General features: G+C 38.0%; 3 protein-coding genes and 1 long non-coding RNA gene across 7 annotated transcripts; 2 read left to right on the top strand and 2 right to left on the bottom strand.

The window, feature by feature from the left end:
• Positions 1–6,007: 6,007 nt before the first annotated feature.
• Positions 6,008–34,693, bottom strand: ASB5 (ankyrin repeat and SOCS box containing 5). 4 transcript variants are annotated; one of them, XM_064449677.1, is made up of 8 exons: positions 34,498–34,693; positions 26,627–26,674; positions 13,678–13,757; positions 12,462–12,569; positions 10,645–10,795; positions 10,392–10,526; positions 8,094–8,285; positions 6,008–6,607 (listed from the first exon to the last, which is right to left on the bottom strand). In XM_064449677.1, exons 1-8 carry the CDS (start codon positions 34,691–34,693, stop codon positions 6,480–6,482), a joined length of 1,038 nt encoding a protein of 345 aa, XP_064305747.1. In that variant the 3' UTR covers positions 6,008–6,479. The 4 variants fall into 4 exon arrangements, with proteins under 4 accessions (XP_064305747.1, XP_064305749.1, XP_009504781.1 ...); XM_064449679.1 differs by lacking the exons at positions 26,627–26,674; positions 34,498–34,693 and adding exons at positions 16,734–16,801; positions 22,163–22,253; XM_009506486.2 differs by lacking the exon at positions 26,627–26,674.
• An 11,983-nt stretch (positions 34,694–46,676) lies between these two features.
• Positions 46,677–54,777, top strand: SPCS3 (signal peptidase complex subunit 3). Its single transcript, XM_064449680.1, has 5 exons — positions 46,677–47,007; positions 49,485–49,560; positions 52,169–52,243; positions 53,670–53,785; positions 54,281–54,777. The coding sequence occupies exons 1-5, from the start codon at positions 46,865–46,867 to the stop codon at positions 54,411–54,413; spliced, it is 543 nt and encodes a 180-aa protein (XP_064305750.1). The 5' UTR covers positions 46,677–46,864; the 3' UTR covers positions 54,414–54,777.
• A 105,637-nt stretch (positions 54,778–160,414) lies between these two features.
• VEGFC (vascular endothelial growth factor C) lies at positions 160,415–242,265 on the bottom strand. The gene is given in 10 exon segments (XM_064449676.1): positions 160,415–160,950; positions 165,509–165,839; positions 166,098–166,207; positions 170,211–170,362; positions 182,153–182,343; positions 183,746–183,959; positions 241,841–242,072; positions 242,074–242,158; positions 242,161–242,235; positions 242,238–242,265. Coding segments are annotated over 10 exon segments (1,518 nt in total). The 5' UTR covers positions 242,251–242,265; the 3' UTR covers positions 160,415–160,835.
• LOC135313067 (uncharacterized) lies at positions 242,034–275,254 on the top strand. The gene is made up of 6 exons (XR_010372655.1): positions 242,034–242,223; positions 253,447–253,570; positions 255,583–255,714; positions 258,874–258,971; positions 269,821–269,886; positions 271,568–275,254. It is a non-coding gene; the product is annotated as an uncharacterized LOC135313067 (long non-coding RNA).
• The last annotated feature ends 4,258 nt before the right edge of the window (positions 275,255–279,512 follow it).

Here is a 279,512-nt window from a genome sequence, read left to right as displayed (position 1 = left end):
CTATCAGTGGTGGGAAAACAGACAAATATATACAAAGAACCTGAAAATTGATCCGACTAATCAGTTTAGGACTATTGCTGCCGTTGTCCAAACCAGCCAAACTACTGGTATCCGTGTGGCCATCGTACGGTTCAGCCTGCCTGCAAACGGGACTCTGACTTGCTACAGAGCTGACTGCTCGTGTCCTGCTTTCCTGCACCACGTCCTGCAGCTCCCCACCATCAAGGTGTCTGCCAGGGCTGCAGGAACTACTGCTGAGGTGAGGGCTGGAACGCCTGCCCTGTCCCATGTTCATCGGCAAAATGAAGATCTCCGTCACATAACTGGAGGGACGAAAGCTGATTTCAGCATGGTAGAAGTACCTAGAATAAATCAAAGCTCTGAGGAAGGTAACAGGAGCACTTATGAAATATTAGAATGATTTCTATGGATGCCACGCCAGGGAAAAGCACACAGCAATTTTATATTAAAAATAAAAAACATTGGCAACCCCCTCCAAACTTCCTGTTTTCTAAGAAACTGTATCTGATGTCTTCAGATATTAAACACAAAGTTTTCAGATTTTAAACAAAAATATCTTTTTGTTGCCTTTATAGCAAAAGTAAACCAAAATCACACATTACAATCTGACATGTTTATTTTTATTCTATATTTTACATATATATATTTTTATATATATTAACATAGATATATTATCTAATTATATTTATATATTAATATATATAAAAATACTTTTATAAATAAATTTTTAAAACATGAAGACTTAAATGATGCGAGAAACAAACTCACGTGATGTGGCAAACAGTTATCTCTTTGGGATATGAGCTATGTTTTCAGCAGATGTGCTGCACCAAAGACAGTGAACTGCACATTGTCCCAAACTTGGCTTAATGTTAAACCACACTTGAAAGCAAAAATCACAAGCCATTCATTTCAGCAGCATGTTAAGCATCTGATCAGTTAGTTGTTCAGTTTGCTAGTTTATTTGCAGTTACTACCCTTCCCCCCACATGACTGAATTTGAACAACTTTAACTATCTGAAGAGTAAAATCATTAAGTTATTCTAGTTAAAAATCTTACTTGGCAAAGTAGATCCAATACTGAAGAAAAGAAAAAAAAAACCAACCTCTGACAAACTGTGATCATATACATCCCTATGATCATAGAATAATAGAATCATTAAGGTTGGAAAAGTCCCTTAAGATCATTGAGTCCAACCACTAACCCATCACTGCCAAGTCCACCACTAAACCATATCCTCAAGCACCACATCCACCCGTCTTTTAAATACCTCCAGAACAAATTTTTCATTGGATGCCTGTAAATCATTATGCTTTATTCTCTTCAGAAAGGTTAAAGATGCAGCTAGAAGGCCGACTGACCTGAAGTTTCATGTCTAAATGGTGTTTGCATATGCTTTGTTTGCTCCTACAACTACCACTGATATCAAGCAGCTGGAAGAACTTGTACGGTCCCAGTACGTATCACACATGGTACATTAAAGAAAATAGGAGAGGAGATTTTTCACCTTGAGCTGTGGCATAGAAGAGACTGACATGGGAATGTTACGTTCCATGTAGGTGCCAGCATTTTGAGAAGGACACCATGAACTCACAGGAGTGCAGAAAAGGGCTCCAGAATGAAACAAACAAGAGAACTGCCTCATTTGGGAAACAGCATTGATGTGGCTGTGATGTCTTTTAATTGAGACAGAGCATCTTAAAAAAAGAAAAAAAAAAAAGCCATGCTTTAGTTAATACACTGGTTAGGAAGTTGAATGTAAGAAAATTCAAGTGAAATGCAGTGGCCTGCAAGACAGAGGAGGTCAAACTAGGCAGGCTTATGATCTCTTTAGGACTCAAAACAGCTGAACTGGCTGCAGTAAGACCAATGCATGTAGAAACATTTGCAAGATTAGATAGGTATAGGAATATTTTTTTAAAGGTCTTATAGTTCATCTTACAGAAGAGAGGAGTAATAACATTAAAATGAACAGAATTATAAACTCAAACTGATTGATTTAAAAATATCCTTTCTCTTGAAGACCATTTGATAATATCACGGATCCAATTCCTAACACTCATTATCAACATAAGTTAAATTAAGCTAATTAGCAGAAGAAGGAAATAATTAGCTCCTGCATTATCACTTCATCTGCTATTCTTAGGGCTGAATAAACCCAGTCCTCTGAGCCGCTCCTTGTACATCAGTCACTAACCACCTCGGTGGCCCTTCCTGGACTCACTACAGTATGTTAATGTATGTTTCATGCTGGGTGGTCCAATGCTCCACCCCATTGTCCTAGGTCGTTAATAAATACGTTAAGCAATACTGGCCCAAGAAGTGAGCCCTAAGGGAGATCACTTACAACTGGCCATCAGCTGGACATCATCTACAACCTTTTGATCACAGCCTTTTGAACATGACAGTCCAGCCAATTTTTCTATCCACCTCATCAACCACTTACCCACTATGTGTCTTGGTAATTTGACTACAAGGGCACTATACAACATCCACTGCTATCCCTTTGAACCCCTGTCTTTCCTCAAAGACTATCAGTGAAAAATTATATGATGTAGGTATAATGATTCAGCCAAGGAGAGCTAAGGAATTCAGCAGTTTCTTTTGGTAATAAGGAGTAGCCGAGGGGACTATTTATCAATAATGTGCTAATGGCAGAAGTGTTATTTATTAAATTTAAATTTTACTCCCATAGCATAATACTGATACACTACCCAAGGACTGTTGAATATAGTAATATAGCAGTCATCAAACATCATGAAACACTGGGAAAATTTTCAGAAGACTGTATGCGTGTTATCACCCATATGGTTCTATGCTGGGTCAGGCTGGGACAGAGTTAATTTTCTTCACAGTATGGGGCTGTGTTTTGGATTTGTGCTGGAAACAGTGTGGATAACACAGGGATGTTTTTGTTACTGCTGAGCAGCGCTTACACAGAGTCAAGGCCTTTTCTGCTCCTCACCCCACCCCACCAGCGGGTGGGCTGGGGGTGGGATGGGGGAGGGGACACAGCTGGGACAGCTGACCCCAGCTGACCAGAGGGATATTCCACACCGTATGACGTCATGCTCAGCATATAGAGCTGGGGGAAAAAAAGGAGAAGCAGGGGGACACATTTGGAGTGATGGCATTTTGTCTTCCCAAGTCACCATTGCCTCTGCTGCTTTGCGTTTCATACATCTCACTCCCGTGGAGCTGGAACGCAAAATGGCCGCCCCTGCGCCGGCAGCCCCCTCACGGCCGCCCCAACGGCCGCCCCGCGCTCGGCGGGCAGCGAGCTCCCGCTCCCGCCGCCCCAGGCGTCCGCGGGGCGAGCCGCCGCCGCCAGGGACCTGCCGCAGCAGCCCAGCCGAGGCCGCAGCGGGGCCCCCTGCCTGCGGGGCCGGGCGGGCGGGCAGCGCGCGGCGCCGGGGCCGGGGCCGGCGCCGGGGCCGCGGCCGGGGCCGGGGGTGCCGGGGCCGGGGGTGCCGGGGCCGGGGCCGGGGCCGGGGCCGGGGGTGCCCGCCCTTGCGGCAGGGGAGCCCCGGCGGGAAACGCAGGGAAAGTCTTGTTCTCCGCGTGTCGCGTGAGGCGGCAGCGCGGCACCGTCTGTGCGTCTCTTGAGGACCGTGTGGGCGCGCCTGCCGGACTGCACAGCTGCATTTCTTCACAGAATTGAGATATTACGCTACTGTGTTTGTTTGGTTTTTTTTTCCTTAAAAGGCCTTATGATACTTTTTTGCTGCTATAATAATTCATATAATAAGAAATAGTTCAGCCCGTAAAGAAGACTCCTTCTAAACTTGGGTGTGCTATAGTAGTCTTGAACAGTGCTCTGACATGGTTCAGTGTTTGTTTCAGGTCCCAGTTCTTAATATTTTTAATACGCTACTTAACATTTATTTCATACTAATAATGCAAGCCATAAGAGCCACATTGTCATGGGGCCCCCACATAATAAAGACAACAACAAGCCTGTTTCCTTTCATTTCTGGCTAAACAAGGGCTCATTTTTTGGAAAGAATTTTACCAAACACTAATGTCAGGTATTTCATTACTCTGTATTTTTGGTATGCGGCATTAGCGTGGTCTGATCCACCAGAGACCTGTTCCAGCATACAGTCCTGCCAGGGCCACAACATCCATTCCCTATTTTGTTTGCTCCTGTTACATAGTAACAGAAGTGATGCCCATCCAACTTGGGTCAGCTTGCCAAAGTGACTCTATTTTCATACAATTATCTGGTAGCGAAAGATTAAAGATTACGTTGAGAGCTGCATATTGCCCGAGATTGAAGTTGTATTATTACTATAAACTAGTTCGGGATTACTCTTCTGGCTAGTCTACCATTTTACAGAATTAAAGAGAAAGCAGTACCGAATACCTGTAAACTCCTAAGATGGTCTTGTTTGCTCTTTGGATGCCAGCAAGGATCAGTGGGAATGGTAGGAATAGACATTGCAAATGCCATGAGAGCATGAACACACCTATTTGCAATGAGATGGCATGGACTCCGCTGTGCCTCTCTGCAAATCTTCTGTCATCTGGTTTTTTTTCGAACAGGTGTTTTCCAGAACGGCCATGCTTGCTGAGAACTAATCCTACCGTACAGAACATGGAAGCTTTTTTTGACAACACTTTTCCTGAGACAAACTTGAAAGGCGCTGTGTACACCTGAAAGTGAGTGCCTAAATGTTCCCTTTCTATGTAGAAAAGTTCAACAGTGCCATGCTTGGCTTGGCACTTCCTTGCTTCTTGAAGTAATACACAGAATAGGTATTGTACATAAAAACACAGGCTACAGGTTTCTGGATGAAAACCAAAGCCACCCAACTTGCTCCATTACAGAGCATGTGCATTATGGCCTCCTAAGCAGTTCCTCTTACTCGCATTTGACTTGCCTTTACAGGGACTCCAGAAGAGGCCCTCACTATAGCTTTTGCAGGGAGCAGAAGCAAATTAAGATTACTTTTAACGAGGGCAAGTGTCAGAGAGGTGCATTTTTATGAGGTGGGTAAAATTTAGCAACTGAGTAAACATTCTTCTTTATGAAAACTTCCTCTATAGTTAGTTCCTCACTTAGCATCTTTCCAGTAGGAACATAAATGCTGAAAAGAGTCACTGAAAAGGAATGGAAGAGGGTGAATCACCAAGGGCAACTGGTAAATTTTCAGTGTCTCATGCTTTGGTTTGCAGCAATTGAGTATCAGTCACTGAGGACGTGACCTGTTCTCAAAGGAAGACCAAAAGAAAAGACTGGGAGAAGCATTTTGATGAAGTAGTCAGATGACCTTCTTTGACATGACTGGCAATCATCACCACACAAGGGCATGAGTGAGGCAGAAATCCTTTGGGTTTTCTAATGTCTCTTGGGGGTGTCAGCATTCCATCTCTGGCTAGAGAGCTGAATGATAAAATTTCAACCTGATCACAGAAATGCCTGCTAGAGCGTTCTGTGATTCTGCAACATCATTTTTGGAGCTGGGTAATTGCTTATAAACTAGACAGCAAGAGAATTAGTGCCCTTTTCAGAGTGATACCTCTCCTGATACAGGGAACTGATGTATTTCTGGAGCCTTGCATCCACCTCCTGAACAGATGTTGAAGATTCTGTATCCACATATCCACGATATGCCTTCAGAAACCCCAGATACTATGAAATAACATATGCCTTTCGCTGAGGCAAATAATTATTTAATACACCCATGAGATGTGATAGAGCATTGTCATGAAAAGATAATGAAAGAGCCCAGATAATTCTGTTTTACAAGAGGAGATCAAAAATATCTCAGCATTAAGGCTTTTGAGGAATATTCCCCTGGAATTTTTAAAGTTGCTAATTGTACTAATAAACAGACCATCTATAAACTGTGCATGACTGAAGAAATTGTAATTATGTTCACAGCAGCATAATTCTAATTCACAGCACATGCAGTGAGGAAGGATAAAGGAAGTTTCTCACTGTCGTTAATGAATTGTCTGTATAAAATAAAAGAAGAAAAATTAACATCTATTTGTTTTATTTTTATTAATGTATACAGTGCACCTATCACCAAGTATTTTTAGGTACACAAACAATAGAAATTTAAAAACACATAAAATAATGACTCCAAATGGACCAACTTAACAAATAATGAAGAAACTCTTTGTGGTTCAGGTGTGTCAAACAGATTTTAAAAGTATAAATACAATTAAAATTAACAGCACTAAAGCTATTTAGTAAGTGTTAAGCTAAAGCTATACAATCATTTCACAGAGTATCAGCACTTATTCAATTCAGCCTTATTAGCACCTTGGTACCAGTTGCTGAATGGCTTATTATTATTTACCAACACCACGTGTCAAAGATATATATTTTTTTAAGTGATATGCAAACGGCTTTTTTTCCGCCCAGCAGTTCTTTAGATAAAACATACAATAAACAGAAAGAAGAAAAAGTACTTGTTATTCAAGTTTCTAACGGTCAATTACTGTGTTATCTATACTGTAAGAAATTCTTCAGTATTGTTGGCAACTGGAGTTGTGGGACAAGATGCAGCCTAGCTCTTCCTATGTAACTTCGGATACATAGTCGGCAGAGCTGACAAAGAGAAGATGGTGTGGCTGCAAACAAAAAAGAAAGGAGTTTAGTTATACAACTACAAAAGCCTGTACTTCGTTTTACAACAGTCTTGCACAATAATGGGATTTCTTACAAAAAAAAATCTTCACGTTTTGCAAATTTGTCTTTTTCCTTCCTTCCTTCCTTTTCCTTCATCGCCTTTTTGCCTCAAAGATAAAGGCGGGGGCTGCTGAAACTGTATTAATAATCAGGTAAGTACTGAGAAAAGCAAGGCCAGGTAAGCAAATAATTTCTGTTTTTAAATGAAAACCTGCTCACAGAAAATATCTGATGTCAATGGTTTTAAAAACTGCAGGTTTGTTTGGGGTTTGTTTTTTTGGGGGGTCAGGGGTTTTTTTTGTTTGTTTTGTGGGTGTTGGTTTGGGGGGTTTTTTTATTCATAGGAGAGGTGAAATACATGCTACAATACTGCAAGCTGCACTACCAATGCATCACTGCAACAAGAATAAGCAGGCAAAATACCCCAGGATCCTGGACCATGTTTAGTGGTCTCATGAGCTCATGATAATGCCTTGTCCCTCTACGCCTCCTCATGCCCTCAAAATGAACAGGTTGCTGTGCTTCTCTGGGCAATAAAACCGTATGTGTTTCATGCCAATTAATGTTGGGGTTTTTTTCCATCTTAAAAGCTGTTTTAAAGGCTTTTAAAAATCCTACTAGCCTTGGAAATTTTGTGATAACCAAGTGTTTTTAGAGGTTTTTTTAAATAGCGTTCAGACTACAGAGAGGTTTTTCTGGAGGAAAACATTAATCAATGCTACTTGTCAGTTCACCTTTAAAGAGATGCCCATGGTTATTGCAATAGTTTCTCTGCTTATTTCCCACCTTTGACTTGTAGCTTATTTTTACGCTGTATCTAGGTGAGTCTGAACAAATCCAGTTCCCTTTAGGATATTCTCTCTCTCTGAGGCAACAGACCTTTAAGAGTGTTAAGGGACTCCTAAGTGTCGACTCCTATTTCTCAGGTACTTATAATTCAGTAAAGAGAATTTAGAAAATAAAACTTCTTATACGTTTTGCCTCCAATCAAAACAAAGTGCTTCATATGCTCTTAAAAATGTATTTTTAAAAATATTGGGACAGCTGGCCATAAATAAATACATTTTTAATCTGAAATTTAAATATTCTTTTTCTTTTTAACAAGGTCTGTAACAGCCAATAAAAGTGTAGATTTAATGTCTAATTGTGTAAACACCCAATAAATATAAGATGATACTTTTCAGCTTGTATAAATTCTGATGCTGCTTTGTCAACAGGCTCTGGCCTAAGACTAAACAAACATACCCAGTAATATAGTTAGAAAGGAATTTACCTGAATGTCAATATATTAATTTCATAAAGCACAATGTTAGCTTCTATAATATGGGTTGTTTGGGCTGTTGGGGTTATGTTTTTTGGTGGGGATGGGGGTGAGGTTTTTCTTGAAAATACACGTTATATTTGCAAAAACACACATGTAAAACTTACCTTCCTGGAGAAGCAGCAGCCTCTCCACTAAACTGCTTGGAGCAGCTAAATCAACAGGCCTCTCAAAATCTGTATTTTTGGCATTTATATCTGCCCCAAATTCCAGGAGTAAGTTTACGATCTCTGTACTAGAATGCTGGGCAGCAGCATGGAGCGGAGTTTCCAAATGCTTTCCTTTCTGCACATTGGCACCTGGTGAGTAGATGCACATAAAGAGATGTAAGAAGAGATTTAATTAAAATTGTTATTGAGTGAGTAAAGATGATGTTACAAAACAAGATAACCCCCCCACTATCCTAGAATGCCACAGTGAATTTAACCACTTTATTAATTCTATTGCATAGCACTGTAGCTAATCATCAGTGTTTTTTTCTGAACCCATACACTTAATCCTAGCTTTTATTACCTAAGCACAACCAGGTTTTAAAGGAATATACTTTAGAAAAGAAGGAAAAGAAAAATCTAATTAGGTCATGTGAGCATCACTGTTGCCCTAATTATAAAAAAGTCCATTTTGTACAAGTTTAAGAAAATTTGCACTACATGAAAATATACTTTCCTTATTTAAGTCTTCAAAAAGAATCAGTAAACTGAAGTTTAGTACTTACAAAAATGTAAGTACACCAACTCAAGAAGGAACCTAGCTTGGACACTTTATAGTTTTTCATGAGCTGAAGTTGGCAAAGGGTTTGAAATAGATTTCCATCCCATCCAACCTTTATCAAGGACTTTTCTATAAAGGACTTAATTTTAATTAAGGTGGGGTACACAGTCAAGAAAGCTAATAGGGGAAAGAACCCAAACCATTAATTCTCTCAATCCACAGAATTCTAATTTAATTATTACACTGTTGTATTAATAAGGAATTGCTAATTTATCTTAAATTAAAATGAACTAAATTAGTTAGCAATAATGCATTAATATTAAATAAAAAAATATCCATACAAGAGTTAAACAAAACTAGCTAGTATGGAAGAATTTCCCTAATAGGCAGGCTGATAGTCCCCCTAAAACTGGGTGTGCCCCAACAGTTAAACAGTTTTCTAGACTATTCTAACAGAAGAAAAGCCCAGACTTCTTAAGAGAGCTTTACTGATATTGTGAGACCAAAAATTGGCTTCCGTACCAACTTTTCTCCCTGAATCAACAATGTTTGCCTTTTTAATTCCCATTTGAGTAAAATAATTTAATAATATCACAGGCCTAGAAATTAGATTTGAAGTCTGAATAACTCACTGCTCTCAGTATTAACAATCTGAGAATACTTCCACAGTATCCTTCTCTTGCCTATTTCATCATCTATTTGCTTTTCAACTTCTAATACATTCTCACAAACTGATAAAATATGAACAAATTCGGATTGACAGAAATAGTTACTTATATTCTCAATTTACATATCCTTTTCTACTTCAGGGCACCAACAAAGGTAGAATAAGCCCTTCTCTTACTGTTTTTAATGCATGTTAGTATTTGAATTCCAAAAATACGCTAATTATACTTCTGTGGTTCTTAAACATAAAAATCCTGACATAGGATAGTTAATGATACAAGGAGACTGACTTAATGAGAAACAACTTAACTGCTTGCTTAAGTTCTAAATAACCTGCAATCAACTAGAAAAACAATTCCGGTGCAATGATGGCAAGTCTGTAATTATTCATGTATACATTTTCATTCATTGTGCTGGAGGACACAGAAGCTCTGTATGCCATTACCTGAAACACAGCAAATGATCCGTTAGCTGTGCTTGGTGTGCCCCTGGACTTGTGCTGAAACAGTGAGCCTCCCACCTCTCTTTCCAGCTGGTTAAGCAAATAATATGAAATTTAGGATCAAATGCCTTTTACCTTACCTCTTCTTTCTGCACCTCAGTCTCTATGCCTTGTAAAAAGACTAATCAGAACATGCTGAAGAATGAAAAAGGTAGGACTACATTGCTAAAAAGTTCTGTTGAAAGCTCAATGATTACTATCTAAAATTTCTTTCTCAAAGCTGATCTTTTACCTTTGTTTTTTCCTACAGAAAATGAACATCTACAAAGCTGTAGTAGTTGCTAAAAATTTTAAACATCCATTCTTATTGATCTTGCTTCCTTTTTCCCCTCATAGGCTTGTCATGCCACCAAAAAAAATGAAAGACAAGTTATTATAAGAAAACACACATCACAGAATAAACTTAGAAGTGGAGCCCTGCAAGGAAGTGTTCTAGTTTCACTGACTGAGCACAGCTCACTTCAAAGGTGAGTACAACATGCTTACTTTACAAACTAGTAATATTTTCATTTAAATCATGACATACCTGCATAAAGAAGCTTTCGAATGCAATGGATCTGCTGTGAAACACATGCTACATACAGAGGTGTTCCTAAATGAGGAAGGTCTTGGTCAACATCTATACCCCAGGATATCAGCACCTCCAGACATTCGCTGTGACCTGTCAGTACAAAGCGTGACAGAGTTTGCCTGACTTCAGTAAGCCGTCTCATAGAGAAAACCGAATTATTGAGACATTCATCAGCTGCTCCATGTTTGTTCAGCAGGGAGTTTCTTACCTCTGCTGGCTGCTTCATGAGTTGGCGATGGAAGACAGGACTCCCACTGAGCTTTGGCACCATACTCTAAGAGGAGCTCAGCACACGCCGCACTGCCTCTCGAACATGCATTAAACAAAGGTGTCACTCCATCAATTGTTGTAGCGTTTACCTAGAATACATAAAATCTCTTTAAGAACAGAATTGAAAGAAAGGTAATTTTTTAAACACTATATAGTTAGATATTGCATTAAAATATAAAAAAATTTACTGGTTAGAATAACGTAGCTTAACTAATCAGTGCTACTGTCTTCCTCTCACCACAGCCCTCAGCTGAAATTAGTTTACTATTATTCTTGTTAAACCATGTTGAATAAACCAAAATATACCTGAAATACTAAAGAGCACACATTAATATCTGGGCAGTAAATAATTCTCAGAAGTCACTGCATTTAGCTTGTTTCACTGATATGGAAAACCTACACTTTGTGTAGTAATGGGGTAACAGGGACCTTCTCTCTGCAGCTCTGTCAAGAATTCAGACTCCATGCTAAATGTGAGAATTATTTGCCATTTTCTTCTGTGGTTTTAATCTCCAGGCTGGAGTGATATCTCACAGGATGGAGACAAAGCTAATAGTACACGCTTGCTGTTTTAATACCAACCTTGCCACCTCACTGGTTAGCTGAATATTCCCAGTGTGAGAGAATGAGGAGAGAAACCAGGCAAATTTGTGAGGGCTAATAACACTAAAGGAGGGAGCCCAGATGTTAGAAGACACCTCCTTCCAGGACTCGGGCCTATCCTCTTCCATGCACCCCCCAAACCCACCAGAACAATCAGAAGTACTAAAACTATTCAGATAGGAAAGTGAAATTCGTCCTTATAGTTTTGTTTGTCTGTAGTATCTATAGCTGTGTATCTTTAGAACCCTTGTGATAGCTGAAATGGAGAGGAATTGTTTTTTGAAATATCTATGTATTTTTTCTCTTTTTCTTTTTCTGTAATAACAGACATTCTACATGGTTCTCAAAACTGAATTGTAAGGACAACCAATGTTTCTATCACAAAGATGCGAGATTTGGAAAACTACACATTTGAACTCTGATGTCGGCAGCGATGGTGGTGAAAGCGGTCTGTAAAGTCCCATTTTTGTTTTGGGATAACAGATGGCCAGCCTGTGTCAGGTGTACAGAAAAGAGCCAGTGCTTTTTTGTACTCAGACTGAAGAACCTTAAGAGCACACAGGTGCGGTGTGACAAAAGGCATTCTGGAGATTAAACGAACAGTCTCCTGCAAGCCTCTCAAAGCAAGAGGAAAACAGTGAAGGTGAGGGACGCGTTCCATATTTTAAGAGAGAAATAATATAATGGAATTCAGAGAAGAAATAAGGCTGGTGACATACTGCTAGCAGATTCTCTCCAATTCTTTACTGTGTCAGTGTCTGCCCAACTCCCATCTATGTTCCCTGTTACTGTTCTTCTGTTTGGTATCTACTCTTACACATATAACTATGTGGTTGGTTTGTATCTCTCTAATGATGTTTCTTTGACCCACCACTTTCCTTTGCTAGCTTTCAGATGGCAACTTGTGGTAATTAAATGAGAACAACACAACAGATAGGGTGAGTAGAGAGAAATACCAATTAAAAAAAAAAAATCAAGGAATATATCCTTCTCAGTTAAACCAAGGCTAGCACTGAACTTCATATACACGGGGGGAAAAAAAAAAACACCAAAAAACCAAACCAAACCCAAACAAACAAAAGACAATTAAAAACCCACACCCCAAATCAAAACCCAAACCAAACAAAAATCCAAAACCGAAACAATCCTTACATTTGCTCCTGCTTCAAGAAGGATTCTTGCACATCCCACGTGATCTCCCAGGCAGGCTTCATGAAGTGGAGTTACTTGGTCAATTGTTAGTGTGTCTACATTGTACCCCTAAAGAAGACATGAACAACATATAAAGATCATGCAAAAGCTGTTAAGAGTCATCTCCTAGCACTACTGTTCAAGTGAATAGTTTACAATACTCTAAATAGGCTTAAAACACTACTTGCAATGAAAGAAAAGAATCTTTCATCAATATATATAACAGAATAAAAGTAAGTTGTCAGCTCTTCCTTTTTTAAAAATCAGAAACAGGAATAGGATATAGGGTGTCTAAAGAAGATGGAAACAGACTGTTGTGATGCACAGTGGCAGGACAAAAGGCAACAGACACAAGCTGGTACATGGTGAATTCCAAGTAGTCATATGGAAAAAGACGTCACTGTGGGGACAGTGAGACCCTGGAACAGGAGTGCCGAGAGGTTGGTGCATCTCCACTCTTGGTGATCTTTAAAACTCAGTAAGTCCCTGAGTCTAAACTGTCCTGTGATTCTACGATTCTCTGATTTAAGGTCTGACATTTGTAAAGCCATGAATTTTAACAAGGAAAACACTTCTTGGACTGAAAAAATTATCAAGCCCTTGACATTTCCTGCAGTAGAAGTCGTCTGATTCTTAAGAACTAATAATTGCATCTATTGGCTTTCATCAGATGTATTCTATAGTATAATATTTCAGTATTATAGTAGCTAATATGACAATACTGTAATATTAAAATTTAGCAGTTTGCAGTCTCTCCCTTTGCTATTAACAAAATATACTTTTTTTTTTTAATCATGTCTGTGCAAAACTCAGAATCTTTCAGTGATTCTTCCCCTCAACAAGCACCTTCCTGACTAGCTCGATTTACCTGAGGGCTTAAAGCAGTGGAACTATATTGACTTATACCATGCAAGAAGGGAAGAATGATATACATTCAGATACAGCTTTGGTAAAAATTTGCAGGGGGGGAGGGGGGCAAGTTTCAAAGCATACAGAGGAAATATTTTAAATATTAACCTATATGCTTAATTAATTAACTTAATTCCTAAATGTGTATTGCTCTGAAAAAATCAAGTGAAAAAAGCAAAGCAAAGCATGCTAAATCTGCATTAATAATCTATGCTGAGAAATTAAGTAACATTAAAAAGTAAAGCAATTTTTAAAACACAGCCTTCACCTGTGACAATAAAGTCTTTAGAGAAAGGAGACGTCCTTGACTGGCTGCCTCATGCAGAGGTGAGCGATCTGCCCAAGAACCTACACAATAACAACATTTATTGAGTAAACCATTTGAATTAGAAGGATTTTGGAATGCATAGAGCAAAGCAGAAAATATAACACACAGACTGAAGTCAACTGTCCTCTGAAATAAATTTTTCCTCTTTAGAGATTGTATTTTAAATGATCAATTTCCAGACAATAAAAAATGGCTCTATTATTAACTGTAAACATCTCTAATAAATGATTATGTGGTACTGAGAACAAAGTATTGATACACTGATTTCAGTAAATTCATCAATTGCCATATTTACCACTACTATTTCCCCATTGATTATTTTAAAAAAAAATAACTTCAACAAATTGATATTTGAACTTAAACCAAATATAAACACCTGCCTGAAAGTCCTGAAAAAGCTCATGCATATCAAAATCAATATGGAAATCCTTTTGTATGATGAGATTAATCTGCAGCTACTACACAAGTACAAGGCGAGAAATACGCTGAGAATCACACTAAAAAACCTGCTAGAGTAGAAATATGATATAAAAGTCTAAGTTCTCATTCTAATAGGCTATTAGGGCTAAAAATAGTTAGATATCCTTAATGTAAAGGTTTGGCATTTATTTTCATTTATTTATCACCCCTGAAAAAGAAAGGGACACCACCACCACCACCAGAAACCCAACAACTACCCTGCCTTCACATGCATTCCTGTAGGAAGAAAAATCACTGGAACTGTAAAATGCTACTACAATCACACATGTGAGGTATACCAAGCCCCCCAGAATCCCTGAAGGAGCATAGAGAGAAATAGCTCAGTACGATGACTTGGTAACAACAGCAGAGGAATCTCTAATGCGTAAATGTGTTTGGCTTTGTCTGTTGCAGTGGTCTAGGATGGCCTGCAAAGCCAGCTACTCCCTTGTAGTGACAAGGCAATGAATTTTAGATGAGAAGACTGTTGCTCAATCACCGGCAATCATCAGCCTAAACTCTAAGGTAACTCACTAGAAATAGACCCTGTTTCTGTTTCCTATTGGACCTCTTCTGTCCACTAGCCTGTTTCAGAAAGTACACGCTTTTGGTTACCCTAACGACGCCCTCAAATCACATGAAGAATGACCGAAAAGATTAAGACTGCTCAACCTGAAAAGAAATCTGGGCATAGTGAAAAACATATGAAATAGAGCACAATATGGAAATTGAGATAAAACCTCAATTTTCATAGACCTGTTAGTGAATGAAACTAAAACTTACTCAGATGTAAGACTGTCTTCTCACAGAACATATAAGTACACTGTGGAACTCAGCACTACTGGATGCTATTGAAATCGAAAGCAGAAAAAGCACAGCTGAGTAGTTAAGTGATCATAAGACTACATAAAGCTGATCACAGATGTTAAAAAATATAGGAGATTAAAGCTTTGTAAAGCTGATCTTAAAAATGCATGGAGATTTCTATTACGTCAGAGTATCCAGTACCTGTGAACCTCTTCGTACTTTTTCATCTGTGGAACAGATGGACCACAGGCAAGATCTAGCTTCCAGTACTATTTCACAATTATTTGCACTAAGCTCTGATCATCTGTGCGTGCATGTGTATATACGTGCATACATGTCATTCCCTATACTTTTTACTTTAGGTTCACTAAATGTAATATTTTGCAATTCTTCTTGCTAGTCAGAATAACAGCTTCAAAAAAAAAAAACCCCAAACACCCATATACAAAGTGATTGGGATTTTAAGGGGTATTATACTACAAAAACTGAGCTCAGAAATCTTAAGGTGACCAGATTTTGGCAAAACATCAGTATTTTCTGTCACCCCAATAATCTCAGATATATTTATCCGATTGTGGTTGGATGTGTGCAGTCACTATGAGAATTCTGACCAATGTTTTCCTTCTTCAAATGAATTAGATCCATTAAGTTCTCCCGCTGGTGGCTGCAAAGAATCCATCAAAAATAATTAAACACTGTATTTATAGGCTGCTTTTGAAATTTTGTCCCCATCTCTACAGATGAGAACTTCTCTCTTGACAGTTTATCCTACTCCTAAATTATCAGAGGAAAAGAAAGACACAACAATTATATAGAAAAACATCTAAGATTGTAACTGTCATGAAGTTTTTACGTCCATTAAATACACTCACACTTCGGACATTTTTGTAGCCATGTATAACTCCAAACAGAACAAAGATTCAGGTAGCATCTGAAAGCAATGTTTTTTCTTCCTTTCTTTCTTTCACCTCCTTCTCCTTTGGATTGCTTAGAAGAATGTCTCTTAATGTCATTATTCCAGTGACATTAGAGAATCAAATGAGGCCAAATCTCACTGTGAGCTCTGTTTTGCACCTAGACCCACCTTATATCGCTGTCTTCATGTTCAGACATCCAGCATCTAGCTGTTTCTGCTAAATCTATTAAATGCAAAATGCTTGCATCACCCCTACTAGAAATAAAATCTATAAGCAAAAGGCTGCAGAAATATTTTGTGCAACCCAAGTCTGGAAAAAAACCTTTTGCATTTCAACTGATTTATCGATAAACATAGTAATTCATCATTAAATACCACAGGGACAAGAATATGTCCAGAATAAATATCTATCATAAATAAACATCAAAGATGTCTTAAAATAAATTCTTTGTCTAGATTACTGTCCTCTGCTAATCTACAAACTTGCTATATCTCTTACTTTGAAAGCATTAACAAGAATATAAACAAGGGCATTTTTTCATTCATTGTTGCCTGTAACAGCAGTATTAGCAAGCACAGCCTATTCCAAAACTGTTAATGCATTAATTCCCTACCAATGTGGTCTCTGACAGATGCTGAATACAAAGTATCTCTAACTATATTTAGAAGCCACATTAGTTCCAAGTTCTCTGGTGTATAGTTTACCAGGAAGGGCAGCCTACATTGCTTTGTAAACACTAACATGAAAGAATAAATATATCCACTGTATTAACAGGCGAAGTTAAAAAAAAAATTACAAAGTATCATACAATACCTAAATCTCCATCTCCCCATGGCACTTCCAGCCAATTGCAATTATAAATCCTACTCATTTCTTTCAATCTGGAAAATAAAAAAAATAAAATAAAAAAAAAAGGAAAAAATCTGTTCTTGCTAGTTGGGCCTGCTCTTAATATGCTCCAGCTATGTTTGGAAGGAGATCAGTAGCTCACTGTAATATGAACTTTCACCCTTCAGTAAACACAGCTTTGAAGATATGAGCATATACAAGTTGCCAGTTTCTTTTCTTGTGCTAAAGGACTGTGGCCTTTTTGGTTCATTTTTCACATTTCTTTTTTTAACATAACTTTTCAAAGTGCCGGTACTTGTGCACTTGCCTTCCCAGACAGATTAACGGCATTTCAACACAAGAGAAACTCACAGTAAAATCAGGAGAACCTTGAGCTGAATAAGAACAGCAGGAGAAACTCCTCCTTTTTTAACCTCATGCAACGAGACATATACTTCTGTATCCTCAAAAATCAGGATTAGTACATAGATTTGTAGGGGAAGCACTGCCAAATGTTCATATTTTACTACTTACTCATAATATACATAGAAAAGGAATAACCAAAGATATTCTGCGTATGTTTCAAATGTTATTTGATCCATATGCTGAGCTGTGTTTTTCTTTTAGCAGTTCACTATTGCCTCAATTATCTTCTAAACAATTCTTTGGTTGTTAAATTTGCATTTTGATAACTATTCTCATCAGCGAAAATTCCAAAAAATGGGGTTGTGCAATTCTCTCTTTGATCCACTTCTAAGTCATTAATGTTATTTCTTCATGTTTTCCTACAGACTTCAATCCTTTACATCTACCTGCAGTTACCCACAAGTCATTCTGCAGTTATGATTATAGTAGTAAAATACTAAGTAAAAACATTTTCATAGAAATCATTAATTCTGGTCATCCCATCCTTTTGTTTTTATATCAAAAAATTTGTGTAGTCTTAAAAAAACAAACAAACAAACAAAGCCTAACAGTGTAAGAAGTATATTAAAATTTAGATTTTCAAAACAATGAAAAATCTCACTGACATTTATGCCACAGCTCAGCACTTTAGAAAAATACTGCTTGGTCCCAGTCCTCAAGAAGAAGCAGCAGTATCATCAGAGAAGAGCTGAAAATAGAAGCCTGCCACAGTTCATTACTGGGAGATAAGAAACACAGACTGTATGGAAAGTGTTGTAGCTAATATTTATTTCCACAAAACTAACAAAAGCTACATATTAAGCTCATCACTGTTACCTTTTATTCCTTAAGATGTATTCTGTTTCAGTTTGTGGCAACTGAAGCAACAGGCAGGATCAATAAGTGTAACAGGAAAACTCTGTAACATTATAGTCCAAAGATCAACGGACTCACTTCACTCTGGTTGTTAAAACTGCCTGATATTTTGTATATGTGATTAAGCTCTAACAGATTTTTACTGTGGCACTATAAAATTACTCATTTGTCTAAAGCCCTTGCAGGGTAAAGAAGTGTGTCAACTACTTAGTTGATATTTGATGTTAAAAAACATTGAAAAGAATCTTAAGTCAAGGATTTAAAAGTTAAGAAATGCATCTGTGGAGCTTAACTACTATGATTAGATATGATAAGCAAAACAGAAGCCACTTATTTTTAACCAATGCAATTCCAACAATCAACACTGAAGAACTCCAGAACAATCAGAATTTAGGCTAGAGATTATTAAAATATGTCTGAGAGAGAAGATGTCGTTCAAGTGGCATTTGAATATTTCATTCCAATAATCTTTGTTTTCATTTGTCTAAAAATTATATAACAATATGTAAATATATACACATACATATATAAACATACACATACAAAAAAATGAAACCTTGATTGGTTCAAACCAATATTCTTTCCAGTGTTTATCATCACGTAGACTTTCAAAATTTGGGGATTTCATTCCAAATGGAAATGCCAGTGATTGCCTACTCTTGAAAACCGTAGAAAAGAAACTTGTTTTCCCAGAGCTCTGTTTATGATGCACCCACATTACATGCCCACACATTAGTTTTGCCACTTGAGTGTTGTATTCAATGAATGAGTTAGTGTTCCATATTTTGTATCTCCATATCTAGTAGGATCTCTCACATGCTATCCAAACTATAAACTGTCTATAACCCTGTTAATTTTATACAGCCTTTGTATTCTCCCGATAACAAAAGAATACTTCAAAACCCCTGCTGAATCTATTTTCATATCATCATCCATTCACGCTATTTTATAACTAAGGAAATAAAAGACAGAGTTTTAATGCTTAAATTGTAAAACCAATCTAATAGCTTATTTTTTCCAGACTAGTTAAGCATTAGAGTGTCCACTGAAAGCATAGCTTAATTATGGTTATTAGAGCTTTGAGCTTCTGAAATTTCAGCCTTAGATAATAATAACTATGATCAGTCAAGAAACTTTTAGGTTAGATGGTTGGTCTTAAAACACACAGGTGCCACAGCAAAGACAAGAATAGAATTTGCTTTTAGGGACATTAAGACATTAACCCTTTTTCCTACCATCCACTACATGCCTTCTAACCTTTGCAACATACAGGAAAACATTGGGTGTACTTTTTCTGAGTATAAACCTAAAGCATTCTCAGAACATCATCCATCTTGCACACCAAAGGAAGGAGGGGCTTTGTGGAAAAGTACAGCGTGTGACTGTGTTGCCAAATACTGGGTTATAAAGCATTAGAGGGTCAAATCAGCATGGCACAGGCAACATTACCTTGAACAATTCCTAAATTCTGAGTGCTTTGGCATTGCAATTTAACATACTTTTCACCCAGTAACATGAGCCACTGAACAGTGTTAAAAAATCCTAAAAAACAACAGCAATACCCAAACATAGCTCGCTTGGTTCCCAACTGAAGCAACCCTATGCTACGTGAAGGCAATGGTAACGACGATGGCAGCGGCAGCAGCAGTTGTTGCTGCTGGCTCTGCGCCAGGACTTGCACACGCAGGAAGAAGTGTGTCAGGCCCCTTCTCCTGTCACATGAAAGCACAGCAACAACTCCCCCATCCATTGCTCATGCACAGTTTGTTTTTTCCATCATCTTGAAGGATCAACAACTGGCTGGCTATTTTTCTAGCTGAAAGTAGCTGGCAAACTCCGTGGCCCATACCTAGAGCACCAAGGCATAAAATCACATCAACCTCTAAATTCGGTAATCTGTTAGACCCACTTCAGATTTGATCTGAGTATGTGGAGCAGCTGGTAGTACTATTAGGCTGTTGTTATTTCCTTGGACAAGTCAATAAAACAAAGTAAGGGTTTTTCAGTGGCCTTCCAAACTAGAAGGTGACAGAAAAGGCATAGGGCCTTTCTGAGCTGAGTTCAGACTCTGGAGGACTTCTGCCTGACATAATTTTATTCCTCAAATGCAGTCTCAGCCCTAATCCAGACTGCAAGCAATTTTCCCCAAGCTGTGCTCAGAATTCTCAGTGTTTTCCCAACCTGCCAGAGGGTAAATGCAGCACATGGCCGAATCCCTAGCCCTAAAAGCAGTACCCAGCTGGGCAGTGAAGGTGGGCCTAGTGTGCTGATTTTTGCCACATTGAGGAGATTTTAGTAAAATAGTCTGGTTGTGGACCCTCAAGCCAGTAGTCTGAAGACCTCTTCCTGGCCTGACTCAATCCTTTCGCCCTTCTACCAAACCTTATCATGACATATTCCGCCCACCGCATCACTTTTAGTCCATTTTCTGCATATTTAAATAAATACTGCATTGCAATATGACTTCCTCTTCCTTTGCTCTCCAAGGGTGCCTGAAGAACAAAGTCAGGTTTGGGTACCTCCATGGATGGGAACAGAGAGGCAAGAAAAGAGCGTCCTTCAGATTTGATATTAGATACACCTGTTATTCAAGGGAACTGCTCCAACCAGAAGCCTCAACTGCAACAGAAGTCTCATCTTCAAGATGTCCATCAAAAAATATATACGCCAGTTAGGCAATCACAGAGGCTGTAAGTAGCTGGCCTGTGTTAAGATGGATTCTTCAGAAAATTTTACTTTCCATATTTCACTGTGATTTTGAAAATTTCAAAACTTGACTAACTGTGGCTATTTCTTTATAAGAATGGCTAAAGAGCCTAACCCTGAACCATATCAAGGAGTGGCTAGTGCTAACAGTGATAAACTTCTGTGAAATTTCTTTTCAGTCTGAGGGAGGATGTCCTAGTCCTTTGGGAACTACTGACCCAAGTAGCTGAAGTGTTCATAAATAAAAGTTACCCTAAAGCAGGAAATCTTAGCCCAAACAGTGAACAATATGAGGGTAAAAGATACACTGTGCATTAAAATTGATGAAAAAATATAACCTTACAGTACCATTGCATTCAAACAGTTACTTGGGAAGCTACGGTAACTGTTGCTTACAATCTTGAATATTGCTTAATTCTAAAGCTGGCAATACTGGAAATTAGCAAAGGTATTTTAAGAGTAACTCTGATTCCTGTAACATATAGCTACGTTTTACATGGTAAATTCATAATTAGTTTTATGTGCAGTATACCAAATCTCTCTTTTCCTGTCTCCTCCTTTCCTTGACTGTTTTAACACCTCCAGTTTCTAATTTGATATCATATTATCAAGAATTTCAAGTTTGATTTCCTTAATTTCCTTTTTGTTTCACTCTAAGCCTTATTATATCAATACATGAATACCATAATATAATTGGAATTATGATCACTCTTTTAAAAAATTCCTATTAGACTCTTGCAATTACTTAAAGCTCCCTTTTACACAGTTGTGTTATGACAAAAACAGGAAATCATGGCATAGAAAATAACTGTCCTAAACACTTATTTTATAACAGAGTTTGTTCCTCATTGCTGAGAACGTCAGCGTCCAGCAACTTAAATACCTCCTAAGTACTTCTCTACGCAAACCCTTAAATTTTTCTCTTTGTCTTTAGTACCTTAGTACACGACAATAATTCTGTCACTGTAGTTCCTCCATTTCCTCCTATTTCAGGTACCTAAAACCTTTTTACATATAAAGTTATAGGTAAAGTTTACTCCTCCCCCTCCTTTCATTCCCCGGTTCCCTGTTGTAAACAATTAGCCTTCAGTATCCAGTTACCTTGTGACAGGACAGCAAAAGTCAGGGTAAGTCAAGCCTTAAACACTTGCATAAAACAAATAGGGCAGATAAACAAGAAAAGGTATTTTAGATCAGCTGATAAGAGTGCAGAAAGAACGAAAATAGCTTCAACACCCTTGTTTTAACCCATGCAGGACAATAAAGTGCCACTAACATAAGCATGCATTTATATTACAGCTAGGAAAAAAAAAAAAAACAACAACCAAACCCCAAACAAAAAAACCCAGTTTAAAGCTAGAACATCATAAACTGGGTCAGCTCAGCATATTTCAGTACACAGTTTCTGAAATGGCTGCTATACTAACCTTGGCTGGTCAGAATACCCCAGCTAGCTTTTCGTTTCGCAGGACACTCCCCTATACTTTCTAGACGTCTTTTGGGGAGATTCTGGCTCCTCTGAACAGCCGCTTTTGTTGTCATTATTTGTTTCTCGAGGAAAGCCTGTCTGTCATTGGTGCAGGTACTCTGGTCTGACGAACCCCCACAGATGGATTCCTACTACCTTTTTTCCTCCTTTCACTTTTCCACAAAGGATCTCGCTGTACTTAATGTAGAATGGCTACAACACTGAAATCCATTCAGGAACATTTACTAGCTTGGACTAGTGAGTACATAAGTGGGGGAAGGGAAGGGCTGCTCTAGCATTTTCTATTTTTAAAACAGAGAAAGAATCAGCTTAGCTACAGCATGAGTCTTAACTATTTACATGATTTAAAAGGAAAGAAGGTGTTAATTTTTTAATCATTTAACCACAAAAAAGAAAGCAATTCTTAAAGCGTATGTATTCAATGCTTTGTTTCTTGAATAACAAGCAACCTAAAACAGAAGAACTAACACTGTTTTATCAGAATGGCAATTCTTTTAATAATAGAAACAATAATTACTACTCCAACAGGGTTTACTCACACGTAACTTGCAATTAAGAGTGATTTTGGAATTCAGAATAATCCACAAAACTATGATGCACTTCTGTTTTCTTGTGGTTTGTTTGTTTTTAAATAGGGGACAAGGTACCCTGCAGATGTCAACTAGAAACTACATCCTGAATAAATAAAGGCATGGTTTGACTATCAAAAAAAAAAAAAAAATTCACTACTTGTTTTGACAGTCTGAGTCTGATCCCATTGTGAAAGTAAGGCTGTAGTCGTGTCAGAAGAACAGCAAGTCAGTATTTTTTTTTTTAACATAGTAACAAAACCAAGGGCAACCAACCAGTAGTAGAATTTTTTTGTTTGTTACTCTGTATCATGCTGATACTGCACAACAGAAATCTGCAGGGAGACGCAATCCGTGATAAAATTCCAGCACGGATAAAGAGGACAGTGATTTCTCTGTACTAATAACATGTTAAGAAGCTGCCTTTACCTTCCTGACACTTCCTTCTAGTACTCCCTCACGATCCTCTTCTACTGATATAAAAACTAGCCATCTGTAGACTTTTTAAAAGGAAATTAACATTACTGGGTTTCATTAATACTACTCCTTTCAGGTACCTGACAAAAATTAACCCCTAAGATGCTGAAATAACACACAGGTATTTAATGACATTTTCTATATCCCTCTTGTTTTTCTTTATGTGAAAATCAGAGGCAAAATTAGGCAGTGTAAGGGGAAGAAGCAGCAGCAGCTGAAAATTTCACCTTGAAATTACAACACATGAGAAGTGCCCAACTGGAACGGCGCTGCACTCTTTAGAGAAGCAGGTGGGCCTCTGCTGTTCCTGCAAGAGAGAAGAAAACTGCACTCTCCCAGAATGCTATGCTGCTTTCAGAAAGTTGTTTTCCTCAGGTTTTATCTAGGTGAATAAACCAAAATATCTCACAGACTGAAATAAACACTTCTACACACCCAACAGTCAGACTCTGAAAGTCTTGAACAGAGCTTTTGCAAAAAGGCTTATTATAAAAGGGCACATTATAAATATATCACTTTAATACTGAAATTACTTGTTAAATTGTAGTGTTTTCTTCAAGTAGATAAATACTGGAAGAGGAATTAACAGGAAAGCTTACTAAGGACATATATCCATGCATCCGTGTCAGGAAGATACCAGCATTATTTTCCCGGTGAGAAATAACTCATGACAATTTTTGTTCTTGCCATGGCTCTGAGGGTCATCTCAGTTTTACACTTCCTTTCCATTTGGAATGGAATCCCAGGACTTTCAGGAGAGGTGGTGAGGATCAGGATCAAGCAAAGCATCTGGCACTGCACGGCAGGGATTGACAGAGGGCTGGGAAGATGAGATCTACATGTTTTTGTAGGAGTTTTGTGGGTGAGGTTGTCAGCTGAGAATGAAGCTGGACCCTTCTAGAGGAGTGGTCCAAACCTGGAAGTGGTTCATAAAACTTGCTTTCCACAAATATTCCAGCCCCCCTGGTTATTATTCCCTTTTACTAGCATCTCAGAGGTGTGACTTGCAGGATCAAGGAAACCAGCAGATATACAGACAGCTGCCTTGGGTTCAAAGAGGAGGACGCCCAAGAGAGTCAGCAGCACCTGCTCACTCTTGTCCAGAGAACCGCACAGGAAGCAATGAGCTACCAATGGAGTTAAGACTACCCCCAAAATCTGCCACCTTCAAGGCAAGGATACTAGGAAAAGTATCTCTATTCCACAGACACTTGCCACACATTATTATTAAGTTACTTTGAATACTTTGGAGGACATCAGAATGCAGTGCATAAAAATACACACTTTTTCCATGCTCTTTTACGCTTTAAAGAAGGCAAAGCTTATCCCCTTCAGGACTCTAGAAGCAATTTTGCACTACATTCTGCTAGGCACAACTATTCATCCTCCGGGCAAAAGCCATTAAAAAGTCCTATTCAAGCAGTACATGAAAAAGTGAAAGCTAGACCAGCATCAGAAATCGACTGGAAATGCATTAAAAATATAATTGAGATGCTGATATCAAGAGGCGGTGAACATACAGGTAAAACTGTTGAGTAAGACTGAAGAACTTGCTATTTCACTTCCAGCTCTGACAGGGAATTGCTATGGGATCTTCCTCATGTCAGCCATCCGTGCGCTGGGTTACATTAGCCACGAAATAAAAATCAGTATATTTCGACTTCATTAGGTAATAAACTAGGTACTCAAATTAACATTTGAAACTACCTAGGCTTGGTCCTCAGATTCTGCTCCTCAGATTTTTCTTTATAGAAGACACTCAAACGCTTTAAAAATCCACCATAAAACCTGTAATAGAAATCTAAGTAGATATCCAAGTATGTAGAAAACATAGCAGGCCAATACTTTCCCTGCCTTGGTAGACAAGCAGTTAGGACAGGATTCACGTTCTAATTATTCACGGAAACAATGCAGCTACCTGCAAAAAAGCAGTCGAGGAAGGGGCAGAAACTAAGGTCTCAGAGTAAGGAAACTGGAGGATTTTACTGATGAGTGTGGAATTCTGACTTTATTTACCAGGCAAGCTTTAAATAAACCACTATGTTGCATTTCACTAATATTTAGTTCTATTCAACTTTTACAACCCAGGGGAAGAACTGTTAAAGGAAACTTTAAAGTGGTTTTCTTCACAATCTTTTTTTATGCAATTTTTTTAAAAAAAGAAATGTCAGTACAGTTCCAACATTTCTGTGTTAGTAAATAGCCCTTAGTTTCAAGGGTCAGAAGTTCTTAACAGGTGGGAATAAAAATGGGAATAAATTTTTGTTCCTTCCTTTCAATGGGGAATTCATTCAATTTTGAAGTCTGTTCTTAAGGCAATGAAGACGCAATTGTGGTAACACACAAAGAAAATGTTAATAAAAATGACAAAAAATCCCCACACACTTTTCAACACATGATGCAGCCCTATACAAAACTGTCCAAACTCCAATAACACCACTTTATCTTAGGAAAAACTGGACAAAATTGCACTATTTTCAGACGTCAGAGATCAGCATTTTGTACGCAACCCTCCCCAAGTTAGCCAACTGATGAGTCATCTCGCTTCCCAAACTGTTCTGTACTCTCAGATACACTCTATTTTTATGAGCAATATTATTATGGGGTCACAGTGACTGCACGGAACTTGCCACACTAAATTCTGGAACAGGACTAGAAACTGCCTTTTGCTGCTGCTGTGATGCACAGGCTACAACCATGAAGCTGAAATAACAGATAGGCTCCTCATCTCCGTGCCAGTACCCCAAGAGCTGCCTGTCATTTGACATTGCCAGAAACAAACCAGCAGAGATCTTGAACGTTCCTCCCTGCAGGAGAAGCCGAGGCAAAGCAAGTTTTAGAAATAATTACAAAAACGTGGTTACTAACAAAAATGTACTATCCTAAAAGGCCACAGTGGCCACAGTTATATCCTGCAGTGCCAACTCAATGCCAAGGAAGTTAAATGCTCCATGACAGTACAGAGATAAAGCTCTAAAAACAGGACAGGGAAAGGAATGGAACAACCTTTTTTCTTAAAAGCAGACGCTTGCATCGAGCCATACTTCGTGGCTGATACAGTGATATTTTAAGTCATTAGCAGTCAACCAGAGGTTTAGGCATTACCCAGGTGCCATCAACCAGTCCTCTGCCCTCCACGTCTTGACAAATGCCAGTAGATATGCAGATGATACTTAAAATGTCATTAATTACTTAAGCACAAAATGACATTTCTATCTGCCACTACTAGCACCGAAAAAGCCTATTACACACTCCTGCTCTTTATACAGCACCATCTCTGTCTCTTAGCTGGAAATCCAAATTATTATTGTTATTATTAAGGTAGTGACAGCATGGACGGCTAGTAGTTTTCCTACCTTTTCCCTTGAGATTTTCACAGGTGTTAAGCCTTGTATCCTTGGATGCTGGGAATCAGAATAGAAGGTTTAGAAAAGATTTGAGAATTTGATACCCTAACGGTTCTGTCTCAGCCACCACACTAGTCAAATATGGAGCAATGATACATTTACTACAATTTTTGGCTTGTGGATTTGCAATGTGTACCTGCCAGACCTCTACATGCAGACAGGCAGTGGCAACAGAATATTTTCTAATATGTGGGCTAAAGAAAAACAAATCACAGCATTCATGCTGATGAATCTAGCCAAATCAGCTACCAAGCAGGCCTGGGCTTCAAATACTGACAAAGACAGACACAAGGCACGAGACCAGTAGTCGGCATCGGAGTGGTACAGAGCACCACAGAGTGAATCTTCAGCCAATTAGTGTGAGAACAGCCATAAAGGGAAATCATACCTATTGTGAGAAAGACTCTAGACATAGCAGAGTAACATCCACTGGTGCAACAGATGCAGCATGCCATAACGGATTTATGACCAACCAGCCAGCATTGCTGCAGCCACGAATAGAGCTCAGTACTTAGGCACGTAATGCATTCCCCCAGAGCCATCATCATCTAACCCTGGCAGAAGTTCACTTGCTGCTTGCCTGCATTGCGAAAGTTTGAGAACATCCCCTACGAGGGGGGTGTGAATAGCAGAACACTGGCCATAACGAGTCCATGGCTGCGGGAAGGAACATCACCTTCAGGGAGCTATGCTATTTTGGTCTTTCCCTGTTGCCTTATGCCCCACCACTGCAAAGACCACCAGTGCAGATGGTACGTTTGAGCTTGCCCCAGTGCAGTACTGGAGTTCCTAAGAGCTTTTCTTTAACAACACTTGTCTTTAAGGTCTTGCAGGCAGATTGCTCCAGGATTCTCTTTCAGCCTTATTGCTATGCACCTTTAAAAATCCAGGTTTTAAGCTACATCAGAGTTCACAATGTTTCATTTTGTACTTGTTTGTAGTTCAAAAGTTTATTATTAATTTAATCCAGAAAATAAAGAAATCAGTTGAAGGGGATTTCCATGTGAGTTAACTTAAGATTGTGCATGTCAAGCAAGCCAATAGGAGCTAGGTTGGTGACAAGTTAAGGTCCATCTTCAGAAAAGACACATTTCAAGGAGGCACACATAAATGATACTGACCATAAAATACAGCTTGTGATGATGCTCTCCTCAAGGAGGTCCTGACATTCAAATACAGATATGAGTAAAAAAAAAAAAACCACAAGGGAATCCACATGATAGGGTATCTCACTTCCTTTCAGGGAAGCAAGTATGCAAGCACGCTCCAACAGATATATTCACTAGAACTTTCTGTAGCCTCAGAGATTTTCTTTAAGGCGAGGGAAGAGTCAATGCTTGCCAACAGACATGCTCGGGTTTTGTTGCTGCAAATAGGTCAGGGCTCTGGCCATGCCAGTCTAGTTGCATCATATAACTCTCACCAAAATCCCTTTAAGGTAGATTATGTTGTTCAGAGGAGAATGGTTCTGGTATCTTGCTGATATGTGGTGTCATTTGCTTCATTCTAAGCAAGTGTATTCTTGAGGTTTATTTTGAAGTATGACTCTTCTTTGGCAGCTATTTGTCATGCTAGGCAAAGTTATTTAGCATATAAGAGAAAGCAATGAGCTCCATCAAAAAAAACCCTCCCTCCTGAACTTTCAGAAAAGAACATTCACGCTATCCTAAGCATTTTTACACCATTAGCTTACGTGCTGCATATGAAAACAAATGCTAAATGTGGTGCCTTACACCAAGTGGTATGGTGAATAGGTATGCCATACAATATTCCTGTCATTACTAAATGAATCTCTATTGTATCCAGGAAGCTAGCAGAGGTCTTATATGGCTTTTATTAATAGAACTGTGATCTCTGTGGAATGCAAGTTGAGAAAATGCTTCGTGCCTATCTACCCTACCTAACAACTGTTGTTGAGTGACATTATCAATTGCAACTTGTTAGAATAAAATAATAGGAAAACTTTGCTCTAATAATTCACTACAATTCAAAACAGAATCAAGCCCTCCAAACAGTGGATCTCTAACAGTGAAACATAGTATTTTTTCCTATTTACGAGTTCTGTTTAATGGACCCATTCCTTGGGTCCCCCCAAGAGGCTTTCAGTGTACAAGAAAAAGGAAACGGAAGGCTTCATACTATTTACAAAGTCTTATAATCCTGAAAGGAGATGGGGACCCCCATCTTCAACTGCTGCAACTCCATGGATGGCTTAATTCAGGGTAACTAGGAATAACTAGTGTTCTGAGCATTCCTACCATGCCTGGCCAAGGCAGATACAGCAAAGATGGGTGGCTTAGAACTTGCTATGTTCGTTCAAGTGTAGGCTTTTCTTTTTAAACTTAGAAGAAATCAGGGCATATACACCTCTCCAATTCTGCAAAAACAGTAAAATACATTTTGAGAAGCTATACTCCAATACTACAAATACAAACTCTGCTTTCAAATAACTCTCAAGTATTACTTTAAAATAATAGTTATGCATACAGTGGTAGGCTATGAAAATTTTTGCAAAGAGTGTTGACATAATTAAAAAATAGGATATTAAAGAGGAAGCACGTTATGTTGTCAGAACTACTTAGCTTGTGCAATCAGACCCCCAGTATCTGTATAAGTACACGACTCGTTGTATGTAATTTATGCTATATTAACTTCTGCAAAATGTTTCTTTCATACGGAAGTTCTCTATACCACCTCCTGTTTGCAGCTAAAAGCGTTTTGACACTTACCGAGTATCAGGTTTGATTTTGATAAAATAGACTCTTTTTGCCTTATAAAAAGTTTATGGATGGGAAATAGACCTCTTTCTATAGAGTTATCTGTATTATCAAAGTATGGAATCTTCCATACAAACCAAGCTCTTATCAGCATTTGTCAGTAGAGTTTATATGTTACAGACCCAAAACACCTGACAATGAATTAACTCTTAAGATTTGATACACACACTTCAAAAACACTGCATACCACAGCGCTAATACCTCATCCTAAAGCAACTGAACTATAAAACTCAGCTGAAGCTCCAACTCAGTGCTCGTACATACAGAGCACTTTCCTGGTATGACCAGCTAGTCAGTATAGTAGCAAGAACCTAAAGGTTGCTTTTTGATCCTCCGGTTTGTATCCAGCAACAGCTGTACAAAAGGCTGAGTTATTAACTCTTTATAGGTCTGGATATACAGTAAGAGAAGAAATCTTACTGTGCAGATCACCATCACTGCAGATAGCCTGCTAAGGAGCTAATTATATCCAAAGTTAATTTGCAATTAAGTTCATTTTTGTAGGTCAGTTTGTAGGGCACAGAATTTTAAACTTAATAAACATATGTACCATGACTTTTTCCATAAAGAAAGAAATGCATGAAAAGTTGACTTCTGCAAATTTTCTAGAGAAATTAATAAATCCATGTTCACTTCAATACAATAAAAATAGCGAAGCTGGGCACCATAACCAATTTACAACACAGATATAGTCTCTGATTGCAAAGCATTTCGCTCTAAACAGCTAATCAGTCCCGTTCAGTTCAATGGGGCATGTGTATATGAGTGTTTACATAATCGGTGCCAAAGTTAAAAATAATCCAGTTATGGGACCTTTATAATAGAATGGATCCCTTTTTCATTTAATTCTTTTATGGTAGCAATACCACTGACTTCCCTGAAAAAAGAATTCAATTCTGATAGTTTATTAAGACATGCGTCTTTAATTAACTTTAAACAAATGTAAAAGACTGCAGAGTTCTGTCCAACATTTGATGCTATTAAGTTTTTTAATATCGTGGATGATAGAATACTATATCTTTATAAGATCAATAGATGACACTAAACTACAGGTGCTGCATCTGCTCAAAGGGAAACAATTCAAAACAGACTTGAACAAAATGGAGAAACTGTCTAATATCAAGAACATGATGTTAGCTGAAGGCCAACACTAAGTATTACACTTAGAGAGGAAAAAGCAAATGCATAGTACAATGAGCCTGTTTTAACATGGGGTTTATAGTAGGCTACAGTAGAATACAGTTACTCTTAACACTTTACTGGTGGAGGGGGTGGGGTGGTGGATAAAAAAGGAAATAAAAGCAGCATAATTCCGGGAGGTATTACATAGGGTATCACATATATGGTGCATGACATAACTGTTCCACTTTTATACAACTAATAGTTCCACTGGTTGCACTAATAAAGCCTCAGCTGGAGCACTATGTTTAACATGGGCAATTAGACATCGATAAAGATGTCTATGAACGGGCACAAGTCCAAAGGAGAGCAGCTACAGTAATTCCAAGTCTAGAAAATGAGGCTTAAGGAGGACAAATGAAGTTAATTACTTTTTTCTTTATTCCAGAAAAGACAAAAACAGTAGAGGTAGGAAGATGCATGATAACGGTCTTTAAATTAATTACATTTCATACATGGAAAAAAAACCTGATAAATATCTTAATCATATTTTATGTATTTACTTTGCAGAAATACAGATTTAGGTATGTCTTGGGGGAGTGGGACATATTCCAGTCATTAGAATAGCAATAATTGTAATTGGTTGCACAAGGACACTGCAGAAATCACTATTACTAAGCATTTTAAAAACAGGTTAGACAAACATTTACCAGACAATCTGTGTATATTTAATCCTAGAGCATCCAAATCACCTCTCAAGGTGCCTTTCAGCTGTACACAAAAAAAAATTTTACTCAGACTTCATCTCCATAAACAAAGTAATGTGACTTACAATTAGTAGGGATTTGATATGCACTTTTCTGGTCTTAGCTGATGGTGAACATGGATCTAGTTCTTAATTTCAATGCCACATGCACAGTATAAGAATTACTAATGAATTATTGGGATGCTATCCCTATCCAGCTGTTCACATATATATGAGATCAAAAGGACAGATTTAACAGAGTAGATTGGTAACTATCCATACCAAAGAGAAAATATTCCTGAAATATTAAGGAACAGAATATGATCTGTTTCACTACTATACCTAGCAACAAGACCACAGTAGGCAGATGACACAGGTAAAACTGTCTCCTTGTATTCGACAAAGAACAAGCCACAAAACAAAGTCAGCCATGAAATGGGTGATCCCTGGGCCTCAAATCCCATACTGACCTATATACCTTCAGTCTGATAAAAGGAACTCCACCAAGTACTACTGCTTAGTACCTCAAACGTCCTCAATTATACAGGCTTTGTAAAAGAAAGGCTTATTTTAACTCAAGAGTTCAATTCAGTAAATACGAAATAATGCCTGTGCCTAGCAGCACGTTACTTCCAAAGGCTCTTTTCTTCAAAATTATAGCACTCTATCCTAGCCGAGCCATTATAATAGCAAAAAGTAATTTTGTAGTATTACAAGCAGACTGAAAATACCAGCACTAATAGAATTTTAAGAGTACATAATCAGGTTAAAACTGGAAAATGAAAACTAACATTTCCTCTAATTAGAATTACCTCTTGAAACATTATAAACTTCAATTAGACAATAATAGGCCATTTTTCTGTTTTGGTTTTTTTTCTGCTGAGGCTTCTTTATTGCTTAATAAAAAACACAGAACAGGATCGCTAATTAGGAGGATACTCAGTATTTAATTTTATCATTTAATGTTACAAGCTGTAGTTTCATATTACTTATTGTACATCTTCCAGATGTTACTTCGAACAGGATATTTTGTTACATGGTATTTTATAAACTTTGCTGAGGTATCTCTGTACTGTATTTCACAAACATAAACAAACTAAATCCCACAACATGGTGTTAGCAGAGACAGTATCATGCCCCTTTCTACAAACACAGAGCAAAGGTATAGAACAGATGAGATAAAACAGTAATTTTGAGGAGCCATATTTGCATCCCAAAGAGCAAGGACTGGTCCTGTTAATCTCGAGAAATTACTGAATTCACAGAGTAGGTAACATTAGCAGAACACATACTTAGGACTGTTGCAAGTCCAGACCCAAACACTGCAGGTTGGGCAGTGAAAAATTAAGACACACTGGTGTCGAGTTGTAAAAAGTACAGTTTAAGCACAAAATAGTTGCATCAGCTATTTTTTTTTTAATAAACCAAGCAGACAAGCAGGAACTCTACCATATATTTGAGCCTTTAAATCAATATAAGCCTCTGCTACCCGAGCAAAACAGTAGCCTATAAGAGTGATAGATTTTAATCTTTTGCATGTGCCAGCTACTAGAATGCTGAATATACATTTATTTAGATGTAATAGTCCAGACATTTGATGAATGACCAAACTAAAGTCTCCTGGATTCAGCAACTTTACTTTCCAACCTGATGCATGTTATTCCCCTCCCTCTAGTTTTTCCCAGTCTTTTTCCTTCCTTACTCAGATTCTATGTCAGTCTTCCCAGAATGAGCTGCCTTAGTGCTAGCCAGCAGTTTTTCACCAAAAAAATTTTCTTGATTTCAAGTGAGGGCTACCACATTCACTGCGAGTATTTCTGCCAGTGGGATAGACAGTCAGTCCTTACCATCCTACTGTACTGAATACACATACACACTCCCCACGTATACATATCTGTACACATACTCGCACACACACGCACGCGCGTAATAGTTCAAATTATGTGATTAACATATTCAGATGTAAAAACCCTGAGTTTCAGAACTTTCTCTCTACATTGTGCTGCGAACACATAATATAAATCCATCTCAAGTAAATCTTCTGCAAAGCAAGCTAATTCCTGCTTTGCCTCCCTCTGGTTTGCAAATTTAAACACATACACACAAAGTGTTTAACTTCTGTCCCAGCACTGACTACTGAGAAGACCTTTACGTTTGAAACTGTTTCTGGATCTTTTCTACAGCTTCCCCCTTTGTATTTAACTTGGGTTATTTCTTCTTGTTCACGGTACCTAAGGATGAGTGGTGAAGGCAATAAGAGGCAAGACAAGTCTTTTTTGTTCCATCGCCTGACTCAAACTTGATGTCATCCCAGAATATGAGGAACAACAATCAAAGACAAGTGAGGCAGCAGGGATCCCAAGCTGAGCAAAACCATGGTTCAGTTGTGCCCTAGGATACCACAATCAAGAACAGAGAGTTTTCTGCATCTGTGACCCAGAAAAAGAATTGAATGAAAATGGTACTGGTTCACCACAGATGAGCTTGGGGGAAACACTAGTGCCCAGCTCTGCCAAAGTTCTGCTTCAGCAAACAGAAAAAGGAATTTTCACGAGAGCTTTCAGCCCAATACAATTTGATGGGTTTCCACACAGATGCCCAAAAGCTCACCCAGACAAACTGTAAGCTTCCTGATATGTGCCAAGACACTAACTAATTCAAAGTACAGAAGGACTATATCTTCTCAAATTATTATAAGAAAATTTTAACTTAAACAAGAAATAATTCTCAGAAATATTTGGACTAGTTTCACTGAGGTGTTGCAAAATAATCACATGCCGAGCATGGAAAATTTCAACCACAAATGGGTAAGCCGGGGAGCCTTAGAAGCAATTTGGAAAATTGTCTTAGATTGAGAAGTATTTGGTAATCTTAAATATAGCCATCTTAAGTATAGGCCTCTCCCCTAACAGAACATCAGCTGTAATACTTCAGTTTTATTCTGAATTTAATAATCTAAAACAAAAACAAAAAACCCCAAGCTTAAGTAATCTAACAACACTCCTTCAGATAATTTTTATTACAAAAACACATCAAGAACTACAGGAAAAAACACTCACACATATCATTTGACAAACTGAATATAAATGAGGCTAGCAGATAAATAATTAACCAGAAAAAAACCCTAGCAACAACAAAACCCACAAACAGTAGTGATAAGATAGTAAGTGCAAATATACCTTGTCCTTGAGGAACTCCATAAAATTCAGCAGCTATCCGTGCTGCTTCTTTACGGTTTCCTTTCACAATGTAGAAATGACTAAGTATAGCGAGGCTGATCTTCACAAAAAGTTTAAAACAAAAAAGGGAAAGTATAGTAAAGTAGACATTGGATAGCTGCTGGGCAAAAGGGCGACTCTCTTCTATGACAGTCATTGCTGCAGCAAAATCTCTCTCAGTGTTTGGGTAGGGCTCTCAAATGTGTTGATAAGATCATATGGCTCCAGCCGCGCACTCTTGGGAACAACTGGTCCCGAGGAAAGAAAATATCAGCTGGTCATGATGCTTGCTGCTCAAAATATGACGATTATTTATACTGTACATAGTATTGAGTTCACTACCGCTCCTGGTAGCCTGGTGATATTCAAGTGGGACGGAATAAAACAAACACAGGTTCCAGGATCCTGGATTGGACTTGTTCCACTTAAAAGGTCTGTTTCATTCCAAATTCTGCATTTCCAATTCATTTATTTACCCTATTAATAAATGCTTAAAAATGCACTGTCAAAAGTATTATTAAGATGCACAATTTCATGTACTAAAACAGGTAATTCAGATAATCAGTTTTTGCTAAAATTCTCCTTAAGTACAATTGCTCTTCTGTGCTACTTCATTTTACATTAGACTACTATTTTTTTCTTAAAAAACTAGAATCTCATCAGTGAATACTTGAAACACACATTAATAAACAAACAAATATTTAATATATAACATTTTTGACAGTCTTACTATTTTTTTAGGCTGAATGAAAATATTTAGTATACATGGCTTATAGCATTATACAAAAAACAGTATTCAGAGGAGACTATAAAAATCAAATCCCTAGATATTTTTACAAATAAGATCTCAGAGCATGTAAAATTAAGTAAATTAAAATGTAATTAAAGCAAGAGAAATGCAGTGACAAATATACAACATGGAAAATTTCTAATGCTTATGACACACATTTCATTGTGCTGCATCATATTACTTTAAACCTATGACATAACAGGCCAGTTTTAGAGAGGGGAATCTAAATTCCTCAGATTTTTTAAGAATTAATTTGCTCATATACCATTAAGTTATTACTCATAGTCATCAGCAGTTACGCACAAATTGTTCCATTAGTGGAGCAATTGCTGAGTAAATAATGGTGTCACAGCATGATACAAACTGAGGAGCTGCAGGACAGAACTAGATTCCTAAGCAAGCTATAACCCTAAAACAAAGAATCGTGGCAGCATAGGCAAGGGTCCTGTTCTAAACTTTTATATTTCCTTTTCAATAAATGAAATAGTGTGTCTTTAATTATAGCTTGAAATAGTCTACCCATAGTAAGCTTAAACTGAAACACTCTTTCTGTTCTACCCTGGGTTCGTGTTTGATGATCAGAAAGAAACATTTCAGAATGTTGGCAACTGTCCATCAGGAACAGAGTGTATGAGCCAAATGTCACTGCATCCACAGATCCCCCTGACTTCAATGAACAGCAAAACAGACATTAAGGATATGATACAAAATCATATTTCTGAAAGGAAAATGGCAAAATAAAGGACCTCTTATCTGGCTCCAGGAGTAATTTATTAGAGTAAGAAACTATAATGTTTTCTGGAAACTACATCCAAATAAACCTATCTAAATGAAGAAAAGTCAATGATAAAAGGAAATGTGCTTAGAAATAAATAAAGACTTTTTTTTTAACAGACATGAACTGAATTGTGCTTATCTTGAGAGAAACAGACATTCAGTCTTTTTCTTTGAAAAAAATTTAATCCACATAAGTCAAAAGAGTAACTAGAAAAGGCAACTGAAAAGCAGTTTACACTGTAAACTATATTAATCTGTGAAAAAATATACGCATTTTCTCCTAAATTTCATTTATAGACATTTTCTCATCCAGCCAGAATAGGAACTGCTCTCCTCATACCATAGTTAGAAGCAGGAGTGAGTACTTAAAATGCCAAATGAAAATCCCTTTTTATATTTGGCACATTGTTATCTGACACTGAATTGAGGTGTCATGTTTTCCATAAGGATAAATAGGCATTATGTTCTGAGCCGCCACTGCCAATTTCCGTTCCAATCATTAATAGAAATGATATTTTCCTTAGTAACACATCCAGTATTGGAATTTCTTGCTTCTTCCATATTTCTGCTAGTATTACTAAGCTTAACTCAGCCAGTCCACAGAATTCCCCAGCCATCTTAAGCACCTGTTTTGCAAGTTTACCATGCAGAATAAGGAAGAATCATAATTATCTCATGGAAAACATTTTCCTTCTTTATAGTGTTTACCTGACCCCTTTTCTCCTGACTCCACATCATGTCATCCAGTAACTGTGCTTTCTCATCTGGACTTTTCCCACGTTTTGTTAATTAACAAAATAGTCTTTCTTTGCAGAGGCGAAAATCGAAATAGCAATTACTATAAATAACAGCTGGAGTTAACAGGAGCGCTCAGAGTTAATCTTCGCCTTACAATACTGTTTTCTGCTTCTTATAACTGCAGTAGATATATCACTGAAAAGAAATTTCTCAACTGTTAGGTTGCCTTCTTCAGGTTGAATTTTTCTGTAATGGGTCAACAAAAGTAACAAAAACCTTTTCAAAAATAAGGCTGTGGGTGTATGTAGTATTTTGTAAGTGCTCTTTCAAAAATCCTCATCGATCTGTAAAACTTTTCCTGTTAGAAACAACAGGAAAATTGAGCAGGAGAGTTATGCCTGTATCAAAGCTTGTCTTCTGTCCTCTCTAAACTTTCCCTCCTTAGCTACAAACTACACAAAATGAAAGAAATTATGAGTTTTGAGAATTTCAGTTCACACATGCTCATAAGAAGATGGCAAAATTACTCTTCTAATAATATTTCTTCTTTTTTAAAGGTCTATAACTCACGTGCCAGCTTAACAGGAAACTCTCCCAACTGCACAGAAAAACCAAGTTCATCCTAATCCAAGGCTACTAAAGCTCTGCAGAAATTGCCATTACAGTTTGCTGGCAAAGCCATGCTAACCAGGCAGTCAGTCATGAAAACAGAACTACTGTTCAGATGTTAACACTCACACGGCATTTTGGAAGGACCAACACTGTGAATACTCAGATTTGAACACAAAATAGCTGAGAGCAAGCCCATGCAGACTGGGAGAACCAGGAACAGAAAACTACAGATGTTGTAATGGAAATCAGAAAGTAGAAGCATAAGTAAATAAATAAAGGATCTGACAGTCAATGTGATGCCATGAAAGAGTGTAAAAAACTGGCAGGTAAACATTCCAAATTTTCTATTGCATGGCAACATGAAGCAATTGGAGTCTAGTCTTGCAGCAGAGCAGAACAGTGAGAGCTTCCAAAAAGAAACACATCAGCCATATTTAACAAATATACGACATTATGAAAATATCAAGCACTTGAAAAGAGCAGTGGCTTAATCTGGGCATTCACTTTTCCTGTAGAGTTCTGACTTTTAGAAATGAAATTTCTCTGCCTCATTTCCTCACTTGTAAAATGGGTTTAAAAGGACCACTCAAGAGGAGTATTCTGAAGATTACTTCATCACTATTAACAAAACAGATATTCTGGTGAAAACAATACTGACACCAATTAGGTACCTAATAATTTTTCTTTTAATACAAAATTTGGATAACAAACCTAAACAAAGGGAAATACTGAATGTTCATTCATTTAATGGCTACAAAAGGGATAGCATGTAAAATTACTGTAATATTTAAGATTTTATCATATCACACAGGACAATGGCACCAAGCAACACAGTAGATAAAACAAAAAAATCTTAATATTTTTTAAGAACACAGTGATACTGTGACAGACAAGGATCCCCTAGCCTGACACGCTAGCATATACCCAGCAAATAAAACAAGAACAATGTAATAATTCTCTGGTACGCTTTCCCCATTTCTGGCAATTAACTATTTAAATTTTAAAGCCATTTTAAAAACTGCTGGAATTTATGGTCTTAAATTCCCTTTTAATGTAGCTTGGTCATTTATCATTTCTAAAGAACATAACCAGTATATTCAAGGTAGAAATATTGCCATTTATTATTACTATAAAAGTGGTTAATTGCAAAATCCAGTGCTCAGACAACTTAGCCTGCCCTTTAATGCCTTACTGTGTAGTGGCCAAGTGCGGAAAGAAGTATTCAGCAGCGGCACCTGTTTATGCTAATGCAAACTGTTTGTGAAATCTATTGCAATTTTCCCACAACCTGAGTAACTTTTAGAAAAAAGTATGCTCTATCTTCTATGATCAATTACATAAACCTGTTAATAAACTTATTCTGGCAAGTTTTCCTCAATGCTTTAGAAGACCGGTGTGTGTAATTTTCAGTAAGGCAAGTTACACAAGAGAAATAACACAATTGATATAATATTTAGTTTTGAAGGCATTTTTTAATACTAAAGACTGTAAAATATGATTTCTTATAGCATATACTGTGTCTTTAGTTCTGGAAAATATACTTATTTCTAATTAAACCTTTTAAAGTAATATCCTTAAATTAGATTAATATAGGCTGTAGAAGAGTAATTATACTCATGGCACAAATTCTGTTACAGTTTGCCTCAACAGTTTTCTCCAGTATTTTAGGGATGCATCTAAATGTCTGAAAGTGAAAATATTTTTTTTAAAGACAAGATATACAATACCATCTAAGGAATTATTTGTATGACACTTCACTTTCTCCACATAAGAGATTTGGCTAAAAATACACAAGAAGCTAAGGTGATCATCCTGGTTTTGAAACTTCTGGCTAATAACAAATATAACGGGAGATAGCTTGACGAAATAGGATGCCAGGCAGAGGAACAGGAGCTCGTAGGTGCTTTGAAGAATGCATTATTTTATACATTACAGACAACCCACCAGGAGAAACTTCTGAAATGACCTTGAAACAGAAAGAGTTTAAAATAAAATCAGCCAGAAGCCACAAGTTCTAGTACTGAGCTCCTGACGTAAGCATGCAGTGCTTGATGAAGGACTCAAAAATGCTGAGGAGCCTGAGCTACCAAAAAAGCAATGTCTAATTCAGCATGAAAAATGACCTGCTTAGCGAGCTGCCAACTTGTATTTTAATAGGTGCATAGGATGCTAATCCTCAATACCGAAATTTTATCTGATTCATCTAAAGTTATTGAATGTTATGTTGTGTCCTCCATGATGTATGTTCTTTACGCAATTTTTTCTATTATTTTATATTCAAAACACTTGAACTGAATAAATCTAGACATAGAGCAACTATTTTAAAATGCCTTTGCTCACATATGTTGTTATGCAAAATGTTACCTTAAGCTAATGTTGAAGCTAAGGCAAAAAGAGAGACACACCATAAAACAACTTTTAAAAAATATTAAATGTTCTTTTCAGTAATATCCTTCATAAGTTAAGGATATCATGCATCTATGCTTAGGCACAGAAAAACAAACAAATCATATTTATCTGATAGGTATGAGAAATTCAGAAATTGGAGTGACTGGAAGACGTCAAACAGCTACTGAGTCCTTTTCCAAACAGGAACTCAAGCCCATTAGCACAACCCAGATACTACTCTTCCTTTGTAAAATATGAAGAGGAGAGGTGGCTGACGTACAAACTTTGAGCTACTGATCTGGGGGAATGAAAAGAAGAAAAGTAAGAGAACAAACAAGCTCAGTTCAGATCTGAACTGCTTTTTCACTGCACCCTGTTGCTATCCTTAAAAATTCTACAGACTTAGTTGACCACATGACAAAGCCATATTCTCAGCACAAACTTTTGTTACAGAAATAGGTTCTCTCTGTATTTTGGTGTAGCACATTATTTTCATCAGTTCTCAAACTGTTCCAGGAAGTCCAAATTCATGCCTTTGGGTGGACATGGTAATACTTTTTTTCTTTTTTTCTTCTTCCCTGTATTAAATCAGTGCTCTGATACAGTTTAGGTTCCATACAAATCAATTTCTTCTGGTACACGAATGATGCAACCTTTCATTTGCAACACCATGAAAAGTTTTCTTAATTCTACTGGTAACTTCTAGTTAATTTAAATTGGTTTTATTCAGGTGTTTTATCTTTCCTTCTGTTGAAAATTCTACTGCTATCTTAGAAAATAGTTCTAACATAGACTTGCATATCTGGATTTCCAGAGGACAGAATTACTGGTTAAGGATTTAATATCAATCAGTACCTCTAGACATAACAGACATTCTCTGTATCGCATGTATTTAAAAACATAAACAGTAACTCAGATAGTTAAGCAATTATAAAGTTCCAGTTTTCTGACTTTCTCAGTTCTCTGAAAGAATATGCAGAAATTTTAGAGCTACATCACTTTGTCATACACCCACTGGACAGCTGCTTCTCACAACGGTGATAGACTCCACTTCAACTACGAGTCTAACATCAAAAAATCCCTGCTATCAGCAACATTATCATATGAGCATGCTTGATCTGCTTAACCAGTCCATCTGATCACTGACAGTAAAGTTCTATAGGGAAGGGAAGCAGGTATAACTGACCTGCTTACAAGTAAATTCAACCTGAGTTCAGCTAAGAAACATAGTTTGTCCTACAGTATTTGTTTCAGTCCTCCCTGGATACTTAACACAACCCAATTATTAAGAGTATTACAGAAGAAGATTCCAAAATAAGTCACGTGTGTACTTGTAAACATCACTAAAACCAGAAACGTGTCAGACAGCAGGCACACACAGGCTGTTGACAGACAAACTCTAGCAAATCTTACCCCCCAGGAGTTTAGAAAGTTACCACCTCCAGCTGCCCATTCCATTCCTCAGCTAAAGGTTCCTGCTCCTCTTTCTCCCTTCCTGGAAATCAACAGGAAGGAATGTGCATTGGTATTCAGCCACTTCAGTTCAAAACCTGGCAATTTAAACTGTTGATGAGTTTAAACTAACCTTTTGGAACCTCACATTGAAAAAGACCACTCACATTCCCTACTACCCATTCTGCCACAGAGATAGTAACCTCCCATTAAAAAGTAGTAGCAAACTATGAGGAGAGAGGAATGTCAAAATGCACATACAAGCTGCATCTTAATAAGGGTATTTAGCTGTAATTTGTGATGGCTCAATGTACTGATAGGGTTGTTATGAGCGCAACACTGAAGAGTCTCCTCATTTTGCATCTCTTTCCCTTTGTATAGCTCCTTTCTTGGGTCCAAACAAATGTTCTCATCACCAACCATGTCTATAGAATTTCACAGATTCCTTCTTCAGCAACTAACTCACCTTCTTCTTTAGGTATGTAGTACTACAGCTACTGTGCTTTTGGCATTTGACCTAGCCTGACAGAACTAACTTATTTCTCTAGCAGGCAGTGTAACCACCCTATTAACCTAAATTCATGTAACAGAACCTGGTATTTTTGCAGTTTTTACAGTTAAACTTGCCTTTAATGAACTGCACAAAATGTCACATATTCTTATTAAATAGCTGTCTCTAAATAAATAAGTAAATAAATAAACGAACAGGTAACATTCAAATCCCAGAAGAGCGATGATGTGAAGTTTTAGTTTTCATCACATACACAGTTAGTACATGAGAAATCAACTTGATGGAAATTTTCTTTCAACTGAGTTTTCAGAAGACCAGATTTGCACCTATAACTAATGCCTCTCTGTCACTTTGAAACCTAGACAGACCTCTTCTGACTATGCTGACTCTCATGGCTAGTGTTCATATCAGAAAGGTTTTTTCCATCCACTAAAATTGGTATCAGTTAAGTGACAGAGCTAGCAAAACATTCTTTTCCTCAAGCTGAGGCATGACAGTCTCTGCTTGGTGCTTTTATAACAGACATAAAAATACTTTATGATGAAGAACGTGTAACTGACTTAGGGAATGAGGTAAAATAGAGTGAGGTGGATCAGCACACAGGCTTCTTGCCACAGAATGCAAAGCACAATGAAGTGTGAAAGCTTCAGCTGAATCAGTGAGGTATGAGAGGACTTTACCTAACATGGCTTCACGCGCCATGGAACGGGCAATAGCAAATCTGCCAGGAGCCAAAAATGAACTCTGCTGAGCTCCAAAACATACTTAGAGTTGGTTTTGGAGCCAAGAATGTTTGGTTCCATCTGCGATAAAGCATTCTTATGCCGCTAAATGAGACAATGTTATAAAATATCAAGTTCATTCTGAAATCAGAAATCTAGATTTTCTCATTAATTTAAGATTTTATTGCTGGAGGAGTAGCAATAAGAATACAGAGGCAAGTGAAAATTTCTGTTTGCTTATCTTCTTATTCTCCATACTTGGTGGATCCAAAGCAAAAAAATGGAGGTGAGAAGGAGGTTAGAAACAAAAACCCTCAATGCAGTCCAGAAAGACTACTTCTCTTGGCCACAACTTTTCCATGCTAGTTGTAAAAATGGCCCACAAGAAGAGGTGCTAACTGAAAGGGGGTGTTGCAACACAGAAAAATTCTGCAAGTTGCTCATGGCCACATTTATTTTACTCTTCATTTGCATACCCAGAGCTGCATGTTGGTACTGTCTCTTAAAGAGTTAACATTTCAAAAATTAAAAGACAAATTCCATAGAGGACTTAGACATTTATGGTAAAGTTTAGGAAGTATATACAAGGCCCTAGACCAAAAAGAGTTATCTATACAGTTGTCATCTAACTAGCTAGGTGTGAAAGATGCCAGAGACACCTAAACATTCACCTGTAAAATTAATTAGAAACTTAAGCCCCAAGAAGGCCAAAAGTGCTACCACCTGGGCTGCAGTTAACACCTCCCCTTCACCCGGAATTCACAAACCATACATGCCAAACATTCAGCCACCTCAAAGCTCCTATCTGTGTGTACCACATTGGAACCAATCTGACTTCAGCAGAAAACCAAAGAACTCACAGTAATCTCTGTTTATGGCCAATGTCAACAACTGCCATTTTGTTTATAGGTGATTAAAGGAATCACTAACTTAAACATCCGAAGAGAAACACCTCAACCAAAGAAAGCAAGCCACACTCTCTCAGAAGACTACGCTGATCATCAGCTGCTCACTGGGATCAATCCTGTTGAAGTGCCAACACTAGGGAAAAAAAACCCCACATGATTAATAGATCAAAGAGTACATTAGAACACAATTCCAAAGTTGGATAATTCTGGGGAAGAACAGGAGAAGAATGGAGAATTCTATGTTTCAGGCCTGCTCCCAATTCCATCTCTGCATTTTGTTCAATTAGTTTGTAATGAAAAATTATGAAATTTCTTGAAGTAAAAATCAGCCTAAGCACTGCCAGGCCTCAGCTGCTCTACTGGTCTGGGCCTGAGTAAACTGTTCAGGCATACTGAATACCTTACACCACTGAATCTTGGAAATGATCTCCCAAACTGTTCTGCCTCCCCAAGATTCAATAAATTTGTTTTCATAATTATAGTATTTGATCCATTCAGACTAACCCAACTTATTTAGCCAACAGTGACTTCTGACATTACTATTATGCCACTATTCTTTGCAAAATGATTTTATACTTTTCACAGAACAACTTGGAACTTACCAGCAAACAGTTTATGTGAATAATCCTCTTCCTTTCATCCTTCACAACTGCCTTCTTAATTTGATAATTTTTCTTCTCTTTTGATTTTGCAAGATTTAAAGTAATTTAAAAAGTACAGAAGGTTTCTTTGTCCCAAAACAGTAACAGATCAGTCCTTGAATAAACTACACCATCTGTCCTCCCCTGCACACTGTGCTTTTAAGTGACATTTAAGGGTTCTACTAAAATAAATCCAAAACAAGATAAGCAACAGCCATATTCAGTCATTTGTCTTAAAAACACATGCTAACATGAATTTGGCTAAGTCTTTTGATTTTGGTCTTCCCCAGGTACTTGACTGCTGCTTTGGAAATGCTACTACTTTACTCCTGCAAGTTCTGCCTTAGTTACTTAAATTTTCCCCAACAGCAGAGTTGTTAATATCTTATGAAAAACTAAACAGCAACTGTAAGAACTAAAAGCAAGAGCAAAGGCAATCGAGCCTTTTGCTTGTAGATACAAGAATAGCATTCACATTTCGCACTATCTTTTTGATCACAGCAGAGATTTCGCAACTTCTGAAACACTTAGGCTCCCCAGTTTGCAGTAAAACCTTCCTTGTTACTTCCAAGTCTTCAAATATTTTGGGGAAAAGTAGCTAGTTTTCGGTAACAGTTATCCAAGGTTTCAGTAACACTACATTCCAGACCATAAATCAGAAACTTTTAACTCACAACAATTAATGTTTTGAATAGCAAATCAAAACATAAAATAATAACAAATCCACGAAAACCTTTACATAAGAAACTCTGTGTTTCTGGAATATCAGGAAGGCTGAGAATTACCAAATGCAAACTGGCAAAGAGTTTATCATCAGAACGTTGCTAAAGAGCCTATCATCTTTGGGCCTGCGACTGATTCCATTACGGCAAATGCACAGACACAGAGAAATCAACAGTACAGCAAAACAGAGGTTCTCAACTGCAAGGAACATCCCCATAAGTACCTTCACATCCTACATTTAATAATAGTGCTGAACAGAGATGTGCTATAGATACTCAAGCTGGGTGAAAACAGCGGATTAGTTAAATCTTTTTCCTCTTCCATTCCCTATCTTTGTCTGCAAATGTTTTTCTTCCCTGAATCACAGACCTGACTCTCAGTTACAGGGGAGGAAAAGAAACAGCACTATCATTAAAGAATATATGCATTTCAGAAGAGCCTGACAGTCCACACCTCCTTCTCCCCATCCCTTCAGTCACCGTGAGGCCTTCCACCTTTTTAGACCCCTGTATCCCAGCTCTTGTTCCTACTCCCCTTATTTACAGTATTGGAATCTTAGGGCTGGGAAGAGGATGTTAAATATAACTGAACCACTGCTGACACCTGTTGTCCACCCCAAGAAATCCATGTTAATCAGGCCTGGTGCACTTAATACAATGAAATATGGAAAAAAACTCCATTGTATAGGCTCTCTCTGCCCCAAGTTCTTAGACTTAAAATGTTGCAAGTTCAGGGAAGCAGGAACCAGCACCAAGTACGGGCCTAGGAAGAGGAGTTAGAAACCACCTTGCTACATAAGCTAAGCTTTGCTAGTGCCAATTTGAAGTGAAATTTCAACCAACTCAGAGGTGTAAGCTTAAAGACAGCCTCATCCTGCAAAAAGTATGGGATCGCAAAGCCATCTGGTAAACAAAAAGGATTCCAATTACGTGCCCAGCTACTAAACAAGGTTTCTAGACAAGGCGATTTACATACCGAGTACGTATATAACGAAGTGGAAATGAATAGAAACATCCTATAGGAATAAAGGTAGCGAATGGCAAGGCTCAATACCAGTGAAAGCAAGACACAGACACCAGATGAAAAAAAACCCAAGCCTTCACCTCAATGTTATTGACATTTTATTATAGAAATGCAAAAACCCACCAGCGCTGCAAACACCAACTTCTCTCTAAAAACAAATGACTTAGAGATGTAGCAGGTGGTAAACAATTCGCAAAAAATGCTCCAACACGTAACAACCCTTCTTTTTCCGAAAGTTACGAAGCAACCGGGGCACAAATATATACTGCTAGTATTAACGGTGAGAGCACCCAGAGCAACCCCAAGGCGGCCTCCGCTGGGGGCCGCTCCCGGGGGACACAGCTGTGCCTCCGAGGGGCCGCGGCCGAGCACCGGGGACCTTCCCACACCCACGCAGGAGGCAGGCAGGCCTGCTCATAGAAGGATCAACCACCCACAGCTGAACAGGACAGAGCCAAGCGGGCACGCGTTGTCTTCGGGTTGCTTTTCCTCCCTTCTATCAACCGGAGCGACTCAGACACCCCGCGCAGGCTCTCTGGTGGAAGCCAGCCACCTTTCCCACGCCACCGCCAAAAAGCACAACGCGTTTCCTTCTCCGAACTCCCAAGGCTGAGAGGTGCCGGACAGGGCGCGGGTCTCAAAGGCACGGCGGCGCGGAACTACCGACCAGCCGGCACAAGGAGACGCGGGGCGGGAGGAGGCGGGCTGTGAGGTACGGCCGGGCCGCGGCTGGGGGCGCCGCCCCGGAGCAGCCCAACGGCAGCGAGAAGAGGAGCGGGGAAGGAACCGGCCCCGCCGCGGGCGCAGGCGCGGTGCGGGAGGCGCATGGCCCCGCCCCAGCGGGGCGGGCCCTTCGGCGAGGCCACGCCCTCCTCGCCGCCGGCCGCGCGCGCCCCTTCCTCCGCGGCCCCAGCCAAGACGCCGCTGCCCGCTTCCTGCCGCCCGCCAGCCCCTGCCGCCGGGCCCGCCGGAGCCGCCCGTCCTTCGAGCAGCGGCTGGAGCCTGGGAGCCTGCGCGGCGCGGCGGCCGGGCCGAGCGGGGAGATGAACACGGTGCTGTCCCGGGCCAACTCACTCTTCGCCTTCTCTTTGAGCGTGATGGCGGCGCTCACCTTCGGCTGCTTCATCACCACCGCCTTCAAGGAGCGGAGCGTGCCCGTCAGCATCGCCGTGTCCCGGGTCACGCTGTGAGTGTGGGCGGGAGGGGGACGGCAGTGGCGGAGGAGCGACGGGTCGGGCCGGGCGGTGGCAGCAGCCCGCTGTGGGGATTAAGGGTTTGTCCGGGAGCCGCGGCTCGTCCCCGCTCGCCGAGGAGTCGATGAGGGCGAGTAACGGCCGGGGCGCGCGAGGGGACGTTAAGGCCCGGCTGTGGGGCGGCGCAGAGGCGAACGGAGGCCCCGCGCCGCCGCTGCCGCTCCGCCGGCTGCGGGGCCGGGGCCGGGGCCGTCCCCGCTGCCCGCCCGCTCCCTCGCTCCGCCCGGGCCAATGAGGGAGCCCCACGACGGCGCTCCGCCGCCTCACGGCTCGGGAGGGAGGGAGGGAGCTGGGGCGGCGCCGCCGGCCCCGGGCGTTCCGCTGCCGGCCGGGTAGCGGTGGGGGCTGCCGCCTAAAGGCGTGCTTGTTTGCGGGCACCGGCCGCCTCTCTGTGAGGGGGAGCAGCGGATGGGGCTCTCTTACAGGGGAGGCGAGCGAGCTGCTTTTGACAGTTTTGAGGGTGCGAGGACCTGAATGAACGTACGGTTTATCTCCCTGCTGCCTTTTTTTTTTTTTTTAAATTAGTAGTTCCCTTCTGTTTTTCCACATATCTTCTTTTTTGCCGGCTCTGTGACAGTAGACTGACTGGGATGGCTTATCTTCCTGTGAAATGCACCAGGTGCACAATATGTAATACCACATCAAAAGAATGTTGCCCACATGACACAATATGCCGATGCAAACTTATGCCAAGGGAACCTTTTTTTAACTTTTTTTTTTTTTAAAAGGAAACTGCCACAGGAAACTTCCATCAAGCTAAATGTCTATGATGTGGAGGGCTGTAGTGTCATAAGCAGTTGATCCTGCCACCAAAAAGTGGAGGTGTTTACCGCTGCTTCTAGCCATACGGTCCTTTGCCAGAGCTGCACAAGTGAATGGGGCTCACAGGATGCTGAGCTGTTTTAACTTGAGTAATGAGTTTGTTTAGTTTGGTTTAGGCCAAGTTTCTGAGCTAAAGCAGCTCATGGAGCTTTGGACAGCCCCAAGGTACGTGGCAGGAGTGATGGGGAGGTAAATGCAAATAAAGAGGGGGAACTACCATTGCCTTTTGGATTCGTTTACTATCTCAAGAAAATAAGCCCCATGTTTATGCTGGACTGAGGATTGCGAAGAGCATAAAACCATCATAAAAGCATATTTTTGAGTGTTCCAGTGAGCTTGATGTATATGAGGTAGCACACTAATGCTTAATATGGATGGAATTTATAGTGCTGTGGCAGTCCCTTCCATAATGCACAGATCTGGTATTAATGAGAGGCATTATACATTAGTTGCATTTCTTGAACTTCTGAGTTGTGCACACCGCAGGCCTAAGGCATCATTACTCCACTGGATGGACAGTGATTCAGAAATGCAGCCAAATGCTCGATAAGGGTTACTGTTTAAAAATATGTTGCTTTTTGCAAAGGGATGGAAATTCATAGCAAGGCCTAAATTGGGAAGTTTTGCTGGTGTTTTTTTAACTACTGTCTCCAAAAGTCTTTTTTCTGCTGGGAAACTTTTTTTCTTTGTGATTACTAAGCTTTGTTTTAATGAAATTATATTTTAGTAGACAAATTTTCAAACTGGAATAAATGTAACTAAGAAGTACATAATGCATAAAATTTTTGTTACATGAGGAATTAAGGTTCATGGCTGATTCTCAGCCCACTTGTGGTATTCCTCTTTGTAGAGGGTAAGTTTGGTAAATTGATAAGCTTTGTGAATACGTATGAAAATATCTGCTGTGTCTCTGTTATTTTCCAGTTTCTTTTTCTAACGTGGTTTAGTGTGGCAATGTCGGATGTTCCTCCAAATGTGGATTTGTAATAAAGTCTTTGAAAATGATGTGATTTTCCATAACATAGAAGAAAATAAGCATTTTCTTTATACTGCTACTTAAGTACAGGGAGAATTTTCCAGGGAGAAATCTTGTAAGCTGTGTGAGCTACAAACATGAGCTCTGTTTTGTCAGAGTGGTTGGAGTGTCTTCTATGAGACTGAGCACTAGAGGCTTTTTTTTTAATGGAAAACTGAGAAATAATATTGAAAGTGGTTGACAGCAGGCAGCTATGCTGCCAGTGTTCCATTCAGCTTTATGTATTCGGGGTGGCTAACACATATTTGACTAAAATGAAATGTAGTGGAGTTTCGGTACAGATAGATACAGATTTTTGTTAACAGGAAAACATCTATAGGCTATATGTATAACTTAGACTACTGTGGTGGCAAGGCCTGTCATTCAAAACTGGGCCGCTGTACTTTCTGAAGGCAGGTTTTATTTTGTAGTATTGATTATGTTTTAGCCAAAAGTATTTAAAAGAATGTACAGAAAATGGATGAGGGAAATACGTAGTAAGAGTCGTAATTTATGTAATGCATGAAAGAGCAATAATGTGAAAGAATAATCTTATGTTTCATTTTGTCTTAGAAAAAATGTAGAAGATTTCACTGGACCTAGAGAAAGAAGTGATCTGGGATTCGTCACATTTGACATTACTGCAGATATCCTTAATGGAAAAAAATGGTTTGCGAACGTTTTGAAATAAGAATATCTTGACATCTATTGTTATTACCATATAATCTTCAGATACTCAGGACTTGTGGAAAACTAGCAATTTGTCTTAAAATATAAATTTAAAGCAGTGAAAAGTAGTGTTTTACATAGCTAGGGCAGTAAAATATAACTTGGAATAGCTGTTCTGTCTCAAGTAGATGACACAGGGCGAATTGTTTTCTCTATTTTTTTTTTTTTTAATGCCTGTTCTTAAAATCAGGCTTTAAGTGAAGTGCACTGTATCTAATAATGGGAAGTGCAGTTTAATATTTGGACAGTATTACTGTTAAGCGAAGTTTCTGTTGGTGGTTTGAGGTGTGAATTAATTATAGGTTCTGTATAACATACCATTTTGACTGTCATACTGAATCTAGAAACTCCAGTGCACCTTTCAAACTTATTTTGTTGTGAGACTTTCAGAGTTCTGGCCACGTAATAGTTGCGTACAAGTGCCTGCCTTCCTTTAAAAATAAAAAGACATTGTAATCCTTTACTTGCTTAGATGTTAAACGGTCAAATCTTTAACACTGAATAGTATGAAATTCATTGGGAAGCATGAGAGATATGACAAAATTTATCACTTTACTTTTTGGCCTCTTTCTCATTGCTGTACTTTTTTGCAGCTTTTCTGTTTCTATTTTTTTATTGGGAAAAGAGGGTTGTGTAGGGGTGTTTTTGTTTGGTTTTGTTTTGGGTAGGTTTTTTTTGACAGCAGAAGGGAATCATTCTTAGGATTTAGGGTCCTGAAATAAACAAACAAAAAATCCTTTTTCTGCAGAAGTCAGTACCAAACATGAGGCAGCATGCTTTACCTCAGGTGATTACACTGAGCCTTGCTTTGCAGCTGGGCAGAGATTCCTGAGATTTTTCCCTGTCTGCTGGTCTTTGTCACTGTGTTAGGCAGGACATTGATTACCTCTGTTTTGATTTCCCTGTTTTGGATAATATTGCATTGTGTAAGCAAACAAAAAAAAGTACAAATCTTGCATGCATGTGAATGCTGGATAGACAGGTTAATCACATTTTTGCAGGTGTGTGTTGCACAGGAATAAGAGGGATTTTATTTTTTTATCAGCTGGAAGCAGAAGTGAACTTCTGAGTTTTACCTCTGAAATGCTTATACATATTAAAACCAGAGACTAACATTCTAAAGTTGATGAATTGTATGTAGTGTGCATAGGGGGAGGCAGAGCAAGGCAGGACAGGACCTCTGAAAGAAATGCTCTTATGCAGGGGTTAGTCTGCACTATGTAGACATAAAGATTCCATGTTTTAATTACTTTTAGTAGTAGAAGTAGTTTTAAGACTTTTTGGTTTTTTTAATAAAAATTCTGACTTATTCTTTCGTGCTGGGCATGTAAACCTTGCAGTGTGTAGAGTTGTATAATACAACTTTCTGGTAGCTTTTTTTGAACAAAACTTGTAAAGAGGTGCTGGTACATGGGCTGTCTTAACTAATGGAAACAAGTTATTAGTCCTAGGAAGATGTAAATAAAATGACAGAAAAAGAAACTAGGGAAAGTAAAGGGGAGGAGGTGGTTTCCACAAACTCTTTTTAGCATACTTAATTCGTGGCTAACTTTAGCAAGCGTTAAGTCCTTTGTAGGAGATCTTCAGAATCTTGTTTGTTGTTGAGTTAGGTGACAAAAATGTTCAAGTAAAATATCTCCAGCTATTCTTGCAGCAACAGCAGTTAATTATTTCTTTCCTTGCTTGCCTTTTGAATTAGTGACTTAAAAATGTGATTCAGTCTTGGGATGAGTGGAACAGAACAGAACAGGTCTTGAGGCTGGTTGGGAAATCTGTTTAATTTATTCTTTTAGATAGTGGCAAACAGAACAAAAAAAAAAGAGGACTGGGAAATAAAAGGTTATAGCTTATCTTTCTTGTGTGTTAAAAGGTCTTTTCCTTAGCAGTCACACATAGTGTGTTTTATTGCTAAATAAACAGGCAAGTATTTAGAATATCAGGTTTATTATACTGACAGTCTCAAATGGCAGTCATCAGTTCTTTACTATTGATGGAAAAAAATCTGAGCAGAGTTTTGTTCCACTCTACTAAGCTGGCTTTCTTTGTAGTAAGTAGGTAATTAAATTTGCCAGTTCCTGGTGTCCCTTCCAATATGAAGTACTTCCCATCTAACAACTTCTCTAGTGTGGGCATTACAGGCTCTTTGAACTCTACATTCTGCCAATTTTGTATTTATATATTGTTTAATGCTATTGTATCTCGATCCACAGTTGGAGTTGGAAATAGCTCTTAGATTTCATAAAGAGTTAAAAAAAAAAAACAAAAAACAAAAAACCAAACCAACACCCCACCCAAAAACAAAACAAAAAAAACCAACCAAAAACCATCAAACCCACAAACCAAAAACCTGTCACTTTAATATGATTGAAATATATGTTAGAACTCGTAGAAGTCCTCTGATTTATAAATAAGCTGAAGTTTGTTGAAAGATCAGAACTCACCGTAATTATCGTAGTCTATTTAGATCTAGTAAAAATAAAACAAGGTTATGTAAGTACAATATGCTATTTTTCTTAACTCGCATACATCTGCAGAGTATATTTGACTGGAATGTTAAACAATTGTTTCTATATTTGTCTGCAGAATATTCAACAAAAAACAATGTAAGTATCAAAAAGAAAGTTGAAGCAATTACCCTTTTTGTACTGCAGCTATTTTTAACATTCTGAAGTTCTGCTGGGAAGAGTTAAGGCACCAGCATTTCCTACTAGCTTGGACTGTTTTTACTGGCCTTCATGATTGTTCTTTTCTTGACAGTTTAACTGCATGGTGGGAAATTGACCCTCATGAAACCTAACTTGATACGTGCGCAGCAGAGTGGGAGAAAAGTAACACATGCCTTGTTCACTTATAATATGATTTTTTTCCCACTTACTTGCTCTGTCCATTTTATGTTTCCCTAACGTTCTGCAGTTGACTGCTGTTAGAAACAAGATATTGTGGCCTTTGGTCTGGCCAGGTCTGGTAGGTCTTCTGTTCATAGATCATAGAAGTGTGTGTTCATACCAGTTACGGTAGCCCCATAATACATTTATGTTTTCTTGTACTTCTCAGAACGATTGGCTTTGCTGCATCCTCTAGATTAGTGGCTACTGATATTTCACTTTGGAGAGCTGAAGGTTTTTTCAGTGATCTGATAGGAGCTGTGTGGAACAGCCTGTGGAAGCATTTGAATGAAACACAGTGCTGCTGTGGTACCACTGAATTCTAGTTTAAGCTACTGTGGTCACATTGCAAGGATATAGTGAAGGCTTGGAGTTTTCTCTTAACTTGCTGCACAAAACTATCTCCCTACTTTCCTTTTCTTAAAAGTGCCTTATTTATTTTATACATGCTGGTGGATATTGTGCTTGTACTACAGTAGTTTTTAGGAGTCTTTATTAGGGTCTCAGACTTTATTCTCTTGAGTAATTTCTTTTACATTTTTTCCACATAAATCACTAGTTCTCACAAATATTGAGAAATATTTTTTCTGCATTGTTCTAGAAGGTACTAAACAAGACTGTTTAGCACCTAACTACTTAACAGAACAGTATAAAGTTTCAAATATTTAAGAAATTGGGATACATCTTTTGAATTGTTCATACAATTCTTGGGGTTACACCTGCAGTTTAGGTAGAGATTTTTTCTGTTAAAGTTGGGGAAATGTTAAATACCTAGACAGTGTCAAGATAGCTCAATTTAAGTCCTGTGAAACAAAGTCTAAATACAGCTTTAAAAGCGACTTACCTTTGCAATTCAAAAGGAAAACCCATCGTAGGTTGTAAGTCTTTGAAAGCTTATGACTTTTCGTAAATGGCTTTCTGATGTTTTACTGAGCTGTTCTTTGTTGTTTCTATTTTTTCTGTGCCACACATCAGTGTGTACTAGTACTAGTTTTCCTCCCTGTAAAGCATTATTTTGTTAAATTAGTTGTGGATTGCAAACATGTACTTCAACTTCAGGGTTTTTAGGTGAATAATGAAATTCCAGTGACTGAATATGATCTCGTAAGGTATCTTGCTGACTTAATTACAATTGTATTTTTAGGCTCTAAACCAGGTGGTCCTTTGGGACAAGATCATGTTGAGAGGAGATAACCCAAGGCTGTTCTTAAAAGACATGAAGTCGAAGTACTTTTTCTTTGATGATGGAAATGGTCTCAAGTAAGTAAATCCTTTTTTTTTTTTTTCTTTTTTGTTATTATTACTCATAGTGTCTTGATTTACCTGCATTCTTTGCATTTAATAGATGTTATTGTAGCTGTAGTAAGGTACCTGTATTCTATCTGATACCCTGTCAGTCCATTGCATCTTTGTAGTTTGAGTGTTAGAAGATGACCTTGGGATACAAGATACCCTGTTTCTTCTGTAGACTAGAAGATGCATTGCTAATATGAGCAATAGGTGTCTGGGTTTCTGCTCCAATATTCTTGTCTGTGTAGAATTGGTTCTGTGATACACTCAGATAACAGTAAAGAAAAAAAAAAAGCCTTACCTGGAAAACAGGTGATACTTCATGAAGTAACTTTGTAAAATTAAAAAGACCATTGTTTCTGGGTCAGGAAAACAATCTGTATCCTAATTTATTTAATATTAGTGATCATTAATTAAATTGGTTAACCTGAGTATATGTGCTGATAGTCTTTGTTGCTTTTGCAGGGGAAACAGGAATGTCACATTGACTCTCTCCTGGAATGTTGTACCAAATGCTGGCATTCTACCTCTTGTAACAGGATCAGGGCATGTGTCTGTACCTTTCCCAGATACCTATGAAACAACAAAAAGTTATTAAATTATAATACTGAATCCTAAGCAAGATATTTTTATACTTGTATATTGTGAATAAATTTTATTGCGGTTTCTTGTCACATCCCACACGACCCTTCAGTGAAAGGTACTTAATGTCCTCAGGCCTAACAGCATAGGAAAAGGAAATGAAAGTTCAGGGGTTTTTTTGTGGTTTTTTTTTTGTTTGTTTGTTTGTTTTTGGTTTTTAAATAAAACATTGAAGCTGAAATGTAAAGGGAAAGGTAAATTGCTGGGTAAAGGAGGGGGGGACGGGGACAGGGACGACTGAGGAAACTTTTTTTTTTCTCTCTCCTGGCTGTCTGGTTATAGATCTCCTTTTCTTTTAAATAAACATTTTTAAACCAGAAGATAGTCTTTCTGTGGTTTTTTTTTTTAGGTACTGTGATAGTTATTTAACCTGTATAGAACTCAAATACACCTTCTGGAGTCAGTTTCTGTGAGTGCTTGAAGGAAGTGGCGGTTCTGTTTTACAGCATTTTGCATGCTTAGCATGTTAGAGTAAGGGAAGCTTGGCCCTTTCTAGGACTGCCAACAGCTACTTTGAGAAGTGATAGTTCATTATCTGTCAGTCAGCCTGCAGATCTTGTTTTGAGTGCCACTGATGCAGCCCACATGCAATTCTGTATTATAAAACATTTTAATAATTGCTTATAATGCAGCTACCTGGAAGAATAAAAAGAAGTCTTTTCAGTGTATTAAGCATAAGTCTTTACGAAAAGTAAAAGCTTTACTTTTGATTGGGATCTGTGGAGCAGGATGAATGAATGCTTGTTCCAGAGGGGGCTGGGATAAGTACTATCAGAGGGACCTTTCCATAGCAAGGAATGGGACAGATATTCTCCAAAAGTCTGGGAAAACATTTAAGAAATAGAGTATTTCCCATGGGCACATAGAGAATTTTAGACAGGTTTACTGGCTTGAATATGGGTATGAGTCTACCTGCAAGTCTTCCTGATTTGCATCAACCAGGAAAGGCAGCAAGCAGCCTGTGGCGGTTTTAGTCGGCACCTCTGCTGAAGAAGCAGCTGCTCTGTGGCTGCACTTCCTGCTCTTGGCGTCCTTTGCTTAGCTGCAGCTGCAAATGCTTGTCATAGCTGGGAGGACAGAAAAGGAGGAAACAGGGTACCAGGATTGCCTCCTGGCAGCAGTTTATACTAACTGACTAGTGCTTCTTGCTCGTTGCATATCCAGAAGGAGGAGCACTTGCCACTATCCCCTTCCTCACATAGTTCTGAATGTGCATGTGTAGATTCAAACACAGTATGGTAGAAGTTAATTTATTGCCAGACGTGGAATGCTCTGAATGTGCTGGGGACTTTCAAAAAGAGCAAAGAGAGTCTGAAAGTAAACTACTGAGTTTTTTAATACTGCATATCAGAAAAAGTAATAGGGAAAATGAGAGTTGCAGTGTGACAAACCTTTCAAAAGAAGAGATGCAGAAGATTGGAGCAGTGTCTCCCCCTTTGTTGTGAGTTCACTTAAGAGCTGATGGACTTTGAGGAAGCCAACTTGCTTTTAAAAAGGGATCTTTAATATTTGTGAACTATCCCTAGGTGACTATTTAGCACGTTCTCTGTGTCTGTGTAGCAATCAAAGAGGTGTTGAAAAAATCTCCAAAAAGTGCTTTGTCTTTTTACAACCAAAATTTCTTTAAGTGTGAAAACAAAACTGTTTTCACAGGAATATATTAGGGCAATTTTTCATTTGTATCCAACATATTTACATGAATTTCAGTTCTCTGAACTTGTGCTGTTTTCCACAGCTTAATGTAATCAGCACACTGAAATACATCCTATTTTTTCTGTGCTTTGATATCAGGTTTCTATATTGGTCTAAAAATGTAACTGTTACAGAGAACTTAATACTGCCATACAGAGGGAAAACAAAAAAATATTTTTTTTTAGAGATAATTGGGCAAAGTTGTGGAGTTGTTTTGTTAATTGCCAAGTAAGTGGTTGGTTTATTCATAAATTCTATTCCTGAAATGTTTACTGAAACTTATTTCTTGTGGCTTGGCATTCAACCACTTCCCTGTATTCCTTTGGCAGTACTCTTCCAATGAATACAAAGGCTGTCTGTGAAAGAAATGTCTTAGCTACAAAGACAAGGATCCACTGTCAAAAAACATCAGAGATAAATCTACCTTCTTCCCTCCAAAATGGTACATCCACCCCAGCAGATAGCAGCGGAATTTTAAGACACTACAAGCGTAGCTTCAGACATCATGCTCCAAGCTTTTCTAGCCTTTCCCAGTGAAGAGAAATTATGCTTGAGGTAATCGTTTTAGAGGGTGGAGAAGAAACCATCACTGAGGTTATGTTCAAGTTCTCAGAGAGAAGAACTGGGTTTTATCCTGAGGGAGAGCATAGATGAGCACTTTAACGATACTGTAATAGCTTGCTCTTCCCTTCTCGGCCACCGGGCGGGACAGGATGCTCTGTTCTCTTGGTTCAGGCAGCAAGGAGGCAAATTCCTCTGTTGGTCTCTCTAAAGCCTTTCAGAAAGTAAAATGACGCCTGTATTTTCTTGTGACAGTTCTCAAAAAGAGCACTTTTTTATGGAAACAAATGGCGTTTACTTTCTCTTGTCTCTTCTGATACGTCTTACAGAAAGAAGTATTATTGTTAGTGGCAGCTGATTGTTCTCTTGGATGTGTTACTAACTAAATGATGTTTTATGTGGTGATGTGTACAAAAGATGTATTCCCTAGCAACTGATTTGCTTAACGGTAAAAGGCTTGAAACACTTTTGTAGGAAATTTGAACTGAAAACACTTCTGATGCATTTCAGATAGCAATTTATTGAGGTTCTAGAGACAGGAGTTCTTGTCTAAGGAATGAAAAATGCAGCCTCTTGAGGTAGCCTGGGTTTCCACTTACTGTTGCGAGCAGGCAACGTGACACAGAAAGCCGTGTGCAGGAAAGGAAAATGTTTTAAAAAAAATCTTCATTTACAGCTCTGCTCCCCTGCATATGCAGTCTTATTTATGGATTGGCAGTATAGATATTGAAATAGCAAGACACTGAGAAAATAAATGACCTCTAGCTATCAGTTGTTTGTTCTTTTAAGAAGTTTCTTCTGAACAATGACATTAAAGCTAGCTATTATATAGCTTAACAGCCAGATTCAAGTAGAGGTCCTGCATTATTTTTGGATTACAAATACTGAAAAATATTATTCTTCTGAAGATTATATCAAAGGAAGTTTTGCAGGAACAGGTCTGTAAAATGAAAGCTATTTAGGTTGAAAATTTGGGTATTGGAGGAGCAATCTTACTCCAAATTTGTGTCAGAAAATACATAGAAAATAACTTTGTAAGTCTTTGGTATTTAAGGAATGTTCTGCTTTATTTGGCTGCTTTATTTTGGAAAAAAAGTTGTAATTTTTTCCATTAAAAACAGTTTAAAGCTTTAAAAAACATTTTCAACTGTTCATGCAAATGAACAAAGCAAACAGGCATACGCTCTAGCATGAAGAGTCCCATTTAAGCACACAGGTAAATGCTTGTGTTGTGGTAGTCACATCAGGCTTATCTTTATTAAACAAACTTTGTTTTACGTAGAAAGATAGAATTTTCTCTGTCTCTTTCTCTCCTCTCCTTACTCCAAATCCAACAGAGTTGCATTTATGATTTCTTTTTCCAAACATTAATGGTCTAATAATGAAATTTTAAATCCTTTATGCATAAGCTATTGAGAACACAAAACAAAAAAGCCCCTCTGAATCAATACAAATATATTATCCAGACTTACAAGCTATCGATTCAAAATAAAGGGAAGGGAGCCAAATATATATCATTAAGGGAATATTTCAAAACTCTGATATGGTCAAGAGCGCTACCCGACTTCCTGACCCCTTTCCACCCCTCAGGTCAGTGCTAATGAGGCACACCAAAGTCACCTGGAACTAAACTCCGCTTTCCAGCTGCATCCCCTTGTGCTCATTGGTGGTGCTCCAGGCCATAAATTCTGAAGAAACAGCTGGCACTCCCTTAAAATCATAAAACTGGCAGAATGAATTAGAGAGAATATATGCATTTCTAGCGCTAGAGAACCATGACAATGAGCAAGTGTTTTTTGTAATTTGAAGGCATATTTATATTATACCCATAACTTTGTTAGCAGCAATTGTCATTTATTTTGCAGTTGTAATTGAATGACTTCCAAGTGCTTTACAAGAAAAATCCTTATTTAGTTCCAGAAAGAGGCTGGCATTCATAAGCCATCCTGGATCTGCTTTTGCAAGAGACAGTCTCAAAAATATCTGGCTGTAGCTAGAATTGCCTGGGGCAGTGTGTGACTGACCTGCTGCGGGCTTTGTACCACCTGGCTGCACAGGTGGCTGGCAGGCAGAAGGGGGTAATTGGAGACTCCTAATTGGGGACTCCCTTTGCAGAACAAGGCTTTGGACTTCACACGTGGAGATTTGCTTCTGTGGTGCAACAGGGATAACAGGTACAGTGCTCTTAATTCCGTCTGCCTCCTTGCTCGGTATTCTTGCTTTGTCATGGTTTGTTTTTTTCCTGTCTTAAGTGACTGCTGTGGTCCTGGGTGCTTCTGCTGAGGTGAATGAGTTGGGCTGGGCACACAGGAGAGGTTTTGGAGTGCGGTGATAGGAGCTATTATGAAGAAGAGAAGGAGGTTGGATGTGGCTACAGGAGATCAGTTCAGAAATGGGTGTTTGGTTTAAGTGTTAAAAATATTTACCTTTAAGAATGACTTGTATTAGATGTAGTTATGAGTGGCTGACAAGGCAGGCAGACAAAAGGGGTTTTTTTTTTTGTGTAAGGTAGTAATTGGAGATTAAGATAAAACTAGTTTAACTGTGATTGGGAAGTAGCAGTTATGAGATTGTAGCTGCTTAAGTTTTTTGGGTTTTGTTTTGTGGGTTTTTTTTTTTAATTTGACTTTTATTTCTAAATGGTAATTTTCCTCCTGTTTTATTTCTTCCTCTCTCTTAGTTTTGAAATAAGGAGAGGATCAGAGTTTTTTTTTGTCCCTGCCCTTCCAACCCCTGTCTCTCATTACATACTCCTTGTTAATTTATTTTTTTCTTTAGGAATCAGCATAGTTAAGAGACAGAGTGGGGCACTGGCACCTGTAATCTAGCTGCCTATGTGGCAACAACCAACACTATCACCCTTCTTTTTAAGGATTGTTTGGTTTTTTTACATTTACAAATGTTAAGATTAAGAAGTAAAGTGATTTGTACACTTTCAAGCTGTAATAAAATTATTTCCCATTATATATGCCATCAGATATATTATCTGAGCTCACTGTAAGCACTATCTCATTTCACAAGCTCTGATTAATTCCACATGAGCAATTGCTGCTCTAGGTGTGCCTGCTCAAGCAGCGGGGTTGGGCAAGATGATCTCCAGAGGCACCTTCCAACCCCTCCCATTCTGTGACTCTGTAAAGAACCTTGCCTCATTGTTACCGCTCTGTATTGTCAAGTCTCACTCTTAAATGGAGTATCTCATTAGCACTCACCTTTTCAAAGGCATTTAAGAATGAAGTGGCTTTGAAGAATTAGTCAAAGGAGTATCCCTAGAAACAGTGAAGACTGCATCAGGATATCTTGATTGAAATAAGGCTTTTGCACTGCTTTCTGTGCTATTAAGGGGCTATGGGTAAAAAGCCATGAAGGGGAAAATGCTTGAAGATAGGTGTAAAACTACTTGAAAGGTTATACATAGTTATTAGCCATAATTTTTTCAATATCAGACTGGAAGACTGTGTTGGGCTTCATGTTTTAGAGGTGGGTTTGGTTTCTTTGCTTTCTTTTATTTTTTCCTCCCTCTCATGCTATTCAGTACTCTCATTAATAGCATAGGTGATAAAATAGGAAGTATACTTAATGAAATTTAGAGATTTTGCTCAGCATAGAAAGTCATAATTGTTTAAAGATTCAAGCAAAGGTAGTCAGTAAATCATATTAAATTATTCTTCTAATGTATCTGGCTCTAGAAAAGTCAGAGCTGGGGTACTCTTAAGTGTTTTCTGACAGTGGAGGCTGTAGATTCACTCCATATCTTGAAGGGCAGAATAGGAAATCAGTGGGTTTTTTACAAAATGTGGCTTACAGGAGTGTGCATTTAAGAGTATCTGTAGGTCTGTATAAGTGTGTCTTGAAATGCATATTAGTTTGCTGTACGTGGGAAGAAAAATAAGTGTTACATTTACTGAGGGTGGGAGTAGAATTTATTTTCTTACAGTATTTGTGTTTGAATATTTAGTCTGAATCTTCCCCCTCATCTATCAAGAAAAACTTTTGAAGATTAACACAGATTTTCTAGGAAGATATGGAACTCTTGGTGGAAATAATAGTTTATGCCAATGTTTGTCTGGGATGATTTATATCTGATAAATTTTACCACTGGGAAAGGTGATGGTATAGATTGGGTTGGCCCATTAGAGAGTGTACCCAAGTTTTGTATTTCTCATGTGGGTTTTGATGAAGACAGCATTCCCTACCTGTGTTGCAAAGCATAAGCCATTGATGTGGTCATCGGCGTCCCCTTTCCACCCTGGGATGGGGTGCACAGCAATGGGAGGTGGGTTGAAGCAGTGTCCTCCTCATCATGACGACGGAGCAGCAGCTAGGTTTTGTGCCTTGGGGCTGAGGTGGGAGAAGTTTTGTGGTTGCAGACTGGCATTTATGCAACAATATTAATGTTAGTGAAACTATCCCAGTTGACCTGAGTGTATGAGTTGATCCACTAAGTGGTAAATTCATGTTCCAGAAACTCTGTTTCAAAAGTTAAAATTACAGTCTGTAACAAAGGGTGAGAGAGCAGTTCCCAAAACCGAAGTAGGGACCCAAAATCTTGGTAGCTTAGTTGCCAGAATTTAGGCAATAGACCCACCAACTCCTCAGGTGTATGCAGTGGCGATGACCTTGTAACGTGCCTAAAGGATAGAGTGTTATCTGCTAAATACAGTCTTAGGAGCATAGAGCTGGTAGCCATAGCTCTAGACATTGAGAAAAGTTAGAATAAATTTCTAACCAAAGCATTTTTAGATTTTTTTTTTTTGTTTGTGGTAACTAGAGGAGAATAATAGATGAAGGGATGATCGCCAGAACACCTTTAATATTCTTAGTTTTATTGCTAGCTAGATTTTTTAAATTGTGTACACACATAAACAGTAGAATGTAATATCGGATAACAAAACTAAGTTGTTTTATGAAGTACTTGGAATTGAATACTTCTGATTTCCTACCAACCCATCCAATTAATCTTTATTAGAAATCTAGGAATTAATGTCTTAAACAAGTGATTAAAATAAGGACTTAAAGATGACTCTGGCTACTTTTATAGCCTTCGTGATTCTTCATGGTAAGATGTTGATTTAACAATCAGTAGAATTACGTTATATTTATATTCTTCAGAAGTAATGCAAGTTTCCTGTCTTGTCTTTAATTTAGTCTTATTCCCTGTAGGCATCCCACTGCATAAATCCATGCAGTGTAAGAACGTGAGCAATTTTATCTGCATAATCTTAAGTACAGATCTAAAACTGGATTTCAGCTGAACAAATTGATGCTGTAATAGTCCTGGACTGAGTAGGAAATGTTACAAGTGCTGCTTTCTAATGTTCAAGTGCTTTTTGCCAATAATTGTATTTAAAAGGAACTTTATGCTCTCAAGCTGGAAGTGGTTGGAGAATTTGTTACGTGCAATTTAGCATATGTCACTGAAAACATTGGTACAGTACAGGCAGAAATTCATATAAATACGGTCAATAAATAATTTATATTTCTTGTAGTTGTGGATTTTTACCCTTGGGTTTGGGTCTAAGAAATGCATTGCTTATAATTACTAGAAATCCAAGAAGACTGATGAAATAAAAATTCTGAAGAGCTCCAAGTGAAGTAGTGCTGTATCTTGGAAAAAGCACAGAATATTTTGAACTCTGGGATCTACAGTTGCCATCTTTCTGTCAAGGGGGGGGTAAGAAAAAAAATCCTCATAATTATTCTGTATTTGGAGATCTATGATGGTATAAAATTATTTTTTCAAGAAAGAGAAAATCTCTTTATCTCTTCATAAGAGAAAGTCTCTTATAAGCTTGGTTAGAAAGTTGTATTGGGTTTGTGTGGCAAGGGTTTGGTAGCAGGGGGGCTACAGGGGTGGCTTCTGTGAAAAGCTGCTCGAAGCTTCCCCTATGGCAGACAGAGCCAATGCCAGCCGGCTCCAAGATGGACCCACTGCTGGCCAAGGCCGAGCCCATCAGCCATGGTGGTAGCGCCTCAGGGATAACATATTTAAAGGGTGACGGGGAATTGCTGGGCAACTGCAGCAGTCGGAAGACAGGACTGCGAATATGAGAGAAACAGCCCTGCAGACACCAAGGTCAGTGAAGAAGAAGGGGGAGGAGGTGCTCCAGGCACCGGAGCAGAGATTCCCCTGCAGCCCCTGGAGAAGACCCTGGTGAGGCAGGCTGTCCCCCTGCAGCCCAGGGAGGCTAACAGTGCAGCAGGTATCCATCCACCTGCAGCCCATGGAGGACCCCACACCGAAGAAGGTGGATGCCCAAAGAAGGTGTGACCCCATGGGAAGCCCGCGCTGGAGCAGGCTCCTGGCAGGACCCGTGGACCTGTGGAGAGAGGAGCCCAGGCTGGAGCAGGTTTGCTGGCAGCACTTGTGACCCCATGGGGGACCCACGCTGGAGCAGTCTGTTCCTGAAGGACTGCACCCCGTGGAAGGGACCCACGCTGGAGCAGTTTGTGAAAAGCTGCAGCCCATGGGAAGGACCTACGTTGGGGGATTTCATGGAGAACTGTCTCCTGTGGGAGGGACCCCTCGCTGGAGGATGGGAAGAGTGTAAGGAGTCTTCCTCAGTGGGAGCAGCAGAGACTGCTGTGATGAATTGACGGCAACCCCCATTCCCCATCCACCTGCACTGCCGGTGGGGAGTGAAGTCAAGTCCCTGAAGAAGGAAGGGGTCGGGAGAAGGTGTTTTTAAGATTTTGTTTTGTTTCTCGTTACCCTACTCTGATTTGATTGGCAATGAATTAAATTCATTTTCCACAAGTCGAGTCTGTTTTGCCCATGACGGTAACTGCTGAGCGATCTCTCCCTGTCCTTGTCTCAACCCATAAGCCTTTTGTTATATTTTCTCTCCCCCTGTCCAGCTGAGGAGGGAAGGGATCGAGCAGCTTTGGTGGGCGCCTGGTGTCCAGCCAGGGTCAGCCTGCCACAGAAGCAGGAGTCTGTGCTGCTTCAAGAACGTGCTGCCACTTAGGTTTAGAATTCAAAATAACATCTTTGACCCAGATATAGGAAACCTGTTTCTGGGTTTTAATGTTTTTTGCACCTCAGCAAACTGATTTTTAAAATGCATTTCCTTGCTATATATACAAACAGCCTTATCTTTTTTACTGTTTTAAAAAAGCATAGCAAGTAAGTAGAAACACTGGCAAAGCAACTCTCTGCCATGCTGTTCCAGAATAACATTAAGGTATACTATGTCTGAAGTCTGTAAGGTGAAAGGGTTTGCAGATGTAACATCTTTAGTTTTCTTAAAATGGATGGCATTTGTTGTTGCACATACTCAAATCTTCCAAAGGATATTGATATAAAAAGTTAATGAAACTTTTTGTGACATGAAGCATATATGTGTTGTCTTTGACTTGGTGAATAGTCAGCACTATTATTTTCCCATTCCCCATTGTTATAATTTATGCATCAGAAATTTGAAAAGCAGCTGCTGACTTCCTGAAAATGGACAGTAGGCCACTCCTCAAAGGCAGATAAATCTATGCAGGACCCCATCAATATTCATCAAAGTCAGTGGATGTCTTCAGATAAGGCATGTGTGGTTTTTCCCTGGATATTTGGCATAATAATAATGTAATGAGTTCATTAGTCATGTCACTTTTTTTTTTTAAATGCTCTCCCTATCCCATCAGGAGGAGGAATTGTTCAAATATTATAAAGTTTCAGATTTTTTAATATTAAAGAAAACAATCAATATGGAACTTCCATTTATATTTTACAGAACAAACTGTTAGCCTTTCAGAAAGACTCAGTAACCAGGTATGGTATATATGTGCATATATAGTTCAGTGAAATCCTTCAAGAACTGGTCAATACCAGGCAAGTTTAGCAGTATGCTTTCAGTGTTGCTTATACATCTGGGGAACCAGTGCCAAACACTGAGACGTGCCTGCCCAGTTCTACTGGGTGCAACACTGATTTAACACTTTTGCTCCGCAGGAGCTATAGGAGGTGTAAATCACTTAGTTTCCTGGAGCCAACAAGTAACGTTTTTTACTGGCTTTGATTTTAAAGGCTTTTTCTTTTTCTTTTTTTTTTTTTTTTTTCCTTCTCTCTCTCTCTTTTTGTCTGTTTGGGTTTTTTTGTTGTTGTTTTCCTTCTGTCAAAGAGAATTGCAGATAGTTTACGTTCAGAAAACCAATATACATTAAATTAAAGGTAACTTTGTAATGCTTTCTTTTTGGCTGTATTGCAGCAAACTATAACTTTTACATTACACACCACCAGAACTGCTCATTATGATATAGGGATTCCACAGATGTTCCACCAGATTTTAATTCTATTTTATTGGGTTTGGTAGTACAGAGGAAAAATGGGAAGAGAAAAATGGATGGAGGCAATAGCGGGTGGGTTTTTTTTCCCTCCATTTCATTGGGTTCATGGTGGTGCTTCTACAGGGCAAGATAAAATATTGTCAAATAAAATTTTGTTTGGAATGAAGGATCAGCTTCTGTGGCTGAAAGAGTTCTGCTACTTGGTATCCATACAGGTTTTCAGGAAAAGTCAGCTGTTAGCTTTGGAAGTTTTGAGGTCGTCCCCACCCCCCACTCCCCCTTTGTCAAATAGAGCATTTTATTTACTACCTCCATGTTAAAGAATTCCTAAAATGTTTTACAATTTCCCATTTTTCTGTGTATAATCTTTCTTTCTCTTCTATTTTCTCTTTGTGGTCCAGCAGAATTATTTTGATTCTGATATGCTGACCCCTTCATGCACAAAATTAGTTTCTGAATTACATTTTGCCAAGACATCGTATTACAAGGTTGCTTCATAAAAATCACAGGTGCCTAGACATTGTAAAACTGAGTCCTACTTATTTATACTGACAAGTCGCAAAATCTTGTAAAGGAACTGTGCAACTCATGAAACGGTGAAAAACTAAAAGCCCTCAGTTTATCAGTTTTGTGGCAGTCCACTTTTGCTGCTTTTTTCTAGGGCAACATCCATTATTTTCTCCCATGTCTTTGCTGGCTCCTAAGAAGTCATCTTAAATAAAGACATGTTTTGTAGCCTTTGTCACAGATGGGAGTTTTGTAAGTCAGTATCTTAATGGGCATTCATGCAGTCCTGTTTCCGTTAGCGATTGTATTTTTTTGGTAACACGACTGAAGATTTTTTGGAAAGCTATTTCTACACTATTCTGTAATATTTCAGTCTAAACAAAATGGAATGTGAAGTACAATAGCACTAGCATTGCTTCTGCTAATTTATTAAAAGTAATGGGCACAAAAGTCATGTTGGGGAAAAACTGTTTTCTGAGAACTGGATTTGTAGGAAAAGACACTCAGTATCTTGCATCTAAAAAGTAAAAGCAATATTGATGCAGTTCAGTTTTGAAACCTCATTACATCATGATTGTAATAATTTAAATATTTATTTGAATAATTTATGTATTCTAAAGCATCTTCCTTAGTCTAAAAACGAAACTAAAGACAGTTTGATTCAACAATATACAGTTTGCGTAATTACCAGCAGATGTCAGGCATTCACTTTACAAAGCAACTGAGCTTGAAAGATGTCCATTTTCACAGTAGGACGTAAGAAGCTTTGGTTTTAAATTTAGATATATAATGCTAGTGTACAGTTGTTACCCGTTAGACTTGGGAGGTTTTAATTTGATGAATAACTGTTCAGGGTGTTTTGTGTGCAACAGTGTTGGACTTAATGTGACATCTTTTTGAGTATTTGACATATTTATGAATGCCATATTTATATATGGTAAAAAATTAGTCAAGATGATGTACATGTGTACATAAGTAACATCCTTGCATTTGTCTTCTCTAGACACTAAAAGTCTGGTGACATTAAAGACAGTACTGTTTAGTTTATCCCTGAGATTTGACAGTCATCTGTTGCAAATGAAAGAATCCTTGCAGTCCATGACTGAGTCAGGACTCTGGTATATTATTCTTGGCTCCTCTACAGATCTTTCATGGACCAAAGAAGAAGTTGCAGATGACTAAGCTATGGTACAGAGTTTTAAAATATATAAGAGCAATGGTTGGTTGTCTCCCAAGCCCTTTGAAACCTAATTCATTGAGAATATAAGTAAAATTTTTCAACTTTGAATTGTATGGGTAGAGGTTGTTGTAGAGAATAAGACTGGACAACATCATCTTCTTTCTGATGCTCTGCTGTTGTTGTGAATATATTTAAGGTGATTTTCAGTGCATTCATTAATTGCCCGTTAAATATTTCCTGTAGGAAACAAAATATTTTTTCCTAAATATTTGGGCAGTGGAGCGCAAATAGCTCTCCTTTGAAGTGGGATGGTATTTCTATACAGATAACCGCACTGACCCTGTTCTTTAAGGTAAACCTCTGTGTCCTGAGCATCTACCCCTGCTAAGTGGGAACAGCTGCTTCCCAAGGAGACAAGATACAAGTCAGTTGCTAGTGCTGCAGCAACATGATTCTCAAAGCAGTCTTGGTTAAAAACAACAGAAAGGATTGAGCATGAAATGAGAACTGTTGCCTTGGCAGTTCCCACTGTATTAGAAACAAACCACTATTTTTATTCTCTCCCTACCCAACTTTAGCCTCTACAAATAGAAAGAACCAAAATAACTGTCATAAGAAAATATTATATTCTATATATGTGAAAGAAAGAGGGACGACTACATCTGATGGGCTTGTTCCAGAATGCTGTGGTTGTTTCCTCTTGTGCACAAGCACTGCGAAAGTCTGATCAAAAACAAAATGGAAAGACAAAGGCGAGATCTGCTACAAGTAGGGATCAGTAGTGTTTGTAAACCACTTTGAAAGTGTTGCATGTTCAAAGTGCCCAGATAAGATATGGCAGAGGATAACTTTGTGTAAAGGTAACAGACTTGGAAGAAAATCTTACACACTTTGTCTACCCAGCTCAAGAGCTGATGCCTCTGTAGCACCAAGTAAGTGGTGGGGAAGTAAAGAGCTTATTCTTTTGCTGAAGGAATGAAGTATAACTACTACTTTAGCCATGCATAAAGAATCAATTAGTATCTGCCTAACACTGCATTTAGCACTTTGTGGTGCTCGGTATTACTTTCTTGCAAGGCTAGTATCGTTAAGTTTCCATTTCTTTCATTTGGACCTCCTTGATTCATGTCTGAACTGCAAGAAATACAATCAAATGGTCACCTTCGATGTCTGGGTCCAAAGCCTTAAAACAACTCAGACAAGGCATCCCATCCTGCCAGCACGTGCACAAAGTAATTTCTGTCAAGTAGCAGTACTTTAAAGTATTAGTGGAACCAATAATACATTAAGAGACAGGTAACGGTAACCCTGTCAACCAATTAATTTGTGTAAACTGTGACAGGCCCTTTGGCAGTGTCCTCTGTTTGTGGGGCTATTAGCTATAAACCTGTCATGAGAGCAGCCAGAGGCAGTGCAGTGAAACCTCCCCAGGGCTGGGAGGGTGGGCTGCACACCACAGGGCTTGTAAAGCTGAAGGGAGGGAACATGCGAGGGTTACTGTATGGTTGGGGTTTGGCTGTGACTCCCTAGAGCTTTTATTGCTTTAGAAAGACAATGCTGGAGCAGCTTCTGCTGCTCAGGCCTGTTGCAGGGGATTTGCAGTGTCTCAGTGAGTCGAGCCTGTGGCACTGAGGCTCAGCTGACCTGCTGGGACTAACTTCTGCCCAAGAGAAGGCTGTAACCCAGCAATGGGTGTATGCCGCTGATCCTCAGCGCGAGCCTGTTCATTTTTGGCTTAAGTCTGGCTTTTCCACGTAGGTTCTCGGGGCTTATGTTTATAGTTTTGAAAGTACCTCCTATTGATAGGGTGATGGCATGTAGGAAAGACATGCATCAGGAGAAGGTTCAATTTTAAATGTAAACCAAGTAAAAATGCATATGACTATTCAGAGCGCTAACAGCAAGGTCTGCAACCACGCAAACAGTCCTGTGTGATCTCTTTCCAAAGGAGAGAATATTAACTTCCACTTCCTAATGATGTAAAGATCTTTTTCATTAGTGGTATTAAATGGTACCAACCAGACTTCTGAAGAGCTAATCATGGAAATGCAAACACACAGTGAGAAATATTATAAAGTCAACCAAATAATAAAATTTGCTTTCTTATTCAACTACATTAGTTGTTCAAATAATCTTTTATTAACACTAAACCAATACAGTGAGTTAGATTTCATTAGAAAAAAGTGATTGAGAATAGTTTATCAGCAGAAAACACCCTTGCAGTATGTCACTAGATGGCAATGTTACATATAGCACCATGGGCTTTTGTCCTAACTGTACAAGCAAGATTTTTAACATGGAGAGAAAGCAGCTCATTGAGACAGTTTTCATGGATAAAAGCACAGCAAACGAGAAGAGAGAGAATCTTTTTGCAAGGCTGTTCCCTAAAAACTGTGTATTTATAATTGTGAAAGAAGTGTTAGCAATGTTTAAGGTCAGTTGTGTTTGACGACCATCAGTAGTTAGAGTGAAACAGAAATTGCACGAAGTATCTATGTAGTCAGTTTGTGTTTTAGTACACCTTCAGGAAAGGGCAACTTGAAAAGTCTTGGCATCTGCTGTCCTTTGTGGTAGCCGAGTAACCCTGTGTCTAGGCTGTAACCTGTTAAAGGTTGCACAGGTTTAGTAAAACTAAACCATTCCACCTATTTTCATGGGTTTTTTTCCTGTTTGGTGGGGTTTTATTTGGTTGGTTTTAACCTCCAGACCCAATATTAAGGGGGACCCAATAACAGGAGGAACTTGCTGAAGGAAAACAGCACTTGACGGAGCCTGATGTGACGGCACTGCACTCATGTCATGCTCAGAAATTCCACTGGTATCGAAGGGAGTTCAACCGGCATAATGCACCAAGGGCCCACAACACAAAGATTGCATGCTATGAATTATAGAGGGGAAACTAAGCTTTTCAGGCTCTTTCACTTATCCCAGAGTGCCTAGGTATTGCACAACAGATGGGGTCGAGTGACCTCTTAATGTAAGTACAGACTAGTGCCCATTAATCTTGAAGGGAGGTAAGATTCTATGGTATGTAAGGACTTCCCCCCCCCCCCGCCCCGTGGTGAAATACAGCGATGCTATGGGGAAATGAAGCCTTGATGATGCATTGACTTTACACAAATGGCATATTATTTTAAGATTAAAATCATATTCCCTTCCCTTTTTACTGTAATGGATCATAAAACAATGTTGCACAAGATGGGTACGTTTTATCTGCTGTTAAGTCACATAGCTGCAAAGTTTAAATAAGTTCGTATTAAACAAGGAAACAAATATCTTAATTCCTACCTACAATCCTGGAAGTCGGCAACTAGAATTAAATGTTAACTTTGTGTTGACGGGGCATCTGAAAGTCTATCACAATAGTTTTCTCAAGTCTTTCTTACCAATGGATATGTTTCCATTACTGTTGTTCATTCATGAGAACAAGGGAAGTGGTGCTGGATGAGCTGGTGAGAAAATTTGGAGGAAACAATAGTAATGACTCACGACTGAAGTCTGGGCTTTAGAAATTCCCACCTTTCAAAGAAGGTCTGCTAAAGAAAACTCAAAGTAATGTTCTAGCCAAATCAAAATTATACTGAAGAAATACTGTGGTATGCAAAGTATTGTTCTGGGAGAGACAACCCAATCTGCTTGTACTTTTGAACTTTTTTTTGGATTGATGGCATGCTAAAAATTGCTTGCCCAGTCCATTGTCTTCAGAGACTGCCCTTTCTTTGAAGACTTACAGGAGTTGAATTCTGCAGAGAGCTGACTGCTTTCTCTGGTGTTAAGTTTCTCCACTCTTTGGAGCTGTCTTTTGAGGTGCTTAGCAGAATATGTTTAATACTTCAAAGGCTTAGGTCTTTAAAATGTTAAATTCAGTATAAAAAGATTGTGAAAACTAGCACTGAAACAGGAACACAGTGACCAAAAGAAGAATATGCATTGTAATGTGATAAGCCACAGGCTGTGATGGATTTTTACATTTTAATTTTTATGCATTTTTTAATCACATTTGCAATGAGGGAGTGATGTTTCCAAACACAATTCCCTCTCCCTCCAAGTTCTGTAAATGTCTTTTTCCTAGCTAGTGTGCACAGCCCCACTGGAGTTTCCCAAATGCTCCTCGTTGTGACTACACTTGGGATCAAACTAAGTCGCATTTACCGTGTGAGAAATATGTTCCTATGAATAGTGTTTTTTCTGTGTTGGAGAATGGAACAGAATTGTATCTTGGGGAAATTGAATTCAGCGTAATAAGATTTTTATCTGCTGCTGGTATCTGTCTCTGCATATGGCTCCTGTTACGTGACTACTTAGAAGACTTATTTTCTCATGAATGCTTGTAGCTGTCATGGTAAAGGGGTCTTGTTTATCCGGGAATTGAAGTTATAATTACAGAAGTTGTATTTTTAGTGGTGATTTGATGTGCATATAGCACTGAGAACACTAATAGGCTAAGTTGTCTGTGAATCCACTAAACAGAAAACATGCTATGTCATATACAGTCATTTTCATGTTAATTTATTAGTGCTCACTAACTGTGTCTGGAAAACTCTTTAAACTGTCATCTGGAAGAGCTGCTCTTAAATATGTATGTGTATGTGTTCTGACCTTTTATTTTTATAGTAGAAAACATACTAAGCCTTTTTTTTTTTAATATATGGGTATATTAGTTTTACCAAGTTAACAGATATTTCAGTGGTTGTCTACTGAAAATCTTTTCAAGGCCTTAGAATATGCTACAGAGTGAGGAATTTAATAAAAATACAACCTCAGACAGTGCAGTGAAATATTACAGGCAATGTATGCAAATTCACAGGGAAATATTGCCTAAATATATAGATATACCATGATATTTATTAGGTGTGCAGTGGATCATTAAAATGGCATAATGTTTGAGAGAGTGGCTATATGGTTGACTTCTGTGAACGTTTCATTTCTGCATATCAGTATGCTTATAGGGTTTTTTTAGCTTTTACTTTAATCATTCTGTTTCTTTACAATTTCTTTGCCCTGCCCCTGACAGCTATTCCTATATGACAAGCTCTCTGATCAAATACCTAAACTCAATTCAGTGGACTAGTACAATTTTGCAAAGGTGGTACAACAACCCCCGAAGAGGGACATCAGTATCTTCCCATCTTCCCTTGGTATGCCTGTGGACCACATTTGGATTCTTGGAAATTTTGTCCATTGCAGAACCAAGTTTATTAAAAAAAAAAAAAAAAGAAAACAAAACTTCAGAGCTTCGTTCCTTTGAACTATCAGTTTAGTCTTAAAAAATTTGTTTGTATGAATGAACTGCATACAGACTTTCAAATGGGTACCTATAAACAGGTTGAGGTCCTATGTCATTCTTAAATTTCTAAATATTTTTCTAGTAGAGAGTGAAGTAGCAAACACAAACACTTCTAGGAAGGATGCTAATTTTAAAGATATCTTTTAGAAAATAAATTTTTCAAGTACACCTACTGTAAAACAATTCAAATTCTAATGCTTTAAAGTATTACATTGTTGAATACAGAAATTATAATTTCCTGCTCTTATACTTTATGAGTTTTCATTTCAAATTTTCATTATAAGAAAGGCATGGAATGTGGAAGGAGATGATTGTGATTTTTCTTAGTTCTGCATTACACAAATGAAGTAAGAAATAAGCTAACTTTCTGCCTCCCCATGCAATAAAAGATTGAACTTCTCTCAGTTCTTAAGTGCAGTGCCCTCAAGCGTCACCCAGTTTTATTTTTAAAGATTATGTACCTCCATTTCTATATGCCACACATGATACTGTGTAGTCATCCTCACCAAGCAGCCTCTTGCGGTTCCATCAAGCTTTTTTGACTGGTCATATTTTACCGATAAATAGTTTAAGTAATCAGACTACTTTTCTTTCTGCTTGGCCATGATTTGCTGCTGCGAGTTGTACTTTCTCAAATATATCATTTTTATGCTACCTTCTTTTGTGCTGCTGTTTTTTAATAACCTGAAACACAAAGCTTTCTATTTTATCTCTACAGAAGTAGTACTAAGGATTCAGTTCCTACATAGTAGTCCAGAGTGTAAACCCAGTCCCCTGTTGCAGCAGCTCAGTTAGTGGCTCTTCCGTGTTCCTCATGGTGCTTCTCTGTTCAAGAAGATTAATCAGTGCCTGTGCTGAGCTTCTGGTTCATGTGGATGTAACTAAGTAGCACAAAAGCTGGTCTATCAAGCAATGTACTGCTAAGGTTTAATTAACTTGGGCTGGAAATTCAGTTAGGTGTCAAGCTCCTAATGAAGCAAGTTACTTATAGCCTGTAGCAGGTAGTAGAGCGTAGTGGGAAGGTGCTTGTGTTGCAAATGAGACAGCTGACGCTGTCATGGCCTCAAAACTGACCTCTGCAGCAACAATTTTTTGAGCATTCCATTTATTTTACTAACAAATTACTTTGTGCTGTTGTGCTTGTCCTGCTGCTTGTTCTGGATGCAGCTCAGGGATCTCTGTGCTGTATTATGCTGTAAATATATACATTATTCTGTCCCCTTGTGAAATTTTTCTGTGAGTCTGAGCTAAGTGTGCTAGCTGGAAGCAGTAACAGACTAATCTGTAATCTGAACCAAAAACTAGAGTGGGATAGAAGCTCTTAAAATGGAATATATAAAGATGGAAACTGGTGTTTTGTTTCTGGAACTACTGAATTCTCTCTGTGGCTTCAGACCAGATATTTACTTACTATCTTTATTTACTCATCTGTGAAAGAGGGATGATAATTATTTACCTCACTGGAAGTTTTAATGGTTCATTAGTTTATTTTCAAAGAGCTTCATGACAGCTGAAGCAGACCAGCATGCACACACGCAGATTTCCAGTGGCCAGGACCTAGCAGCTCAGTTATGTTGATCCCTGCCCAAACAGCTGTCTCCACTTCTTCAGCAGGGAAGTTAAGACTGGGTTCAAGATGTCCTATCTTTTTCCCCCGTGCCTGCCTCTGATTTTTGTATTTATATACATTTTTCCATCTGGAACCTGTTCCATGGTTTACTTTATGGTTGCTCCCAAAAACCTAACTAACTAAACAAAACAGGTAGATAGATTGTGATCACTATAGGAAGGCAGTCCTGTGTCCAAATGGCTTTAAACTGTTAAAGAAGCAGGGTTTTCAGGAAACTTATGATTCAGGTTTTGTAGGAAAAACATGGGAGTTCAATCTCTTTGCAGGGAGGGGACAACTACCAGCGATGGTAGAAAGGAGGTGAATGGTGGGGAGGTGAAGCTAACAGAATGAAAATAACATCATCACTTTCTGGGAAAATTGAACAGAAAATCTCAAAAAGGGCTAGATAAAGCCTGTTTCACTGCCTATGAAAATGAAAATGTAAGGTGTGTTGTGTTAGCAAAGGGGGCAGTGTCTGCCTGGCACTTGGAAATGCAGTTTTTGCAGGTGGAATGTATAACTTCTATCGATTCCTTACAAAAACCTGCTCCTGGCTTGTCGGAGGTTACCAAAAAGCTTTGAGGCCGCTAAATAGAAATGGCCTTTGCTTATCAAATAATGGACCTGTATTATATCTCAAAGCATACAAAGTTACACAAGATCTAAAATAAAGTAAGGCTTTGCATGTATTTGGTAAGGGTTGGGGTTTTTTTTTCTTTTTACAAACAAAGCTTCAGGCTATAAACAAGAAAATAACTGCTGGTGGATATTTTTTCTCCTACAAACAACTTAGCAGTGCCAGAAAGATTTATTTTTTTTTTAACTAAACATATTTAGTTTTGCCAGTAAATTGACAAAAGATGTCTCAAGGAACTAGATGTGCCTGTATATGGAAACATTTATTCTCACAGTAAGCAATAAATTACGGTACATACAGTATTGAGTAAATTGTACTATCAAAATGAAGCTGATTTGAGATAAATAAGAGAAATTGCTACTCATTCCTGATGTAATGAGGCACATACTGGGTTGTCCCATAAACATTATTTAATGAAATTGTTGTGGTTACAAACAAGATCAAAGCTGCTGAAATGTTTGTATACAAAGGGTAATGTTTTAATTTAATTCTCTTATTCAGTTTAAGCAGACCTTAGGTTCTTCCGGACAAGAGAAAGTTGTGTATTAGTGTTGCAAATTCTTGCAACCAAGACTGCTTTGTCTTATCATACAAAAGCTAAAAACAAGTGTTCTCTTGTTTTTCTGTAATCTTTAACCCAATTGCCTAGGTAACATGACACAAGATCCACCATCCTTCTTTCCCCATGGGTTTTAAGGTCTTAGCATTACTTGCAAAATGGGAGAGCAGGATTGTGCCTCAGGTCACCTCTGTCACTCTGGACCTGAATCTTCCATGTGTTTTTTCACCTCTGAAGTATTTTGAATGTATTTTTATATTCTTGATAGTGGTAGCAGGAAAAACAAGTAAAAAATACACAAATCCTGATTTATAAAAAAACAGCTTGGAAAAATAATATCCTAAGCTATCTACTGGCAGTGTTTCCATAGGACACCTGATTTTACACAATTTTAGAATGGCAAGTTTCTGGCTGCCAATTCTCTATGGAATAGACTTGGATATTATCTGCAACTTGCTCTGTATGAAAATAACTGGAGAGTTACAACATGCATATTTGGAATAATGAAAAATCTTCATGTTAAGAGGGAAATGGTAACTGCTTTTTAACTGGAAGACAATAATTAGTCCTTTCCTTCTCTGTGTATGCGTTATTCTTTTAGCCTTCTTATAAGCATATAAGGACTATGTTCATGAATTACATGAAAAAAATATTTGCTTGAATTCAGGGGGGCTAAGTACTTGAAAGAGAGATCTATGTGTGGTTATTAAACAAAAAATACATCAGCCTTGGGATTACCTTTAAGATTAAAATAGTTGAGGGGGGTCTTACTTGCCCAAGCTCATATATACTTGCCCAGTTCTTGCTTTTTCCACTGTTGGTGATCAATGTGTGCCTATATGGACCCTTAGTTTCAGCTAATATTGTTCTTGTGATTTGCCACCTATGTTCTTACTCACCTTTTTGTTTATGTTTATTTGTGTAATTAATTAAGAATTTAACAAGTTGATAAAAACAGAAAAATCCAGAAAACTATGGCAAAATCTGCAGCTACAGACTTTTCACATAAGTGCATATTCTACTATTTAAAATTCAGCCCTCCGATAGTTGTATGTATATATGCATCACCTTCTGACTGGTGGGAAACATAGAAAAGTGTTGGGTTTGGGCTTTGTGTTTTTTGTTTGTTTGTGGGTTGGTTTTGTTTGTTTGTGTATTTTTGTGTGGGGTTTGTGTTTTGGTTTGGTTTTTTTTCACCAGAGGCTCTAGTGAGAGATTACTGTCTGTGCCCTCTTGTTTTTCTTTTCTCAAGCCCTAGCCTACCGATCAGCTTGTAATACATAATCCTGGAGACAACGTTTTACTTCTGAAATTAAATTTCTACTGTTTGATGCCAGAGATGACTTGCACACTTTTTCTCTGTAGGTGTTAAATCCTCTGCTAAAATGCCTCTTGCTTGCACTGATGGCCTCCTTTCTCTTTCGCAGCAGTATTGCCCCTCCCCTTCCTCCACATACAAACATACCTTTTCCTTTACGGTGCCAGGGCAGTAGCCACTGGGACTGCTTTCCTTGGGGCTGCCCTAGAAAGGTACTGGGTAGTGGCTGCTGGGTGCAGCCACGCAGGAAGCCACTTTTGCTGCCAGCCACAGCGGAGCAGTGTGCTTCCAAGCGATCACCACCCCAGGTGCTAGGTCTTACCCTTTGTTTCCCTGTGTCAGGGTATGAGGCCCCCTGACCTGTTACATCCCCTGCTTCCACAGAGAGGGGCAGAGGGTGACAGAAAAGTGGCCCCACATGCTCTCCGCCCACCTTCTTGCAAGGCAGTATTGGAGGAGGGATTCAGCCCTTGGGGTGGCGTTTGCTCCTCATCCTTTCTGCTGCCTTCCCAGTGAGCGGGTGCTGGGTTCCCTGCAAGTGTCCCTTGGGTCTCATATGGCTCCTCTGCTTTGTGCCTTCGTTGCTGAATCTTCCCCATCTAGTTTAGAAATTGTGTTTCCATCCTAACTGTGGGGGTGTATGGCTTTTTAATAATGTTTCTTCACTGTCACTTTCTTTACAAGAAGTGTTTTGTTAAAAATAGGTATTGCAGTATATTTAGCACACATGCATCATGGATGTACATGAAAAAGCATGTGAATTTTTCAAAGAACTTACGTTGTCACACTGTTAATGGTGTTCTATATGTACGTTTAATGTTGAGATAAAGCCAATGGTTTTATACTTAGAAAATATTTTGCAAGAGCCAATTGTGTTATGAAATTTGAACTGCAATCCACTCTTTTCATTAAAATTTCAAAAAGGATTTTATGAATTTAAAATAACTTCAAGTTCTATACGAAGGCAGTCAAATATGTGAGGTCAAATATGTTTTATGATAGTAATCAGAAATAAGCAATCTTCTATTACAGGCTAAGCAACTGTATGTGAAATGCAGTTTGGATGTTGTTGCAAGTGGGATTTGTTTCAGATCTTTGGGCAATTAAATATTTTTTTCAGTTATCACAGAATCACAGGTTGGAAGGGACCTCAGGGATCATCTAGTCCAACCTTTCTAGGAAGAGCACAGTCTAGACAAGATGGCCCAGCACCCTGTCCAGCCAAATCTTAAGTGTGTCCAACATGGCCGAGTCAACCCCTTCCCTGGGGAGATTATTCCAATGGGTGACTGTCCTCACTGGGAAAAATTTCCCTCTCGTGTCCAATCGGAATCTCCCCAAGAGCAACTTGTGTCCATTCCCCCTTGTCCTCTCCATGTGACTCTGTGTGAAAAGGGAGTCTCCATCTTCTTTGTAACTACCCCTTAAATACTGGTACATGGTGATGAGGTCCCCTCTGAGCCTCCTTTCCTCAAGGCTGAACAAATCCAGCTCTCCCAGCCTATCCTCGTATGGCAGCTTCCCAGTCCTTTGGTCATCTTGGTGGCCCTTCTCTGGACCCCTTCCAGCCTGTTCACATCCTTTTTGTATAGCGGGGACCAGAACTGCACACAGTACTCCAGGTGTGGCCTGACAAGCGCTGAGTAGAGTGGGATGATGACTTCTTTATCTCTGCTGGCGCTGCTCTTTGTGATGCAACCCAGCATCCTGTTGGCCTTCTTGGCTGCAGCAGCACACTGTTCGCTCATGTTGAGCTTCCTGTCCACCAGGACCCCCAGGTCCCTTTCCACAGAGCTGCTCTCCAGCCAGGTGGATCCCAGCCTGTGCTGCACTCCCAGATTATGTTTTCGCAGGCGCAAGACCTTACACTTGTCCTTGTTGAACTTCATAAGGTTCTTGCTGGCCCACTCCTCCAGCCTATCCAGATCTCCCTGCAGAGCAGCTCTCCCTTCTGCAGTGTCTACTGCCCCGCTCAACTTGCTGTCCTCAGCAAACTTCATCAGGCTACACTTGATGCCGGTATCCAGATCACTTATAAAGATATTGAATAACATTGGGCCCAATATGGACCCCTGGGGGACTCCACCAGTGACAGGTTGCCACTTGGAAAAGGAGCCATTTACCACTACCCTTTGAGTGCGGCCTGTCAGCCAGTTCCCCACCCACTGCACAGACCACTTGTCTAGGCCATAATGCATCAATTTCTCTAGCAGGAGACTGTGGGGGACCGTATCACAGGCCTTGGAGAAGTCCAGGTAGACAATGTCCACTGCCCGCCCCATGTCAACCAGGCAAGTCACTTTGTCATAGAAGGCCACCAGGTTTGTCAAGCACAATCTGCCTTTAGTGAAGCCATGTTGGCTTTTCCCAATCATGTGCTTCAATTTTCTTGTGATGGCCCCCAGGAGGATTCGTTCTGTAACTTTCCCATGGATTGAAGTAAGGCTGAGGGGCCTATAGTTACCCGGATCCTCCCTCAAGACATTCTTGTAGATAGGGGTAATATTTGCCTTCCTCCAGTGCTCTGGGACGTTCCCCGTTCTCCATGACTTCTTGAAGATTATGGAGACTGGCCTTGCAATGATGTCAGCCAGCTCTCTCAACACCCTCGGGTGGATGGCGTCAGGGCCCATTGATTTGTAGGGGTCAAGCTCCTGTAATAATTCATGTACTAACTCTTCCTTCACTGATGGTGGGTCGGTGTTTGGATCAACCAGGAATTTTGTTCCCAAAGCCTGGGACCCAACAGTGTTGGTAAAGACAGAGGTGAAGAAGGTGTTGTGGACCTCTGCCTTTTCAGCATCATTGGTGACTGACTCTCCTTTTCTGTTTAACAGTGGGCCTATGTTTTCCTTCTTTTTCTGCTTATGGTTGACATGTCTGAAGAACCCTTTCTTGTTATTTTTCATGTCTACAGCCAGTTTCAATTCCAGTTGGGCTTTTGCTATTCTATCTGCAATTCTGCACACCCTGGCTATGCCCTTGTAGCTCTCAACGGATAGTCCTCCACTTCTCCATCTGTGGTACACTTCTCTCTTAGATTTGAGTGGACCCAGGAGTTCATGGTTGAGCCAAGGGGGACTCTTCCTTATCTTTTTTTTTTATTATTTTTAGTTCAATTCAACTTCATTCAGCTGAGCAAGAAACTACATATAAAATGATCTGGATTTCAAGACAAGAGTTAGGTATGTAGAATACTTACATCTTAAAAAAAAAAAGAAGTGACAGATGCTCTAGTCTGGTTTTTTTTTTTTCATCAGGTAAGTTAGGTCAGTAGGACTTAGATTTACTTGAGATTTACTTCCTGTGAGCTCCTTATCTGCTTATGATTTACAAGCTAAGCCCTGGAAAACACTTCAGCAGTGTAAAGTAGCAGCATTCAGTATTGGAGAATGCAAGTGTATTAGTAAAATACTTCCTTTGTTTAATCACTAGAAAGTACTTTTAAAGGCTTCCATGGCCAAGATATTTGTTTGTATTGGGTTTGGTATTTGGGAGGATTTACAGGAAATAAGCGGTTAGGAGTTATTTTTTGTTATTTGCATAGGCTGTGTCCTTTTTCTGTGTTAGATATGTTGAGGTTCACTTTCATACAGAATAAAGAAGATCATAGTGGATGAATCAGTTAAAATCTGTTTTAATTTTTGTGTCTATGCATTACATCCTGGGATGAAAATACATGCAGTCACCTTCTACGTACTTATTATACAAGAAATAGTTCTGTCTTTGATATAACAGCTAAAGTTTAGATTTAAAATGCGAACTATGGTTACAGAAGTAACCGCGATCTTAGGAATTTTATATCATCATCTTCATGGCCCAAAGCTTTTCTCAGAGTGGTAGAAGAGGGATTTTTTTCTGTTCTTCCTTTTCTCATTTGAATTCTGAAGCAGGTTGTGATTCAATTCTGACGGGACCACTGCAGATGACCTTTTCATCCTGAAAAGATTATATCAAAGATTTGCATGAAGCAAAATTTTCTTTCTTCTGACCCTGGTTCTGTCTGTGTAGATAGCTTCTGAGTAAAAGTATTGGTATTTAAAAATTATGTAGATGAACAGAATACATCTAATACTTGCATACTTGCGTCATTACTTGTTTCCTGTGATATCTTCTTTTTTTTTTTTTTTTTTTTTTCAATTATAGCTAGGGATTTAACCTTGCAGCTATTTTTTTGTTACAAATTGTGTGGCTGAATTCCCTCATCTTTTTTGTAAGCCTTGAGGTTCATAACTTAAAAGGGCTGTATTTCATAATAAATCCAATTTACCTATTGTTAAATTATTATGGAAATATTAAAAAGTTTGCAATTGTGCAGTGTCCTGGTTTCATCTGGGATAGAGTTAATTTTCTTCCTAGTAGCTGGTATAGTGCTGTGTTTTGGATTTAGTATGAGAATAATGTTGATAATGCACTGATGTTCTAGTTGCTGCTAAGGAGCGCTTACACTAGTCAAGGACTTTCCAGCTTCTCATGCTCTGCTGGGTGCACAAGAAGCTGGGAGGGGAGGGGGCACAGCTGGGACAGCTGACCCCAACTGGCCAAAGGGATATTCCATACCACATGATTTCATGTTCAGTGTATAAAGTGGGGGCAGTTGGCCTGGGGGTCTTTGCTCCGGGGCTGGCTGGGTGTCAGTCGATGAGTGGTGAGGAATTGCATCGTGAAACACTCTTTTTGTACATTCTATTATTTTATTTTATTTCTTTTAATTTATTTTTTAAATTTTATTTTAATTTTTAAATTTTATTTTAATTATTAACCTGTTCTTAGCTCAACCCATGAGTTTTCTCACTTTTACTCTTCCGATTCTCTCCCCCATTCTTTTGGGGGAGTGGGGACTCTTCACTTCACAGAGAGGGGAGTGAGCAAGTGGCTGTGTGGTGCTCAGTTGCTGGCTGGGCAACCAGAAAATTTCATAAGCTAGAGTTTCAGAAGCAGCACTAAGCGCTTCCACTTTGCAACTCTTGACTGCATTCTTGCTATCTCTGACCTCACCCAACAAGCCCAGTAGGGAGACCTTGGGACAGCTGGCTGTGCAGGGGTGCAGGTACAGTGACTAGGAACATCCACAATCTCCCAGCAAGAAAATTTACGACTGAATTATGACAACTTCACAGGTAGAGACAGTGGAAACTGTAAGCGGTTTGTGAGTCTAAGAACTACTACTTCTTTGGTTTGTGGTATAAGAAGTGACCTGATGTCAAGAGGCATTTGCAGCACAACAACCAACATTCAGCTCTCCAAATGTACATCAGTGGGGCATGGTTTTCCTCTCTGCAATATAGCTTGAGGGAACAAAGCCCTGTAGCACACTGGGAACAGGCTTCCATCTCTGGATTTTGGTGGATTGATACAGGTAAATAATTTTTGTGCTTTAGTATATTAAGTTGTACATGGAGGGAGTGACTGTAGACTGCAGGAAGGATACTTATTCTGTAACTTTCCTGTGGAAGATGTGTATTACAGACTTTTGAAATAGTCATGAAAATTATCTGTGTGACCATCTATACTCTTGCAACTGTTAATGTGGAAACATTCAATTCCACTTTGTTTCCTGAGGTGACATCAATCTTTCAGTAGGAACCTGCTCAACTCTTGTCAGGAAGCATTTAGAAGATGGCTGGATGTTCAAAGATTTCCCTTGACGCAGCACTGGGGTTTTAGATATGAAATTTGTGACACAAACACATCATAACTATCCATCACTTGTTCTGATGATTAAAGAAAACAGAAGTGGCCAGAATCTGAAGTTGATATAACTTGCTGCTGTTGCTATTTACCATCATGAATGGATGGAGGTGAGGAAAAAAGAAGGCTACCGACCCAAGATACTTCTTTTTTCTTTTTATTTCTTTTCTAAGATTTCTAAAGCTAGTCTTCTAGTCCTACACTTAAGATAGTTTGGGAGCTTCAGTGAAGTTTGGGTCTGTATACATAGTTATTTACATTTACTTCTGAAATTATTGCTAAATCTACAGAATATGAAACCCCATCCCTTTTTTGGGGGGGATGAGAGTCCATCATCAAAAAATGGAGATGCTCGACTGTACTAGGGAGTTCTAAAGGTGTTTGCTGATAAAATTTATCCCTTCCCCACCCAATGCAAAAATGCAGCGTTGTCAGATTTATTTTCCCCCAGATAAATGATGATAAATTTCATGAGTTATAAAAAAAGGGTAGAGTTCTTCCTTGAAAATTTCAATTTAAATCTGTTTCTCAATTCAAAACCACATATTATTCAAAATTTTGTTTAGAATAAAACCAAAGTATTCAATTAGATTGGAATACTTCTTTCCATGAATTTTCATTACTTTGATTTTTGTCTTTAATTCTTTAAAGGAAAACATTTTTAGAGATACGAAATATTTCCCAGACAGAAAAATTTCAGCTTAACTCCAGTATCAATTGGGTAACAATCATTAATGGATAATCCTAAAATACTAGAGTATTGGAACCCGGGATCTCATTTGCTGTATCTCAGCACTTTACAGTATATGGGAACATGTGTAAATGGTCAGTGGCTTGCAAAATTTTGGGGCCCAGTTAACAGCTATCAAATTTCAGAACTTCTGGATCAATACGTTTTTTAAAGGGCACCCTAACAGCACTCCTGAATATGTTTCTGTGAATTACTGAATTCTCACAGACCACAGTTTCGAAGTGGCTGCTAAATATAGTATCCATTGTTTCTTCTTGCATAGGAGGATGTGAAATAGGCAAAGAAAAACTGAAAATGGTGAAATTTATCTACCTGTAAAAGGGGTAGTGACATTTCCTTCCTTTTTTAAAGTATTTTGAGATCCCTTGGTGAAAAAATGATGTATAAGAACAAAATAGTAGTGTTGCTTGTTACTGCTATCCTATAAAGAAATATAATGCAGTTTGCTTAAGTTTTATTAGCTTCAAACTCTCATTGCAGAGGATAAACAAGATGAAAAACCCAGAAATATCAACCTTTTATAATAAATAATTGCTCAGACCTTTCTCTTTGTAATGAAATAATCCCAGGGCCATGGGTTAACTATAATTTTCTACCAGAAGTCAAAATGGCAAATGCCATAATTTAAAAGGCTATTTCAGTTGTGGTCTAGCATGAGCTGAATTGATCTCCAGAATGGATGTGATGTTCCATAGCTAGCAGAATTTTACAAAAATATAGTAATGCTGTAGTGCATTATTTTCTGAAGGGCAGGTTTGGTGCCTGATTCTGTCTCCTTCCTTTTTGAGGCAGCTAGAAATAAAGCAGATAACCAGCTCAGGATTTATGGATTTATTTAAGGAATAATTGTTTTTATAATTATGGTGACATGTAAATATGTTTGCATAATTACTGTAACATGTTTTAATCAGGACTAATCTTCTGAATGCAAACTTGAATCTCATTTCCTAATAGAATAAGCCCTTGAAGAGTACGTAGCTTATACTGTAATGGGGAATTAGGAGAATTTAGTTATGTACTGTAGCTGTTAAGAGACTTTTCTTAAATACATCTATAAAGACCAGAAATACACTGACTTTGGTTTAAAAATAGTCCATGTACTTATAAGAAAGGTGGAAAAAAGTGTGGTACTATTGACATACTTTGATTTTTTTTTTTTAAAGCTTTCTATAAATGGTAAACATCTAGATGTAAATAATACTTGCATCATTAAAACTACCAGATGATGTTTCTTTCAAAGAGAAGGAAAGGCCCAATCCACCTCTCAAAGTAGGGCTGCCTTTGACATTAGGTCAGGTAGTTCAGGGTGTCCTGCCAGCAAGGCAGGGTGTAGCCAGTCAGGGACATCCCACCACCCCAGCTGGGAACAGGGTGACCAGGGGTAGCCCCAGCCCCAGGCACCTACCACGGACAGGCCAAGGCCAGGCCTGGATGTCAGCCCCTGGGTGGGGGTCAGGATCAGGCCCCATGAGAGGAACCAGTGTCAGACACATCCCCATGATGGTGGGGTGGGGCTGTGGGGGCAGGACACTGGTCCCCTGGGTCAGAGTCCCCATTCCCACAAGGTTCAGTGGCGGTGGTCACTTGTGCAGGCACTGGCCCAAGGTGGCTGATGAGGGTTGGGGCTGGCGCCATTGCGGCTTTCCTTTGTCTGTGCTTGGCCATCCACCCTGCATCTGCAGCCAGAGGGAAGTGCTCAGGGCCCCACCAAGGGTCTTGCTTAGCTTACCCATGTTCTGGTACTTTCAAAGAGGCTCCACAGCCTTGGTGGCACTCCTCATCTGCATCTACATGTCATTGGCTTATTTTAAGTGGCCACTCTTCACAGATGTCTTTTAAAAGAAGATCTTCAGGCTGCAAAATATTGCCAAGTCATAAATACCTTAGCTGTCTACACCAAAGATGCTCTTTAGCACGATGCTGTTAACTATTAAATAGGGCTTATAGCCCAGTTCATAGTACCTGATCTCAAATTCAGGAGTTTTCCCATTACAAAATTGTGTAGTTCAAGCTTGTTTGTATTTGGTCTGATTTTCTTGCAATAAAACCTGAAACTTGCTGTTTAGGCTAAAATTGCAGTAATAGTGGTTACATGCACAATACCTTCAGTCCCTGACTGGTTGAGCTGTCTTTAGGTTGCACTGCAATACTCTAAATCTTTAAGATTTTATTATAATGGATACAGACTCCTTTTTAGTGCATCAGGTTCTAGTAGCTGAAGTGAAAATTTTATAGTCACTCCATGAGATTTCTTCCACATATTTTACTTCATACAGTCTATGCAGGGTGGAAGATGTGGTTTTCATCTGTAGAACCATCAAATATACTGATGATACCTGTGTTATCAGTGTCAGTGATATGAGCATCAAATCCATTGTCCATGCTTTGGAATTTTTTTTCTGGAAAACTTTCAAAAGAGGCAATGATGACTGTAGTTGTCCCGTTTATTATCTTTAATGTTAAATGTTTTACTTTTATAACATTATCTGTGTAATTTTGCATTATTTTCCTATTCCATGCATAATTTTAGCTGGAAAGTTGCTGATCAAGTGGCCTGACCCTGTAAAGATGGCATGCCTGTACTGTTAGGTGGGTGTTCTCTATGCACATGTTCAACAGTGAACTTTTTTGTTTTGGTAATAAAATATTTTTTTTATTCCTGTTTGCCAAAGCAAGTAAATGAAGAATGTTTATATTTCTTATTCAGACTGAGGATTATATTTTCTGTGTATACTAATCCATTATGTCTGTGGAAGTCAAATGCTGTTACATATGTGCCATTAAGGGCAAGCAGATGAAAATAAGACTGCAGAGGTTCGTATCTGGGATTCAGTTGGTCAAAGACATGTTAGTATTGGTAAAAGTGCATGAAAATGACAGCATCTGATCTGGCTTTTAGTTTTTACTTGGATTTGTGGGGCTGAAGTTTAATGTTTTTTGCTGTTTTACCTGTAAACTATATATTTGGTATGAAAACCTTTTTAAAAAAGTTTTTAGACAGTTTTAGGATTTGTAAAGTAATTTTCGGAATCTTTGTGCTGCAAATCAAGGTCACTGTTTCTTCAAAAAAAAAAAAAATACAACCGTGGAGTACAGTTTGTTGAAATACTTATAAGGTTCATTTTACTAGGATTTGCAGGGCTGAAGTTTAACGTTTTGTGGTATTTTACCTGTAAACTATATATTTGGTGTGGAAAACTTTTTTTTTAAAGATCATAAATGTCTTCAAGGTGTCCAAGACAATTTTCAGAGTTTTTGTGCAAATTAAGCTTACTGATCTTTCTTTTGAAGTCCACAACAGAAGATTATGATTTGCTCAGGTTTACAACTGATAAGGTTAATGACTTCGAATCTATTTTTCTTTTAACATCTGTATTTTGTCTGTTCAGAGTACTACTGCCCACAGAAAAGTAGAAACTTTCTCATGCTTGCTTAAACACTTTTAATATAGTTAAGGTGCAGCCTTCAGTGATTAGCATGGTATTTCTTGTTTCCTAGAGACCAAGTGCTAAGTCTATTAGACATTTCCTGCTATTCTTTTGAATTGTAAATACTATTCTTGTAAATTGAAAAGGCCAGTGTAGGGAGATATTCATGCAATTTCCCATCTATTAAAGATGTAGATTTGAGAATGGAGAAACAATAAAATGCAGTTTTTCATAGAAATTAAGGCACACTATAGATAGAATTCACACTCTGGGCATTCACAGGGAGCAAATATTTGGAATGCCAGCATCAATGATTTTCCTTTTCTCATGATCTGTTTGAAGCAAATATCAGCACATAACTAAAGCAAATGGTCAAATCCTGCTCTCAGCAATCCTGGAGGAGAGTGTGTAGCAACTTCTTTTAGCACCAGTGAAATTATTCAGTGACATAAGTGAGGTCAGAATTTGGCCTCCTGCTTTATTTTTTTAGAAAGTCCTTCAGTATACAAATGCAGATGTTGTAATTCTTAAATTAAGCTATTTGGCTAGCATTTGGAATAGCAGCCGGTAAGAACACAGAGAGCCTGCAACTCAATGTACACTGTTTGTAAGAATTAATGTTTATAGCCGGATACGGCTGATTTTGGGGCAGGAGAGAATGGAGGGAGAAGGAGGAGGAAAAGGAAGAAAAGGAAAAAGTCCAGGGAGGGGGAGAGGAGGGAGAATGAAATCACACCATGCAACCTACTGAATGTTAGCTCTGTGTGTCAGCCTGAGGAGGAAGAGGACCACCCATGGGGAGGACAAGTGAGCCTAACCTTTTCTTAAAATTCTGGCTGCCTTTGAAATGCAACATCCTACAAAGCAGCTGCAGCAATAAGTATTAACCAGCTTCAAGTGCAGGTATAAACTTAATGCTCTCCAGACTTCGAATGCATCCTGTCAGCTGTGTTTATATATGTTGATCTAGAACATGTGACATTTATTGGACTTGGTTAATCTCTGCTGATGTTGGAGAGCTCGGACTTTCATGATCCTGCTGCATTTCAGGAGGGCAGGTGGTAGCTGCATTATTTCTTTCCTTAAGGATTCTGCCAGGAAAGAATGGAATTTCAGTATAGGTTAGATTGCCCAGGAATTGTTTATAAATATATCAAGTATTTTCTGAATTGACCTGCTTCTTGAATGTGAAGCCCCAGATACTTTTACACAGATGCTGGTAACTCCTGGTGTGATTTTTTTTTTTTTTTTTCTTAGTTCTAGCTTGACTTTTTAAAGTTGTTCTCTTCTCTATGCAGAGTTTTTGAGCCCTTTAAATCATTACACCTTCATGGCTACAGAGACCACAGTAATCTAAACCAACTTCATATGTTTTGCCAAGAAACTTTTAGGCAAAGTACAGGATTTAGCCACGTGCTGGAGGGGGCATGACTATAGCATAAACACAGAGGGGAATGCCTTTATTGTATGCAGCTTCTTACTCTCCTGTGATAGTACCTTCATAATAATAATTTCTAAATAACTCCCTTTAATCCAGATCCTTTTCTGTTGCCTATGTGTTTTGTAAATGGCCTGTGGTTTTTTGCCTGACTGGAACCAAAACAAGTTGGGATAGCAACAGCACCCAGAATTCTTTACATCAGTTCTGCCCTTAAAAAAAAAAACAAAAACCATACAAAAAAAAACCCAAAAACCCCAACCAACCAAAAAACCACCACCACAACAACAACAACAAAAAATGCCAAACAAACAAACCCAACCAAAAACACCCAGGCAAAATAAATTGTACTTAGAGTAATGACAGCATTGCACTTCCTCATGCACAAGGTTTCAGCTTATTTTTGTACCTTTGGCTTCTAGGCGGTCCTTAAGAAAAGATAGGGGAACGCTTGTGTTGCATAAAGAAAGTTTGCAGGTGCAGCTGTGTTTTCCTTTCAAAAGTTTTGACTGTGAAAGCAACCTCGTTCTTTCTCTTACTCACAATGGGTGTGCTTTGTTCTTAGAAATAAATGTTGTCCAGTTTACAGAATAAGAATGTTATTTCTTCCAGAGACTAGCTGTGAGGCCTGGTTCGATGACGCCAGTAGTTCTGTCTTCAAAAGCTCTTCCATTGCTGGAAGTGGTGGAATGGAGTCTTGTTGTAGCTCTCCTCTGCTAGGCAGAGAGAGGGGCTAGAAAGGGGAAGATATTAGAGAGGGATCGCATTTTCACTGACAGAATTGCTTTGCCATCTGACTGACAAAAGCCATATACACAGGCCTACAGATTTCACCTCACACGGTCTCTTTCACTTGTGCAATATGGCACACTTCAAAATAATATGATTTGCACTTACTAGTCATGTTTTCCATGCACTGAAAATACTTACAAGTTGTATATGCCACTCAATAATGTTAGAAAATAAACAATACAGGAAAAAAAGAGTAGAATCTTTATAGCATATTGTGTCAAAACCCTAGTGTATGTGTGCGTGCACACACGCATGTGTTTTACTGCTGAATTATCTGGATTATTACTTTATCTTGAAGTAGAGGAGTTTTTATCCAAAAGTTTTGCAGGGTGATAAAGTAAAACATGTGAGAACTCTTGCCAAAGGTAGTGTGATGAGTAAGAATTAAAGGTACTGCAATAAAACTAACATCCTAATTCCAGTCTTTTTTTTTTTTTTTAGGTGATAATATATCTGCAACTGCTATATTATAAATGTTTTTTAATAAATTACTTTTTTGTATTAACAAGGTGTCTTACTTGTAATAAGAAGTAATGTGTGATCTGAAAATAGTAATTCTTGTACTGTGTCTGCGTCAAGGTTTAGGAAAAAAACTCAAAAAACAACCAGTAGGAAATTGCAATAGATTGCACCCCACCTTTTGAGCTATCCACAAACATTTTAAAATTATAAAAATCTATACAGGCTGAAGGGTAGGGTGACTAAGTTCACTCAAGAAAAATCTGTCAAAAGCAAAGACAACACCTTTGGTTCAGGGAATGACTAAGTTGCAAGTTAGCTGGAGATTGGAGAGTGTTCAGGGGAAGTATCACTATATGCTTGCTTTATTTATTTAGTCTTCCCAGTCATTTTGTTCATTCTGAAAAAGAGGGTGCTTGTCCAGATGATCCTTTGGTCTGAGCCTGTGCCCTTTTGTCTCAAGAACCTGGATAGAAAAGTCACATAAATCAACAAGAAGTAGTTGTTCTGGTTTTTGAGGCTACAATTTGAATTTGTTTTCTTTTGCAAGCCTAACAGAAAATGTTATGACTCTGGAAACCGCAATAGAACAGTTTTATTATGGCATGTTGTAAAAAGTGGATGAATAAACATCGGTGTAGACTGTGTGTTCTTGTAAATGTTTGGGGCTATATCTGAAGTGGAAAACATAGCACAGCCTTCAGTAGTTGCTTGCAACCAGTCTAGCCTTAATAAATCAGTGCTGGGAGTGACACATAATTCAAACTTAGAGCAGCTGGATGTCAGGTAGAATAGACTGGTTCTCACCTTTTTTGGAGTAAAGGTGTCTGTCTTTTTTTCCCCCCCTTCTCTTTTTCTCACAAAACCCTTTTTAACAATTTTTTATTCAGGAGAATGGGAATGGTGCTGTGGGGTTACTTGACCACAGTGCCACAGGGGAAAAAAAAAAAAGTGAAAAAGTAAATAAAATTACAACATCATTTCTACAGAAAAAAGCAGAACAGCTTAATTCCACATTTTAAAAGTAATCCTACTGTGGTTTTTCACAGCAACCCTTTGAAAGCCTTTTCACTTTTTGGCACCGGATGTGTTTGGAGCAACTGTGTTTTGTATTACCATGTTGCACTGGGATATCCTGGTGTTAAAGAATATTTTCCTTTTCCCATAGATGCCAGCCAAGACATGCTGGGGCAGAACTATTATTATGTGAAAATTATCAGCTATCATTCTTCATAGCTGTTATTTCTGTGTGATAATAACCTCTTTCAGAAAAAGTGCCCGCTGATTGAGGAATCATTTACATACCTGATAAATTTCGACGAGAAAGCTCTACTAAGACCATTCATTTGCTACTTTCTGCTCCATATTGGCCCTGATAACTGCAGGAAGTTACCATTTGAATAATTAAGAGTTTGAATGGCACGGTATTAGGTGCACGTGTCTGCCTTCTGGAGATGGGAAGGTAAGGTAGTTTGCAAGCTGTTGTGGAAGACAGGTAAGACAAGGACCAACACTACCAGACCTATAGGAAGCATGAAATAAAAGCCTACTACATCAACTATGTTACAGTAATGGCATTCTAAAATCCTTTCCCAAAGATATTTGTTCAGACTATGTATGTATGTACGTATGCTTTTTTCTTCCTTTTTTTTTTTTTTTATTATTAACTGTTGGGTGACTTTTTTCTCTAAAAAGCAAAAAATCCCATCCAAACTTGACAGGATTAACATGATCTACACTGAAGACACCTATGCAGAGAAATGCAAAATAATCATTCCTTGCATAAGAATGACCGAGCTGTTTCTGATAAGAGGTTAAGTGATACTTCAGTAAATATAAATGAAAGAATCATGTAATAAAGGCAATGTAAGGGAATAGGAGGCTGAGATGTTCACTTCCTCTTTTCCTGCCGGAAGAGAATAGAGAGGGAGAGGAGGTTCAGCCACCTCTGGCTGAAGATGAATGAAACACATATTCTGCTGCCACAGTATCTTTTAGTTAGTTGGTTTGTTTATTTAGAGGGCTTCATAAAAGTGTCATAAGAACTGCTGAGATTTAGAATTTCCAGTCCAAGTGTAATAAACAGTCCACTTTGAAAATAAAATGCATTGATTGTTCAGTATACCCCCCTCTGCCCCTAATCTTATTGATTTCTTTTTGAATGTAATTCGGTCCTTTCAATTCGTGCTCACAGAAATTTTTTAATTATGTATTTAGCTCTAGCTAAATATGACAAGACTGACATTTTTTTTTTTCCTAAGGAGAGTAATGATTAACTAAAGTAGTTAAATGATTAACAGTAGTTAAATTACTGTTTTGGTCAGTAGTTTTATATAGGATGGATAAATTGTTACCATACTTTGGCTATATTGTTACACAACAAATGCTTTCTCATTTATTATCTACTGCAACACACTACTGTGAAAAAGTGACCATTTGTATGTTTTTAGCAAGCTGAGGCTTCTAATCCTACACAAAAACAATACAGTCGAATCTCCTAAATGAGTGCTTGAAAAATTTGTAAGAAGTGCTTGAATAAAAAACTCTTCTTTATTTGCTTCTTGATAATCATGTGGAAAAAACTACAGGAAAGCAATGAATGGCATTCTCATGCCTGACTTCTGAAACAAAAAAAAAGGATGAAATGATAGAATTCTGGTTTTGTTTCAACTAACTGGGGTCCTGCTACTGACCTCAGTGGAGTCTGGCTCCCACTTCCTGTGGGTTGCGCCCTGTGATAGCAGGCAAGCTGAAGCCTTTAGCAAAAAGACTTGTAGGACTTAATATTTTTGGTACCTGTGAATTATGTGAGAGGCCCTGGCACTAGCTGCAGTAGCTTAAGGACAGAAAAAGCTTAAGGACAATTAAAGCCTTTGTGTTGACTTGGGAAAGGAGGTCTGTTTGCACCTCTGGCTCAGTATTGTAATTGTTGCAGCCCTGCGTCGTTAGAAGCCTGTAGAGAAATATTTATAAGTTTGTTCCACTGTGTGCTTCAGTAGTTAACTTTGCTAGCAAGGACAAAGTGTTGAAATAGATTGGCTGGATTGCCTACAATTTTAATTTCAAGACTATTTTTATTCTCTGGTCAAACAAGTGGCCGCTGAGGGACCTCTCAGTGTTCTGAGGCTTGTGTTATGTTGTACCACCTTTCAAATTTACAGTTTTATTTGACATTTTAGATGCATCGAATGTGTCTAATGAAAAACCTTCTCATGGAGGAGTCTACTTACAGAAGAAACATCAGCATCTAGATATTATACAATTCTGTATTCATTACTCAGAATTTTTAAGGCTGATATGAAGTTATTTGCTTTCTAAAAGTTTTCAATTCTAAGAAAAAAAAAAACAACAAAAAAGGCATATTGTCACAGTGTTTCTTTAGCTGTCACAGATTTGAGGTTTCTGCATAATCATTTTCTGTTTGCGATGATAGGACTGGTAAGTTCAGTGCTTGCATGTACATCAGTCCTTTTCATTAGGCTTGGCTAGGTGGTGTCTACCTTCTCAGTTTGACATGGAACCTGCTCAGTTTTTCTGCCAGGAGCCAGCTGTGCTTGCCCATGTTCTCTGTTACATTTAGGAGATGGGAAGAAACCTGACCCACTGCCGATCAGAAATGGTTGCTTGTAATGCCAAGGACATTAGTAGCCACTATCAAGATTTTTTTATTTTCTGAGAAAATGTGAGTTATATGGACAAATTTTTCTTTCAAGAAAACCTTGTTTTAAATTGTATTGATTGTGATACAGCTATTCCTTGCTTGCTTTGACAAAGGCAAGGTTCTTGCCCAAATTTTGTTTTAAGTTGAAGGGAAGAATAGTTTCTATCTTAATAGAATGGGACTGTAGCTGGTTTCAGGTGGCTCAAGGTTTACAGACTTCATTGCATGCAGAACTGACACTCATGTTTTCCCCCCTTCATTCTGCATTTGGGCACTGCCTTGGGATGAAGGAGCATGAATAATAAACTCTCTCTGACATCTGCAGAAAGCAGTAGCTGTAACTCATGATAGAGGTCACTGGTGGGACAGGAGGTTTGTATTGTGTCCTCTTTTCCTGCTGCCAGTCATTTACTTTTTATAGGCATTAAATGTTAAAATAAAAATGATTGTACATTTTAAGCACTTCCTTTGATGAAGTATACAAATGTCCTTTGAAACAAAGTGAACTAATTCTATGACAGATTTAGATTAAACATTCCACGGGAGTAACTTTATAAGACTTGATTAATTTGAATCCCAGCTGTAACTGCCATTTTAACTGATTTTCAACAAAACCCAAATGATGGCTCTCGGGCTAGCCTGGAGTAAAGGCCTGAGGTGAGCCTACTAAATATGTGAACCTCAGAAGGGCTGTATTTCTTAAATGTCTGTATACAGAATCTTATTCTGTATCAATAGTGAAATGCTTTTTGAAGAGACTTGTAACGTAATTTTGAACAATATTAAGACAAACATAGTCTCAGTCTATTTTCTAAACTCGTACTGTTATTTCTTGTTGCGATTAAACATACCTTTTGTTCATTCTTAGTATCTGTATTGGGTCTCATGAGATGGAATTTATTTTCTTCATAGCAGCCCGTATAGTGTTATGTTTTAGGTTTGTGACCAAAACAGTGTTGATAAGTAATAGCAAAAGTATTGGTGTTATCACTTGCACAGCGTCAAGGCCTTCTCTGTTTCTCACTCTGTCCCCCCATGGAGAGGTTGGGAGGGGACAGTGCTGGGACAGCTGAGCCAAACTGACCAAAGAGATATTCCATGCCATATAGCGACATGCTCATCAGTAAAACTGGCAGTAGAGAGTTTTTCCAAGGTAGCCTTTGCCTGGAGATTTGCTGGGCATTGGTCTGCTGGTGGGAGATGGTGAGTGACTGCCTTTGTATCACTTGATTTTTCATTTTGTATTGTTTGTTTGGGGTTTTCTTCACTTCTTATGCTGTCGTTATCTTGACCCATGAGTTTTTCTTGCCTTTGCCCCCATCTCCTCCATCTCACTGGGGGGGAATAAGCAAGTGACTGGCTGGGGATTTACCTGCCAGCTGGGGTCCAATCCACTGTAGTACTACTATATGTCAACTAAAAGTTTGTGCATTCTGTTTTTATAAGGTTGCTAGAGTTTTGATGCTGTATTATATCTTAAAATGTATAGATTTGTGAACTTTGTATGGAGGAAGAAAAAGCCCAAGTATAGAAACGAATGCAAACTCTTTTTTTCTTGTGCCAAATCTGAAATCCCTTGATATGGGAAATTTCTTTATGTGGGTAGCAGAAGTAGTGTCAGCTGCAAAAACAATGAAAGCTTTTGAACAAATTGGGGACCTCCCGAGAAACTTCACTATGTTTAGGGGAAAATTTGTATTTGCCAACTGAAATATATATTGGGTATACTTTATTTCTTCATTAATGAATATACATACATGTAAGCCAAGATTAATTCTACTAGTCAGTTGGTTTGTATTTAGTGTAAAACAAAGGCAGGCACAGAAAATAGTCATAGTACCTGTGCTTTCACATTATATTAAGTTAGTCAAACACTTTTAAACTTTAAAACAATGTAATCTTAAATGAGAGGTCTTTGAAATACTAATCCCAATTAATTCTTGGTTCCTGATCTCTCTGCTGCAGGGCTCAGAGAAAGATGTAATTTAATCAGAAAAATGGGCCACTGAGGAGGTAAGGAAATGTAGTAACTGTGGGGGAACCTCCAAATAATTCAGGTTAGAACAGGACCTTCTAAACTGTGGGCTGTATATCACTAAATGTACTGAAGTGAAATATGGCAAGGTACAGAATTAAGAGTGTCAACTGCTAATGTTGGTAGTTGTTGCAAATGTAGCTGTTGCTTCTACTACCGGAAGAGTTTTGTCAACTCCAGAATGGGAAAATAAGGTTACAAAACACATTCAGTAAAGACTGTTTGGCAAATTAAATGGCAACTAGATCTGTGAGAATGAGAGTCATTAAAAACACATCAACAAAATGCAACATTTCAGAAAACTAAAACTAATTAGTGGGGCTCGGGGTGTATTTCTGTACCTTAGAGGGGTTCTTAGAAGAAGTAAACTTGTAACAATGAAAGATGGTAAGTAGTGCTATAATGACAATGTACCAAAAACAGAGGCAGAGATGATATACTTATTCTCTCTCTGTTGAACTTCTACTGTTCACAAGGAAATTGGTTCCATCAGTGGAATTATTTCACCTGTGACAAAAGTGTGTCAGACAAAGCCTCACTCAGCCTTTTTCACATGATCAGGAGGCACATTTAGCTGGTACACTTCAGGTTATTCATTGTGCAAACTTGTCTGCAGAAACACTCTGTTCAGCTGGGATCAGACACCTGAATTATATAAAGAATGAGCTAAAAAATGCCTTTCCTTTTCAGTGACTAGGAGGAGGAAGTTCCCTGGTAGTGGGTTTTTTTTCACTTTAAAATGTGTAGCACTCTCCTAAAGACCGAAGAGCTACAGGGTATCTACTGAAAAACATACACTTTTTTTATCTTCTTCTCTGGTGTGATCTACAGCTGTGACTTTTATACGGAAGAGAGTTCTGTAGTTTGACAAAACATAAGCATAAGAATACAAAGTATTTGAATTTCACTGGTTTAATAAGTATACCAATAAGCTGCTTCTGTTCTCTTGCTTCTGTTTTGTCTGTTTCTAATGCTGATAATTGTTATGATAATCTGAGCAATGTCAGCTGTTGTCTGGACTGTGATTTGGTTACTCTTTCTTTATGGCACTGTTTTGGTCACTTCTTTAAGCAAAATGTTATGAATGTTTTCCAAGTATATTTAAGATTTTTCTTATTCAATCCAATAAATGTGAAAGAAAAACATCTGAGTGCAAATGCTTATACCCTCCCCCAGAAGACAATTTTTATGTGCACTTCTTTTTCCTCAATTACAATATTTTTTTCCTAGATCTTCCTATACCAGAAGTTAGAAGTGTGCAAAATTATATACCATGAAACATATTTGTAAGTGACAATGCAAATCACTCCTACAAATTTCAGAACAAAGTTCCCTGGCAGTCATATGTGATTTAATGCCATATATTCCCTTTTGTATTTTTTCTGCTAGACTACAGTAGAATAAGGTTTGCTGTAAGTAATCAAAAGCTTAACCATATAAAACTTCATTATAGCCTACCCATGCAACCTTGTAATCTAATTAAAGGAAAATTGCTACTTCCCAAGGTGTAGAAACGTGCTTTGATTTCTGGCCACCACTTTTATCTTTAAGTCAGGTGCAGCCGCTCATTATACTGAACTGAATATACAGAAAGTGTAATAGAACATCATCTGGTTCTAACCCACAGGTTTCATAGTGCAGTGGTGAGGACAGTAGGGTTTCAGTTTCATTTGTGTTGTCATGTTGACGGATTAGCCAGTGCTTGTCATGGGTTACGTGCCAAGTAATGTCTTTTGAATCTGATTCCAAAGAAAACAACAGGCTTTCCAATCGATGAAAGCTTGAAGGGGTTCTTTCTGGTTGTTAGAAACAACAGATGACTGAAAAATTCAGGCACTTAAAAATGTATACACTGCTGTGTTCAGTGTAGTTTACATATTGGGTGGAGCATACGCATTAGTTTAATATGATCTCTTCATTTAATTAGAAAAAATTTCTCTAACAATATTAAAATTAGTCTTCTAACAAACAGCTCTACAGTACTTGAAGTGGAATGTATTTTTCAGACCTGTTTGAAGGAAATAGCTATGAAAGCTGTTTTTCTGGGTTTTTGTTTGTCATACAAGGAGGTGCACACTGCATTTACAGCCTGTTTGCGCCATCCATATGTGGGTTAGAAGTTGCACAGTCTCTAGTGGGAATTACATTAGAACTGTTAGATTGACCTTTCGATCCTGAAGTCTTTAGTTTTGGTTGTTCTGGAGACACTTTTGTGCATGGAAAGAAGAATGAGCACAAGAGCTTGAGAAAGTAAAGAAAGAATTAAAGAAGTTGGCAGTATTGGTGGACTAAAGGGGTATTAAGGAAAGATTAGTAAAGAAAGCTTAGACTCACACGAACCCCATGCAATTTCTGGTATATGATACAGTGACTATTTCTAATAGCCAAACTCATTTAAAAATAATCAGTTTCTTTACCTTATGCTGAGAAGTGCTGTGATTTGTATATTTAGAACAATTGCCTCAACACATAGTTGAATTCTCTCAAGTAAGTGAAATAAGCAGGGCAAAACACTACAAAAGGTGGAAAACTGTGATGTCTAATGAACTCATAGCCATAAAAATATACACTTTGTTTACTCTGCTAAGTTTTCTCTGTAAGAAAAATTTCCTTTAGCTGATTTAGAAATAACACATTTAGATTAGATGTAACCTTGTTCTTCTGCAGTGAACTAAAGCAGATGTATCACAAAAATATGACTCAAATGTACAGTTGCACTTGCAGAACTGCAGTTTACCTGCATCTCTTTCAAAACTGATGAAAGTTTTCATGAGTTATATTTTGGAGCTTTGTATTCAGTGCATTGTCTTTAACAACTGGACTTCTTAGATCAAATTCATTGTTCAGGTACAGATGGTGATAAGAAGTATAGGTGAATTAGAAGCTTTGCTTCAGATATTTTCATTTACTTCCCTGTTCAGTCACTTCATATTCTTGATAAATACTAGGACCTTCAAATACTAGTTATCTATCATAAATCAAGCAAATCCACATAGAGCTGTCTGATTTGGTTAAAACTATACTGCAATAAAGACATCAGACTAATCATTATATTGTTGGGAAAGCTTGAGGGAATGTTTTGATTTTGACATGACAAAAAACAACCTCCAAACTAGCTGTCAAAGACAAAACCTAATACGGCATTCTGGTATCCAAGCATATTCCAAAAAGTTTTGTGGTTTCATGTTGTTCAGTGCTTATCATGTAATAATTTGTTTGGCTAATGGGGTAGATGCTGCCATTTAGAAAGGATTCCATTTTAATTAGCTATAATAACTTGCTATTAAATTATTTAAACAGACTGTAGCAGCATGGCTTGACTCTGGCTGTTGGAGGTATTAACAGCATTCTGGCTTTTCTATAAGAGGAAAAAACCCATTATTTTGCATTCAAGTTTAACTATTCAGAAGAGGAGTGCATAGTATTCTATAGGCTCTAGGAGAGATCACAACTCAAAAGTAGTCCACCAGTTCAAAATGAGATAACAGTTGTAGCATATTACTTAAAGATCTGCAAAGAAGTTGGCATTTATTAACGAGCCTACTAATAATAAATTTATGAATGCTGTGAGGCTCTTGCATTCTGAACTATTTTTTTTACTGTGTATTTCATTCACTCTAAAAAAATGACCCCAAAGAATTTGCATTAGTTCCATAATGACAGTCATGAGTCTTCCAGAAGAGTAAATAAAATCCCTTTAATCAAATTAAAGATGCTTTAGGTTAGGCTTATAGCTACGTAGGAGTTATGGACATAACAACATACTCCTGATTTATTCTACTTAACATCTGGTTTCCTCTGTGCTGCCATTGTTGCTCCAGCAGAAATTACAGGACAGTGAAGAGGAGAAGTAAAAATGATTCACAGTGACATTTTCTTGTTCAATATCTGGTGTCCTGATTGTGCGGTATAAGCAAAGGTGGCTGTTTCCCAAAGTGTCCTACTGTCCATAAGGTTTACAGCCCTCCTTGCTTTTACCCAGGGCTTGGATATTCCTTAATGGTACTCCAGAAGTCAAAGCTGACCCTTCAAAGTGGAGTCCTGTCAGAAGTCAGGGACTGAGAAGCTTTGAAAGTGTTGGCTTATCTCAAAGTCAAATAGAAGTGGCATGTGATCCTTTGGAGGTTTTTTGGTTTTGTTTTTGTTCTCTTTTTTTTCTCTGCTGGGCCATCAGACAGGTGATTTTTGGTGTAGCCCTTTATATATTTATGCACTGCCTTTCAGCCCTTTACTGGCCAAAACAGGCACATAAACAATTTCCAAATGAAAGCCAAAAAAGTGAGTTTGTCACAGTAATGTAAAGAGAGTTGGTTTAATTTAAAAAAAAAAAAAAAAAAAAAAGTAGTTTCCTTTCTGAAACACACCAGAAAATGTTGGTAGACTGTTTTGGAAAAGGAATATGATGAAATTGTAAAACTTCATAGCCATGTGACTTACAGGAGTTTACAGAAGCTGCTGCTATTATGAGTCCAGCTGATAAAATTTGCTATTTTTTTTTTTCTCACAACTTTTTAGCATGGAAGTCTTTATTCATTCATCCAAGATGAGTTTCCAAATTTGAATTTAAGAGCAATTGCTCTGAGTTGAGTTGTGGTACGCAGATAGGCAACCTGAGATAAAATAGTATTAAGTATGTGTGAGTCTTCTCAAGAAGGGGGCATAAGTTGTTTACCCCTGAAATCAGGTGCAGGTTGTTTAATGTTTAGGTAAGTGAGGAAATAATGAGAGGTAGTATATGAGGACATTTGTATTGGACACTAGGCATTTTTCCTCTACAATCCCTTGTGATAATATATGATAATGAGAATACTCAGAACTGAGGTATAAATATTTCATACTTGAATTAGAATTGAACTTGATATTAGGAGTTTCAGAAAGTGCATAAAGACAACACTGAACTCTGTTTCTCCCAAAATCTTGCTAGTATAATTCTGTCAAATACTGTATTTTTAAGTGGATGGTTATAGCTAAGTGTCATTTGTCCTATGAGCTGTCCCATGAGCCCTAGGTGGTTTTCCATCCTTATGAAAATTTGGACTTTTGTGGTGAAAAGAAGTTGAAAAAGAGAAGTTGAAGTTGCTTTTTGTGAGTTAAAAGAATATTATGGTGTAAATTGCCTTCAACCAGTGAAACCTTCCAGTACTGATGTTTGTAGCACAGACTACGGTGGAGGCTTCTGTTTGAAATATCTAAATATGGTGTAAGCTATTAAAATGGTATCTTTTCTAGGCGAACTTTTATGACTATAAAGTGTTAAAAGTTTATTTCTAAATTAATGTGATTCCATATTATCAGCTTATTGTCTATTTCAATTTTCATAGCAAAAAAGCTGTGTCATTAAAAAGTCTGTATTCTGTTCAACCAGAGCTTTCAATTCAATGCGGCAACTAACTTTCAGCATTTATCTGCCTCTCTTGTAATTAAACTATACTAAAAAAATGAAACACTTGAAACAATTTAAGAAAAGATCTTGCTCGAAATGCTTGATGAATGTGAATGTGGTCCAATTTGGCAACCATAACTAAATAAAGAAACAGTCTTGTAACTGTGTTCCCCCCTCTTATCCACTAACTGTGACTAAGAAGGGAGTGTTTTCTTCCTCACAATAAGAGGAAATCTCATTTGTTAAACAGCAACTTTTAATGTTATCTCTGTAAGCACTGTTTAAAGACAAATTACAATACCAAACACAGATCTAATGGAAAAAACATGTATTGAACATGGGAAAAATGTATAGTTTGGTCCTATGAAAATCCCTGGGTTTTTTTAAGTAACCTGTTCTATGTTAAAAATAAAAAAAAAAAACTTGAAGAAATTGTTTTCTTTCATGTCCCCGAAGTGGTTTCAACAGACGTTCCATGTTTCATCTTGTAAGTGATACTTTAAAGCCATCTGTGGTGTTGTAAAGGCTGAGGACAGTGACAGAAAATTAAAGCCTTCATTTTAAATTTTGGAAGAGGATCTTGGAACTAGTCCTGATATCTCTATCTATATTGGTGATCCAGGAACAGTTTGCCACTGAGTTTAATAAGCCTTAAATGAAACCTTCAGTCTCCAGTCAGTGCACTTAGTTAACTATGGTACTTAAGGAAAAATCAGACATGTAACAGTTCATAATAACAATACTTAACATATTTTATGTTCATATTTTCCTATGGAACATGATATTGAGTGATATGGCAACTAGGAGTCAACACAGAAGCCTGCTCTTGTAAATGACATGTAATGATTTTTTTAAATCTGAATTTCTGATTTCATATAAACCTGTGGAAATACTTGGATAATCTTTTATAATATATATAATCTTTTCAGTTAGATTAATCTTAATGATTTATTGATAATGAAGAGGCTTAACTGATGTACCTATAAAAGAAAAAGGATAACCATTATCAAAATCTGTTGATTCATGGAAATTGTACAAGCAAGTACACTAGATGTAAACAACTCCTAGTTCTGTTTTGAGGTTTTCTGCCACTACCAAGTCAATTAGCCTGTGTATACCTCTGGTTCTTATTCTGGGATATGAAGGGGTTTATTCTTTCAAGAACATATCGTTTTATAAAGATTAATACATTAGCACTGCTACTGGATATAGCTTTGTATACAATTGAAAGGCTGTTTTCTATTTTTGACTTTGTTTAACAGAATATATCATAAACCAATTTAACATAGGGACAATTAGGAACTTTTGCTTGGACAAAGTAAAACAAAAAGAAGAAAATATGTACAGAAAATAGAAACTGCACTAAAAGAACACCGTAATGTAAGTGCGGTATGATGTGTGCTGTGTGATTATGATCCAGAAGTTTAGTGCCTTACTGTGTGGTTTTTTCCTTTTTGTATTTAGATTTCTTTTCAGTGTAAATTTTACTCTGAAGTTTCTTGATTTGTAATATTAGATTTTGAAGTAGTTTTACATCCATATAATATTTTCTCTTGTAATTGCTGATGCACACTATTAAACAACATTCCTCCAGAAAAGAATCTATGCTGAAATATTGAAATAATACGGTGTTTTGTTGTATTGGTTTTAATGTTGTTTAAATTTGCAGTCAGCAATTAATAGAAGTAAAATACAACATTTAGTTTGAACTTTGCAATTTTAGTCAGTGAAAATTTGTTTGATTGAATTTCTTGGAGTAAATGGATGTAGAATAAGAGTAATGTCTCAAACGCTGGCTGATGACTGAGGGGAGGGGAGGTCATCTATTAGCAACAGGAGTATATATAGACAGCAGATACTTTGCTAATGATAATTACCTTTTTTTAAAAAAAAAAAAAAAAAAGACAATATTCTTTAGGAGGTAACAGAAGATACATCTAGATGTTGCCAGAGACTTAAAACTCCTCTCAGGAAATTAGATTGCTCCTTGGAATTTATGTGTTAGAAATGGTGCAAATGGACACATGATACACAAAACTAGAAACAGAGTCTGAGAAATGGACATAAAGGGTGAACCCAAGTAACTACTGCAGAAGTAAATTTGATTCATTGCTTTAGTGACCAGTACACTGTAGGTTTTTCTGCTTCTTGCAACTGAAGTGCTTCTTGCACTTTTTATTTTTACTTTTTTAAGGAATTTATTTTTTAACAGAAATCAGACATAGAATGTAAGCCTTCAAAGCATGTCAACAGTTTGTCTAGTTTATTCTTTTACCCCAAAGCAGTATAAGTTATATATTTGTCTTCCCTAATGAATATTTAAGATCCAGCTGGGCACAGAGCTCTAACATCCCTAGATAATTTGTGACAGTGCTTTGTTGTTCTTCCTTCTAGAAACCATCTTTGTGAAACTGAAGTCTTGTTTACTAACTAATCTCTTCTTTACACCCTTCTGTAAAATGATATTATGGTTTATTTGATCACCCTAGGTTCATCCAAATTTTGTAAGGCATCTCAAAGGCAGTTGCTTTTATGTATTTGAAGAACGTTATATTGGCTAAACAGGGCTTCTCGTTCCAACTTGTTTCCACTAATTTAAGTTATTTCAGTCTTAGTTCACAGCGTCTTCACCTGATCGTTTTTGCTGCTAGTGAGCAGAACACAGGCTAAAATGATGCCTCCTGGTAAAACCTACAAAGGTTTGTTGTTGCTGTTCATTGTTCAACACAAGTGAAATCTTTGAAAACCACTAATTAATGCAGAGAGTCTAGAAGAAAATAAACTTTTTCAAACAAATACTTGTTGATATCAGTAGCGTTGGAAACAAAAGTGGTTTGCTGTGTACTGGCATTATGTTATTTAGCTAGTTGTGATACCAATGCTTGTTAAGACTGGTAGGGCTTCAGACAGAATAATGTCTCTGGATATAAGCAATAAGGGTTGTTATATGAAATCCGGAAAACAAGAATCATACTATCTATCAGGCCACTTTTCTTAAGGATAAGGCCCTTTAAAGGATATAGCATTCTTAGCTAAGAATCTGTTTTCCAAAGAGGGAAAGTGGTCAAAATTCATTGATTGGCTAGAATAATAGAAACAAAGAATTATTTTGCCTGGATTCTCCTTTTGTGTCAGTGGACAGGCAAATGAGAAGGTATTTCTTGCGTACTTTATAGTAAGACTTTCTATAACTTCGTTTTGCAGTTGTTGTATTAGTAAAGTTTCAGAAAACCATGCCACTTCAACATTTGCTTTTGTAGATTGTTCCAAATATACTGTGTATCATAGTAATGTTCAGCACTTTGATCTTGAAACAACATTTACTAAACTAGATTTAGCAGATTATATCTAAATTAAATGGTTTTGTACTGTTGTTTGAAATAGGTTTTTTTTTTGAATGATTAGCTAACTATATTATAGTCCTGTAAAATGCAATTGTTCTGTAACTAGTTTTATTTTTAACTTCTAAAACCAGTCTGACTTAAATCCTTTTCCCATTATTTGTAAAATAAAATGCCTAATGTGTGCTAAATTAAAGGTTTTCAGAAATTGTGATTTCTATAGGAATTGTATTTTCATTAATGAATGAATGGTTAGGAAACATTCACAGGGGAGGAAAAGAATCTGTGGATTTATGAAAAGCAAAAATTATTGCCTGGATTTAATGAGTGAGAACGATGGCATATTTTGTGCAGTAATTGCAACCTGTTTTATCAAATCATATGGTACGTAAATGAAAGTCTTTTACCGAATGCTATGCCAAAACAAACTAAGTTAAAGCGGATGTCTATTCCCCTTCAGATTTATTACATCTAAAACTGAGATAATAAATTGTTGAAATGAGGCCAGAAAGACAATCAAGATAATCACATCACCAGAGCTTGAACAACTACATCCCTCTATTGGAAAGAAGCTCTAATTTCACTGATTAATTAATTTTAATCAGTTTTAATGTTTAATTCACACTATGCCTTTGATTAGGCTGTACTGGCAGTATTAAACTCTTTGGCAGTGTTCTGATTAAATGACAACCTGGATACCAATAAAGTTCAAAACACAGGAATGGCTAAGTCTTATTTCTACTTCAACATGGTACAGTAGTCATTTCCTTAAATATTCAATCCAGTAATTAGTTTTGGTATGTGCACAAGATGATCGCAATCAGCCATCTTTGCAGGTTATGAAGTAGTAGCTATGTTTTGATATTCAGCTAGTTATCTTTTTCTCAGTTAGATAGCAAACCAAAATCTTTTTAGTGTAATAGTAAAAAATATTTTACATGATGCTGTATTTCTCTTTGGATATTTCACAAAAAATACATGACAATGTTAGAGGTACTGCATGGACAGTGTAAGAAGATTGATTCTTACACTCTACCCAGAAAGTCACTACTATTCTGTTCTGAATTATAATACAGGCAACTGTTTCTTGAGACGTTGAAAGGTTAATTTTTCATTTTGCACTGATGAAGCTGAACGGATTTCCAGGACAACTTGTTTATTCAAACGAGAAAAAAGACAGGAATATTCAAAGTACAGTTTCCATTAGGTGATAAAAATAAGGTTTTAATTTGAAATTTTAACTTCAGAAATTGGATCTAAATTTAGGAGCATCTGAACAGCAACTTAAACTGTTGTCAAGTATAAAAATGAAGCCAGTATGTTACTGTATTAAAAGTGTTTGGCTTTACAGGAACTTTCTCTATTCCTGAAACAATCATTTGTAGGCTAGCTAGTTTCTTACTGGAATTCAAGAGTAATGCAATGTGAAATCATTACAGTAGTTACAGCTGTGTGGGTTTTAACAGCCTGAAATTGAACTGAAGCTTGTAAACATAAAAATCTTTATCTGATGTATCTAAGAACTACCATCACTTCGTTTGAAATGTTTATCAAAATAAGCTGTTGTTCAGGCTAATTTTGTCAGGGCATCAGGATACTCCTGGTGAATATGGTGTGATATTAATCTCCCTAGTAGCGAACTGTGTCAATATCCTGCACTTGAGTAGATGCTGAAAATACCTTCCTTCCTTTTACATCAAAACAGTAGTTGGGAAAAGTCTAAACCTGATGGTGGGGAGAGATTAACCTGATAAGTCTTCTCTACCCACTGACAGCCTGTGTAACAAGTTACCAAAATAACTGTGAAGAGAACAGCAAACTCTCTAGCCAGGGTTAGATTGTTTCACTTCATCTGTTTGCTTCTGACCATAACCTTTTCAAACAACGGCTTTCTATAACAGACAAAAATCTGTTTCTTAAAACACAAATTTCATGTGTTTTCTGATGAATTTCTTTCTCTGTTATGCAGGAATAGGTGGTATTTTATTCATGCTGGGGAGCATCTAACTGCTATTTTACAAAGAAGTGAGTGCCAACTCACCATAATCAATAAGGTGTGTGTGCTGTTTGGGTGGACACATATCCCAGGCCCGTGTTGTTAATAGTTACCAAGGAAACAATTTTGAGAGACTTTTGAAGCCTAACAGCATGTTGCAAAGAACCTGGCTCTTCAGCCTGCTTCTTAAAATCACCATGAATTTTCTGACTTTTGAGGCAATCAGAAATCAAGTCAGAAACACAATGTACATAATGCAAGGAAATTTCTTTATGAACACTCATTCTCCAAGTTTCATCTGAAAGTAATTGTTTTCATTCTCTAAGTAGACTCTTCACAACCCAGCCAGTATGGGGATCTCTGATCTTAAATCAGACAGATTAATAATTTTTAGACTGACACAAGCATGTTAAGCATTGCCAAAATCACATCAATTAAAATATATTTTAGGAACTGCATTTTTTTATAACTAGCTCCCTATCTCTTTCTCACACACACCCATACACATGCTTTTCATTGTATTTGTTGGATAAGATGTCACTTGTGGATATTGCAGTACAGTTCATATAAAGAATTAGTCCATACCCTTAAAACACTGTTTGAATATTCAACAATACTTTGGCTTCTATAGCATTTTAAATCCTTGATACTTCTTCCTAATATCAAGGTTTACTTTACAAAGAGTTGTTTCACTCAGTATTTCTAAAAAAGCAAACAAAAAAAATTTAAATGTTTTAAAACACTTATTTGAGTTTGAAAGGAAACAAGAAAAGAAGGTTAATTAAAATCAAGGAGTGTAAATCATACAACACTTTATTTGTTTAGGTAGGCAGGCAGACTTACGTGATAGGGTGGAGGCAGGATATCCTAGTCATCGTAAATTTTTCCCCTATAATTATGACCCCTAATCAGCATTTTGTGTGCACTTTTCTTTGCTCTTATGTGAACACCCAGCTAAGTTGATAGTACTCTCTGTGCAGTCTAAAATCCTACAGTGGTTGGTGCTAACACTGTTATCTTTGTGTATGTTGCAAAGGCCTAGGAAGCCTGAAGAGGAGTATCAGAATTCATGTGCATAGGCAGCTTTCTTAAATTTATTCATTTGAGCAATGATGAAATGAAAAAGGCTTTTTCTGTTTTTCGCCAAGTCCTGTTCTAATTAGTCCTATCTGCATACAGAAATCTAGAGGTCTTGGCTAGCTGCTCTGAAACATACGTTTTATCTATACTACTGCTTTGTGACCTCAACTCAAGTAGACTTCCAGCATACTTGCTGACTGCCCATGACATTAAACCCTTATTTATGGGATACCGGGTCTCGAAGTCTTTCTAGGTTTCTATGGTCACAGAAGACAAAGCTGGCTGAAATTAACTGGAGCTTCCTCTCATTCGTGAAGTGCGCAGAATAGCAAAATGCTCAGAAATAGCTACGAAGCTTATTAAGAACTCGCCACTCTCCAGATTAGCATGCAGTGCCACTCGGAGGGTCTCTGCCCTGTTTCCTGGACACCAGGTGGCTGGATGCATGTAGACAGATGCCTACGTGCATGAATACTTTAATTATTTGTTGCTGCAGCTATCCTTTATACAGAGATTAGTAATATCTGGGAGCTGATATTGTATTGTATTCATTGGTATTGTCTTCTGTTGCCCAGCTGAACCTAGTGCCTGCATTTGGTGAGACCAGCCTAAATGGTGAGAGGAACAGAGAATTGCTCTCACACAAAGAAAAAAAACCCTGTGGTGTGTCATGGTTTTAGTTGGGATAGAGTTATTTTTCTTCACTGCAGCTGCCATAGTGCTGTGCTTTGGACTTAGTATGAAAATAATGTTGATAACATGCCGACATTTTAGTTGTTGCTGGGTAGTGCTTACACTAGTCAAGGACTTTTCCAGCTTCCCATGCCCTGCCAGGCACACAAGAAGCCTGGGGGGGGAGGGGGCACAGCTAAGAGAGTGGATTCAAACTGGCCAAAGGGATATTCCTCATCACCTGATGTCATGCCCAGTATATTAATTGGGGGGAGCTGGCCGGGGGAGGCAGGCAGCAGTCACGGCTCAGAGACCGGCAGCATTGGTCAGCAGGTGGTGAGCGGTTGTATTGTTTGTCGTTTTGTTTCTTTTATTTTTGTTCCCTTTTCCTTTTTATTATGCTATTGTTATTATTATCATAATCATTACCATTGTTTTTTATTTTAATTACTAAACTGTTCTTATCTCAGCCCACAAGATTTATTTTGCTTTTGCTCTTCCATTTCTCTCCCCCACCCCTGTGGGATGGGGGGAATGAGCGTGGTGTTTAGTTGCTGACTAGGGCTGAACCATGACAGTCCTTTTTGCCGTCTGTGCTGGTTTTGGCTGAGAAAGAGTTAATTCTCATCACAGTAGCGCCTATAATAGTTGAAGACCTTTCCAGCTTCCCATGCTCTGCCACGTGGGCAGGAGGCCGGGAGGGGCGGGGCCACAGACAAGACAGCTGACCCCGACTGGCCAATGGGACGTTCACTCCACACCACGTGACGATGCCATGACCAGTACATTAACAGGGGCAGTTGGTGCGCAGGGGGTCAGTTGTGGCTCAGGGACTTGCAGTGTTGGGTCAGTGGGTGGCTGCATCACATGCTTTTGGTTTTGGTTGTTCATTCCCCCTTCCCCTTCCCCCCCCACCCCCCACGGGTTTCGCACCTCTCTCATTGTTTTCCTTTCCATTACACTATTATTATTGTTGTTATTTTAATGATTAAACTGTTCTTATCTCAACCCACAAACTTTACACTTTTGATTCTCTCCCCCATCCCGCTGGTGGGGGAGTGAGCGAGCAGCTGTGTGGGGTTGAGTTGCCAGCTAAACCACAACAGAGCCCAATGTGGAGCTTCTTCAGCACGTGTCACCTCCTTTTCTGGTGATACTCCAAAGTCTTTGCCTTCTGGCCAGTCCATGATCACTTCCAAGATTCCTGGGCACCTGGGGTTTCCTACTCAAGCCCGCTGGGTGATCAGTGCAACCCATTTACTCCATGTAGCATCAGTTGCATGGTGTGTAGAGAAGACCCTCCCTTTGAACATCCAGCCCAGCTCTGGCAGTTGGGGTACCAGGAGGAGCTGAGCTTCAGTACCAACCACTTGTGAAGCAGCTCAAACCCCTTCATATGCTGCCAATATCTCTTTTTCAGTTGGAGTATAGCGGGACCTTCTGTATCCCCGACTCCAGAACCCTAGGGGTTGACCTTGAGTCTCCCCATGTGCTTTCTGCCAGAGGCTCCAGGTAGGGCCATTCTCTCCAGTCATGGTGTAGAGCACATTCTTTACATCTTGCCTGCCCAGACTGGCCCAACTGCTACTGCACGAGCTATCTCCTGTTTAATCTGTTCAAAGGCTTGTCGATGCTCAGGGACCCATTTGAAATCATGCTTCTTCTGGGTCACTTGATAGAGAGGGCTTACAATCAGACTGTTATTTGGAATATGCATTCTCCAAAAACCCACAACGCCCAAAAATGCTTGTGTTTTGTGTTTCCTTTTTGCTAGTTGGTGGAGACATGGCTGCTATTTTGTTGATCACATCCATTGGGATCTAATGACATCTATCTTGCCATTTCATTCCTAAAAACTGGATCTCCTGTGCAGGTTCCTTGAGCTTACTTTGTTTTATGGCAAAACCAGCTTTCAGAAGGATTTGGACTGTTTTCTTCCCTTTCTCAAAAACTTCTTCTGCTGTGTTGCCCCACACAATGATGTCATCAATTGAAGGTGTTCTGGAGCTTCTCCCTGTTCCAGTACAGTCTGAATCAGTCCATGGCAAATGGTAAGGCTGTGTTTCCACCCCTGGGGCAGTCGATTCCAGGTGTACTGGATGCCCCTCCAAGTGAAAGCAAACTGTGGCCTGCGCTCTGCTGCCAAAGGGGTGGAGAAAAATGCATTAGCAACATCAATTGTGGCATACCACTTGGCTGCCTTTGACTCCATATTGAAGTTCTAGCATGCCTGGCACAGCAGCACTCAATGGTGGAGTGACTTCATTCAGGCCACGATAGTCTACTGTTAGCCTCTGCTCTCCATTAGATTTCCACATTGGCCATATGGAACTGTTAAAAGGTGAGCGAGTCTTACTGATGACTCCTTGTCTCTCCAGTTGGTGAATGAGCTCATGGATGGGGATCAGAGAGTCTCTGTTGATGTGATATTGCCACCGGTGCACTGTTGTGGTGGCAATTGGCACCTGTTGTTCCTCAACCTTCAGCCACCCCACAACAGAAGGGTCCTTCGAGAGACCAGGCAAAGTAGACAGCTGTTTAGTTCCCTCCGTCTCCAAGGCAGCTACACCAAAAGCCCACTTGTACCCTTTTTGGTCCTTGAAATACCCTCTCCTGAGGTAGTCCATGCCAAGGATGCATGGAGCCTCTAGGCCAGTCATGATGGGGTGCTTCTGCCACTCATTCCCGGTTAGGCTCACTTCGGCCTCTAATGCAGTTAGCTCTTGGGATCCCCCTGTCACTCTAGCAATTCTGATGGGTTCTGCCCCTGTATAGTTTGATGTATAGTTTGATGGCATTAAGGTGCACTGTGCCGGTGTCCACTAAAGCTTTATACTCCTGTGGGCCGGATGTGCCAGGCCATCGGATCCACACAGTCCAGTAAGCCCGGTTATCCCTTTCCTCTACCTGGCTGGAGGCAGGGCCCCTCTAGTCCTGGTCATGGCATTTGCGACTCACTTCCTGTAAATTTGACTCAAGAGTCTCTCTATTAAGCTCAGAAATAAAATCAGCACTTCTACTCCTCTGTCTGGGGACCTGCTCCCTGGAAACCGGAGCAGCAGCTTTCCTGGAAGAACCTCCCTGAGTGACTGTTCTTCCTTGCAGCTCATGTACCTGTGCCTCTAGGGTTGAGGTAGCCTTGCCATCCCACCCCCTCATGTCCTCTCCATGGTCACGCAGGTAGAACCATAGGGTGGCACATGGTGTGTATCCTCTCCTTTGAGCAAAAGGGTGCTTATTCCTAACAGCTGAGACACTACTCCGTACAGGTGGGAAGTAGAACATATATTCTTTGAGTTGCTGGACCTCTTGGGTTAGTTTCTCCATAGCTGAGACAAGGAAGAAAGAGGTATTTGCTTCGTAATCCTGGAGTCTATCACCTCCACCACTGTTGGTGCCTCGTCCCCTCTCCAGGACATCACTGCCAATGAGTTTGCATACAAGGATGGTGCGCTCCATACAAACTTCTGCGACATGGATCGTGTGCACTCAGCTTCATCCGAGCCATTGATCACCCAGGTCACCTCAAATCACCTCAAGCACAGCTAAGTCCCTTAGATACTGGATACCTTTCTCCGTGGTTGTCCATTTTCCTAGGTGATATGCAACATGTTCTTTGAAGGGATGCCTTTCCTTCACTGAGGCTGAGGGCTTGTGTCACTTTTCCAATTGCTTTGTCAATGCCCCCTTCCCCAGAAAGGGAACCCAGTTGTTTGGCTTCTTTTCCCTCTAATTCCAGGCTACTGGCCCTGTTATCTCAGCATCGGAGCAGCCAAGTGGCAATTTGCTCACCTAGACGACAGCCAAAATCTTTTCATATATCTCGCAACTCACTCAGGGTCAGCGATCGGGTGGTCTCTGTTTCATTTATGACTTCTTCCTCCTCTTCTCCTTATGGTGGCCCTGCTTCTTCATCATCCCTTTCTAAACAAGTTGACTTCTGCTTCCAAGATTTCTTCTTGTGTATGGGGGTGACTGATAATGGCACGGGTTGATTCTCTGATTTAGCTTCAGTGCCTGTCGTGGGGGTTTGAGTAGCCACAGTGCTTGCCCTGGGGGTTTGAGTGGCTGCAGTGCCTGTCATCGGGGCTGGAGGGAGCACAGTGCCTGTCACTTTGTCTTTCAATCCAGAGACCTTCTCTTCCCCTTGGGAGCACTGAATACTGTTGAGCAAGGCTCGGTACACATGGGCCAGGCCCCAGCACGTTGCAGTTATCCGTGCCTCTCTGGAGTTCCCAGGGTAACAGTAAAATATTTGTCAGATGCATCTTTTAAGGCAAAACAGCAAAAACAATTTTAAACCCAAAATTTGTATGCAAGTTCTTCATATGTTCCTGACAAGTACCCGTCACCTACAATGTCAATCAAACTATACTTATTTGGTACCTTGGGTATCTATTTAGATATCTAGCTTTTATTTCATTTGCCTCAATACTGATATCTATACCAGAGCTTAAGCAGAATTTTATGGAACTGATAGAAGATACATAACTGAATTTGTGAAAGGACCTGGCCTGATAATTTTTTTCTGCAGAAATTTTGTCTTGATGTATTACCATCGGTGTTCTTTCATATTCTCCTTTGCATACTGTAGTCTTTTTCTTTGTGGAATGGTTTTGGTTTGTGTTTTGGGTTTTTGTTTGTTGGTTGGTTGTTTTTTTCCCCTATTTTTTCTATTCTTCATTTATTTTGGTTGCTTTTTTCCATGTTGTTTCTTTCTCCAGCTCATCTCTAGCATTGTTGCTGAAGTTATGCATAAAGTGGAAATTACTAAAGAATTACTTCTTAAAAGTGCACTAAGCTTTAATAACCATCATGTCAATGTCAGCAAAGTAATGGTTGGCACAGCTGGAAGACAGAACAGGCAACATTTATAAGCTTGTTCTAGAAAGATTATAGCAATGCTTTGAATAATTTTGCAGCTTATCTTTTTAATATAGAAACCTCATTTTATTTGAGAAGAACACAGGTACTTCTCAGTTGGCAGAGCCAGTTACTGTGAATTATTCTTGTAGATTTCCATAGGGGAGAGCAAAAATATGGGGTTGGCTCAACAGAGGAAATGTAAATTATGTTTGAATGTCAGATGTAGCCTTGAATGTGTTTTCATATATTAATCATATAAAAACATTTTTAACTTGATTTTTTTCACTCAGGATTATTTTTATAGAAATTTAGTTTGGTTGTTTTTTGTTGTTTTTTTTTTCCCCCCCAGAACAATACTTGTTAACAAAAACTAGTCATTCTCACAGAAATGTTAAATATTTGTTTAAAAGAAAACCACCCCTTTGCCACCTCTATTTTTATAAAATATAAATATTTTCTGACGGGATGATCCTGCTTTACAACTAGCTGTGAATTGGCATTTGTTACATAAATGAATTTATTGAATTTATTACATAAAAATATGAAAACAATAAATTTCAATAGAGAGTCAGTATAAATCAGGATTATTTTTTAAATAATTATTTAATCAAAACCAGCTGTCGTTTAATGACCGATCTGCCAGACACTAATAGGTGAAAGCTAAAACATGAATATAATCAAATGTGAATGTATACAAAAATCAAAGAGGTTTTAGAGTGCAAGTAAATGTCAGATTACAGTAATTCAAGATTTTTTCCAGAGAAAAATACTGTTTAATCAGTTACGGCTCCATTTTTATACTGTTATAACTGACAAATTTTTCCTTTTTCTGGTAGTATTTCCTTATCTTGTAGGTTTTCATAGGATGCATAGTAGCTAATAAAAAGAAGTTAACTGCAGTAACCAATTTTTAATTTCAGTTCGGATTCACCTAGGTGGTTTTTTTTATTTCATTAGGATCTTTCACCCTAACAGCTTCAATGGACGGAAGTAGTAGATAACGTTTGGTTCCCCAGTTTCTTTGTGTTTACAAATGTAAAATGTAAGGCAGACATTCTATTAAAATAGTCAAAATTTGTTTAATAAATATATGTAATTATACATGTATTAGTATATACTAAATATATTTTATTATATATGTAATTTAATATTTAATATATAGTCTATACTTATATACATATATTCTACAATGTTTGTTTTATTCCATCTCACATATGCACACTCTACACTGCTCTGGTGTGCATGGCCTGTTAGGTATAAAAATTCTTAGTCTTTTCTTGTTTTGTTATTTTGATTTATATTCTATAAACTGTTCTCATCACTGAAAAAGACCCCAAAATATTTTAATAATCAGTGTTGCTGTTGAATATTTTTGTATCATTGGAAACCATTGATTACATTTCACTGGCTTATGACCTTTTCTTGTAGTACCTAGCAGTCTAACTCCCATGACAGCCTTAGAAAACGTTCTTTGATTACTATATGTGCAGATAACCTAGTGCCCTTCATTGCTTTCCTGGGTTTCTATATGGAATTTATTGAAGGGTAAATATTTTTCCTAAGGATTTTTTGTCGTCTTCTTTCCACTGGGCAATATTGCAGCAACTTCTCAAAGTCAGTCATTGTCACTGAAGATGGATAAATTGGTCTGGTCACTTTATGGCACCTGAAAGAGTTTTGTGGGTTTTTTTGGTAGGTTGGTTGGATATTTTTAAGGGTGTGTTTCTGAATGAGAGTCCCAAAGAACACTGCACTGGTTAACTGACTGTACTAAGCATAATTATTAGGAAAACTAAGGCTTAGTAACTAAATTGGCTGAGATCTCATTTCATTTCCTTTGTATTCCTGTTCCTGTACCCTCAGGAACTGAGCTGTGGGTTTTGCTTGTGAGAGTAGAACAAAAAGGGATGTTGTATTCCCTTGTCCTCAAGGCTTGAAGGGAGTTCATCTGCAAATTGTTTGGTCTAAAATTTTAAGTCCTGTTGCAAGACATTTGAAAGCGGGGAAAAAATCCTGTATAGTGTGTGTCTTCCTTCCATTACTTCCTGAGTGCCTTCATTAGCAGCCTTGTAAAATCCTGTGTTTTATCAGATTTCATTTATCTGCATTAAGGATGACCCCATCATGGTTGCCCATTGTCTGCTTGCTCATACATTAACTCACAGCTGTCAAACAAGTAATAGGTGGAGGTCCAGTGGGCTGGTACTTCCTGCTCTCTTCCAGATGTACTGATAAAAGAGTCTTTGCTTGGATCTCTCTCAGGATTTGAGGGGCTGTCAGGCTAAGGCTGAAGGGTTGGTTTTCTCCCTCACCATATCTTAAACACGCATACACGTGTATCTCGGTATCAGCAGTGTGAAAGTAAAAGTCCAAAAACCAGAAATACAAGCCTGTTTTGACATACATTTTCAGTCACAGTTTCTTGTCCTTTCTTAACAAAGTCTTAACAAAATGTACTAACAGAGTCTTAACAAAATGTACTAATAATATCCTCTTATTTCTTATGAAACACCTAATCAGAGGCAATAAAAGTAATTCTGAGTAACAAAAACAAGAAAGATACTGCCTTAGAATATTTTGTTATTTAAAAATTTATCCTCCCTATTCTTTTGCACATGGCTGAGTAAGAAAAGTAAATTGAGCACTACCTATTCTATTCTGCTAGGTTTTTCTCCCTGATAATAATGCAACTCTGACATTCGGTGTATTGATTCAGAAAATTTTGTCAACGCAGATGACTATGACTCAGAAATTATTTAAGAGACAAAACCTGCTATTAATTACAGAGGCAAATGTATGACAATGGGAAAAAAAATACTTCTGTAAATATCAGCTTGATTCAAATCCTCAAGTAATTTAAAAGCTTCAGATTCAGAAAATGCTATATCAGTTTTGACACTAAAATTAGATATAGTTAGTATAATATCTGTCTAACTATCTTGCACTGTAGTAGAAAATAATTTTTAAATAATCTGGGCTCTGGAATATTGTACTGGAACTTGGCAGCTCTCTCTGGCTATTGTGACAGTTGAATTGAGCAGCTCAATCCCCACTAGGGTGTTAACTAACTTTATCCATAAATAAATTAAGAAATTATAGGTAATTATAAATGCACACAGCTGGCTCTAGATATCTGTAAAACTTCTACAATGTTTGAAAGTCTATTGTCAAATTCTTTTTCTGGGAATTAGAGGGTGGGGTATTTAGTGCTTCAAAAATAAATAAATAAGAAAGGGAAAGGGTGTGTTGTTCCTTGATCAATTCCAAGCCTAAGTTGGTAAGCTGGACTTTTATACACTTGAACTTTTGTAATGGATTGACTGGCTGAGAATAGCTATGGGTAAATACTAAATACTTAATGCTTGACTGGAAATTTTCCCCAAAGATATTGATCTTCCAAGGTGTAATGTGCCTTCTACTTATACAGATGTGTATCAGTGCTAATAACATTTGGGAGGGTCCCTCATAAAATTCTGTGTGTAACAGAAGCAGAAAGAGGCGAACATCCATTAACTTTTCACAGCGCACCCGTAACCAAATATTTACATTCTGGAAAAGTACACAAATCAAGAAACTAAAGAGTTACTCGGTGCAAAGTGATGTTTTCCATTACTGATGCTTATTACAGCAAAGAAGACATTCTACGCAACTATCCTGGAATGTCAATGTTGTTGGTATCTCCATGTGAAATGGAGAGACTCTGTTTGGCTTGTAGAGAAGTCTGTTCCTGAAACTCACCTGAAGAGGAGAGAGAAAGCAAATGAAGGCCCAGGAGGTAAAAAAGCAAGGCAGGCAGGGAGAAGCTGGGTGATTAGGCACAGAGCAGAAGTAGGGGTACAGTCTAAACCTAAAAGTGAGAAAAACTGTAATGGAAAATAAGGTTTTTATTGAACATAATACTTTTTTTGCCTATATATAAATTGTCAAGTATTTTAAGTGTTGACTTCCTTACTTGATCAAAGTTTATTTGACTTTGACAAGTAACATTTTAGCTCAGTTAAGGCTCTAGGATTTGGTCTCTGGTTTAAAATAGACATAGAATATATCTGGAAATTGGATTTTTTCTTAATAAATCTGTTGAAACAGAAGGTATTGAAATTGTCTTTCTGGTGGTTGATGCTGGGGTGAATATTTTCAGATATCTGTGCTGTAGAGACAAAAACCTGTTCAAAGACAAGGTTGGGTTTGTAGTTTTTGTTTTGTTTTGTGTTTTTTTGTTTTTTTTTTTCTTCTGATTTTTAATTCCTTCTTAGTGGCAGAAAGTATTTTAAAAGCATGTATTGACTCAGGAAAACTTGTCTGAGATTATCAGCCTGCTGTGATGTTCACATTTTTTTCACTGCAGCTGAAATGTCAGATACATATATGAATGCAGACCTGAGTTCACAGAATAGTAGTATTCAGCAAGAAATTGAAGTCTGTGGAAAACATACCATCCATTGATTTTGTAGTACTAGAACTAATGAAAAGTGATCTGCAAGACTTTTGGAAGTATTGTCCTACATTTTCAGCAGTATGAGTAGAAATCAAAGCTGTATTTTTTTAAAGATAATTCTTTTAAATGGCAGTGTGTCTCAGTCTACTTGATAGATAAGTATGAGGATATCATCTGAAATGAAACCTGTGGTAGCTTATCACGGTAGAAGGAAATGGCTAAAAACTTCCTTGATTGTTGAATGTTCTATATCCTCTTTGTAAAAATGGATGTTATCAAATATTAATTAGCTGCATCCCTTATGTAGCTGATGACAAATGATGAAAAATAGCTGGACCTACTTTCCATCAAGTTTATAAATGGTTTCTTGAAGGGAACATTAAAAAACAAACCTCCTTAAATACATCCAGTCAATTACTGACATCAGATATTACTTAATAACTATACTTTACGTAATGGAAAAAAAGAATTAAATCTTTAGAAGATAAATAAATGTATTTAAATCTGCAATGGGATTTTATTTGTAGTGCTCAGTTTCCTGTTTTCATATGACATTGGATTGAGTAACCTAGACTCTGTCGCACATAGTATTATCTAAAGAGGGATGCTCTCTACCATTTTGTAGGGAGAATTTGAAGAAAATTTGGTGACTGTTTTAAAGATGGGGAGAAAAATACAAAATTAAAATGTTTAATTTAATTTATTCGCAGGATAAAACTGTAGTCCTTTTCATTTTAAAATGAGCATTTCCACTTTAGAAGTAAACTTAAAGAAAGGGAAGAAAAGGGGAAAATTTTAAATTAATCAAAAGAAAAATTACAATGAAATGTTACATTTAGGATCAAGCTAAATATTTCAGGTAGATTAAAATACACTTCTGCCCCCTGCCCCTGTTTAAACGTATTCTTTTTAGAGCTGAATGATGTTTTTCATTAATGTCAACCCTACCAGCCGTGAACTGCTGTTGCTGTGATTTTGAGAGTTTTAGTACAGAAGGACAGACTATAATATAGTTCCATTCATTCTGCTTTCAGACATCACAGAAGATGGTTTGTAGGCGGTTACTTTTCTACTTCCAAAAGCCACAGAAATATTTGGAACAACAGACATTATTTGTGTTGTTAGTTTCGGGTTGGGTGGGTTTTTTTTCTTTAATCTTTTCAATTACTACAGTAGCTTTATGGGTGGATATGGGTTACCATTACCATGGGTTGTCATTAGTATTTCTAAAGTTTGTTTTGTTTTATTTCCTCTTCAGTTAGAACTGTTGCCTTCCTTTAAGTTTGGCTGATTACGAGCCCTGGACTGAGGCCATTTGGCTTAGTTGCAACCCAGATAAGGCTGGCAAGGAAGCATCTTTTGAGCAAATGTCAAAAATCTGTGGCTGCTCCCTCAGCTGAGAGTCTCTGCCTGCAAGCTGGTCAAACTGTCTCACAGTAGTTTTAACCTTTTCATTTTCATAATTTTCTCCTTACTTGAGATACAGCTTTGCATTTTTTTATTAGTCTTATGGTGTTTTTTTGACTCCTGATCAACAAGTGGCTGAAAGAGAGATTTAAGCCTCAGGCCAGGTCTCTGACAGCTCTTTGTGGGCAATCAACCACTAGAAAAAGACAGAACTTATTTTACATTAGACAGAAGAAGATGAAGTTGGAGCAGAGAGGCAGATCTCTTATTTGTCAGCTTAAAGATGATGACAACAGAGTTTATGCTTGTTTATCTTTAGGAACAGAGGAGCTGCAGACAAAGCTTTAGGGAATAAACCACAAGTTCAGAATAGGAGAAAAGAAGAGATGTTTTCTGGAGGAGTTATGAAGAAAGCCAAATGACAGGTGAGAAGTGCAACTGGAGTCTCTTCTCTTGAGAAGAGAGAGCTATGTCTGTCCTGGACTTTGATATTCAGTATTATTGTGCAGTGCCTTAAAGGATAAAATGCAAGCTTTTAGTTTCTATCTACATATATGACACCAAGTTCTCCGTACTTAAAATGGTATGTTTGAATTTGTAGGTTTCCTGAAAGGGATTGACACATGCCTACATAGAAGAGTGGGAGGTGGTAGACCATCTAGGTATGGTTGTAACACTCTCACTCATTCTTGGCTTCCAAATATGGAAAAAAAAATAGAATAAATTCCCTGTTCTTTTTACCTTTACTCATGTGAGAAGGGTCTGTATGGGCAGTGGCAAGGCAGTAGGTGAGTTACTTCACTGTTCTTGTTTTGAATTCTGATGCTACACCAACCCTAGCCTAATATTTAGTAATGATAGCTGCCTCTAAGCTGGCTTCACTAACACATCCCTGAAAAATCCACAGGCTATATCATCTGACTAAAAAGATTAACCAAAGGAAACCTATCCTTGTGTAGTTGGGATAAAAACAAAGACCAGCAGCAACTTCATCTGATCGCTGCACTGCACAATCACACTTTGAGGGCCTAAAGACTTAGTTGACTAATCAGTTTTCCATTATTGTTTTGCATTTATAAAAATATATCTATTTCTATTTCTAAGTCTTCGTGAATAGTTTTACAGCCTGAGAAGATGATGACTTCAGCAGAAGCCTAATGGGCTATCAAAGAGAACTTGGGCATTGCAAAATATGTGTGATATTTAGGTAAAATATGAAATAACTGAATAAATCATTCTGTAAATAGCATCCTTGAGGGAATTACCTCAAGGTCTTGGGAAGAAAGCTGTGCTCTTTATATTAATGAGGTTAGCATTTCATAACAATCAGCCCAGTTTTGATTTACGTTTGTACTGCTATTTAATCATTTGTTGTTGCTTCTTGACTGATTTCAGTTTTAGTAAGCTTGATGTGTTATTCATGTAGTACTTGATTGCAATAGTGCTTTTTAGGTTTTTTGTTTCTCATTTTCTGTGAAACTCTCGTAAGCCCTAGAGAAACTTTTCACAGCAATGTTCACATGCCCAGAAGGTCAAATACACTTCCCGCTGATAAATTTTCAGGCTTTATTTCAAAATTGATACTTGCTTCTTTACACAATAATCATTACAATGTGCATGTGAAAACATATTTTAGCAGGTACTCAGTAAGTCTTACAGATGACCCATCTTTTAGCAATGCAGCCAAACAGTTTAGAAAAATGACTTTGGGGATAAAATAGGTTATATAGTAAAGGCAGAGAAACAATAACATCTTCAGTTGCCAGCATATGTTTATGCTGGGTGGGCTATTGGCACAAGTAATTCTGAACTCTTTTATTAAGTGCATTTTTCCTGTAAATTCCCTGTAGCATGTTATATCTTAGTTGATACTGTACCTAACCTGTCTCTAAGGCAGCTAGGCTTGCTTTTTAACTTCTAAGAGGGAAAAACAAGACATGCATAAGGATATGCTAGAAAAAGAGACATCTGTAAGGAATTTAAACACTACTCACAGACTTTTCATTCCTATCCTACTGTCTGGTTCTTCTTGCTTATACATAGGGTCCATTCTTGTAGATCTGACTCACGTGAATACACTGGTTGTATGAGTGAAAACTTTATCAAAAGATTCAACAGAAAGGCATGAAAGGGCTGGAAGGTGATACGGAGTAGTCATTTTAAATACTCTACACCAGGGCACTTAAAGCTCGCAGAATTTGATGGAGATCACTAAGAGATCAAATCAAGACAGAGTAAGTATTACTTAGAGAAAATGTAATGGTCTTACATTGGAAAAATCTGAAGGCTCAAAGGCATCAGCAAGACCCTGGTGCTAAAATGGAAAAGGCTATAGATGAACAAGTCATGTATTGTCATTTTAAGGCCTCTTGGAGGAATGGTCAATTTGTTATAAGTAAATAAACGTATGATATGATTTTATTTAGAATTTTACTTTTAGTTTTTACTCATAGTTTTACTTTGCTGACTTGCTTTATCTCATACATGAAAAGAAAGTAAGACTTGGCGTTTATAGTAGGGATTTACATCAAGCAACTTCAGCGTTTTCTGTTATAAGAGAAAATTGGGGGGAAGGGCTTTATGTTTTAACTTATGTTAGTGTTTGGAGTTTTAATTTTATTTATGTCATCTTCGAAAAACTGTACTAGTTTCTGAGGTTCAGGATGCTGATAAATTGGAGGATGGTAAATTTATAGACTAGGTGAGTTTGTCTTGATGCAGCTTTCCTGCAGAAAGGAGTGCCATCTGGGAAATATGTTATTAAACTTCTCTATTAAAGAGACTGTGAATATCACATACTGGATTTCCTGTTGGAACTAAGAAAATCATATTGTTAATTACAGCAGTGACTAGAAAAATTGTTGAAAAATGACTGGAAGAATAAAGCAGTTTTTGCACATTCACAGTGAAAGCTGCTGCAATGTGGTCATTGTATTTCAGTGCAATGCAGCCTATCCTCTTTCTGTTCCAGAAGATTTCTGTCCCCAACTCTCAAAGCTGTGAGGAACTAAAGAATACTTTAAGCAGAAAAGTTAATTTATTTGAATATTTTGAATAGTATACACAAGACAGTCTCTCTTTAAACTTTATTGGTTCCCCCTTGAAAAGTTTAGTTGAAATTCAAAGACTAGACACTTTTTCTGTTGGAAGAAGGCTCACAAAAAGGTTTTTTAATTACATTTCATGGTTAATTTATCTTTAATGAATACAGTTGAAGATAAATTGGGGCCTTAGCTGTTCTTAAAATATGCCACTGTAATACACTACTGCTGAATATTGCCAAGTTTCTGAGCTGCCAAGTGGTCTTTGTACTCACGGCTCTGTGGAAAAAAAATTGATTTCATGCCATATGATGACATATAAATAGGAAGGCCTGTTTCCTTGGAGGATATAATTTTCTTTTAACTTGAGAGAGTATTTTATCATCACAATATCACAAATAACTCTAAATGTTATCTTGCACTTCACGTCTGTTTCTTCGTTTTTGTTTTCTGTCTTTTTTGATGAATACGTTCTCCAGGGATTATTGTGTGTATGCATCTCATTTCTGCAGGACAAAAATTGCTGCAAGATTTAATTTTGATTGTAGAGCTGTTTTCAGTCTTTACTTCAGTTTCCTTTGATTGATTCATTGCTTTTTTTTTAATTTGATGCCTTGCTACAAGCCAGATATTTCTGTAACCCGTATAAAAAAAGTGCTGGTATCTGATTAAGATATGGTCTTGTTCCACCCTTTTATATCATGACATAGTGTACAGGCATGTTAATTTAAATAAGGATTTCAAAGTGGGTATAACTGTGTTTTTTCTTATCACTCCATTCCTCCTACACCTCAACAACTCCTACTTCACATATTCAATGAAAGATATTGTCTGATTATTTCTATATTATTGCCTATCAACTTCTGAGCATCTGGCCTTTTTAACCTACTTAGTACTCACTTCAGACAATTATTTTTCTCCAAATCCTTAATTTAATTAGAATTTGGATAACAAAGTAGATGCAAGAAAGATTATGTATTTAAATTTCTGTGCTCTTCCTAGAAAGGTTGTAGTAGATGATCCCTGAGGTCCCTTCCAACCTGTGACTCTGTGAAATATTTATATTTATATTATTATCCCCATAATTTATATCCCCTCAGCTATTTTTCCTAAACATTGTCATATTTGAAACAACATTACTGTTTTGAACCCCTGTATTTGTCAGCATTAAAACTTAAGGATGATTTTCATCCCATTTCCCAAAATGTGTTGACTTTTTGTTGTTGGAGTCGTTTTGGTTTGTGTTTTGTTTGGGTTTTTTTCCCCACTTGGGAGAATGTTCCCCCATTTTTGAACATGTTAGTTTCAAAAATATATGGAGACTCAGAAATTCAATACTGATGGACTGTTGAAGTCAACTGATCTCTTAACTTTTATGTATATATTTTTAAACAAAACTAGGCAATTAGTTATTGCTTACTGAGAACTAGATACTGCTGTTTATTTTGTCCTGTGATCATTTAAATGAATCATGGTAGCACAAAGTAGCATGCCAATAATATTGTCAGCTCCCAGAGATTCATGCTTAAAAAAAAGCCCATAGAAATAATACTTTTATTGACATCTGCCACTCCAGATTCAAAATTATGTTTCTAAGGCACGCTAATAATGTGTAAAGTAAAAGTTATGGTTAAGATATTTTGCTCCCAAGTCACAGATGTTGTCATGTAGGTTTTCAAGCCAGAAAAGTTGCTATTACTGCTGTAAGAATGGCACAAGAAGGAAAGACAGTTGGTTTGGGATTTTTCTGATCAAATATTGACATCCATAATACAGATACCATCATCAGAATTAGTCATCTGGGTTCATTTATAGGCAGAAGAAAGAAACAGGCATTTCTATGGCATGACTAATCTCATTCTAAAATTGGTAAGCTAAAACACATCTTTTCAGTGCTCTCCACTGTCTATGAAGGGAAATAGAGGTAACTAGCTCAGGTATAGCCAAGCTGTCATGTTACTGTCTACAGAGTTGGGAGAGATCGCCATTCAGCTGCCCATATGTACAGTGTGTAATTGAAGCCAGATGTGAGTATATATTACTCTGCATAAATAATTTAGGTTCTATTTTGCAGTGAAGCATAAAATTTAATTAGATTTTGGTTTTATATTTTATTACATTTCCTTGACTGCCAGGCTTCTTGTCCAATAAAAAAAAAAAAAAGGCAACTCTTGATGAACTTCTTTGAATCCTTCCTTAAAATCTGAATTACAAGTACTACTATTGTAATTCTCATTCTGTGTTCCTGCTAGGTTATGAAGTTCAGGCTTGTTTTAGCTTGCTAATATAATCGTTGGAAATGTATAAAAAAATTTATATTAAAACTTATAACAGCTTGGTGGAATATTTTTTCTCCAGAAATTTATGATCGGTGATGAAAAATAAGTAATACAGGTAAAGCTGATTATGGTGAATGCAATTACAGTCAGGTTTGCAGTTTTCCCCTTACATATTTGGGGTGTCTTTGGTCTTTATTTAAGATTTAGCTTTGTAGAACTTTAGCTTTGTAGTTTTGTGATGAAGTAAATTCCATTAGACAGAGGAGACTGCATCTCTGATTCCTTCATAAGCCATCCTTGGAGCAATTTGCCTAGAGGCATTGAAAATAAGTGCACAAGGGACACAGTGAGCAAAAACAAGACCGCAGAGCTTCCCATGGGAAATGTCTGTCTTGTTAGGTCACACAATCAGGCTCTCTTGTACATTAAACATTTGAATCTTTTCAGCACCGAGACCAATTACCACAGAAGGGAAGGAGACTAGTCCTGTTATAGTCCTCTCATAGCTTATCAGTTAGGAGGATATGTTATTTCCTGGAAAGGTGCTCTGATCAGAAGGTGATTGTGCAAAGACAGGTAGCTCCTACCATTTGCAACTGGTTTTGCCCTTCAAGGCAAAACCACTAATCTAGAAACCTGAGTACCTTTGCCTTCAGTATTGGGTTTGAACAATGTACAGTAACAGAGCAAAGCTCTACATAAAGACTGTAAGGAGAAAGTAATTTTTTTGAGCAGCATTTATGTTCAGCAATAAATTCACTGTATCAGATAGGAGTGTAATGAAAAGGAAGTCTCATGGAATCGTATGCATGCTCCTCGTTTGCAATGGCATAGATTAGCCTAGGCAACTTCAAATTAGCGTTTGCATACTAGATTTCAATGGGTCTTTTCAACTTCAAAATTTTTAAATATATTTAAATAATACATACACAAATAACACCATGGAATGCTTGAAAAGGTTGCAGTTTTTCAGTCCTTCTGATCATTGTCTCTTGTGGAAAACAAACAAAAAACCCCACCAATACATCCATTTCGGATCTGGAACTAGTGAGTTGGTACAACTGGACTGTGACCGCAGAAATATGTAAAAATTGCTCAATCACTGTGTCTGTTCTTCCTTTTTAATTCTATAACTGTTTTTCCTTCTTGATAAGTATGTAAATAACTAACCTACCTTCCCTATCCAGACCTTCCACTGTCCTCCCTTGTAAAGGCACTGCAATCAGAGAAAAATATATGAAAGGTAATTTATCTTTATCAAATTGTGCCCAGGGTTATCTAGGATTACCATGTTCTGTAAGTAAAAAAAAACAAACTTAATTGCTCAGTATAGTGTTTATTTCATATTCTCTGAACATGCTCAGGATAAATAGAAAGAACTGTGTGTCCTTTCACTTCTTGAGAAGTCTAAAAACCTTGAGAGGCCCTGTCCTGGTGCTTATGAGGGTAGCGAGTCCCTACTGCTAGGCTTAGTTCCTGTAGACAGGCTCCTCCTTCCATGCCTGAAGAAAATTATGTTCATTTCCTTAAAAAGAGGGTCAGAAGGGAAAAAGAAGTCTTGTAGATCCTTTCATTAGGTGATGGAATAAGTCCTGTCTTGGCACAGGAGTGGGAATTAGTGTAATAATATTTAACACTTCCTCCGGTGATGTTCTCGAGGAGTCAAAATCCATGAATTTAATGAAACCCAGACTGTAGTTTTATAATACAAGAATTATGAAAAACAAAAAGATAGTGACTTGATTTCAATTACAACAGTAAACATAAGCCAAATATAAACAAGCTTATTTTAGGAGCAGTTCCAGAACACACTAGGTGGTGCTGTAATCCCAACAGCAATTGCTGAATATGCTTTAGTTGTTCTTTCCTACTGTTAAGGTATAACTTGTTACAGTTAGCTTTTTATCAATTTCCTAACACTTTTGAAATCTTAAATATTTCCTGGGTATTTTGTCATCACTGATCTTTTATTTGGTAGGAATAATATTGCATGGTTTTTCCTTTTTATGTTTTGATTTTTGGTCTAGTGAAATAAAGTCCAATAGGTTTTGATTCTCATTGTACTTAAGACCCAGTTGTTGGACATGGGTTCTGCTGTATACTTTTGGGAAAATTCTGGATGTCGTGCCAAAAAACTTCTAATCATGAACATTGTAATCTGTGCCTGCATCTGTAGCACTACTTTACCAATATCAGTGACAGAGAATCACACTGCACATAGTCTGGAACAGGCATATCAGAAGTGCAGGAGAACATATCAGATTTAGCTTCCCACTACCATCCATGTTAGTCATGTAGCCTTGTAGCCCCATATATAAGGTGTTGCCATTGCTAGAAAAATGCCACAGGTCTTTTGTGTTAAGCTAATGGCGTGAGCCTCAGGTTTATCAGGCTCTGCCTGGACCTTGTCTCGGTCTTCCTGGAAGTTTGTTTTAGCTTGTTTAGCTGTTACGACAATTACCTAATGACAAGATGACCATGAATGATTTGTTCTATAATTTGCTTAGCTTTGCGCAATTTTGTGGTATGGTGCTTACTGTTATGTATATATTTTAATAATAGGTAATAGTATAATGAAGTTATTCTATGCAGAATGAACTATGTGTGACCCTGGAATAAAATATGGAGTAGAGGGGACAGGGGCTGACAATGGAAGCCTTTTTAAATTATACTAGAGGCCCCAGTACTATAAACCACTCCATGTGGTTGGTCACTAGTCACCACAGAAATGCAGCCTTGGGACTGGTCAAAACCAGTGTTAGGGATTGCAAAGAGAACTGAGGAGAAGTATCCAATATGTTAAAACAGCTATATATAGCAAATTTTGTTGTAGTGTGGAACTGTAAACCACCGATAGGAGCAATGTGTAGAGCACCTTAGAAAGCACATCAAAATACTGCTGGACAGACCTTAGGGGGAAGGAAAAAACCTTCAGCAACACACTCCTAGAGAAGAGAAGAAAGCAGTCATCAACTTCCATTGTAAGCTTTTGTCCTCTCCCAAAAGAAGGATGAGATAACACCAAAAATAAGGTGTAGATACTGGGAAATGCATGGACTCAATTTTAACTAGTATTTTGGAAGCTTTTTTTATAACACTATTCTTTTTTTCATTTTTCTCTTTTTTTTTCCCCTGTAGTAGCAGATCTGGGCTAATACTAATTCCTTAATTAAACTGTTATGATCTGAGATTTACAGAAATGAGATGTAATCTTTAACCTGTAAGGTGTTTCCTTAGCCCATATAAACTGCACATGTTGTAGCTCAACAACCTGATGGGCAGTTTAGATTGTCATCTGGATGCAACATCTCCAGGATTTTAGCAGCACTGCATTCTACTTCCCCCTCTTGGGGATCATTGCATGAGCAGGGGAAAGAAGATAGAGAAAATATTTGGAAGTGGCAGGATGAGAGAATGAGACTTCATACACGCTATATAAGTTTTCAGATGATGTAATTCGTAATAACTCTTCCATAGCACTTTGTCACTCTTCTGTAATCCAAGTGTGTGTGTTTAGGGTACCATTGGCGTATCTAATATGGCAACTTCTCTATTCATTGTTAGTAAGAAGAGTGAAAATTGAGTACAAATTTCAAAGAAAAAGGTCATTGCAGGGCTGAATGAAATTATCTTGGAAATATTACCCGTAGTCCTTTTTATTATGTATGGCTTTAAAAACAGCATTCACTGTGGTCCTATTGACATATCAGTAACAGCTGGAAATACTCTCTAGTCATGAAGTGAATTGGGAATGGTGTGGGGAGATGTGAGAGCACTCCAGTTCAACATTTAGATTAACATTTTTAGACAGTTTGAACCCATACCCTAGAAGCAAATCAAAAGAACTACATATTCTTATTTGTTCCACACAAGTCATATATTACTTTACTACATCAGGTTTTGTTTAGGTTATTTAAATTGAGTTCTTGTCTTGTCAAGTGTCCTGTATTAACTATAGTTACATGTTGACATCCATTGAGAAGGAAAGGTTTCATCAGATGTTTACTATCATGTCAGAAGGACTTTGTCTTGGGTAGGCAAATATTGCAGAAATTAACTCATTAAATCTAAAAATATTGAAGAATTAATAGAATGCTTTTAAAAGGACTTAGCATGCTGTCAGCACTGATTATTTCTGAATTCTCGAAGTTGATTGTAAAACACAAACTGCCAACCTCCATAATCGGAAAATCTTTGCTGCTCCTTTTGCTTTTCAGTTCTCGGTCTGAAAACTTTTTTCCAGTGTTTTATCTATTACCCTTATTCATTAGAGTACATTTTATTCACATTTCTAATGTTACTTTCACCTTATAATTTCTTTAGTTTCTGAAAAAATTTAACTTAATTTTTTTATAAGTGCAAAGCTATATACAGTTATCTCAGCATAGGTGTCTGCTCAAAACTGAAACTCAAAATTGAACAAAAATGGAGACATGAATTCCATTTTATTCAGTTTTTTCCATTCTAATTAGAAAGTAACCATGCACCATTATCTTTTCTGTTACTTCAAACTCCATATTAAAAAAAAAAAAGTATATCTATCTGGTCAAGCCCTCTCTATTTCTGATAAATTTTGAATGAGTTGGCCTACTTCAACTGATTTTGAAAGTGTAATAGAATTCTAAAGGCTATTAAGTTCATACAGGTTCATGAAGATGAATCTTATATCATGTATGGGTGAAGCTTCCTGAGTGAAATGCTGGGATATAAGGTTAGCCAGGGACATCCTGTGGCCTTTTGAGTCGATCCATCTCTGGGAAAAGCCTCAACTCACTAGACACCTGAGCACCTAACCGGGAGACCCCTAACCATTAGAATATGTGTCCCAAATTTCACTGGTTTTTTGAGAGTTCCAGCAATATGTCAAGGCAGATAATTAATCTCTGTATTAACGTATAAATAAAAAGCAAACATTTTTTCCTGGCATGCTCTCTCTCCTACCTGCAAAGCTGCTTCTACTTGAAACTGTAAAATCTTTACATCAGCATCTCTGAAACAAAATGCTTACTTTCAGTAAACCTTGAAAACCTGATGTCTGTCTTTTGAATCAGTCTAAAATCTGCTTCCTTAAGCTATTGTGGTGCTTCATGAGAGTTAAGGTCATGTATCTCACGTTCCCCCTCTAGACTACATATTCTGTGGCTCACCATGATCACAGTGAAGATGCTTCATTATAATGACAAAGGCAAAGGGACAACTGCAGTGGAACTGAGAGCTATAGTCTGTTAGGTGAAGTTCTTGAGCACTGTTAGTTATGAAACTGTATAAAATCCGTGTGCATTCTTCCCCCCGCCCCTTTTTTTTTTGTAAAGTAGAATGTATATAATATTCCAGATTTATTAAAAAAAAAAAATCCAAAATTTTAACTTTCCTCTTATTTCAATAGCAGGAACAGACACCTCTTGTCTTCTCACTCCGTGGTTTCTGAAAGAATTCCTTTACAGTTCTGAGTAATATCCAGTAACTACAAAAGTTTTAATTTTTTTATCACATCTTCAGGCCAATTTCAGTAGATGAGGAAAATTAGATAACTTGTAATACTTTGAATGAGCTGGATTGTTACATCATGTAATATGGCATGCCAGGGTAAGGAAATGCCATTTCCCCATAGGAAATTAAAACAATGAACCCCTATTTTGAGACGAGAAAGATGCTATCAGTTTATGTAGACAAAAGGTCATCATATCTCATAATTTTATGATTACACAATAAATATAATTAAAGATGGAAAAGGATCTTGTAGATAGTACTTTCTAATGGTACACTGCTAGCAGCTTAATGAAGCAATGTTCAAAAAATTTCTGTAAGCAATTTGGAAAAGTTCATATTGCATCCTTCCTTGTTCCATAACTGTTCTCTGCAAAATGTGATTTTTTGCCAAAACCTTTTTAGCTTTAGTTTCACATCCTTTATGTACTTTTCTCTCAGCTAATGCAAGGCAAAAGTTCTTTTTGTTTGCTTAAGAAGTAAAACACATCCATATTTATGTTCCTTTGATATCCAAAGACAGGACAAGAATTAGGCAACTATAGGGTTTTTCTCTCAATTTTTTTTAATTCAAAACAAAGGCTGAATACAGACTGTCATAAGCAGATATCACTTCAGCTCCAAGGCTAAATCTGCAGGGTCCCTCAGACTTCATTCCCTCTGGTGCATGTCCCTTTGATATCTCTCATGATACTAATACTTTGCTGGAAAAAGTTTAGCTGTTAGTTAATACAGTGAGGTTTGGGAAGACCTAACTTTTATAGGAGTTTGACCAAAATCATTGAATCCTTCCTGCCAAAGATGATGCTGTTCAGCAATTGCCAACCTTTAGTAAATAAATTACCAAACGTACTTTTGATTATTTCCTTGGCATACATAGAGAAAAATTTGCCAAGTGTGCAAGCCAGCAAAACCAGAGAAACTGGGTGCAGCCTGTTTTCCACCTCTCCTGTCTGCCCCATCCCCTCCCCCCAGGATTAATAAGATAAAAACAAGATTACTTTTGTGACTCTAAGACATAAAATGTTTTGAAAATGCTCAGGTAAGTAGTTCATATTAGTTATGTTCTTCTAATTCTGGCTTTTAACACAAATAAAAACCTCAGACCTTATTATTTATAACTCATAGCTTAACAAATCAGTTGTTATCTTGGCTAGTAACAGTCCAGATATGCAAACAATGTTCTTTCCGCCTGAGAATAATCTTTAATGACCTAATCTGTTGGGTTTTTGTCAAAGTACCTAGTGACATTACATCTTTTTGATTCACAATTAATGTAACTTAATTATAAGATAAAATTGAATTGCAGGTTTAACTCTGAGAACAAATCTGTAGTTTTCTAGAAATCTGTTGAATTTACGTTTGGGAAACTGTGTTCAGAATCTATGCCATAACAAAATTCCTAACATTTTTTACATGCTAATCACAGATATCAAGGTGTCCTAAATACACAAGCCAGCCTTATCCTCTACCTTGCCAGTATTTGAAAGTTTTAGCTTCCTCCTTTTAGGTCCATACTTTACTGAATTTACTAAGAAACTTGCATTAGTAATGTACAATTGTGTTAAGTTTTGGCTTTTCTATTTAAATCTCTTCAATTTTCTTTTTGGTTTTGGAAATCTAGAACCATCTTTGAGTCTTTAAAAGAGGAGAATTTGGGGCGGCTATTTAAACTCAGTATTGGGCTAGGCTATGTACACTTTTAGAAATAGTCATCATTGCTTCACAATAACAATGGGTAGTCAGGCTATGTGATATTTATTGGTCTTACATATGCAAAAACTAAAAATGAACATTCAAAAGCCCTTAGTGTAGGAGTCATACAATGTCACTTCTGGTTTATATCAGTGAAACTGTGAACAGGCTCTAAGGAATTTATTTCTACAGAAAACATACAATGTACAGGAAACATGCAAATGTACTTGTTCTGTTAACAATTTTCATTTTTACATTGCCTTTCAACCTAAAAGACCTCGGGAGTTTTAAAAGTTTCACAGAGCAATTGGTAAGAGCAGCTTAGATCTGAACTGAGGCTAATTTGCCAAATCTTTATTTTTGTGGCACTTTAAGTGTTTTACAGTAATTTGGTTTATTTTTAAGGTGCAATCAGACAGACAGGTTTAAAAGACTAAGTTGTTAAATCGAATTATATTGCTGTGAGAGTCATAGTGATACATTCACTTAACAAAGGAAAATAAGAAGGCTCATCAAAAGTACGAGGAGAATTTATTTGGATAAAACATGTAATATTGCTTTGAGCAAATACAAGTCTTAAATTCTTCAAGCTCTGAAGGTCAGGGAAATCACTCACATGATCAATTTAGTTCCTTCTCAAAGTATGTTAATGGGGGTAAGTGTAAAGTAGAAAGAAGCAAACAAGGAAGGCATAAATATTTGTATTTATGTCTGGCACACTGAGTTGAAACTTGTAAATTCAAGGTGAATTAAAATTTTTCTGCTTATTCCTGAGGATTAAGGATGGACCTTGCATAAATCGGCCTGTCATATTTTAGGATGAGATCTATTGATTTTTCTTTCCAATTTATTTTGTCCTGTCGAGCTTCCAAATGGTGTCGCCAAATCAGAATAGGCTGTGGCTCATTTTTTGAAGAGTTTTCTGGTTTGTGCAAGCAAACTGCAATGATAATAGCTGTGACTATTTGCTAGTTTAAAATGTAACCCTGTTAAATATCAACCAAAGGCTTCCGCAGAAGGCTGCCGTCTTCAGCTGGTGCGTGACTTGGCTGTTTACAGAAAACTGCCTGGATGTTTCTGGCTGTTTACAAAGTGGCTCTGAAGGTTTACTTAGCAGTGGTCTGCTTTCAACAAAGTTGTGCATGCTATTTCCGACTGAAATTTTTTTTTTTTTTTGCGACTTTTATGAAAAGGGGGAACAGTTTCAGTTATTTAGGCCTATGCTTCACTTGTGAGCTGGCTTTAGAGCTTAGTTCAGAAGAAAGTGTGTGCCCTTCAGTGTGAACCGTTTCCAGAGGGATTCGCTTCCGGGTAGTTATAAATGTTTTAGATTTGTTGGTACCTACCTCAATTTTGGATCCCAAAGGAGACTTGAATGGCAGATTTAGTTTTTGTATTTTACTTCTCACTTTTAGTGGGATTTAGTATTGTTAGAAGGTTCTCAGAGAATAGGATGACAGCAGCACACAAATCTTGACCACTTTCACCTCGTCACCCATACGAATCAACCAGAATAGCTCATGTCTTTTTCTTAAGTTGTTTTGATGTATAATTGTACACATCTAATGATACATTTTGATTCTTAAGAACAGTTCTTCACTTGACTGTAGGGTGGTTTTGTTTTCCTCTTGAGTTTATTTATCAATTCACAACTTTCTTGCTTGATACTAAAGCTGATTTCTTCTGACATGTTGTCTCATACATTCTTGCAGGGAAATCGTCACCCTCCAATGATAAATTTATGATAGTACAGTCCTTTTTTCTCACTGATTTGATCATAAACAAAAGGTCTGTACCTTCTCCTGCAGGATCAAATGGAAGCAACCTGGATTGTGAGTAAAAGAACTCCTTTTCCAAAACAAATACTTCGAATTGACTGCATTGCATTGTAGGAAATACATAACTCTTATGTACTCCATGCTATGAATTTTTTCCTTGTTTTCACTGAATTAAAAGTTATTCTTTTTATTAATTAAGGAAATAATAAAGTGAAAATAAAAGTGCACCTGCATTACTTGTAGGCTATTCCATCTTTTATTTGATTTCCTGATGAGGAAACTAGGCTCTCTGAGCTGGAGACAATAGGCTGGAATCCATAAAAAATGTATTTAAAAAAAACCTAGCAGGCTTTTTATTAGGTAAAAACTTTAAAATAAATGTATGCACATTTTTTTTGTTGTAAGCAGAGTGGTTTAAATGATTCTGGTCCTCTAATGTACTGTTTTAAAATTTTAAAATTACTTCTGTAAGTGAGAGGAGATTTTGGAACATCTCTCTTCTTGAATAGCTTTTTTGAGATACCTTCAGATGTGTGACAAATCCATAATCTCACTTAAAAATCGTGGTCTTTATTATCCTTCTACTGTGGATCTGAAAAATTCAAGCATATTGTTTTTACAAGATACAAAATCATTATCACAGAATCATAGAATACCTCGAGTTGGAATGGACCCATAGAATCATTCTTTCAGTGTTTGCTGTTTCAGACTATGATTCTGTGGTGATTCTTCACATTTTCATAGCCTCTTCTTACAGGGTACATAACAGAAATTAAATCTTAAAATCTTCAAATACAAAGAAGTAATAAATTAATCATTAATGGCAGACATGCAATTTTAGTGTTTGTTTTCAGAATCAGTGTAGGTTGTCTTAGATTTACCACTTTAATTACTTAGAATCATAAATACTATTTCATTAAAGATATGAAATGAGGAGCATGTAAAATAAGGATGATTAAAAAATCAACACCTGGATTTCCTGGCATTATGAGATGAAATTGTTCACTCCTGCAATGGGGATGTATTGAATGGTATTCTTTAATCATCTGTCTTAAATCGGTACTACTTGATATTATTTAATGGCTTGAATAATGGAATAAAAAGCATATGTATCGTATTTGCAGTTCATTACCACCTAGAAGGAAGCCATAAAGCATACAGGATTGAGAGATTAGAATGGATTTTAAAAATGGAGGGAATTATTTCAGAAATGCGTGAAAGAAGGAAAAGTTGTACACCTAAATGAGAAAAATCACGAGCCTGGTGGAATAAAGTAGGTGGAATGAAAAACTTCATATTGGCATACTGGGAAATATGAAGAGAAGGGTTACATATAAAACATTTCAGATAGTATTTTTGGTTTAACTAAGTTAAAAAGATGTAAACACGCTTTTAAAAGACACTATTCTATGTGTCTGGAATGGTGGGCAGAATGGAAGGACTTCAGGCTGTTTAGAATAAAAAATAGAAGACTGGGTTGAATGGTGTTCAAATAAATACAGGAAAACAGTATTTGAAGAGAATATTTTCTCTTGTATTCAGATTTGATAATAGAGAAATCAGTTGGCTTCAGACTGCAATAGGGAAAAATAAGGCAAGACAGAAATTCATCAATGGTAAGGGCAGATTAATAGATTGCTTAGAGGGTTATGGAATCTCTATTATTGTTTATTTAAACTTTTCTTTAAAATTTTCTGTTTGAGAATTAAGTAATTGTGTGTGATCCACACCTTAATATATGGGAATATACTAGAGACTATCCTGAAGGCATTTACAGAATCTTTATACTACTCTGCTTTTTCCTTTTTCCTGCTTGTGTTTTCACTCTATGTAATATATATGGTCTATCATCTTACATATGATGTTTTATAAGTGCAGATTGCCAGTTTAAATAGAGTGGGATAGAACTGGAAATATTTTGCTTCTTGTATGTACAAAAAAGCCTCAAGATATTAAAAATAAAGAACAATATAATTTTTCACATTGAAATGAAGGATATTGCTAGATATTCTTGGGTGCTTTGAATATTATGATGTCAAAAGTACCTGGAGACTTTTATGAACATTGGATTGTAAAAATAAATAAAAAAGTTGTTTTGAAATGTAAAGGGATGTGAGGGTGAATGACAGACTTCAAGCTAACCATAAAATCTGTGCTTGGCAGTAGCAAAAAAAATTAATTTAAAGACATTTGTAGATGTTTTGAAAGGCATCCCTGGCATGATTACATTGCAGATAACCAAATATGGCAAGTTCTAAGCATTTAAGGTTGATATTAGATGGTATAGAAACAAGAGTGAGAAACCAAGCACTTCTGTGTGTTACAAAAATAATTCCCTTAGATGACCATGATGCTGTATATAAGAAAATATGTAGTCTGTTTAAAAAAGAATAAGGCAAATTGTGACAAAGCAAAAAGAGGTATCCTTATGCTGTGGATCAACATTCACGTCTAGAATATAATGGCATACACCACTTCAGATGTACAAGCAGTTCCATACAGAATAGCACTGTGGGTGATGTATGCAGACTAATTCTGTAATCAGATATTAAACTAGTATTTTCTAGGACAAAGCTATAGAAGAACAGGTTATTTACAGACGCAACATGCACCTACTCTTAGATTCCCAGCTAAAAATAGCTAAATTCAAGTTCATTCCTAGTGGTATAAAACAGTCATAAACTAGCAGGTACATGTTCCTCTGAGCAGAAAGAGGAGGGAAGACACAAAGAGGTGAAAAACTCTGTAAGACCTGAAAAATGAAATAATGTAGGAACTTTGGTTGACTTTTCAAATTCTCCTGACTGGTGTGCATTGCATGTGTTTCATGTGGTTCTTTGGTTTATAATAATTGAGATAGTTTCAGTCCAAGTCACAGAAAAACGTGGAAGTGATGCTTGAGAAATTTTGATTATATTAACCATTGGTGTATTTAACTCCTCACTAAATCTCACTTACTGATTAAAGAGAAAGCATCCTTGATTCATTAAAGCTTGTAGTTCTCAGGAGCCTGAGTACAACCTACATGCAGTGATTTAAGTGACTCTCTGATTATTTTGAATAATTTTATGTCCTTTATAAAATTTGTGATGCAAATACAATACTCCAGTACTTGCTTTGGAGCTGAAATATATTTTCTTAAGTAGAAAGTCTGGGGAAATAATCCAAATTTGCAAAGATGTTAGTCTAGCTCAACATAAATGCTGAAGGAGAATTTGTTGTGAAAAATACTTGTGCATGGAGCTGTACTATGGATCTGGGAAAAATGACCTGAACCTACTAAAATGCTGCACTAGGTTACTGACCCTTGGAAAACAGGTCATTTGTTCTTCAGCACTGCCTTATGCTTTGCAGCCATGTAACACTCTGTAAAAATAGTTTCAAAGTCAAATGAGCTGAAATCCCAGTTTTGAAAGTCATGTAGTTGAACACTTTGGAACCTAAATGTCATTGAAAATGGAAAGTAATACTTAAATTTGGGCACATTTAAAAATTATGCCGTCAGCCTAGTCCCTGAAGAACAGTGGAGGGTTGACAGAGCTCTCAAAAGACAATAGAAGGAAATGTCTTTACGGGAGCTGTTAAAGAAAAGCCTTTTAAAATAGCCACTAAGTCTTTTTTGACTCTGCCTTCAATTCAGTATCTCAGGGTGTGACTGTTATGGTAGCATTGGAGGGGTTTTGTGTGTGAATGTTCGGTAAGGCTATGGTGTAATATTAGATAAAAGGTGTGAACTAAGAATAATAGCATTTTGCAATGAAGCACATAGAATTACTTCTTCATGAAGTCACAGAGGTGAAGATGGCAATTTTAGTCCATTTTCCTATGAGTCTCATTGAGAGTGAAATAAAACCAAATATTTGCCTGGAGGCTTCATTTTAATGGAAGTCAGCTATGGGGTGAGAAATATGCCTGGACAGAGCAACAGATGTAGACAGTATCTGCTCCTGATAACCCTATTATGGTGTTGGCATGAGGCTATGTCACCTGCAGATAATTTCCACGCTGCTATTTAGTGACACTATCTTGATGCCATCACAGTGTTTCAGTATGTAACTGAAAACATAATTTAATTTGTAGGTGAAATGATAATTTACATAGGTTTTGAAAAGTATCTTTAGTTTAATAAAAATACAAAAAGAATCAGCTTTCATCAGAATTGAACAGCATTTCTCATCAGTCTGCATGTAATCAGTATTGCCGCATATAACCTTTTGACCATGTTTTTTGTAACTCCTTCCTCCCCTCTACTGGGAAATAAAAAATCCTACAAACAAAAAAACTGCTAAAGAACCTCTCCCCATCAAAAAACTGTCTACAATACATGAGAAAATGCTCCACTGTTCACCACGTAGAGTGCTTTACCTCTAAACTCCACATTGCGCATATAATGATTTTTCCTAAAATATACGGAAGCCTTGGTTGTTATAGCTTCCAAGAAAAGCAGGAGTGAGGGAGAGAAGCTTTAAATAATGATCTCACTTACTGTCTTTAACAAACAGGGCTGATAAAAGTCTCACGATTTTTACTCAGTAGAATATGTACAAGGAAAGATTTGGGAGATTTTTCTTGTTTAATTTCTCCCTTCTGACTAGCTTTTTGAGATTCTTTCTTTGCCCCTCAACGAGCAGATTGCTACGAGCCAAGGAAAGGAACTTAATGTATTTGTTACAGTTTAGGAACCATAGGAAGTACACAGAATTGTGTCCTTTTTGGCCAGCGCTGCAAGGTTAATAATTGCATTTCTAGATATTAAAAGGCTGGAAGAAGGGGACTCAGTAGTGGAAACTGTTTTCAGAATGTCTGCAAGCTTTATAGGGTGCATTTCATGTTGGTCATAAGTAAGATTGTAATTTCTGTGAAGCCAGCCTGTTGGATGAGTTCACATGGAAATATTGGTATTTTGAATAGCTCCATGGGGTGAAAATGGGAGGGGAAGTAAGATCTCTAATGGTATATGCAACATCTTTAGATTCTGGCCTGTGATTTGTTTCTAGGTAATAATTCAAGAGAATCCTTTACCTGAAAGAAATTAATGTCAAACGATTTATAGCTTTGCTTATGGTAGTAGTTCGGATGCTTAATTTCATTAACCACATTTTAGACCACTTCCCTGCTTGCTGCTTTATCTGAAAGGATGAATGTCATCTCAGTTTCTCCTTTGAAATGCATATTGCAAGACATCTTGGCTAAATGTACTGCTCCTTTTCTTGCAATGACAGCATCCTTTGAGGTACTTCTTCCTCCCTGCTCTTCTCGTTGTATTCATTTTCAAAAACAAAAGGTCTAGTAATGGGATTTTGATATTCTTCTTGGGGCTTTTCCAACATCTATCACATAGTACATATGAGATGTACGGAAAAGCCAAGAGGCACGTTTTTGAGAAGTAGCAGTATAAAACATAGCTCCTATTTCCCTTTTAAAATAAATTTATCTTTAAATATAAAATAAATTTTAAGGGTAAGATATTGCCTTATAACAGATTTGATTAAATACTTACATTAGTAATTTGATTTTTGTAGTTGTCTTCAAAGACATTTAATAAAACAAAGGCTTATTAGCTTATCCTTACAGTTTAGCAGCTGTCAGAATATGTAATTTTAAAAGGTCAGTAATTAGGTAGCTATCTTCTAAATATCGAGGGGGAGAAACAGAGGGCCAAAGATCAGTGCTTGGGTAGTTTGTTTTGCTTTAAATGGAAAGAAAAACCCAAACAAACCATAAAGTCTTAACAATCACTTTGCTTTCATCATGTTTTGAAAAGCTCGTGCAAACCATTTCTCCCTTATGGGGCCAAGCAGGATTTGTCCCTTTATGATGATTGTCTTTAGAGCAGTTTAAAATGCAGGAAAATGAGTTTAGCAGCTGTCAAAATTAGTGCAACTCCAGGGACTAATAAAAAGAAAAACTGTGATGTTGACGCATCAGATAACATCCTTGGGATGTGGGACAACACCTAATGTGCGTTTTGTCTGACCTGTTATATGCATGTGTGGCAGCCCTTGAGTATAGTAATTAACTTGAAGAGGGACATTCTGCTTAGGTTTCAAATTGTATATACTACTTAAAGGAGAATAAACATCTTACTGTAAGTCTGGGGGATCAAAACATAATGTGAATTTGTGGAGAGTTGTATTGCGGTACTGATGCATGCTTAAATGCCCCTTGTGTATATGTCTATTAATGCTAATATTTATTGGTTCTATGAGTGACAAAAGCCAATACACATATGCATATATATTCAATTTATAGCAAGAAATGATAAGAATGACTAATTACGTGTTCTTTAAACACACTAGAAATATTTCCAGATGCTAAAACAAACAATAAAAACGTCAGTAAAAAATACAAGTATGAAAAAAGCAAATGGGTGCTTTAAGAGAATTTTGTTTCCAAAGTACTGGTATAATTACATTGAACTATGGTTAAGGACTTTAATGTAGAAAAGGATTGCAAGTCAAAATGCAAAAAAACCCCAAATCCCATTACCCTTGTAGGGAAGTTCTCTGTGGCGGGTTGACCCTGGCTGGACACCAGGCGCCCACCAAAGCTGCTCGATCCCTCCCCTCCTCAGGTGGACAGGGGAGAGAAAATATAACAAAAGGCTTGTGGGTCGAGACAAGGACAGGGAGAGATCCTTCACCAATTACCGTCATGGGCAAAACAGACTCGACTTGTGGAAAATGAATTTAATTCATTGCCAATCAAATCAGAGTAGGGTAACGAGAAACAAAACCAAATCTTAAAAACACTTTCCCCCTGTTCCATCTCTTCTGCCTGGGCTCAGCTTCGCTCCCGATGTTCTCTACCTCCCCCTCCCTGAGTGGTGCATGGGGGATGGGGAACAGGGGTTGTGGGCAGTTCATCACACGTCGTCTCTGCCACTCCTTTCCCCTCAGGGAAAGGAGGACCCAAACTCTTCCCCTGCTCCAGTGTGGGTCCCCCACAATGTCACAAGTGCTGCCAGCAAACCTGCTCCAGCCTGGGCTCCTCTCTCCATGGGGCCACAGGTCCTGCCAGGAGCCTGCTCCAGCGCGGGCTTCCCACGGGGTCACACCTTCTTTGGGCATCCACCTTCTCCGGTGTGGGGTCCTCCATGGGCTGCAGGTGGATGGATACCTGCTGCACTGTTAGCCTCCCTGGGCTGCAGGGGGACAGCCTGCCTCACCAGGGTCTTCTCCAGGGGCTGCAGGGGAGTCTCTGCTCCGGTGCCTGGAGCACCTCCTCCCCCTCCTTCTTCACTGACCTTGGTGTCTGCAGGGCTGTTTCTCTCACATATTCTCACTCCTCTCCGGCTGCAATTGCTGTTGCACAGGAACTTTTCCCACTTCTTAAATACATTATCCCAGAGGCACTGTGACCATCGCTGATCGGCTCAGCCTTGGCCAGTGGCGGGTCTGTCTTGGAGCCAGCTGGCATTGGCTCTATAGGACATAGGGGAAGTTTCTAGCAGCAGTTCACAGAAGCCACCCCTGTAGCCTCCCTGCTGCCCCTTGCCATGCAAACCCAATGCATTCTCCAGGCGTATCTGCATGAATAGTGACCTCAGAAAGAATCTCTTCTCTCTTGCCCTAAATACAGCATCAAAGAGAGCTGTATCTTGTAGGTCAGAGAAAGTAGGAAGAGGTTAGAATTGCCACAAGTCAAGCCAAAGCAAGCTTTGCAAGGAAATTAAAACAAACAAACAGATTCTTTAGATATATAAATGAGAAGAGAACAAGATATATTTTTATACAGTAAAGTGTACTGGCCCCAAATAAGCGTATTATTTTGATTCACGTTTAAATAGTGATGTAAAAAATCTGCAAAAGCCAGATGCCTAATGGTTATGAATGTGTGGCAATGGAAATTACCTCCTTAATGATGGTAACAAAGCTCAGAATGTAACGTATTCTAAATGGATTATGGGTGGGAATTGGATAGGTGCTTTCAAGAGTTTTGATATTTCAGGTCTGGTAGCAAGTATTAAGAAAATGGAATGAGTAGTAAAGGAAAAGAAAGAAAAAAAGTAGAAAAACAGAATAAGGTACAATTTAAGTTAATCAAAGATATAACTTCCTAAATTAATGCAACCTTTGATAAGATAACTTCTAATTCTGTCAGTGTGATTAGGTAACCAATGCAGTTCAAGAACAGGGCATATGCTTTCTGTGCCGACTGTGGTTATTGTGGTTTGTGTTTTGTATTAAACACACTAAACTTGCTGTGGAGTACTGGAGTGTTTTATGGCTTGTTTTGTGCTGGGAGAGCAAGAGTTCTTGTTCCGTGGACTCCCAAACTTGTTTTTGCTGAGTCACTTTGATTCTGGGGATGAAACCTGATGCCTGGAGAGAGTTTCCCTCCAGGGAACTTCCCTTCCCTTATATAGGGTGCTACACAACCTTTTTTTTTCTGTGTTTCTTCAAAAGACAGCTTCTATGTAAGGATTTATAAACAGCTGTTCACTGCTGTAGCCAATGTCTCCTGAATGTGTTTCTTGGACTACTAATGGGATGCAAAATAATAGTAAATGGCTTCTTGCTTGCCTGCTGAACCAACCTGCCTTCCAGTGTTCTCGTTTGTGGGACTGAAAGCAGATCTCTAGCCCTCAGAATACAGGAGCTACACTGCTACTGCTTTTAAAGCAAGAACTAATCGATGAGGACCCAAGAGGGATTAAAGGCAGTGTTATAAACACTTGTTATTAATGGAAGTTACTGCACTGACTGCGGTGAGAAACTTCTGTTCTCCAGGGAGCTTGGAAAAAAAAAATCTGCTGTCCAAAGGCAGTATTTACCTCCTGTTTCAAGTGGCATTGTGGAAAAAACCAATAGCTTTGTACCACTATTTCTTTTTCACAAGCAACTAGAGACTAATTTAATTAGAGGTTTTTTTTTTTCCCAAGAGATATTAGCTACTGTTGACCGATTGTATTCAGAGAAAGGAGAGGGTAGATGACTGGCCAACAAAAGCTTTCACAACTCCACAACATTTTAACTAAGGGCTGGTATGCCTCCCATCATTTTTTTTGTTGTTTTGTTTTTCCTTCGTTTTCCTCCTCCTTGCTTAGGATGATTCGTATTGTAAGTTTTCAAAAAAACCCTGCCTTCTCTGAAAGTACCTTTTTGCCATTTTCAGGTAAGTTGAAGCAGTAACAAAAGAGTCACTTGGTTGGTTTGTTTGCCTCAATGCTTTCACTAGAAAATCTGTTGGCTACCAGATAGTTATAAAATTACTTGCCCTGAAGTATTAAATAGAAAATAGATGGATTTTAAAATTACTAGATCACATAATTGTGCACACTTGGATGCTTTCCTTACTCATAATCTCTGAAATGCATTCAGTATTGATAAAAGGCTTGAAAGCACTTATGGATATAACATTGTTACTGCAAGCATCTTGTGTTGCCTTGCGATAAGTAAAAGCCGCCTCTGGATGATAATTTGGCCTATTTCCATCTTTAAAAGGGACCTGTATTGACACGGTAATCATGTTAAAAGTGCTGGTAGACTTAGTTGCATTCTTCTTTGCAGACATTGTCTGAATTGTTTTCACTGCCATGCAGGCTATACCATAGTCTTTTCTCTGAAAGATGCTTTCTTAAAACCTATGGTAAATCTAATTGCTTTTTGATGTTTTTGGGAGGAAAGAGGTTTCCATTAAACACATAATTGCTGCCAACTTTCAGTAGAGGCGTTTGGTTTCTTTGCATTTAAACAAAAATTTGCACTGACTCCAGTGATTTCATACAGGGAAAGCCCTGTGGATGCAGGAGTTACTGTTCAGTCTGTCCTGAAATTGTGTCAATCCAGACATTACCTGCACGTCAACATGGAAGCACCACATAAAGGAGAGAAAGGGAGATCACCTCCTGTATTTGATTAGCAGTCAGTTTCTTCTCTACCATGACCCAAAATTATATCTTTTGCCATGGTAAAGAGATTTACTTTGTCCCCCTCAAGTAACTTGGACAGTAAATGTGTTTTTTTGGGGACAGATTAACCTTCCCCATTGCTGATGGTTCATGTATGCCCTAATCCTAAGAACTCCTGTGTGTCCTACTGCACTCCCTGCCACAGCATTTCAGTACTAGGTAAAGATCTTATACCGCCTCTAAACCTCTCTGTGCTCTGCTGCTTAAGCCAACTTTTTCCAACTTCTGCAAGTTACTTCAGGAGGCTGTTCTGTGGATGGCAGTGGAGGCAGAAGGAGTATTCCTGGTATGCCATTTCAGGTGTGACTCTCCAAAGCTCTCCACCTGCAGTGCCTACACACAGAGAAACGGACTCTCATGACTTTCTAGCGGCTTGTTGGGGCATGACCTTCCTAGTCCTTTTATAGAGGGAGGTTAGATCAGAAGTAGTTCAGCACAGCTTTGGCCAGGCAAACAAATAACACTGATGCATGGAGCCCATGAAGCAGTGGAAGAGCTGGTGGGACTTTTCAAGAAGGGTCTGCAAAGATTTGAAAATCTGTAAAGCGGGTTTACAATGTCCTGAATTCTAGTCTGTGTCTATACACATTAGGTGAAAAGAGTTTTATCTTTTCTCTCTGAAGTGAAACTCTCCAAAATGATCTCTGATTTTATTAAACATGGCTGCAACATATGCTACAAAACCTAAAGCTTTGTACATTCAAAAGGCAATGCTAGTGGAGAGTGATGCTGTTTCAGGGTTGCGTGCTGAAAGCATGACGAACCTTTACCTTTGGCATTATTTTACCATACTGCTTCTTTGCCACATTTCTTTGCCACTCTTCTACTGATTTATCTGAAGGACACAATTTGCAGATTTTTAAGAGTGATGTTTAATTCCTGGGATATCTTTATCTAGACGTCTTTCAACACCTGAGGGTTTACATTCAAGATTGTCTTTTATTTAGGAGAAGTTATGGCTTAGATGGAAGTTTTCACTTTAGGGTGAAGCCTATTGGCCTATCAGGTTATTTTAGTAGTCGTCTTGTAAGTATGAATAGTCTTTTCTGTGACTACCTCTTTGCCATTGACGGATTCTTGAAAGGTGGTAATAGGTTATTTTGCTTTAAGAAAGTTTTAATTTGGGTGATATCTTCAGAAACAAGAAAAAAAGAGATAAAATTGCATTGTATTAGGTATTTTCATTCTAAATTTTCATTTTCAGAAGAGGAAATTGTCTGGAACTTTTGCAAAACAAAATGATTACTGATATATGGAACATCTTCTGTGTTCATACACTCCTTACATATTTAAGGAAATGAAATTAATTCATGTTTGGCTTATCATATGCATAATCCGATAGAGTTCAAAGTCTTGTTTTACACTTCAGCACTGGGAATCAGGATTTCCCAACACAATGCGGTCACGAAAAATGAATTAGCAGTGACGCAGAGCTTGTGACCTCCTTGGCGCCAAGGGGCTACATTTAGCTAATTTCCTGCAAGGATATAGTTCAAGGAAAGTTTCTCACCGATGCCTAATGTAATTTATATGATCACATTTACCTTTTCTTTTAAGTTTTATACGAGTGACTTTTAAAAAAATCCCTTTTTAAAAGTTACTTAAATACCATTCCCTCGCTGAAAATAAGGTTTCATTCCATTGCCTTTGTGTATGCCCCGTTTGACTGTTAAGTCCCGCGTTTTGTTATTTCAGCAGACTTCAAACGTGTAATAAATAAATTTCCACTGGGTTGGCACTTCCTTTTTGCTTCCTGATGTAGGGATTGATTGTTCTTTGCAAGTCTCTCGGGATTTTATGAGCTTTCTCAGAATGACTGACTTGACCACAAATTCAACCATCATAATTTTCAGAAACCGTTCACACAGAAAAGCCAATAGAGGTAATTTTTAGAACAATAGCAACTACTGCATATTGTATGAGATCAAATGCCTTCTCAGGTGTAACAGGAGATACAAACAATGATGGAATTGACTCAAAATATTGTTAGCCATGGGATTAGGGTCAGTTACAGGGAAGGTTGTTAATATGAAAAGTCATATAAGAGAATACGCTTAGAATAGGGATTTCTCACAAGGGATGTCTTTACATATGCATAAAAATATTAATGTGGCTGCTTAGACTACAATTTGGAAGCCTAGCAAGTACTATGGAGCTGAAACAATATTAAAACTACTTACTGAAACCAGCCTAGGGTAAGCACATAGTAAAATTTTAGTCATAAATCTAAATTAGCTAAATAATGTAATTGAATAATTAAATATCTCAAACAGAAAAGAGAAAATAAACTAAAGTATTAAAAATGGTTAATCAAGAAAGCAAAATTTCAGGGTTCAATTCAGGTAGCTAAAGATAGATATAGAGGCATCCAGTGGCATTTTAGATGTCCAAGTGAACCCTGGTGTCCTGTAGGCCTTGCATTTATACCTGCCAGCCCCCAGCTGATGTGTCAGATATTCTTAGTGTCTAAAGTGGTAGGAAATACCTATGCCTAGTCTCAGAAATCACCTTATTGTATTCTAGCAACTCTTTAATAGTATCAGTGTATACATATATCATAGATTTATTTAACTGGTCAGTAATAAAATATTGTCTCTTATTTAATAAAACAGAATGAACAAAATCAGTTCTTCTTGAGACTTCAACAGAATTTCTAACAATCTGAGATTTAATATGTCCTTCTTTCTTATGTACTTTTGGCTACAGCTGGGCATAATTTCTCTTCTATGGCAAATGGTAAAATGTATGGGAAGGTGTCTGTATCCAATGAAGAAACTTTGAAGGGAAAAAAGTGATGATCACTAAGCTTAATACATTTTTTTTTTCTAATGAAAAATACTTAAAGAAGTTCAAATTTCACATTCTGTTGAACAATTGCTCATCATCTGTCTTTGCTGGTGAGGTAGTTTCTCTAAAAGTATAGATTTGAGCTATGATTCTGGTGCTTTATCTACAAGCAGGTTTAAGTTTTACGTGAGAAAATTCTTCAAGGCATATATCAAAAATACAGAGGACATTGTTCTTTGAAAATATAAATGAATTTGGGGTCAAGTGACTTTTAAAACATCTTATTTGGAAAAAAAGATGTAACAATTAAAGGATGATCATTGCTGGGGAAAAAAGAGAAAGAAATAGGAGAATGGAATGGAAACTAGAAATTAATAAAATGCAGTAATATTAAGATGGCTTATGTACAGCTATTTCTTATGTGGCTCTTTAAAAGACTCAAACTCAATATAGGATTCTTTCTGATGGAACCTGTAGGGATAACTGTAAAAAATAAGTTTTTATAGTAAAATACTGATTGGAGTTTTGCTGAGATTTTTGCACAAAATAGAACCTTCCACCCTGGAGGAGCCCTAGATCGAGATAACAATGGGACAAATACTTTCCTAACTCTGGAGTGATTTTTCTACTTAGCCTAAGTTAGATACTGATTTGGTATTGAACATTAAATTTTAATTTGTCTCACTAGTAGCTGATCTTTTGTGAAACACCGATGATCAGGTGCTCAAAAGCTGTTCCCTTTGGCTTTTGGACCAAGAGAGGTGTCTTAGGTATGGGTGTGGTTTTGAGTCCTTGCCTTACCATTCATGCTTGCTTACAGACATCAATTATGACCATAAAATATACTGAGGTGCTGGGTGCTTTAGCAGATGTACCCCTGGTAGGCTCATTTCCCCAAAACATTCGGACACCACCATCTTGGTGGCCTGCCACTTGATTGCCTCCAGTTTGCCTAGGTGGTTGTTGAATTGGGGAGCCCAAAACTGGGCACAACATGTCAAATGTGCTTCTGCAGGTGCTGACCAGATGGAAATAATTTCTTGCCTTTTCCTTCTGGTTGTGTCTCTTCACACAGCCCTGCTTCGTTGCCGCAAGGGCCCTTTTCTGGATCATGTTCGACTCGTTGCCTGTCTGGTCACCTAGGAAGCATAGGCTTGTGTGTGGTTCATAATGAGTTTTTATTTTCAGACTACATGGAAAAAAGTTTTGTACTTGAGTCTGATAGATTGGCTTCTCTTCCTGTTGTTCTGTTAGGACAATGTAGGACAGGGTAAAATATCATTATTCATAAAACATAAAAAGACAAGCTGGTTTTAGCTGATAATACCAAAAATTATCAGTAGAGTTGGTGGATTGAGTATCCTAGAGTGGAACAGTGAAAATGAATAAATTCTGTAATATCACATAACTAAGTTTTTGGATGTCTGATTTGGATTTCCTATTGATTTTTTTTAATGCTTTAACCAATTAGAAGGTTTCTCTGGATCCAACCTGGCACATATCTGGGTTGGACTTTTATTGCCCTATCAGATCTTATTGGCAGATATTTTTTTTAAGAAGTCACTGTTTGTCTTGCTTCTACTATGAAGCAGAAAATGAGATTGCACAGTTATTTCCTATTCCAAATGTAGGGTAAAACTGAATGAAATATTTAAAAACAGTAAGTGTTGGAAAATATGTTTTATAATGGTGAATGATGCATAATTAACATTCCTAGACTAACTACTAAAAATATTTCTGGAAAGCATTTTAAGTGACACAAAAGTGTCAAATATGCATTTACTTAATACTTCAAAAAACCAAAACCCTTTTGTATGATAAACACACAATATTTAACAGACTGTTTTTTTGTTTTAAATAGGATTATGATCATTATGTTATATATTCTATATGGATTAGAAGCTAGGTGGTCATTCTTTCTACAGGTATAGAATGCCTATGGTATTTTCCATGCTAAGCAGTGTAACTCCTGTTAGAAGGAGTAAAAAAATAAGCCTGTAATCTCTGCTTATTAATTCCTAATTTATATTTGAATCAATTATTGTTGGAGTGGTCCATATCTGACCCGTGGGAGTCTTGGGTTTTAAGGTAGGGTCCCCTGCCCTTAATACAGCGTGTGAACGGCACTAGCAGAAGGTGGTGGCAGGGGCTGCACGCAGCTGAGGTCACCCTGGGGCCCTGGTGCAGGTCTGGACCTGCTGCCCTGGGGCACTGGAGGAACCGTTGTCCCCTCCAGCTTCTGCAACCACAGTCAGGGCTCTGGCTTCCCTCAGCTCCTTTGGGAACCTGGCAACTCAGGGCTTTTGGTGATAAGAAGATTCGGGTATGTGACTCACAGATTAGCGTGCTGTATTTGAAAAATTAAGATGTAGACTTCTTTTGCTCAAAATGTTAAAAAAGAATTGTTGTTGGCACAGTCATTTACTTGCAAACATTTGCTGTGCAAATGTTATCCTAATGAACGGAGTATAACATCATGTAATTTTCCTACATTCCTACCACAGAAAAAAACAGACTGCTTTGATCCACAGTAATCATGTTTTTCGCTTTCATCCACCAGTTGTAGAGTTTTACCATGTCATGTGGAAAGATGGCTGGAATTATCTATCTTGTATATGCAATTACCATACAAGTTTGCGGTTGGGAAGTAAATGAGCTGGGAAATATTTGCACAGACTGCCATTTGCTGAAAAGAACTGAAGCTATTTACTAATTTGCCTGTGTATTTATGTCCTTATAGTCAAGACAATTCAGCCATTTGAATGACAATTTTATGCCCGATGGCATAACTTTCAGTATTCAGTTGTAACTAACATGCAACTAGTAACTAAAATGAAATTGGAAAGGTAAAACCACATTCAGCACAGCACTTTTTCTCACCCAGCTGCATGAATTTAGAAATTTGCTATTAAGAGAACAGAACTGAGAGTTTGATGTCTGTTGCTCAACAATTAATTCAAAGTGGGAGAAGCTGTATTTAGAGTACTATGAAGATATATTCTTTATCACAGCTTTTCAAAGCGAAAGTGAGTCTAATTAGAGGAGATGTCAAATATCAGTCCTGTGATGTAAATATCTGAAGTTCTGAGCCACTGAGCTCAATTTTGAGACTGTGCTGCTTTATTGGGAGAGAAACTATGTGGTGCTCCATTCAAGCCTCCTTCATGACAGCTCATTACTATGGAAGACAGAGGTAGTAAACAAGAGGTGGTGTGCCATGACACTGGCTGTGGTATGATCATGGGACAAACAGCAATCAGTCTCAGTTTTGGGAGTGGGGGGATTGTCCGGAACAGGGCATGAGCCAATGACCAAAGAGAAAGTGGTGGGACATAGATCACTGTACACTGATTGTGTATGACATTAAACGCTAAAGCTAAAAGGTGACAGAAACTTGGAGAGACTTGACATAACATTTTACATAAAATGAACTTCCAGGAATAACTACATAAAATCTACTTGCTTAATAAAAGTTAAACATACAGTTCTCTTACTAGTTATATACCAGTAGGTAAATAAATACGTCTGCTATAAATCATTCATAATATGTACTGGTAGGAGATGGTGCCTCATGGGAAAAAAGGGGACACTAGAAGGGGTTTGGGAATTGCTGCAACATCAAAGCAAGACTCATAATCTCATAGATCTAGTCCAGGGCCCATTTTGTTGCTCAGGGTAAAGTAATTTTTATTGTAAGAGGAATATTATATTTGGAGACACTTTCTAATCCTGGTAATCTTTTTTTTTTCCTATCCACAATTGCATTTTACCTAACAAAATAGGAAGCAGTCTAAACCAACAGGTTTTCCCCAGATTTCCATTTGTTTTGAAGCTCAAATCTCTCAAATAAAAAATTATTTTTTTACCTTATCTATCTATATGCACATACATTTACATGTGTGTATACACACATATATACACACACATTTTTATACTCCATTTATATATATATACACCCATTTATACATATTTATGCATATATCTAGAGACATATATTATACAAGCTTCCCTGGTTATCTAAATACATATCTGGTCTCATCCTTGGTTATGTAAATACATACCTGTAGGAATTTATGAGGTATTGTTCAAGATACTTAGAAAATCTGTTATATTCCATACTTTAAAGAGAATATTAATTTTCCTTTTATTTTGTTTAAAAAGTAAGAACATAAAATATAGCATACATTTTGGAGACCACTCAAAATGACACCATCTTTTAGCCACAGATCAAGAGAGTAATTATCTTTTTGTTTGACTTGAATGCTGGTACCAAAATTCCACCTATGAATCATTTCCCATTTAAAGCATGTCAGAATCTAAGATGTAAGTCTGTGTGCAGATTCATTGAATCGTTGATTTCAAGCGAAAGCAGTGTGAGGGGGAGGGGTGTGTGTGTGTGGGAAAAGCCTTCCCGAGCTACAATTCTGGCACTTCTGGGGGAAGAGGAAAAGATGGTTTTACTACTGATCTGGGTCTGTTATGCATTATTTTCTCACTGTCTTTCCTGCTATCTGTCAAAGACAACCATTCCCCCTTTCTCAAGAACTGGACCGTGATGTGGATTCTTTTGGATGTGGGCACCTTTTTGTAGCCAGTTTGGATCATGTAGGAAACCAGTCGGGCATTTGAATTAGGCACCGAATGTTTTGTAACAAAGGAAGAACTTTGCTTCTTAGTAGGGTGTATATAGATGTGGGGTTTTGAGATTCCATTTGGAACGATGCATGAACCTAACTGAGCCAGAAAGGAGACAGTTGCTCTGCTCTTGTGAAGATATTTGTGTTCCTCACAGAAAGAGTACCTGTGGGAAAAGAACAGAAATGGATCAGAAAAGCTGCTCAGCTGCTGTATTGTCAATGATGTAAGGGGTCAGACTACATATAAGTTGTATATAAACTATGAGATACATATGATACACAGTGAGACTACCTGTCTCACTAGTGCTGGATACCAGATCTTAATACCTGGTTGTGCAGCACCCCAAGCATTTTTAATTCCCATCAAAGTTTGCCGTGAAATAGAGGATATGTCTTGTTTGCATCTTGTCATAGGAATTAGCCTACTGTTTATGGACTGTTTAGAAAACAGATCAGCCTAGTGCTGGTCTGAAAAGGCTTATGCCAGAGCAAAAAGCCAATTCTATTGTTTTTATTTTTCAATGCCTCTGTCATTAAATTTTAAAATTTATTTTCATTTGTTGAAAATTTATGAAATATATGAATAGCACTAGACTTATGATTTTATTGAGTAATATGAAAACCTTGCAGTGTTCTCATATTTGCAGTTAAGCATCTCTAGAGAATATGTTTAACATTGTTTTTTCTATGTTTTATTTTGGCATGAGAGGGAGATTAGATCTTTGTTAGGAATGAATAATATTTTGCATAATCTGAAAGTAAACCAGGATTTATCAGAATTCTAACTAAAGAAAAAATTAGCTTTTGCAGTATTACTTTTTTAAGTGCACTAAGGGCATATTTGATGTTCTCATACACCGTGTGTCTCAGTACCTGGAAGGATCCAGCTGAATATCTTTCTCTGCTTATGAAAATGTTTTCTACTCAGCAGATGACAATTTAAGTTGATTGTTTTCTGTGGTGTAAACATAAAATAAAACGTATGCAGTGCAAGTAATAAATAAGCAAAACATAACATTCTCAATGGGGAAGAACATACTTCCAGGGCTTTAGAGGTAGGATGGATCAGCTCTCATCAATTCCAGGATATTGTTTTTGACTTTGCAAGACAATTACATTTTTCTTCATTTCAGCTAAAATAAACTTGGACACGTGAGTGCTAAACATCAATGCACATGTGGGTTTTTGAGGATAGGCAAGTAGAATGTGTTATCTGATTGTGGTAAGGATGGATTTTTACTGCAAGATAATAAAAAATTAAACAGCTTGCTTGTTTAGCAGATAGCTACGTCAGAAACAATCCAAATAAGACTTAAAATAGATTCATGGGCCATATGTAGATCTCTCATATCTTACACAAAGTAAGGTTAAGTATTTTTGAAGTGCACTAAGTGAATTGCTGACTCCTGTGACTCCAGCTTTCACCCCTTCCCTGAGAAACTGTATTTCCTTTAGTATTCAAAGTATGTGATGAATCATAAAAAGATGAAAATGGATTTTCAACCTTTTTCTGGCATCTGGAGAAACAAACATTCATCACATCAAAACATCCCACCAGAATGACTGATGTCAATGATATGGTACTGCTGATAAGCACCACGTATATGAGTAAATTTCATTCTTTCACATCAAGCACTGCAATAAAATGTGCTCTTGGTTTGTATGAGCATGTATAAATCCTTGTGAAAGTTATTTAAAGAAAGCGTCTTTTGAAACATTAGTGGCAGATACAGCACTCACCATGCTAACTGGCAGAAATGCCCACAAAATGGCAGCTGTACCAGTGGCTCACGGAAGTTTTCCTGCATGGAGTACAATTACAAGCAGGACTCATGGGGAGGTTATCACAATCAGCCAAAGACGAATATGTGTTACTGTACTGGTGTCAAATTGGACCTCATCCTGACTTTTGCCCTGAGTTTATACTATGAAATTACTGATAATCTTGGGGATGAATGCTTGACAGACACTTCACGTGTATAAATAATGCACTATTTTGCCATTTAGATCTCTGATTTTCTTGGATGGTTTGAGGGGAAAAAATCAGACTTTTATTACTGACATAAGAGGAATTACTACTGTCTTATTCACCTCTTTAACAGATTTTAAATGATTTATGTTTAGGGTAAGAGGGTTTTTTGTTCAAAATGTTTTTCTTTTCTAAATCTTTTCGTGGTTATACCTGACCAAACATGAATATGATAGCTTAGGAAATGGAAATTTATTGCTTTCAATGAAGTGTATGAAGTATTAAATAATCATAGCAACAGTTAGCATTGTAAACCAAGAACTGCTCTAAAAGAATCGAGTGCACACCAGGCAAGGCTGGACAAGGCAGACGGAAATTTAAGTATAAACAAGTTCTAACTGTGTGAATTTGTCCTACAAATTCATGTAATATCCTGTTTAATATCTTTATCAATGATCTGGACGAGGGGATTAAGTGTGCCCTCAGTAAGTTTGCAGACGAGACAAAGTTGGGCAGGAGTGTTGATCTGCTTGAGGGTAGGAAGGCTCTGCAGAGAGACCTGGGCAGGCTGGATTGACGGGCCAAGGCCAATTGTATGAGCCAGAAAGGCCAAGTGCTAGGTCCTGCACTTTGGTCACAACAACCCCATGCAACGCTACAGGCTTGGGAGTCACTGGAAAGCTGCCCAGGCAGAAAAGGACCTGAGGGTGTGGCTAAACATGAGCCAGCAGTGTGCCCAGATGGCCAAGAAGGCCAACAGCATCCTGGCTTGTATCAGGAATAGTGTGGCCAGCAGGAGTAGGGCAGGGATTGTCCCGTGGCACTGGTGAGGCCGCACGTCCAATACTGTGTTCAGTTTTGGGCCCCTCACTACAAGAAAGACTGTGAGGTGTCAGAGTGTGTCTAGAGAAGGGCAACAAAGCTGGTGAAGGGTCTGAAAAACAAGTCTTATGAGGAGCACTGAGGGCCCTGGGGTTTAGTCTAGAGAAGAGGAGGCTGAGGGGAGACCTTATTGCTTTTTACAACTACCATAAAGGAGGTTGTAGCGAGGTGGGTGTTGGTCTCTTCTTCCAAGTAACAAGCATTAGGAAAAGAGGAAATAGCCTCAAGCTGAACCAGGGGAGATTTATGTTGGCTATTAGGAAAAATTTATTCAGTGAAAGGGTTGTCAAGGTTTGTCAAGTTTTTGGAATAGGCTGTCCAGGGAAGTGGTTGAGTCACCATCCCTAGAGTTATTTACATGTGGTGCTTAGGGACATGGTTTAGTGGTGGACTTGGCAGTGCTAGGTTAACAGTTGGACTTGAACTTCCAGGTCTTTTCCAACCTGAATGATCCTATGATTGTATAATCACAGCAAAAATACAAAAAGATGTGAAGGATTTTTGTATATTGTAGAACAATTGTAACTCTCAACAGTAAACCTGCCTTAGTCAAAGAAAACATGTTATATTCTAGATAAGAGAAGCATGGCAAAAGTGAGAAATGGGAATCAGTCACATGAAGTAGATGAAGAGAATGTAATCCCATACTTGTCAGGTCTCCAGAACTACAAAGTAATAGCAAGTGATCCAGGAGAGTTTAGTCCCTTTAACATCTGCTGGTGTGTTAAAAGACTGTGAGAGTTAGTTAAATAGTACTGGCATCCAGGTCTTTCTTCTATTTTAATGTCAACAACAGTAGTTTAGAATATTATGTTCTCCATTTCTGACCTGAATCTTATCTACTTATTTCATACAAAGTATAGCAACTCAAACAGAAGGGATAGGAGAACCTTTTCCATTTGTTTTGGGCATAAGGATGTTGTTAGTACTTTCTGAATAGCTACCAGAATTTATTTCACCGGGTACACAGAAAAACCATCAGTTTATGTATCTTGATGGTGTTTAGGCATATAGTTATGCTGCACTATAGGCGTTTGCAGAAGTGTATCTTCAGGTTAGGGAAACTTGTCTCCTATGAATTTGGGGCAAACGAGTGAGGGTTTTTAGGGTCTAAGTTTAGGATTTAGGTATCAGTCACAGTGATTATAAAAAGTCAGTTGTGGATCTAATGCCTTATATATTTTTCCTTTATGCATCCTTTGGTTCTCCTCTTTACAGATTCTTCAGTGATAAATCAGGCAATTTTAAGTGCTGACTCACAAGTAGTCATAAGACTAATTATTTTTTGGTACGGCGTTTCACTATGTTGCAAACTCCCATGGTAGGAGCGATACAGTTGAAAGACCACAATTTGGTCTAAAGTGTTTTAAAACTTCCTGAACCTTATACAAACCAGTTTTTCTGTCAGTGGGGGTTGTTTCAAATCCACTTAATCTTAATGAACGCTTCATTAATGATGGGATGTTTAATTTTCTTTGTCTTGCTTTTTCCGGCCTTTTCCATGACACATGCTTTGAGTTTTGCAGCGTTGCTCACTCTCTTGAAAAGCTAACAAGAATTCTAGTAGATATCTGTCACTTTATTTTGTGTGAAAACAGTACCAAAAGTTATGGATTATATCTTCCCAAGCTCCAGTATCTAACAGCTCTAGTTACCTATTTGGTAAATATAAAGAGTATTCAGGCAGAATGATACTATATTCATGAGTATATGTAGTTCTTCCCTCCCTGAGTAATCAACGATGTTAGAACAACCTGTAAAGAACAGGCGTGCTTGATGACATTCACCAGGCCGTGCTACTCTGAAGCCTGATCACAGTCTTACAGTGATGCCATTATAATGAATAATACCATTTAAATCAGAAGAAAGAATCAGTGATGTCAGCAACAAGTTGTCTCCTGCAGATGTAATGGTTTTGACTTGTGTTGTGCCAACCTCTGCTTGTTCTTCTCACAGTCCAAGATATGTATTTATTTATTTAGGCATTTATTTATTTTTCCTTCCTGGGAGTTTGAGAAACCCCCTAATACCGATGACCTTCAGTCTAAGCTAAAAGCAGGTCCAAGAAGCTGCCCTATGTGTAAGTCACAGAAGAAGCCAGGACCTTGGCAGCACTGGTGGCTGCAGCCGCATGCCCAGCTTGCAACCACAGAGAGTACGTTGGTTTAGGAACCCACATACAGTGTCTTGCAGGTCCCTGGCTGATGAATAACTGAACTGGGACTGCGGGTTGTGAAAGGAGAGGCTTTATTAAACCGCTGGTTATTTCTGGGCATTTTGTCATATCTTTGTTAGAGTCACTAAAATAAAAATAGTTATTTCGGAAGTATTTTTCAAAATAAACTACAGTTAAAGAACATAAGATATACTTCCTGTATGTTTTAAAGAACAATTACAAGTAACTAATAAAGGGAAGTGTTAAGTGGTAGATCTTCAACTGCTAAAGACTTGTGATTGTAATGATTCGTAAAATCTGAATATTTGTAAACACTTAATACAGTACAAATCTAATGCAGTAATGTACTGAATGAATAGATAAACTTTTACCAGTTTGATTCTCTAAAGCATAACCTATTACTATTAATCTTACAAAAGAATAGAATACTGATTTTTATACTATTCTTGCAGTGATTTAAAAACATCTCATCATTGCACGGTGTGTTCTTGCAAATAAACATATGAAAGCACTGCCAGACAGTTTTATAGTCCCCCCACAGATGACACTAATACGTACTTAATATGTATTTGAAAACTCACTCTCTTATTTTTGGAAGTTACCTTTGATAAATGCTTAATCTCTACATAAAGCATATATTTGTATTGTTTTCATAGTTTGGAAATGAAGGTAGATGTTAGCACTACATCTTCCTCTAATGGATGTAACTGACTTGATTTAGCCTCAGAAAAATATTTGAGTGTTTGCTTTTTAAAGCTTACGTTAATTTTATTTGAGTTTAATTCCAGAGGAGCTTCCAAGCAGCATCTCTGCTCATACGTTGAGATTTTTAATTTTTTTTTTTTTCCTAAAAGAAATACAAATCCAAGGTATCTTAGCGCTTCAGTAATAGGTGATTTGCTGTATTTTAAAATAAGTACCTGTTAAATGGTTTATTAAAAACTGTTTGGAGCAACTGAAGGCAATGTAGTATCTACCTTGATGTTAACCCATGGACTAAGGTGAGCTAAAGTGTTCTGTGACTCAGTAGCTCTGCATCCAAGTTACTGGACAGGGTACAAGCCGGTGAAAAGCACATTCGTCGTATGAAGGCACCTAAGCTTACAAATACCATCTATCCTTAAAAATGTCATTATCCTTCTGGGAAGGATCCTGTGACAACATTTCATCTGTTTTTACCGTGGTGTAAAGCATAGAGGTGGGTATGTCTGTCCTAAGGAAGAGCACAGACCTCAGTTTTTTTGTGGTGTGTTTGAAAATTCTCCTTACCTGCCCTTGAGCCTGGATTTTTTCCACACAGTGTGCATGAGACATGAACGGAAACTCAATTACAAAGCTGAATTTAGTTCCAAAATGCTGGGCTGGACAGCGTTGAGGACTGCAGGAGTGTGATGTTAGACGGCAGAGGTAGTGTCCAGCATCCAGTCGAATTAAAGCTTGTGTTTTTTACAGGGAAGGTGATATCATGAATTGACTTTTATGTTTCAAGTGTCATTTGCTAGGGTGATTTCTGCAACTGTTATTTTTATTTGCAAGTTTGCTTTGGGAGGCTCTCAACTAAAATGATTTTTATTGTTGCTGTTTGCTTGGGCAGATGGGATTGCACACTTCAGACTTCTTTTTAACACTTGTTCTTTTATATATGTATATTTAAGAGTGTCACTAGATAACTAAAAACAGATTAATACCCATGTTGGCATGATTATTTAAAGCAGAGAGAGGAAAGAGGTCTTAATGTTAATAGAGGGGAAAGCAATTCCATTTTTAGTGAGAGATTAGATAGAAAAGGGAAATGGAAGGGTTAGAGTTAACAGTGATATGCGAGAAAGGCTGAAACAGAAATACAGATATTCTTATGGGGAGGCTGAGATATGGTCCAGAAATCTAAGAGAAGTAATTTAAGTTGAGAAAGGGGGCAAAGGGGAAGAGCTCAATGACCACATATGGCTGATTATAAATGTGGAAAATGGTTAAAGAGTTCGTGGAAATTCAGATGAAAGGTCCATGTCAGTCAGGGGTGGATACAGTACACTTACCCAGGAAAAATATCTGAATCTACAAGTTGTTATTTTCATGGCAGTGCTTTGCTGAGAAGTAGAGGGAATAAATAGTAATATACAATTTTCAGATATTTCCATAGTGGTTTGCCAACATGTAGCAAGGCTTATACAAGAGAGCAAAGCATTGTGTTTTAATTTAATTTTTTTTTTTCTGGAATGCGCTATGTTTTGTAATTCAATACATTCCCAAGCTAGAGTAAGTCTCCTGGTTTATAGCTTCAGACTATAGATAAAATATACATTTTTATGACGATAAATTTTAGAAACAGTGCTATTGTACATGCTACTGTTGAGATTCCATTACAATATCCAGACACGAAAATCTAGATAAAATGAGTCCAGATATGTTATTTGATAAAAATGTTTTGATCTATCCAGAGCTTTTAAGAACTCTAGTGTAATCTGGAGCCTTAAACCTGCATTAAACTGGCCTAATTTTAGTAGTCCTTATTAGTTCTTCATATTCATTACATTAAAAAGAATTAAATACCTGGTTCCTTTGATCTTAGTGTTTCACCACTCAATCAGAAGGCTGTCCTGGTTCTTTCTGAGAAGTTTTATCTGAAAGAGGAAAGGAAAAGAGAAAGAGAACAAAAGGAAGCTATTAAATCAATTGCCAACTATTATCTTCATTTTTTTTTCAATAAAGTAAAATTATTACTATATCACTGACTAAATTCAACAGTCCTGAAAAATCTGAGTTGATTACCTTTCTTTAAGCATTTCTACCCGAGAACAACTTTTTATACCTCCAAATAATGCAAAATTAAATAACATTTAATAAATTATCTTTAAAGAATATATTCTTAAATTAAATATTATTAAAAAGAATATATTCTGTTCCTCGGGCTAAGCTGTTGTTGAACTTACTTGGCTGCATAAATTATTCCATTCCTAGCTTTTGGCATAGATGTGATAGCTAGTTATTCTTCCAGTAAATCAGAGAGAGAGACAGAGAGAGAGAGAGAGAGAAATACGTTAAAATTCAAGGGCATCTGGAGTTGTCATTGAGATCTGAAGACTGAAAATGAGAATATTGAAATCCATCCTAACACTCAGCCTTTCAAGATGATATGGTACATATGTGAGATTTCATGCTGGCTTTTCAAATAGAACTAAGAGAATTGATTTACTAGCAACTCGTTCAACATTAATTAAACAAACATGTCAGCAGACTAATAACACTCCTGCTGTAAATAGTATGGCCTTCTGTTAATACAGGTAGAGAGGGGTTGCTCTGCATAATTTATGGTCACTGTATAGTATGATATTGAAACAGTACAGAAACTGTTGTAAATTCCTGATGAAATGCAAACGTAAGTCTGTTTACTATTAAATGTGATTTACTGCGAGTTACATGCGTGCTCTCCCTCTGCCCCTCCCCTTGTATTTTTTGTAGAAGGTACTGGGGTTTTAGACAAATAATCATATAAGCTTTTTATTCAGACTTGGTGCAGAAGAACTTGTATATAGAATTATCACCTATATTTTTAGATATTCTTTTAATCTGTATAGTCTCTTTTTTATATATTTTAAGGGTACTAAATTCAGATTTGCCACGCAGATGAAAATTGCAAGGAGATTAGAATAACACTTCAAAACTGAAAATTATGTAAACCTATCAGCTACTTTATATAATAGATGCAAGGAAGTCCTGCTGTGCATATTATGCCACCACTCTGTATTTCTGCATAGATAAACACTTGCTTAAATATAGATTATTTTGTGACAGTACTGAGATAAACAGATTAATATTTCATCACATGGAATGGGAAATCTGTAGTCTATAGTAATGATGATAATTGGAATATCTATTTTGTTCTTGTGTATAATGCATTTAAAAACCCCCACTATTCTCATGTAAAGCAGAACTGGAGAGCCTTAGCACCAGAAAATGCTGTCAACTGCTTGCAGGTATTATTCTACACATCTGCATGTGTTTGAGAACAGTTGACCAGTCACTCTGCTCAGACATAAACCTGATTTGTGGTAATTTTCAGAAGCCAGATCTTTACTTTCATTAAATCTTCATTTTAATTAGAGACATAATTTATGTCCAAAAGTCACAATATGTGGAAAGCTAAGAAATTTAAAAAAAAAAAAAAATGCATTTGAGAAAGTCATTCCTATTGAGTGCTGATGTTTGTAATAAAGTTGGAGCTTCCTGTTCAGCCCTCTCATTTTCAAACTCCCTGCCTGCCCTTCCCCACTCTGATGGGGTTTATGATTTTGGAGTGTAGCATGCTCAGCATGAGTGTCAGCATGCTCAGCATGAGGTATGATTTTGGAGTGTAGCATGCTCAGCAGAAATCCAAATATCTGCTTAGTCAGGTTGGTTTTATTAGCTCTTTTATCATGAACTCCTTTCAGATAGTTTAGACATGTGAAGTAAGCATTGCTCATTGTAGTAGTAGTAGTAGTAGTATTTGCACAGTAGTGTAACATGCACTTTTTATAACCTACATAAAATTACTTGTTGGAATGCAGTTTTGCTCTGTCTTCACTTGTGCCCTCCTCCTTTTTAACCACAAGTACATATTTTATTTGTTAGATACTGGCTTACTTAGCGTCTGTTCCTGGTTTCAGATTTGGTTTGGCCTTCCCCCACTGCCTCTCTTCTGTATTTGGCTTGGATAGAAATTAAAAAGCTTATTTTGGGAGCTTCACCTACAGCATGTTTTCTCAAGTCTTCATTAAAGTTTGCTCTTTAAGTGATTTCTTAAGGTATTTTATGCTTCCTTCAAGCAGCTGACACACAGAAGTGGATGCCTGGATTTCTAGTAATACCGAATGAAATTTTGGCTATTAACCTCTTGCTATTAGATTGTCATTGCCAGTTTAAGACCCTCTTGATTTACATGACTGCTAATGGAACCGATGAGAACTGTGTGTTGTTATTCTGGCATAGAGTTGTACTTCAATGTTAAATCATCATCCAAAGTTCTACCTGCATAGTAATTAAAACATTCCTCAGTATTTGTATGCCTAAACTTATCCTAATATAAGATTAACAAATAGCTGGCCTCTGAGAAAGAGCACTGTGGACACTAGACATACAGTGGGAAGTGTGAACTCAAACTGCCTCTCATCCTGCCTGCTTCTTCTCAACTCTTCATGGAGGCTGAGAAATTAAAATTAACTTTCATTCAGTTTTAGGAACTCTGATATCTAAATATTCAAGAATCTAGAAAAGCAACTCCCCATCACCAACTTTCTAGGAAATAATCAGAAATACTACTATTTAATTAATAACTCTTTTAAGAACAGCTGCCTCGAACCAGCACTTCAGAAGAATGACATCTAAAACTACTTTTGCAGGTCTGCCCACTCCTGTCACAGAAGTCTTGCTTTGCAGCTTTCTTTGTTCCACTTCTGCACCCAATAAAGTTTCCATACTTTAACAACTCCCAACTTCTGAAAGATTTTAATTTTGAATAGATCGTTCTATACACATTGCTCTTCCCATGCAAGTTAAAAATCTTACCTCTTTTTAGAGCTGTAGATGTTTGATTTCACATTCTCTTTAATAAAGAGAAGTCCTGAACATTTTTTATGTAGAGAGTATGTCAATCCATACCAGACTGGTGGAAGTCTTTTCATGTCCCCGTGGGAATGTAGAAAGTATTGTTTTCCTTTAAAGTTTTTTTTGCACACATATACATTTTTGACCAAGATATCTGATTGACAATACAAAAGAGTAAAAATGGATCAAAGCATTCTGAATTATGTAGTTGTAAATTTTACAATATAGCCTGTAATACTAAATAAAAAGCATAGTAGGCATTTCTACTTTCCTACTAATAACCTTCAACAGATATTTTATATTATTCTTGAGGAATGCTAACAAGAAATAAAATAAAAGGTAAATATATGGGAATGTGAGTAGTAGTAGTTGTTGTTCTTTAAACGTAGTCCTTATCCTTGGGCAATGTACAGTATCTCCAGTGTTTTCATTAGTTACTAATTGTACTTTCTTTGCTAGTTTTGTTCTAGAGACAGAAATATCACTGGGTCAGGAAACACTAAGTATAAGTCTTTCTATTTCAAGTGACATCATATACAACAGGTATGAGAAAATGGCTGTAGTCTTACTTTCATAAAAGTGCTTTCTCTTACTCACCTTTACCCCTTTCAAGAATTTGGATAATAAAGCTGAATTGTAGTTCCTTTCTTCAGGCAGATGATTAAACATTCTCACCATTATATAATACAATTTCCATTTTATTTTAAACATACTTTGCATGATATAAAAATATTGATCACAGTGAGCTTTAACAATTGTTACTGCTATAAACAGAAATGCTGCACAATGGTTTTAGTGGAAATAAATTATATAGTCATTATCTCTTTAAAAAAAATCACAAGAGGAGAACCTAGGCTGTTTGGTCATTGGCAGAAAATAAGTCCTTATTGAGTTCTTTACAAAACATGAACCCCAGTTATTTTCTACATTTGCTTTCCACATCTTGAGAAAAGCACAATGCGTCTGTCTCTGAAAGCCCCACAGGGTCTCTGGTGAACATTTAATTCCAAATATTAGCAAAGTTTCTGTTGTTCTTTTGTTCTAATGGAAAAATGTACACCAAAATAGCAAGTAGTGCTCTCTTCACTAATTCATAAGTGGTCTTTTCCAATATGTGGGTACACAGCGGCACACTTCTTCACTAAAATAAAATCCAGCATCACAGCGTTTCGTTCGGACTGTACACGGCGGTCTGTAACAACTGAAGAAATGAAAAAAGTGGGCATTAGGATAACATGATCATTTACATTAACCTAGAGTAGAAATCTGTGTGCATTTAGATTGCCATTTCTCAATGGCATATTTAATTCCTACAGATACGTATCTTTTAACTTCTGTTTAGGTACTTGCAACGACTTCTAGTTGGACCATTCTTCACAAAAGACAATGAAAGAATAATGAATGCTATTGAAGAGAAATTATTCTACCGCAACAGATGCTCATTAATATTTCTAACATATTGCCTGGTTGTAGCTGCATTCTAATCTTGAGTAGTACTTTTTAAAATTTAATTTTGAAAATATAGGAACATTTTTCTGTACTCAAACTAACTGGCTTGTTATGACCTACTGCATGCTGACAGTTTGAGGTGGCAACCCAGAATCAGGTGATAATCAGATCTACCATCTTCTTACACTGGTCTGTTTCTCACCCTATTGCATTAGTGAATAAGCCCGAGAGAGATTAGTCTACATATGTTACACTGTGACTCTGATCTTGAAAACGAGAACATACTTCCTTTCAAGTTGCAAACTCCTATAACTTCTGAGGCCAGTGGGGATATATCTACAGTTCATGTTGCATTTCTGTGCATTCTAGAGTAAGATCAGAGCCTGCATGTTTATGATAATTCTTAAAGGAAAGGACAGAAACAGTCCCTATTTAATTTAAATAAGTTTAACAAAAATAGAGCATTAAACCACAGTCACATCTACCTAAGAAGCAGCAGAATTTTTCTTCACAGATTCCTTGACTGAAAAATAGAACTTATACAATGATAATATCTGTGGTTGTCCCTGAACTCTTCCTTTTCCTATTTTATTTTTCTATTAAAACAAGAACTTGACCTAAAATAACCTTACAATAACAATGCTAAATACTTTCTGGTGCATAATGGAGACAGAGTACAAGTCTGGGGTTTTTATCAGATGCTGGCAATGAGTCAAAAGACAAAAATATATGTTTCAAATTTCAACAGAGTTATACTTAAAACTTGTATTTAAATAATGATGTGTGCCTGTTTGTGAAACACTGGTATTATGATCTATTACTATAATTCATGCTTCAGTTCAAAGAGACACTACAGTACAATATACGAAGGCAATGTCACTATCCTCTTCCCTAGGCAATTCTTGTTTCAGGCTTGTGGCTACTCTTATTATTGTTGCAGATAAGTTAAAATGTTATGTGCTTGTTTTGGATACCCGGTTACTACTTTGCAATAATTTGTTTATGATATGAGGTCTGGACTACAGTTACATTAATTCAAGGCAGCTAGTTCAACCAATGAACCTGGCTATGAGGAAAACAATAAGGAATGAGGAAGACTGCAAACATGACATTTATTAACTAGTCACATCTTGTTCAGTGTTTTCAATGTCATTAATCATAGATTATTTCACCAGTGTGGTCTCTGTAATTAAGGGAGTAGCATTATTTTGTGCCACTTAATATATCTGAGATCAGTTGTAAAAGCTCATGCAAATCTCTCAAAGCCCTACTGAGCTTTTGCGCAAAAGTGTGAAAACAGTGGTAAAAGGCAACAAAAATCAAAGTGTCACTTGAGAGAGAAAGCAAGTGAACTTTACTGCCTTGCATGTTTGTTACAGGATCTAATCCTCTGCGCAAATGGGCACCAAGCAGCAGGCTTGTTCTGGGAAAAAGGTACTCCATAGAGATGCAATGGATGAAACACTGAACTCACTTGCCTTTTGTCTGTCTCTGCCATGAAAGTTAGACTATTTCGTGTACTGAATGACCGTAGAATGAAATAAAAGAAAGATAAGGGGAAAAAAAAGGGCAAAGCCAAACTCTTCACCCACCTATAATATATTGCACAACACGAAAAGCGGCCACACAATCATTAAATATGAGGAGTTCACTTTGTTAAGGATTCGTGCCTCCTAGTGAACTGTGAAGTTCAAGCGAACTTAGAGTCAACAGCACTACAAAGCACGTCTCCCATGTGAGTTTGTGTCTAGCAGCAGTCAAGGTCGGGTTACTGCAGTCTTATCCTTATTTGGGACTTTTCAACAGAGCAACAAAGCCCCCCTCCTCCTCTAAAATGCTTTGCAGCTCAGGTGCCTACTTATCTGGCCCTGCCAAAACTGACCAAAATAAATTTTTGAGGTGATAGCACAAGGTGAATAGTAGCAGAGTCATTGTAACTATATAAATGTGGTTTCCTTAGGAAACTCTGCTGAACAATAGACCGGGTCTTTCAAAAGATTTAGGCTGAGTGTTGTTTATGGAGTGCTTTCACGTCACAGATGTCTGTTTTGATGAGGACAATCTGAGCATGCTGGTGCTAAGATAGCTGTGCACTCAGTACATATAGTGCTGGCTGAGACAGTGGCAATTCTCTCTTTATGGTCAGTAATTGTGATTTTTCTACCAAACGCTCAGGTTTCAGGTTTTGGAAAGTCTAACATCTGTACAGATGAAACTGAAGTTGGAATGCCCCTTTTAGTGGTGGTAGCAGCATGATCACCTTAAAACCCAGTATGCTTTACAGTGGTGTGGTGGTATTTTTTTTTCTTTTTTTCCTCTTTTTGTTTTTTTCTGTCCTGTTATTTCTAAATGACTTTTTATTCCTGTCCTCTGGAGCAGGGTCTAACATCAGAGGCAGAAGCATTTTAGGTACAGCGCATAAAAATGTAGGTGCTTCAAAACCAGAACCTACAAGGACTGTCTGTCTGCATGGGGAGCTGTCTAGGACGTGGCTACATGGGTCTGCTCATGCCTAGGTCTCAGGTATCTTGCACAAAGTTATAGAGTGGTACCTCCATTTATGTGGTCTCATCACAGCAAGGGATCTTCCTTTCAGAAGGCAAACAGATGTTGCAGGGTTTTTATTCCTTTTATGGAAAGCTTGTGGACACACCAAAAATATGAGAAAACTATGCTAAGTGCTTCCCTAAGAAGGAGGAAAGATTGCATCTTCTGTTTTCCTTGACAGCGCTATTATCTACAGGGCTATTGGTTGCAGAGCTATAGAGTAACACAAGACACACAAAAATGAACTCCTTAGAAAAGAGAAACAGCTAAAAGCATCCTATATCACATTGTCCTTGGGGGTGAGAAAGGTATTTAAACTCTATCATGTTCAACCACAACACAGAGAAAAGCTGGGCTCAATCCCCTCCTTCAAATACTAAGTCTTTAAATCAATAGAGGTGGCATCAGATATCTATTATGGCATTTCTTAGCTTTTTTAATGCCTGACTTTTCCAGTTGCGAATGTACTTTTAAAATATACATAGTTTATATGTGTAGCATTGCTAGAAGTGCACACTTGACTAGTTCTAAGGCTTTGCAATGTGCTAAAACATGTGTAATAAGGTTAGATTTTTTAACTCTGCAAACATAAAATTGAAATAAAAACTCAGCAATAGAGAAGAAAGTATTTCTTATGCTTCCAACAACTCTTCTATTCCACACAAAAGGCCAAACATAGGAAAACAGGTAATGTCAATTATTAATTTTAGAGACTTAACACAGGTCTCATTCCTAATATTAGACATTCTTTAATCAAGATTTACTAATGAGCATATATATATATCTGGCAATATATTTATGCCAACTAATTACATGTTATATTAAAAAATACATAAGGTTTACTTTCGGTAACCAATGAATTACCACAGACATTTAAATGTCCCAATTTTCTATTTTCCATTTCCAGAACATTTCTGGAATTTTTACTTGTCATTAATATAGTAGAAATAATTCCCATAAATTATTAAATAAGTGATCTTTCTGCTCCAACTGGGATTGTTTCTGTTGTAACAAATTAATTTTACAGGAAAACTTTCCTCACAAAATATACAAAGCAGATATAATATTGTTTGTTTCTCAGAACCTGAAGTCATTCATGTTTTTACGTCTATATAGACTGCTACTGCTATGGGTGTAGCAGTTGTGGAAGGAAAAGCTCCTTTGATTGATCTATAAAGAAATTGCTGAGTTTTTCTTCCTAACCAAATTCCATTTTAAATTATGGATGTGGGTGCTCTGGTTTATAGTTATACGTGTCTACTTTTCACAGAAATCACCCAGAGCTATAAAACTTTTTATGAACTCATAAATCTTTAGTATCAGTTGAGTGAAATGAAGGCTATGCAAAAAATTTAGGAAGTGAAAATGAATGATGGTATCCTCCAGAACTAATCTCTGAAATCTAATTAGAAATATTTGAGTTATTTGAATTGCAGTTTTTGGTTCTTGGGAAAAAAAATGGGATTTTAACCAGCATAAAAAAGCAAGGAGCTAGAACTCATACCTCATTTTCATTAAAAGAAAAAAAAAAAAAATCACATGAAGTAGCAGTAAGCGTACAAGGAACTAAACGTGCTTTAAAATAGTCTTTCTGCCTAGTAGTTCCCTCTTAGAGATGATAAAAGTAATAGAAGATAAAACTGAATTGAAGAGAGGCTTACTGCTTAATTAGGGCTACAAAGCATTCCAACAAGACAGCTAATGACACAACCCAGAATTTTATACCTTAAACACAATGAAAGGGCTAAAGACCGAGTTTTTACCTGCATGTCTGGTGATGGAATCTTTTTCCTTTTAAGAAGCATTTATTGGGAGATTCTGTACATTCACAGACGCATTTTGCAGGATTTAGTGGCTGATGTTTAGGACAGGTCTTTTTACATACACACTGGCACTTGTCTTCATCAAATTCCTTGTTGGGCCCACAGGAAGCAGGGAGAAGTTTGTTTTTGCACATGCATTGACATGAAGATCTGTCTAATTCTTTGTGAGGTCCACAGCTTGAGGGCCGCATGCCTCCTTTGCACACACATTGACAGGTTTCTTCATCTAGCTCCTTGTTTGGTCCACAAATATGGAATCCTTCAGATGCATCTAGAAATACAGCAAAGAGGTTGCACAATTATCAGCATTTACTTTCCACCCAGCCTGTATTTTTAAGGGAAGAAACGGTATCAAGTTCATACATTTTAAGGTGTTTTGAGAACAAACATATGTCAAAAGACAGGCAACAACCACTAATAGTATCAATAAAGAAAAAGATTTAAGTATCTACTTCTTGTGTTTTTGTTTTCTTCTTTAGGTAAATCAAAACATGGAACTACATTTAATCATTTAAGCAAAACTGCTTACCAGAGTCTCCAAGGTGAGAAGAGAAACCAAAATCATGCTGTGCCAAACATCTGCAAATTTGATTATTCCAGATATGATTTTTCGGACAGGTCTTGTTTGCCACATGACACCTGTGGAATGAAATATGCTGTTGATTTACTACCCTAAGAGCTCAAGAAAAAAAACCCATAAATTAACACCTAAAATCGCCTTCCCCCCCCCCCCATTACAAAAATATTTCAAAGAGCTTCACCTCATTCATAATCTTAATTTTAATTTCTATCAAACCTGTTACTGATTAAGGTTCTCCCCACTACAGGAATCTTCAACCATTGGCTAAAGATACCTTCCCACATTTCAAATTTTAGCTCTAACTTCTAGAAACTGATATTTGTACTTTCCTAATGTAGTTTGGAAACAGATCTAACCCTTGAATGTAAGCCTCATACAGAAAAGAGATCAGTATAAAACATATTGGCATGCCAAATACCTCATAGATGGTAACAGGCATAGTTTTCTGCATTGCTTTTTCCAGTACAAAAATGTTTTCATACACACAGACTTCAAAAGACTGTGATAATAGTTTCTGAATGAATGCTGTAGACCAAACTGTAATTTCTAAAACAAAATTAGGTTATCAGATTCCTATCCCCTTTACGTGACAGTTATATGACATTAATGACTCTTTCTCATCAGCCACTCAAATCCTGGACAGCTTTCTTGAATCTCTTCACAATATACAAAATGTAACTGTTTAATGCTTTTTACCAGCTAGAGTTTTGCAGCCCAGGTAGTGGTTAGAAAAGAAAATTTAAAAAATCCTATCAGCAGTTGGTCTCTTTTTAAAGGATGACTGAACTTTACTAGTAAGTACAACACAGATATTACATGTATACACATAATATTTGTCTATTATTTGATCTTCCTTGCTTGCAATCTTTTTATCGCCACAGGTGATGTTACAACTTTTAACAGTCATGCCTAACTTCATGCATCCAGGCTGTGTCATTTATTCATTGTTTTTGTTGTATTTCTAAAATCCTTGTCTGTTAAGCTAGCACATACATTATACATTTTAGCACTTTTCATTCCCCTGAGCGCCATTACTCATGCATTCAAAAATGCAGATGCTGGGACATTCTTCTGTGATCATCATTCACGTATACCACTCCCCTTCACCACATTAAATGACTTTGCTTGTAAAGACTGCTGTAGTTTAACATCACCCTGTATCGCCTCATGTTTTATCAAGCTGGTGTTTCCTGATTTCATTCCGCTAATGATCTCACTCTTGCTCCCTCACTTGGCACGTATGCCTTTTTGCCTGCCTCCTGATTCTGCTTGAGAAATAGTACAGATAATTTACAGATGTATTATTGTATTCTGTTTAAAAAAAAAACAACAAACCCACCCACCAACTTACACCTGGAGCAGCCTGGCTCTAGCTGGGAGTGTTTAAAACTACAGAAGGAAGCCAGGGTGACAGTATGAAGACAATACCAAGCGCACATGAACCCATAAGACGACAATGTTGATATAAGACCCAAGTTACCAGAACTTGAAGAGAACAATACATATTTCGACATCAGGGTTGGAGACACCCAGCAAAAGGAACTGGAACTGCTTGTGTACAAATTCCACTCTGGTTGCTAGTACAGAAAATTACTGGGGGCTATGGCTGAAATTTTAAAACAACCTATTGTAACGTTTTAGGGAAGTTCAGAAAGGCTTAAGAAAAGTCAGAGGTAAAACTACTTTGCAGAAAATTTTACTACCTCTTTCCAAATCACTGTCAACTCAACTTAGGAAAAGAAAAAAATCAGCATGCTAACTTGTTACCTGTCAGTGTCAGGACTGATAGTGCACTAGAGGGGGGAACATTTAATGTGAACAATGTACATCCAAGCCAGACCTAAACATGCTCATCAGTTCTGTAAGGACCTACGTACAAACCATTGGAAAAAAGGTCACCATAGAGACTTGGATCTGAAATATATATATATAGAGAGGGCCCCTTGGCTCCCTGCCCCCCACCCCCAAAATCACTAAACTTCTATAATAGAGTGACAATTTTCTAACTCAGTTGCACATCTTGATGACATTCTGTGTAAGGAGAGAAGACAGCTTAAGAGACCATTAATCCAGGAGGTATTCCGAAACTCTGGTTAACATGAACTGACATGCTTCAGCTCTGCAAGCACGTAGAGGTAGCTATCACTTTTTAGAAGGGAAAAAAAGAAGAAAGTGGGAGAACAGGCAAAGACCTAGACCTTATTTATCAGGGTAAAGTTGTGCAGAAAATATATTTTATATGTAAAAAAAGGACTGACTATGTGTATTCTATCTTACATGTCATTTCTCTCTTCTTTCTAACATGTGCCTGTGCATCGCGGCATAATCCAGCCGCGAATTCTTATCAGATCCCAAGTGTTACTGCCCTAAAACCAGAGATTATACTCCTAGGCTTTTCTTTTCAGTAATACATAAAAAAGTCATTACTATATTTCTGTTAAAATGTACATGTACAAAAATACATGCACTCAAGCAGATCTGCTACTGTGACAAGAAAGTACATTTCCAAGTTTTGGCTTTACAACAGTTTCACTAGCATTCAAACCTGTAAACAAAACTGTTAAGGAAAAATAAGAAGTGGAAAAGAAACTAAGACCATTAGTATAAATTTAAAAACCCCAGTGGGATTCTGAACAGCATCCAACCACCCACCAGGAACATGTAAATATCTTTACTTTCCTTTCTAGAATCTAGAAGCACTCTCCTTGGTTTTGGTTTGGCTTTTTTTTTGTTATTGTTGCTGTTGTTGTGTTTGTTTGTTTTTTTAAAAATTTATTCTCTTGTAAAAAGCCATAGATTTTAAAGACAGTACTTAGCAGTAGAGAAGGCCTGTATATATTCTGATCTAGTACAGGACAGCTCCCTCTGAGTGCTGGTCAGAGTCATGTATCTGTGCGCTTACTTCCTTCTAACTACAGGTAGCTGTTTCCTGGCTAGAATAAACTCTTGCAATGGTAATTACAACTACTCTTAATCTGGAAGCACCGAGAAGCTGCCAGTCAGCATAATTTGGCTTTATTATTGAATCTTGGGGTTTGATTTTTTTTATAATAGTTTCTGTGATTAACAGATTAAGACATTTAATTTTCAGTATTTTTCTAGTCCACTGTTTATGATCCATGTTTTGATGAACAAACTCAATAATTTGAATTTAAATAGAATATAATCTGTGTTTAACTGGATCATGTCAGAAAATGTCCAGACATTAACTGAATGAAAACAGAGATAAGATGACCGAGCTTACATCTCTGGGCATTTTGCACCAATCACTCGCCTTATTAAAAATGTCTGCAATTAATTCCAGTTCAACTTCTCATCATTGGTTCTTCCAGAAAGCAACTGTTAGTCTATTACATATTTTTTGCCTACTAAATATTTATATATCATGAAATCATCACTCAGTCCTCTAAAAGGAAGGGAAGGAGTGCTTCAAATGTTGTAATAACAATTTCTTCAGTGCTAGATTTCTTGTGTAACATTTTTCATTCAAAATCACCAAACAAATCAGCATGCTAATTCTGTGGACGGTCAATTAACCCTTTGTTTGCCCTTCCCATTCTGTTTTATTTTCACTCCTGGCATATGAAGATGTCCAAAAAGATTTTAGTCAAAGATTCCCTAAAAGCAGGCCTTTTTTTAACAGCTTTTTAAATAGGAAAATACCGTTTGAGAGAGAAATATTGTCTACTTGCTATTTGCAAAAGTAAGTATTTTTTGATAGCTTTTATGATTTTTAAGTTTATTTTATTGATGTTTCCTTTAAGCCTCAATTGCATTGTAGCTCTTTTCATCAAACGGGCCCCACAAACAACATTATTCTTCATTTTTCAATGACCTCACCCCAGTTTACCCAGTGGGTTAAAAGGTACTGTGCTAATTACTAAAGTAGCATTCTCTCCATGTGAAACAGTATTAGCTCCTTCACAAAATGCATTCTGCTACTACTACTAATGTGTGTAAGTTCACCTATCTTAATTGTGAAAGCTTCCAGCAATATTTTAAATCTAATTATACAGGCTTGCTTGTGCATAATGTGAAAGGAAAGGCAAGTCTCATACTTACTGAGTTTGTGTTGCTGGCAAGGAACGTCTTATGATAGAATGAACTTGCCTGTAAACATCCAACTTCGACATGCATCGGCAGGACGTGTGATTGGCAAAACTGACGGTTACAGGTTTGGGGCCATGAGAGAGAGGCACTGTGATCTCAAACAACTATAAAAGGGAAAGCAAAGGAAAGACCTTTTTTATAGATCAGTATCAGCACAACTAAAAATAATATAAGGACATACAAAAAAAGCTATAAGGAATTTAAGTTTGGGTTTTTGTTCTCTACCATCGAGTGACATTCAATTATACCACTAAATAATAATTATGTGTAAAATGAATACAATAGCTATGTTATGACAACATTTTTAATGTTAAACCCTGTTACGTGCCTGTTTGCTTACTATAACATTTAAGCTAACATTGTTAAAAGAGGAAAATGTACAAAGAACTCATTTTTCTAGAGGAAATGACTTCAAATTGGCAGCCTTTTAAAAAATCTGAAACATAACATTTGGAAAGTGCTTCAAAAAGTTGGAAAACAAGAATAATTTTAAAAGAGGATAAGCTGCTACAACCTAATACATCAGTTGCACAATTACAAGAGCTTATGTAAAACAGCAGTATATTGGACTTAGATCAAAATGTTTTTGGATGAACAAGTTTTGAACCACAGCATACTATTTTTTTTTGACTTTCTGGTATTTGTATCATTGCAAATTATATGGTTAGCCTAACAGAATGCATCCTGAACTATTGATTTTTTTTTTCAGGATATTAAGAAATATTCATTGTTAAAAAACAACCATGTACGTGAGTGAATAAAATCCTAATTTTAGTGGGAAATGTAGTTCAACTGGTGGAAGAGGACAACCTCAGTGATACCCTGTGGAAAAACTGAACATGTGATAACAGACAAACAGTAAGACTCATTTCAGTATTCAATTCAGGACATGCACTTTTCAAATTAAGGTTTCATTGTAAGACTCAAATCTCAAGTCTCCTGAAAAGTTAGGACAAATGCTCTAGGTCAAAGCCTTAAAAACTATGTTTTGGTAGTATTTTTATTAGCATAATAGTGCACTATTGCCATTTAGGTGTTTAGTCACTTTTCCAAATATATTTAAGAATATTTCAGCATTTTCTGGGGACTTTACTGCCTTTAAAACATGGTCATTGTTTATTATTCCAGTTTCAGTTGAAGCGACTGTGTAACAAGACTTTAATTTTTAGTTGAAATCTATCTGCAATGTGTTTTTATAATCATTAAGTTTGTAGTATGGCATACAGGCAGCACACAAATGAAAAAAAACAACAGTGTTTTCATTACATGACGTACATCTACGGGACATCCTGAAAATGGTACCTTGCATCGAAGTACACAAGTGAGCCTGGGTACTAATGGGCATGCAGGTGCAACAGTATGGGATGTATTCACCAAGTACCCCAAAGGGTAAAAGGGCACTTGTGCAGCCAACAATAAAGGTCATACTATTGATATACCTAAACTATGCAAATTAAACCTAAACTGTGTAAAGCATCATCAACTCTGACAGATATTTTACAAAATTTTGACAAAACAAATTTTGACATTATTTAGTCACCTGATCTGTAAAAACGTTTAACACTGTGGATGTCATCATACAAGAACTGGAATGGTATAAGTATTAAATTTGCATTTTATTTTGTTACAGAAGATTACAATGCTATTATTTTTGCTGCAAAAAGTACCACATCCCTTGTATTAGTTTTATATGTGTGGTTTTTCCCCACTAGACTCTAAAAATGGAAACTGGTATACCTTTACTTTTGTAGAAGGAAAACCAAAACAGAAAATAGTTTCCTGCATCTTCCAAATACTGATGAAAAAAACCTGTCCATCTAGGGAACTACCATGGGAAGAGTTTCTCTTGTTAGAGAGGCTTCTAGCCAAAGCATGTTAACATTTGGATTCTTGTTCCAGCTGCAAAATACTACTTAAAATTTTGGTCTTGAGTTGTTAACAAGATAAGGGCACGAGTCCACGTCTAGTTTAAAGTTTGGTATCAATAAAACAAATGCCTAAATCGGTGTCTGCTTCTCTCAGACATCATTATCATCAGACATACCTCCAGTGTTTTCACTAAGGTCAACACATACTTCTGGAAACAGACTTTCTAATCAAGTTTTTATTACACCTATAATCCTTTTTACCTTCCAAACCAATATTGGCTCCTTTACCCTTACCTATAATAAAAGTTCCTTTAAATTAATCACAAAAAGCATTCTTATCAAGACATCTCATCCAAAAAGAGCACTATTCATAACACAGAGCTATCATTTTCATGCTAATATTTTATATGAAAATAGCGTTATGTATGTATTCATTTCTTTTTAAAATACCCACCTGTTTGAAGGCCATCGTAGGTTTTGTTATAATGCACAATCTAACAAGGAAATTGGGGAGGAGGAAGGTGGTGTTTTAGATAAAGAAACAGAAAGGACCATGTTTATGAAAAATATCTTTCATTTCTGCATACAGTACACAGTTGAGAAAATACATGCCGAGTTCTTTGGGTATCTGTTTTTTAAATACCGATCTTTAACAAGATGGCAAAACTCACCTACGCACGCAAGACTTGTATCTCTTTTTAAACAAGCTGTGTTTGTAGAAGGACAGCACAACTCTTGAGACCTCTGAAAACCTGGCCAGCTAAGAATCTCCAGATGCGAAAGTCTTTCCTATATTAAATATTTTGTAAGAAAACTCATTCCTAAAACACAAGAATGACTTGAGCAACACACCAAAGAGTATGGATTTAATTACAGTATTACACATGTAGAGAGAATCTTCTGTTTTCTCTGCTCTCTTACGAGAGTATGAACTTGCTTTTCCGAAGCTGAAGTAAAAACCCACTATCGGCAGAACTGATAAAACTTTTTAACTGAAGTGTGATGCTTTGCATGGACCAAACTGCAGCTGACCAGAAAAAAGAGCATGTTCTCTTCCTCCTCTGTTCTTGGAGTAGATTGAGTTGCCATATTGCAAAGTGTAGCAGACTCCAGACCGCTGGAGAAGGCAGTGTAGGACTATTGCTACATTTCCAAATCACCTGAAAGAGGTCCCTGTCAGCTGCACTGTCTTGTTCGGCCTCAAGAGTACACTGACAGAAATTTCACTAAAATGCTTAAGACGTACCAGTTGTGAGCAGAAATGATAGTAAACATGAATTATCTTAATCTACATTCATACTTCCATTTAAACTGCGAAAGGTATCTGTTTAGAGGTGAATATTGCTAACAACTATCCCCATCAACACTTCAGTGGCGCAATGCAAAAAAAGCCTAGTTAAAGAACACAAAGGTAGACTAGCTTCCTTGACCTCATTGAATTACCTTCTGTTTGTTCAAGTAAATTCTCTTAATAGCAATTTATTTTACATCACCCACTAGTAGCTACTGCTTATACATAAAGTAAAAAAATCAGAGCCAACTGTTTATGTTAGAGATTATATTAGGCATTATAGTTCTGGTCCTCACTTTTGGAAAGTGCTTAAAATGATATATGAAGTAACATTTTGAAAAAAAGAATACGGACCTCATCTATTTGCCTCAATGGAAATGATGGAAGTGAAGTACTGAGTTGGAATTACCGACTTGTCCTTCCTACACTTTTTCTTTGTCTGCACATGCTATTAGGATACTATATTCTGAGGCATACTAAAAAAGCTGATATTTATTCTTCTCTTCTGAGAATGAAAAATATATCAAGAAGAGATTTCACAAGAAATAAATTATTGAAAAGTAGCGTGCCATAGAAAATTGATTTAATACTCAGAATAATACTTTTTAAATAATCTCTGGGATTTTATAATAAGATCCATTCTAAAGAAAATCTACGTTCTGCTCTCAGCTGTCATATCAGCACCTCTGCATCCCATGAAGTTACTTACTTAAGTGAATAAACAATATACATAAAATGGGTTTGAATTATCATCTTAATAAATCATTTCAAATTAGGTAAGATCTGACCTTCTGGAATGCTTTCTGGTTTTGTTAGCATCTCTAATTTATTTCTTGCTAATCTTCTTCATTCAATAGAACAATAAGCTTAACATCTGTTGTCACTACAGGGCATGCTTGGCTACAAGTAACAGCCTAATGTCAATATCTAGAAAGGATATTTCGATGAGAAATGAACTATAACATCTGTGTATGAGGCTGGTTTTTCATTCCCTTCTTTTCTGACAACATCACTGGTTGTGGGTACCATTGCTGGTATCTGTACTGCCCATGTAGGTACCTCTTCTTGGAGATCAGATCGTTTTACTGTATTCTTAGAGGCCCAAATCTTCTCTCCCTTCCCGACTTCAAATCATGGTAAAAATTGGACTTATTCATGCTACAGACAATAGGGAAAATACATTTTCTTCAGGTCTGTTCAAGGGCCAAGACCTAAAGACAGACATTCAGGACCAAAGACTGCAAAGAACGAGCTTCGGTCCCCAGAAGAACACGAGATCAGACAGTAGTAGGGGTTAGGGCAGTGTTTCAAGTGGAGAGCTTTTATTGCTTGAAGTTTTGAGAAAAATATTAGAACTTATACTAAATTAAACAGCAAATTAAAGTACATTAAATAAGCATTGCTAGAGTTAGAAGCAAATATGCAGAAGTTAAGTTAAAAATAAAAATTAGACTCAACTTGCCCATGCTGTCCTGTACATTTGTGCTATGGACATGGCATTGAGGTCAGGAAACCAGTGGAAAACAACAACCAAAGCAATATGTGATAGCATAACTAAAGAGACTTATATGTAACAAAACAGAATGACACCACCACCACGACGCGTGGAATGATTACTGGGGTGAGACTACTGAGGTTGAAATTATTGAGGCTATCCACATTTCATAAAAGTTAACTTCCAGAGTGGAATGTGTTTGGCATGCTGGAAATTGGTTCAGTGATTGTTCCTTAAGCACCACCACCTGCGCTCTTAGATGTTAGGAACACTGGGGGAGCTCAGTGTACTAATCTAAGGGAGATAATTGGAGGAGGGAGTGAAGCGAAGGCTTCATGGCCAAACTTGTCCATAAATCATTGCAGATCCGGGCACTGGACGGAACCATGGAGCCATGCCCTGACCACCACAGTAACATCATGCCCTGTGGGTGAACTTTGCTCATTATAACCTCATTATAATACTAAAACACACAACTCCACCCCAAAGTTACCCACCTCCAAGGTACGACCACCCCTCACTGAGCATGCGCTCTGTATTTCTGTCAGTCTATACCTTTAAATTGAACCTAGGAATTCCTAAACCAATCAATAACGAAAGTATGTATGACTAGAGTCACTCAAGCTCCACCTAAACATAAAATACTATAAAATGTCCTGAGAGAGGGACATCAGGGAAGATTCCATCACAGGCTGCTGGGATCAAGTTGATGGGCTGAACCTCTCTTCCCCCCCGATAGGGACACCTATTGGGTAAGACTCGAACACTTGGTTATACTGAGCGATTCCCTGAGAAATTTAGAGAACAAGCTTGTTATTTTGTGTTTTAGCGCTTTATACTTGCACCTGCTTTGCAGACAGTGCATTTATCACCAGCAATCCAATAAGAACCTCTATTTCTGTTGCTTCAATAAACTGCACTGCTAGTGAATCTGGCTGTGAAGAGTTATTGGGCATGACTAGACTAACAGTGAGCGTCCTGTTAGTGAAACCCTCACAGACTAACAGTGCTGAATCAGCTATCACTCAGCATCTAAGCCCAGCTGCCCTCAGCCCCTCTGACATCTGAGGACCAGCTGGATCACAAGGGGGTTTATTTTCTGCCAAATTTCTTCACCTATTAACCCAACACACACCCCTTCCAAAAGTACAGTCAAAGCTCTGTCCTAACCTCTTCCATATGAACTAATATCATAAACATAAGTCAGTAACATACTATTAATCTCAGTGTATAACACACACTAATGAAGGCTCTACATAACGGAAGAACAGTTGAAGAACATATATAGTTAATGCATTTCACAAGAACTTAATGTGCCATTTAGCCAGTCTAAGGCTGGTTTTGTCACAGAAATGAAGCTTGCAGGTCTTCCATTTGTCACCATTTCTAACATTTCTTTTCAAAGTACTGTGTTCGGGCCTTGTCCCCTTTGGTTTTCACCCCATATGACAATTCTCCATGCCAAACTTGTCTCATTTCAGCCCAGCCAGTTTCCCTTTCAGCCAGTCAGCCCACAAAGCTTGATTTCCCTTCCCTCTTTTTGGGCTCCTTAGCATAATTTTTAGCATTCTGGCACATGCACCTCTTATCCCAGCTACTTTTGGATCAACCAGGTTGCTTCCTTCCCAACGTGATAAAGGGGGTGTATCAATGACAGTCTCTCCCCTAGAAGATGGGATATTTAGGTGCCTAGATATGAAACTGCATCACGTTTTTGTTCAGCTCCAAGTTAAAAAGTGTTCTAGTGACAAATATATCCAAGTCTCCCAACAATTCCATTTGCTTCCTAGGTCTTTTTTTAACAGTTGAAAGTATGCAGAGTCTCTCAAAGATAACAAAACACACTTTCCTAATACAAAAAACACAAGTGTCATATGCTTTACCTAAAATAGGGGAACACAAAATTATTTTTCAGATGGAAAAAAAATCCTGATTTTTGTTGTAACAATAAAGCCATATACACTTCTTTCTCACTCTTGTCTAAGAAAAAGCAGAACCACCACTTTTGCTGAATTTTTAAAGCAAAAAACTAAAATGTAAAAACAACACATCAAGCTGAGTCACGTATCTGGCAGAGAAAATTTCAACCCCTACTGCTGAAGAATAACAAAGTTAGGCTGAGAATGACAATAGAGTTTATAATGGAGTATGTTTGATCATCTTAATATTAGGCTGCTTAAACTAGAGTTTCTTACCATTGAACAAGACTACGTATGACTATAAATGCTTCTCCCCCAGTTTTCTGTGTCATGAAAAAATTCAAGAGCCTTCTACAGCAAATGGCTTCAATACAAATTTGTGATAAAACCATGACAGCCATTTGTACTATATGGATTTTTTAAAAGAAGTTTTGGTTGCAGGATATTTCTTTAAATATTTTTAAGGGTATGTATTTTGTGTCCCACTGACCATTATCAAGATGACTTTATATCTATCTTTCAACCTAACCAAACTTGAAATGTTCATCTTCAAAAAATGAAGGAAGGTAATCTTTCTTCATACATTTGGATTACCCAGTCTGTAATAAGGTGTATTTTAGGCAGAATACTTAACATTCATTCCACTGCACCAGCCAAAATTAAAAGACAGCGTATCCTATAGACCCAAATGTCACCTTCCTATGCTTGTATTTCCCGCCTCCCAGTACAGACAGGTATATAATTAAAGAATTTTTCAGACTAATACAAAGGTCCGTGAATAACTAGATCACTTTTACAATTACTTGTGCATCTACAAACAATTTTTTTCCGGGATTTTCATTCTTTTACATGTCTATTTTTTGAATCCTTGAAGATCAGTGCATATGCTTTTTACTATACTTCTCAGGTGAGAAGCACAGCAAGAGGACACGGGGCAAAGGTATCTCTGAACTGCTCTAGCCAACCGGACTTGACCTTCGGCGCTCCGCAACCTGGAATTACTGTGATGCCAAGTGCAGCAGTTCCCCTTCTTCCCAACGTTTTTATTTCTTCAGCCATCCTTGCACGAGTTTCCAGGACAGAGCTGCATGGTCCTGCAGACCACCCTTAGGCTCTCTTCAGTTCCCAAACTGGCAGGGCTCTTCCTTTAGCCATTTATAGAGCTGGAGTAGAACAGAAGCAAGGGTGGGACCAGAGTCTGGTCCACAACCTACAGCTCAGCATGATTTAAACCTTTTTATTTTTTAAAAAAAGTCTAGCAGAAGACAGGAATTTCTGAATGCTTGACCAAAAGTGCTATCAGAATTCCTGTAAAAAAAAAAAAATTCCCACACATTCCTCCTCACTGATGCTTAGGAAGGCATATATTTTTGATTCACTGCATTGATAGCTCCTTCTTTAGACTAGAAGGATTTAATTCCATACTTTCCAGAAAAACTGTTGATTTTTATAAACAGCATTTATTTGCTTCAGTGGCTAAATTAATTTATTCAGCACTATCATCATATGTACCAATATCCATTGTATCAGCACACATCATTATTATGATCACTGACTTCTGAAACATAAAATAATCAAAACTTGTATTTTCATATCAGGATGAGGGAAGCTTATCATTCTAGATACTTTTCAGATATAGGATTTATGGATTTTTTTTTTTCCCCCAGATTTACATAAACTACACCATGTTCTTCTAATGTAGTGTGATTTAATTTGGCAAGTTTCCCTTTGACTGACTAAGTTTCCATCACCTGTGATCTTTGCAATTCCTAAGGCTGGCCAAATATAACCAGTGTAACAGAGCACAGCATCTAGACATATTTTCAAGCTAAAGATATAAGACTTTGATTTCAAAACTCTAAACATCTCTACTGTAAAGAATGAAAATTATGTACAATTTTTCAAATAGCACATCATTATTTATTTCACTATCTAACTTTTTTAAAAAAACAGTATTTCAAGGCTTGTGTGATACAACAACAGGTAACTTATCTGATGTAATACATCTCATATCTGTTTAATATGCTTGGGTTCCTTATTCTATCTTTTTATTTTTAATGAGGTTTTTTTTCAGAAATTTTAACAAAAACCATTTGGAATTTATACTGATATATCTCCCACTATTAATAGTATCTACTATATCATTATGATCATCAGTCTAACACAGAAAAATGCATGGGAAAAGGCATAAATGGTAAAGTTCAAAACGACTGAAAATTCTTGTGACATATGCATCCCCAAACTGTGTAAAGGAACACCATGTACATCTCAAATATGGCAAACAATTTCAAGCTGTTAGCTTGTTTCCTGTGAGAACAGCTCCTCTAAATCTAATTTCAAACTACTTACAAAGATATTTTCCCTTGAGGGACTTTTACTGTAACCATGAAACAGCAAGATTTAGGACCTTTACATCAAATGCTCTGAAAGAAGCCAAAAAACTGTCCTTCCTGCCAGCCAAGAGGAAGAATGGAATGAGATGGCTCTTTGACATCTGCTCAATGCTTCCCTTCATCTATAAGCAAGTATTTACAGGTGGGGCATAAAAAAAGCACATCTGAGGGACAGTCTGTTGCTGCACCAGGTAGTTCCAATCTTGCAACTGTTGTTGAATTACTCATGCCACGGAAACAGAGAGCAGCTATTTGATTGATAACAAATTAGAGAAGAAAACAGCACAACCACACCACAAAACCAAAACCCAACCAGCCACCTTCTCCACAGACCTTTATTAGACAAGCCACCACTTACAAAGTCAGGCTATTGCAGTGTCACAGATGAAGGAGAAGAAAAAGTTCTACTGCATTTTATGAATTAACCTAGGGGGTCCTCAGATATTTTCATAGACCTCATACCACATAAGAAATCGTCTCATATCCCACTCATGATTGTATAAACACCCCTGAGCAACTTCAGAAACAGTTTCTGTGGGAAAAAAAAAAGGGTACTAAAAGCAAAGCAGAACACTTTTCTATTTTTCTCTTAATAAAGTTAAGTAGCTGGAAAGGAGGAACACAGCCCAAACTGGAGAACTATTGACCTCTCTCTGGACCACCACAGCGTTCCAGCCAATCTGGGAACATCTGACCTAGTCCATTCTCCTAGTGATCAATGATTTCCTCCCCATGAAAACATGCTTAGCTCTTTTTAATTAATTTTGATGAAAGCTGATATGAACTTTCTTTAGATTTTAATGTCTGAAACCAATGCTAGAGTTTGCCCTCACAGTAAGACCTCCAGCTGAAAAGTTAATTTCCCATTAAGCAGTTTTTCTGCAGGGTGAACAGTATGAAGCTTATCTTATGGAGTTCATGCATGAAAAAAAGAGATACAAAAATGGTGACTTACGAAAAAAACCAAAGATGCCTGGTTACTAACCATTTGTTGTCATTTCATTCAGGAAATAAAAGGAAAACAGTAGTGAAAATTGGTGTGCAGGGTACCTGAATTCCACAGAAGGGTCTGGAGTCCAATACTTTTTTCTTCCTAATTCTCATCTGATATAGGGTAAGCTGTGGTCACATAACTTTAAAAAGATTTGAGGTGATGACAGATGAAGAGATATAGCTATAGCTCTCTTCCTTTTTAAGATTTTTTTTTTAAGTTTTTTTAACTGCATTCTGTCAAGGACCAGATAAAACTGGAAAGCAGAAGCAAGATATAAAACTCAGAGATTAAATTGCTTGCTTTTACAGAATAGGAAAGAAAACAGAGCAATGCTATGGCCTCCTTCTTCTTTCTGATAAGTCCTTTAACACTTTCCTTTTCAGAGTCTCTCAAATCTTTTACTCCTATATCATATCATCATCAATGATATCAAGAACTTAAAGAAACTCAGTCTAAACATTTTCGACTAGGCAAAAAAATGTATGTCACTCAATAGATATGAATAGAAAGGGATCATTTACCCCCAACTGACATGGTGCTCAAAGACCAGGAAATCTGTGCTAAATGCAACAACTCTCTGTGACCAGATCGTTCTATATTCAAATAAGCTAAACTTTATAAATACATACAAAACAAAAAAATCCAAAACAAACAAACAAAAAATCCCCCAAACCAACAACCAACCCCCTATTATTTCTTGGTTTATGACACGAAAATTATATTTGCATCTTTCAAGCAACTAGAATTAGGACAGCTGTTTGTGGGAATAACCATGGGCTTGAACAAAATCGATGTTGCAGTTTCCGTCATTTAAGCTATTTGAGTTATATTATTCCTGTGCTTTGTAGCTGCCTACCACTCGCTCACACTTAGGATTGAAAATTCTTGGTGGAATACACAACTTCAGACAGACAGATTTGTTGAGAAATGAGGACAGAAAATGTATTAAAAATATTGAGGTTTTTTCCTGTTTTCTTTATGTCCCTTTTCCTAATCCCCTCTCAAGAATGCTCAGGGCACTAAGAAGTTTCATGATAAAGGACTGACATTTCCATGGGCTACGATTTTATAGTTGGATTTGCAGCTGTCTATCTTCCATATAAACATGTACTGCATCTACAGCTGGATGAATCTAGTTGAAAAAGGCAGCAAGATTTACACTAAAATTAGTTTTCTTCGAAGTATCAGAAAAAGGATCCAAAAAGCAAAAAAGCCCACAAGCAACAAAAAACCTACCAAATACTGTAAGAAAAGCAAACTAGAAAACAGTTTGAAGCATGACTATTTTTATATGATTTTTGAGGTAAACGTTGAAAGATAATGTAATAATTGTTATAACTACTTAGAATAATGCGTGTATGCTCTTCCTTTAAGGGCAGCTCACAGACTCAATGCAAAATCTCTGCGTACTCCTACCTGATCACTAGCCCTGAACTTAAAGAACAAAAACCGCACATACGCCTGAGGAAGACACATTAAAACAAAATAAATAGGTGCATTATACTAATATCTCTTAATACAGTAAAGCTCAGTTCCTAAAAGGCTTTATTTACAACACATAACCTGTGTGCACACGTCCAAAAACAATCTTCGCAAATAAAATCACAGGCTAGTTTTCCGGAGTGTTTGCCTCATACAGCAGGCAAATGGTAGAAGCAAAAAAAGGATGGAATTAAGTTTCATGGATAATCTTAAAACCAAGGGTGGGACACCATAATCTATTCCCCCCCCCCAATATGAAAATATATATATATATAGGGGAAAAGTGTGTTAAAAATTTCCTTCCAGGCAGTAATCTCTTCAGCTTTTTCCTATGTGTTCTGGAAGTGATTTTTTTTTCCTTCCTCATTGTAGCAATAAGAAGGTTTAAAATATGTACAATCATAAATGGATTTGCAAGGAGCACTTGGACTATAATAAGAGTGAGAACTTACTGTCTTGCTGATGTAATTTGTGCTGATATTCATACACTGGAGTCCTTCACTATTGCAGCAACCTCCACATCTGTAGATGGATACACATGGGGGTTTAAAGAAGGTGTTTGTAGTTGCTCCAAACTCTTTTCCCACATCCACACACACTTCACGTGGCATGCACTGAGTTTTTCTCCATTCAGTATCAATACCTGCCAAGTTATAGGGAATTTCATGTGTTATAAAGTAACTGTTTAAAAACAATACCCTCCTGCAGTAAATTAGTAGGATTTTTTTAAAGTTTAGAACCAGAATATGCATTGCTAGAATCACACCCTTTAATCAGTGAAATATACATATCCCTGTGTTAACTTCTATGTAATTTTTCTTCATAGGGATGTGACATGTTGTCATGGGACAGAATAAAAGCCACAGTGGAGCTAAGAGGAAACCTAACAAGGTTGGGCAGATCTTACGGCATTCACAGATAAAGCTGTACATGTCTTTTCTCCTATGCCTAGGGTGAGTCCCACCCTGAGTGAAGTCTAAAGTAGTACTGCACATCTCTGCAAATTAATTTTAACTGGTTCCACACTTCACTTGGATATATGAAAAACATAAAATTTGATGCCTACACACTTAATGTGAAATTAATTTGAACATTTTACTTTGTTAACTACCAGAGTATAATTTAAACCAAAAAGTTATTATTTAGCAATTATATACGCCCTATGATTTAATCTGAAAGGCGATATTTGTGTCCAGATTATTCACGCAGATTTGAGAAGACATTTTACATCATGTTATACAGCCTTTTGCCAAATACAATCTTACACTAAACAGCCATGACACTTGCAGCAGTACAGGCCCCTTTATTCTCTCTTGGAGCCAGTTTTTGTTAGGCTATTCAGCAAGAATGGAAATGTCACTTAATGTGTACCTTAAGGTACATGATTTCCAATACCATATAAAAAAATACGCCTCTTGCTATAAATCCTGTGTTTCTCTGCCTGCAAGCACTTGCTTAAACTTCAAGCTAATTATATTTTTATCCAGGCCACCTGAAACACTAACGGGTGTTGACGTATTTGTTTGAAAGTGGTTTGTTTTTTTTTTGTTCGAGCATAACATCACAACAACTGCCCTCTTGTAACAGCAAACAGCTACAAGTGCGTTATTTGGCTTCCTAAAGCAGTAACATGTAAGAGAAGAAAACATTACCAGCCGTACCGTAATTGCAGAAAATGAGCAGAAACAGTTCAATGAATGCAACTGTTAGTGCCCTCTTCGCTTTCTGCAAAATCGTTACAGCCTCTACAAAGCAGGATTCCTTACACCTGAAGACAAACACTTAACTTCCTACACCTGCTGAGCTGGGAGAGCAGCTTATACCTTTCTTAAAATGGATGTACCAAAAATACATCTGAGGAGCAGTTTATTTCATGATTGAAGATTGACTATCAAATATTTTATTTTATAGCCATTACAGCAAATCAAACTGTTAAGGGTGGTTTACTGATGATGCTTAGCTTTTAAAATATTTTTGACACAACTGACAAGCCTTTGGATTTTAATTTATTGTGTGTTAGAACGTGTTTTGTGTCCTGTACTTACTTTTCAGGATCTCTGCATTATAGTGTGCTGCAGCAAATTTCAGTGAATCATCTGATCTTGTGTCAAAGCTGGAGTGTTCCCTGTTGTGTTGCCAACCGCCTTTCCTCAATTGACATTTGAACATTTTCCAGTATTCTGGGTAAAGTACTGTCATGAGTTCATCCACACTGGACACAGACCGCAACTGCTCTTCCAGGTCTTTGCTTGCATGAGCCTGTCAAAGTAACATGCAAGATTAATTACTTTCTCTATTACACAAGGTTTGCTGGAAACTAGCTGCAAAAGCAACTCATACGTTGTAAAATAAAGTTGTGCTCAAAGGGGTCCTCATTACAAAAACTGCTTTTGTCAGTCAGTGCCAACAGTACTATATTGACAAATACTGAAAAGTTTTGCTCGTGCCACTAATTCTTTATCACCCTTGTCACTCAAAACATCTGTGTGAGAAAGGAGCTATAGAATCAAGCCTATACAAGTACAGGTTGCAGATTAAAAAAAAAAAAATTGCATTTCTATCCTGAGAAAGAAAAGTTTTCATGATAAAATTTTGAATGCTTAAACTCCAAAATATTTAGATTATGTTCATGTAGTTTAAGATCACATACCCTTAAAATAAGACAACATTTTTGCCATTTTCCCTCAGTCCAGGAAAATAAAAACACACAGAAATACAAAAATCAGAAGAAGAAAAAAAAAATCATGTGATTTTGTACCTTTTTTAGGGAAAATCTTAATAAGCAAATTCTATTATAAAGCACTAATTCTTAAATCAGTAGGAATCAAGGACATTGGTACCTTTAAGAATCTGAACTGCACATTCCCTCACTGCTAAGAGTTTCACCTGAAACTCTTCAGGACTCTAAACACTACACTCCTTAACTTGTTTCAGAAGTAGCCTCAAATCCTGTAATCACACTTTCTTATGCGCTGGCTTTTACACAAACTCATTGCAATTGCATTTTCCTAAAAGACTATGGCTCAATTTTATGTTCTGATTTCTCACGTATCTGGAAGATTCCTCTATCCTCTTAGATGAAATAACATATTGCATCAAAGGACTGCTGTTATTCCCTGCCCATTCCCTCTCACCCATGAATTGCTGACTTCCCAAAGGGAAGGGCAGCAAGGAGAAAGAAAAGCATTGAAGAACCTTTAGCCACCTTCTCAGCCTACGTGGCCCTTAGATGGCAGTATGAGACACAAAATATAGAGGTACACTTTGTAAAAGGTGTCTAGCAACTGGCTGTAAGACTCTCTACAGGTTACTACCGAACTTTTGCCCTTGTCCAATAATAAGGCTGTAACAGTGTAAAATATATGTCTAAAAACAGAAATATGAAACTACTGAACTTGAAATTTAAGGTTATCAAACTCTAAGAAAAAAGAAATTCAGTTCAGTGATTTTGAACACTATGCAAATAAAACGACCTGTTTTAAGCTAGCTAACCTGAACCAAAACTGCTCCTTGTCTCACAGACAACTAAAAGGGTACAAAATGGCACGCTCTGCTGCATCCGCTTCCTTATCGGGTACCAAATCCAGGAGAAACACCCTGGTAAGGCAGATTCACCAAACTCATTTCTGCAACTACAGAAGCCAAAGCTAAACGCAGATTTCAAAGTCATTCTGTACATCAAAGTGTTATGAAGGGAAAAAAAGAAGAAAAGAAAGCTTTCACTGAAGCCTCACTATCCACAGTGTCAGACAGTCTCCTTTGCCCTAGGACAAATTTTAACAGTCAAGCTATCAGTCTCAGAAACGCGTTCGTTCAGGACTTTGTCTCGTTCCTTGCCTCCATAGGAAGGGTCACCTCTGACCCAAGCCTTGCTTTCATATTTGTTGGCAACACAGAATATCTCACTCCCCTGTTCTCCTTGCCAGATGCCACAGACTTTCTCAGTCAGTGGGTCACAGACAAAAATCCAAGCTGAACAAACAACTAATTCAGCCAATCTCTGCTTGCTTCCCACTCTCCCAAAAGGTGATAAAAGCAGGGTTTGAGTAGCCTCGTTCCTGCCGGGCTGTTTCCTGAGAGCACTGCAGCACATGCCCTTGAGCAATGGGAAGCAGGTTGCCGCACCAGTGCGGTAAGTGCCAGCGTTGCAGGTGCGTGCCTGCCACGTGATGGGAATATGCATGGCATGGGATGTCACGGCATGGAGGTGGCCTGTATCTCCTGTCACAAGGCTGCATGCCAGTCCATTACATAAAAGGCACAGGAATGGAAAGTGTATTTAGTCATCTAGCAGCTGATCCTAGGAGATACCAGCAGATCATGGGGTTACATATGGAAAGAGAATCCAACCAAAGGTTCACCAACCTTTGATGAATCCCTTAAAAGCCTGTGCAGCCCACTATAAACAAAATGCTGGCGGCTGTTGTTCCAGATATTCAAGGTACAGGCCTAAATCATCAAAAAATAAGCACTGAAACTCAAAATTACCTAGTTGATAAGAAGCCGGCACCTGGAGCAGGAAAAGGGTTAAATTTGTTAGAAATAATCTGTGTTGATGAAATCCTCTTCAGTCATGAAATCAAGTCATGACTTCCCAGCTGGACAGCAAATTTGGTATACAGATATAAAGTATTATGAATAAAAGTCAAACATTAAGAAATTAGTGGCTTTAATAAAGTACCATAACTAATTTAATAAAGTATTGTTTTCAAATGCATTTCTTCCTGGATATTCCATGGGCCAGAGTGCCACGTGAAGGACAGAGAATACTGCCTACAACATGAAGTCCTCATTTAGTATGAAAAAAAGGAAAACAATTTCTGGAGCAGATCTATAAAATTAATTTTTTAAAAAACAAACCAACATTACTGCCTCTGAATTATTTTGTGCTTAGTTTAATAAAGCCATTTGCTTGTAAAGATGGCTTCAATTCAAACTTACAAATGCACTGTGGAAAACCAACTTGGATCACCAGAGGGCTTTTGTTCTCTCCCTTCTTTCAATTTAGCAAGAAAGGGAGAAGGAAATCCATACGTGTATACCAAATACAGCACATGCAGTGCCCAGAGTCAACAAACAGAGAGAACAGGAAATATAAGTTGATTTTTCAATATGTTTCCAATATTACCTTGACACACAGATCAATGATCGCTTCCTAGTATATTCACTCTAAGTCTATGAAAGGCAGGTATTTCTGAACTGCAGCAAATTACTCTCACCTGTGTCAAACTGTTTAAAGGAATGTAAGTGCACAGAGCTTGAGTCATTTAATCTTGTACTAAAGTAAAACTTTATTGTTGCCTTGAATATCAAACTAAATCTTAAGTTCTAGTTGATTAGAAAAGTGTGTCCTGCATACAGTAAAAGCATCAGATCACTAAGGACTGTTAAAAAAAGCCTCTAAATTTTTAAGGGAGGAATGCAACTGCTTCTGTAGATATAATAGTTGTCTGGCAACATTTTTGATTTTGTCCAAATTTTGGTTAATTTCACAAACATATACTGTCTTGGTCCCTGCCTTTTATTCCATATTCTTTGCTCTTTCTTAATTGTGCATTGGCTTTCAGTGTAGGACACGGGGGGGGGGGGGGGGAGGGGGAGGGGGATAAAACCTTAAAATGGTTTTCAAATGGAAATCCAGACTTCATCATCTATTTATGACAAGACACAAAGAAAATAACATCAACAAAAATGTACTAAAAATCAGAGGTGCTCTAATTTTTCATTAATTTTATGCAAGCCCAGATTAGTGAAGTCTGGAAAGAAATACTGTTTGTAAATGCAATTACTGTCACTAAGCTAGTCATTCCCAAATGTAATCTTAAATTAAAAAAACAAAACCCACCACTAAATAACTGTTTTATTGTCTGAAAGTAATATAACATTAAGAAATATTTTGATAAGAGAAATTCTGCAACTTTTAGGACCATATTAAGCTTTCTGATAACTGTAAACAGTCCATTGATTTTCATATAAATCAGCTGCAGTGCAGTGCACTCCACATGAAATCCTGGATCGGCTGCTTAACGTTTTACTGGCAAGACATCCTGGGATCTATGGTCTACATTGAGAAGGAAGCAGGAAATCAGTGCCATCAGTGATGGCAGAGGAAGGAGTTTTCTCTGTCCCACATTCTCTATTTTCTTTGCTCTTTTAAGTCAGTTAAGGGGTTGGGTTTTGTGCTTTTAACTTTTATTATTTTTTTTTTAAAACATCATAAGTGTTTATCACTGTCCTTTGGTTGGCCATTCTACTCTTTTTGCATTTTTACATACCAACAATGTTATCCTGCATGATCAACTAAAAAATACTAGAAGCTATAGTCTGGAGAAAGATGTTGACTAAACATTTGACTAGCCAATCTCCACAAGATGATAGATGATATTGTGCAAAATAACAACTTAAGAATACAAGAATGAACGGTGAATACAGTAGAAACAATCTGGCTTCATTTCACTTCTTCCACGTTATTTCTTGAAGAACATGAAAAATGACAAAACCGCATATAAATAAAGTAGCAAAACTTGATGGCAAGCTCTCTCTCACTATTATTTATTTAACTTAAGAACATTTTATTCCATCAAAGTGTGTTTTTCAGAATGTGACTTTCACTACATGGTATGTCCAGTTTTTCAGAAAATTATAGCTTACAAGGGGGTGGGGGGGTGGGGGCAGGATACCAAATAGGCTCTATATCCATTAACAAAAGCAAATCTATAATAGATTTGCTCTGCATTACATTATTTGTCTTTCATATGTCCCCAGTGTCTGCCTCTATTATTAATATCACAGGTCAGAACACTTCATGTTTGGCAGCATGCTTGACATATAATTGATAGTGCAATGTGCAATAACGGTACTTTATGCATCTGCTCCGATTACAGTTGACAACTCATTTAATTTTCAAGGATTTTGTTGACAATTCTTAATAGGAAAATGCTGTCTATAAACCCCTCCATTTTAATATGCTTATATACTGTATTTATTGACTGACTGAAATGTTGTAAAAATCAAGTAGTTAAATTCACAGAATCACAGGTTGGAAGGGCCCTCAGGGATCATCTAGTCCAACCTTCTAATGTTGAAAGTGTCCAAGCAATGCAAATACTGCAAAGAAAAGTTCATACAAACCCTTCACTTGCATTATATTTTATTGTAATTTTCATGTATTTCAGCACTAGGTTTTTTGCAAGATAATCATCCTAGGCTCATATTAATATTGCTCTCCTGTCTATAGGTGTTTCAGCTGAGGCAGTTACTGTAAAATTTCCATTTTAAAGGAAATCCAATTTTTATGCAAGTCAGCATTTTTCAGATAATATTTAGATATTCTTAGAAAATGCTGAAAAAATATATCAAAGATTATAGATTTGCACAAAGGCACTTATGTTAGGCCCTTCAGTCAAACATTTAGCAGCTACGGACGTTCTGAAACACACGCTTTGGCTGGTGCTTATTCCTCAAGTACCTGCATCCCTGAATGGTTCTCAACCTTCCCTAATAAAATGTCAGCACTTTCATACATTCGGTGGGAATTATTTATGAAAATACCCTTTTTTGATCGAAGTCTGATTTCCCTGGGAAGCAGAGGGAAAAAATAAATCATTCTAGTTGCTTTCTAGAGCAACTCCCTGCTCTGCTGGCTTTAGAAGTTCGTCTTAGATGGCCAGTTCTCCCAGGTTTCTATGAGCCTGGGCGATTAAGACATTGCTGTAGGTGCCATGGTATCTGTTACAGCAACAGAGAGTAATGCCGCAGTGCCGTGAGAGAAATCCATACTATCTAGACACACGCACGTGTGCAAAGAAATGGGAAAAGGTGTCAGTAAACACCATTCCTGACTAGGATGGAAAGCAGTTTTGAGAAAGAGGTTGGTAGCACCTTAGCCAGACCCTTAATATCTATGACCTTTTTTGAAGCAATTTTACAACTAGGTTATAGTAACAGAAAAAGTTTTGTTCTTATGCACTTCAGCCTGATCTTTGAAATTTATATTGTTCCACGGCAGCAGTCTTCAACTGGTGGCCATAAATCCCTGCAGAGTATTTCTAAGAATACAGCAAGTCGTAACCACAAAATAAAATAGGAAAATCAAGCCTGTTATCAATAGACTCAATTCACTATTCAGGAGCTTGCGCTAGATGAGCCCACAAATTAAATGTCAAAGGCTGCCCAGCAGCCATGGAAATTTGTGGGATAACCATTTGCTGTTTAAGTGCAGCTGCATCTGGGTTCCTTAATTGATTCAAAGACTCATACTAAAGCTTCCAGCTAGCTTTACACATAGATTGGAAATCAATAAGGATTTGGATTATTGCTGCCAAAAGGCTTAGATCTGATTAAATCTTGGAGACATTAGGCAGTACAATCTGTACCAGATGAGATTTGTGTATTATTTTCTTGGTCATCCGCAGCTAGAGATCGGTGGTGACAAACGCAAGGACCACCGTGCATAATCAGATGTGTGACCAGAAGTAAGGGGAAGCCATTTGTAAAGTGAAAATAAAGGACAGCATTGTGACGATCGCTGGGTTATTAACGTGGCTAACAGAGGCAGCGATCCACCGGAAAGGAGGCAGCTAGCAGCGTGAGAATGCCAGTGCCCTCTGCAGCACAACCACTGCAGCCTGCAAGGTTCTGGTGCCAATCACGTGTGCCCCAACTACAAGGCATCTGGGTTGATACCACATGGCAGTTCTGTAGAATATGAGACATTATAAAAACAATATGTTGACTTTTAATACTTTTAAGCAACTTTTAATTAACATTGAAGAAAGCGAACCACACAATTCTGAAAATAGAACTTAAATACTTAAGAGTTGAACTAAAATTTCTGGTTATAAGATCTTACTCTCTCAGAAAATGATAAAACATTAGAGTTAGGTAAATTTTTTTAAATGGTTTTAATGTCACTGTTTTTTAAAAATACCCTGCAACCTTTTGTTTTCCTTCCAACAGTCAGACATATCTCATTAAAATCAGTACACAAGAATAAACTACCAGGCCTGTATAAGAAGGTTGTTTATTTTCAGTCTTTACTGAGCTTTCATTGGTATTATCATTACTGTTATTAGTAACTGCCATTAGCTCTGTCAGTAAAAGCAAACAAATATGGCGACAGTTTTTGAAGAAAACTATTAACATGGTAACACTGCAGTCATCTGTCATCACTTCAGCAGATGTAACACAGGCAATGAGAATTAAAAAAGCTTCTCAGTATCAAGCAGGGATTTACTAAGCGGAAAGGTAAGGGACAACCCCTTCATTTTAGTCTGAATGCCAGCCTGTTCTGAGATACTGCTTGAGCACAGGGCATGTGCTATGTGAAGACATCCTAGATCCTAAGTAGTGAGAAGTAAGAGTTCTGGCCATGTATCAAGTGACAGGCTTCAAAAAGGCAGTAGGTACAGTTTTAATGTAACGTTTCTATACTACGGATCAATAGTACATACAGAAAGGTTTCACTAAGAGCTGGAGTAAGAAATTGCACATTCTTATGAACATTTCTGACTTTTGCAGAGCACAGACACTACAGCATCTGGGGTGTTCTCACTGTGATAAGAGTATTTAGTTTTCAGTTCAACTCTCATGTTTATTCTTTATTTTTTAACATTGTGGCCGTTTATAGGACAGAAGGATTACAAGAACATGCCACCTCTTATCATTGTATAATTTCTCTCACTGCTAAGTAACTTTCCTTTTCACCGAGTTTTTAAATCACTATTTGAAGCCCTGAGCAAAAGTAATTAATCTGTGGTCTAAATATTTAGCAACAGGTCACAGAAACTTCTTGAATTAATTATACTTTTCTTAAATAAATAATTTCACAGGCCATGAAACAAGATCAATTAGATTTCAAAGAAAAAGTTGAACTATATTCCTAAACAAATGTCTTAATCTAATAGGACATGATTTCTGTATTGTTAAACAAGCCTTGCACAGTTTACAGATCTGTACAGAAATATTAATTAGAAGACCACCTACCTTGTCACGTTGCCTATTTCAACAATTATTCCAGCTACAAACACAATGCACTACTTAAAACTCAAGAAAAAGCTACATAATGAGCAATTCCAGTTGCAAAATCTTTGTTTTATATTATTCCAAACAAGTTTTGTATATATGAAAAAGGAAACAAAAATGCCCTCAGAGACCTGTGCATTTCATTGTATTTTAGAGTTCTGAAGTGTATGCCATTAAAGTTACATTGTTACCCAATTATTTGATTTAGCATCACGTTTCTTCGGTTCATTTTACACAAGTCATTGAAAAAAGTCTATTTGGTAACTCAAAGTGAAACACCGGACTAACACATCACACAGCTAAGCCTTTGGTAACTAAGGTATTAAATTGTGAGATTTCATTAATAAACTAAATACCAGAAGAAGCTTTTATTTTTGTTGTTAAATTATTACCCAAATATTTCATGTAAAGGTTCTTTGGTAGTGCAGGCAAGAGACAGAGATCTGAATTTCGTTAGCCTGCGGTAGGCACACAATGCAAAGGGCCTGCTACCCACTGCTGACTTGTGCCCACCCTGATAACCTGGCTTTGAAATTCATTCCATCCTAAATTCTGTGTAGAACATCCTTTGGATCACAGTTTGACATCTGTTACAGAGAAGTTATACAGAAACAAAACCACTTGTTTAGACATTGAGCCTATAATACTTTTTTTCCTTGCCCTTTGATGCTGCAGGAAAAAATAGCCAAACAACAGAGGAAAGCACTATCCAATCTTAATCCCAAAATTCCAAATGGATTAGAACAGTGGAAGAGAAGAAGATTTATTTTCAAGCCTTTTAGTACAACATTACATCAAAAGCATTTTAAAAACAAAAGACAAAAACAAAATCCTTCACCCACGCACAAAGCCATAACGTTCCATTAAAAGCAAATTATTTAAACCCAAGAAAATGCAGTACTATAACACAGCCACATCTGAGAATTATGGAACAGTGTGGCATGGAAGAACCATTCTATTTCTCCTATGTTTGAACTGCCTGCACCAGCCACATGCTTTCAGGTCCTGCAATCGGCAGCTGAGGTATTCCTCTCTACAGAAAGGCTAAAATGATGTAAGGCACGCCTTTGCTTTCCCTGATGGGCTTTGTTGCAAACTACGATATAAAAGATCAGTAGTGTTGTGGAGCTGTCGTATCCCTTCTGAAATATGGGGAGGAAAAAATAAAAAACAACAAGGAATTTTGATGACAAAAAGAGAAGTAATGCTTGCGTATCACTGAAGGAGAAAACCTGACAGGTATTAAGAGATTTGTCAGCAAAGCATGAGAGGGGGAAAGGCAAAAGAATCCTTGAGAATGGCAGGAGGAATATAGGTTGCCCATTATTTTTGGCTTATTATTCTGAATAGTGTATTGTACTGTGATGTAACTTTAAAAGGGTCAGGGAACATCAGCAGTATTAAACTAGATCCTGATTTATACTGACAGGACACAGAGCAATCTAATGGTGAACACAGTATGCTATCAGAACACTTTTTGAAGAAGGCTTGACTGCAGAATGAACCTTTTGCAAATACAGATTTACAAAGCATGCCCTGAGCTATCAACTTCCACTGCACTGCAAGAATACATATAAAACTCCGCTGGAAGGTATAATATTGCATCCTGAAATCCATGATAGTTGCCATTAGTTGAAACTTCCCCTATGCCACCTTGCCGAGTTGCCTGTATTCTTATCCAGGCCCAGAAACTAATGAAAAAGAAAACGGATTTACAGGGATTATATATATTAAAAGGAGGCATACAGAGAGCAGAAGAAAGGGGAACAGAGGTTCTAGTTATTCACAGTCTGTGGAGAGATATAAGGAAGATGTTTAGAATTAAGCTAAGCACTTGCATAAACCTTACTCTTATATTAGAAATATTTTCTCATGTTAAGCTTTTTATCTACTCTTGGAAATAAAAAATTATTTTATGAAAAAAATGGTTTTGTATTGCTGCATTTTGTATTCACCTGGTCACAGAATCTTGAACAGAAGAACTTTAAATAAATAAACCCAGGTATCAGGTTTGTGAGGTGAAAAAGGGAGTGAGGGAAGAAAGAGATAAGGGAGTAAGAGTTGGTTAGCACCTTAATAGTGCAACGTAACATCCAGTCTCAGGCTCAGAGCACCCTGAGATTTTATTCTTCTGAAGCAGAGGTCACATCTCGAGACGGCAGATTCTAATACAAAGGGAAGAAACAATTAAATCAAAGTAAAGGGCTGTAGACTTTCTGAATAAAATCGGTCCTATCATATTAGTAATTTTCCTCAAAATAAAAGGTTCCAGGGCTTTTGAGATTTTAGCAGAAGAAAGTGTCAAAGCAGGAGAATTTATGCAGAACAGAAATTTCAAATTCTCTACCAGCAACTCTTAAGGAAGTGCTTTTTCAAGCATATGAAACCATTTCCCAGAAGTCAATCTGCAGGGATTATTTATAATGATTTGAATATAAAGCCATGATGGAGTTATTGTGCACAAAATTAATGCAGTAAACAGTTTCCTTTGACTTTTTTCCCCAGCAGATTACTGTGTGTACCATGAAGCGCACGCATATCTTTGCAGGATCGCAGCCCTGGAAATTGGAATTTTGGACAGACATACATACATACCAAGAGCCCATTGTAGTCACTGAGGTTACCATTTACAGGACCAGACCATGAAACAATTTCTTTCTGTTCCTGCACACGTTTCTAGCATTTCTTTTACTGAGAACAGCAATTTCCTCAACACTTCGAGACAGCAGCTCTTTTCAAACAAAGCAGATTCAGACACAGGGAACACATGTCCCATTACAGCAACTGGCAGTAAGAATGACATTTCTGTTATGCTGAATTAGATTTTGTTTCAAAAGAAAGTGTTTATTTTCAATTTTATTTGAACTAGGATCGCAAAAGGGGGAAAAATGTACATGAATGAACTTTAAGAACATTGTTTCATAGTGAAATAGTTTTAAAACAAGGTGGAGAGCAATTATTAATGTAGCCTTATAAGCGTGTATGGCAGACACTGTTATATAGTTTTATTAATTTACCTAGTTTTATTAATTTACCTGGAGGTTATTTCTGATATCCCACACAATAATCTCCCTTACTGTCTTACAACTCTGAAAAGTCACGTAACTATCACCCTGTATTATTAAGGACAAAACTGGAACAGTACCTATTAAATTTCTATTTCTGTTTCTGCTGAGAAGGAAAGAAACAAAGAATGAAGAATTTTGCTCTTCCAAAAGTCTCAGCTTTTAAAAGTGTAGCCTTAATGCATCTCTGCAATTATTTTCTTTTGTCATCTGGATCAATTAGAGCTTTAACTGTGGCATAATTGGTTTTTTTTTTTGAGATGTCATTAATATTGACTGCGCCTTTAAACAAATGTGCCCAGATCTATGGGTACAGCTAATCACAAGCACAAAGGCCCAGTCAAGGTCACGCTGCAAGTTTGTCTCTAATTGCCCAGTTATACATTCCTTGTTCACCCAAATCTTCTACCGACTTCAATGGGATTTTTGTTTAGGGAGGATTACAGGATTTTGCCTCCAAGCTTAAGTATTGCATCTATACATCACTGTGTGTAGTATGTTTCGGTCCCTATGTTCACAGTATCTGTAGTTTTACTGGCCCTAAATATCACGTGTTGAGCTTTTTAGGTCTTTCACCCTTCCAAAGCCTTAAAACTCCCTTTCCTTTTGTTACACTTGACTTTCTTTTGCTCTTCCACGGTCGACATTATTGGACTTTGAAAACTGGTTACCTGGCAGCCAATGTTTGTCCCACCACTGCTATATTTTTCATTTCAAATATGCTAATTTGCTTTCAAAACCTATTGAACTACTGTATTAGTCATTCTGCTAAAACACAAAGACAGTATTTTTCCGACTCCAAAATATTTTTCTTAAATTCTTGGTTACATTTCAGCTCCTTATTAAAGCAGTCTGGTGATTTTTAGATGATCTGACCACTGCCCATAATAGCTTTTGTTGACTTCTCTAAATATTTTTGCTTATTGCAGCATTTTTGTATGATTAATTCTCAATTCCAATTTTATTTAGATGTTTACATCAGGTCACCTGCAGTCCTTCCTTAGTTTACCCCACAACATATGTTCATAAAACACTTTTTCATCATTATGCAAACACTACAATCTAGACAAAGCGCATGCTACCATTTTTTATCAGACCAGCTGTTTGACTCAAAGGCAAGGGTGTTTCTGTGTTGCCAGTTCAGGCCTGTTGGTCTCTTCCTCATCCAGACTGAATGCGTGAGGAAACCCAGACACAGCTGGCAAGACAGTTCACTCAAGGGCCTGCTTCTAACGCTGCAAACACAGAATGCCACAAGTTCATCTCCAGTGCATCCCAGCTGGTCTGACATCGACAAAGCCCCTCTGCCACCACCCAGAGCGTGCAACGGGCACCCGCAGCATTACACTCCGCAAACACCCTTCCAGGGGGTTGAAACACAACCTTCAACTATTTAAAAAGAAAATATAGTTTAAAAAAAAATCCCTCTGAAGGACCCCCTAAAGCAACAAAATAATTATGCCTCAGAGATGTTATATGGAAGCCGAGGGGACCCACAAACTGCTATGCTAAGTGCGTGCGGTCAGTCTTCTCTGGGCAGCATTGACAATGGTTGACCCATACCCAAGCGGCTCGGGGGGTAGAGTTTGCTCTCTGCTACAGTCGACAAAGACCAGCTAGATACAGTCTTTGCTTCGTTAAGAAATACCACGTACATGAGATACATATGGCACAATCATTTTTAAAATCTTGATTAACTCCTAATGCCTCCCAAAGTAATGCCTGGCACATGGACTCCCTGGAAAGTGAAAGGAGATCAATGAAATTAGAACACAACACAATCTACAACACGGTAACTCCCTATGCAGGTCGTATCACAGGGAGGCCAAGCAGCTTCAGGGTGCTACAGTTTAATCTAATAACTTTATTGATGTTCTGTTGTGTTTCTCAGGTTATTTACCAGATAAATATTTAGGAAACAGGCTTTTGTTCAATACTCCCTCCCAGGCAAGGGCTTTGTGAAAATGCAGCTTCCTCAAGCCCCCTGTCCAGCTATACTCTAAACTTCCTGCTGGGTTAAACAGAAAAGAGTTAATGCTGAAACACTTTACACATCACAGACACAGCCTCCGCTACTGCGAGCATTTCAAGCAAAATACAAAAAAAAAATCCAACCAGAGCTGCCCAGGTAAAAAACGAAGCACTTACTGCTCTTTCTATAGCAAAACGTTACTTGACTGTCTCACACCTTCTGAACTCTCACGCTTCTCATCCTACCTCGGGTCCATACTGTCTATACTAAAGTAATGTTCTCTGTGATATCTTCTCCACTGTTATAGCAGAACACTTTGATATAAATGTAAAAAAAAAAATCTGTGTTAGAGAAATACATGGGCTCCAACATGCATTGTCAAGAGGAAACAACTATTTGTTCTATCTATCAGAAAGAGGCACTGAGGACCACTGAACATTTTGATTGTTATGTTAAACGCCTGGATTTTAAACCAAAAATTTTCTAGTTTTTAAATGCTTTAAAAAAATTATGTCTGCTAACTTCTCCTATAGACTTTGTTTCTACCCAGGCCAGTGGTCTTCAGCTTATGCTAGTCTTCAGGCAACATCAAATGTTTCTGTTGGCCTCAGTTTTAACCATTCATTTCTGATTAGTAGGCAACACATTAACTGTGCACCACAGACTGAGAAGCTGTGAGTTAACGGACTGATTTTTATCTTATGAGAGGCCAATACTCTAACGTGGTTTTATTAGCAAAGCCTCTTTTCTCTAACAACTGTGAATTATAGCATTTGAAAAGAGTAGGAAAAATATCATATTCCCTTATCTGTGTTTTAGTTTTATGGTTAAACATGTAACTATAGTTATTTTCCATCCTCTGGTGTGCATGAATTTCAGTATACTTCTATTGTCATTTGAACAAGACTTTTTTTGAGCAGTAGATGAAAGATGAAAATCGGTTGCATGAGAATCAGAAGCATTAACTAAAGTGACACACTGGGTAAAGTGTATTCATTCAGTTAAAAAGTCACCAGTTAGTTGCAAGCAACAGAAGATGTATAATCACTGCTCAAGTTTTGCGGTTTCTCTGGTATCACTATGTGAGTGATCAGTGTACTGTTTAAAGGGGTCCACTTTCAAGGTTAGGTTACGTTCCAAAACCGTGTGAAACAGTCACTGCCAATCAACATACACATGGGTATTTTTCATGCTTGGAAAGCACATGCTAGTCAGGAGATTTTATCAGCTATTTACTTTAAATACAAAAGAGCACTTAACTCCTACTGATAAATAAAGGACGTAAACTCAATGCCGAGTTTGGGACACCGCTACAAGGCTACAGTCAACAGGCATTGTCAGGTCTGGACCACATGCTGAAACAGTAGTTAACTTTTTGTAGTTCAAGCACCAGCCTGACCATCGTACTCTTGTCCCCCTTGGCATGCACAGTAGCAGTAAAGTGTGCAGGTACTTGCCAGACGAAGCACAGATCTGTAGATGCTTGCTGGCTTCACGTGAGAACTTCTAAGTCTCCTTCAGTATCATGGTATTCTGCCACATCAAATACGGGAGGTTGGACAACAAGAACTGGTAGATTGATTCAGTTCAAAGGCTAAGCTGCTGTAATTTAAATGAAAGTTGTATTATCTGGCTCTTCTGTCTGTAAGCACATGGAACACTCACGGAGGGGATGAAACAGAACTGGACAATCCAATATTTGGAAGGTAACTAGCCCTGGCAATTTCAGCGAACATTTTTAAACTGAACATAAACCAGTATCTTTTCTGTGAATTGAAATTCTTGTGTGGCTTATTTTGACCTTCTTTGAGAAAAGCCTGTGTAAGCCATAGTATTTTCTAGCCTGCAGACAGAACAGAAAAGACACTCCCTCTGAAGTGTCCGAATATATCTCTTACATTCTCAGCCTTTTTCAGATTTTTAACTAATACTTGTCATTTAAGGATGGATCCCTGTTCCCTGAAACCATACGCGGTTGGCTTCCCAAGCTTAATTCCAACATTCCTTCAGAGCATTCCTTACACAAGATGCCCAAAACTCCTCTCAACAGTCTTTAAGACCAAACGACATTAAAATTAAAATCTCTCAGCACTGTCTACACAACGATGCTATTTGCACCTAACAATTCCACCCATGACGGACTCCAATGCTGCCAAACCCAGCACCTTTCTTAGAGCTAACTGTACCTGAAGGTAGTTTTGGAGAGCACGTGGACATTCCTCATATGAACAGCAACATTTCACGATACTTTCCATTTACAAAATTACTATTCAAATAGTAACTGCAGGGAATACACGGGAGAGGGAGCAATACTGTGTGTTTTCTGTTCCTACAACTTCTTCCAGTGGCAATACAAAAGACCACACTCACTAAAGCTCTGTCTCAATACTCTGAGATAGCCACATCAGGCAAACATCACTGGCAGGCAGGATTACACCTATTTAGTAATATGTCCAAACTTGAAGCAACAGAATTTCTGGTGGAAAAAAACAAACAACAACAAAAAAAAGCACCCTGTAACTGATTCTACTGATACTCCTAATAAAAGGCTTTCAAATAAATAAAATAAAACAAAAATACAATAAAAGTAAGGTAGAAGTTACCCTCATTGTCAAATTCTGAATCAGGAGATATAGCATATTACAAAGATGTTGATTTGCTGTTATATTTGAAGTGATTGCCTCAGGATTTATACTTAATCATCTCCTTGGAAAGCATGAGCTATCCTAGATGAAACAGATGTCAGAAAGTGTACACCCAGACAGAATATATGGCAGATTATTCTAAATAAATAGTTTGCTTACAATTTTTTTTTTTCAAAGGGATATTAAATAGACAATGCAGTATGGTCAAATCCAGCAGTAGTATAAGTGGCAGAAACTAGTATATAGTTATATGTATGCTCTGTAATGATTTCAGATTTATTTTATATATATATTAGTGAGTCACATTTTCATTACTTCAGATAAATGAGTGGGTCAGAAAGAAATATTTTTGATATCTAGAGGAAGAGTGTTGGAAGAGTTAAAAGAACTGGGAAATAAAATTTTCATTAAAAATTTGTCTCAAATGTAACTAAAATAGGTAAATGTAGCCTAAAACCTCAAATTTGAGTAGCTATTGCTTATTTTTATTCACGTACCTGACTGCCTTACAAAAGGACATATTTTCCAAATACAAGAAACTATTTAGCTCCTCTGAAAAAAAGTGGTACAGAGACATGGATTTAGAAGCCAAAATTTTATGACATTGCCAATGTTTGTAGCTTATATTAAAGTCCAGATTCTGGGACTCATGTAGTTACAAAGAAAATCATGTCTTTACAGTATACTTAACATATCCTGATAGAGGGCAATAGCTTTAAAGACCAAACTTAAAGGAGCAGAACCACACAGAAAAACAGAAAATTAATCAAATTTTTGCAACTTCTATTTTATACCCAACTCCCAATTTTTAGTTATTTCAATACAGCAGTAATGCTTCAAGCATCCAGAATTCAATACTCCAAATGAAAGTCTAGAGAACAGATGCCTCTTAACACATGAGTAGTTGAACTGAATGCTGAAAACTGCAATCTCTAGAAGGGGAATTTTTTTTATTATAATTTATTATTTTAAAGAACAAGAGTTAGTAAAGTTTATTACAGGAATACATTCTTTCTCCTGATATGCATATGTTTATAAAAAAGGAATATACAGAATATAATGTAAGTTATTAATTATATTGAGCTAAGTATCCGCATTTGAAGGACAGATGTTAAGAACAGATTGAGAAAACTAGCATCTGGAAAATTTCATCCCAAGGACAAGGTACTTTATCTTGAAAGATGGGTGAACTTTACCACAGACACAATTCACACAGATGAATTATAATTTTTCAACAAATGAAAAAATAACACTGATTTACATTTCATTTTTAAAGAAATGACAGAAACTGGACAAGCCTCCCATTCTGTCTCTTGCATTGTTTTTGAGTGTGTGTTATGGGACTCCTTTCAAGAAGACCCCCTCCTAATCCCTCCCCATCCTTCCCCTGGATCCTGAATTTTAACATTTATTTCTTTTGGACTGCATCTTCTTTTCTTCAATATTGACTCAAGAGCAGTGTTTCGCTTTCTGATTTCATCCCCTTGGATATCATCAGGGACACCAGAACTTCTATAACAATACTAAAAGGATTAATGGCAGTAGAATAGTAGTCTCGTCAGGCCTAAATACAAAAAATGGAAACTGAAGAACAATAACTCAATTTTACAGCAACATTCAAGGTTTTGACATTTTTGACATCTGCACATTCCCCACTGGGATTCTGGGAATTAATTTGATGGTTTCTAAAAACGGGAATGCACGTGTTTCTCTCTATGAGCCTCCCCCATTCTGTCACCAAATTACAGGTTGCATAAACCAATAACTTTAACAAAAACATTTAAGTTGCAAAACTATAGTGTATTTGTATGCTATAAACATACAGCATATTCCACTAAACTATTATTTAAGTTTGGCAAGAAGGTCTGAACAGAAGCGGGTTTGGGGGTTGATTTTTTGCTTTTGTTCTTGTTTTGGTTTTGGTTTTTTTTTTTTGCTTAATGCTGGCTAGGACTGGTTACTCTCTCTTTCTCCAAGAATAATAGAATTATTCAGTTTGGGAGGGTCCTCTGATGGCCATCTAGTCCAACCTCCTGATCAAACCTAAAAAGACCAAAAAAACCCTACAACCTCCCTGGGCAGCTTGCTGCAGTGCTTAATTACCTCTGCAGGAAACTTTTTTTTTTTAATATAACCTTCTGAAGCCTCACCTGTTTCAATTTATGATGACTGTCTCTTGTTGTAGCCCTGTGCACCTCAGTGAAAAGCCTGGTTACATCTTCTTAGTAACCTCAAGGTTTGTAAGACCACTATTAAGTCCAGTCCTCTCACACTCTTCTCATAGGGCATATGATCCATCCCAGCTAGCAGTGGCCCACTGCTACGCTCAATCAAGTTTATCAACATCTTTCTTGTACTTCTCTGCTCCCCTCCCTTCCCCCCCCTCCACCCCCCACCCCACCCCAAAAAAAAAAAAAAAACAACAACCCACACCCAAAACTGAAAACAGTGTTCCACATATGGTTTAACAGGCATCAAATAAATGAGGGTAATCACTTTGCTCAATTTACTGGTGGTGCTGTTCTTGATAGAGCCCAGGATGCTGTCAGCCTGCATCGCTGGTAGGGCACATCACTAGCTCACATTCAGCTTACCATCTACCAGGACTCCCCCAAGCCCTTTTCTGCAGAGTTGCTCCCCGACCAGTCAGCCCCAGCATCCATCACTGCAAGGAGCTCCTCCATCACAGGTTAAAAACTTCGTATCTGTCTCTATTGAATTTCATCAGATTCCTGTCAGTCCATTTCTCCAGTGCGCCTAGGCCCCTCCTCTGAATGGCAACCCTGCCCTGAGGTCTTTCAGCTACCCTGCCTCCACATCTCCAGTTTGGTATCATTCAGAAACCTTATGAGGGTGCACTCTGTATCCATCAGAATATACCCCCTCCTTCTGTTACTGATAAAGATATAAAACAGGACAGATCCCAGGAGAGGTCCCTGAGAAAAGGTACTTGTAACTGGCTTCCCCACAGGGTATGAAACATTAATGGCACTCTGGAACCCAGTCTTCCAACCAGCTCTCTCCCATCTGGTTTTCTACCCATCCAGACCATAACATCCTAACTTGAATACAAGAATACTGTGGGAGATGGCATGAAAAGCTTTGCTAACATCAAGGCAGATGACATCCACTTTACTGTCCTCAACCACAGATCTAGTAATTTCATCATGGATGGTGATCAGATTAGTTAAGTGTGATTTACCCTTGGCAGAACCATGCTGCTTCCAAAAGCGCCCCATTTACCAGTTCCCTGGCTCTATCGAAGGCCAGGATGTATGCCCTGCTATTTGCCTTCCTCACTCCCCTCAGTATGTTGAGCTCCAGTAATTCATGGCTGCTACAAGCCAAGGCTGCCATTGATTATTACTTCCTTGGCCAGTTCTTTCTTTGTGAGGACAGCATGACCCAGGTATATTGCATCTTCATTAGAGTCCCTTGACAGTCTCCAGAAACCTCCTGGGCTGCTTATATGTGCTATCCTTCCAGCAGGTGTCAGGGACGATAGTCTTCCCTAAGAACAAGGGTCTCTGAGTTTCCTGAATATGACTTTGTCCTCTTCCTCATACTGACCAAATGATGTGTAACATATGCTCACCATAAAGCCACCCATACCAGCCCCTCCTCTGATCCTAATCCACAAGTATTCAACCAGTCTTTCATCAACCCATCCACTCAAACTGCTTCTTCATGTAAAGGGAAACCCCCATCCCTTTGTTCCCTGCTTGTCTTCCTACATCCATCCATCACAGTTGTTCCAATGATGCCTTAATGATGTGTCTGCATGCAGAGCTCTGTCTCCTCCTGATTGATTCCTAGGTTGTGTGCATCTCTGTGCAGGCAATTCTTCCCTGACAGTCTATAAACCAAAAGATTTATGTTTTGCTTTGGAGTTCTTCCTCAGATTTGACCATCTGCTGATAATACTTTTCTGTCTGTCATCCAAATTTTGGATTCTTTTCTTCCAACAATTTTTTTCCTTCTCTCTAAAATCTGTTTCTATCCCACTCCATTCCAGTAAGAAAATATTAATTAAGAAGTGTGTACAGACACCCTGACAAAGTAGCAGTTTGCCTGTCAGCTATCACACTTACAAATTAACATTGCTACTTTTGGGAAAGCTGTACTGTAGTAAATTAAAATGATGAAAAAGCTGTAGAAGTCTATGCATTAGCATCTTCCATCAGTATCATATATGCAGACAATGGAAGGAAAGACTATTAGCCAAACAAGGCTAAAATCTCTTGTAACACAGTGATTTTAAAGACTGGAACTGCAAACTGAAAATAGTATCTTGGACTGAGTGAACAGCCATATCAGTGGAGCTATTCTGCACTGGTACTCCAACTACCTCAATTTAAAAGTTACCCTAGGCACATCTACAGATTGCAGTACTGAGATTGCCTAACTTCATTGTTTTGCATGGGATACACTCTGGACCAGAACACAGGCTCCCTAACTGGGAGGTGCTGCTGTTTTTTGTCTCAAGGGACAAAAGACCTTGCAGAGGGATCTAGATAGACTGGAGCATTGGGCAACGATCAATGGGATGAAATTTAACAAGTTGAAATGCCAGATCCTGCACCTGGGATGGAGTAACGCCGGGCACAAGTATAAATGGGAAAAGGAGTGGCTGGCGAGCAGCCCTGCAGAAAGGGATCTGGGGGTGCTGGCCGACAGCAGGCTCAGCGTGTGCCCTGGCAGCCAAGAGGGCAAACTGCATCCTGGGGTGTATCAAAGACAGTACAACCAGCTGGTCAAGAGGGGTGATTATTCCACTGTATTTAGCACCAGCGCAGCCTCACCTTGAGTTCTTCATGCAGTTCTGGGCCCCACCACTTAAGAAGGATGCGAAGGTCCTTGAATGCATCCAGAGAAGGGCAACAGAGCTGGTGAAAGGGCTGGGAGGAACATCCTATGAGGACCGGCTGAGGACCTTGGGCTTGTCTAGTTTGGAGAAAAGGAGGCTGAGTGGTGACCTCATTGCTCTCTGCACTATCCTGAGAAGGGGAAGTGGAGAGGGAGGTGATGATCCCTGTTATCCAGTGACAGGATACAAGGGAATGAATGGTTCAAAGCTGCACCAGGGGAGGTTTAGACTGCACATGAGGAAGCATTTCTTTACTGAAAGGGTGATCAAACACTGGAACAGTCTTCCTAGAGAGGTGGCCAATGCCCCAGGCCTGTCAGCGTTTAAGAGGCATTTGGACAATGCCCTTAATAACATGCTTTAACTTTTAGTCGGCCCTGAATTACTCAGGCAGTTGGACTACATGACTGTTTTAGGTATCTTCCAACTGAAATATTCTATTCATTTATCTGGAAGTGAACAGTGTTATCCCTTTGAAGCTGAACTGCAAGTCTTGCTGAAAAGCAAGTCTAGAACCAAGTTACAAGGAAGAGGCTCTCAGGAAAAGTGACCGTGCTGCACTGCCACAGAAAAGCAGAAAGGGTGGCTGTTTTAACTCTTAAAAAGCAACACAGAATGGCTTGCAACACTTAACGCTATCATGGTTCAGGGCTTATATATATAGAATACAAAGCAATAGAGGCCAAAGCGGCCTAAACCAGAAAAATCAGCAGGGCCTCTGTTCTGCTGGCAATATTGCCCAGGAAAACATGGAAACACTGTGAGCAACAAAATGAGCAACAGTGAGGACCATCAGCCTCACATCTTGCTACAAACAAGGCTGCAGAAAAGCTTTAAAGAATGATGAGAAGAGAGTCTCACTGTCGGCTACCATTTAAAGATATGTATGCTGTTTCTCCTCCAGCAAGTCAACTGGCTGATGGTAACTTAATACTTCCTAAGTGAGTGGAGGTCACTAAAAAACCAAGGTGTTATTGACCCCTATAGTCAGCTCAGAGAATGTCTGAGAGGAGGAACACACACACACATCTCAATGTGCTGGGGAAAAAAAAAACAGAGAGAGCGTGTTAATGTTGACTACTGAATTAAAAAACATATCAAACAGCTCCCATTGGTGGGTTATTGCTGTAATATTGTAAAAATTGCAGTTCACTCATGGTTCCTCATAAACAAAACAACTCAGTCCAAATTTCCAGTTGCAAAGCCACTTTCATCCATACTCATTCCTGAGCACATTTTTTTCCAATTAAACCAAGGAGATAATCCCCAAGGTTAAAGTAAAGCGATACACATATGCATCTGTAGGGCTGGAGTACAGATTAGCCATTGTTTTAAATTTATTTTTGAAACAAAGCTGTTATGAAACACAAACAAACATTGTCTGGTGACTATTCCTATATTTACAAACTCTTAAGCAAAGCCATATAACTGTTGAGTGTAATTTCCTATATATTGCTTGGTTAGAGAAAGTTTTTTAGAAGTTAGATCACAGCACAGAAAAAAAGCATATAAAAACCAAAGATGCAGGACCAAAAGATGCTATGTTCCCCATCATTCCATGAAGAATTTTTTCAGAATTCACACAGAATCAGGTTGTATAACATTATAACAGCTCTAGACTAAAATAAGAATTATTTCTACAGGTAAATTCTGCTCAGTTTTAAACCCTGGAAAGAAAAGGCAGTGAAACCCCTTTGCTAGAAGTGCCCACAAATCAAAAAACCCAGTCAAGATATATTTGAAGGAGCAATTCTGTCTTTACAGCTGTTGTGACCACAGCTACACTGATTTTCATGGAGTCCAGACTATTTACAGCAGCTGAAGATCTGGTCTTCCAATTTAAATTCTGTCTTGACTTTGAGTAATTCTGTTGAGGTCACTAGAACAGGGTTACTCAGGACATAAATTTGCCCCAAGGGCTTTTGTTGCCTAAGCTATATTTATATTACATTAATGTATAAACAGAAAATGCCTAACAAGTTCCAGCAAAGCAATTCATGTAATTAGTTTGTAACTTGTGCTTAGGTCTCTCAAGGGTTACTGAGGGTCAAATTAGAGAAACATATTTCTGAAAAGCACAAGTCCTGAAATAATAAAGCTTCAGCTTACATATTGAAGTGGTAGCACCTCTGTCTTATAACTTATAATAATAATTTTTAAAAGTAAATGGATTAAAATGATAGAATAAAATACATATATTAAAAGGCGAATGGTAGTTGTGTGTTTTCACAAATGAAAATGCTTGGTTAATTTCTGTTTAAACTTCAGAACATGAGAAAGCCACAAATAACACCACAAAAATAAGACTTTTTTCATATATTCTAAAATAAAAAAAACAATTCGGATGCAAATAAAAAGGAATCATTGCCTATTTTGCACTACCTGTAACCTATCCTAGTATGGAGTTGAAAATTCAGTAAGACTTGCATTATATAAAGCACATACAAGTTAGCACGATCGGACCCTAGAAATTAAATGACAGTGGAACAGAGCAAGCTGTTTTCAGGGAACTGATGCCATTTGTCACACATATGAACAGAGTAGCCCCGCCTTCTTTCACCAGCACTAGTGTGTTTTCATTTTAAAAAGACAAAAACTATGTAACTTGAAGGTCAGAAATCAGTATAAGACATGCATTATCTATGAGAATGCCAACGATAATTTTTTTTTAACTAAGCCTGTCTGAGAACCCTAAAGAGCCACTAAAATATAATTAAAATAAATTATCAAAGGTCACCATGCACCAGTTGTTCATTTGGATAACTATAAAGGCCGATACCAGCTGTTGATAACTCTCATTTATTGAATTTATTAACAGGCTGCAGGAATGTGCTTGTTGCATTACATGACTATGCATATTGAACAAGTGTTTTATTTCAGCTTTGCTTTCTTCCATTTTACATAGTCCACAATCATTTACACTATGCAAATGTGGAACTTATTTTTTTAGATCCTGTTACATCACACATGACATTTATCAACACACCCTATTAGTTATGGAAAACTGAAAAGAAATAGTAAGGAAATGCAATCTCCTGAAGGCCTGAAAAGGACAGATAAAACATGATTTTAAGACAACTGCTTGTAGCGTGTAGTTCACTAGATTTGTATGTTAGTACATCACACCTCTGGATTTTTTCATGCTAAATATGTACATCCTTTATTTAACAGTTGCTGACAAAGCAAGAACTTTGAAAGTGCAGATCAAAAGGAATAAAATCATCAAATCTGAGTCCAGTTAACAATACAATTACATGATGCTTCCACATATGGCTAGAATACCAAGTGATGTAGGTAGCCACAAACACATCAACTTTAATGGAGATGGACAGAAACATTTATTTCTGAAATATGGGCTGAAATGGAAAAATGCTTTTGACGTAGCTCATGAAGGATGGCAAACCCTGGTAATACACAGGTATTTGTGATTGTGCTTTCAGACTCCATTACAGTCTTATAGCACAATGTTTCTAATTTGTTTGTGTAGATATTTCTAATTTGTAACTGTAAATAAAAAGTCCTTTGAATTCAAAAAGGAATTCAAGCAAGTCAGATAGTTCACACTGAAATAAGAGGAAATATTATTGTTTCTGATTTATGGGGGAGGAACAGCTGGCACTTATTATGTCTATGTACTACATCAATCACCAGCAACACATAAACTCTGATAAATCTACCTTATGTCCCTATAAATACAAAGCTGTTTTTCCTAGACCAGATTGCTAGCTTATGCAAATTGGTACAGCTGTAAATCCAGCCCTCTATCATCTAATCTGTTCAAATTATTTACCAGCCACAAGTGTATCTATTTTAGCTTTTACAAGTTTGTTTTTTTTTTATTGTTGTTTTTCATTTGTTTTGTTTGGTTGTTTGGGTTTTTTTTTGGGGGTGTGGGGGTGTGGGGTGTTTTTGTTGTGGGTTTTTTTGGGGTTTTTTTGTGTGGTTTTTAACCCAAGTAATTAAATTCTGCACAGAACAGGATAAACAGCACCAGTTCAACAGAGTACCAGCAAGTACTGCTGATTTTGGTCCAAGTTGCAATTACAATAGATGCCAATTTGTGCATCATTATATCTACTACAGCATGTGCTGTTTATAAACAACAGACAAGCTACTGCAACTGGGTAGTGACAAGAATGAAATCAGAATAAAGGGGGTGGTAAGGATGTTAACCACAGAAAGATGAGTAGGACAGGGCCTCTCACAATCCAGCCAGCCAATGTATAGCATGTTAGTACTGGGAAACAAACTGTGCTTTAACTTTCCAATCTGCTGAGGAAAGGATCAAGCAGAACAGATTGTCCCACAAGCTTCTGTAATGTGCTTATCACAGTTTTCGATATAGAGGATAGAGAAAACCACTAGAGAGCAAACATTCCTAAACTCGACTCACACTACATGGAGGACTCAGTCCAGAATGTGCAGCAGGAAACAGTGTTTTCAACAGAATAGTCCATTAACATTCAAAAGAGAGTTGATCTACCTAATGGAGAGCAGCCGCTTATTGACAGATTATGCTGAGAAGACAGATTATTTTTTTTTAATCTTTCTTTTCTTTTTTAAAAGAGGTCAGTTGCAATCAGACAGCTGACACGATTAACACAGTGACAAAGAGCTTCAACTAAAACAGGGAAAGTATTCTTCATGTTAATCTGGAAGCTTTAAAAATCAAATTACTTTGTCTAGTCTTCCCTAAAATACTTTCAATTTTGCAGAAGGAACAACAGTGCTGTTAGCAGCTATCTTTGATAAGGATAACCAATCTGGAGGATTGGTGGTTTCAGGAGACTAGAAGAGAAAACCAGAGTTCCTATCCCAGGCTCAACTCCAACTGCACAAACACTAGAGCAAATGATAAACAAACAAGCTGTTTGCAGGTTCTTGGGGAGTGGGAAAAGATGACAGATCTTCGCCTCACCTCCCCAAGAGATTCTAAACGTCTGATATGGCTGTGTATAATGCACAAATCATGTCAAATGAGTATCATTATCTTTTCGCCTTACGGCAGGGAAACGGTTCATTCTGATAAGGAAGCACAATAGGGATCAGATGAGTTAGGATAAACCCTCTGGACAGTAATAATCAGTGTTCTAACATTTTCACCTAGGGAAAAGCCACATTTTCTCCCTGCAAGCCCACACCCCAGCCTCACTGCTCCCAGCACTGTTCTCACAACCTTGTATCATGCCTGCATGCAAAAGTAGACATGAGTCTAGCCTCTGCTGCTAGACAGATCATACACACTCTTAAACTCACTATTCCTGCAGCATAATAAAAGTTCGCAGCCAAAACCTGCTATAGCTGCACATCAAATATTTGCACAAAAGTGCTTTTTTTCCCCTCTATCATCCTACCCCATGCATGATTTTGTGAGGTCCTGTGGCCAAAAGGATCCACTAAAAGATACTGATAAGCAAACTTGGCCCTTTCTCCACTGTGTTGCACTAGTTAAAGACTACAAGAAATCGAAACAGTTGTCATGGGGCTGCGCTTCCTCTTACAATTATTCTTGAAAAAAAAAAATAATCTGTGTTGTTTTTTCTGCCAGCTCAGATGCCTGACCCTTGTTTTCTTGGAAAGCTTGTGACCTCAGTGTGAATTACAAGCCTCATCTTGTCCACTCTGTAATTTATTTTGACTTTAGTAAGACTTTTTCCTTGATATTCTAAGATGCAGGAAATATGGTCTAGAGGAAGTTACTACAAAGAGGGAAGCAAAACTGTTGGAAAACTGTACCCTATATTGTTTATGAATGGTTCACTGTGAAAGTGAACACAGCTGTACTCTTGGTGCTGTGCTGTTTAACATATTAATTCTGGATTTGGGTGGCAGAAGAGGGAGATACTTTCAGATTATAGAACTGACTGCTTTGCGATAGGCTGTAAAAACTTTGGAGGGTAGGATCAGAATTCAAAGGGAACTTGGCCAATTAGAAAAATAATCAAAGAAAAACAAAGATGATGAGATTTTGGTAGGACATCTCCGCTCTCCAGGTTCTTTTAAGTTCTGTCCTTCAAGCAGGAATACTCAACTGGAGAAACACAAATTGAAGAAGTTCCAACTTTGCAGCAGCTTTCCAGAAAAGCCATCTATGAGTCACAAGCTGAACACAATTTAACATCTACAAGGAACAAACTGAAGGGACCATTGTTTAGTCTAAAGAAGAGGAGCCTGAGGGGAGTGAAGGGCTAAACACAATGAAGGAGGAAATAAGCAATCTTCCATATTCATATTATCCAGAAAAAATAGTAACAGACTTAAATTTACAGCACAGAATATTTACACTGTATGTTAGGAAAAAGAATTGTGTTGAATAATCCCCTTTTCTAGAGATCTATACAGATAAGCATATACGAAGTTCCCTATTTGCCTCATAACAATCTTCCCTTTACTGTCCCATACAACAAAGGCCTATCATGGCTTTATTGTTTGCTTTTAGTCTAGCCAGTGTCCTGCTTCTCTGTCAGACTTGTGCTATAACTGTACCACCACAGATGAAGTCATAGAAAGCAATCAAGACAAATTTCTCTAATGGAAATAGATGAGCATATCTTATTAAAATATCCCAGAGCATATGTAACAAAATAAGGACAGGTTGGTTCAAAATTTCTTTAATTCTGAGGCTTCAGCTAGATTCAGTGGACCAAATACTGCTTCAAAATTCACATGGACAGCTCTATATGGGAGTTTGATTCCTTATAAAAGTGTCCTTGTGTGTAATTATATATATTAGAATGAAAGTAGAGTTGCTTTAAAAATGCTCAAGAAATAATTCAACAGACATTAAGTGTGGTAGATATAACCAGCCACCAAAATTTCTTTCTGAAAATATTCTGAACACTTCTCAACTATTATTTTGTGCTGCAGTTAAAAAATGGCCTAACAGATGTTGTTTGGACACCTGTTCCAAAATCAGGACTCTGTTTACTATATTGCCACCTGGTACTTTAAGAGGGCAAGAGAGAGGAAAGAGAATAAAAGGGAAGCAGATCATCTTGTCACTAATGTGTGCTAAAATACAAGGGGAGCCACAGCAGTGAAACGAAATCTTTCAACTAGCAGAATACACTTATATTGCTGTTTAGCTACTTTTCCCATTAATGAAATCAGATATAAGCCACCCATCCCTGCACTGGCTCTACGGCTTAGCCACAAAAAGACCCTCCTCTGGTCTAGCTTGCATCATACAGACATTCAGCAGAGGCCACTTGTATAGTTGCTTGATTTATTGATCCACCACAAGACTCCTCTAAGTTCTTTAGGAGGATAAGACAATGTTGTCTTGAAAAAACACATTCATAATATATGCACCTCAATACCAACATTTCTAAGTCTCATACACACAACACTGAAATCATTCTTAAGTTAAAGCTTTGCATTTAGAATGAGAGCTTACTAAACAGCTAAAAAGAAATTATGGCATTATTTTAAAAATTATTTTGCCATTTTGATTAATAAAATATTTTATGATAATGAGGTAGCCTTATACTGAAGTAATGAAAAACCTGGAAGTTCATTAGTTTGGTGAAATATGAAGTTGTAATATAAAGTAATATAAAATAATATCTTGCTTTCACATAAAGTAAGGTAGATTAGGACACACACACACAAAAAAAAAAAAACCAAAAACAAACCAGAAATTGTACCTTCTTTTCTTAAAAAGAAAACCCCCAAAAGCTGGCATGTCACTAAACAATGCAGAACTCCACACACCACCTATACCTGGACAAGTAAAGCTTCTAATTAAAAAGAGACCAGCTTTCAATGAAAGAGAGATTGTTATGCAAATCCAGAATCTTGGTCCAACCCCCTCTGAAATCAGTAATGAAATATCCACCAGTTTTGGTGAACAATGAACCAAACTTATACAAGGGGGTGTCTGAATCTATAGAACTAGGTTTGAGACATGAAAGCGTGAGTACTGCTTTCATGACTCACCATCCTCCAAAAATCTTCAGCCCGTTATTTATACAGAAAGTGATCTGAAGTAGAAGATGTAAGAAGAGGAAGTGACATGAGGAGTATTAGCCAAACTCATTCAGCTTTGCGAACAGCAGCAATAATTCATACAGTCCACAGTTAGTCATCTCCTCAAGGGAGTTTACAGGAGCACTTAAAGGAGCCTTTTCTATAGACCTCCTTTGTTTAAATAAGCCCATAATGTAGTGGTAAATGCTATTAACATTCAGCATATGTGCATGGCTACAATTTATCTTTACTGTATATCATCACAGTACAGAAAAAAAAAACCAAGCAAAAACAAATTAACCACCATGAGTAACACAAGATCTATGAGAATTCTTAAAAGTGAACGATTAGTGATTTGAAAACAGCCAGACTGCTAATTTTGGATTGTTAATAATCAGGAAGACATCAGTGGGAACTCTAAAGTTTTCTTTTGCTTTCCAAATAATGCTTTAAAACAATTTAATATTTAACGACATAAGTGGTTTAAACCATAATATCAGAAACAGTCCAGCTGTATTTCAATAGCTAAAAAGTGAATCATACAGAAAACTAAATGCTACATTTAAATAAGATGCTTTTTTAAAACTATGATTTTCTAAGCAGCAAAAGTGTTCCAAAGTTCTAAAAAAAGGTATGGGTATGAATTAATCCTATCAAACATACTCTATCACATTATTGCTTTAATCTGAAGGAGAATTACTGAAATAAAATCTTCAGTCTATTTGACTTGCACTACAATTTAAAGTTAGAGCAAGTTTCTTTCATAATAATTACATCACAAAAACCTGCGATATTTGCCTTTTCAGAAAGGATTCCCCCCATGAGGGGACGCTAGCATGGCAGCTCTGGCTGAGGTTACATTTATGTAAATTAAACTCAAATGTTTTGCTGTTTTAAGCTACTTAACTTTAGGAAGAATGAAAAAAAAATTACTATTGGTCCCACTTTTAATACAATTCAAGTTTAAATTAAAGCACTTGCTAAAAATGAAAAAAAAACCCAAACCAAAACTCTTAAGCACATAACTTGAAATACTCTCTGAAACACCTCCATCTAGCTCTAATTTCTAAATAAATTAAAAGATAAAGCTCCAAAGACTAACCTCATTTTCTGCATGTGAGAAATTCCACTGCAAAAAGTACCCCCCTTATGGCTTTGGTCTAGACCAAAAAATAACTAAATAAATTTTAAACATATATCAATGGCCATATTTTGTTCCCGATGATAGACCACAAATTGTTTGGGTAAACAAGGTTACAGTGAAGTGGATAGGGATCTACAGAGAAATACTAAGTCAATGTAACAGCAACACTGCTTTTCTGTCTCTCTTTTTCTGTTTGGATTTAAAGCCCCTTGAGGCAGGGTTCTGCTCTTGAATGAATCTTCATTCAAGATGAATCACATTGAAAGGCCTAAGTAATACCTAACATCAACACAGTTGCAAGAATGCAACAATTATTGCTAATGAGCACTAATGCGTACAACAAAATTACGCACGTATTACATTTTTTAAAAAGTCACAAACTTGCACAGTTTTTCAACCATGCCAGACATGATGCAGTGAGAAGAAAAATACACAAACAGAAACCTTTAACAGTAAAAAGCTTTAAGATTTGCCAGGACACAGTGTTTACACATTCAAACGATTCTCCTTTCAAGGTGCATGCTCCAATAGCTGAGCAACAGGTATTCTCCTTTCTATTCATTGTGCTCATAAAACCCTAACTCAGTAAGTTTTTACTAAGCAGAAAAGGAAGCTTTGTTTGTAAGAAAACAAATCTGAGTCAACTAAAAAGCACAATCCAAATCACCTGTTTGTGTACATTTGCTTGGCCTACATAGTAATGTTTAAACTCCTTCCTGATATTATTTTGGAAGAGCTGGAAATTTGTTACATAACTAATGGTATGGTATTACTGAGATCGTAGTGGGTATCAGCTCTCAGAAGACTTAAGCTTTTAAAGACAATTTTTTTAAGTAATGTAGAGATACCAAATTTTTTTAACAACATAAAAAGCAGTTGGATCAGCCAGCTATCTACAAGAACGTCTATACCCAAAAAGAACGGTGATCAAGATCACAAAAATAAATATATGGTAAAAAAATCTCAAAATATATCACCTAAAAGTGGTTTCACAAAACACATGCTAAATGAAGGATTGCATTAGATACAATATGATAAATCCATACAGCTCTGTTGCATCCCAGCGTACCAAGTTCTCAGGACGTCAACCAGACGTTCGTCTGTTTGGACTACTGATTGAAGATGGAATAGAACAAACCACAAAGATTGCAAATCAAGACTCGTTTTCAGTGAGAGGTGGAAAACAGCTTGACTGCCTACATTCATAAAGCAGTGAGAAAAACAAAGGCACATGGTAAGAGGTTTCAGGAGGGAATGTGTCGTGGTTTGACCCCAGCCAGCAATGAAGCACCACACAGCTGCTCGCTCACCCTCTGCCTCTGGTGGGATGGGGGAGAGAATCTGAAGAGTAAAAGTAAGAAAACTCATTGGTTGAGATAAGAACAGTTTAATAGGTAAAGCAAAAACTGTGCACAGAAGCAAAGCAAAACAAGGGATTCCTTCACTACTTCCCATGGGCAGGCAGGTCTTCAGCCATCTCCAGGAAAGCAGGGCTCCATCACGCGTAAAGGTGACTTGGGGAGACAAACAGCATCACTCTGAATGTCCCCCCTTCCTCCTCCTTCCCCTAAGCTTTATATGCTGAGCATGACATCATATGGTGTGAAATATCCCTTTGGGGTCAGCTGTCCCAGCTGTGTCCCCTCCCAACCTCTTGTGAACCCCCAGCCCACTCACTGGTGGGTGGGGTGAGGAGCAGGAAAGGCCTTGACTCTGTGTGAGTACAGCTCAGCAGTAACTAAAATATCCCGGTGTTATCAACACTGTTTTCAGCACAAATCCGCAGCCTCATACTAGCAACTATGAAGAAAATGAAATCCACCCCAGCCAAAACCAGCACAAAATGAAATCTGGAACAATAGAGAGGAGTAAAGGAACGCAGTTTCATAGCAAGATAGTATTTTTGACTACTGCAACTCCAGCTGAGGAAGAAGGAACTTACATCTCAGCAGCCATTTGGAAGCTGAGAAATCTTGGTTGTCCTCCAAAGCTCTCCAAATGGTAGTAGTGAAGAACTGAAGCAGACAAGAGCATGGAGAGGCTCTATAATAGTGTCTACAACTCCTTACCTTTTTTTTTGGAACTCAAAGGTCTTAGAAACCTTCACAAAACCTGAAATTGCTCATTGACTCAACTATTTCTGACAGTTGAAGTGAAGAAACTGTACAGCTGGAGTTTGTGAAAGTAGAAATTTAAGCTACTGGATGCCTGGAATGTCTGAAAGTCCTGCTTTCAGAGATGAGAGGTACACTGAGGCAAGATACAGCATTCCAGCCTACCTTGCTTAAAAGAAGCCTTTGCAGATTCATCATAGTAATATCCAAGCACAGCAAACCCATGAGTAGTGGACTCCTAAACAAACAAAAAAGCCCTCCAAACCCAGACAAACAAAAAACTGATCCAACTCATGAACCAGAAAGGCCATTATTCTAAAAACTATCTTCAGCAGAAACAATATAGGAAATAAACTTCACCTTTATTAACATAAAAGGGAAGATCTTGTACTCCAGATGTACCTCACTAGGGTGGGGTAGAGGGGAAGGATAACCTCCCTCACCCTGGCGGCCACATTCCTTTTAATGCACCCCAGGACACTGTAGGCCTCTTTGGCCACAAGGGCACAGTGATGGCTCAGGGTCAGCCTGCTGTCCACCAGCACTCCCAGGTCCTTCTCAACAGAGCTACTTTCCAGCAGGTCAACCCCCAACCTGTACCGGTGCCTGGGGTTGTTCCTCCCCTGGTAGGACCTTGCACTTGCTCTTGTTGAATTTCATGGGGTTCCCCTTGGCCCAGCTCTCCAGCCTGTCCAGGTCTCACTGGATGGCAGCACAGCCTTCTGGTGTATCAGCCACCCCTCCCAGCTTGGTGTCATCAGCGAACTTGCTGAGGTTACACTCTGTCCCTTCATCCAGGTTATTGATTAATATATTGGACAGGACTGGAGCCAGCACAGACCCCTGGGGAACACCGTTAGCGACAGGCCTCCAAACAGACTCTGCACTGTTGATCACAACCCTCTATGCTCTGCCATTCAGCCAGTCCTCTATACACCTCACTGTCCTATCATCTAACCCACACTTCCTAAGCTTACCTATGAGGATGTATGTGAGACGGTGCCAAAAGCCTTGCTGAAGTCAAGGTAAACAACATCCACTGCTCTCCCTTCATCCACCCAGCCAGTCCCACCATCATAGAAGGCTATCAGGTTGGTCAGTCATGATGCCCTCTTGGTGAATCCATGTTGACTACTTCTGATAACCTTCTTGTCCTCTACATGCCTGGAGATGACCATCAGGATGAACTGCTCCATTACCTTTCTGGGGATGGAGGTGAGACTGACTGGCCTGTAGTTTCCCTGGTACTCCTTCTTGCCCTTTTGAAGATTGGAGCAACGTTGGTGACCCTACAGTCCTTGGGCACCTCTCCTGTCCTCCATAACCTTTCAAAGATGATGGAGAGCAGCTTGGCAAGAACATCTGCCAGCTCCTTCAGCACAAGTGGGCACATCCCATCGGGGCCACCGGATCTATGAGGATCCAGTTTGCCTAAATGGTCTCTAACCTAACCCTCCTCAACCAATGGGAAGTCCTCCTTTCTCCAGTTTTTCTCTTTCGCCTCTGGGGGCTAGGACGCCTGAGGGCCAGCCTCAGCAGTGAAGACTGAAGCAAAGGCAGTATTCAGTAACTCCACCATCTCTGCATCCTGCATCACCAGGGCACCCTCCTTGTTCAGCAGCAGGCCCATCGTTTCCCCAGTCTTCCTTTTACTACTGATGTACTTAAGAAGCCCTTCTTGTTATCCTTGACATCCCTTGCCAGATTGAGTTCCAAGTGGCCCATGGCCTTCCTTGTCGTGTCTCTGCATACCCTGACAATGTTCCCATATTCGTCCCAATTGGCCAGTCCTTTTTTCCACATACTGTAAACACCTCTTCTTCTATTTGAGTTTTTCTAAAAGCTCTTTGATTGTCCATGTGGGTCTCCTGTCTCCTTTACTTGACTTCTACCTCCTAGGGATGCAATGATCTCAAGCTTGGAGAAAGCATTATTTGAATACTGACCAGGTCTCTTGGACCCCCCTACCTCCTAGGGCCCTAACCCATGGGATTCCTCCAATCAGGTCTTTGAAGAGGCCAAAGTTAACTCTCCTGAGGTCCAGGGTTGTCAAATAGCTTATTATATTTTCACATATTCCTATATAATTGCCTAATAATAGTAATGTACTTCAATCAATAATTGACTCTTAAAAGTCATGGTGAAATAATTTCTTGGCAGTATTTTTTAATTTTTATACAGTCTTGAAGTACACCCTTTAGGCCCACTGAAATAACTATACACACACTAGGACTAATTCAAAGCCATTGTTAGGTCTTTCACTACCTTCAGAAACTCTGTATCAGATCTTGAATCTCCTATATCAAGAATATCAAGTATATCAAGAATTTTCAACTCGGAAGTGTAGCTAGTAAATTAAAAGCGGGGATATATATATTGAAATTACAACTGCTAGCAGAAAAGGGTTGAAATTACTAGTTTGCAGTTTATACATCCAACACTGCATACACAGATACCAGAGGATACTTCCACAGGCTGCACATTTATGCTTTTTTTTTTTTACCTAGAATTCTGAGCATAAACCACAGCTGTTATTCAAAGCATGACTATTCAAAGTAGGCCTTCAAACCAGTAGTAAGACACCTGAATTAAGAAAGCCTAGAACTGTCTTCACTGTACCTACATTGCATGCTGTATTTAATCACACCATTTATTTCCAATTCAAAAGAAAAAAAAAAAAGTGAAGGTAGTTTGTGAGGATGCATGCGTTAACAACAAATTAGCTACCTAGTACACTAACACTGAAGTGGCTGTTGCAACATAGAACTAAGCACGGATAAAAAACCTTCCAAGAAACTTCACGCAGGCTTTCCCAGAGATCCATCCTGCCCCAGCTACATGCCTAGAAGTACGCCATTAGTTATCTTAAACAGGGGTTCAAGCACAGATATCTTCTGACAAATTCAAGACTGTAATTGCTTTCTAACCCTCCCTTCCCACGGTGATCCTTTACCAAACTGCGGGTTGTTGAAAATTACAGAAGCAAAATAAAAATAGTTTCTGTGGGTCTTCACTTTCTATAGCAATTAATATGGCTTTACTTATATACATAGATAAACTCACACATTGAGCAATGCAGAATCAGTTTTGGGGTTTGTGGTTTCTTTTCCCTAAACGAGATAATTGCAGCAACCCTCATTACCATGCCCACGACTTCTCCTCCAAGACTAGTTTCTTACATACTTCAAGTCCCTGGCTGGTGCCCACTGCTTCCCAAACAGGGAATTAGTCTGACCTGGTCTGCCCTCTGTACATGACACTTCAGCTGCATTCACAGGCTGGGAAGGGGACTCAGTGGCTGAAAGGAGCATTTTCTTGGGCAGAAGTGTTTTATATGAAGTGGCACAGGTTTTCCAAGTACAGCCTCTTAGTGAGGCAATGAAAGAAGGAGGACAAATATCCACAGCAGAACTATCATGCCACAGCTATTGCGGCCTGAAATTACAAAGCAGCTCTAATTTACTTGGCAGGCTGCTTCACAGCACTCACGTTACAGGAGCTTAAGGCTGACCGTCACCCTGCACCCACCTACACTTTCTTTGTGCTTCTCAGAAGACAAAAAATTAAAATTCATCCTATTAAGGGTTTTTTCTGACCTGTAATAGGAAACATCTGATATACTCTGGGTATGTATCTAACATACTTTTACCACATGCCACACAAAACAGCACTCAGTCTGGCTACATTTACCTGGATGACAAAATTAGCTGGAGTCAAGTGTTCTGTTTAACCGTGCTCACTACCCTCAGCTACGATATTTCACCATACTTAACTACGCTTACTTACCAGTTTAAAAAAGTAGCACGTCCTAGGACCCATTGCACACGTACAGTTATGTGGGACTAATGAAGGAGGGTTGCCAAGGGGAACCTCCCCAGGATGCTGATTACGCTGTCACACTCTGAAGGAGTTTCACACAGCCTGACAAGCTTGAGTTTTGTGCAAGGTGCAACAGGTGCTTCCATCTGAAAAACACACTTAGTGGAGGGGATCAGTGACTACTTTTTACATATGGTTTAGTGTCCTGAATGCTTGTGCAGGAAATAAGGATCCATTATTCCAGCACGGTTTCTACCAGAAGTTCAAAACTACCCAGTCAGTCTTACCAGGCGCCTGATTCAGCACACTGTCTTGCTTCACGCTAGGCTGCTACCCAGGGTCTCAGCGCCTACAGGCTGGGTATGAGCATCCTGAGTGTGGTCATGCCGGCTCACAGGATCCAGCCCTTAGCAGCTGTTGCTCTGTTTCCCCACTTTGTTGCCACTGAAAGATCAGACCCACGATCTTTTACCCAGAAGTATAACCAAGAGTAAAGGCTTGAGATTTGTACTGGGGATGTTGGCTACATATTTTGTTTCTTTCTACGTGTGGATCTGCATGTAAGTCCGCAGATTAGGACAAAAATGCATGCTTAGTTTAGGAGAAGTGGTGCGTTTAATTATAAAATAAATTATCTTTGTTGCCTAAACACACTGCTTGAAAGCTTTATTTTTTTTGTTAGCAATATTGCCAAATCTTATTTTCAACTTCAAACAGAGCTTTTACTGTTTTACTTAAAACTCCTGGAGGCAATCACAATTCAAACTTTCACATATGCTTCTATATAAAACACTGCAGTGACAAAACACTCTAAAAAATGTAATATTTCTTCCAAAGCCATAAGGATCATTTGGACTGAGGTGCCCAAAATTACTGACTGGATTTGGCTCACCAAAATAATTCCTTCTGCACGTAGCTACAGCTTCCTCCTTCCTGTCCTCTTTTTCAGATACTTCTAGATATAAATAAGGGCAAACTGGGGCTGCATGAATTATTCACACAGCTTGCTCCCTGTCATAATGTTTCTGGAAAGATCACAGCTCTTCTCTCTTTACTTAACTAAAAACTGGCATGCCATGATGATACCTGCTCTAGTTTACTGATGTACGATGGGTGAACATCTGTTCACATAAAAGCAGCATGTGTGCTATTAAGAGGACAAGTAAGGACATGAAGGACGTATAAGAGGCAGCACACAATCTCCAATTGTGTGATGAAATACATAGCCATTACAGTTAAGAACACCTGTACGTTACTCACTGATGAGCATGACTCAGGATGAAGTCATATTTCGATATGCTACTTGAATAAAATAACATAATAATAAAATAAAATAACACCTGATTTGACAGGAAGTAACTACAGTTTAGTCTTGTGTGATTTACCTCATTAATTCCCCATGTTCTCTCACACCATGGACTAAACTGATCACCCCACCTCAAAATGGAAGGAAGATCTGACAAGCAAAGACAAGAAGAACCACCCACAATGCCAAACTGTATGAGAGCTGTAAAATAAATGTAAAAATATGAATGGCAATACCCAAATGGTTATACACTATCTCTTACAAAACAAGAACTGGTTGAATCCAAATAAACAACCAAATAACAGGTTTAACATAAAGAAAAATGGGGGTGGGGGAAGCATTCTACCTCCCCACCAAGACTCAGTTACACGGTACAACTCAAACTCATTGCTGTGGAAGCCTATGGAGGCCAGAACTATAAAACAGCCATCACAAAGGAATTTGGCAAACTTGGCATGGGTGAGTATATAACTGCATAATAAACTCGGTGGGCTAGAGTTACCCTGGTTCAGCCCCAATCTGCTGCCTGACAGAAGCCAAAGGATAAAACTGGAAAAAAGCATCTCTCCACTTCAAACGCAGTCCTTCAGTATTCACAACGCAACCAGATGAAACACTAACCCCATAGACTTCAGTGTGGTACTTCTAATGCTTTTTTGTAATTGTAGTCAGACTAAAGAGGATTTTGGCATGCCATGGTTGGTATATGTGCCTGTACAAAGGTATGCTGCTTGAAGGGTCAGGAACACCAAAGGAAGATCATCTGCTCCAACCTCCTGCATGCAACGGCCATTTTCATCTACATATTTCAGCACTGAATGTCTTAGAAACATAAAGGCCTCTACCTGAGAGCTGTCTAGACTTGATGATCAGAACAGATGATAAAGTCACCATTTCCCTTGACAGTTTATTCCAAAGATTAGTCACTCTCTCAGTTCAGAAGAAATATTTAGTCTTCTATCTATATTACAAGTATATTCAATCTTAAATACTAGAAGGCAAATCACAGTTTTGCTTAAAGTATAATGATTTTTCACATTTGGGACTATCAGCATTTTACTACCGCAGGTTGAAAAAATCTTTGCATGTGATGTAGCAGACAACAGTGACACAGGAAATACTTCTGCAACAGTAATGTTTATTGCTTTCCCTATCTTTATAGGTTGTCATTTTATACGCTATATAAAACACTACTGCAATTTATTACTAAGGCCATTCTAACTAGCATGGCATGACATTTGAACTATTCTTTAAGTTAAAGTTTCCAGGCTTTCAAGAAGATGTTTTCTTTAATGTTTTTTTTGTCTGCCAGTGCTTGTTGCCAATCAAATATGAGGCCTGACAGGGTCAGGATTATCATACTAAAAAATCAAGGCACTCTACTGGATGTGAAGTAAGGGGTTTGATTGGTTTGTCTTCTACTTTCCTGTCTAATGAAGTTAAACAGAGCATTTGCCATAAAAACATGAATGGGGAATACACGAAGTTGCATTTGGTGTTCCTCATTTGTCATATTTTCTATGAAACTGCTGCTTGGAATATTGGAGCAGAGAACTGCACTTCAAGTAGAAATCACCTTTTTTTTTTGTAATCAGAGCCTACTTAAAGCATCTTTTTTCTATTTAAAGCAGAAGGATGCATTCTGTTATTTCACAGTTTGGTGCAAACATGAGAAAGGAATAAGGTGATTGACAAACCTGGTGGCCTTCTATGACAAAGTGACTTGCCTGGTTGACATGGGGCGGGAAGAGGACATTGTCTACCTGGACTTCTCCAAGGCCTGTGATATGGTCCCCCACAGTCTCCTGTTGGAGAAATTGATGCATTATGGCCTAGACAAGTGGTCTGTGCAGTGGGTGGGGAACTGGCTGACAGGCCGCACTCAAAGGGTGGTGGTAAATGGCTCCTTTTCCAAGTGGCAACCTGTCACTGGTGGAGTCCCCGAGGGATCCATATTGGGCCCAATGTTATTCAATATCTTTATAAGTGATCTGGATACCAGCATCAAGCATAGCCTGATGAAGTTTGCAGATGACAGCAAGTTGAGTGGGGCAGTAGACACTGCAGAAGGGAGAGCTGCTCTGCAGGGAGATCTGGATAGGCTAGAGGAGTGGGCCAGCAAGAATCTTATGAAGTTCAACAAGGACAAGTGTAAGGTCATGCACCTGGGAAAACATAATCCGGGAGTGCAGCACAGGCTGGGATCCACCTGGCTGGAGAGCAGCTCTGCAGAAAGGAACCTGGGGTTCCTGGTGGACAGGAAGCTCAACATGAGCGAACAGTGTGCTGCTGCGGCCAAGAAGGCCAACAGGATGCCGGGTTGCATCACAAAGAGCATCGCCAGCAGAGATAAAGAAGTCATTATCCCGCTCTACTCAGTGTTTGTCAGGCCACACCTGGAGTACTGTGTCCAGTTCTGGTCCCTGCTATACAAAAAGGATGTGGACAGGCTGGAAGGGGTCCAGAGAAGGGCCACCAAGATGACCAAAGGCCTGGGAAGCCTGCCATATGAGGACAGGCTGGGAGAACTGGGTTTGTTCAGCCTTGAGAAAAGGAGGCTCAGAGGGGACCTCATCACCATGTACCAGGACTTAAGGGGCAGCTACAAAGAAGATGGAGACTCCCTTTTTACGTGGAGTCACATGGAGAGGACAAGGCGGAATGGACACAAGTTGCTCTTGGGGAGATTCCGATTGGATAGTATAGGAAAATTTTTCAGTGAGGACAGTCACCCATTGGCATAATCTCCCCAGGGAAGGGGTTGACTCGGCCACATTGGACACCTTCAAGAGTTGTCTGGACAGGGTGCTGGGCCATCTTGTCTAGACTGTGCTCTTCCTAGAAAGGTTGGACTGGATGATCCCTGAGGTCCCTTCCAACCTGTGATTCTGTGATGGTAACTGAAACACTTCTGACTCAGATGCAATGAATATGTGTTGAGAGAGGTGACACAGGTCTCACTTATCCACTTCAAATAAAACACGTATTAAAGGATAACAATGAACCAAGCAGTAGGAGCAGGAGTGAAAGAGAGCCCAACTTTGGCATCTGAGATCGCAGAGTGTAGGCAATTGGTTATTGGCACTGCCACAAAAACCCAAGTGTATCTAAAGGTACATTTGTGAACAGTCACATTTAGTTATGGAACAAGTTATAATCACACATGTGCTTCAGTCTGTGCAGATCAGAGAATAAAGACCTGGAAAACTACTAAAAGGTATCAGATTAATAAAAGGAAGGTTATTAAATGGATTACTTCTGTCTCATGCATGTCTTTATCAACTTTTATACCATGCAGTGATATACAATGCGATATAATATTTTAAGTGAGAGGAGCCAAAGTTAGCTCAACTGAGCCTACTATTCATCCACATCAGAGTGGACACTGTGATTTGACCATATGGTGAGTCAGGCAGCTAACAATTAAAAAAGCTTTTCTAAACAGAAGACAATTTCAGCTTGAAAGTATGTTTCTTCTAAATGAAACTGGTTCTCCTCCTGGTAATGCACATTTGCTATACTTTACTACACTAGATTTCAATAGTATACTTACATATAAGTATACATACTTAAAACTTTGACATCTATAAAATATTAGTAAACATAGGAAGTGAATATCCTGGAGTCTTAACATACACCTAGGTGTGATATTCTCATCAAGACTGTAACAAGTATAATAATAAGCTCCTGAAAAACAGCTTATCAGTCTGCAATTGGAGTCCCTCCTCCACGTTTTTCAGAGTCTGCAAGAAAGTTTTAGCCATTGTGTAAAAATAGGCACCTAAAAGAAACTGGAATTAAATACCTATTTTTAAGTCTTTAATTCCATTTTAAATTTGTTTTCCCCATGATTCTATATTTTCTAAATTGTAACTAACCTATTAGAAACCAAACCATAAAATTAGAAGAGATTATTTTATGGCAAAAATTTGAGTAATTTTACATCAGCCATAGCAGAATTGTTAGCTGACAGTTTTACAAACAAATTAAATGTCTTGAAAATAATAATACATATTTAAAAGGATGTATGTGCATATGTAGATATAGACACATTTTGTGTGTGTGCCTGTGCGTGTTTGTGTGTCTATACATGTAAGGATGGAAACAGCATCATTGTAGTCTATAGTTAGACCTAAATTAAGCAACAGCATCCGGATATAGAACAATACATTAAAATAAAACTATATGACCTCAGGAAATTCCATACTAAAATTATCTCTCCTTCAATTCCACTGTGTTAGCATTGAACGGGAATCAAGACAACAGATGGTGTTAGGTATCAGATGCATTGATCTAATACACAGTTTATTTAAAAAATAACTAAAATATACTTTAGATCCTCAGCATAGAATATATGTTATACAGCGTTCCTATTAACTTTAGTTACCGGCTACATGTTGCTGGAGCTGTAGGAATAATTAGACAGTAGTTCCCCTCTCTTCCCTACTGCTGCTGCTTTTCGTTATTCCTTTCACCTTCTCCTTCAGCCCCTTGCTATTTATAGCTCGGCACCAACCAACAGAATTTAAACATTAAGCAAACCTTCAATACTTCAGCAACCTTTCAAGCTTGGTCTGAGGACAAAAGCTTCATATCCTTAAGCAAAATCCCTCAGCAATTTCAAAGAGGATATGCAAAACATGAATGCAAGAGTTGCTGTAGTTACACAACATAAATGCATATGCACACACTTAATTCCCCTCCCCCCAATCAGTAGGCCCACTTAAAAGTGGTAACTTTTGAAACTTGAAATTTCTGAAGAGACCTTGAAACTGTGGCTGATGAGGTCATGCCATATATTCCTCGTAGGAGTCCAGACCGCACGACTTAGTTGCTTAACCTTTAAGCAGATAAAGTGAGATAAAGCCAACCAATAATTACAGATGTTTTCCAAAGAATTACTGCCTCTTTCAAGGTGTTTTCTGCTCTAAGGCTATTTTTCCATAGGACTTTGCAAAGTGAAAAGAAAACAGGTGTTTACAGCTGAGTTAACAGTACCACTGTGATCTGAAGTTATTGATCAACAAATGTCCTAGACTACCACCAGAAAAACTGCCCATTTCTTTCTACTCCCAACTGCTTATTCTTGCCCTCCCACAAGTCCTCGTCTCCTGTGCCGACACAAGCATATGTGAAGCCAAGAGGTAAACCAGACTGAAAAAGTGGTCCAACCAAGGACACCTTCCCCCCGCACAAGCTGTCATTCAGATCACATTCCCAACTCAGTTCCCCATGCAGGTCCCAGGGAAGGGACAGCACAGGGGACAAATAAGCAAGTGGGCGATGGGAACGCTGTTTGGGTTAGCAGGACCAAACAACATGGGTTTAAGCAGTTAACTTATCTGGAACTCCTCCAGTTTTTCTACTTATAAGACCTCGTTTCTAGCTGTTTATTCAAAGGTTTTGACAGACTTTAACCTGAAACTTGACTTTTCCACTGGGGAACGGTCCTAATGCCTATTTCTTATCCACATTAAAATAGTGCAGCTTCCTCAGTGAAGATTTGTAGCATCTTAACTGACAGGAAAGTGTGATCTGGAGCAATACAGAAGAGAAAGAAAAAACAGAGGGTGCTTTGGGGGCATACTTTATCATCTTCAGCAAAATTTGCCCAGCAAATAAGCATTACAGCTTATGAGTTTCCAGTAAACACTGGCAGATGGCTCTGATAAAACATAAAAAGGTTTAATGCAATCAGTGTGCAATCAGTGCACACTCCCTGAAGCTGTTGAACAAGACTTGCTGTGCAGGAATAGCTCTGGTCTACAGCAGGTCGTGAAGCGACAGCAGTATGGTTTTTCTCTCATGTACTCTCAGCGATTCCAGAGCAGACAGCTAAAAAGGAGAAACTTGAGTGCAAAGAAAGAGAAGCAGAAAACAGGCTCAGTCTGCCTTGCGAAGAAAATGAAGGAAGAAAGGGAGGACGCTGGGAGATGGAACAGAGCTAGGGTCTACAGCTGAAACTTGGATGTCAGAGAGGAGAGTGGGAGAAGCAGGAAAAGCAAGCTGTGATCCAAAGCCAGTGAGGGAGATGAATGTTAGAGAGGACACTGAAGAGGGACCTGGGTCGGCATTGAATTTGCTATGCAGAGACAAAGAACCGAAGAAATCAAAGAGCTGTGACAGCCTAGTGCAGCTTCGTTGCCATTTATTTGCATAAGAAAGAGCAATTAAAGGTTAGGATGATTGGTATGGCAAAGAGAAGGGAGATATCAAATGATTTCACAGTTTGATGAAGAGAAGCAAGTAGCAGGGAAAGCAGCAAGGAACTGGAGATAGATTTAAAACACAGGACCTGCTCAAGAACACAGGTGAAAGACAGAAGCCTAAAGGTACAGCCTGCTGCTCTCCTTGCCTATTTTAGTATTTATAAAATGTAGCCTTGAACAGGCAAAAAAACACCCAAAGGACTTAAGATGGGCTTCCACCTCTTCAGCTGGATCAGTTTATTCGCAGCCCTCAAATTAGGTTCAGCACAGCTAGCACATGCTGCAGTAGGGGAGGTGGAAGCACTTGGGCCGGTGCTGCTTACCACCTACCGATACCAAGCCCCATTCAGTCAGGCAGAAGAACAGGTTAAATAAGGAAGACGGAGCTGGCTGCAACACAGGGTAACAGCGAGGAGGGAAAAGGCAGCACCCCCACGCTTTGGGAAACTGGTCACACAGGCCCATGCCCACTGAAGACTGTCCTCTGATGATACAACTGTGGGCATTTTTGTTGATTTTTTCAATGTCCCTTAACATCAGACAATTCCAAAGAGCATTAGAAGAGCATCACAAAAACAAAAAAGCAGCTTTTAATTCTAGCATTGTGTAGCTGCTGAACTCTTGATTTTTATTGAAGTAGCAAACTGTAGTGTGTATATTTATTTACCTAAAATGTTTTACTTAATATTTAAAATTACTTCTATGTAAACTGTTGCACAGTCACTATAATCTAGCATAAATCCATGCCACTACCAAAAGAAGTACCCTGTTTTACCTCCCCCACCCCATCTTTTCCAACACCAGTAGAGGGAGCAGTAAGAACTAGGGGAACAGGGACAGGCTTCTGACTGGAGCACCCCCTTCTATCAAATTTATGCTCCAAGTACAACCTTATTTACCACAGCCCAGATGCAATACAGTAACTTGTTACTCATATGCACTACCTTCTTCAACTACTATGGCAGAACCCAGAAAGGTATGACCAATTACACCTTTAGACTGGTATTGCTTACGGCATTATACTGGAAAATTTATTAATTTATTGCAGACTACTCTTAGGTAAAACTACTACAATTTCAGTAACAAAAAAAAAAACCCCACCATTAAAAAAAACAAACCACACCATATTTGCCCTTCCCAGGTAGTGCTCTGCCAGAGTTTGGAATGAAAAATAGAAAATGCCCCAAAAAAGCATGGTAGAAGTTTCTCACACTGTTGCAATCATCACTGAGTACAGCCAGAGAGGTTGTGGGGTTTTCTTGTTTGTTTGTTTTCTTTCAGTTTCCTAAAAGACTTTGAAGTGAATATTGTGGTCCAGCTAAAGTGTTTCCATTTCAGAGTAACAGGATGCTGGATGCAAAGTAATTCTCATTTTATGAAAAGACATTGGAAAATAATTGGTAAGCAGTGGATAAGAGCAGTTCTGCCTGAAATTCAACCACTTTAATGATTACCAAAATGAATGTTTATTAATTCCATTTTGCTTTCAAGACTGCTACTCAGCTATCAGTGCAAGTTTTATGATAAGATAAGTGATTAATTCCACACCTTCGTAAGACTTTGACTTTACTTTAAAACCATCGACATTGCATTGTAACTCAAAGTGAAAGGGAAATTCCCATTCTAATGAAACCAGTTAGCTAATGAACACATCCTGCTCTGGCTCAGAATACACTTTCTTTTTAATAGCTTCCTCATTAGGCAGTTGAAAAGTTAAAAAATATACAGTGATTATAAAAACTTAAGTCTTTGCAAAAGCATGTGTTAGTCTGTAAGTTAGGGGCTGTATGACAAAGAATGTAACAGATTTTGAGGAATTCATTGTGTATGTTATTTACGGAAGGAAAGAATAAAATCAAAGCTTAATACAGTCTTCACAGTTGTAATAAAGAATACGCAGAATAATAGCAAAATTCAATAGGTTAGCACAAATGTGGAACAAATATTTAGAAGAAAAACCTAATTATCACCCAGAACGACTTCAATTTTATTAAATATATTACTTGTTAGATAATATCTCTAAGATAATCATAAGGATCTAAACATACATGCCTCAGGGGGACCCTTTGCAAGACGCACAAATTCCTCAGAGCAGCACATGGTACTTCTCTAGTGAGGGAGAAGAAAGTGTCCCAACACCACAAAGAAGGAGGAATAATGAATGCAAGGGGGGGAAAAAACCCCAAACCTAGAGGACTTAATTTTCTTTGGGTGAAGACAGAGGTTTCTAAGGGAGTAACGCTAGATAGCTGCTAAAGCTCACATTATATAATCCTTAGCTGAAGGGTTTCCCTTAATTCCCTTATCTTCTCCCTCCTCCTGTAAAAGGAGAAAGGGAAATTAAGGGAAATTTTGGACCCAACTGTTTAGGACCCAGCTCCATCACCTTCCAACTAAATAAACCTGCAACTCTTCCCCCACCTGTCTATGGAGTAGAGCATCAGGCGCAAGACAGGATCACTTGGTTTACCCCTCCACTCAGGGCACTGCAGCTGTGTTCACACAGCGGCATTTGGAACATGGGATTGCCTACAAACAAATCCATAACAAGGGTTCCAAGCACCATAAGCAGCTCAAAAGAGCTACAGATTTTGATTCTGACCTGGAGGGAAAATACTGCTCAAAGCTGTCAAAACCACAGGCAGAAATCAACTGAAGAGACACCATGTAACAAAGGTCTAAAGAGGAAAATAAAAGTAACCTCTTAAAAAACAGAACCACCAACCAAAAATAGGTGGCATGGAGGGATGAAGCTGACATTGGACCCAGTCCCTGTGACTGGCCAAAATACAAAATGCATTTATATTTGATTCAAATAAAGTATGAAAGAATTAAGTAACATATTTCTTCTTTAGTTTGGTCTTTGAAAATTTCATGACACATATCCCAGATACCAAAATAAACAGCAAGTTTTATTTTCTAAGTGCTGAAAATAACTTTTGTGCCTGCATAACACACAAGAATCAAAGAGAGAAGTAGATAATATTAACTGTAGAATAAGTCTTTACAGATATCACAGGTCACCAAAATCAGAGAAGCTCCACTTGCACCTGAGCTGGCACTCTTCTGGCATGAAGTAGTTCAGGATCTAACTGCTCATGGAGTCTCCAATATAAAACTAGACAAATCCATGAACAAGAAGTCCATAAAAAGATAGCTGAAGGGAAGAGGCAGGGGCATGTCCTCTAATATCCTCAGTCCAACAACTGTGGATGCTAGGAGGGTATGGGAGGAGCGAACTGGAGAATGCAACTAAGCCCGAATGTTCTCCCCAAGCAGAGCAGCACGTGCTGCTGAGAGTGACAGAGGCCAAACACTTGTCTAGGCAGGCCACTAGTCTGCCCCAGTGCCCTAGTTAGTACACATAACCAAGTTCTCACAAATCTTACCTGGCAGTAACTTCTTAATGTTAACAGGTATAAACAACCTCTATAAGATTTCTGGCATATTTCACAGATTACTTTGACAGCACATCTCGTTTCTTAAAAAAAGTAATTAGAGACGTTAAATATACAGCTTATGGTTTATAACTCAGGAGATAGCTAGTCCCATTAAAACTCACCGTGCACATGTGGCAGGCAGAACAACACATTAAAAGCATAACGAACACATAGGTTAAATAATCATCCATCACCTTGAAACAGGCCCCTAACAGCTTTTATGTGAATTTTGATGAAGTAGTAATAATTAATTGCCTTCCCCCATCCAGTTCTTCAGTATAAATATGCGCAGTTCTTTAAAAGAGGCATTTTAATCATACACGTCTGACAAAATATTCTCCAATCAAGACACTTTTAAAATAAATATGTACGTGTAATTATTAGGAAAGAGAACAAAACATCATTGTGTCCCTACACACACGCGTGGTGTCCCACATCCGGAATCCTGTGTGCACTCCTGGCTTTCCTCTCCTTGTTCTGCAGTCTTAAAGACAATTAAGAAAGATATGAAGTAGGATGATCAAAGCTAAGGAACAGCTTTATTACAAAAACAGGTCACATAAATGAAAGATATTTAGCCTGAAAATGAGCAATAGAGAGGAATCCTCAATTAAACCACAAAAGGCATGGACAGAATTGTTCCCTGCCTTGTCTGGGATAAAGACTGGGGAAGTTTAATACATAACTGACAGGTGTCAGGTTCAAGAAAAAGAAAGGGAATAGTTCTTTCAGTTTAGGGGCTTTTTATGTGGTTTCTTTTTTTTTTATTTATTGTATATATTAAACTGAACATCTACTCAAAGCCAAACTTCTTGATACAGATAGGTGTTGATGTCAAAAGCTTCTGTGGGCTCAATAAACACCTGGATAACACAGGAGAAAAGTCAACTGAAAGCTATTAAATAAAACAAAATAATCCCCACACACACCTTATCATTTAAGGCAAGGAAGTCCACCAGCTGCCCTGATGCCAACAGTCTGTCAGCATGTAGCAACAATTTCCATTTCTTTGCTTAGAAGGAGGTTGTCAAGTAGGTCCTGTAATTTGGCAGGGCCTTGGACGGTAAGGCCATAAATAAAAAGAGAAGAAGTAGTCCAGGCAAAAAAAACTAACTAAGAGGTACTGGAAGAGCCAGAAGAGTGGCTGTAGCCAGGTGCATGTTGCCATGGTTGCCCTTTCACTATGAAAAATACAATGAGCTGGGGGACCCTGTGAACATCCTATGCCTGGCTGTTGGGTTTTCCAGCTGAAGTCCCCAGCTGGCCGAGGAAGGAGCAGCAGGTACACACTCACACACCAGGGTTTCAGGGCTTCTCCCGAACATAGTCTGTGGGATGCAAAGGTGAATAAACAAAGCAAGTGAAGTACGAATGTCCCAAGCCATTTCCATGAGGTGGTTTGGGGACAAATTGGCTGAATGTCACCCGAGCAGCCCCCCACAGGGGAATCGGGCAGAGCAGCTCACAGGACAGAGGATAAAAAAAAAACTTTTGGGGGTACTGTCTTCTTGCAGGAAGAGACACGCCCATGGCCAAAGGGCAACCTTCACCTGGAAGGGCCTGGGCAGAAGGTGGTGTGAGGGGGAAGGTGTGACAGATTGCTCTTCATCATGTGTTGTGCATGAAGTTTCCAGCATCAGTGGGGCACGCTGTGCATGTTCAGTGTTTGTGCAGCAGGGGCTGCCCAACAACGTTGCCTGTGTTAGTTACTGTTGAAATGGCATACAGACATATAGGGCATATAGGGCTAACCAGACATTTCGTCTAACCAGGTACAGCCATTCTTCTACTCTTACATGACTTCAGTACTGAAAATAAATACCATAAACCAGCTAATCATGGACTATAGCAGCAACTTACAGGCTCAAGGGAAAAATATAGATCATCCGTCATAAGAGATGAGGATTTGAAAATTTCATTAATTTCCTGAAACAGCTAAGATATTCAGAGACTTTCATTACTACAAAGAGCCTTTCTACGCTATTAATCCAGGTTAGTAATGACTGTTCAATTTAGAGTTTGTCTAATTCTTTAGTTCTACCTAATGCAATAGAACAGCATAATTCTTCCTTCCTCTGAAGCATGGTCCTGCCCTCTGAAAATCCTTCACTGCTCCTTCCCCTACTTCCTGCTCCACAATCATGGTTCAATATGCCTTTACTGCCTTATCAGCCTGTCCACAGATATTTTGGAAAGGAAAGTACTCACAACTCCTCTACAGCTTTTTACTCCTTTCATTTGTTTTTAGTGATTTGATCACCCACCGGACCAGCCACCTGGAGAAAAAAGCAAGCAGGGTTCTCATTAATATTAAAAAAAAAAACCAACAACACAGAATGGTAGGGGTTGGAAGGGACCCCTGGAAATCATCACACCCAATCCCCCTGCTCGAGCAGGTGCACCTGGAGCAGGGTGCACAGATCCTCATCATTTTCACAGTTGATGATCAGACAGAAATAGGCAGGTCTTCTTGGGTAAGAAAAATAAAATCTTTTTTTCCATGCATCACTTTCCATACTTTTTAGTTGTATAGGCTCTGTTTACTTTGACTTGAGCACCACAGTCTTGGAGGGAACTCTAACTGCAGAGACAGCCCTTTATCAACCAATCTCAGTCTGATTCCAGACTGTTCATCAAACCCACCTCCCTCAGCACACACACAGTGAATCCCCTCCTAAGAGGGGACAATCTCACGTGCCTGGTACCATTAACATGGCATTCCTGGCAGGCAAAAGAAATTGCACTGAGGCAGCCAGGAACTGCCCAGCTACTGGGCTCTCCTCAGCCACAAGAGGAGCCATTTCCAAACAGCGTGTTCAAAAAAAGCACATTCTCGTGTCTCAGGGTGCACCTGGGAACACAAGGCAGAGGCACAAACTCAGCATCACTAACACTCCAGTGAGCGAGCAAGGAGACCCTCAGAGAATTTGATTTGGAGCCCAACCTCTTGGCCTCTCTGCTCTCTGGGAATTTAGATGAAACCTCTGTGAAAGGTCATGAAACTTTACAAAGGAGGCAGGCCAATACCCACCATGTTCAATCACATCAGTACAATATTCAGCAGAGTTAATGTTCTCCTGAAAGCTGTACCCTGTGGCCTGCACAACAGTGTTCTTGGTCTTTTAATAGGGACCAACATTTTGCTCTTCTCTAACCAGCCAGAAACACACCCAACTAGAAAGACAAAACAATTGTCCATCACTATCTTCCTTCCTGGAAAAAACCCACTTCTCCGTGTTTACTGAATCTACTGTGATTCAACAGTGCAAGCCTGCCGATTATTAAGCTTGAGAAAGCCTTTTATCTTTGATCTTAGGATCAAAATTCTAAATTCAAAGATTATATTTTATCTTTGAGATTGTCTCATTTCCTCCAAATCATAGGATATTTCAATATTAATGATATAAAGGAACTAAATTTTTAAAAAAATCATTACAGCTAAGAGATATTGAACTCTCAGTATGAGTACATTGACATACATGAGTAAAATGAAACGAAGTAAATGGTCATGTTTGTACCACAGAAGCCCTCCGCCTGTTACGCAAGACTTACTGGGGAGCGGGTGGGGTGAAGAGGAAGTCTAAGGCTCTGTTTTAACTGGGAAACATCTGTCCCTAGGCAAGGGACAAACGTCAATAAGGCGCTACCTCACAAGTTTATTTCTTAGTTTCCTTACTGAGGAATTACTTAGTTAATTACACTGTTAATCTAACCGTAAATAGCAACCCTGTAAAAATTATATGATACATACAGTCTCCATTAAAAGGCTTGGTACTATGACATTTACAAGCAACGTGTGTTTCTGTCAAGTGCATGTGTGCCAGTTACAAGTACATATAACTGGAATGACTGAAGTTACATAATTGTCCTTTTCTGCATTACTTCTAAGAAGAAATAGCGGGAGTGGTGTTCTCTAAGTAATAGTGAGCTCGCAAATGAGCAGAGATTTTATCCTCAGCAGTACACCAAACAATGAACGATCCTTTTAGGGGTACAAAATACAAACACTTGCTTTGACTTCCAGAGAAACCTACTTTCATGGCATTCTCCTAGTCTCCAATTCACAGCAGCCACAAAACTGTTGCATAGTTTGCAATACTTAGCAGTTGTTAGGCAAGACAGACTCTGGTGAATTCTCAGAACTCCAAAGGCAACATTAAAAAAAAAAAAAACAAACACACAGATTTAAAAAAAAAAGTAAAAATCTCAAAATTACATCCAAGACTTGTGGCAAGAGATGTTCTCCCTTTTCTTCTCAAGGAACAAACAAAACCAAAGCTGTTCAAGCAAGTTTTACCTTAGAGTTTTCTTCACTTCTGAGGCTTTCCTTATGTTTTATACTCTTCGGAATATTTTTCTTTCTCCATGTAAAGTTTCTTTAATGTGCATATAGCACAAATGAGACCGCCTACATGGAGAGCTCCTGGAGCTCAACTTTGTTCAAGCACTTTCAAGTGCAGCAAGTGAATCCAGCTCCAGAGATCCCAGACTTGGCGCTTAGGAGCTCCATGAACAGGAGAACAGGTTCACAGCAGTGTCCATTTGGGTTCGCTCTGGATTACAGGGGGCCCAGAGAAGGGACCTTGTGCATGCCACCCTCGCACTGCTTCCTCAGTGATCCCATAACTCCTTCCTGCAATACTCCCATGAAATTGGGATTCCAGTCAGCAGAGCAGGAACACAGATCCCACCATCTGCAGACAGCACAATTCAAACATCTGCCAGCTTTTCTTCACGTGATTGTATATATGGATTCTATAGTGTATATGGATCCCATACTTGCAGGGCAATGAGCATTAGCTGCCTGTTTGGAAAGGGGTGAACGGCTCTTACCCGAATCACAACTATAATACAGCCCTACCAAAATTAATGTTGACCTGGAAGTATAAAAGACCTCAACCTCTACAGCTGCTGCTCTTTGTTTCTCTCATGAGACTAGTCCTTGAGCAGACAGCAGAGGTTACTTACCAGCTGGCCAATTTTAAAACAAAAACACCCATGAAACAAACAAACCCCAAATATTTCACTGTCTACACAAACATGCATAAGTAGACAGCAGCTAATGAGCGAGGCTTCACTTGGCCAGTTTTCCTCTTGGCTGTAAATATTGCAACTGATGCAGCAAGTACATTCAGGACAGCTGGAGGAGTCCACCAATAATACATTTGGCCTGCCGAATTCTGCAGTCGGAGAAAGTTGAAGGACAGCTAGAGCGGTTTTCCTTCTTTGGAATGATGTCTAGTAGGATACTTACTGTTTCTGACAATTTTTACAAGTCCCAGAAATTTTCACTCATGGGGGTTTAGGGGGTTGCTATGGATCTCCTTTGGGGAGAAAAAAAAAAAAGAGGAAATAGCCTAATACTGCAGCTGCTCTCAGAAGCAATCCCTTCCACTGAATTCCTCTTCCCTCTCTCAGTGAAGCACAATACTTGGATGAGGAAAGTCAGAGAATTAAACCATTTTGTGGTGTAAGTATTTTTTTTGTAAGTATTTTAGATGATATCTTTTTCCTGAAATTACTTATTTCACAACACTGCTACAAGCAGGTAGGAGCAACACAGGGGATGCCACACTTGTGATACCAGAGAGGAGCACCCGTGTCCCCTGATCCTCAGCAGCCTTTTGGTATCTTCCAAGAATTGTCCAATTCTTTGCCAGTATTTTCCCTCGTCCAGGATAAAAAGTCCTGCTCTCTTCAATGAGGAACAGGATGCAAAACCCCTCCAACCATTTTTAATCTGCATCCTTGAGGTCAGGCTATTTGAAAATTGTCACTGACTACATGAAGCCATTACGTGAACAGTATGGAGTACTAGAGGGTTCAGGGTGATGGCAGTATCAGATAATGATGTTCATTAACTGCCCGAGCAATCATTTTTCATTTAAGTTAACCACAATCAGGATCCCAAAAATTTCCTGCAGAAGATGTATTGCCTCAGTAACGACATCTAGGACAATTACACATTCACCCATACTCACCAAAGATGAAAATATAGCCAAAACATACCAACTACTACTGTGTCTTTCCTTCAGTTATGAGGAGGTGTTTTTCCTGTGTTTTCTGCTCCTCCCCCAAGGAACACCATTCCCGTTGGTTACTTGGCTAAATAGGAGCATCTTAGCAAAACATTCGTTCACTCCACTGGCAACTGCAGTCTCTAAATATTTGTAGGGAGTCATAGCCATCTTAGACAAGTTAGAAAATGTCAAAAGAAAAAACAAATGACTAATGAGCTAGAGGGATTGTTTTACAATGATTACAATGGAAGAGTAGAAGAATACATGACTTACAGTTTAGCTATTTCCTAACTAAAATCTGAAATGTAATAAAGCGGGGAAAAAAATCCAGTAACACAAATATTAAGTCATCAGAAAAACTTCTGGTGACAGAAAAACACAAAACAAGGAAGACAAGTTGACAAATTCATATACAATAGGAATTCAACAATCAATCCCCTATGGTCCCCCTAAGCTATCAATGTTTTAAATTAAAATTCTGTTGCAATTTATGCAGCCATTAGTGCCTTTGAAGCAGATACACATATATATGGAGGGAAAACTGGTATAATGTATCACTCAGGTTGGAAGATAGATGGGATTAAAAAAGAGGGTTTGAATGTTAATAATAGATAATGAAAACAATCATACCTACCCTACTCACTAAAAATTCAACACCTTGCCAAGCATAAAACTCTTGAGAAGCAACTTAGACCTTGAAAGCGCTTACATCTTTCAAACAATAAACTTGCTTGGAATTTCTTATAATTAATTCTACAAACAGCTGTAGCACATTTTTTACATTAAACGAGGATATTAAAGTTGATAGGATACCAGTCTGACTTCAGCTGGATTCCCTTTGTTCCTAGCATTTTGTTTTAATGAATCACTGACCACATTCAAAAAAGCAGCAGCTGAACACAAGGTTCTAGACAGACTTCCTATCCTGGATGCAGGGTATCAATGGCAGAGGATCGTTACCATCACCCTCAGCTACAACAGCCTGAAGAGCAAGTCCTGGTTTATTTTTGCTAAAATAAGCGGACACGCACCCTTGAAGATCATGCAAGAGTTTAAATGTGCACTGAACCTAAGTGAGTGTAAAAATAATATTTTTGAGAGGATGTTTCTGTAAGCCTCCAAACACTGCCCTTAAAGTGATCCCCAAAGCTTTCTTAGAACCTTCAGAAGTGCCATTATTTGTCAGCAGCAATCCCGTGATATCCCTCACAGACACACAAGTGAGCTTACATGAGATACCCAGGAATGCACATACCTACACCAAGAAGTAGAAAGTGCCGTCTTACAGCTTAGTATTGTACTCTACTCACACAGAAGGCCGGGCCAAGGTTTAATAATTATGCTTGCAGAAGCATTGCTCAGTCTTCATAATTGGTCATACTATATTACTTATGTTCATCCCATTGTATCTGATACAAATCATGCTTCTAAAAAAAGACAGCATCTTTGTGTGTGTCCGTGTTTGTGTCTGAAAAAAGGAGAGTGGCTACACACATGAAAAGGAAAGTTGCAGCAGACAAAACAGCAACAGCAGGGAAAACATTGTCCCTGCCTGCTCAGTTTAGCACTGCTTGAGTACTGGGAGTGAGGTTTATGCTTGTTTTCAGCAAACCTCGCCTCATCTCTCCTCAGTGCACGTAACATCACAACGCAGAGTAAGGAACACTTCATAAACTTAGAGGTGGCCGTAAAACCGATGGGTTTGAGATAACACCATCAAGATACAGCAACAGGAGGAAACCCCAGAAACTGACACACTGCTTTCCCTCCCACTCCCACACTAACAGTATTTAAAGCCCATTGGCCATCAACTAACAGCATTTTATTATTAGGTCAGATTTAAGATAATAGTAATAAAAAGGTGTCTCAGCTGAGATAGCATCCAAGATAAATGGAGCTCAAGTAAGCGCACCTGTTTTCATTGCAAAAAGCAAATCACAAAATCACAGCACAAAGACTGTTCTGTACATCATTGCTGTCAGTCTAACAAGGCCCCAGTGCCACTTTCAGGGATGCACTTTAGAACAGGCAAATACATTTTCATTTATTATTCCCATTCTAATAGGTAACTAAGAGTCTTTGCATATAGTTTTAGACATCTTCAAACCACGTGGGACAATTGACCAATATTGCTTTTGTATAGCCACATAATCCTAAAGGTTTGACTATGAAACAAAACGAAGGTGCAGCTACGGCAAACCCTCCCAGCTTGTGGCTTCAGTCCAGTTATTGTTAGCATACCACTGTTACCATTATTGTTACCATAATAATCTACTCCTGCTATTATTACGCTATTACCAGTAATGCGGTCTAGGTACATGCTACTGTCACACCTTCATTTCAGTAACCACCTGCATAGTCCCTCCAGTTTGTTTTGAAACTTTCAGCAAACAAACAATAAAGAATTATTTAAATCCTTTGCCCTCCCAGATAGACAGTATATACTCACTGCACACTCCCAGTTCAAAACTACCTAAAGAACAAGAGCCAGACACTAAATGCTTTGTAAGAGTTACTGAAATATCCATAGGCAGTATAAGGAGCTAAAGTTTCAAGTCACCGGTGTTGCACAACTGCTCACCCTCTCCTTGCTGCAGCTGCCCCGAGCATCCCTGCTGGGCAGTGGGTCCCTGCCAAACCAGGGAACTCCAGGCGCAGGAGGGCTGATTCCCCTGGTCTCACCTTAAGCAGACAGAACTGAAATACCAAGTTGTCTTCCCCAGCAGGCCACCCAGACAGAGAGAGGGAGCCAGGGGCTGCCCTGCCTCCTGCCCTGCCAGGGAGAGGTGGGTGCAGCACAAGGGGGTCAAGAAGATGAGGCAGCCCCCTGTAATGCAGGAAATGTGAAAGAGGCGATTTACAGGCAGGATTCATTCCCATCCCACTGAGCAGACACTTCAGCTGAAAAGTATTAATCTGGGCCCTGTAAACTGGTTAAATAATGAACTTTACCCTTAGGCTGAAAAAAAAAAAAATGGGGGGAGGCAGTGTTGCACAAGCTTATCAGTGCCCACTTGCTGCAGAACAAGCCCTTGCAAGAGCTGTGTATGAAGAACTACTACTATTTATATCTGTAACGCTTCCAAGTTGCTGCAAATCTCTAGGACAAGATTAACACGTAACACTTACTCATGTGCATAAAAATACAATACCCTTATTTTCTCCACAGCTTTTCTTCCTATGTTGGAAGAAAACTTGATTCACACTTTTAAAAATGTTTCTAAAACTGAAGTTCTTAAAACACAAGCAAAGAGAAATAAATTTATTGCGTAAAAAGTCGATCCCAAAGGCTGCACGGCCTGCACTTAGGCATCAGGTTAATATGCAGCAGTACAGCATACGGCTGGAAAGTGAAAACAGTGGAAGCACAATATGTATGAATAGAAACTCAAATGATCATGCATTTTTCATTGAAGTTAAGAAATTTCAAGCAGATGACTTTTTACTGACAGTATAATCATATTTTCCTTGAAACAATTACTTACAGTTTACTTACTTAATCCTTTCACAATGATGTCAGACATTCATCTCTGCATTCTCTCATCACAGGCACAAATATACACAGTACTCACTCAAACAGTTCCAGCAAAAGCAACAAACTCACAACTAAAGACTTCCAACATGACTAAGTCTACTTGGATCCAAAGTAATTCTTTCTCTCTCTCTCCCTACTACTCACCAGTAGTCAGGCACAAAAAACCTTTTTTTTGTTAACGTAATCGCTTAACACATGCTATCCCACTCGCTTCCCGCTTCCTCTGGTTTGCTGACAGTTCCCTTTTCCAGGGAGCACTTGCACTTCTGCACAATGCGCTGCAGTGGCAGCTCCCAAAGACTCTGACATTTCTTCGAGAAGCAGAGTGACTGTTCGCAACACGTGCATGGGAACATACAGCATCACTCAGGAAAATATCTTCAGCTGTTCTACCTCAGCAGTTTAGACGTACATCGTGTGCGCTGTACTCCAGTTTGGATTCTTTCTACCTTTTCAGCAGAAGCTGTTCTGAGGCTTTACAACTCAAACACCAGTTTCGCCCAGTAAATAACTGACTTACAGTCATGGGCTGGAAAGAATTGAGGTATTTTTACCCTTCACTAAGTTTTGCATTTTTTTTATAAACAGTGTAAGCCATAAGAGTAACCAGCTGAATTGATTTTATGTTCCTACTTAAGTTTGAAAAATACTTCATAAACTTTTAAACAGTATCATCTCTAGTGTTCAGAACATTGCAATGTAAGCAACCGTCTGTAATAAAAATATTTAAAGAGACTCTACAGTATACTTAGCAACCTTTTCCATGCAGAACATTATATGAAAAGCATGAATTCTGTGAATATATAGTCCACAAGAGTTTGAATACCTGAAATAAGTTCAGCTAATGTACACTATCAAAACTTGACTTCCCATGTAGTTACAGTAAAGTCTCCCAAACTTCTATTCAGTAAAATAAACGGCACAGGGGAAAAAAAAAAATAATCAGAATATCAGCTTAACTTCTAATCCACACACTTTTCCCTTGCCCCATACTGAAATGAATAATGAATGAGCTGGGTCATGATTGCTTTCAATAAGTATGTCAGAAATCTTCAAAACAAGGAGACGAGTCTAAGTAAGAGTTGTCATAAGCTCAGACATCAAAGGTCTTCCTAATAACGCCACATGCTTATACAACCACATACTATGCATCATTTTTATGCATCAGCTTACTGGGAACTGCAAAACCACAAGTACCAAAGGTAGTTGAATTCTACATTACGAAACTTCCTATGCAAGCAAAAATTAACACAGAATTGGAAGTATTAGTGACTGGAACCTAAGCATTTAAGCCCAAAATCTTCACCGTGCGCTGGGCAAAATGAAAGTTTTCAGACTCGAGCGTCACCTTACACCTCCCGTCAACTCTGTCACGCTGCAGCAACTCATCCAAAGCGCCAGTAACTCCAAGAGACTTTGCAACAAACGGAAAGTCTCGGGTTTTGTTGTCCTCGTCCCCCCACGCCTCCCTCGCCGCTTCGTTCCTGTGCACAGCTGCTCCCCGAGCGTTCCTCAGCCCCCCCTCCCGCGCCCCCCGGCTCTGCCCGTCCCAGCCCGCTGCAGGACCCCGCAGCTTCGCCCGCACCGGAGCGGCCCGGGGTGCAGCTCGACCCGCCCGCGGGTCGCGCCCCAGCTGCCGGCGCCGGGAGCGGCTGAAGCCCGCGGGTCGCTGCCCGGCCCGAGCCCCGGCCGGCACCGGCGCCGGCACCGGGAGCGCTCCCCGCCGGGCAGCCCCAGCACCACGGCAGGAGCAGAGCCCTCGGGCTGCCCCTACCGATCAGGTGTTTTCCGCTTCTTCGTAAATACGGTTGTTCCCCCTGTAACCGTCCTTCCAGCGACCCTGAAATACCAGAATTTTTTTTTCCCCCTCCTTAAACAAATCCTTCCCCCACTTAAAAAGGCTTCTCCCAAATATTTTCCTCGGTGGGATTTCCAAGCGGTCCGTTCAAAGGGACTCGGAGCCGCACGCCTGCAGCGGCGAGGTGGCATCTGCAGCGGGGGCACGGGGCTTACCTTCGCCTCCCCCGCGTCGGGCTCCTCCTCGTAGTACCCCTGGCCGGACTCGTAGGCGGCGGCGGCGGCCGGCTGCCGGGGTCCCAGCAGCACGGCGCCCGCAGCAAGGCAGCAACCCAGGGAGAGCACCTCCAGCAAGTGCATTGTGCACAGACGGCAGGGCGGGCGCGGAGCGGGGCCGCGGGGCACTTGGAAGAATGCAGGCGAAATTATGAGGCTCCTTCGCTTCCTCTCCCCCCTCCCTCCCCTCGCAGTATCCAAGGCAGTAAAATCCGTGCGATGGAGAAGATGCGGTAGCAGCAGCTCCTAGGCGCCTGCAGGGGATTTCCCAACTTTCCCAGCCGCTTTGCAAATTCTCACCAAAGTTATCCGGAGTTTGCCAGGTAAAAACCCACCAGGAAACCGGACATCCGAGGCCGCGCTCACTCAGGAGCAGGGGAGGTGGAAAGCGCAGAGAGAAGGAGGAGGAGGAGGAGGAGGAGGAGGAGGGAAGGAAGGGGGGGGGGAGGGAGGGAGGGAGAGAGAGAGCGCGAGGGGCAGAGCGGGACCGAGTGGCCGCCTGCACCCGGGGAGCTCCCTTCTCCCGGGCCGCGCCGGGGGGCTCGGCTGGGCTCGGCTTGGCTGGGCTCGGCTCCGCCCGCCACGGAGGTCCCTGCGGGCGCCTGTCAGCGGCAGCGCGGCCGGGGGCTGCGCGGAGGCGGCGGGGGCCGCGCATGGCGAAAGCGCCCTCTGCCTGCGCCGCCGCGCGGCGAGAGGGGGCCGGCGGCGACCTTCCTCCTCCTCCTCCTCCCGCTGCTACGGCCGCTGCCGCGGCGCCGCCTGCCGCCGGCGCTGCGCTGGCGCCCCGGGGAGCAGGTCGCGCCGCACCGCGGGCAAAAGGCCGGGCGGGTCGGGTCGCGTCGCGGCTGTGCCGGGGAGGGGAGGGGAGGCGAAGGGAGGGAAGGGAAGGGGAGGGGAGGAGAGGCGAGGCGAGCAGGCCCGAGCCGCCCCCGCACACCCCCGAGGGGCACGGGCTCGTCCCGCCCCGAGCCTCGGCTCCACGGAGATGAAGCCCGCCGTAGGTCCCTGCCCCGAGGGGAAAGCGACGCGGACGGCGTGTTCCATGCGGCTCTGAAGCCGAAGGGTAAAGCACACGGAGCCTGTCTGAAATCGTGCAAGAAAATTCCCCTTAATCCTAATCAGTTACTTGTTGAGCAGTGTTGGGAGAGCATAGCAGGCTTGTAGCTTCTTATGGCCAAACAGGAAAGATTTTGCCATTTTAGAAACTCTCTGAGTGCCCCAGAGAGTACTGTATTTATTTGTAGCCTTCCTATCAATGACATCTTGGAGACATCTTTGAACAGAAGTTACACCCGGTTCACAGCCCTAAATAAAACAGAGCATAGATAGCAGCTAGTTACAGTGTAACTGCTTAAAAGTTAAAAAAAAGTCAAAGAGTAAAACTGAAAGAGATTGCGCATGGCTAACAAAGTAACACACTACAGCCTGTAATCTCAGCTATGCAAAAGGAAAAAGTCCTATTCCCTGTTATATTATTTTTGCTCGGTGTGAACAGCTTTACTGAACCTTGTGTAAATATTTAGGAAGCTTCTGAAGTTGTTCTGCATCACTTCTATACGTCTTTTGGTAACAAGACTGTATGGGAATGAACTGTGGGGACAGATCCCTGACTGCCTTGGCTGGGTGCTGGCAGTCTGCTCATGTTACATTGCTCTTATTCTTCTTTGGGAATCCCATTATGTAACTATTCAGGGACTGACATTCTGGGGGTTATGCATAAAGGTGTCTCTAGTAGGCCTTTAGGTACCTCCTGTCCTTTTTGATTTATTTCTTATCATTTTCAGGATGGTATGGCAGCTTGCTGCTAACACAAATCATTTGTTTTGATGCTAGGAAGTAATCACTGCATTTGCAATCAGAACGAAATCTAAAGTTTAAATAGAGCTGCATTTTAAAAGTTTTTATAGTTACTAGAAAGTTAATGAAGCACTAACAGTTTTTTAAACATCTTCACAACACAGTAAAGCGATGAAGCAAAGACAGTAGTAGAAGTCAAGCTGAACAGGTATGAAGATATAAAATAGTGTACATAAATTAAAAGTCTGTTGTTCTTCAGTGGACCCTTACAGTGCTGTAGATCAAAGCATGGGATTAAAGCCTGAAGAGAGCATAGTCCAGGATGCAAAACCCATCTAAATAGAAACACAGCATTACTGTTAAACATGTTAAAAATCTCCCAGAAACATCACAGACTGGTGTAGAAAGCAAGTTCTTTTGCAGCACGTTAATAAAATCTGCCTGACAAATCATGCACAGATAATATTGTTTCAATAACGGAGCGCCACGCAAGAAGCGCCTCCCCGTAACTAAATCACAGAGCAGGATGGAACATACCGCTCCTGCTGTGCCATCATAATATCAGCTGGGTTCATTATTTATTTCCCCAGTTCCCCAGCACTTTCATTCTGTCCCTTTCCCCCCTCCCAATTCATAGAACATCCATCACAGGATCAAAGGCTTTTATGCAAGAAAGCATTTCTACCAACCGCTCTGTATAGCAAGTTTAAAGTGTCATAATTGAAAGCCAGTAACCATAGTCGTAGTGCCTTGAGTCACAGTCTAATCACAAGGTTTTTAAAATAAAGTGGTTGAAATCTATGGTACTTTTTGTCTTCTGTTTACAACCAAATAAATATTCCATTGGCTCTGGGACACTAAGATTTTCCTCAATTCAGGCTGTGTTTCTTTCCATCCCATAAGAGATGGCTAATTTAAAGGTTTACTGATTTAAAAATCTTTTCTCCTTTCCCCACCACCTAATAATTAATATTTCTCCTCTGGTCTTCAAATCAAGCAGAAATCAGCCTACAGGACAATTAATTTAAAGTTCTAAGTGGCACTTAGAATACTGAGAGTGGACTGACCTTATAAACACAAATGACTAAGAGATATCCCTACCAGTGTAGAGATACAGGTCTAGGTCTTGCCCTGTTATCTTCCGATGGCAACAATGGCTACTACTGACAAACAAAGGAAATTTTTTCTGTCAGATGTAAGATTCCTTCAAATGAATTGTCCTGATGTTTAGAATTGCATATAAAAAACCCCAGATGCCATTCTGTTGTTCAAGTTGGTGTAACATACATCTGCAAAGCACATTCCTCTCCTGTGTCTAGAAATACCCAGGAGGCTCCTTTCTGATATATTCTGCTTCTGAAGCATGGATGTGTTTCAATACCTGTTTCCCATCATCTCCACTCATTAGCAGTACAAAAAGTCAGAGAGGAGCCACTATAAGAAATGCGAGCTGAGAATGGGCAATAGAAAAGTGTCAATAGCAGCAAGAAAAATCAGTAGCATGCTACTATATTTGGTCTATTTCCTTATTGTAGAGTTAAATGCAAATGTTAAATGTTTTCTTTTCACGGAGTGTAATTTCCATTCTCCTTATATTTAAACGTTTGTGTGAGTCAAACCAGTCTCCTTTGCATTCCACTCTTAAATAGATGTATAGAGGCATGCCCAAGAGTTAAATTTACAGATAGCATGGTTTGCTTTTTTTTTGAACACACATAATCTTGTGTGGAATTTAACAAATAAGTGGAATTTATATTTAATGTAAATCTCAAAGGTAGAAACCATCGTTCCCTGGGTGCAGCAATTCCAAAGACTATGGAAGTGCCATTCTCGAGCCATTACAAAAGATGAAGGCACTGTAGTAAGCTTCAGTCCTTAGTTCCTCTACAGATGATAGGACTCCCTCATATTTCCTCTAATGCTTAAAAGCACAGGGGGAAAAAAGCTCTGGATATTGATCAGTGTCTTAAATATCAAAGTCCTATGTAAATACTGTACATGAGCCTGATATGTATAGGGAAAAAAGAAAGAATAAGAAAAGGCATTTCAGAGCCAGTGCCAAACCACTAGAACAACTGCTTACTAATGCATTTTCTGCCAGTTGAATCTTCCAATCCCAAGTTTTATTCCACATTTCTTATCACATTGCTTATCCACTTGGAGTAACCAGTTCTATGGACGAGAAGACTTAGCTACTGAAAAAGGATGGTACAGTGGATTTCAGGCTGTAGTCCACTCCTCAACCCCTCTCTTCACATAAAACATATAGGATTTAGTGGAAACATTTAGGAGTACTGCCGTTTTACTGATCATGTGCATAATGGCCTTCCTCAGAAACAGATTTAAAAACATGTCTTTTTTTGTACAGGCCCTCATTTAGTATTTCCTTATATGATCCTAAAAAAGGATCTAAGCATGGCGGCTTGAAGATCATCAAAAGCAACTGAAATCTTTTGCTTAACTTTGACCAGGCATCCTCACTATAAAACTTAACCCATGGGAAACTGTTCTACACCAAGGCTGCAGCTAGGGATCCTGAAACATAGCTTTATCCATTCATTTTCTCTAAAAATATTGCCAGGACAAATAACATTAATTCAATGAGAACATCATCACTGCTGCAAAATCGTCTTCTGCAGTGCTTGACCTAGCAACCTGCACTTTATTATCTAGAATTTTTTCCTTCATTTGGTATAAAAGTTTGTCCCTCTTGAAAATTAATTAACAAGGCAAGAATCCTTAGTCTCCAGCCCTTTGATAGGAGTTGATATTCAGGAATTACAGGATTACTGATATTTCTTAGTTCTCAGGGATTCTCTTTCTAAACTGTTAAAATCAAGATTATTGGCATCTAACATCAGAATTTCTCTATGCTACAACTGGAGGACTGCAATAGCAAAAGACCCTTGCAACAATAAGGGGTTAGTATGATGCAACAATGGACAGCACAAGGCAGCATCCCAAGAAAAGTGTTTGAATGACCCAAAGCAAAGCACATATCTTTAAAGCTGCCCTAAATTTAGAACGGAGAAAGCCTTAGCACACATTTTATTCAGCTGTCTTACATTAGGATCTTTCTTTTTACCATAATTTTAATTCCCAGGTATGCAGAAAGCACTGATTTAGCGTCATGTGCACTAATTAACCTCTCCACGTAGTGATGTTGTTCATTGTTATAGCATCTGACTATAAACAATAAAATGGCTGATTGCAAATTTATGCTGCCTCTTAACTGAAAGCTGAGCACAATCGAAACTGTGTATAACTGAAGCCATGTCACTGTATAATCAAATTTAGAGTCAAGAAAACTTATTAAGATTTAATGGCACACGACCACTACACACACAAAAGCTTATCATCTCTCGTACCTTCCTGCAGCAGTCTTCCAAGTGGCAATCTACAAGATAAAGAACGTATTCAGAATCTTTTTCCCCAATTATAAAACTTTGGAATGCCAACAAAACAAACCAGTCCTCAATCAATTCAAGAGACATTTCTATATAATTGCTAAAACAATGGCAGAAATAATTATGTCTAGAAAGAGATGCAGTTTCCACTAACTTTGTTCCTGCATACCTCTCTTCAGTCATACATATTCTGCTGCATTCCCCCACATGCTTTTTCAGTGCTTCAAACCTTCTGTTCAATATTTTGCTGTTCTCAAAATTAAGAATATGCCAAACCCTTCAAATGCAAATTGCTGAAGTATTAAAACTTCAAAAAAATTGTCAGACAGTATTGAGACAAATTAATTTCCAAGCCCATTACTGATTATTACTGATTCTGATCCTCATTTTCCTTTATTATTTAATAGGTTTTCCTTACAAAAATCAATTATTTTCTCCTACGTAATATAGACTTTTACATATTTGAACATTTATCCTTCTTTCCTTAGCCATCTTGTTTTAAGCTAAATAAGATCATTTTTTTTCCATCATTTCTGTGTAGGTTTTTATTTTGTAAAGGTCTGCTTATCCTTATAACTGTCATTTGAATAATCTTTAGTCGATCTAGGGGTTCTTTGAAAGATGATGCCCAACACTGAAAAAGGGTACTTCAAAACTAACCCGTGTTGTGCAGAACTAATGGGAGCAGAACAAAAAAACCCAACCCATTCCTTGCCATGTACATTCCCACATGGTATTTGCCGGTTAGGCAGATTCACGTGCAGCTTGCAATCAGCTGTAACTCTTGGATATTTTTTGAGGATTTTCTATCCAGCCAGATATTCCCTTTCCTGCAGTTGTAGATCTGACTTTTCCAACATAAACGGAGCACTCGCACTTTGCAACAGAACAGTATCGACTATCTCCTTTTTTTTTTTTTTTTTGGAGTAATTTCTTGACTTTATTGAAATTATTTCCTATTTTAAGCCTACCTGTCTGTGCTGTCCTTGCTAGCTAGGTCTCATCTGTAAATGTAATCAAGTAAAGGTGTATTCCACCTATGCTGCCCTTGATTCCTTGTGGTCAGCAACAGCATTGTTAGTGACCTATTGCAAGGTTTGGCTGAAGGTCGAAACTTCCCTCCTGAAGTGCTGGTTCAGAGTACAGGGTTTGATTCAGTCTGTCTTACCAATTCAGAAGCCAAAAATGCCAAAATGTGGGGACATTTGGATCTGAGATTCCTGCTTAGGCCTATCTTCATTTTTCACAGTGATGAAAATAGTTGGAGATTAGTTTAAAAATACACCAGGTAGCGAACTTCTGGAATTTGTTGTTGAGGAGTTGAAGGCAGACAACTGTGAGGTTTAAAAATGGATCAGACAAATTAATGGAGATCAGGACCATAAACTGATACCAAAAAAAAGGTAGGAGTAGAGGCATTGCATACCTAATTCAATGAACAGACGCTGGAAAAACATGCAGGAAATGGACTGCAGAAGCAGACAGTCTTGTGTGCTCTCCCTAAATAGCATGTTCAATTGCAACTGTTAGAGACAGAAAACTAGATAGACAGTCTAGACGGATGGCTTGTCTGAGCCAATAGGACATTTCTTATATTTTGACGGAAACCAAATCAATTTCTCATTGATTCAGGTCCAAACCACAAAGTAAATTTGTTCTTGTCTTTTGGTCTCATGTTCAGACCATGTATACTTAGTCATAACAAAAATACTTGCTTTTACACATCATTATTGCTCCAGAAGTCAGTCCAGCAGATAGGGTTGGAAGAAAGTACGCAGGAAATGCAATCTGTAAAATATTCTTTATAATCTACAATGAAATGAATAAAGAGTGCTATTGCCATCACCATTGAAACTAGATTTAATCATTCCATCTTAAAAAGAAAAAAATCTAAACCAAAAACCATGTATCTGCTTTTTGGATACATATCACAGAAAAACACTAAAGCAGCAGATTATATTTTTTTTAACAAATGATAAGACAAAGCAGAATAAGAAAGCTACATACTAATTTTTGGTCAGGAAGTTACCATTACTTATAGTTTGAATTGGCACCATGCTTAACTTGGTTACTAAGAAAGTTTTGTTCTCTGCTAAACAATTGCTTAATAAAAAACATAACATGTTCCCTTCAAAAAGTTGTATGATTTGTGCTGAATCAAGAGTGTTATTGTTACTATCAGACGTAAGGATACATCCTGGGCACAAAACCAGAAGAATGAGAAGCCACCATCTGTAAGAATTCAAAATTCAATCCCTGACCTTTTCATTTTCCAATGCTTAAAAAAAAGGCAATGACAAAGAATTAAAGGACAAAGGTGCATTGATACGCAGATTGCATCAGAGGCCGCAAGCAATTCCTTCCTTCACTGTCTGGCCAGGAAATTTCATTTTCCTAAGCACTCAACACTGGGTGACACAGATCTAGTTCCCTGTGATATAGTGGATATAGTGAAAGCTGTGCTAATTTCCCCCCTTATCATTAATGAATTTATGTACTAAGAGACATTCTTAGACCAGTTCTTGACTGTTTCTACCTTTCAGCACAACCTGTTAATCTATCTCCTTTGGCCAGTCTCTTGACTTTCAGCACTTCAGGCTAGACTAGGCAGCTGGTGCATGCAACATAGAACCAGATCATCACTGGGCAAAGCAGCCTTCAGTACAGCACATCCGTCGTCCTTCTGGTTGCTTATCTCTGTAACCTGAATTTAAGCAGCTACTACTGATCTAAAAAGCGGGCAGCATGCTGGGCCTAATCTATTTTCAAAATTCCTATCCCATCACAAACCTACAGCTATACTCCACAGGGACACTTCAACTAATCTGGCCCAGCGTAAAACTCTTAAGTGCAAAGGGTAGAGCAACAGACCATTTTCAGTAGTAGGTTCCAGCTGTGGAACTCAACCTAATCTTCTCTATTGATAATGAATATAAGCCTGAGTGTATTCAAAACTAAAAACAACCCCAGCTTCTTAGTAAGACTCCCTGCAGCGATGGCATCTTCCCAGGGTAACCAGCTGATCCGGATAGAGAAGGAGGAGGTAGACACACAAGCATATAAAACAAAAAAAGGCAAAATTTTCAGGTATTTTATTAAAAAAAAATAGGTCCTAAAATGTGGATTATTACATTAAAATAATGTTTGGAAGTTACCTTTGCTTACCTTTTCTGCTTTAAAATTTTGGGTGGTCATAAAGCCAGCTTTGTCATCACCTTTTTTGGGAGCCAGATTTTGTTCTTCCTCCCTAGTAACCCCAGCAGGTTAGTCATAACTGTGTTCTAGTCCCTTTATATAACTATAGGGCTGCTCACAGCTATCTCACCTAAACAGGACAGAAAAAATCCTGGTCATACTGCCATCTTACTTTACTGTTCCCATGAGACGGGACCAGTCAGGAGCAGCCCCTGTGACGCAGAAGGTCTGCAGGATGAGGGAATGCACTGGTGCTGGGCTCTGAGCTGGCCCAGCTGTGGAGGTACAGAGGAGGTCAGGCTGTCAGAGCACATGGTGAAGCTCAGTGAACCCAAACTACATGGCACTGCTGCTGCCTGCCACAAAGACAGCCACAAGAGAGATGATACAAGCTATATTATAGTTTTAAAAGCATTTTTATGCTTATGAGGGATTGCAGATAGCAGACGGCTGCACCACACACTTTCTGCTCTTGGGTTACTCCAAGTAACTCTCTAATCTCTTATAACAAAAATAGATGTTTACTGGTGGATCTCTGGAGTTCTAGCATTCTAGCTGGTAAAATTACATAAAAATTAAAATAGTCCAAAGGGGTATTTGTTTCAACATGGTTCTGAAATGAGTGTTATATTCACCTGGTAGGCTATACGTTTATAGTCCGCAGTTTGCACTGAAATCTTCAAAGCAGCCAGAGGGAATTAGGAGCAATTATTAATTGTAATTATATCCTTTTATATTTTAATAGGTTCCTTTCAAATCACATCTGATTTTTATAAGTAAATTTTCCTTTTCTTGCTCTTATCCATGCACATAAATGATTTCTCCCAAAAGGATAGGACTCTCTAACTCAGATAAAAAAGAGATGTATTCATGTACTGATATTAATAACAAGGCTGTTAACGTTCATAGGAGGTCTTGAAAAATCATTTGAGTTTTAAAACTATGGAGGAAAAGTGTATTCCTTTTTTTCCCCAACTGAACTTCAAAGTCTAGACGTTACAGTACAGTAGTTTCAAGGGTTTTTCTGCATATTTATTGTGTGACCTATTGTTTAGTTAAACTATGTAACAGATGCCTTGTTAAATAATAATGCTGAGCGCCAGTAGGAATAAAACAACTTTCTGAGTTCACTCTACTCTCAGTCAAGGTCAAAAAAAGCTGGGACTAAACTCGGTGAGTTTTCAAAAGCTTACCCTAAATATACAATATCAAAGTTCATAATCAAGAAGGCTCAGTTCATCAGTCAGCTTCATGTTTGAACAGCAGTGGGAGTAATTATAACACTACTCATTCTTTCAGGTTGGCTTGAACACTTGACCTTATAAGCAAACTCCTTTTTTTCCACCTCCTAAGATGCAAAGCCAAACCATTTGATTTTAACAAAACAGAGCTGCCAGTTTGACATTTCAAAGCATATTTAACTGCTTTCTTTCGTTAAAAGGATAGTTTATCTTAAAAATAGAAATTTACAGGCTATTTCTACTAATTTTTACCAGGCAAAGATTAAAAAAATAAAGTTTCTGCTTGCTTGACCTTTTCTTCAGTTCATCAGTTGAACTGTATTTGTTCCAGCCTCCACAATACACAGAAATCCCCAAATTCATGCAAATGCCAGGATGCCTCAAGGGCACCGTTGCCTTTATATTTTTCTTACATCATGCCAGCATTCACAGACTCACACGGGGCCAAAGAATGTGAAATCCAAAAGGAGAATTACAATTGTTTTCAACAGTAGTCATGTGTGGGCAGATATTCAGCAAAACTAACCACACCCGGAAAGAGTAAAACAAATGGAAGAGGATCTCACCTTCCTTTTGTGGTCCCAGAATTAAGGTTCTAAAGCCAAATGTCTGGTTGCCCATCGCAGTCAATGAAGAGCAATAGGCCCCTTCCAAAGGAGAAGTCATTCTCCATTTCTTTGGCACTTACTTTAGGACATCCATAAAACACGTTTACTCTCTGTTGATAGGGGGAGACTATACGCTAACTTTGAGATCCCTAAAGTTATAGAAGTCTCATGCTGAGAGTCTACATTGGAAAATATGTCCCTGCAGAGCCCCAGCGCTGTAAGGGGATGTCCAAGAAATATAGGAGGAAAGGGAACCAGAATTTAAGTGAGGTGAGTAATTAAATCCCTGAAATCAGTCTCCAATTTGGCAATTTGACTATAAAAATGGAGCAAAGGTAATTGTGGCATACTTGATAAAATGAGTATTTGATTGTTGTCTGAATGACTTCATGCTTTCATTTTAGAGCTTACTCATTCTTTTCAGCTCTTTATTGAACAAAAATTGAAAGATATGATAGATCTCAATGTTTAGACATCTTAGTAGGTTTTACTGGAGAAATATCAAATTAGTGGAAAAAAAAATCACATTGCAATTGGCTGAAGTCAGTCTACAAAGTTATAAAGTGAAGCTAATGTCATGTTAGAAGATGGTTAGTGAATGTCCATAAGATCCACTGGTAGTTGTTATCTCAAGGAAAGTTTTACAATTTTAAAGAATATTTGTAATAGTTACCAACTGTATTTGAAAGCGTTTGTTGTAACAGAGCTATTTTTACTAATTCTGAGACACTCAGAAACTAATTCTGAGTGCTTTTCATAATCAGTCATTATGAAGACTGAGAATAAAATATTTATCAGCAGCAAAAGGATTTATTATTTTTTAAAATTTCTTTTCATTATAGAGGGGTATTCCTCTCCATAGGAACACAGTCAAAAACTAATTTATCTAGACAAAAATTACATCAAGAGAGCAAAATTACACTGACTGACAACTATAAATATATATGACTATATATACTATATAGTGAAAAGTCCTTTTCCACCTCTACCATCTGTAATACACTGTGATACCTTGAGCTGGTATAACAGAGCCAGTCTAACTGTATAATCTCTTTCCCAGCAGTACAATATTTACACTCTACTAGCAACCAGAATATGCTCAATAATCAGAAATTAAAATTATTACTGCTCTTTTTCTGAATAATCCATAGTTAGAGCTCTTATAGTCAGGGACAATATCCATACAGGAATCCAAGTCATGCGCAGAAGTGATACTCAAAAGTTTATTTTTTCCCTATATGTAACTGCACTCATCTTTTTCTCCAAATTTCCCATTTTCTGATGTTATCTTACTTTAGTCTGTTTTACAGACTAGTATGTAGTCAAAGGCAACCTCTCAAAGCCCACCAGCTCAGCTACATGGGTAGAGAAGAAACAGAACAGAATAGAGACAGGATTTTGTTTCTTGGATCTGGCCATTAGGTAAGTGCAGTCTTGTCTTTGCTTCACTACTGGGGGAGTTCTGCACAATTGTCCATGAAGGAGAAGGCAGAGTCAAGTCCTAGAGCTACGACGATTATTATATGGAGCCAGGATTTTATGCATTCTTTCTGTACATCAAGCTGGGGAATGTGGTGGGGAGAAACCCCAAGTCTAGCATATGATATACTAATATAGCAAATTAATATCTAAAGTGAATACTTTGACATCATTTTGCCTAACAAAGTTGCTAGCAGCAAGCACCGTTGCCATAGATGCTTTGACACAGCATTGTGTAGATCCGATCCAGGAATTCGATGCTCAGATGTCCATTTTAGATCCTTAATGCTCTCATCTTTCCCATGGAGTGATTTCTATTAAAGCACATTGATTCCTAGCCAAGATGAGTTTTCCACCAAAGACATTTGGACGGTCAAAATCAAGCAGAATAGAAATAATATATTGCTAGGTGATCTGAAATTCTGACTGAATTCTGGGATACAGTCTTGGTGTTATGAAATATGCTGTAGAGTGCTAGGCTTTACTAAGTGAGACAGTAGGCTACTGAATAAATGAAGGCAATCACATTTTAGACAGAAGCAGGGTTGGAAAAGTTTAAAGAGTTGAGGTGGAACAAAAAACAGATAAAGAATAGATTCAAGGTCAGAAAAGAAAGAAAACCCAATTTTCATTCGATCAGTATGAAATCTCTCTAAAGAAACACCAAATAGAGTAATTACTTTATTACTACAAGAGTAATTATTTGATCTTAAAAAGTCTAATTTTCAAATTCTGAGACTACTTTCTCAGGGCATAGTAGTTCCTCACAAGGAAATTCATGACTTCTACAAGTGTAAATATACCTAGAAGAGTCTTCAAATCCTCATGATGGGGCATTGTGCATATTTTTTGGTGGGGGAGGGAGGTGTTTTTGGTGGTGGCTGGTATTTTTTTTTTTTACCCTCCAAAGACTACATGTCAAAAGGTTCTCATTTTACACACCTACACCAAAAAACCTAGACAACATCTCCCCCTGCTTTTTTGCTGCCAACCTGGTAAACTCTGAAAACTAAAAAGTAACTTGGCTCTTTCTAGTTGAAGATCCCTCTCTTATAAAAGATTACTTTGTGAGAGAAACTTGCTAACAATTTTGGTGATGAGATTAATCTGTTATACCTAGGTTGAGTTGACTCTCTCATGGCTCCTTTAGTATTTCAGGAATAACACATTGAAAATATTCTTGTTCACAAAGTGAGCAGATACTGCTCAATAAATAAAGGTTACAGTTTTATCAAGGAAGAAGGAACCATATTTTTAGTTGGTTTTTTTTTTTAATTTTATTTTGTTACCCCACCCCACCCCACAAGAGAGAGCATGCCATTTTTCTTTCCTTCTTCTTGCACTGCAACTACAAGCCTTTACAACATGTATTATTGATAGTCATAACTTTATGATGATATTCATCTAACATGGTAAACTTCCTTGCTGGACTCTGTATGATAATAAGGACCTTTTGTGTGTGTGTGTTTGGGTTTTTTTGTTGGTATTTTTGTGTGTGTGTGTGTGCGCGTGTGTGTGTGTGTGTGCGCGCGCGCTTGTTTGGGGTTTTTGCTTGTTTTTGTGGGGTTTCTGGTTTGGTTTCTGTGGGGGTTTTTTGTAGGTTTTATGGGGCTTTTGTGGTAGCTTTTTGAGGGTTTCTGTGGGTTTTGTTTTGACTTGCTGTTTTTTTGTTTTGTTTTGTATTTTGAGTGAATTGTGAATTATTTCAATAGAACTTTTATATAATTTTAAAGAGTATGTTTATTCCTGGAATTTACATGTGTATCACATAATATAGACAAAATATATCCTAAGCCTGCCCAGGTAAAGAAGTGGGCAGAAGGGTGTTTCACAAGTCTGATTTGATTGTAGGTAAAAACACATTTAACAAAGCCTCTTAGATTATATCAACAGATGAACTACATAGCTAATATTAACTATTAAAATCTAACATCACTTTATTTTTCCTCTTTCAGGCAAGATTTAGGATACTGTTCTGCCCCCCCATAAAAAGAAGAAAAGGAAAAAAAAAAACATCTGAGAAAAAAAAAATACAACCCCCCAGCTGAGAGCTGCTAACCTATGGTTTGCTCATTGAAATCACTATGGTACTGCTTGAGGACGTGAGAAACAGGAAGCATTTTACTCACAGTTATAAAGTCTTCTAAGTTAGAAATATAGATACTGGAGACAAAGAGCATTCCTCTATGTCTGTCGCATTAGAAAGGAACTCCTTTGATTCAAAAACTTAGTTCTGATCATCATTGATCCACGTCCAGGATTATATGCCCAGATCTGCTTTTTGCAGACTACTGTGGAATGGTGTTTTCACCGAGTCTCAGAATTTCACAAACTAGTGCAGAAGCATGCAGATTTTCCTTACTTATAGCGCTATGGTAGTCCTTACACTCTGCATGTATTATGGGATGGTTTTTCAGCAAACCATATGTGAAAACTCCCCACAAGTTGACCCAGTCCTTCTGTTGGAACAAAATTTATGGTTATAATTTAAACAGTGTCGCTTTTCCTTTGTGCATCTCACAAAAATGAAACAAATGGGAACATGACACTATGTTCCAGATACTCTTTCATTTATAGCTAAATATCAATTATTTTATATAAGCAGTCTGATTTTCAGAAGTATCTGGCTTTATGAGAGCTAAGTTTAGTTTCTCTGAATGCAACACTTGGTTTCTCTAATATTTGAGACTCAGCTTAGAAAACTCTGCCCAATATGTCTATACACATTCTCACTGCAAACAGTAAATGTCTACCTCAGAATGAGGAGACTGTACCTATCCACCCAAACTTTCTTGTGCAAGAAATGCAAACTACTCAACTGAATTAATAGCAGAGCAGAAAGAGAGTGCCAACTGAAATACAACTTCCACATGTGAGATCTATTCTTTAGAGGCACTGTACTTTTAATTTATTTAGAATGATATTTTCTTTTACCAAATTATGAATAGATAATAATTCCACTGATTTTTTTTCTTCATGAATTTAGCTGGTCTGCCACACAATAAATTTCACAGCTGCGGTAGTAGCATTTTTTTTAAATGATACCATGTATGTTGCCTTCATATTCTATAACTAAGTAAAAATTAGCACATAAACTTCATTTTGCGTTAACTACAGAGGTTTATGCTTGATTTAAACAAGGTAGTTGTTATTTACCTTTTTCGCCACCTACTTGAGGTAGTAATTCTAGGAAGTTGCAAAGACTATAATTACATTATGACATTCATTATGTATTCTTACTTCAAAGGAGAAAAAAAATCGCGTGAAGTAACATATCTTATTAATCACAGAGATCTGAAACCATCTAATCTTTCTCTATAACTTTGGCTGGAAATCTATTATAATGTCAAATACTATTAGTGAAGCCTTAGCTACTCAACATACGCAACACAAGTTCTTGCGTGAGAATTGAGCCAACAGAGTTATAAGACAATAAAAGGGCAGCAGGGCCTGCGGCCTCTGCTCTCTAATTCAGTAACATGAAGAAAAAGCGAATTCACTAGGAGCTGTCAACTCTGAAACATCTCAGTTCAACATGATTTCACCAAAGATCAAATGGAAAAGGCTAATCTTGTTTTCTAGACACTTAAATCCCATTTTCCCAGGCAGATTTACTCCCTGGTTTGTCCAAATGTGTCTTAAACAGAATATCTTATTCTGAAGAGTCTTTTTTATTTTTCCTCTCCCCCTCTCTAATACAACAGGCACAATAGCACCGAATACATCAGTGTCAAAATTATCGTTTCCAAAGATTAGGCAGAAGGCCACAAGACATCTTTGGAAAGTAGAAAGCATGTCACTAATACTCTTACAGTACATTTATACTTTATGAAAATATTTACTTATACTTGTATATCAGAAATTTTCAGCTTGTTATCCTCCCATACTTGTAGTCATCCTGCATCGGTAGAAAGCAACACAAACCTTGATTAGATCTGCTGGGGCCTCCAAGCTCTTTTTGCTTTTTTATAAATAAAAGAGTGACAGAATTCCAGTTTTACTAATATTTGGTGAGAGTTTTGTACATGAAAAACATCCTGCTGCTCAGTCATATGCACAGTACCAGAATAGTTAAAATTAATAAAACATGTAGCCAAAATGTTGCTTAGGATGTGTTACCCACAGAAAAACTGTAGTTATAAAGATTCTAAATATGGGATTTAAATAGGCATTTTCCCCTTTTGGCATCTGATATTTAACTCTAAAAGCATTGCTTTGTTCTCCTCCAAAGATTTGATTTCTCCATTTCCATGATTTTTCCCTTCAGCAAGATTTTATTTTCAATTCAAAGACCAAAGTGTTAAAATGAAGTAAGAATCTATGTTGTACTTAATTAGCAGGAAAGTTTACCAAGTTTTTATCTGTGAATCTGACTCAAGTCACAGTGTTATAAGAAATTCCACTCTGGATGTAACTTAGTGCCTTGCATTCATTATTTGCTTCGGGAGAGGAAAAAGAAAAGCTGATATTCCAATACTAGTAAAGTCCAAAGTTGACTAAAAATCATAACAAAGTTTTCCACTATCTTCAAACGCCTTAGTCTTGGCAAAATTGATAGCAACATAGCGCCAGCATTTCTCCATCAAGTTCAGTCCTGTACTGAAAGCAAGGGAAGTATTCCTTTTCCAGCTTGGCATACTCAACAACAGATCTTTCTACTTCTTCATTCTATAGGAATGAAAATGTAATTTAAGGACAAGATGAGGCGTACAGTAAGTTGATTCTGTCATTACAAAAATGCTTTCTTTTCCATTTAAAATTTGCTACTTATTTTGAACAGAAGAAAGCAAGCCAAGAATCTAGGCAGGTAATACTATTTTACTAAAAATCTCCCATTAAAAAATTACAGTTGTGTGCATTCAGAAAGGGAGGACAAAGCTTAACTCTTTGTTTTCCCTCTGTTAAAACAGCCTTTTTTTTTTTTTTCCCTATGTAAAACGTCAATGAAGGAAACCGTTAAGGACCTGAAAGGACCTGAGCACATACTTTTTAAAAGATGCAAATATCTGTTTGATGTAATATATTAGTAATTTTTAAACTATGTTGATCAAATCAACATATAATTACCTTCGTGGATAATATGGCCTATATAGGTTAAGTGAGAAATGTTTTAGAATTCTTGTATCACTCCTACCACTAAATAAACAGGTTGGGATGGTAAGCAGTGACTACCACCAGAATACACAGTAGCCTGCGTCACTCCCGAAGAGATGGGGTTTTTTTTGTTTGTTTGTTTGTTTTTTCAGTAATAACCTTTCTGAACCAGAAGTAATTGAGCAGCAAGAAACACCGAAACCCCATAAAGCCTTTTTCAGACAGCTGTGTCCTCAAAGGGGACAGAGAGGTAAGTCATTTTTTTCCAGAGGTAAATTCTGACATTAGGTACAAAATGTTTTCCTACTTTCTTCTTTCCTGTTAGCTACCCTCAAATACTTTTGAAATAAATGCAGGTTGTATGTTGCTTGAAAACACTGGGAAAGAGAGCCTGTCTAGCCTGCTATCACCCTTACAGTGACCAACAGCAGGTGCCTGGGGAAGACAAAGGCACGCACATAGGTATACTTCCCCAGAACATTTTCTAGACCTCAGCAAGATGCAGCTCAAAACCTTCTTGAGCAGAAGTGTTATCTTTTTTTATATAACAGTTTTAAGTTATTTTTCTTCTAGGAATCTGAACCATCACCCTTAAAGATCATGTAAATTTTCGCTATCCATAACACCGTGTGGCAGCTTAGTAATATGTGTGTGAAGAACCATCTTCCTTGGTTTGCTCTGAATACCACTGGTTTTATTTTATGCCTCTCATTCTTATGGTGGAACTGGAAGAAATGCCTATCCACCTTCTCCTCTACACATCTGATTTTGTAAACCTTCCATATACACCTTAGTTTTCTTTATTTTTACCCTGAAGGTTCCTAGTCGGTATGCGTTTTCTTCATGCAGAAGATAGCTTTGTAAATTTGATTATCCTTGTCATCCTTCTCTAAATCTTTTCCTCATCCATAACTGAAATGAAGGGAGAAGGATTGCACACAGTTCTTGTATGTTAGTTGCAGATTTAAATAGTCACAGTGGTGTTTTCTATTTAATTCCTCTAATACATTCCTAATAATTCTTAACATTGATTTCTTTCTTTATTACTAATCATTAAGTCAGGGAATAATCCTTATATGGTTACAAAAATTTGCTCTGAAAGAGAAATATAAACAAACAAACCAAAATCTAAAAACAAAAAACCACATGCTTTCATATTGCAAACCATACAGCTTTTTATGCTAAGCCTATGGCTCGCTGTAAAATTACAGATCCTATAGTTTACTTTCAAATTTAAAAATAAAGCTTAAGTGATATTTTAAGAAAAGTGCCCAGCTTGCTAGTATTGCAAAACCTGCCCTTGATAAGAGGTAGTTTTAGGGTTTTCAGGATACCATTCTAATGCTGCAATGGCTCTTTCTTCCTAAAGTCTTATCTAACTCATACAAACCATCCAGAAACTTATGTGCACAAGCTTCTCAAGAAATAAAGACACATTAATACTTTAGACCTCCACTCTGTGGATAAGAAAAGACTCAAAACTGCATTATAGCACCTGAAGGGGGCTATCACTACTCTTGCTGCTAGAATATGATAGGATGCTACTGTTCCTGTAGCTTTTTTCCTCTTACCCCACTGGACTGAAAGCATTTGATGTAGGCTATGTGATGCATTACGCATTTATGTAAGCTATGCAATGGACAGTAACTTACATTAAACCCCTGTAAGATTCAAGGCAAGAAAAATACACTTGAAGTAGCTCATTCCCCTTCTGTGAGGACTGAAGGTGATGTACTAGTCAGCATATCAGAGGCAGTTTCGCCTAACAAGCAACTGACAGGGACATCTGTCAAGAGTCATTCAACTGACAGTCATTTCTGGAAAATTACATTCACAGGCAAAGATGTGTATATGTAAGATAAAATATTCAGTTGGGTTTGTGGTTAAGATATAGCTTGCTGCTTCCACCTCTCAAAAGATTTATGGTTTTCAGTTTGAGTTCTCTAATATACCATAAAAGATAATTTTAAGAGCTCTTCACTTTGAATTTAGGGTTAGTTAAAAAGCAGAAAATCATAACTGACCGAGTAAGATACAGTCTTGTTGCAAGCCCAATGTTGCCTTTACTTCAGGCATTTGGCTTCTGAAAGCTTAAACCAAATGAAAGAACAATGGAATTTAAGAAATGAGAATGCCTAATTTTGCAGAAATAAGACAACCAACAAACTAAAGCAAATACTAATAAGACCTCTACTTGTAATTAGTGAGCGTGACACACACGCTGAAACAAACCATCACTACAAGTCTTCTAGTTAGATCTAGATGCTCTTTTGAGGACATGTTCTAGGTTACAAAACTCAAGTAACAAATTCTTACATACTGTATTAAGGCTGGTCTGATCAGATTTAAACATGGAGAAAATATAATTTTTTTTTTTAAACCTTCCCCCCTCCTGCTCCCAGTAAATTTCCCTAGAACAGACCTTGCTCTCATAGCTGACAAAATACAAAATATGTGGCAAGGATCTGAAAGACATATTATCCTTCTTTCAGAAGGTATAGGTATGTACACCTCCTATTTACTTGTACTTTTTGGAATCAAAATACTCAGCAAGAGAGGCTATAAAACAGAAAACAGTTGTTACTGTTTAAGCCCACAGCACTCAAACTTGTAAGTAATACGGACTCAGAAATTTCAGTATACTTTTTAATCGCGTTCATCTTACAAGTTCTGTGCGTTTCAGATAAGAGCACTAGCTGTATTAATTACCAAGCTGCCAGTTGTGGCTTCCTGTGGCTTGCCACTTTTCTGCTTCTCTTTTTCAGCTGCCCAGCATGGAACATATATGCAAACACAATTTAAATTACATAAATGGGTCCGTATGCACTGTTGAACCACCAAGCTAATCTGCCTAATTGGGTAGTAACCAACAAGCAGGTAATAAGCCTCATTTCTGCAACTCTTTACTTCTTGGTTAGTATTTGAAGTGCCTCTGAGGCCCTACCTAACAAGAAGAATTCTGAAGTAAATACTAAAATGTGAACTTTCTAGAAGTAGAGTATAATAAAAAAAGAACAGTCAAGAGCTTCTATTACCTTTTTGGAATCCTATGGCATAAGATACTAATACATTAAACATATGCTAAACTATATGTTATGTAAAATTGACCAGTATGTAAAGTGTCTTATGATGGCAATAATATCCATGGTCATGGCTGAAATTCATGAAGTCTTTTCCACTCATTTATTCTAATATAACCATTTAAGAGTAACTAACAGCTGCTGCAGAATGAAAATGCTTGAGTAATGTGGTCTTCCAAAAATTCATTTCACAACTGATGCCCCTGGCTGAGATTACCATATAGCGCATTGCATTCTGACTGCAATTTGTAAGCGGTGTTATTCCAGAGGAATGCATGTGACAGAGACATGGTTGCTGATGCAACATGGTGCTCAAGGGGAGGTTGGGGGCTGGGATGCAGAGGAAAAAAAGGAGGTATTCACTCCTGCTAAAAGTAAGGAAACACTATGAACTTATATTCAGGATATCATCTACCTAGACGTTTATCTCTGCTGCAGAAGGATGGGAAATTATGGTACAGTTTAGCAACTGTCACGGTTGACTCTGTAGCAAAAAGAATGTTTTTATTTAATAACCACCATGAGAGTTGGATAGTGTATGATCTGTATTAAACAAAATAGAGAGGACTACAAGAGTGGGCAAAACCCTGAAGTTACCTGCCACGACTCTGCAGGCATTATGTTGGATATACCACAAGCATCATCTAGCAGGACCTCACAGATAGAAACACTTTGAGATCTTGAAGTGTTTGTAAGAGGGAAGTCCTAAAATTCACCTTGAAAATCCTCTTTCTGCAAATGCAGAAAATAACAAATATTAATCTGTTTCTCTTAACTGAATGTCTAACCATATTTTCCAAATTCTAATGAAAAATAAAGTGAAAGACTCCATCGTATTGAGAAGAGTGATAAATTGTCGTTTGAAGGCAAGGTAGAACAGCTAGAAAGAAGTCACACTGTCAGTGCAAGAGGTGGTAAATGCAATACAAATAAGAGCATAATGAAAAAAGTAATTGATGAAGTACTGACTTCCCCTCATCCCCTTCTGGTTTTCTGTTTCCTAATTCTAAGCATCTGGGATAACAGAGAGAGAATTGAAAATGGGAAGAAACATTTTCAAATCATTATCATGAGATGATTTACTGTGTATGAATCATTAGTAAATATTAAAAAGAGTGATGGTAACAGAATTAAGGAGCAGGCAGTTAGGAAAAGAACAAAGTACAACACTATTAGCTCATCAGTTAATGAGCTTCAGTTTACTGGATGTAGCCTCTAAAAGACAAAGATGTTGTAGGGGTCTGTTGCACACTGCCTAACCCAAGGATTAGAATGATTTATTGCTTAAGCATCTATGATATATAGGGTAAAGGAGTTATCAGGGCATTCAATTTAGGTTATATATGATAGAATCCTCTATAGTAAATCATTAGAATTTCTACAAACTCTAGATAATTTTTAATACAAACAGAATCAAGTCCAATGTACAATCTTTCCAGGAGACTGCAGATTAAACACTGAGCCAGAAACTGGTTACCTAGGGACCAATAAGTATGGCCTGTTTATATTATGGATGAACAGAGGACATTTCCAAGCAACACCCACTCACTCATTCTCATATATCACATACTCAGTACATCAAAAGGACTAAACATTCAGTGATCTTGGTATAATGAGACAAACTTAGTAGTAGGCTAGTAGTACTACTCCCAAAAGACATGAGTGTTTATTTGCTATGTGGGCCTGGGAACTCGGGTCATATTCCTAGTCTTAAAACGACAAATAGCATTACAACCATGGGTATCTTCCAAAGTGAAAAGCAGCCCACATGGTCAGCAGACTGCTTGACTTTCTTTAAAACAATGATACTTTAAAGTCAGCACTAACCTGTAAGTCCCCATCCCTTCAAGGAAAATGAATAGTTGGATCTAATCTATGAAGGACTAAGAGCCATGTATAAAAGAGATAAAACATTGTCAGCTATAACAGTTAAACTATGATAATCAGTAAACGCAGGCATGCCACGTCTGTCTCAGAATTACAATTAACCTGGTTATCTAAAGTAATTTACTCTTCATCTTACATTTTCCATGTAACACTACACTAGTATCTAAGGCTAAAGCATGTCATGCTATGTAAAGAAGATGTAGTTAGAAAAGCACATCATATTCTAATTTACAGTGTTTTTTTTTGTATCAATGGCCAGTTAAAGATATCACTAAAACAAATAAAATAACAATGTGAATAATTTACAAACTGCATATAGAACTGCACCCTAGTTTTTCTTTCCATCTAGGTTTGTCAGTTGTCATCCTACCTTTAGCCAGTTCGGGTATAACAAAAGCTTCAAGGGGTCAGAGACCTGTAAAATGCCATAAAAACATACATTTAACCCCACTGTTTGGAACCACGTGAATATCTGTTCAGTCACAGGGCTTTACGTAATAAGATTAATGAAATTCATGAAAATATATTTCTGAAGTTTGAGATAACTGGAGCAAAAGTAAGAACTGAAGCATTAATAAGTAATTTACAACAAAGTATAACCATGAATTAAACGTATTTGTTTTACATAGAGTACTGCTAATTACAGTTGCAGTCAATAGTGATGCTTTTTCTTTCTACCCCTGCCCCAGCCCTTGAAAAGAAAATGTTAAAGCTTTAATAGTCTAAACATGCTTTTCTTTAGTCCCTCACTCCACAAGAAAAGGTTGCAAAAAAGGCAAGTGTGTGAAAAGTTTGAGAAGGAAGTAGCTCAGAGATTTGACTTAAGTCAAATAATTTAATTGGCATATAAACACTAAATCAGCTAAATAAGCATGTAACTGGAGCAATATGGACACTCAATATCTGCAGAATATTCCTTAAACACCAAGTCTAGATGACTTACTCTAGAATTGCTAGAAGGTCCCAGGTATACACTCTTACCCTAATCCCACTTCACGATGGCTTGCCTACTGTATGTCCTGCTGTTTCAGCTGTACATAGTGAGGGAGACCAACATAGCTGCATCAGAGAAGCTCTTTGCTGGGGTAATGTAAAGTAGAGCTTTTCTGCTCAGAATTGGCCTAAGTTTGTATCGTGAACCACTGATGGATAAAGAGCCTCACTCTCCCCGTTAACCCACCATTTACTAGTTCCACAATATAATTTCTTTTTTGCTCTTAAGACCCTATTTTGCTACCTGTCTCCATTCATCAGTAGTGAAAAGAAACAAATCTGCAAATTGGAGACCTAAGGAGATTTGATTGACCTTCCTCAGAACTATTTTGCCTAATACAGGTTTAGACTATGTATTTCTAACAGGGCTTTTCATTGCATAGCAGTTTTCTACCAAAAAAGGAATGTTATGAGAACTAACACTGAGCCCTAAGGTAAGGGAGAGATTCACCTTACCATAAAAGTCTCATTGCCAAGAACCTTGAGAGACGATCACACGGTGGTTAGCATACTTCAAATAAAAAGAGTTAAAATGTTGCTCAGGTCACACCCAAGTCTGGGAAGGAAGCTGCACTAAAATCCCTGTTTTTGTTCAAATTTTTAGCATATTTTTGGATTAATTTCCCTTGCTGCCTGATCCAGCAGCTGCAGTGATAGATTCCAGACCATTTGGCAAAATCCTTTCTTGCATCTGAGAGATACCTGAAGTTATCCAAACAAAGTTCTTTTCTCAGGTAACATGTAAGTTATTTATATATACCGCATTACTGTAAGCTGAGACTTTATGGAACACAGGAAAACAAGCAAGCCTAAATTACCATACCCAAAGTTGCACAGGTCATTAAAACCATGAAGATAAATACTATCTTTGAAATCATGGTTTAGGCTACTGCTTACACAGTAACCTAAAGGAACAAATTATTAAGCAAGCGTATCATTCACTCCTGAGAACTCGATTGTGACAGTGAATGTATTTTTTATTCATACTCTGGGAGGCCAAGCAGTCCCTGCAAGGTACTATTTTTTAAAGGAATTTTTAAAACAATTACCGTTGAGAGAAGAGTCACATAAAGCTGCAGGGGCACAGCACAGGCACATTCAAAAGGTTTTGAAGTGGCCAAACTTTATGTACACAGAAAGGCTAAACATTTCTTGTTTCTGGGTCACAGGCCATCAAGACCTTTGACCTTCAGGCTATAGATCTCTTACGCAGGCAAATTACTTACACTGCAATACTTCATAAACAACAGAAGCCCTAAGTGTCCCACCAGGCATTACAAATAGGGTGGGGTTACACTTGGGATAGATTTGATTTGGATGGAAATGAGCCTCCCTGGGAAGTCTACTTAAGCCTTTTAAATAATGCCTGAGCACTGGCATGATGATTTAGTTTTAGAATCCTAGTAGATAATGATGCTGCTTTGTTGTTTTAGGAACATAGCTGGCATAAGTCAGTATAAACATGCAATTCGGATTTACTTTTTCTTTAAATTAGAAATATTGCACAGTAGATGAAAAGGAAACTACATCAGCTCCCCAACTCTAATTTGGTAAAATGATTCTTGTTTTAGCTGAATTCAGTATTTCACTGCTTTCCCTTTCTATGTTCATAAATAAATACTTAAAATCCACTGTAGAAACAGAAGAAAAATGCAAATTAGAATAGCACCTTCTCTAGGTATGTTCCATTCATATTGCCTCCAAGTTCTGAAGTGCCCTCTTAGTTTTATGTATTCAGTAGGCTAAAATAAGATAACTTACATTTTAAGGGGCAACTAGAAGCCCATGCTTTTACCAGAAGAAAGGAATAGTCACTCTAATTATTTCACTTTTCTCCAGCTAATAACATGCATATATATCCTTGTCATATTTGATAAAGTCATAGTTGATAAAGTGAGAAGTTGGATGGTTCCTGTTTGAACCATTCCCTTTCACCCTTAAAACTGCATTATCTCTCATTTCTTTCTCCTTCAATTCAGTGTCTTTAGGAGCCACCCTAAATCAGCAATTTTTAATAGATATGTCAATATCCAGTACACTATATTATTCAGAGGGATAATCAGAAAGGTGTCACAGGATAACTGCTTACGATTCAGTAGCACTTCACTCAACTAAGAAAGAGCTAGGGTAAAAAAAAAACAAAAACAAAAACAAAACCCCAAAACACCATCATCAACTTCCTTTCCTTCTGTTATTTTAATGCTTAGTATGTGTTTTAGGCTGTTAGAACACTAGGAATAAACAAATGTTGAAGCATGCTCCAGCCATATTAAGAACATCAATATATGTAGAGTCATGGTCATTTACTCCAGATGCAAAAGTCATAAGATTCGTCCTTCCCCTCAGGAGAGTAATAAGTCACCAAATTCAGCTTATACTTTAAACTGTTTTTTCTAGAGCTGAAAGAGCTCCTGAAACAGCAAATAAAGGTTTATCAGCCAAAAACAGGGAACAGAATTAAAAAAAAATAATCTAGTGAATGGGGAATTCATTTGGGAGATGGGAAACCGACATCATATCCTTTTTTCAAAGTTTAGGCAACAGGAACCATGTATTACCTACCCAAGGAGGAAGCAAAGTCAGTCAATTATTATTTGACTTGATTTTACTTAAGATTTAGCACTGGTATTTTGGAAAGACTATCCTAAATATCTTAATATCATTATAGCATTAACAAGAGTTTTAGGAAACATATGCATTAAAGACTGAGCTTTTCCTGTCCGTAATTTGAGGATAAATGTTTTTCCCCCCTCTTTCTATGTCAGATGCTGATAAACATTTATTTTAAAAACTCTGACCCTTTAGTAAAAGGAAAAAAAGAAGAGCTTATGCAACAGACAGGTGAATGAATTCTATCAATGGAGTGGTAAACCTCATTTATGCTAGTTTTTCTGAATCTAAATTATCGCAGAAAATAATTTTTACAGTTATCTTTAATATAGCATTTGTATCTTGAATGCCTGATACTATTTGGTTCCTATTCTACTACCCAGTTCAGGTATTAAAATGTTTTATAGTTTGGTTACTTATGTTCCCTTAAAGGAAATCCACACAGCTGATAATTTGTGACTTAGTGCTATACATCTAACTAGAACAGGAAGGGCTTGTCCAAGTTTTTGATGACATTTATAAAGCTTTTTGAAAACAGTACAGCATTTAGCCTCAGGCTTTTAGCTAACAAAACATCCCCTCTTATTTTACATAAAACCTTTAGTCTTTAAGATCTTATGCTGACTACCTTTAAGACCTGAGCAGTATAGGTAAATGTAGCCTTGTCTGTTGGTATGGAAATTAATAACTTTTTGATTGACATCAAGTTTTTAATTCAAAGGACAAGTACTTTTGAAACAGTATAAGATGATCACTGCATAGTAGAAGTCTACTAAGTCAGATAATGGACTAGACTTGAGCAATATTTTGAACTCTATGAAGTTCTTAACTTTTTTGAACGCTAAGTTAACTTTGGGGCATTCAAAACAAAATGAGTTCTCACGCTATTAGATTTCTTAGTGTTAAATGATACCTGGTTTCTGAGTATGTCTTTTCACTGTATGCACATTACATTAAGGTCTACAGCATTATGCTAGAAATTAAATTTAAATAGATGTAACAAAATTAGATGTTGCCATAAGAAGTATCCCAGTCCCAAAGGGTATTCCTTTAGATAAACGTAGTTTCTGTAAAGTGTTATTTAGTATATTTCATAATTCATCTTTAGAGTCTAGTTGTGAGATCCTATTTTATATCATGAAAATATCACTTTAAAAATTGTTAATAAAATATCTCCAAAATAGACTATACCTATATAAATATGATATTTCTGCACAAGAAATGTCTTGAAGAGTATGCACTTCCCACCACCCAAAACTGGGCCATCTTTCATGTTTTGGTTTCACTAACCTAAAAGGAAAAATTGAATAAATTGGTACTGTTTAACAAACAGGAGAGATAACAGGAAAAAGACACTGTAGCCTTTGAGAACTGCTGCACATATGAAAAGAACAGTCTATTTTCTTTACTCTCAAGAATAAGAGAAGGTCCTGTATGGTGGAGAGGAAGATTCAGGCCAGAAATTTTCTAAGAACAACTCAGCGTCATAACAGATTATTTTTAAGAACATTGCTAGACAAATTTCAGTTGAGAATTCCACAGGTGTAGCTGGATCCTGTCTGTGTGGTAAGGACTGCATTATTTGACCTCAACTTTCTTGGAGCCATATTATAATATACTACAACTATAACCAGAAGATTTTTCTCCTTAATAACGTGAATAAGGTGTCACTAATAGTGAATGAAGGCTTAAAGTGTTGTCTTAGGCATTTAAAATAATTTCTTTTTAAAATCAAATACCAACATGAAAACAGAAGTAATATAAAAAAAAAAAAATTTAACAGAGTCTTTTAATGTAATTAAAGAAAAACCCAAACCAAAGCAAAAACAAGAAATGCTTTAAAATCATGGATGATATCAATTCCCATCACTTTTGACTGTATGCCAGATTTCTTAAAACTCAATAGTTTTTGTTTGCTGTTGCTTCCTTTACGGAGTGATAAATCCCACTCAGACCAACGTTTCATACAGTATTCTAGAAGAGTTCCATCATATTCTAATGAGAATACTACATTTTTTGTTGTTGCAGTCTTTTTATTCTGCAGTATAATACATAGCATTATCTTAGTTACTGAAGTACCCTGTAGCAATTGTAAAAAAGGTTGTTTGCCCCTAAATTAGTTTCATCCACACATAAAATGTTCAAACATTTTAAGCAATTCCACACTTTAAGAAATTCCAGTTTTTAAATGCATTTCCTAACCCATTTATTCCAGTTGTCTATTTAGTAGCCACATTGTATTTTAAACCTGTTATCCAAGTTGTCTGAAGTTCTCTCTCCGTGTTTTGCCTCTTTATTAAATAATGGAGATGTGTGCTTATTTAAGAGACTTCAGTCATAAGTCTCCCCGCTGATGAGGGGACTGCCTTTTCCTCGCTGGCTGCCTCACCGTCACCTACAGATCACAAAAACTGGGAAGAGAACTGGGCTTAAACAAATGGAATAATTTTTTGCATATTGATGTCTTGCTGCAATGATCATAGACTGTCACTGTGCTTAACTCCTCTTTGTCCATTTGGATCTCCTAAGGGTTTATGATACACACGATTCTTTCATCTGAGAACAAGATAGACAACACGGCCTTCTGAGTACAAGGTAATTTATTTTTAGGTGGTAAAAATGCAGTATGATTCAAAACCGTTGCGTCACACATTTACTTATTGTTACAAAGGTGAATATGAACCAAATAAACCCACACACTGGCAAATCTTACACTTTTCTTGCAATTACAGAATGCTTTAGAAAAGCTCTTCCTAGATGTTACAGTCCCCTTTCTATTTAATCTTATTTTCTGGTTAGTGTTTTTGGCCAAAATTTTGCCTGCACATAAATAGCGCAGACTGTCAGGCTGTATAGGATCTAATAATAAGAGCACTAAGTGTGACAAAATAAGAGATTGTATTTTGCTTTTTTGTGATCTATTCTACAGAACTTTTCCAGGAATCAAGAACAGTTGCTTATCAGAAATTTGTTTGCAGAGAAGAAAATTCAATATAAATTCACATATCAAAACAGAAAAAGAGAAAAAATAATCTGTTTAATAACCATAGCAGTCTTTGTTAATTAGATGCTAGCTGACCAGATCTGCACATGAGGGTGGGGAGGGAAATTAAATTACTACTTTCCATGTATCCTTTCCCTATGCCTAAACTTTAGTTCCTCACCCTGAAGGAGGAAAAGAGTCAAATTACAGATTACAAACTAATTCATTTTACACATTTATTCATATCATGCTTTGTATTTATTTGTCCAAATCCACTGAGCAGGGAACAATATATACTTAGACATTCAGGTCCCAAATTTTAAATAAGAATGGAAAACAACAACATAAAAATAGAAAGGTGTTTTTCTTCTTTGACATTGTAGTGTTGATAACTAATGACCATATTTTCACTCTGAGAATAAAAAAAGGACACTTTTCACAGGAAGATCCCATTTCATTTAATTTTTTCCCTTCAGTTACTTCATTAGTTTTCCTTCAATTACTGATTGTCAACTGAGGTATGGTTTCTTTCATTTGCCCACCCAACTTCTGTCACTTTAAAAAAACAACACAAAAAAACCCCACAAACTAAAACTAATTGGGGTGCTCAAATTGCATTAGAAAACATCTGCTACACCTATTCAAAATTCTTTTAAAGCAAACTGTATCAAAGTACTCTGATTGCCTGCATTTTGACCCAATCACCGAATCCAAAAGGATTAATATGACTTTTCACAGTTCCATAAATGTCCCTGGATCTCATCTTAATTGACCTCCTAATTCCAAAAATACACTCACCATCTAAAAAGCTGTCAGAAAGAAGAGTAACATTTACTTTGAAAGTCCCTAGATGGCACCCATTTGAAACTGTTTTCCACTTTTAAAATCATATTTCTGTAAGAACAATTGCTGTTAACAAATTACGTAGCGTTGGACATCAGAAAATAGGAAGACTGATTCACTGAGGTGGAGTGGTTTCAGTAACAGCTGTCTAGATAAAAATATAATTATGTAGAGCAAGGTAATAAGCTTGATTAATTTCAGTGGTTTAGGAAGATAAAACATAGGCCAAACTGTAAAATGGTGTATTTGTCTTAACATCAACAGAGCTATACTGATTTTTCTTGTAAATTGTCAGTATATAATTAACGATATGTTCACTCCCGTTGATCTAGTTTCACATTACAGAAACATTACTCCTTCAGAAATGCTTAATTATATTTCTTTTTCACATAAACATACTCCTTGATCATGATCTTAACATTACTTCTTCCATTTTTCTATTTCATACAGTTCCCCTACTCCTCCACCTAAAGGCCACCTAAATGTTCTAAGAAGTAAACAAATCACTTCGATGAGAAAACAAATATTAATTAAACTACCATACATCACAAAACTTACTCCTACTGAAATAAAAACTTTACCTATGAGTATAATAATATCAGGTCCTAAATGGACACGTATGTGTCAGGATATGTTTCCTCAACAACCTATGGACTAATTCCTTTTGAGCTTTTCTAAACTCTTTTCCTCATTACAGTAGAAATTTTCTATCAGAAGAAATATTACCAACATTAGTTTATCCCATTAAATAATATTAACTTCAAGATTAAAACTCAGCTGTTTTAGAGCACTCTAAAACAGATTAAGTACAAATCAATATTCATGTAGTGACTAGATGAAGTTCCTTTTGATTAAAAAAAAAAATATATCCCCCCCAAGCTGAATCCATATTTTCTGGCAGCATTTTAACTGAAAAATAATACAGATATAAGCAATTTCTGGCACCATGATTTCTCCTACAGAGAATATTAACTCTCTGTTCATGTTAACTTTCATCTCACTCTTTTTCTGCAGTACTGAAATATTAAACCACTAACATAAAAAAAAAGAGAAAATTTTAAAACCAATTCCTCTGCAATTACTATAAAGAAATAAGAGAACCAATAATAAAACACATTTAAAGTGAAACAGCTATTAAAATTCACACACACTTCTTCACCTCACTCCTACCTACTCCCTACAGCTTCTATATTATGTAGCTGGAACCTTACAGTAAAGTAAAAAGGAAGTAATTTTTAGCTAAACATACTGAAGAAGGCCCTGCTAAACTAGGCTACTTTTCAGGAAGTATAAATCCACCTATGTGACTAGTATGGCAGAGATAAAACAACCACAGCTTTTATACAGAGAATTAGGTAATTCTTTAATCTAGCCTTAGATAGATTTTATTCAACGCTTACATAGATATAAACTGTAAGAAGCAAGAAAAATCCACAACGCACCTATCCAAACTTCACTAGAAGGGATTGTTGTTAGTCAAGCTACTAACCAATAGATACGAAGGACAACTGGAAAACTCAGAAGACGGATAACTCAGGAAGCACACTGATCATACCACAGCTGGGCATCAGTACTTCAGCAGCGCACAGGAATTAAGAGCAAGTGTCAACACCTGAATCTTCCTCTCCCTGCTGCTCAGGATAAACCATGATTGACTGGAGCAGATCAGATTAAGGACAGCTGGTTCTTAGAGTCCTACTGGAATGGAATAAAGCTGATGACTCTGGGTTGATAATAGGAGGTTAGCTAGCATTGATTACCAAAGCTACCAATTTTTTCTCTATTATGTAGAGTAGTATAAGGACTTTTTGCATTGCTTGATGATGTTGTGGATTTTCCTAACAGCAATATCTGTGCAAAAAATAGTGAGGAAAAAGAGAATTGAGGTATTATTCTTTTAATATTGCTTTGACTTGTTTTATATGTTTTTTGTTAATTTTATCATAATAGTAATGCTGACTATTTTATTTCAAGCACATGAAGGATATTATAGCTCTAATATGGGCCCACTAGACAACCGTGGAAAGAAAATTAGTTATACTATTTACATATGTATGAGGGTAGGCATTTTTATAAGAGCCATTTCACAAATTGGTATGGAACTCAAAGAGATGAGCTCTCTTTTTTTTTTTCTTTTCTTTCCCCTGAAGCCACACAGAACCCAGACTCCCCTGAGATTTAATACCTCATGTGGATGTTTATGTAGTTTCTCTGTGTCCCTTATTTCTCAAATTGTAGAAATGGCTTTGCAAGGCAGACACCAAATATTTACTATGTTCTTTATAACCTCCACCCCACTGAAAATGAATGAAGTATGCTCTTCTCTTTGCTGAGCTGTACTGTTTCTTAACACCAATTTCATTTTTAATAGGAGTTTCAAAGCATTGCAGTTAGCTGCAAAAAAAAAAAAAACAATTTGCATAATGTTATAAAAATGCTTCTCATGCTGTGTTAGAACCTCTCTTAAATGCATTTCATGTCATGATGATGGCAACTGTATCCCCTGTTAAGCCACAAGGGTTATTGCATTGGGTTTTGCTCCAAAAGACATTTAAGCATATGCATAACTTTTTCAGTTTTCTAGTTTAATTTGCTTTACTAGGCATGAACTTGAGCTTAGAATTGCACTCATACCTAGGAACTTTGCTAGACTGGAGCTTGGCTGTTGCTGAATATGGTTGTCCAACAACGACGCTTTGATCTTTCCAGTGCAAAACTATATGCTTTGACATGCTTGACTGTCAGCTTTTAAAGGTTAAATAAAAATCATGTACTTTGCAGTGCTTCTTTACTGCATTATCCTTCATATTCAGACAGAGACTTGTTGTATTAGCAGAAAAAAAAAAGAAGCTATTGGTAACTGATTACTACCTTTTAAAGACAGAAGAAATCACATGGTCAGCTAGTTAGATCACTTACCAGAACACTACAGTACTGCGTTTCATCAGTCTTGCAATAAAGCCCAGCAGGTCTTATGTAAAGGAAGCCTATCTTTCAGAAGGCATTGAGATTTAATTTGAAAACATCAGAACATAAAGAATGTACATTTACCTTTGTTGTTGTTGTTGTTGGTCCAGTTATTAATGACTGTTGTTGTGATACTTTGAAAATAAAAAGCACAAGACATACTGGGCTAACTTTCAGCCACTGTTTTTATATCTTCCTCTATTGAAAAGCCTTTTTAATCCAAGTATTTTCTGTCCTTAAAACAGTTATAAGTTGAAATCTGTTCACTTTTTGGTATGTTTGATAACACTTATGTGCAATATTTGTCATGTTTGTCTTATTTCTTTTGATGGTATTGAAGGTCAAAAATAGTGTTTCCTGTTGGAAACAAAACCAACTAAAAAAACAATCCTTACAATCATCTCTGGCTAAGTATTTGCAGAAAAACCTAGCAGCAAAAAGCCTTTTTAAATTAATTGTTTAAGCTTGTATAGCTTTCAGAAAAGATTGTTGAGTTCAGTCTGAAAGGTACTTCAGAGCCTTTTCCCACTCAAAGAGAGAAAGCAAATGGAGAAAATTCTGTTTGCTCATGGTCACTAACACATTATTTTTAACGAATTTCCTTTAGACACACTTGTATCTACAGGTATGTAGATGTGATATTTGCACATAAAAAAAAGGCTGTGAATCTCCTGCATGCTTGACAGACTTACAGCAAATGTAGATTTATTTATTTAAATATATAATTATAGGCATGAGCCAACCATCCAAAATAAATCAGAGTTATACCTATAAATGAGGTCTGATCTACCTTCACCTCTCATACATGACTCATGGATGGCAATGTTTTTTAATTATAAAGCCATATATCCCAAAGCGTGATTGAGTCAAGAAAAGAGAGATGGACACATGAAACATCAAACAAATTGGAGTCACCCATTTACAGATGTGTGCAGCCTGAGCAAGCTGATCAGGATTTATACTAAGCAACAACAGTTCTAGGTACCCCACAGTTTTTCAGAACTTTAATTATTATCATCTGTTTCGTATTATAATGGGGGTAGGAAATTACATTGTCTGATGACCTTAAATGTGTTAATTTGGAAAATAAGAGTAAAGTTTTCAGCCAGCTAGACAAGAATACACTCTAGTAGTCCAACTTTTTAAAACAAACCAGGAGCACTACTGTAAGACTTCAAGACAGAGTTAATGTTTGACAATATCTTCATTGTTACTGTGAAACATCATTAAATAAATAAATAAATAAATAAATCAAAGAGCTTCACATAGGAAATCCTCGACTAACTGTATGGTTCTACATGGTGCAAATCAGAGATATGAGACCAAGCCCTGAAAGGAAGAGTTGTTGTGCTTGCCCTAGCTGTTATGGCCCCTTGTCATGTTAATTAGCTTCTCAGGTTTGGGTAGCTAGGAGGTTCTGCACAGCTTTTCCTTCTGCAAAGTTAACGTGAGACTTAAGACACAGAACAACTAAAATCTTGGTCAATACCAGATATGTCTTATTTTACAGTGGTCTTCTGCAAATCCACTATACATTTTTATGTGACACATCAGAATTTTTATGGAATACTTATTCTGTTTTTTCTTGCTTTGATTTTTCCACCTATTCTTTTTTTCTTGAAACTACTGTCCTTTTTAAGCACTGTTTTCTCTGGTGGTTATTTTCTAATTTTCATTAGAAGAAAAAATATTTATGTAGAGTGCACTGCCTTCCTTCATCCATGGGAAGTCCTTAAGCCTTGGTTTCATGCATATGCTCTTGGGATATTTCACATGTGAGTCTCTGAGCGATTTGTACACAAGCATTTGTGCAATCAACAAGAAAACTGGGAACTTATTGAAGAGAGAAGACAAAAACCAGCTGACCTAAACCCATCAGTAGCATCTAAATATTTTGAGGTATGTTTCTTAGGGTAGTGACCTTGTACTGTTATGTGCCTGTTAGTAATGAATATATCATGTTGGTATTTTTCTCTTAACCTTTTACATATCCAAGATAAAAACTAATACTTTTTCATATCTGTTTCCTGACCTGTGCAGAATAATTGCAGCTTAGTTTCTAATAAGAAACGCTTCTTGTTTGCCTTTGTCTGTTGAGAGAGTCAGGGGGGGATAACAAAGACATGTTTAATCATATATCTGTGGAGATATGTCCACATTACATTTAAGTAAAAAGCACTCAAAATTGTCCTTGCTGTATCATCCTGTATTCTCCTACATTACTATGTGAAAAATACCATGTCACCTCTTTTGCTCTTGTTCCTTCCAGTAGAGCCGTACCAGGGAATTGACACCGGTCTACAAAACGTATATAAACATATTTATGTTGGCATCAATAAAAACACCCATTTCTGCTTTTTAATTAACTGGACTCTTTTGCTTGATTAGACTTTTCTCTTTAGCTTCCATGGCAAGCATCAGTGGTCTCTTCAGTGTCACTCTTTATTCAAGATCACTACGTATGTACTTTTTCAGTCTCTCAATATTGTATCTTCTAATACACATTTCAACATATTCTTGAGATCTTTTGGTAAATTACATAATACAAATTGTCCCTCCTTCATTTGAGCAAGGACCTCAGTGGCACCTCTTTTTTTTAAGTCTGTCTTTCTTAAAGTAGTGACTTTGTATTATTATATACCTGTTAGTACTACAGAAATAATTTTAGGCTCTAAAAGAGAGAGTATGCTGACAGTCACTTGTACCGGTACCTTTCCTTACTTTCTCTGTGGTTTCAATTTTTGCAGTGGAGTTGAAAATCATATTTGATTTGGAAAAGATTTTTAGTCATGACATTGATATGTGTCTGGGTTTGGATATCACTGCATTTCCCTTAATTGCATGACAGTGAGTACAAAATCACTAGGTACTTCATGACTGTTCAGTTTGCAAGAGATCCTGTTGCAGTTTAAAAAAAACCAAACAAACAAGCAAACAGAAGAACCCTAAACTCATGTAAGTATTTTCCCGTTCCTTTTGGGAAACATGAGTTTTAGCTAAATTTCAGTTAGGTGAAGACTGAATTCTCCTTTTTTACTTAATTATATGACTGTAACTGCACCAATTTTCTTTGAGATCTGTGGAAAAGACCTGAAATATCTTGTTATAAAATCTCAGAACTATAACTTCAACTACTGCTTTGGGCACTTAAGAAATCAGTTTCTTGATGGAAGTTTACTGTTCAGATGATTTTTTATATTTATTCCTTGTTTGTTGGAGCAGGCATATTAACAGTAGCATAGACCTTACAGTGATTTACCTTCTATACTGGCACACCTAGGAAAAGAGATATCTCAGATGTACAGGCTTGATACTCATCTCCTCCTATTTTTTTCAGCATTAGCCCAGGTATCATAGTTCTTTCCAAACCTTTTCAAGGTCTCCCTTGTTAAACATTACTATCTTTGGCAAAATAAAAAATCTATGGTGAAGCATCCTACGTGCTGAATGCAGCCCAAATGACAGTGTGAGGAAGGAGCACCTCCAAAGGAGTGCTGAATGTGCATAAACACGTGCTCTATTTTTCTCATAGCACCTGCCCAAATCCTGTTGCTGACATGTCAAGTGATGAAAAACATTTGACAACATAACTCTCCATTAGGTCTTGCTTCTTAATTCTTAAGTAGTGGAAAAAGTTCTCTTTCTCTTCATAAATGCTTCTGGACCCAGGCAAGAGAAATGTTTTTCAGGCTTCTTTAAAGTGAACAGCAAGAATATGTTTTTTAGGTTCTTCTATCCAATCTATAATTCAAAGGGCAATACAATTATTCAGCTTCTGCCACAGGCCAAAAGCAGCTTTCCTAGGGTCATAGGTTCCATCAGCTCTCTTCAGAACCTCATTATAAATGTTTTCTGTCTTCTATCCAAGCAGCAAGAGCAACTTCTAATGAAACCATGAAGTAGATGTGGTTTTAATGTAAAAATGGGTATGCCTGACCACCTTCCCAACTTAATAGAATTACTATTTTATAAGGATATTTGGTAGTCAGTTCTTCTAGAGAAAAACATGAATTCTTCCTTATTTTCATCTTGTTCTTGTAACAGCTGTTTGAAAATGTGATGATTCGCATATTTTATTTTTAATTGGAATAATGCACAACACAGCTTTCTGTATATAGCTCTTGCTGCAGCAGGAGTCTATCAGATATCTTGAAAACATGACTTACAAGGAGAGACTGCAAAAACCCGTGATTGTTTATGCTGAAGAGGAGAAAATCAATGGCAGGCATGGAAAGAGTATTCAGATATGTAAAAGAAGAATGGAATAATATATTCTCCATACGTACAGAAAACAGGCAAGAAACCAGAGATTTGCATTTGTCGTTACAAAGGTCCAATGGTAATTTATAATTACGCACTGAATAGGTTTGAATATGGAGATATATGATGGATTTGTCACTGAGGATATTTAAGGTTAGACAAGCATCTGCCAAGAATTACATAGGTTTAGCTGACCTTCTTTATGGGCAGGGGTTGAGCCTGGTGAGCTTTTAAGGTCAGCTGATGCTGTGCTTGCTACCTTCCTCTAACAGTTTTCAGAGAGTTGGATAAAAATCTTAAATTCTTCAGCTTAGATACCACAAAAAATAAAGGCAATTTCTGAATATTCTCCATATTCCCTAAAAATTTTAGATACTTACTCTTTCATTTTTCCATTCAGAGATTTTTCTTTAAGATTGGTTTCCTCCTGTACCATACATTGTTCACATTATATGTGATCTGAAGTACCTAATCTTTCAGGGAAAGGCGATGGACAGAAAGATAATCATGGAAGACACAGTGAAAACTTCTACTCAGTGAAATCCCGCTATCAAACCCAAACTATTGTAATAGTATATTCATAACATTGTGTTATTTTGTGTACTCTGAGTCAGATGACTGTACTCTCTGCTGACCCTCCTTGGAGGTGAGGTTTGCCTGCACATGACAAAAACTTAGCTTTAGACTGACCTAACCACATGACTGAGGAATCATCTGCAAGCATTCCTGAAGCAAGGCCTATAAAAAGATGGCTGTTCATTCAGTGAAAGAGATTTGCCAAGGGAAATTAGTGTTCCAATATGTCAACCACAATAAATGGCTTTTCTTATTAGCAACATACTAGAGAGTACATAATATTTTCCTTGTGGAATAAGAGTACAAAATGAGACCTGACTGATCTGTTGCTCAGTTGAAATAGAGTAACTCTCTGACACTCAAATTAAAAACAACAAAATCAAACAGCATATAGTCAGCCGCAGCCAGGAGAATGACAAGGAGCATGAAGAAACATGCCTCCAGCATCTTATTCTCTCCCTTGCTCTGTCTGTTCACTCCTTCCCTCAAGTCATGTTGCACCTGTTTGGCAAGTCATGCTGTTAAACCGAAAAAGTTCTGACCAACAAAAAAAGATGATTAAAAAGGTTACCTAGCTAAATTAAATAATTAC

Source organism: Phalacrocorax carbo, chromosome 4 (genome assembly GCF_963921805.1).
Source record: "Phalacrocorax carbo chromosome 4, bPhaCar2.1, whole genome shotgun sequence".
NCBI lineage: Eukaryota > Metazoa > Chordata > Aves > Suliformes > Phalacrocoracidae > Phalacrocorax > Phalacrocorax carbo.
The sequence above is the reverse complement of the archived record's forward strand: the minus strand, read 5'-3'. Positions and strand labels throughout refer to the sequence as shown.

Bases quoted from the DNA above. Each gene is read 5' to 3' on its own strand.
- ASB5 (XM_064449677.1), bottom strand. From the start codon at position 34,693: ATGACTGTCATAGAAGAGAGTCGCCCTTTTGCCCAGCAGCTATCCAAT. The intron at 10,527-10,644 runs GTAAGAAACTCC...TTGTACTGACAG, and splicing joins TCATGAAGCAGCCAGCAGAG to GTCACAGCGAATGTCTGGAG. The intron at 6,608-8,093 runs GTAAGTTTTACA...TTTTGTTTGCAG, and splicing joins GCTGCTGCTTCTCCAGGAAG to CCACACCATCTTCTCTTTGT.
- SPCS3 (XM_064449680.1), top strand. From the start codon at position 46,865: ATGAACACGGTGCTGTCCCGGGCCAACTCACTCTTCGCCTTCTCTTTG. The intron at 47,008-49,484 runs GTGAGTGTGGGC...ATTTTGTCTTAG, and splicing joins GCCGTGTCCCGGGTCACGCT to AAAAAATGTAGAAGATTTCA. The intron at 53,786-54,280 runs GTAAGTAAATCC...TTGCTTTTGCAG, and splicing joins GATGATGGAAATGGTCTCAA to GGGAAACAGGAATGTCACAT.